We start from the raw sequence: 265707 nt of genomic DNA on the forward strand, positions 1-265707 counted from the left end.
AATACTAAATACCTTTAAAAAAGCAATTTTGTGCTTTTTGTGGTAGACATACATGCCCTTAGGGCATGTCTGTGCGCCACATGTGCACACATGCACGATTCAGGGGTGCAACAGGGTGTCAATGTGCCACCCTGCCACCCTTGAATATGCTCCCCCTATTACCGATTCGGTATATACCGAATCAGTAATAGTGAATGGCTTCCCATTCATTCCTATGGGCCTCCAGGCCCATGGGAATGAATGGGTTGGTATTCCTTATTACCGATTCGGTAAATACCGAATCGGTAATAACGAATATTACCGAATCGGTAAAATGTATCGATTATTTACCAATTCTTAAATACCGAATCGGTAAAATTCGGTATTTAGGAATCGGTAAATAGACATTACCTACGTCTAGCCCAATGCCTTTTATTTATCTGGTTTGATAATTAACACATAAATAAAAGGTATTATCATTTACAATGGCAATAGTTCAAACTCTTGTAAATGCGGGACATATTTCATTTCAAAGAAGCAGCCGCCATTGTCCCAGGCTGCTTGGAAAGTGAAAGCGTGCATGGCACGCTGAATGTTGCAGGAAAGCATGTTGTGCCTGCAGTAGTAAAAACTCATGTAAGAAATTAGTACTTACATACTAAATAATACTTACTGTTAAAAACAGAATTAAAAGGGGAAGTAAAAGGGCCAGTTCTCATGGTCCAGGAAGGTTACAAATGAAGACAAGCGGTACTAAGGAGGGACAACAAGCCTTTTAACGAACCAGAAGCCAGCTTTTACAAAGGACAATGACACAAGCCAATCAAAAATATGGGGGGAGACTGGGCAGAACTTCAAGCCCATACTCAAATACACAGCATGCCTCGCAGAGCAGCTCATGCGCTGCCCAGGCTCGACCTAAAAAACGGTATCATTTAGTTGGAGGTGTTTAGCTTGGAAATGTATGTTTAATTTTGGCTTCCTGCATTTGCAGGCTCCGTAAGGGTTATCCAAAGTGTGGGCTATAGACCAGGACCTGTAGATGGCAAGAACTACCTAAGGCCCAGGCTTGTGTTGGCCTCTAAACTTTTGCTGCTTGACAGGATAATTCCACCCGCACGCTTGATGGAAACATAGGGGAGAGTGGTTCTCCTATCCCGTGGCTAATTCTGGTGGATCGATTTAAAGCAGCCACGGGGATAATACAGTGATTTGGAGTTGAACAAGTTGTTCTCAACCATTTAGTATTTTACTAATATTTTTCCCCCATAAATTGGCAATTACCATATGTGTTCCGAAATTGATGTCTGGAAATTATTTGGCTGGATGCTCAGATACATTTTATGTCCTGATGATGACCGTGTATTTATAACAAAGGTCGAAACGCCGTAGATGCAACTGTGGCCGCAATTAATGGAGGACGCATCGCCTTGAATGTTGTAGTTTCAGTATTGTTCTGAAACGCTCTCTTTTTTATGTAACGCCCTCTGTCTGCCACCTGTCTGGTTTTGTATTGTATTTTATAATCTATTGTTATATGTACCAGTCTATACTTCTGAGCTCTCCGATAGAAATCTACTTTTATTGAATACATTTTGTATGTTTTTCCAGATATTTCCTACATGGGCCTTTGTTGAATATTTTTCTAATTTTCTCTTTTTTATGTGTGAACTGATGTTTTTTGTCTTAAATAATTGTTTATTGCCAGTATTTGTTTGTGAAATGGTAATTCTTTAAATACTATTGAACCATTGCCTAGTAATAATTAACGAGACACAAAACCCACAGGGATATTTGGATCCAACTTATTTAGGGAGAGGATGCGAGACAACTATTGATTATATCCTAGCCACTGCTACATTGGTAACCAAACTCAGTGGATTTAGAGTATTAGTAAATCTCCTAAGCGATCATGCCGCTCTGGGTGTGAATCTATTCTTAGAACAGGGCCAATCTTCACCCCAGTGTATAATGGCAGCTCTTGCCCAAAATAATTTACATCTTTCTAAAACGAATGGTTATGCCCTGGGATGGGATAAGATAGACCCAGTAGAAGTAACAGCTAAGGTGGTACGCGAGTCCTATCTGCCTATACTAACTTGCTTAGATACAAATATAGGGGAAGAGGAGGTACTTCAAAATTTTGACTTAATTCTAGAAAATGTTAAAAAAAAGTCTGACTGTAAGTAAGAAGGGGAATAAGGAAATAAAAAAAGGATGGTTTAACCACAAGTGTACTGTGACCTATAAAAGACTAAAAGAAAGCACTCTCGAACAAACCTAGGAGTCAGGAAGAAATAAAGTTACGTAGAAGGTCCTATAGAGTAGCCTGTAAGGAAAGAAAAACAGAATTGAAACAAGACCTATGGAACCAGCTACATGAAAGTTCTCTGAATAAAAATAGCGAGAGTGTCTGGAAAGTGATAAGAGCTCCGTTTTTAGCAGATAACAAGAACCAGCCAACAATAGAAGTGGCTATAGAGGGACCTGCATGGGTAAAACATTTTTCGCAAATTTTTGGTAAACCCCCTGAATTAGAGCATCTTGGGGGGGTAAATAGTAATGGTAACTTACAACAACCTAATTCCCTTCCAATCCCACTAGAGCTTTCATTAATTTAAGTTTCTAATGCATTAATGGCTAGTAAAAGCGCTAAAGCCCCCGGTCCGGATGGGGTACCAGTGGATTTCTTCAAATATAAACCAGATTTGTGGACCCCAATAATAACAAGCATTTACAATGCAATAGGTCTCGCATTATTAAAGTTTGAGCTATTGGCATTGTAAATGACAATGCCTTTTCTTCATTTGCATCGTTGCGTAAACAAGCACTTTGCACTTATAGTCCATGCTTATGAGAATCAAGGCTGTAAGTCTCTTTTACTGCCAGCTTTGCTCATTGTAAGCAAGGAATATACGTTCAAAGTGCGTGTTTATGCACCGATTGCAGGTTTTAAAAACAATGAATAAAAGACATTGTCATTTACAATGCCAATTGCTCCAACTTTAATAATGCGAGACCTATTGCATTGTAAATGCTTGTTAAGGTGTATGTTGTCCGCCAAACTCAAAATAAGCCTCTTGGTCTGTACCTTATAGGTCGCTTCACCCCTCTCTCTCCCCGCTCCCAGGGTGGAGCATCAGCGAAGAGCTCTTGGATGACTTTATTGACACACCCGAGTGGACCAGAGACAGCAATGTCAGGAAGCAAGAGCATTGAGGTGCAGGTAGAACATAGATAGATAGAATGAGGGCGATAGATAGAGTGAGGGCGATAGATAGAGTGAGGGCGATAGATAGAGTGAGGGCGATAGATAGAGTGAGGGCGATAGATAGAGTGAGGGCGATAGATAGAGTGAGGGCGATAGATAGAGTGAGGGCGATAGATAGAGTGAGTGCGATAGAGTGAGGGCGGTAGGAGTGTGTGTGTGTGGGGGGGGTTGTGTGGGTGGGTTGTGTGTGTGGGTTGTGTGTTTGGGGGTTGTGTGTGGGGTTGTGTGTGTTTGGTTGTGAGTGTGGGGAGTTGTGTGTGTATGGTTGTGTGTGTGTGGCTTTGTGTGTGTGTGTGGGGGGTGTGTGTGTGGTTGTGTGTGGGGGTGTTGTGTGTGGGGGTGTTGTGTGTGGGGTTGTATGTGTATGGTTGTGTGTGGGGTGTGTGTGTGGGGTGTGTGTGTGGGGTGTGTGTGTGGGGTGTGTGTGTGGGGGGTTGTGTGTGTGTGTGGCAGTGTGTGTGGGTGTGTGTGGGTGTGTGTGGCGGTGGGTGTGTGTGGCGGTGGGTGTGTGTGGCGGTGTGTGTGTGGGGCGTTGGGTGTGTGGCGGTGGGTGTGTGGCGGTGGGTGTGTGTGGCGGTGGGTGTGTGTGGCGGTGTGTGTGTGGGGCGTTGGGTGTGTGGAGCGTTGGGTGTGTGTGGGGGTTGTGTGTGTAGGGTTGTGTGTGGGGTGTGTGTGGGGGGGTTGTGTGTGTGTGTGGCAGTGTGTGTGGGTGTGTGTGGGTGTGTGTGTGTGGCGGTGGGTGTGTGTGGCGGTGTGTGTGTGGGGCGGTGTGTGTGTGTGGGGGTTGTGTGTGTAGGGTTGTGTGTGGGGCGTTGTGTGTGGGGTGTTGTGTGTGGGGTGTTGTGTGTGGGGTGTTGTGTGTGTGGGTGTGTGTGGCGGGGGTTGTGTGTTTGGGGTGTGTGGGGGGTGTGTGTGGTTGTGTGTGTGGACTTTGTGTGGGGTTGTGTGTGGGGAGTGTTGTGTGTGTGTGTGGTGTGTGGGGGGGTGAGTGTGGGGGGGGTGAGTGCAGGGGGTGTGTGTGGGGGGGTTGTGTGTGTGTGTGTGGGGGGTTGTGTGTGTGTGGGGGGGTGTGTGGGGGGTTGTGTGTGTGTGGGGGGGGTGAGTGTGGGGGGTTGTGTGGGTGTGGGGGGGGTTAGTGTGGGGGTGTGTGTGGGGGGGGGGTCTGGAGGGGTTAGGCCGTTTCAGTTAGGACTGCCAGGAAGCTCTATCGAGATTAACTTCACGCAGTGGAATAAATGGTGCACAAGACGGCATTTATCCGCTGAGCCATTCGTGCAAGGCCGTGCATAGCAGGGCACATCTCCAAGAAAAGGACGTGTCCCGAAAAGACCTCGGGCAAATGTTATTTATGAGAAAAATCAACACACGGACTGGGAATCCCTTTCCAAACCAATACCGCCTGACCGGATCGTTTACACATTAATTTCATAACTGGCAGAAATATGCCAGAACGCGCTGACATCTCAGCCTAAAGAAACTCGCTGCTTGTCCCCGAGTTAGAGATATTCGCAGCATTTGCATTAATCAGGACAGGGCTATAGCTCGCCTGGATTCTATAAGCCTACATTAACATGCTGCTTTAATCACAAATCTCGGAAGCAGGGCTCTGTAATCGCCACCCTCGCTCCCCCCCCCCCCAATCGCGTTTCTGCCTGACAGTTTACAACACACATAAGGAAGCCACAAATCCACGTTAAGCCTCCCACTTTCCTCTGCTTTGCTTTAGCTGTTTCCTCTTCATTCATTACACCCCATTGTGATGCGCATTATTACCGTATTAACAATCTACAGCCCCTGTGACAGCACGCTTCCTCCCTCTGTGCAGCGGACTCTCAAGCAGGCAGTGGCGCAGCAAGCGAGGAGTACCCCCACACCAACCCTCCGTCCTCGGGTTTGATAGTAAAATCCCAGCCACTAAAGGGAGTAAAGCGGACACGCGGTTGCTTGGTTCCGGTGCAACTGCACCCGCTGCACTATTAAAAGCTACGCCCTTTGCAAACAGTTGTAACGTAACCCCGGTCCTTTAAAGGAGCTCATTTCGCTGCTCCACATACGAGAGCCCATGTCATGCCCGTATTAGTAATTACCGGTGTTACTGGATAGGAGTGAATTAAAAAAGTTTTACTTACAGGCACGCCTCGGGTTCCTCTCGCCAGACCCAGGAGTGGACATGGCTGCAAGGAGTGAAGGACTGGCCCGAACCATCACCCTATGACATCATTATGCATTTAACCAGATGATGTCAAGCCATCAAGGGGACAGAGCTGTGCGTGTGTTTAGAAATTGTTGTTTTCAAGTGCATTGGTTCGAGTACAACTGAAGTGGAGGGACTACAGCTCCCAGAATTCCTTAGATTTCATACTAAATCCCGGGAACGGAGTACTGTGCCCTTCGTGACATTGAGCGAGCTGGTAAACTTAGTTTTAAGCTAGTAATACACTGCAAATCGATATGCTCCTCCTACTTTTATTTCTGCGTTTACATGTGGATTTAATAGCCGGTAGATGCAAGGTGCAGGCTTTTTGGTAAACTCGTGGAAAAGGCTCGACTACCGTAGAAGGTGAACACACCGTCTTGCTTAAGTAACCGAAACTGGCAGGTTGGCTGCCCTAACACGATGAAAAGGAATGCGCAAATGCTTTCTCACTATACAGTACCTTATTTACCCGTAAAATAAATTTGCCGACGAATTGATCTCGAACACTGAAATTGTTTCACAAATCGAAAATACTCGCCGAATGCAGCACAGCAGCAATGATTAGCTGCTACCGAAATAATGAAAGGACTACTGACGCAAAAGTACACCGAAGCAAAAGTACATTTCAAACGGTATGTTTTGTATTAAATTGTTTAACTTCTATTTAGCAAGTTTGTGTAAATACAACACGTCCTCAATTATTAAAAGAAGTACAATAAAAACTCACCGCCGCAGCCCGGCTTGTACAGGAAGCCAGGCAACCTGTGTTGGGACGGGGGCGGGGCCGCAAAAAGACAGGAAGCAGACGGGAGCCTACCCCGCGCTCCTGTGCCCGTCAGCCGGAAGATTGCCGGAAGATTTGCGTGTCAGCTAGCGGGGCTCCTGTGATCGTGGAGAGCCCCGCCTGCTGCTGAGGATGACCCGCTGCCTGCCGCTGCCTGCCGAAGGAGAGAGGGAAGGAGAGAGGGACACACGAAAAGAACTCGGTGAGTGGGGTGTGAGGGGGGGGAGGGGACATGTGCGCGCGCGCGCGTGTGTGTCTGTGTGTGTGCCTGTGTGTGCGTGTGTGCCTGTGCGTGCGCGTGTGTCTGTGTGTGTGTATGTATGCATGCATGCGTGCGTGTGTAAAAAAATCCGATGACTGGTGGGGGGGTTGCAAAGTGAAAGTAAGCAGCACGCGTGTGGTGGCTGGCTGTGTGCGCAGGAGGCGACGTGCGCGTTCGCGCACACCAATCCAGCCTGGACTGCGCTCGTGCACCTTCTCGTCCGTCCTTCCCTCGAGACAGCTGACTATACGTCTCCAACCCTGGAAGCATCCTTTGGATGCTAATTCCAGGGCGAGACCTAAAAAGGGTATTCGATTCTGCTATGATGTATGGTTTACCCAAATCCTGGACCCAATCCATTATGGTTCCCATCTTTAAGAAGGGTGAAAGACAAGACGTCAACTGCTACCGTCCAATCTCACTCCTGGATTCGTTGGGGAAAGTACTGGGCAGAGTGGTTCTTCAGCGTTTACAGGAGTGTGTTGAGGATAAGGAGCTTCTTTCTGACATTCAATTCGGTTTTAGGGAAGGCTTTGGAACAACGGAGCAAGCCCTTAATCTGTCATTAATGATAGGGAAATACGTCTCAGCAAAGCGGGGCAGGCTGTATATGGTCTATGTCGACCTGTCGGCGGCATTTGACTGTGTTTCTAATTCAAAACTATGGTCTATCCTCACTGAGATGGGGATGGACCAGGCTCTCGTAACCTTTTTAAGAGAGCTGTATTCAAATGCCTCTGCTAGAGTCCGTTTTGGAGTGAAGGGCGAATTAACTGATTTATTCCCGGTGGAGCGGGGAGTCAGGCAGGGCTGTGTCCTGGCCCCCTTTCTTTTCTCCCTCTATACAAATGGTCTTGAGGTTGAGATGTTGAGGGGGGCCAGGACCTTCCTCGAGTAAAACATCGGCTGATTCCTGCCTTATTATACGCGGACGACGCCGTGATCCTCGCACGCACTCCGCGTGAATTACAGAAGGCACTAGACAGGTACGCAAGGTTTATGGGCAGTCTGGATCTGCGCATAAACGTAAAAAGACCTATGTTATGGTGGCGGGTAGAAAGAAGAAAGGGGGAAAAGGTATATTCCTTGACAAGGAAAGAATTGAAACAACTGTCCAATACCCATACCTTGGAATTATGATGGATGAAAGGTTAAACTGGAAACCAGCCATAGAAGCACGAAAACATCAGTTCTTGAGATCAACTGCTGCTCTCAAAAATTTCTCGCAAAAATTAGGAAAGAGACCGCCAGTAGAACTGCTCCATATTTATAAAGCTAAATGCCAATCCACCACACTTTATGGGGCAGGTCTTTGGGGACATAAAAACACTAAATCCCTACAGGTGGCACAGAATTCCTTCCTAAGATTCTTGCTGGCAACCCCCAAATGTGCATCCATCTATGCCTGCCATATGGAGCTAGGTGTCCCATACATAACGGATTTGGCCAAGATACAGCCGCTCTTGCTCTGGCGACGTATTTGGACTGCGATGAGAAACACCCTATCTAAACAGATAGTAACAGACTGTATGTCACTGGACCATGTGGGAAAGATTGAATGGCTCATGTATATAAAGAATTTTATGACAGACCTAGGACTGAGTAAATATTATCTCACACCTGAACGAATTGGTGAAATAACCAAAAAAGAACTAAAAAGAAGGGCTCTGGGTCATGTGGAAGAGATGCGACTTTGCACAGTGGCAAGAAAACCGTCAGTCCAACATTCCCTGGCAGTCATGACCACCCTAGAAATTGAGCCGTATTTGACATATGTCCAGATACAATTTGAACGCTTCCTACTGACAAGGTTCAGAATGAACATTTTTCATAGACTGGTGGCCTTCCCGATAAAAAACAGTTGGGAAGAGTGTCTAACAGCATGCCCATGTGACAATATATCAAAACAATCCACCATCCATACTGTTCTGCAAATTCTACTGTGAACATCGTAAAATTTGGCTAATCCCTCTACTGAAAAAAATGGGTGTGAGAAGATGTCGTCCCGCCATGTTGCGTCTACAATCTATAGAAACTGAACTAGTGTGTAAATATATAGTGACTTTTTTAAAATGTATTTTTAAACATAGGGTAAATCTTTGATTAAAATTCACTTGTATATGTTAGAATATGTGAGTTAACACAAACGATTAGGGGGAAAAAATACCCTTTCTTTTATGCTGTAAAACTAATAACGTGTTGAATGTGTACATTATGATATACTTGTTGAAATTCTTTTATGGTTTTTATTGAAAAATCGAATAAAGAAGATTTACTTACTTACTTTACTTACTATTGAACCATTGTTTGGATTAAATATTGATTGCCCCTGGTTCAGGTGTATAGGGCTGCCCCTGTGGTGGTTAATGATCAGGCTTGTTTTGGGGCACAATGGACGACGGGCCCATATTGCACACATAACAGACGAATGCTGAAGCCTGCAGTTGTCAACACATTATCTTGCCAGGGACAATAATGGCCTATACATGAATTGGCATGACCAGTTGGTGCTCTTGAGAAAACATCTTACCAATCACATCCTCTCAAGGATGCACAAGCGCCCTGAGGAAGCAAGGGCTGTACGCCAACCCACAAGAAACTGCCTTATCAGACAAATTATTTTCAAACTGCACACTCAAGGTCAGCTTCTTCCTAATTGGTCAGGGAGGTTCTTGACGGTTGTAACCTCTGTAGTTCCTTTGTCCCCGGTTTGGGCGTCTTTCTAAAAAAGACTCCCGATCCAAATTGGGACCACCCCTATTCTCCTGCGGTCTGTCTGGCTCCTCTTTACTGCCTGCCCCCGAAGTTTCGGAGAATGTGATCCTTCTATTGCCCCCACCTCTAGAGTAAATGGGTCTTTGGTGGTAGGGTCTTTCCCCCTGGGGTTCATTTCTATTAGTGTAGTAGTCTTTTTGGGTATATGGATAGATTCCCTCTTCTGAGTACTTTTCTACATCCTTTTTAAACTTTTTAAGTTTCTTGTTAGTAAGGTATTCCCTATATCCTTCAACATCATGATTAATCTCTTCAAGTTTCTTTTTAGCGTCCTCGAGTGCTGGTGACTGTTGTAATAAAGTTTCTAGTTTGTCTATTTCTTGTTTCTCTATGTCTATGATCTCTTGTGCCGTTTCTATGATTAATATCAGCCAATCGCGGCTGCAACGGTTGGCTATCAGAGTCCATGTCTCAATGAATTTTGGATGTTCGACAAAGAGACCTGGTTTGTTCCGTACTTGTAGACCAATAGGTATGACTCCTGATTTCAGGTAATCAATGAGAAACTCAGCGTGAAGTTCCGTTCTTATTAACTTCTTTTTTAGGTTTAGAATCTTCACAAGCTGTTCGTGGCTGCTGTTGTTTAGACTTTTTGCACCATCTGCCCTAGGATTAAGGTTCATCAATCTGTTGTATTGATCATCTGAAAACCCGAAGGTTTTGAGTTTATCCATAATAATCAGTGGTTGTGGTATATCAACCCACTGTTGCTCTAAAGATTAGAGTTTATGAGACACAATGCCTCTCCAACCAACTGGTTGTGCAAGTAATGTAAAGAAAGAGAGAGGAATCCCTTAAAACAGTCAAGGGAAGTGAGGTTGTCTAACCAGAAAAAAGGAATTGTTCCCTTGAGGTTGATACAACATAAAGCTAAAACATAGCCTCAAAATTCACAAAACAATCAAAAACTAATGCAATCACAAAAAAATATATAGGTTACAACATATTTATTATGCATCCAAAGATTAAAAACAATTAATTACATGCCTGAACATATCATGGTTCCCTAATCAAATGATTAAAAAAAACAGACAGCTGATAACATAATCAATTATGACCTGCACAATTGAAGAGACAGACAAAAATTGTAAAACATAAAAATTGTAAAATACAGTTAGTACATTTAGAGCTGCCAGATATTAGCACCTATGTTTTACCACTATTGATCTTGTATATAAACATAGGTGATGGAGACTTAAATTGTACAATAGTAAAAAGCGTCGACGCGTTTCGGTGGTTCAGTACAAATGGGGTCCACCTTTATCAAGACTTTTCTTTGTAGTCTGTCGTAATGAAGGGTCTGAACAATTTCCCTACAATAAATATACATACAATTACACATTTATACATGATATTGTTTATACATTGTTAAAATGTTAATCTTATAACGTCTTTGGATAACATCATGAGGGGTGTTCATCTAAGGATACACTCAGTCACTATACTATACAGAATTCTAGATTCATCTATATTTGTATCTATGTAGTCCACATGTCATATGCTAGGTTTGGTAACATCACACTAGGTAAAACTACACCTCTACACATACGATATATTGCGGTCTCTGTACATTTATCTGCAATACAGTTCTCTGCTTATTTAACAGTTTCTATATACTTCTATCCATCGTGGAAGGCACACCTTAAATCATTGTTACCTACTCATTCTAATTTCCCAGCTACAGAGAATCTCTATTGGCTTTCTTACCCTTGGGGTTTTGTCTCGGGGGTCTACGGCTCTCTGCTGTACGTGTACTAACGCACTTGTAATTATGGTGTCGAAAAATCGGGGATCCCGGGAAAAGATCCTGTAAATTTATAAAAGAGAGTACTTTAGGATAATATTCTGCCTAATCTTTGTGTCTGCCCTGCTTCTTTCAAGCGGTAGTGCTATAGGGGCTTGTACCTGTTTCTGATCTGCACCTTCAAAGGGCATGGGTTTCTTGATAATCACGTTCACCAGTGGTCTATCTTGTGGACTTGTGTATCAGCGCTGGTCAAGATCTTCTCCTAATGAATGTGAGAGAGATCGACTTAAGGATTGCGTTAATTATAACACGGCTTGGGGTGCCATTACGCTTCATGTGTAGCCCCAACACCTATTGTAACATACCTGCTCTTGCAGGGGCTCGCCGAAAATCTCACAAAATTTGATTGAGGTGGAGCAGTGAAGCTACCCTTCCTTCTTGTTGATAATGGGCCTGTCAGAGTATAGAGAAGAGAGCCATACGCTCATAAGAAATTTATTCTGACCCGCTTTGCTGATTGTACTATAAGGCCTATAATAACGTACCTGCTTTTGCCGGCGCTCGCCGAAAGTCTAACAGAATGTGGTTGAGAGGAAGCCGGAAAGTTACTCTTCCTTCTTGTAGGTTAAAAGCCTGGAGGAGTTTAAAGAAGAGAGCCATATACTCATAAGAGATTTATTCTGTCCCCCTTTGCTGGTTATACTTAGACTAGAAAGCCACCTGGGTTAAAACAGATGCATACCTGAAATTGAAAAGGCTTCAAATAGTCTTCTCCTTGAGCACTATGGCTGGGTGAACTGTGGCTGTCAATTCAATCGGGACGTGATAGCCTGATATATAAAAAGAGGTATGACATTGTCAAAAGTTTTACTAAAATCAGCAGTAAGGGCTAACTACTCTGTCTTCTTTTATGAACGCCCTGGCAAAGATCTTACCTCCGAGAGAAAGACGCTCCCGCTGCTAATGGGGGTTCCGTATCAAGTACAAAGGACACGGTTTCCCGCCGGTTTTTAAATATGCATTGACGACTGGTGGTTGGACTAAAATGCGTAATATTCGGTCAATCAGAAGGTAGGAGCCCGGAGCCGGAGTATTTGCATCCTGCGCCTACTAAGTCTCGAATACGATTGGCCTGGACTGGAGCTGCCATGAACCTCCCCCTTCCTAAAGTGCGGTTGCCTCTTTGGTCCTCCGCTGTCATGTCAGCGTATTGCCGCCTCTTATTATCGGCTTGTAATGCCGGTTTGAGCCCCTGGTGGAGAGGAATATCCAAAGTGAATGGAGGGTTTTAATTGGTTAAAGAGTTGGCCCTAAGTTTGGAAAACGAGCTGTTTGTTAGCTTCCCTATGCCAAGCATTGCGTTTGTAAGGCTATTGAATAGATTGAAAAACGTATTACGCGCTGTTACTACATGGGATGACAGCTAATAGCTATTATACGATTCTCTCTATTACAAAGGGATGGATTCTACCGGGTTCAAGATACACAAAATCCTGTTTCTTATTCCTAATTGTTAGGTAACTGCTTTCGAATGGGACACAGCGATTATGTCTGCATGCTGGTATTACTTCATGTGTGGGCAATGCCCAGTATACGGACTAGAAATGGTTACAAACACTTGGTCCAATCTTCCCGAGTGTTCGGACCTTTTACTATAGTGTTTAAGTAACAGAAATACCATTGTTCCCTGACTTTTCTTATTTTTTCAATGTCCCCTCCTCTTCTATTTATCCTGATTCTCTCTAATATAAACCACCTGATGTCTTCACAGGAATGGTTCATTGCTTTGAAATGTTCTGTTAAGGGTGCATTGCGTTTGTCAGTGCGTATGGCAGATTTGTGCTCTAGGACACGTGTTCTCAATTCTCTACTTGTTTCCCCAACACAACCCAAATAACATGGGCACAATAGTAAGTACACCACGTTCTGACTGCGGCAGTTGTTAAATGTTGAGGGTGTGAGTTTCTTGCCATTATACTCAAAACTGTTGCCAACCCACAAGAAACTGCCTTATCAGACAAATTATTTTCAAACTGCACACTCAAGGTCAGCCTGTTACTTTCTGAAGCACTGCAAAATAATGACGGTGTTTCTTCCTAATTGGTCAATAGTGAGTGGTTTTATTTGGTTAGGAATACAAATTGGTGCATTATGAATATAAGTTGATGAAGAATAGAGAGTCTTGTGAGTCCGAAATAAAGCAATACAATAGGTTGTCTCCAAAAGGATGCGGGGATGTCTTCGGTGTTGGGTAATAAAGCAGGTCTTCGCTGTAGCTAAGAAACCTATTACGGGTCTCTTATGTCTCCCGGGTCCTGGAGCAGCTCAAAAACAAGAAAAATAAATAGTGGTCAGACATAAGTCATTTCCTGAAGGTCACCGTCACCAGAACCACATGAGGGGGTGAATATTGTGGGCTGTGCTCGGAGGACAAGGCGTGGAAGCTTTAGGCGGGGTGCACGGGAATATCGGGAAGAGGGTAAACATGAGGGTTTTAAAATCTACAGTCCCCTTGGTTTCTCCTTCCTCCCTGCCGCCCAATATACACTCCCACCCCCTCCCTGAGCCCCTGTTCCCGTCACGTACCAGTGTGAGCCACAACTCTCCGGAGTTGTGGCGGCTCACACGTCTCCGGGACTCACCAGTCTTCGGACCACGAATCCGGGCCATCGTCCTCTGGTTCCTCCTGTCCGTTGTCCTCGCTATCCTTATTCTTCCTCAGGCCGTCCTCAGTTTCGGGTTTTTTGGGTCCGCGCTGTCCCTTGGAGAAACGCCGACTTAATAATCTTCTTCCGGGTCTTTCCTGACGGGCGTGCCTTCCGCGACGCTCTTGCGCTTTTTCTGCCTCCTTTGACCTTCCGAGAGAGACCCTAATTGGTCTGGTTGGGTTCCTGTCCCGCCTTCCTGCTGGTTGACAACATCCGGGTCATTATCATCGCGCTGTGGGAGGAGGGAAGAAGGGTCCATTAGCAGCGCTGATTGAAAAAGGCCTTCCTCTTTTGTAAGGTAGGGGCTCTGCAAACCGGGTTGTGGGAACTCTGCTTTCTGGGTAGGTTCAGGCCTGAGGTCACCCTCACATTCCCCCTCCCTAACTTTCTTGTGTACAAGAAAACGTTCATAGGGACATCTGGACATGAAATCTGCATTGACATGATCTTTTCCCTTTCTGTGGTGTACAGTGTCTCTATACGGCTGAAGGGCTAAGAACCAGCTAAGAATTCTCTGATTGTGACCTTTGTTCTGAGAAAGCCATTCAAGGGGAGCATGGTCAGTATAGAGTTGGAATTCTCTCCCATCTAAATAGTATTTAAGGGCTTCCACAGCCCATTTGATGGCTAAGGCCTCTTTTTCTAGAACAGCATAGCGGGTTTCTCTCGGAAACAGCTTCCGGCTGATATAGAGAATGGGGTGTTCTTGTCCTGCCTCATCTCTTTGGGAATAATACGGCGCCTATGCCATTATCAGATGCGTCTGTCTGTAATATGAAAGGTTTTTCATAATCAGGATTGATAAGCAAAGGCTTAGAAGTGATAACCTGTTTCAACTGTTGAAATGCATGAGGGCTAAAGGGGAGGGATTCCTCAAACACCTTTCTGCTTGGCTATTTTTTTTCAATAGGTTTGTTAAGGGCGAAGCTATTTCTGAGAACTCAGGGATGAATCTCCGGTAATAACTGAGTAGCCCTAAGAAGGCCCTGAGGTCTCTCTTGGTTTTTGGAAAAGGTAACTGGGCTATTGTGGCAACCTTCTCTTCTTGGGGTCTCATGTAACCTCCCCCCAACGTATATCCTAGGTATTTTACAGATCTTGCTGCCAAATGACTTTTGGCCGGGTTAATGGTTAGCCCTGCTTTTCTTAAGCACTGAATGACTTGGGCTAGATGGTGAAGATGTTCTTCTCATGAATTACTATAGATGATAATATCATCTAAATAAGCAGTGGCATACTGTTGATGAGGCCGCAAGATTTCATTCATAAGTCGTTGGAAAGTTGCAGGTGCTCCATGTAACCCAAAGGGTAACACCTTGAAATGATACAATCCTTGGGGTGTGCAAATAGCGGTCTTCTCTTGATCTTTATGTCTCAATGTCACCTGCCAATATCCTTTGCATAAATCAAGGGTACTAACAAACTGCGCTTTCCCGAGCCTTTCAACCAACTCATCAACCCTAGGAAGGGGATAGGCATCAAACTGCGATATTTTATTTACCTCTCTAAAGTGTATACAGAACCGGATGGACCCATCCGGTTTAGGCACTAATACGATTGGGGAACACCATTCACTTTTGGAGGGTTCAATGATACCCATTTGTAGCATTTTAAGTACTTCCTGGTTGATAGCCTCTCTTCTGGCTTCAGGTATACGGTAGGGTTTTAACTGTACCGTTTTCCCTGGTATAGTGTGTATCTCGTGTTCGACTAAATTTGTTCTACCCGGTGTTAGGGAGAATACTTCCTGGAGGGGTGCTAAAGTTTCTCTTAAGTCTTGTCTTAGTGATTCTGGCAGTTCGGTATCTATACTTTGTTCTGCCAGGGTAGGGGTTGATCTTGCCACTAGTACCGGGTTAGTTCCTTCCCATTTTTTTAACAAGTTGATGTGAGAGATTTGCGTGGTACCATTCTTTGGATCCATCTCTAGTTTATAGGTAACAGGAGTTATTTTGTCTATAACTTTGAAGGGCCCTTGCCATTGGCCAAGCAATTTATGTGCTGAAGAGGGACGAAGTAGTAGGACCTGTTCGCCAATTCCTAATGATCTTTCTTTGGTGGTCTTGTCATACTGTTTCTTTTGGGCGGTTTGTGCCTGTTCTCGATTGGTACGTACAATCTCTCTTACTTGATTTAAATGAGATTTCAGACCAACCACATAATCCAACAGGGCTTTAGAAGTATCGGTTTCCTCTTCCCATTCCTCTCTAGCCATGTCTATAAGGGTACGTGGGGGTCTCCCGTATAATAACTCAAAAGGGGAGAACCCTAGACTTTTTTGTTGACTACATCTGGTAGCAAAAAGTGCTAAGGGAAGCATGTCCTCCCACTTACGGGCTTCGAGGTTTAATAACTTCCTTAAGGTGGTTTTTAAGGTAGAATTATAGCGTTCTACCAGCCCATCTGTTTGTGGGTGATAAGCTGCTGTGCATATCTGTTTGATGTGTAGCTGTTGATAGACCTGTCTCATAAGTCTAGAGGTAAATGGAGTACCCTGATTGGTTAAGATCTCTTTTGGGAAACCTACTCTAGCAAAAATATTTATCATGGCTTTGGCGACCTGGGTGGTGTTGGGTTGTCTTAGGGCAACGGCCTCGGGAAATCTCGTGGCATAATCCACCAATACTAAGACATAACGGCATCCGCTTTTAGAGGGCAAAAGAGGTCCTATAATATCCATTCCTACCCTTGAAAAAGGGACATCTATCACTGGTAAGGGTTGGAGGGGTACTTTAGGAGGGATAGAGAGGCTGGTCTTTTGACATACTGTACATTCCCTACAGTATCTTCTAACCTCATGATGAATACCTGGCCAATAAAATCTCTCTAGAATAGCCTTCTCAGTTTTCTCCTCGCCAAAATGCCCACCCAATAAGTGGCTATGGGCCAGATATAGGACTTTTTCTCAGAAGGGTACAGGAACTAGCAGTTGGGAGGGAAGTGTTTTTCCTCCTTTGCGATATAAGAGCCCTTTTGAAATAAAGAATTGGGGACCTACATGAAGGGGGTATTCTTGTTCCTGAGTTTGTGTCCAGGCTTCTTGTAATGTATTGTCCTCCCTTTGAGCGGAGCGAAAACTCCTGTTGTGCTCCCATAAAGGAGATTCGGAATTGGTTAGAAGGACCGGTTTCCCTCGCTTCTTTTCTCTTCTCCTTTGTTGCTTACTTTTTCTATCCTTTCCTGGTTCCCACTCAGGATTGGAATCTGAAAAGAATGGCGCTTCTTCTCTCCATTCTTTTTCAGCATCCCCTAATAGAGAGTTCACATGGGGATAGTCATTTCCAAGGATCACAGGTTCAGGGAGGTGGGGAAGTAGACCAACACACATGTTTACTGGGTTCTGGGCTGGCCAATGTTGTATTTCAACATCAGTCATGGGGTACATTTTACAGTCACCGTGGATACACTGGATGTTTACTACACCCGTGGTGGAGGGTAGTCCTCCCGGAACCACTTGTGGTCTCATCAGAGTCTGGTTACTTCCGGTGTCTACAAGAGCGTCTCTGGGTTCACCATTAACAGCGATTTGTCGGTGGAAGGACAATTGTTCCACATTCAGACCACAATACAGGACCCTGCTATAGCCGACCTCCATGGGTTCTTCTTTTTGTGGGCATACCCGGGCTATATGTCCAAAAGTCCCGCAATGATAGCACTGAGGGCCTAAAGGAGCAGGGGGTCGGGTCATGACTGGCAAAGGGCTCGGGATCATGGCTACTGTTTCGAGTTTCTTAGGGGGTAAGGATGGTCGAGGGGGTCTTATCGAAGTATGAGTAGAGTGTTTCCAGGAACCCTCATCTTTTCCTTTCTGTAACTCTTGGCCCCTGAAATATGCAGCTGCAATCTCTACTGCTTTGTCTAAGGACAAGTCAGTGTGCTGTCGGACCCATCTCTGAATCAGGGGATGTAGGGAGGTAAGAAACTGTCCCAGGTATATTTTTTCTATAATATCTTCTTTAGAGGCAGTCAAAGGTTTTAACCAGCGGTCAGCAGCGTCTTTAATACGATAACAAAGGGCCCGGGGATTCTCTTGGGGACCTTCTTTGATCTAATGAAGCCGCATTCTAAAGGTCTCTTCATCTATACCCATTCTTTCTAGGACACACCGTTTAATCTTGGGGTAGGGAGTGAGTCCAAGGGGATATGCGGCTTGATAGGCAGCCTGTAACTCTCCACTCAGAAGGGGCCCTAGATACTGTCCCCAGCGATCTTCTGGCCATTAAGCTGCCCTGGCCATTCTTTCAAAGTTTGCTAGGAAGAAATCGGGGTCTTGTCCTTGTACATATTTTTGTACCACAACGGATGGGGGAGCGGTATACCCTTGAGGCTGTCCTAGGGTCTCAGCCAACTTTCCGATGGTGGCTTCTTGGGACTGTCCTTGGCTCGTAAGGGTCTTGTGTAGGGCTTCCCTCTCAGTTTCTGCAGATTCTAAGAACCGAGCCATAATTTTCTCAAGGCGATCTTGTCCCTCTACCATTTTCTTAACTACGGCCTCCATTTCCTCCGATCCCACTTCTGACACCAAATGTCGGAGGGATGGTCGGAAGCAGAAGTGAGGAGGCCGTATGGGGTCAATAGTGAGTGGTTTTATTTGGTTAGGAATACAAATTGGTGCGTTATGATTATGAATATAAATTGGTGAAGAATAGAGAGTCTTGTGAGTACGAAATAAAGCAATACAATAGGTTGTCTCCAAAAGGATGCGGGGATGTCTTCGGTGTTGGGTAATAAAGCAGGTCTTCGTTGTAGCTAAGAAACCTATTACGAGTCTCTTATGTCTCCCGGGTCCCGGAGCAGCTCAAAAACAAGAAAAAGAAATAGTGGTCAGACATAAGCCGTTTCCTGAAGGCCACCGTCACCAGAACCACGTGAGGGGGTGAATATAGCTATTATAAAGAGATAGTCTTTGGACTGGTTATTAAGGGAAGTGGATCAAGGTTGTGGGCTGTGCTCGGAGGACAAGGCGTGGAGACTTTAGGCGGGGTGCACAGGAATATCGGGAAGAGGGTAAACATGAGGGTTTTAAAAACTACAGTCCCCTCGGTTTCTCCTTCCTCCCTGCCGCCCAATACACACTCCCACCCCCTCCCTAAGCCCCTGTTCCCGTCACGTACCAGTGTGAGCCACAACTCTCTGGAGTTGTGGCGGCTCGCACGTCTCCGGGACCCACCAGTCTTCGGACCACGAATCCGGGCCGTCGTCCTCTGGTTCCTCCTGTCCGTTGTCCTCCCTATCCTTATTCTTCCTCCAGCCGTCCTCAGTTTCGTTTTTTTTTGTATCCGCGCTGTCCCTTGGAGAAACGCCGACTCGATAATCTTCTTCCGGGTCTTTCCTGACGGGCACGCCTTCCGCGACGCACTCACACTTTTTCTGCCTCCTTTGACCTTCTGAGAGAGTCCCTAATTGGTCCGGTTGGGTTCCTGTCCTGCCTTCCTGCTGGTTGACAACATCCGGTATATTATCATCGCGCTGTGGGAGGAGGGAAGAAGGGTCCATTAGCGGCGCTGATTGAAAAAGGTCTTCCTCTTTTGTAAGGTAGGGGCTCCGGAAACCGGGTTGTGGGAACTCTGCACTCTGGGTAGGTTCAGGCCCGAGGTCACCCTCACAGTGCCAAAGATGAAGAGTCTGATTTAGAGTTCAGCGACTGGATAATCCATCAGAAATATGCCAGATATCCCATCCGCTTTAAGAAGAATATCGAGTAGCATCTATGCTGCTGTTGTCCAAAGAGTGCACAAAGTATGAAGCATGCAAAGACTATCCCATACACAGTGAATATTGATAGGCCCCAGCAACTGAACTACAATGGAAGGTCCTTTAAGAAATGTAACATAGGGCACGTTCATTCAAATGCATGTACACTAATAAGAAAGTTATTCTGTCTTCTCTCTGCAGAGCCTGTGGGGAGACAATATGGGAGGGAGAACAAGCAAGAGTGAAATGAACAGCATCTACGTTATCTAAAATGGTGACTTGTAAAAATGTGGCACAACTAAAACATGTTAATAAAGACATTTCTGTAAGTCATATTAAACTCGTTCCATCTTCAGTATTATTAATTCACATTTACATATCTAATCCATTATATAAATCAATATTAATTATCACTCAATATTATGGACTTAAAAAATACAAGCAACAACAACCAAACAATATAAAAAAAAGTGGGGAAATCAAACGTTAATAAACTTGATCGCAAGCTACAAATAGAAATCAAACTGCAGTACACTGTATTGCAAGTTACAAAAAGAAAAAAAAACTATACTTACATCTGAGGCTACCGCAATGTTAAACCAGCTGTCACATTGTAAATAATGAAAAAAAGTGCTTACCCAGTAATTTAAAAAGACCGTCTAACGCAGAAAGCAAACGATTTAGTCCGGATGGGCCTTTCGAGAAGGAGACAGGGCTGTAACCAAAAAGCCTCCTTTTCAATGGGAAGCCAACTTTTAGCATAAACGCTGACGCAACCCAATCAGAATGATGGGCGGGGCTTAAACTCAACTTCCCAAAAATCCCGATTGTAAGACGCCTCGCAGAGCGACAGCGCATGCGCGCTGCTGCGCTAGGCGTGACCTAAAAAGTAAACTGTGGCAAAACTCGTATTGGCTGCTGGATCATTGCTTCTTATAACATCATTAAGATTACCACTTGTGACACTATAACTGCAATCTTGTTTTCACAGAAGACACCCAGAACTAAGTGGTTTAGGTTACTTGATGCTCTTGTTAGTTGAAACTCTGTTTACTGACCAGGGAATCCTCTTGGTCGTACTCGTCAGTCCTCTTTAACTTCTTCTTCGTCTCAATTGGTCTCTGTTCACTTTGATGATAATTCTCAACTAAGTCAGATTTCTAATAACTACATGTACCTCCACTGCAACCTTTATGTTGCAGTAGAATAACATCTACAAGTTCTTACCCAATTCCACTTCTCACACCCATGCTCCACGAATGTATGACGTTACAATGCATACATTTACAACGCATGTCTTTACAACACAGTTTTTACATTGCAACATCCTTTACAACGCACTCCATTACATCGCATGACACTACATCACATTTTTAGAAACTACCTTTACAACGTATTCCATTACATCACATTATAGCTTTACAACGCATACCATTACAACGCATACCATTACATTGCATTTAAGGTAAGTATTGGATAGTGTAGGGGTAAAAATTACTATTCTCACTCCAGGGGGTGCAACAGTAGGGTACGTTTTGGATAGTGTAGGGGTAACAATTACTATACTAACTCCAGGGGGTGCAACAGTAGGGTAAGTGTTGGATAGGGGAACAACCTTTACAACGCAACTTTTACAGCGCACTACCATTACAACTAAACTTTTACAATGCAAGATGCATTACATCGCATGTCATTACAACGCAGTCATTACAACGCATACCTTTACAACGCATACCAACACAACGCATGTCATTACAATGCAGTCATTACAACGCCTACCATTACAACTCATACCATCACAACGCATAGTACCCTTACACTATCCAAAACGTACCCTACTGTTGCACCCCCTGGAGTTAGAATAGTCATTTTTACCCCTACACTATCCAACACTTACCCTAATGTTGTACCCCCTGGAGTTAGAATAGTAATTTTTACCCCTACACTATCCAACACTTACCCTACTGTTGCACCCCCTGGAGTTAGAATAGTAATTGTTACCCCTATACTATCCAATACTTACCATACATGCAATGTAATGGTATGCGTTGTAATGGTATGCGTTGTAAAGGTAGTATGCGTTGTAATGGAATGCGTTGTGCTGGTAGTTTTTAGAAAATTCGTTGTAATGGCATGCGTTGTAATGGAATGCGTTGTAAAGGATTTTGCATTGTAAAAAATGCGTTGTAAAGGCATGCGTTGTAAAAGTATGTGTTGTAACGTCATACATCCGTTGGATAGTGTAGGGGTAAAAATTACTATTCTAACTCCAGGGGGTGCAACAGTAAGGTAAGTTTTGGATAGTGTGCGGTGTAGTGTCATGCGTTGTAATGCCTTCGTTCTAGTGACAAGCGTTGTAAAGGATTTTGCGATGTAATGACTGTGCTGTAAGTGTAGTGCGATGTAATGGTTGTGTTGTAAAGGATGTTTCCCTGCTCCACTCACCAACCATCCCAGACGATACTGGACGTCCTTTCATGCTCTGGATGGTGATACCAGCTTGCGACCCCATGATATCCATGACGAAGCATATAACCAAGCACACAGATGCTTCAGAAATACAACAGAGCATGTTTTTGTCCTCCTACAATGGAGGCTTATATGCCTGTATCATACTGGAAGTGCACTATGGCACACTCTAGATAAGGTTTGCTGCATTGTAATGGAATGTATCATCCTTCACAACATTGTCATCAAGATTTGCATACCCATGCCTGAGGACATCAAGGAGGGAAAAATAGCACATGTGAAGATGGGACTCCTCAACAACAACAAAGCAGTACAACATCATTTAGAAAAAATATATTTGTTGGCATTTCTAATGTTATCATCAGCAGGTAACAAATTACATAAATAACCATCTGAGCTGTTCAACACATGCATTTCTTTCTTTGTCCCGTTACATTTCACATCTTTTATGCATGACATGCATTCAATGCTTTACATTTTTGGGGTTCAGCTATTATCATTTAACACCACCTATCGCTACATTTTGTCCTCCCTGGAGTTGTTGTACCTAATTGTAAACCGCTTCATATTTACTCATTGCTCGTGCCGGTCTACACCCATGTCCAGGAGTTCCCATTACTGTCACAACTAAGAACACTATAACCAAGAACTTGTGCTTATACTATTTCTGAAATTGGGTTCAGAGGTAATACCCTGTCCAATAGAGGGGGGCGGGGGGCTGGATGTACGTTCAGGACTTATATTAAACACTCAACATGTGTCATTGGTCTCAGTAATATCTGATCCGGATCACATTCCTGGTGGGGGAACATCCTTTACAACGCAGTAATGACACCGCAGTGCCATTACAACGTGGGTTTCACAACGCAATTCGACTTGCGCTGGAGGGCGCTTTAGGACAAGGAATAGTATAATTTACTATCCAACACCTTCCCTACTGCATATAGACTGGAGTTGGAACAGTAAATTATACTACTCCTAAGTCCAGCGCCCTCCAACGCAAGTCGTTGTAGCGACTTGCATTGTAAAACCTGCGTTGTGATGGTCTGCGGTGTTTTATACCGCGTTGTACCGTCATACATCCTTCCTGGTGTGATTCCCATTGAGTGCCCCCCTCGGCTTGAGTTTCCGAATTTCTCGTGATTGCCTCCTTTCTCTCTAGAGTCTAGACACATGAAGGTGCTATTTCCATTGGCTGCCTGCTCCCCCCATCATCCAGATCTCCCTTGTCCAGGTCCAGACCCTCCCAGGCTCTCATTAATTCTCTCCATTAGTCCACTATAGGCTTCCTCGGCATCAAAGCAGTACAACATCATCATGCACTTTGTGATATTGAACACATGCATCATGCTGGCACATACTGATGGCTGTCCTGTCCCTCAGGCCAATGTAGAAGGTGGACAAGGTGAAGTAGGCAGACCTGCTGACACACTGGAGCATGCTGTTTCAATGAAAACTTTACTTATCATTACCAAAAGGTCATAATGTATGTCCACTCGTGCTCTTTTTCTGGGTGACATGGCTGTGAGTATTGGAAATGTCACTCAATGTTTTTAAATTTTTGTTGAATGAGTATGTTGGACATGGCTCACTATGCACACATTCACCACAGTCGATGTCATCATTTTGTAATAGGCACTCACTTTCATGACGAATTGATTCTGTTTGTTATCTCCATCTACAGATGTGTTCTTGTTTTGGGTGAGATCTTTAGCATGATGTGGCTCATCAGAAGGCAGTGCTGTCTTACCACATCACCAGCCAGAATACCTAGCTCAAGATCCATAAACTTCTACTTCTTAACACTGCTGCTGGGGTCAATGATGGAAGATACTGGCAGGTTTATACTTCCGATATCAGAGGATAGCAGTGTTTTTTGTTATTCGTGTTTTAAGTACTGTGTCCACACACAATGACTATCTGAGCACTCCCATGTAGAAATGAGGTGATGGCGTGCTTTCGGGGTATCCTAAGGTCCTTCTTTGTGTTAGGTCTGGATTTCTACTCTCTTGGTAATATTAGTCTCACTCAGGGTATCAAATGAATGGAAACAGCACTTCCTGGTGTTTTGCACGTGCGCTATTTATTGGATGCAGTGAATTTATGGCTGCCAGTGAATAGCATATGTTCAGTATTTAATATCCAATGTTGGCTGGTCATTTTTTATTACATATGGAAAATACCGAGTCTGGAGGGCATGCAAATAATTCACAATCAGTGCTATTTAGTACATACATTATTTGCTGAACCTTGCTGAATCAGAATTTACTGAATGGCATTTTTTCACCATCAAGCACGTAATTGCCTTTTGCTAGTGGGAAGGCAGGCTTCCCAGTGGTCTCTCTTCTAGCTACATAATTTTCACCTGCCATTAGAGTATCCAAGATTCCTGGTAAGTTAGGAGTGCATTAATTCCTCAACATTTCTTCTTCCCAGTCCTTACTATATGAAGAATGAAAAAAAGGAAAGGCCACAGCCCAATACCAACAAGCACACAAAACCCTGATGCAATACAAAATGGCCACAGAAAATAGAGCACAACATCACCAGAGGAATAGTACAAGGAAGAAATGAAGGCACTCCGATCCATCATATCAGGAACCTCTGAGCGCCCAGAAGCAACACAGAGCAGAAGGCCAAAAAAAAAGGATTCCTTAAATAGGCCAAAAGGATCCTCCCTTCCACCTAGGTGAAGGCCCAACCAGCTCAGACAACAATCCGAGAAGGATAAGAGGAGACCAACCAAATCACAAAAAAGGAAAGAAGAGCCAGAGAAACTCCAGCACGGGACGGAGGCACACAAAATAGTGACACAGTGCCAGCCAAAAACCCACAAAACCTGAGCCAGCAAACAACAGACCCAAGAGGCTGATTAGCCTCACCAAGGAGAAGCCCTTTCATCGCCGGCACTGACCGAGAGCCAGACAAAGCATAAACAGCTCAGAAAGAACCACTAGGAAGGGGCCAAAGTATGTCCTAGTATGAGTGTTGAATATATGCGGACTGCCTGTTTTTGTTTTTTGCATGAATGAGCGTGGGGAATGTATTATTATGTTGATATCATCTTATGTCTTATATTTTGTGTGTTGTATATATGAAATTTCATAAAAAATTATATTTTTGGATTCATTCCACATAATTATTGTCCTTTGACTGTTTTGCCTCCTGGGAGGGAGACTGTATTTTGAATGACCTTTTAGGCATTTTTCTTATTCATCATTTGGTGGAGACTATTCTGTGTTTATTTGTGCCTTACTCCCCTGTGTCTCCACCTCTATCAAATATCAGGGGCCCCCTTGTTGTATTGGAACACCAAAAAAGCTGCCAAAGAGCTGGTAAGCTTAACTGTAGTCAAAGGAGCCAACAACTTCAAGCAAAGTCAGAAGGGAACACTCAGAGCAATGAAGGGGTACACCAACCCGAGCAGCACCAGCCTAAAGCTTAGCAAGGAACTTGGAAAAACAGGATAAACAAATCCACACTTCACAGATTCCAACAAGCAAGAAGGGGGTAGTCTCTGTCTCTCTCCTGCCCCCAATGAGACAAGTCACACATCCCACTAATCCCGCACTCAGCAGGAAGCACATGATGAAGCCTGTTAGGAAAATTATTTCTAATTCATCAAAACTCCCAGTGTTTCACTTTCTGACCTCTGGTATGTGGACCTCTACTGTGTCGTGAGTCCCTCTAAAGGTTTCTCAGACACTTTAAGCTGCCTGTGGACAGCTAGGGTGTGTGTCTCAGAGTAGATTCCATTGGAGAATGCGTGTGCATTGTAAGTGTTAATATGGAATTATGGAAAGTATTTTGTGTATCTTTAATGGTTTACTGTGTGGAGAAAGGACTTAATTTTTAACCCCTATGTCGGTGGTTCCCAAACTGTGCACCGTGGCCTCCTGGGGAGCCATCAAGCCTAGCCAGGGGAGCCGCGCTCCAAGCACTTTAATGCATTTAAAGTTGAAGGGGTTGTTGTCTTCAGTTAAGCTAATTAGACATAAATATATAAAGTTGATGATTTGTAAGTGACATGCCTAAAGCTGTAAACTTAGTGGTTAATTGATGTTATCTCTCTCTCTCTAGAGAGAGAGAGAGAGAGAGAGAGAGAGAGAGAGAGAGACAGACAGAGAGAGAGAGATGACCTCCATATTTTACTGAATCCCCACATTCCAACACTCCCAAAGTAGGCAGAAGATGCCTGATTTATTCTGTTAGACTTGTTAATAGTTTAATTTTTTTCCAAATGCATTTTACACCAATGCAAGTTATCAGGAAAGTACAGTTGCCTGTCTATTAAACACACTAAGTATTATTAAATATTGACATTTTTACTTGAATCATAGGTACTTCCAGTACACATTTCTTTCAGCACACACACTTCCAGACTGGCCGGCTCTCTCCTTGAACACAGGGAAGTAAAATGCCATATATGGCATAATGCCAACATTTGAAGCAAGAAAGAGGGACGTTTAAAAAAAAAAAAAGAATCAGAGGAATTTATTTTACTTGCATTGATTTGGAGGCAATTTTATGGAGGAGATGGCAAAAATAAAGCTGTATGTGGTTTAAAAAATTGTGAGTCAACATGCTGAGTCAGGTGTGTTAGCACGTATGACATGGGTAGAAATGGAAGTGCATGCAAATATTCTTCAAGCGCAGAAAGACTTTGGCAATTGGGCCTACATGCATAGGGGTGCTATCTAGCAAAGTGGGATAAAAAAAGTTTAAGAGGGTACTCTAAAAAAGGCATGGGCAAAGAAGTGTAACTAGGAATATTTTATTAGAGGCGCCACCTTAGTAATACAAAACACCCTGCGTATATGATTATAATACATTCATCAGCTTCATCCCAATAATTTTCAGGGAGAAAAATGCAAGTCCCAAAAAAGTAACATTGAGGATCCACCGGCAATGGCTAATGGGTCAAGGGAGCCACGGGTCAAAAAAATTTGGGAACCACTGCCCTATGTGTATGTGGTACACAAGATGGAAAACGTAGAAAACCTACAAGACAGGAATAAGGACTATAGCTGCATTCCTTAGGTCATTTGAAAGTGAAGAGGAGGAAAGGTGCCTCATTGGAGTGTAAGGACAGTCCATCCCTCTTCCTCCTTTATGTTAGCTCCAACAAATTTGGAGGTAGCTACACTAGGAAGTCTCTACCTCCATTATGCCTTTGTTTTGGGGGGTTTCAGCGGAGAATTCACCCACCCCCCCTCCCATCCTTCCTGCTACCACTAGGGAACAAAGATTGTTGCATAACCAGTTAGGGGGGAGACCGAATGTCAGGAGCAGCTTGAAACCGAACTGAGAGGTGGACTGGTTGATTACACATTATCTGAAAAACTCAGATAAAGACTGGGTAGAAACCATGGCCAGGATACCTATCTTCTCGTGGCCCAGTGACAAGGCTCAGCCAAGAGGGTAAGTGGGAATTACTTGAACAACAGAGCCAAGATATCTGATTGCTTACTTCCTTCCAGGAGGGGACAACCTGGGCAAGACCCATGCTAGAAGGAGTGTAAATGACTTGTAAAAAAGAGAGTAACTGCTTGTGGAGAACCTGGATTGCTAGACTACACCCCCTAGGGGATGAACCTACCTTGTAAAGTTGTCCACAGCGATTTAGGGTTATCAATCAATGATACGCAGAAATACACTACTGATCATAGATAATACCACAAATGACAATGACACCGTTAAATTGAAATAGTGTGGTCGATATGTTAGAAATTCATATATCGTATGTGGTGATACACATATCAATAATAAAAGACAGGACTGCTACACATTGTACAAAAATAAAATAAATAGAAAAAATTATTTTGTGCCTTACAAATGTGCCTGATAAATTACACAGATACTAACATAATAGACAATAAAAATATTGGACACAAATAACATACAAACAGAAACTTGTTTGGGCGTCCAAATATACTAGATGGCCCTAAAAAGACATGATTTTAATTCTAACATGGAAATGTCTATTTGGGCATGGAAAGCTTGCTCAGTTTACGTCGACGTTTCGACCCCCACAAAAACAAGTGTGGTTGGACAACATCACCATGGGGTCTTCATCAGGATTATAAACGCGATAGTGTACAGCCTGTATGGTAAAGAAATGCATACTGTGCGTCAGTGTGATGGGGATCCTAAAGCCATTTAACAAGGTGAAAACTCAGACATCAGTCTCGCATGTTATAGAAAGTTTCTCAGGGAGAAATGGGATAATGGGATCGCACACTCTCCACTCAAATCACTCGAGATCTTTATTATGAAAACAATGAAAGAGCCAGCTAAGACATAAACAATATGGCCCAAAAGGGAATGACGAATATGGTGGCTGTAAAAGTTCCTATCTCAATGAAAGAAAACATAACACCCAAGTTTGGAAACAAGAAGGAGCCAATTAAGTGCTTACTTTGTGGCAAAATTGCAGTGTTTCAAAAATAAAAACTTAGTAGGAATCCAAGTTCCAAGAGCAACAGGTGCTTCCCAGGTTCCTATTGTGGAAATGGAATGATGCAGGATTTATTTGGTGAATACGCAAATTAAAGTGTGTTTGCAAACACGGCTCCCAGTCTGATAGTGGCATAAAGATCAGGCAAAAGGTTGCTTTCCGAGTTAAAATGAGCTTACCTCCGATGTGCTGACAAATCAGTACTGCTTGGCAGCACGTCCCTGCAGCAATGGAGGGAGACGCGCTCAAAGCGGGAAATTAATCAATATATAATTTCCAGAATATATCTTTCCAGAAAGTGATGTTACCAGAAAAGGAATTCTCAACATTATATATATATGTCTGTCCTCCTAGATGTCCATTAATATATTTGCTATATCTGGGGCAGACCCATTGCAGGCAAAAATAGAGATTTCAATAAACATTACTAGTTATGTTTCCCTATATTAATTGATATGTACCACTGGGCCTGTTCGCAAAGGTAAATTCAGTTCTAAATATACATTTCTGAGAGATTTTACCTCACATATGCCTGCCCGGAATTCACAAAGTTTTCCTGTCAGGTGTAAACTAGATGCAAGCACTAGTAGATTGTGGGCAATCACAATCTCCTACTGTTCCCTTTCCCAGCCTAGATGGCCTAAATCCCTTTCCAAGGTGGGAAGGGGAATGAATCACTGCCAAATTTGATGGGGGAGTAGCAAGAGGAGTTTCCCCACAGGCAAAATATTATCTCCATGGAGAAAAAAAAATTGTGCAGTTATCCATTCCCCATGTGAATTCTCTGCCAGGGAGAACTCCGTACAGTGGGAATGATTTCAAGCTTGGAAATTGTGGGAGTTCCCAAGGACTTTGCACGTAAACCTGTGCTAGATGCAGCTTTACATACGGATTCCAAATGGAAAAAAATGTACTAAAGGTACACTTGGCCCTAGGTTTAAAAATCCGAATACAGTATTACTACTTTTTTTATGAATTTGCCCCCAAAAATTGAATATGAACTATGCTATTGGCTTAAGTAATTCCTTATTGTTGATACATTCTGACATATTTTAACTTGTAACACACTAACTATTGAGAAACACAGAGGGGAAGATTGTGTTCTAACATGTCATTTTTCATGTAATCACAATAATGAAACATGGCAAAGTTGTTTAAAAATGATTGTTTTTTTACTTGTTTCATTTTTATTTCATCATAAGAGTGTGTCTTGCACTACTGTAGATAAACGTTTTACAAAACAAATAGGGTATTGTCCTGACTCCCATTGGCTTCTCCAGAAAGTAAACAGTGCTCATCAGATCACTGTTTACATTCTGCTCTTGGGGCTGTTTTTATCATCTCTGAGGCATGGGGTCGCAAAGAATGCTAGGGCCTCAAAAGCCCAGACGGGGGTCTTAATCGTGACCCCTAAATGGCGTCCATGTCTATACACAGTATTTAGATGTGTGCATATTATAGTACTTTTTCTTATTAAAAGAAAAATCACTGACTGGACAATGAGTTATTAGATTTTATTATCTGCGCTACTGACGTTTGTGGTTCCAACCCACATCAGCTCCTACTGAGTGAACCCTGGTTTGCTTTGCTCTTTCTAGTTTGAGAATCAAGTACTAAAAGGTTGTGTTTGATTTTCAATTTAGGGTCATAATAGCAAGGGGCACTATGGGCCCTAATGGTGAACAGCTCCAGGTATCCCCTAGATTCACTTAAGACCTCTGAAAAAGACTTCCCATATCCCAGATCCAAACTGCACACTCGCTCAAAAAGTGGTCGTCTTGCACAGGTGCCCTCTCGCCTAAACAACAACACAGCAGACAAGAAGCCTAGAAGAAAGGTAGCTCCAGAAGATGGCAGGGTCGACACCAACCCTACCCTCTTGATGGGACCCCAGGAGAATAGGCAGAAGGGTGGCACTACCAGTGCCTACAAGGAGGCTCACGCAAAACAACCAGGACTTGCCACCCAACTAAAGGGGAGTGAAACAAAAGAACCCACAAGGCGTGTACACTCACCCCAGAAAAACAGCACACAAGAATGGTCAAACCTTGACAGCAAGAACCTGCCAAGGTTGGAAACTAAATCGAGGCCTGTCCACCCAAACACAATTGAGGACAACTATAGGCCACATTTTGAACGCCCATCTAAAACAAAAGTACTAGAGACAGATTATGGTGCAGCCATGCCCCCCAAAGGGATGGAGATGCAGACAGTTTAATAGTGTATGCTGTAGTTATGCTTCCCCTTTTATGGCCCCATGTGTTGCGAAGAAACCCAAAAGTAAAGGCGGTGAAAAAAGTAGTAAAATGGATTTTGGCTGTTTAGATAGGTCATTTGTGGCATGGGGGAAGGTGAACACAGTTCATATATTAAGGACTGGAACAAGAAAACGTTAAGGCAGTAATGTGCCAACTTATGTTCTGAACTACTGTGCTTCTCACAGAAAGCAAAACTAGACTGTGGAATCATCCACGGTCAAGGGAGTGCACAGCTAATGGACAAGAATGTCTCAAGACAAGCTAATCTAATTCTAATTGCAACAAGTAATGACCAATGCTCAAAGGCAAAAAAGTTTTATCCAGTTATCAGGTTTCAAAACCATATATTATGACAAAATAAACACTTATTTCCAAAACATAATATTCATGCTTGATTGTTAAATGCATTTCAAAATCAAGCAATATATTCAATTAAAAAACGTGACATAGTACATGAACATGTAAATGCTAAATTTAATTGTTAGCTTAAATCATCCCAATGCATTTCGGGTTCACAATCGGAACCCTTCTTCAGGGGAAATCAATTGAATGGGTAACGATGTCTTCACAACTTTCGATGTAATCCACAGTGATCTAAAACACAACAAGACGCAGTAAGTCTACTGCATCCAAGATTTTAGGATTTGCACTCAAAATCGTGACTAGGTGCTCACAAAAAGAAAGGTGGGAGATTTTGTGCCAGAAGGAATTGAAATATCAAAGAGAAGTCACCTCAGGGTGTAATGTTATCAGTATTAGGTGATTCAGATACCACGCCCAAGTGTCGAAAAATAATAAAGGTTTGCCTAATGGAAAGAAATGGTTACCGTGGGATTCAATGTTGATCCGTGCACAACGATGCAATCGTCCTAATTATTCGCAAAGTGTCTATAAAAAGTAAGTGTAATCACTATTACAACGTGAGACTATAAGATAGGGATAGACGGTCAAATGTGCACATTGAAGCTCACCTTAAGCAGGGAGTGTACTCGTCCGTCGATACTTGGGGCGAGTGTACTCTTCCATCAATACTTGGGGCAAGCGTTTGTAGATACCTGAAAGAGTACAGGTATGAGTGATACGAAAACTAAAGAGCGGTTATCGCTAGTGAAAAAAATCTGACGAAAAGCGAAAAAAGTTAAGCCTACCCGAAGGTAAAGATCGTGAGGATTTTCTTCTGCCGTTGCTGCTGTAAGACGCCCAACTGTCGGCGTGTTCAACAAATCCCATAGTGCTTAGCGGTTTTAAAGGAATAGTACCGGTGTTCTGATGTCGCGAGAAAGTAAACTGTGCATAGAAGAATATGAATAGGACCCGTACTTGTAGGATAAGGCCAAATGTCCACGTCTCGCAAGCGAAATCAGTGCATGTTTAATAGAGAAGTGAAACATGAAGTGTCACTATATTTAGAACGAGAACCTATGTGCTGTATGCAAAACGGCGATTGAGAAAGAGAAAACTTTATTGAACATGTTGTGCTCAGATGGAACAGAGGAAGTGTGAAGTGGGGTCCATAACACTGAGGAAACACAAAGTTAAGAGAGAGATTAATTGGAATTAAAATTAAATCTGTCGAAAAAGGTTAAACAAGAGGTGCTTTTGAGGCGAGTGCAAATCCTTTACAACAGAAATGAACTGAGACATTCTTGTCCATTAGCTGTGCACTCCCTTGACCGTGGATGATTCCACAGTCTAGTTTTGCATTCTAACCCGTTGGGACTACAGGGTCTTGTCCCATAGACAGGGAGAAGCACGCAACTTTTAAAAAAAATATTACAACATCACTCTAAATTTGGTATAACTTTTTATAAGAATTTGCAATATAGGTGTGCAACTACACGATCTTTTTGCACTTCTCACAGAAAGGCCTAATCAAAGCCTTACCCACTTATCTGCATTCTAAGCTTTGCCTGCATCAGCCATCTCGAGCCCTTAGATCTTCAAATAAATGTTTTCTCAAAATTCCTCGCATTGGTACTGTCAAATTTAGCGTTAGATCATTTTGATACCTGGCACCACTTTTCTGGAATAAACTTCCTGTGTCCATTTGGTTATGTGAGGATCATGCTAAGTTCAACAAGCTATTAAAACATGGATTTTAATGCTTCTCCTTAATTCTCTGAGGATCTCTCTTGCCAACCTGTTGTGCCCAGTGCCGAGATGCTCCTCTAGGAGTGAATTGTGCACGATAACAAGTCTAACAATAATAATAATGAGTACCAATGGATACCACCTGTGGAAATATTGCAGCTGTGCTTTTTCCATAATCGTTTAGTTTTCACACTCGCCACGGTGCTTGTGACGAGCTCGGCTCGTCACGCTTCACGGTGGCGCTGTGCTGATGACACGCTGAGCTCGTCATGACCACACCCGCTTTTCAGAACGCTCAGCACAGCGGGGGAATTAGCCCCGTGTGTGAGCGCCGCATTTGTCATGACAAGCTCAGCTCGTCATCAGCACACAGCCACCATGCCTCATGCCGAGCTGAGCTCGTCATGAGCACGCAAGGAGTTAACCTTAGCTCTGTGCCTAGTCCAGTAGGAGCGATTTTAGTTAGTCTCCCCGGCGTACCAAGAACCACTGAATTGTAACACTGCCTCCAAGAATGTTCAGAGGGGAAAAGGGAATATGGTATAATGTATGAAACTCATTGAGTTTAATATAGGGGTTCCTTGTGGGTCCTAAATCGACCTACTTTATGAATATTAATGAGGTAGTTCGCAGTTTGCGACCCATTAGAAATCCCAGACCACCACAAGGAAGGTGGTCTGCTGAGGTCAGAAGACCATCATGTCTGTAATTGCTTTTTAATAAAGCAATCTTTAAAAAAAAAATGCAGCCCTATTTCCTTAAGGGAATACAGGCTGAGCTAAAAACAGAAAAAAATTAAATCTTGAAGTTTCATTTTTTAAGAGTAGGCAGTGTCTGTGGGACAACTGTCTGTTACTAAAAAATATTTGTATTTTTACGGACCCCCCCGGTGACTCGAGATACGCCATGGACCGAGGTCAGGCATCGGGAGGGATGATAGATAGAGCTCTATAGGCCAAGCCGGGGAAGTTCGCGTTAACAGTCCCGACCGCGCATGCGGTGCAGGTGTGGCATGTGGCTAATAGATATCTGGGGTGGAAAGGTAGGCTAACATTGGCCACTCCACTGTTGAACTCAGAGAACCTGGGTAGCCTGTGGAAAACTAAGGGAATCAACAAATAGGACACTATTGGGATCACTCATATAAAGGATGTTTGGGGGAAAGACACGGTGCATACATTCGAGTCTCTTCAAAAAATATATAGTCTGCATAATAACGAGCATTTCCGATATTTACAGGTGAGACACACTCTTGCTGCGCATGTGCCTAAAGACACGGTACTCCCTGAGTCGTCGCCTCTTGAAGATCGGGTGCTAGACGGGCATATTCCTGAGAAAACTATCTCTTTGATATATAGGAAGCTGGTTAACAACATGGAGTGCCCGCTGGGGCGAATCAGAGCCCAGTGGAGTATGGATGGGTTGGAACCGGATGATGAAGACTGGGTGGAGGCAGTTTCCTCTCCAAAGGTAGTGGCGATTCAGATGAGGCTCCGGCTAGTACAACTGAAGATACTGCACAGGGCATATATTACAGGGCCTCGACTGGTACGAATGGGACGAGTAGGGAGTGGAGAGTGTAGGAGAGAGTGTGGAGAATCCGGCACCCTAATCCATATTCTATGGCACTGTGTGGCGGTACAGACTTTCTTGACAAAGATTCACGATGTACTAAGGGATGTTTTGGGGGCGGAGTTATTACCGGAAGCCCGAAGGTGTCTGTTGAATGGCTGGGAGCCTACGGATCTGAATATGTACCAGAAGCCGTGGATCACTCTGGCATACATGGTGGCCAAGCGTAATATCGCTCAGCTCTGAGGTGCCAGTCAACTGCCCGAGTCACTAAGTGGGCGGAAGACCTTGACTGGTGCATGTTCAGGGAGAAGTCAGTGTTTGTAGCCAGAGGATGCCCGAAGAAATGGGAGAAGCTATGGGGAGCATGGAATACTCACCGGGGAGAGATCTGTGGACCAACGCTGCCAAGTTTGGGAATGGAAGCGCAGGAATCCCCACGATCCTAGTTTTGTATATTATTGCTTGTGATTCTGTACCTGGCCACAATGACCTATGTGTTGAAGATTGTATGAGATCACCTGGTGTTTTTATTATTTGTACCTTTTTTGTATTGTTCTTGATTTATTCAATAAAAAGAGCTAAAACATATATATATATATATATATATATATATATATATATATATATATATATATTGAAGCTCCACGGTCCCCTCACCGGTTGGAAAGAAGACCTTAAGCACTCCGGTTATAGCACTGGATGTTTAATCACAACACACACAGCAAGATGACAAACGCGTTTCGGACAGCAGTCCTTCTTCAGTGTCATCGACACATAGTTTCTCATGACATTTTATGGTTGTATCACCGTAGAAACTAAAAACGGACGACATTACAAAGGAATTCACCATATGATATCGAAACAGTGAAAACCATGACGGCCATGTTGTGCTAGGAACCCAAAGGAAAACGTTAATACTAAATCATACTTTCACGTTTACATGAACCTTTAAGTAAATGCATTTGGTATAAAAAGACCAAATAAATCACCATAATGTCAGTAATTAGAGAAACAGAGAAACATAGTGCCGTGTATCGGCATGCAACTATACATCAAAAGAGGAATGAGCCCTCGTGTGTCCAATGATAAACTCACTATACTTAAAACACCGAGGACAGAAAGGAGAAAAAGAAATCCAGCCGTGTATCGGCATGTCTCCGGTAACATCAGTTAATACAATGTCATCCGGGGAGAATACCGTGCATAGTGCAATCCAAAGTAGTACAGTGCATATACAAAAAAGTGAGAAATCATCATCATTGAATTTCACGTAAGGTGGTTGTTACTCCAACATCAAATTATATCTTTACACATTTCTTGTTACTGTAAGGTATGTCAATAAATTACTAAATTCATGTGGGTCAGCATACTATTCTATAACCAGAAAATGTCTATATCACTTAAACATATGCAGTACACAGGTGATGGAACCAATTAAAAACTGGTGAAGAGCATAAGGAAACATATTTTCTAGGCAGATTTGTTACTGAACTGGCCAGTTCTGATTGCGATATTGGAATTATCATAGTGTTTTCTGTGATTCACTTCAGTGTAAGTTACCAATATAGACATCATCTGAATCCCCAACTTAATGTTAGAGATGAACTGTTCATCGTCTACCCAGGTGCACTGTTAATTCTTCCCCTATATTGAGTCCAGAGGGGTTCTTGGTTTGGAGATCTATAATGTATCTGGATTCTAACCTTCTTAGACTTAATAGTCTATCTCCTCCTCTGGGATGTAGGGGCACATGATCGATGCCAAAATATCGAAGCAATTCCCTATTGCTATCGTGCATCTTGGCAAAGTGTCGGGCAACAGGGTAGGCAGTGTCTTTGTTGGAAATTGCCCTTTGGTGCTCCAGTATACGTAATTTGACATTGTTGATTGTACTACCGATATACTGTAACCCGCAGGGACAAACCAGACAATACACAACATAGGGAGTTGTGCAGGTAATGAATTTATTGATTGGTCGTGGTTTGCTAAGGCCAGGTACTGTGTATGATAGAGTTCTTCTGCTGTGCTCGCAGGCTCTACACTTCCCACAAGGGAAAAACCCCTCCATGTCTTTTAGAGTGTTTGCCCTTCTCGGTGGAGGAGGCAACAGATGACTCTGTACTAGGGTGTCCCTAATCGACTTTGATTTCCTGAAGGTTATCAGTGGTTTATCTGGGACATCATTCCCTATGACAGGATCCGTGCGGAGGATATGCCAATTCCTTGTTAGGATCTGCCGGAGCTGACTCACTTCATCGGAGTAGGTAGTAATGAGACGGAATTTGGTTTTAAGATCCGGTTCATCAGTAATTAGAGGTTTTTGAGCTAGCAAGTGTTTTCTGGGAATTTTTTGTACTCTCCTCAGTGTGTTATCAAGGAGAGCTTGCTCATAGCCTCTCGCTAGAAATCTGGCAATACATTCGTTGGCGGCTATGGTGAACTCTGAATCCAAGGAACAGTTCCGTCTCAATCTCAGTAGTTCCCCATAGGGGATACTACGGATCAGACTAGGGGGGTGACTACTTTCAGCATGCAAGATGCTGTTGCCTGCTGTCGGCTTCCTGTACAGGCTAGTTTCAAGTTTCCCTTCGTGGACATAGACCCGTAAGTCTAGATAGTGTACCTCCTGGGTGCTTATTTCTGAAGTGAATCTCAGATTCAGATCGTTTTTGTTGAGATCCTTAATGAATTCCTCTGCCTGTGTGGAGGAGCCCCTCCACACCAGGAAGAGGTTGTCGATATAATGACGCCATGCGATGATGTGTTTAGCCCATCGCTGGTTCTCACCAGCTAGGGCAACCTGCTCCTCCCACCAGCCCACGAGGAGATTCGCGTAGCTGGGGGCGAAGCAGGTTCCCATCGCTGTGCCACTGATTTGCTTAAATAGGTCGCTCTGGAAAAGAAAAATGTTGTTTCGTAAACAGAAATTCAAACATTCGATAATGAATTGACCATGCAACACAAATTTGGCTGGTCTCTTATCTAAAAAGTATTTGTTAGCCTCTACACCCTGGTCGTGTTGGATGCTGGTGTAGATGTATATATATATATTTGTATTTACATTCTCAAAGGGGAAGGAACCCTTCGCCTCTGCCAATGGATTAACAACTGGTGGTAAGGTATTACTGTTTTGTGACTGGAATTCGGTTGCAAAACAGTAATACATACCATAACGATTCCGTATTTGGAAGGCTCGCCCTAAACACACCCCTTCCAAATACTGAATCCCAAATGAAAAATGTGATTCAGTAATAAGTTACTGAATCGCATTTTGTACATTGGAAAAAGCATTTTTCAGGGTGTAAGCGGCCCAATTCTTGGAAATGGGCCGTTTGCGACCAAAAAAAGTTTTGTACATATTCCTAAAACTCATGGAAAAAATACAACAAGGTCCCTTGAACTAGCATGCACTGCATGGACTGAAAAGGGGGGCAGGTTTTTTACATCACCCACTACTGTCCAATTGAGCCCCGTCTATCATATTACAAAACTCAAAATGACTAAGGCACGTTCATAGTACTCATCCTCCTACCAACCACAGGTGCTTGAATCTTCGTAAGGCACATCAATAACTTGGACGTGGACCTATATACACTTGAATGCTAAGCCCTGATAAACACCCTGGCAGTGCCAGCGCTTGGTGCTGCAAGCTATCGGAAAGCGATGTATGTCTAAAGTCTCAAATGTTATATTGTTATTAAAGTTTTGTTTTTTAAGGAGAATCAGACATACATTGTACGAAATGAGTCATTTTAAATTGAAGAGCAAAATGTGTATTTTACAGAAAATGTTAATAAACATATATTTAAAAAAAAGGTTGTCAATTTCCAATATGCAGTTACCCTATCTTTATATATCACTGCCTACATAATAATTGCCCTTTGTCCTATGCGAGGCTCTTTGCTGACGTGTAAAGGAAATATAACACTAAGGGGCTGTTTTTATGTATTCTTTCCAACATTATAACAAGGGAGAGGTCCAAGTGCCATCCATATTTAACTTGTTTCCCTTGGATGTCTTGAGGCTTTAGTCCACCCTGTTAATAAACGGAGTTTTTTGGGCCCTGTAATTTTCTACATGTTACCTCTACAGGTTATATAATCTCAGTTGGACTGGTTTTGAACCTTGATTATTTCCAAATGTAGTTCAACGGATTACTTATTTCAAAGGTGAGTTTTCAAGCATGTATTGATTTACTAACCTGATTCATTGCAGTTTTAAACTTCTTTCTTTATCCACTAAGTAAACATATACTCACATTCCGAACGCGCACTCCAGTCGGTCCTAGACTCCAAGGACGTAAAGGTCAGGATGCATAGTAAGTCCCAGAACAGGTAAATTCAGATTCAGCCTTGCCCAATCCCAAATGCCTAGTAAGGTCCCCAGGAATGGGTATGGTTTTTATACCAGAGCCAAACAAGATGGTCGCCAAAAGTTTGGGAGTCTCACAAGAGCATTAAAAATCCTATATGACTTCCAACAGTGGTTAGCGAAAATGCGCCTCGTCACAGCTATGGGTGCGGAAGCAGCATGAGCAGGTAACATCCCATGGTAAACGAAAATAGTCAGCAGACTCCGGGGTTCTTCTAGGGTCAGCTCCCTAATTTGAACCACCCATTCTCTCCATATTCCAGCAGTGATTGACCAGTTATTGTGGCCATACGTTGGTGTTGCATATTTGTTCACTTTGAAAATGTACCTTTCACACTTCTTGGGGGATCTCTGGTAGAACTTGAGTGGAATTGAGATTTCAGGTATTTTGGTTTGGCCTTACATTTGGTTTATGACTCTCAGGAGATAAACTAAAATGCTAACACCTACTCACTTTACCTCTGGATTCAAGCTAGCCTGGCTGATGAGGGGCGTTACCCCAAAACCAGTCCCAGGATACTTGTTTCGGTCCAGTAAAGACCTGGCTTGGCAGTTGAGCTGGACTGTTCCCATGAAGAACGGAGTTAAGACTGATTTACATGTGTATGGCTGGATCCCAACTGGGGCGGCATAGTGAACAAAAGAACAATGGATTAAACCCAGATCTGTGACTGAGGGTGAGTGTCTGAAAAGTTTCAGCACTTCATCCATCATCTGATTGTGTTTGCTATGTTCGCCCTAAGTGGCCAGGGTATGCCCAGACGTGGGTCCCTTGTTCACTTTGCCACTGGATTTATGCTGGCCTGGCTGATGAAGGGTGAAACCCCACAACTTGTCCAATGATGCTTGTTTTCCGGTCCAGGGAGGACCTGGAAGTTCTGGCTGGACTGTTCCCATGAGGAACAGGGTCAAGACTGATTTGAGTGTGGCTTGTTCCAAACTGGGGTGGCTTAGTGAGCAGAAGAACAATGATGGATTCAATTCCGCTTCAGTTAATAGTAAGCAACAGATTTGCAAGAAACAAGGCAAGGCTTCAGAATCATTTAATCTTCTCAGAGGAATTGTGCCTAGAACCTCCAACCAACAGATTTGGAGTTTTTGTGTAAATGGACTTTCAGGTTCAGGTTTAATACTTTATTCGACAGCATTGTCATAAAAGCATGTTTCCCTAAGCTAAACAGAATAAATACTACACTAAAATTTTAAGAACAGGTTAAAATACATATTAAATACCATCAATTTATACAGTGCTGGCGAATATTTCAATTTATAAAACTCATACATTATAATCCGAGTCACAGTGCAGGGCCTTGACGAATTGAGTTAGCATTGTAATTACATATCCATAATTATTTGCAGTTTAAAGTGCGCGTGCGTATTATCCAGGCCCACCCCAAGTATTTGGCTACAGCGACAGCAAGGATGGGGGCACAATTTGATCTTAGTATCCTTAGTGCCTCTAGATATTTCCTTGTCCCCAAATTCCTACAAACCGGTTTTAGCCATCTACTTCTTGGGGCAGCATATAGTGGGCAGGCAAAAAGAAAATGTAGGATGTCCTCTACATGTACTTTACAATAGGAACAAATATTTACATTGCCGGGGGACCATTTTCTTTTTTTTAAAAACTTTTTATTATTATAACACAAGAAGAGAAATGTACATAGACATATCGGGTGGCAATAGACGAACTAAATAGAGCCGTGGACGGGCAAAATAAGTGACGAAACAACGCACAACCTAAGCCACCAAGATTCAAATACAGCGTCAATCAAAAGCAAGCAATTAGATAGGGATGACAGCAATCCACTCCCACCGACACCCGCCCACCAGAAGTACAGGATACATGGAGCAAACATGGGCACCCGAATACGCTATGGATAAGAATCAGGAGAATACGCCACAGGTCTTGTGAAGAAAGGAAAGGGGAAATAGAATGGTCATAGAAAATAACAAAGAAAAAAAAAAAAAAAAAAAACCCCACCCTACACCCCTGCCGATGGCTACGACCTAGCCCCACTAGCAGCGTGTCTGTCGCCCCCTAAACTACACCCCAAGGAAGGGAAAAAGATGGAGGAGGAGAATGCAACAAATCAGTACCAGCTCCCCGATTCCCTGCCCCCCGGCAAGAGCAAACACCCCATGGCGAAACGTTAAGCAAGTGATAGCGAAGCAAGATACATTTCGTAGGGGAATAGCAAACAGGAAAAGGAACACCCCGCCCGATTCCCAGCACCCCAGAAGCGTCGAACCCGTCCCGCATACAGTAGCTCTTGCTCCCACAGATATTACCCAACAAAGACAAAGGAGACATTGCATCAATGTCCAATCGAGTTCAGCTCAAAGCATCACGTTACATCTGAAAGACACCTGCAAGCATGGATGAGTTGTCGCGATTTGCCACACGGATCAAACTCGGGAATAAAAAACAATTAATATATAGTAATGCAAGGCATGTAATGCCACAGGACGCTAGCCGTGATACCATTATAAGCGTGTCCCCCTTGTCACCAGTCAGACAAACACCAAAAAAAAAAAAAAAAGAGTCCTCGGTCCTGCCCACACGATCAATTAAAGATGAGAAGATACCAACATCCGACTCCAAACAATGTCTCGCTAGTCCCCATAGTCTCAGCACTGTGAGCTGTAGCAATACAGAAAGCATCCTCAACCTTGCCCCCTGCGATCAAGATGGTCGACAGAATCCGGCAGTCCAGCCGCTATCAGGGACGGCAGAGGCGCCCGGTATGAACAATCCAAATTGGGAAGACGTCCACCAGAGTCCGCCCAGACCACCTCCGCACGTCCGACAACAAGGCAAACAGGGTCAAGGTAGTGAAGAAGACCTCCGGAAGCAGCAGTTCCGAGCGATAGCACCAGCTCCAAAAAGGAAGAAAGAGCCACACCATCAGAACACAAAGGAGTTGGCAAACATGGCGCCCGGGGACAACCTCCCAACCATAGCACGGAACCACGAACACCAGCCCCCCTCCGGGCCATCGCGGTCAGAACATCGGCCGCCCCTGAACCACGATCCTCCACCGCTGCCGCAGGCACCTGGGTAAGCAAATCATCACAGTCCGGCGCAGGGTGTGGCGAAGTGCCCAGCACCGCAGGACCACCACGGCCAACTGGAGTAATGGCAGCAATCCGACTCTCGAGATCCCGGGCATTGCCCTGCAAGGCAGCACGTACAGTTTCTAGAGCACTCAGGATATCGCGGAGCCCCAGGGGTTCCCCAGGAAGTGAGGACGCAGCAGTTCTCGGTATCCAGGGCTCATGGACGTGTACCAGCTCCGGAATCCGGTCGCCATCTTCACCCGTCAGCAGCTGACCACCCCACCGGTAATCTGCAGGGTACAGCCACGGTAGTGCAGGGCGTCCATAGTTGGTAATCAAAGGAGCCGATAGGAAAGCAAAGAGGGTAACTGGAGCACTGTCTCGGATCTTGTGTCGCCCAGTCTCATCATCCAGGGTAACACCCTCCTGGGAGTCCACTGTTGCAACAGCTAGGGACAAATCAGGCATACACTCCTTGTTGCGTGCATCAGCGCCCAAATGTGCCATAGAAGGAGAAGGTACCAGCTGCGTGGGATGCACATCCGTCCACACACCTTCCAGGGCGGTGCGCATATCAATGATGACCAGCCAAACCTCTCTCACCGTAAGTGCCATATCTCCCTTAGTCAGTGTATCGGGACCTCGGGTCTCAATGAACAAAGCAGCAGGTCGGCTCCAACAATCAACGCACTGTTCGCAGAGGAAGCGCGGAGAGTCACACTTAAGCCCTCACTTAGTTACAGCGTCACGCACCTCTCACCGCATTTCAGCCAAAATCTGGCCCTGGCAATCAATTCCGCCTCACAGCGATACCTTCCGAAAGTAGCAGGATATTAGCCAAAAGTCTGTAAGGAGCAGCTGAGAGGTCCGGCGCCACAACGCAATCGATGTCTGCGAAAGAAGTGGTTTCAGTTCCACACTCGGGGGACCGGACCATCATGGCCGACCGTGGCCGTTGTTTATCGCTTGTGAGGCGGCTGCGATGCCACCCGAAGTCCCGGCTAAAACAGGATGGAGGCCGGAGACTTCAAGATGATGGTTCTCGGCCATCCCGGGCGGCGCGTGGACCGGAGTCAGACGGTTGGGCTCCCCCGCTGTTCCTCTGCACGGGGCCGTGGCTGGGGCGCAGGATAGCAGGCAGGATAACAGGCAGGATGTTTGGGAGACGAGGGCAAGCGGCGGAGCTAAGGGTCTATGCGGCCATCTTGGCCGCCGTCCTGGCTCCTCTGCTCCCGGGGGACCATTTAACAGTGAGGGCATTAAGGGGTAGAGAGCCAATTCTAAACTGAAAATACAGCTTCCTATCTAGGGGCTTAGAAATCAAATCCCAATACTGTTCGCATTTAGGGATAATTTTAAAATCCAAGAACTGTGATGTCAACATGTATGATTGGTTGGAAGTCAAAACAGTATTATATATCATGTCCCAATACATTTTTTTCAATAATGCCTTAGATGGAAAGGCTTGCGGGTCTACTGCAGTCCACAGGTGACCTAGGTGCAATTTTTGGAGCAAGTTCCTAATTTCTTTAAGCCAAGATATATTATGAAACTGGTCAGAGCTTACAACGTCCATAAGAGCAGCTGCGTAATGTCCCAATTCAGGAGTAGTCTTTATGCGCCTCCAGTATAGGAGGGGACGCAATCTGGCCATATCCTCAATCTTTTTCCTCCCAAGATCATATTGGAGCGGGATCGAAGGAGTGCTCTGCGGGAGACCAGCCATTCGACGAAGGAATTTATTTTCTGCAATGACCAGTGTACTCAGATTGGTAAAGCCCCATAGCTCTGATCCGTAGAGGCAGGCACCCAACACTTTCATACTGTAAATCTCCATTATTGGCTGGATAGGTTTTGTAAATGAAGATTTGTGTTTTTGTGCTATAGCCCCGGCCAATTGGTTGAACTTTAGCACCACAGAGTCCATATGGGATTTCCAATTCATGTTGGCCTGTAGGGAAATACCTAGATAGGTAAAGGCGTTCACTTCCTCCAATAAAGACCCATTAAAATGCATTTTCCCCTTAAATTGCTTTGCAGGGTTCAGATTCATAAACTTAGTCTTTGTTGTGTTTAGTTCCAAGCCCCGTATCCGACAGAAATCACCAAAAGCGTTTATTGTCTTTTATAAACCACTAGGGGTCCGCGAGACCAGTAGAGTGTCATCAGCAAACATTAATACTGGAACCCGCACCCCATCTAGTATCGGGGCATCTGTCGGAGATTGCTTTAAAAAGTCTACTATGCCGTTGATATAAAGAGAGAATAAGGTGGGGGCCAGGACGCAGCCCTGCCTTACCCCTCGCTCCACAGGGAAAGATTCAGTGACATCTCCCTGTGCACCCCACCTAATCCTGGCATAGTTATTTTCGTGCATCCTCACGAGCAGGGTGAGCAATTCAGGGCTTATTCCGAGATCCTGCAAGACAATCCAAAGTTTTTGTCGGGGTACTAAGTCAAACGCTGACTTTAGGTCAACGAAAACAGCATATAATGGGCCATTTGTCAGGGTTACATTTTTCCAGAGCATGGTTAAAAAGTGGAATACCTGATCAACAGAGCTAGTTAATGGACGGAAGCCAGCTTGGTACGGGGAAAGGATATCCTTATCATCTATCCAGGCTTGTATTTTGTTTTGTAACATCCTGCCCATCAGTTTTTGTGCAGAGTCGATAAGGCTAATGGGCCTGTAGTTGCTTGGTAAAGCCTTATCCCCTTTTTTGAAAACTGGTATTATCTCAGCACCTTTCCATGTTGCTGGAATCATTGCTCCTTGTGCGATGGCATTACCAAGCCATACAAAATATTTACACCAGTTGGCCCTGTCAGATAAAAACACATCCGCCGGTATTCCATCAATTCCAGGCGCCCTTCCTCTAGTTACCCTGTCTATTGCCTCGTTTACGTCTTTCAATGAGAATATTCCATAAGTATAGAATACCCTTTCTGGTGGCATTTCGGTTGAAGGGGGTGAATTATCTGCGTATTGTGGTTTAAAAAAGTCCACCTATGCTTCCTTTGCTACATGATTTTTCGGGCAGTCTGCTATTCCCCCACTGCCCCACTTTAGGATGGCCCAAAACTCTTTCTGTTGTTTGGCTGCACATGCTTTCTTCAAATCTAACCATATGTTCTCGTCCCACAGTCTTTTTGCCCTAGTTTGTGCTTTCCTATAATCATCCCTGGCCTTTAATACTCCTATTTTAGACCTCAATGCTACACTGAGTTTCTGTTGCGCTTTTCTGCAGGACTGGTCATACCATCCTCTTGTTATCAGTGGGCCAGGACCCCTCCTCTGCTTGTTTTTTTAAAAAAAAAGCCTCTGTAGGTTAGCAAAGAACGTTGACTGTGACTCTTCAATCAGTTGATTAAAATGTAATTCATTACTATGAATCTGTAGTCTAGTGACCTCTTTGATAACTATCTCCTCTAAATCCTGCATATCCCCGGGCTTATCTACCAAAGTTGCCCATTTAATATGACGGAGATTATTAGTTGGGACAACATCTAGTGTCATAACACCCCTTTCCTGATTAGTTGAATTTTTACCTTGATCCAGATTAAAGAACAGGCACAACGGGTTATGATCACTCTCCAATCTCGATGTCACTTGCATATCTACCACTTTGTGCCAGTCTCTAACATCTATAAGGATGTAGTCTATTCTACTACTTGTCCTCAAATTATCAAAGGTGTGCTTGCCCTGTGGGTCTGACGGGGTGCGGCCATTTACTGCCCTCAATCCCCTGGCCAGGCATAAACTCTTAACCTGTATTGCCACTTCTGTCCATTTTTTTACCATCGGAAGATCCAATTGGGGAACTCCCCATTTGGTATCTTCCTCAATGGCCAGTTCGTTATCCTCGAGTCCTAGAGGTTCAAATGTTGTGTTCAGGTCTCCCCCCACTAGGATAGTGTACTGTGGAGGAAGAATCTCTAAGTCATTATCTAATGCACCTATCACATCCGAGGCTTTGCCCCCTTGAGCTCCCCTGGCATAGATATTATATAAGGCCAAGTTATGGCCATCAGCCCAGGTGAACACAAGTGGGAGTAGGTCACAATTACAAATGGATCTCTGCTTGATGGTACATTGTAAGGATTGTCGTACCCAAATAGTTAGACCCCCTGAGGGCCGCCCTTTAATATTCTTTTTCGCAGGAACAGAGAAATTTAAAAAACCCTGCCGGAAAACTGGTGCCACTGCCCAAGTTTCCTGCAACATAATAACATCATAGCAGTCAATAAACTCACACCATTCGGGGGTTTCTAATTTATGGTGAATTCCCGCTACATTCCAGGAAATAAGTTTAAGGCTACCTTTCATCTGTATAGTCCGCTCTTGTGATAATACACCCTGGTTAGGGGGGGACAATGGGAATAAAGGGCTATTTTCCTCATTGCATACAGTAGTAGGGATATTTAGTGGGGTGTACTCTACTATACTGGGGAGATATTCCCTGGGGTTGGGTATCTTACCCTCCCTACAATTTATTTCTAGATGCTTTAAAATGGACTTTCATGTACCCTTCCTATTTAATGATTGATGTACTTCAAGTACTTGAAAACATATCTGGGATATATAATGTAAACATTGATTGAAGTGTCTGGCCACTGGTGATTTACTTTATTTCTAATCAAATACTGAAATAATGTTCTTTCCCTACAGCAAATACAATCATCACACTTTGGAATTATTTGCATCAAATACCATTTTGTCTCTTGTACCTTCTACACAGCTATGGCCCGTGCAGGTAAGAGCGGTGGGCCGGGTGAGGGGGGATTTCGACATACGGTGATGAGGGAAAATTAAATAAATAATTAATTTCGCCTCGTCATCGTCCGTCGAAATCCCTTCCAACTTGGCCCACGGCGCTTACCCGCACTGGCTGTGGCTGCTTCTACAGTTTTCTAGTTTTATCTTCTTGCCATTTGAAGGATGTTGTACTATGTTTCTGTGTAATACATACGATCAGGCATCTTGGGTGGCGCTGTCCACCTAAGTAGAATACATGTGGACCAACATGAAGGCCTCAATGTAGGAGTCAATCTTACCCCCCCTTCTTGAAGTAAGAACAAATCACTGCCACACTGTGGAATATTACATGGAAAGTAGCACCAATCAGCAAATTCTGATCCTGGCGGTAATTACACAGAGATAATAAAGTATGGATGTAGTACATAGGTGTATTATACTTATATTGTACAGTTCATCTTACGTTGTGAGGACACCAGAAATGTATGTAGTACTTTGTGGGAATTCCCCCTGTTCCTAAAAGAAAGATTCCACAAGTTATTTTCCCATTTCTCTAGAATACAATATCTGAGAGGGACCATCGTTTAAAAAAAAAAAAAAAAAAAAAAATGTTTTTAATGCATTTATCATAAACAACTGCCATCATATCCACAGTTCGGATAATGTGTGGTATGAAATAATCAAGATCGACATAGTAGCATTCAACTTAAACATAACAAAATTAACAATGCAGGAGGAATGCACAGTAAGGAAAGGTCGAAGAGGATGTAGCGTTCATCATGGTCAGCTGGCAATTACATAATTTACCGCAATTGTACTAGTACATTTGAAATATTAGCAAGTCAGAACATAAAGTGGCAGTGTGAATGGTTGGCACGGGCAAAGTTTTTTTTTTTTTTTTTTGCAGAGTTTTATATAGCGCGAACTAGACCCAAACCGAATCAGGTATCAGAGCGCTTTACATAGCACCAGTTACGTTACATGAGGACGGACACACAAGTTAAATGAACATGGTTCTGGTCAGGGGGGAGGAGCACTTCTGACAACATTACAGCATAGGTTAGGGTGGCATTGTGTCTTCCCACAACATTCCTTATGACTCTAGCCCACTCCTGGCCTCTGGGCCCCGCGCCTAATCCGAAGTGTCCATATGTCAGTCCGTCACCTAAGGGTGAGGCAACAAATAAGAGCGAAGGGGTTGCCAAATATTTTTAGGTCTGGAGGAGGGGGGCAGCAGCGTCAAATACACATTATTGGTGGTATTACACTATATGAGGTTCCTCATCCAGGCCTTAATTGTTGGTGCTGCAGGGCCGCCATACAGGGCCGCCCCACTGTATGACGTTCTGCCACTTGGCCAGTAATAGAGCAATGCCAGTAAAGCGTTGAATCCCAGGACCCAATGATAGGACATATCCCACCAGTGCAAGTAATAGGGAGGGGGTCAGCTCAAACGCAATCATTAGTGCTATGTGTCGGAAGATTGCCTCCCAATACTCCAAGACCAGGGGACAATTCCACGCTAGGGTCTATAAAGTTGGTGTGGTCAGCTGCACATCTAGGGCAGTTATGGGATCTGGTAGAATCCATTCTGGCAAGAAGTTTTAGGGTGACATATGCTCTAGTTGGAAATCGAGGGGAGTAAAGGTGGTTGGCCTGCAAATATTAGTAGAGCCTTTTCCATGCCCAGTACATGGTATGTAGTGTTATCTCATTAGGTGTTCTAGAGGGAGAATCCTGGAGAGGGGGCGGGGCAAGCCTGCAACCATTTAGGTTTCAAGTATTGTAGCCATGCGTCCGGATGATACCAAAAATTTGTGTAAGGTACTTGAGCTATTAAATACTATAAATAAAAATTGGGTACCTCAAAGCCCCCATGCGCAAAAGGCATTGTGAGTGTCTGCCAGCCTTTTCCGGCCTGTCCGCTAGCCCGACCGGTCTAACTAGCATGCTCCGAAGTGTCTCAAAGAACTTGGTCGTGATGGGAATGCGAACATTCAAAAAAAGGTACAAAAAACGGGGCAGTACAACCATGTTAATAATGGCTATCCTGCCGGCAAGCGATAGTGGGAGCCTTATCCACCGGCCTATCTGTGTGGAAAGTAGGTCGATCGCAGGCCGTAGTTTAGACGATGATTTGGATGCTGTGAGATGCAATATTACACCCAGATACCGAAGGGGATCGTCACACCACTGCAGAGGAAAGTTCAATGTGAAGGGGAGTGCGGCATCTGTCAGTAGGAATATTTCAGACTTGGACAAATTTATTACCAGGCCAGAAAAAACTCCAAATTGCACCACTTCTTAAAGGAGTGGGGGAAGATTAGTTTCAGATTCGCGAACAAGCAACAGAATGTCATCCGTATCGAGGGAGGCCAGGAGAAGACCCCGATGGAGGTGTCTCTCCTGGAGATGTCGCACAAGTGTGTCCATGGCAATTTAAAATAGTAGAGGTGAAAGTAGGCAGCCCTAGCCTAGTACCTCTCGACAAAGTGAACTGATCTGTAATTTCACCGTTCACCCGGAGCCGGGCCATGGGGCTGGCATATAGGAGGTGGATGAGATTGCAAAAGCCATGAGGGAAGCCTAGTTTATTGAGCTATGTGTATAAGTAAGGCCATTCTAGAGAATCAAATGCCTTTTCAGCATCCAATAATATTGCAGTGGCGGGGAGAGCCAGTTCAATTTGATTGAGTACTGCGAATACCATGCATAGGTTAACAGACTTGGATCTATTTGGAACGAAACCAGCCTGGAGGGGAGAGAAAATTTGATCTTTTAAGAGCAAGATGCGTGTCGCAAGCACCTTGGCCAGAATTGTATAATCTTGGTTAAGAAGAGACAGGGGCCTGTAAGAGGCTCATCTATTGGGTGGCTTGCCAGGGTTGAGAAGTAAGGAGATGATGGCTTCTCGCATCATGGGGGGGGGAGTGCTCTCGAGTCAAGTGCCTCCGCATACACCTCCAAGAGGTGGGGAACCAACAAAGTGTTATATGTCTTATAGAATACACCTGTGAGCCCATCGTGCCAGGGGCACCGCCCCATTAAGGTCGTCATTGGCCTGTGATATTTCGTCAGCACTTATAGGTGAGGCGCTGGCCTTTATCAATCCAGACCATTGCCACCTCTGTCAAATATTCGGAGAGGGTTGCATCTGCCGGCGGGGAGCGTGTGGTGTATAAGCGAGAGTAGTTGGAGAGGAAGGCAGATGAGACACCCAAGCTCCAAATACTGTGTGTGCCATCATCTAATTGCAACTGAGTGATGTAAGAGGATTGGTATCGGGACTAAGTAGCCTGGCCAAGGTCAGTCCTGGTCGCTCTCCCTCCCCATACACCCAGGCCCGCGTGTATGTCCCAAGGTAGGCAGCCTCAAGGGTTGCAAGTTCCTGGAACACCTCAAGGAGCTTTAGCCATTGATGCAAAGAAGAGGGGGGTCATCAAATAGGGCGCATGGATCGAGATCATTCAGCACTCTTTCGGTCGTGTCAAGATCACGTCAAATGGTGCGCAATACTCCTGCCTGCTTAGTTATACAAATGCCTCAGATATAAACTTTAAAAGCTTCCCATAAAGTGGCGTATCGAGGCACTGAGCTTGTATTAAGTTGGAAGTATTCAATGATAGCATCATTAATTTCACTTTTAAATACGGCTTCAAGGAGGGCGTCAGTTGGGAAGCACCATGGCCAGTACGGCTGTGCGATGTAGGGGATTGTCAGCAGCAGCACCGGTGAGTGATCTGATAAGATTCAGGGTAAATAATCAGCCAAGAGTTTATGGAGCAGAAGGTCGGGGTCAGGTACCAATAGTTTATACGGGACCACATACCATATGGCGCTGAATAGAAACAGAAACAGCTCTCAGCAGTGTGGTGATGTCGCCAGGCGTCCAATAGTAAGTGGGTCTTTAACAGGTCCGCGAGTTCTTGTGTGGAATGTAGTTTAGTGACATGTCCCAAGCCTGTAGTATCAAGGGTAGGTTGCAATGTGAGGTTGAAGTCCCCCCCAGAATAATGGAATCAATGGGGAAATTGGCAATGCGCGTGGAGATGCCAAAGAAAAAGCTTTGCAAGTCTACATTAGGGGCATATATATTAATCAATAGTATCTGTGTAGTGCAAGAGTTCCCGCCACTACCAAATAGCACCCCTCTGGGTCCTTAACCATTGTGTGTGCCTGGGACGGTATTGCTTTGTGAACTAATATGCAGACCCATGGGAGTAGGTGCTGTAACTGGCAAAAAACGATTGACGCATCAGGTAGAGGCAAAGTTGTTGTCTGCAATGGTAGTTTAGTGGGGGTCCTGTAAAAAAGCTATATGCACCTTGTGCCTGGCAAGGTAAGCCAGCACCTGTCTCCCTTTTCGGGGGTTAGACAGGCCCCTCACGTTCCAGGACATTCACTTCAACTCTAGTGCCTCCGAGTTCCCACCCGGCCGTACAGTGGCAGTCCTAGTTAGATGTACGGGGAACTGTCAATCTGTAAAGTTGGATAATGCCAGACGAAATATGTTACATCCTGCATACAACAAACAGTAGTTACACAATATGTCAGAACTACCAACCCTCCTCCCCCCACCCACATCGGATAACCACCCAACCTGTAACCGGTGAATCCCATTGTTCCCAACCAAACAGTAGGGGGTCTCTTAGGGGGGAGGCAACGCTCAGAGAAAGGACCATAGTTTTATTGGAAATAATAGCTAACTAGATTAATTCCTTGGACTCTGACAGCAGCTTCCCATCCTCCCTAACAAAAAAAGGCATTGAAAGCATGTATACCCTACCCCCAGCCAATAACACCTGCTGTCACATAATCAACACTTGCTTGAAAAGAAGAGAAGACCCTTGTGAGCATTCATCCGGTCAGGTCACCAGCATCTTAACTACTGAGAGGCACCTCTTGTTAAATAGAATGGTGCTCTCTCAATGCACCGCCTTTAGTTCCACCCCTCTTTTTGAATGGGTCTGACAATGATTGTCCTCTTTTCTCCCATCACCTTCTCCCATTCTTTGGGAGTGCAAGAATAGAGGCTATAGCCCCTACTCCCATTAGGAAACCCTCCTTCTCCTCTACTATGATGTGTTGATTACGATTAGAGTTTTACAACTGTTCCATGTAGAATCGTAGACTTGTTACTAAGATGTAGCATTGTCTCAAATGAAACTGGTGAGCTATCCAGAACTATTATACCCTGAACATAAAGAGTACGGCCTACAGATGTGCCCCAAAACCAGTGCTTAATTTGTGACGGTGGTTTCCAGTGCTTGCATCGGCACCTATTTGTCAACAACGGCACTTGTGATGGTCTGCCGCATGGTGGCGCTGTCGGTCTAATTTAGAGATGGGCACAACCACAGTTGGTAATAAATGCAATATACATTTAAATTAGTAATCCTTGCCATCTAAGCCATTTTATAGCTTTGGGGGGCTGGAATAGTCTAAGCTGTCACATTTGTAGGAATGTGATGGTTAGTAGTTGTGCAGGTACTATGATTGCAGAGCTGGCAGGGGCAATGGGTGGTACAAGCTGTAGCGATCTCATGACGAGGGCCCTGGCACCTATTTGTTTACAAATTAAGCACTGCCCAAAACCAGTATATTAATGCCTCAAGTAAAGGAACCCCATGCTGGTAAACAATCCCCTCAGGCCACCTCTACCAGCCCAAACAGTATAGGAAGAATGGTGGACTGTGGTAGCCAACCACTGCACTTCACTTAATTTGGGCAATATATCCCCAAAATGCAGTAACTTATCGGTTCTAGAGTTAGATGTCATACGCTTGTCGGTCCCACAATTAAATTGATGCACTGGCTGTCGTTTTGTAACCGAGTGACTGACAAAGCATCTTGTATTGTTCACTAAACCTTTTAAAGAATGGATTCCTTTTTTTGTCATAAGAAATACAGACTATGCCTGCCAGTGCAGACTCACCAATTCTTATCCATTCTTCTTATCTGCCAACTCTCCCTGGTGTGTTCAAGATGACAACAGATATAAGATTATTTCAGTCCAGGCTATAGTGAACAAGCTCCCTTTGTCATTACTACCTCACATTTTAAGACAAGTAATTGAAGGCATTGTAATTTCGCCACAACTTAGTGAGGTACACTTTTTGTGTTAGTGTTTATTACACAATGAAGCCTTCCCAGGGAATACAGTGCTCATGAAAACTCAATTTAATAAAACATATGATCTCCTTACATCATGCTAGGGGACATTGTGCCTCTTCGGGTTTTCTGAGTTTGTGTTTTATGTTTTTGAACGGCTTCTATTGTGTATATATACTCTATTTGTTCCTATAAGCCACAGGGACTTCTAGTACAGAGTAGTCAACGAGCCGTGTTCATGTCTATGGAAGGTCAAGTTTCTTCTCATTCTACAAAGGTAAGATGTCATCACTTCTCAGTGCAGCCTGCTCCATCCTTGCCCATTCCTCTGTCCTGTCTGCTTTGATCTGGTCTTGTATAGCCCTTTCCCTGGCTCTTCCCTCCTTTCCGCCCCCCACCCCTGTCTACTGTGCTTGGTCTGTTCTCCAGTCTCCCTTCCTCCAGGTGAGTTGTATGACTGTGCTGGAGTGTCCTGCCTTCTGTTTTGTCTGCTCCTGCCCCGCTTTGTCCTTCTACTCCTTTTCCATTCTTCTTGGGCTGTCCTCCATGGTACCTCCTTTGGCCTAGTTTCACCCAAGCTCCTCATTTCTTTTTATCTTCCAGCCCCGCTTTCTTCAGTTCCTCTTCTGTTGGACGTCCATTGCTCAGGTCCAGCCTAGTGCTTATTTAAAGTGGTCTTGCCTCCTGTACTGTCTTCCGACCCTCTTCCACCAGTCTTGCACGGTGCTTGCTCTCTTGCCACCCTCCTTCTACATATTCTCAGACTTTGTGCTTCTCTTGCTCACTGCTTCTTCTGGACCTTGGCATCAGTCCTGCACCGCGCTTCATTCATCCTTCAACCCCCTTGTTACTGCCCTCCATAAGACTACTTCCACTCCCTATGTACCTTCAGTTGTGCCTTCTTCTAATGCTAATAGATAGATCACTGAGCCGCTCTTTCTCCCGCTTTGTCCTCTTTCTAGTCCTGCACCATGCTTCCTCTTATACCATCTTCTGTACTGTCTGTTCCTTCCTCTGGCCTCTTCCTCAAACTTCCTTACTCCAAACGTACAAAGTGCTTGCTCTGATTTTGCACCCTCTCAACAGTGTCTTGCTTCCCATGCTACTTCTTCAGGTCTTCCAGCTCCTGCAATACATTCCCGCTGGTCCCCCTCGCCCAATGTCTACTTGGTGCTTCCATCTGTGCCCATCATGCCTAATGGTTCCTCTTCCTACCTGGCTACCAGTTCCTTCATCATGCCCCCCTGTTCTGGCTCTGTCCAGTCTCCCTTTATCCGGTCATGCTCAGCCAACATCGGGTCCAACTTATCCTCCAGCTCTGTCTTACAGTGATTTTGATTGTCTAAGTACAGCATCTGACCATCGAGATATGGCTATTGTCCCGGTCTCCGAAGCTCCGCAAAACCACTCAGACTGGCTCTACAAACCACGCATGGAGAACTCCCATCTTGTGTTGCCTTCTAAAATAACATACACCTCCTTTGGTATTTACTAAAGAACGCAGCAGGGTTTTTCCATGCTAAAAATAGAGAAACAAAAATGTCTTTGTATGTCGTTCTGTGTAGCACCTCTCAGTCCTGTTCGCTGATACTCCCAAAACCCAATGTAGGCAGATGTTGAGTTATCTGTTTGTTTTTGGGGGGGAGGAGGGGTGTTGATCTCCATTGATCAGTTTCTTTTTTAGGGTGTGGGTTTTCTGTTTCTGTTTTGACTAAAGTTCAGAGCAAGGATCAAAGTCACAGAATTAACAAGCACTGGAAAAGCCAATTAGTCTGGCATTGGCTGCTAGCTTTTAGACTTTGTAAATGCTTATTCTTTTCATGTTTTTTGTAAAGCTTATTGCTGGGGGAGATGCTGGGCCCACACCAATATAAAATAAAATATTGACTAAAAGCAAGTATATGTTTGTGTCTCAAAAAGCACATATTGCCACATAGACTGTGGCATTGAAGGGAACTACTTTGTGTGTGTATTTATTTATTTGAAATGTTTTATACTGCGCAAACATGACCCTTGCGGGTATCAGAGCGCTTTACAAATGACAGACAGCAGAGGTTTAAAACCCATAGTGTCATAAATTAGAATAGTACAGGATAAGGGAACACCCCAGAAGAGTGTGTTGACCCCTCAATGTTAAGACAGATAGATCAGAAAAGACAATAGCATGACAAGTGAGTAATAATAATAATGACATAATCTAGAACAGTACAGGCTAAGGCAACACTCAAGATGAGGGTGGTGACACCTTAATGATAATACAGATAAATAAGAAAAGGAAATACCATAACTAGCGAGCAATTATCATACTTTCATAATGTAGAACAGGACAGATTAAGCTACTGGCTACACCCCAGATAAGGGCGGTGTGACCACAATGCTGAAACAGATAGCATAATCAGATAGCAGTAATCTTGAATGTAGTTGACGAGTCATAATATACTTGGAGAGAGGAGGTCTTAGGGCAGAAATTTGTTCATAAATAGTAGTTTAACTTCGTTTTTGAAAGATGTAGTTGAAGGATTTAGTCTTATTTCAGAGGGGAGCGTAGCCGCTAGCGTGCGTGATCAGTGAGGGCAAAAAAGTGACTCAGGGACTAGAACTAAATATAAAATCCTGCCTTAGGCAAACAAGGTGTAATCTGATGAGGTGTGAAATTAATATAGTTTTAGAGTTTGTTCTGCTTTTTGTTATGATTCAGTGCTGAAGGTTTAAACAGCTTATTCAAAAATTTCAACAAACTGGGCTACATTTCTTTAGATATATTGGCTGCCCAAGCTTTCTTTTTTAAACAAAATTTAGTGATCCCTTTGTTTGAGAAGTGCGGTATTAGCATTTGCTTGCACACCTTTAATATGCGTCTCAAATCATATGTTATGACGATGCAAATTGCCCATAATTGATGGGTGGCAAGAAATTTAGGGGCAGATTTAGAGTTTGTTTGAGAGGGTACTCAGTCACTGTAGTGACAAAGCACCTTCTCCGCCAAACTCAGGGTTCTCCCGCCCAATCTAGAGTCAGGCGAACCTTAAGTCTGTTGACAACAGAGCCTACTCCACTTTGTTGCAGACATATTCCTCCGAGGATCCGACACAGTACGGGCTGACAAAGGTTGATATATAAAACAGTCTGCCTCTTTAGAGTGGTCGGTGTTCTGTGTTTTTTCACTGTCCATCACCGGCAGGTAAAACCAGACAACGAGGGACAGTAAAAAAAAAATAACATTTAGCCTTCCATGATGGGAGAAAACTGCTATGGTGATGGGGGCATTAGTTTCACATTTTTCACAAAAAAAACTCATGCTTTGAGTTTTTGAAAAATGTTAAACTTCGTAAACATTTTAAGGACGTCCATCATGTTTGAGGGAAGCATCCATCAAACTTTTACAGCACTGACAGGAACTACCCAGATGACGGTTCCTGCTAATGCTAAGAGATGTCCGTGGGGCTGGTGGACAGCTCTAAATTTGGAGGACAGCATGTCTATCAGGGCGGCATAACTCTAAATAGGCCCATAGTCTTGTCAATGTGGCTAACACAAGGCGAGGATGGAACAAAATGGGATGGGAAATTGTGTCGAGCAAGAGTGTTGAATCTTTATTAGTGGAGAGTGCCACTGGCGGACAATGCAATGTGCGGAAACATGGCATGGGGGCACCGAAGGTAGGGCACAAGTGTCACCAAACGCAGGAGCGGATATGCGTCACTGTGGAAGAAGTGGGGATTAAGGGAGGACCAAGAGTAAGTGACAGAGCATGGGGGTGGGTGTGGGTGAGTAATAACAAGAAGAAATACTATAGGGACAAGTAAGAGTGGTCCATGAGCGGTCATAAAACTTTTAGTGGTTCAATGAATAGCTTGATGTAGTTTATCAGCCTGAATACAAAAGGCTTTAATTATGATGTAAGCCCAAATAAGTGTTATCCTGAAGTAATGATTTTAGACCATCAATAATATTCCTACAAGATACACATTTTTCAGCAGGGCTATGAAAGTAAATTGAAGTGTGCTTGTTCGCTGACAAGTTGTCTCCTCTGCTTCACCGACTCACAAAGGGTTTGCATCTGTTTAGTAGACAACATTCAAGACTAGTCAAAAGAGACTTCAAGCATTAAATCACATTAAGACATAGCACAGGAGAAGGACTTATCACCCCAGCTCGAACAAGCATGAAAAGACTCAGTTGTCGTTTGCAAGATTACAACGAGGAAATCCCGTTTTTGTAATCCTCCTTATAGACATAAGAACTCACCAAAACAATCCCCACGCTGTCTGCACCATAAGGAAGTAATCATCCTGAAGATGAGCCCGGGCTTTCAAAACTGGCCTTTGCCAAGTCCACTTGGGAAAACAGAAAGCTATTCCCCTAAATAGTGTGTTTAGAAATCATGTCTGAAGAGCCATGAGTATTATCATGTAGTTTGATTTGAATGGAGATAGATATATATATATATATATATATATATATATTCTTTCCCATGCGATCTTGTTGCTTGCCGCAGCACTCCTAAACGAAGGATGCGTCCTCTCTTCGGACCCAAAAAGAAAGGTCCGTGCAATTATTCCAATAATCCTTCATAGAAAAGGATAACGACGCTCTGTGTGGTAGTTTAACGTCATCATCCTTTGCAGTGAAGGATTATTGGTCAAAACGTATTTGAGTGCATGAATTTACTTATGTGAAAGGATGGCGTCCCAAGGGAGGATAGGGCCATGGGTCATACCAGTTGGATCCAAGAGGCATGTATACCTTCTATTTGGAGAGTGCTGAATATTCCCTTTCACAGGACAAGGAATTAGAGACCAAAACAATTCCCCAGGGTTCTCTTTCCAACAACTTCTTTTCTCTATTTGTACTTATCGTTTAGTTTCTTTTCTTTTCATCTATCGTATCAGTTTGTTGTGAACTATTCACATTTCCTTTCTTTTAACACTTCCACTGTTATACATCTTACAACTGTTTCTCTGCCATCACGACTTGGATGTCTTCTCAATTGTTACATCTTATCACAACGTGACAGAAAAGTGCTTTCTCTGCTACTTCATATTTCTTATCTGCTGTATTTCCTCCCTCTATTTCCCCCACTTTGTTATGTTATAAGCATTAATAGAGCGCAAGCACACTGAACGGATTCTTGTAGCTAGAGCAACAGAAATATAGACCACTGCACGCAGCTTCACTCACGCGCTTGTTTCAAAAGCCATGTTTTAAAAAGATGTCTGGATCTGGTGTCACAGGGAGCTGTCCTAATTTCTAGTGGCAGGGAGTTCCAGATTTGGGGGGGTGAGTATAGAAATTTGGAGCCACTGAGTATCTTCTTTTTAAACTAATGAATGGTAAGAAGATTCAGGTGTGTGGATCTCAGATTGCCGGTGGCTGAATATTTTTGGATGCAGGCAGAGGTGAAGACTGGGCTGTTGCCATACAGGGATTTAAAAATTATGCTGCCAGACTTGAATATAGTGCACCGTTGTACCAGCAGCCAGCGTAATTTCCCCATAATGGGGGTGATATGGCTTTTTTGGGGGTTTTGGTAGATCAGCTTGGTTGCCTGGTTTTGTGCCCGTTGTAACCTGCGGTTGAGGCCCTTGGGAAGACCCAGGTGAAGGGAGTTTGCATAGCCTATCCTTGATATGACTAATGCAATAATGATCTGGATGAGGGCTTCAAAGGGAAAACATTTACCTATTTTTCTTATTTTGCGCAGCTGCAAGAAGCCAGACAAAATCATGGCCCCTACTTGGGGTTTCATGGACAGATTTTTGTCAACGAGAACCCTAAGTCTCTTCACTGAACTCTTGGGCTGGGGAGGGGTGCCCAATGCTGCTGGCCAGAAAGTGGGATTCAACAAGTTTAGTCTGTTGCTAATTATGATGATTTCCATCTTGTCAGATATTTTCTCATTGGTAGCAGGGCAACCCAGTTTCCTCGTTCACATTGAACTTTCCGAATCAAATCGCTTGTATCTGCAATCACTCTTTTGCTTTCAGTTAATTTCCATATCACATTTTACAATTAATTCCCAGACGTTGGTGTCTTTTCCATATAAAGTTATTTTTATTAAGTATCCAATTCTCAAACAAATCTTAAACAGACACAGTCAATGCATTTCATCCCATATAGGGACTTCATCAGAGCAATTTTATTTATCCTCCTTCAATTCATCCCTTCCATTCATTCTTTCGATTACATTTCTGGTCTCTTGGATGATCAGTGTATCAATATCCCACGTAGTGTGCATTGTTATCACATGTAAAGTGTCCTCAGTCAAATCTGAATATTGGGTGGTGTAGTACCCCCCTCTTATCATCATCTTAGTATGTGTGTCAGCTCTAAATCTGCGGGCAACCTTTTTACAACTTGTCAGATTTTAGTTTGAGCTGATTACTATTCATCCAATCAAGGATGAATAGCATTGTATTTTGAAAGGCAGTTCGGGATTCCAGCGAGTTATCGATGGCAAAGAGCAATTGCATATCGTCTGCATAGTTGTATATCTTAACCTTCATCTTTTTCAAGGAGTATATGAGGGAAGTATGCACATATTGAAGAGGTGGGGGGACAGAGAGGACCCTTGGGGCACTCCGCAGGCAAGTTGGACCTTGGGGGACCTGAAGCGAGATAAGCGGACCAACTGACGGCAGTCCTTCAACACGGTCAACCAAAAGAACATGGTTGATCGTGTCGAAAAGCTGCTGACAGATCCAGAACTTCCTCCTTCTTCTCTATCAAGACTTTCACCTTCCTCTCTCTTCTACTAGGAACCTTGGATTTGTTTTGGACTCTTCTTTTCTATACTGGGCACATCCCTTCAGGTTTTTGTATTTGATGTTTTCTGATGTATAACATCAGGAAAATCCAGTCACTGTTTACTTTTAAGGCTTCCAAAACTCTAATAGTGGAAAATCTAATAATACAGAAAACCAATAAACTGAGAAAAACTAAAGTAAGAATTAGAGTTCCTGTCTGTTCTTTTGCTCCTCTAAAGTCTGTATGCAATTACCTTCATTCAGGTTAGCTTAAATCCTCCCCTTTTCTCACACACCTCACCATTTCGGATTTCTTTTCATTAGCTGTTTTGTTTGTGTTTTTTTTAGCGCTTTTCCTTTCTTGTGCTTTGTGTTTATATGTGCTGTAGGAAGCTGGCTATGTACACACTATACCAAAGTAAGGTAAAGTGAGCACAGAGTCCAGTGGATTCCCAAAGGTATAGCAGAGGGTAAATTGGATAATCACTAACAGCTCTCTTTGTCGTAGTGTGGGCAAGCAGTTAGGCTTATCAGGAGGGTATGTTTAGGTCTCGCTGCGAAAAGCGTGCGAAAGCGCGCTCTCGCAGAGAGAACTATTGCTGTCATCTCAGCCGACAACGAGTTGGAATGTGGAGACAAGACCTGGCCGCGCGCGCAGCGTTGTCCCGTAGGATAACGTTGGGCGCGTGCGCTTTTGCATGGCAGACAAAGCCGGATCACGAGGCGCGACTCGTGGAATGCAGGGGGAGTCTGCAGAGGGGCGCGCGGCGCTGTTCACGAGGCGTGCGCCGGTGATAAAGAGGCTGGCTGCTAACTGCAGACTTTACTGTGTCATTCCATCGTAGCCCCTTCTCTCTCTCCCTCATTCATTTTCTCTTTGTGTGCATCTCTCTCATACACATGAAGTCCGTCTTTCTGTATCCCCAATATAAATTGTACATCCACGTTAAAGCATTCCAGTTTAGAAAAACAAACACTTCAACACAATTGCTATGTGTAGCTCAGCATCCAACTATTAGTTCTTTCTTCGTTTGTTAATCTGCTCAGCACAAATGTATGGGTCTGTAATCTGTTTTCACGTCGTGCAAACGCCACTACAGGGCATTCTTCGACAAGGGCGTGGGCTCGAAAGCTCACTCACAGAGTGCGAGGGAGTGGAGCAGAATTCTAATTGCGTGTGCGTGGTGAGCTGGCCACTGCCCAGGGAGTGGGCCGGAGCGCACCAGAGTAGGACACGGCACGTGCCTGGAAGAGATGCAGTAATTAGCCTCGGAAATCAGGTTCAGCGAAGCATAGATGATGCCCTTCCTGGAAATCGGACTGAAACGTCCAGCCAAAGCTGGGCCTTTTAGCTGCGCCACCAAGCAACAAACGGCAGAGTAGGAGAGGGGGCACCACACCCGGGAAGTCTCATGAGCCCGGTGCACCCATGCTAGGGCTGTACGTTGCTGTCCAACCAGTAGAAATGAGGGTTATTTCCCATGTTGACACCATAACAACTTTGTTACCGTGAGGTAACATGCACCCAACATCATGCAGCATACACCTGAACACCCTCGTAGCCGCACTTGCACCCTTTCTCGAAGACACATGCACCTGCTCTCGTAAGAAGGGCTTTAAGCGGGATGAAAAAACGGTATGGGTGTGGGGGGTCAAAGGGGCGTAGCCGATGTAATTAGGGCGTGGCTTAAAACATGCATAACAATCTGTGCTTAGCATAGTGTGCCACCTGCTTCTGTCATTGCATCCAGATATATAATACAACATTTAACATTACACCTGAATGGGGTACTGTTTTTTTAATGTTTTATATCGCGCAGACTCGTCCCTTTACATGAGCACCAGTTACGTTATACAAGGACACCTTCATTTTTGGTAGGCACGAGCAGATTTGCAGAGAATCCATGGAAGTTGAGCGGACGCCGAGAATCAAACACGTTTTTTTAAGACCTGGTTCCTCAGTCGGAAGCTCTCTTTTGTTATGGCACCCCCCCCCCCCCCCCCCCACTGTGCCCTATATGATAGTTAAAGCCCGCGCAGTGAGTCCTGCAAACCCCCTCAGCACCTGTACCACTGCACCTGCTGCACTGAAGGGAGCTCCGACTCTGCCGTCCTGCACCGGTTCTCCTTGAAACACGCCTATCTGCCGTGTGGCTGAGCACCGGGATCCTGAAACTACTGCTGTGAAAGGTAACTCCCCCTTTAGATATCTGGCATAATGAATTCCAAATGTTTGAGGTCTAAGAAAAAGGGGCGCAGGTGTGCTGTGTGGAATTGTAGGCTTTAGTACTGGAGCTGCTAGAGAGCTGCTAGACAGGTGCCCATGTCATGGTTCATTGCAGGGGGTGGTTGTGCTCTTTGCACATTCAAATCTTGGCCTCTCCTTTTGGTGATAGCTTGTCGCTTGTGCTCTTCCTTTCTTTGGCCTTTTCCTACTAGAATTACCCTTGGACGTGAGGGCAGCAGAGATCTACCCACCTGTCCATTTAATTGCCTGCACCTCTGTGGAAGGGTCATTTTAAATGAAAAAACAGTGGTCAATCTCATGCACATTCACTGGTTGGCCTCTTTGTTTATCTGCTTCATTCTCTGCTCCCCAGGCCCCCATCTCTCGTCTTATAGACTGGCCTGGAGGGGTTTCTGCTGAAACACTAGGGCTTTGATTACCAGCTGAATCCTTTGGCTCCCAAGACTCCACGGGTCCCTCCACTCCTGAGTTTTGCTCTCACAGACCGTGTGTCCTGGTGCTTCTGTCCAGTCAGGACAATAGAAGTGAGCCACAATTACAACATTTTAAGATCCTTTTTTATGTATTTGTATTCACCCATTTACACCCCTTGAGGTTAACATAGCCTTAGCTTTACTGTACAGTTGCTATAGAAGCTTATAGAATGGTATAGTGTGCACTTTTTTCTTTAAATTATCACTCCACTTACAAAACATTACTAAAAAACATTGCCATTTACAATGTCAATAGCTCCAACTCCAATAAATGCGAGACCTATTGCATTGCAAATGTTTGTAAGCATTTATTGTATTCACTCAATCAAGGCTGATGGCACACACTGAGAGACAGAATCCATACCAATTGGGTAAGTATAAAAAAGGTATATTTGTATTTTATTTCTAGAACCAAGCAGGACTTTGCACAGGTAAGTGTAATATACTTTCAAATGCAAACCTTCACAAGGAAATACAGTTGTGATTGAAATTTAAATTGTTACAGGTTTGTATCTGTTTTTACAACAGTTTAGAATACATAGAAGTTACTTTAGCGTACTTTGAATAATTTTTTTGTTACTTTTACTACTTGGGGGGATATGCCTTGATATCACACCGTGGGTCTTACAAAACACAGGTAAGCATTGCAGTTTTTAGCTCAAAGGAAATTACTTGGGTTTTCATACAAAAAGTAAGTTCAACAGAACATTTTTTGGAACAAAAATCATAACATTGGTTTCTATGGGAAAAAAGAAGGTTATCGTTGCAGGTAAGTAAATAACCTGCATGAGTAGCATTTTAGGATTAGAACCAAGATTCCAGAAGGCACTAGAGTTGCACTGCCAGTATCATTAGGGTGACCGGGTGCAGAGTGCAGTGGACCAGTGCTAGCCCATGGGGCTAGGGGGCACTTTGGTTGGGAGCTGCTCACGGGCAGGCTACTCGGTTTTGGGAGCCAAGCTCCTAGGGTTAAGAACAGGGCAAAGGGGGTCCCAGGTTGACACCATACCCACACCACAAACGGCGCAGGAGCGGACGGGTGCAGGGTGTTTAGGACGTGTCGGCAGCGCAATTCAATCCTATGGATGTTGCAGGTTTTGGCTGCAGGATCAGTCCAGAAAGTCTTCTGGGGTGAACCAGCAGTAGGGTAGTTAAGTTAGAGAGCTCGGGAACGTAGGTGCACCCCAGGTCCTCTTCTCCAGGGCACAGGGCAGCAGGATGCATGGGTGCCTTTTGAAGTTGGATTTCACCTTACCAAGCCACTTGCTGGGGGGGGGGGTTCTCCGTGCAGATGTTGCAGGTGACGTCGAGGAGTCCTGGAGAGGTCAACCCATGGTGGACTCGGACTCTGGAGCGCTTGGGGACCTCGTAGGACCGGTAGGCCACTTGGACTCGGGCAGTAGTCTACGGGTGCAGTGGCGGTTCCAGGCGATAGATTTCTTCATCCTCAGCTGGTTCAGAGTCTTTCTTTGGAACAGATCTGCTGTTCACAGGAGATCCGGTTTTTGTTGAAGGCAGTCGGCCCTCCCACAGGTTCTGCAGGTCGCTGGCTGCAGGACAAGTCGACTTTTGGCACAGGATCTCTGGGAACTGCAGACGGGCCAGCAGGGCTGGGGCCAAGTCAGTTCTTCTATACAGTCTCTTCTGCTGTGCACCTTCTTCCGTCCTTCTTCGTAGGTTGCAGGACTCTAGGGAGGCAAGGTTCAGGGTCCCCCTAAATACTAAATTTAGGAGCGTTACAGGGGTGTGCAGGTCAGGACCAATAGGTCCCTTCCTTGGTGTGAGCACACCCCCTATTATGTCACACTCCAGTCGGAGGGGGAATGAGCCTCTCTCTAATTGGCTGTGTCTCCTCATTTTTAAGATGGCGGAGATTGAGATGTGTTCTTCACCTAGTCTTCCCCACCTGAGGGGTGAGGTTGGTAAAGGTGGGCACACGTCTCTTCTTCACTTGGTTTTCCTGTGATTCTTCCTCCCAAAGTGGGGGGGGGGTCAGAATTGGTGGGAGCTAGTTGTTGGGGGCAGCAAAAGGCAAGGCCAGCTAACAAAGGCAGCAGCCCTTTGAAGCTTCCCCTTCGTGGACTCAGTCCATCCTGGGGGAGGAGACATGACACCTCTGCCCAGGATGGGCTTAGTTTCTGGACCCAGTGAGCGGAGGCATTCTATCCAGGGGTCCAGAAACCTGCTTGGTGGTGGCAAGTAGCCATTCAGGAACCACACCAGGGCTGGTTATTATTCAGGGGGCATCTCTAAGATGCCCTCTGGGTGTATTTTATATTAAATCCCACACTGGCATCAGTGTGGGTTTAATGTGCTAAGAAGTTTGCTACCAAACTTCCCAGGTTTCAGTAAAGCCATTAAGGAGCTGTGTAGTCTCCAATGATCAACTTCCATATATTCTTTTATGGCTTTAAGGCACTTACAATGTCTAAGAATGGACTTAGACACTGTAGGGGTAAAGTGCTCATGAAACTGTACCCTCACCTGTTGTCTAGTGCACCCTGCAAAAGGGGTGACTTACCTAGGCCACAGGCAGTGGGTTGCAGGCATGGCACACAAGGATGTGTGCCATTTCAACTCTTCACCTTTCTCTGCACCAAAACACACTGCCTGCAATTGCAGTGTATGGGTGTCAAGGTGGAGGGTTTCGAAGGGTGGCACAATAGGGGCTGCAGCCCTTAGAGGCCTTCCTTTGTCATAGTGCCCTGGGTACCCGTGGTACATTGTACAAGAGCCTTACCTGGAGCCAGAGATGTGCCAATTGGGGATACAGAGGCCCAGTTTGGGGGGAAAAACACAGGCCCTGGGAACATGATTGGCAAGGACCCAGGACACATCAAGTCAAAGTGAATCAAGTGTCAGGAAAAATGTGGGAGGGTTACTGCAACAGAAACCCACTTTCTTACATGTGCACAGTTCAATAAAATATGTTTTAAAAATGTATGCAGGGTCAATCACCTCTTTTCTTGTATCCTCTTGTGCTGTTCCAAGCAGAGCTGGACAGGCCTTGTATTCCACTGGGCATTTTCCTGGTGGGCCTGAGCCCCAAGATGTTGCTTTTTTAGGGTGAGGAGGGCTCCTGGTGCCTCTGTCGCTTTCCACAGTTCCCTAAGGTTAATTCCAGTATGCATGGGGAGGCTTCAAGAGAGTGAATGTAGAGAAAGCAATCACAGAGGAAATAGTGAGAGCAGAAGAAAGAATGAATAGATGGAAAGAAAGAGATTGCACGAGGAGATGTAGAGAGCAGGGCTGGTTTGAGCATTTTTGCCAGGGATGCTTTCGGTTCCCCAGTCTGGCCCTGGTTCCAAGTCCATCTCACTCTCTTTTGATTGCCTCTCAAATCTACCTTGTCCAGCCTCCCTCAACATGCGACTCACCTTGCTTTAAATCTTTCTTGGTACTTGCTAGTTGCTTCCCATTGTGGTACCCTCACCCACGAAAAATATTTCAAACTGTTCATTTTTCTAAACTATAAACTTTTCACAGCTTTTCCTGAATCTTTCCACCTGCTTTATGACGATCAGTGACTCTAGCATGATTTTTTTCTTACATTATTTTTTACTCATATTATATTTGTCTGTAAAATTACTTTGCTACTATGAGTAAATGGGTTTATTATTTACCATCTTAATTACCACACCCTGTTTAGGTCTCAACAAAGTTCTAAGAGAAACTGCTCAGCCCCCAGGAGATGTGGTCAAGCAAAGGCAGTTCGCCAGAGTAATATGCGATACATTCAAGCAGTAGTAAACAACACTAAAGTTAAGTACACAAAAACTTCCCAAATCAATTCAGAAAGACAATCTAATTGGCAGAAATGCACAAAAATAATTTAAATTGGATATGGAAGAACAGAGACATTGATTTAGAAAGTTTTAAGGCAAAGTGATCTAAGAGACAATCGAGCTGCAAATGCCACTTTGTCTATGTGCATTACCCCCAAAACGACCTTGAGAGGCCACACTTTTCTTTAAAATCTTTTTATTGTTATTGAAACAAAGAAGTGAAGCACACAACCTCAGTGTGTAGTATGCCCAATACAAGATCTTCACTTGCACCATTCATCATCCTTTTCTTTTCATTGCCTCGGTAGGGGAGCTGATCACCTCCTCCCATTCTTCCTCCAGAAATGGACAAGTCATTTTCCAAAGTTATCTTTATTTTTAACTACTGAATCTGGCAAATTGTTTATTATTGTTTTGTATGTAAGGGATGTCACTTTTCGAGGAAGATCTTCTGCTAGAACCCTATCCTCCAATAGAGAGGAGTCTGCTATATGAGCACCTTTAGGTATATGGGCTGTTCATGCTTGGCAAAGCTGAACATACCTATATGAGTCACAGTTTGCTATTGGTACACTTTTCTCAGATATTCCCAAAGGACGGTCCCAACTTTTCCCCCAGATGTCTCACAGTTTGTTCATTCCGATCATTTCCCATTTTGGGAATCCTTTCAGGGTCCCCACCGCCTTCAGTATGTCACTGTCCCACAGGGCTGTTTCGTTGGTATCTCTTCTTATTTAAGGTATCTGGTGGTTGTTTCCCACTTCTTCAGTGAGGATGCAATGTGATCTCAGAATGTCTTCCTTTTTCCCCACATGTAGAGGGCCGCTAAGTAGACTCTTAGATCCATTGCCTATCTGTCTACCTTAGGCAGGATTCATCTAGCAGCCAAATGGCCTATTCATTTATTGGCACCATCTGTGAGGCCCGATAGAATTTCTGAATATCTGGCAGAGTAATGCCCTCATCAAATACCCCCTGTTTAACTTTGTAAGTGCTGTTTGCGCTGTATGCCCATCACAAAGGAGCAGTCTCAACGCTCCCTCGATCTTTCTAATGATACTGTCTGAAACCCAATACAGTGTGTTTTGAAGGGCATGGGTAAATTTCTGTTTAAACGGTCAGTTTGAACATTGCCACTCGCCCAAGATGGGACAGAGGCAGAGGACGCCAATGTTTCATGTTATATTTATGTAATATTTCTTTGCATAAACTGTTTTTGACTCAATGTTATATAGATGTCCAAGTATTTAAAGCCCTCCCGCACTATAGTGAACTATCCCTGGAGTGCCCCATTAGTAGGCCATCCCGACAGTGGGTACAGCACTGACTTTCCCTGGTTAATAGTTTATCCTGAGTATTTGTCAAAACGTCAATATCATTGCCTCTTGACTCGTCACGTATAGCAGGACATCATCCGCATAAAGTGAGATATGTTCATCCAATGCTGTGTTAAAACAGAGGCCTCTGAAGAACTTATTTTGCACCAAACAGGTCAATGTCTCCAAGGTCAGGTCAATTGGGGAGAGAAGACATTCCTGTCTTGTCCCTATCACAAGAGGGAATGATCTTGAAAGAGTCCCATTGAGTTTTACTCTGGCTAGGAGAGCGTTGTATAATAAGTGAATCCAAACCCCATCCATTGCAAAACTTCAAACGTGTGATCAATCTAGGATGTCAAATGCCTTAGTGGCACCATGCACCAGAAACGAAAACATGAAAAAGTGCAAACTGTCTGGTCACATATATAAATCACCTAACCATGTGTGTTTACAAGGCACACTTCAGGGGTGACCTAAATAATATATGGAAACAGTTTTTTCTAAGTGTTACTGCAATGCTTTTAAACTTCAGCTCAATCAGAGCACATTCGTGCTCTCTGGAGCCATATATTTTTGTGTAATATGTGGGTAGGATAAATAGGCACTGCAACCCACATTTGTCAGCTACCTTCCACACTTCTGGTACATTCTGTATACCAAGGACAGAGGCAGAGCACTTGCATGGTGCACTGAACAGCAGTGTCACAGTGAAGGAAGACATAATACCAGCAAATACAGGTTTCAGAAAAAAGGTGAAAAATCTGGGGTGATCATGGAGAAAAGGTGACTTTGTTCCTATTATGTATAGCCTTCTAGAGTAAAACACCCAATAAAGTGAATGAGTTAGAATGTAGGTAATTTGATAACCGGTTGATTGTGTTGCGAGAGAACGGATCGTGAATGCTGACTGAATGATTTTTCTGGAGAAAAAGTGCAGTGGGAAGGCCAAAAATGGTCTGTACATTTGAGGAAACATCGACAGCGTGCATACTTCTAGTGCTCAATGGTCTCCGACTCAGGAACATGATGACACGGAAGATGTTGCCACCATGATCCACTGAGATAGTTCTCAACTTTCAACTGTACGATGGGGGTGCAGAGACACAGCAACTGCAGACAATAGTAGAAAACACCATTCTGGTTAGTGGGCAACATTTTTCTGAGCAACAAAGGACACTTTATATATTATTCAAGAGGAGGTCCTTTCTTTTGTTTTAAGGTCCAAATAAATAATCACCATCTTCTCAGCAGTGTAGCAGGAACCTAGAAAAAAGGGAGTTGGGTGTTTTCTTTCAGGAGAATTGTCGTTTTCAGTACATTAAGTTTCAGTAACATTTATAGGCAAAAAGACTGCGATCTGTAGCCCTGGTGATACATTTTAAGGTCTTTCCCTGATGCAAATAAGAGAAAATAGCATCAGACCCTAGCATTGTGCAAGCCACCCAAAGCACTTATCCATGTCAGAAGGAAGTTTGTGCTCCTATGCCTGGAAATTACACGTTTGTGAGGAGCAACACTTGGGACCCAGAAGGTCAGTTCAGAGCCAAACGCAGGACAGATTCAGAGGGATGTAGATGAGAGGCATCAGTGCCCTAATAAAAATGTAAATCTCTTGGCTGTCTAAAAACACAAGTTTAAACATGATCTTTCTCCCTGTGAAAGTCTGTCAAGCTTTTATCAAAATTCTCAAAAAGTCAATGCAGCAAATGCCTTGATTCTGAACCATACAAACCTTAATTGTCATAAAGATGTTATTACATTTACATCAGGCCTTGTGAGCCTCAGGGAAAACGTGAGGGCACTGTCCTCAACTCAGAGAGAATTTGAATCTAGAATCAACCAGGAAAAGATCTTTACTGTTGGGTATCCATTATATACATACCTACCAGAGAGAAAAGGTTACCACTTATTAAGTGGTTAAGGGGAGACGCAGAAATAATTCCCTACTGAAGCTTATGTGCCATCAGGACTTGGGCAGCCATATCTTCAAATTGTACTGATAAAGTAAAATGCATAAAATGTCTTCTGATAATGATATTCAACTGTGACAGTCTGAGCAACATTCCTTATCCATATTTTGTGGTTTTGCAAAGTTGAATCTGCTGCGTAGTATGGAGGATCAGGAAAAACATGCAATACACTCGCCTAGCACTACATAAATTACACATTCACTGGTGACAGTAAGACTTGAAATCTCCCAACACTGGAAATCTCTTCACACTCAGTCTTCAAACATCTAGCATATAGAAAACGCTGCATCTGTTGGTTCCCCATCAGTCGTATGGGAAGCTTACAAGACGGTCATTAGGGGGCAGGCGATAGTCTCCATTACGGGACACAAACGAGAAAAACAGAAAGAACTAATGGATTTAGAGCTAGACTTGCACTCATTATTATTATTATTATTATTATGCGTTCTTATATAGCGCTCGATTACCCGTAGGCATCTCGGCGCTTGCCTTGGGAACCCGTCCTGGCTTTTTTCCCTGTGAGATACCCATACTGGGCATCCCCAAGGTGAAAGCCAGGCATCCCGCCGCAGGGGGGCCGTAATGGAGATTAAGCAGGCTAATGCCCAGGGCTGCAGAGTGTGAACCCGTGATTCGAGTAGGCACCGAAACGAGAATTATCGAGTCCGTGGATAATTGGGCTCAAGACCCTGCCGCGTCGGGAATTGAACCCTGGTCCCGGGTCTGACCTCTGCTTCAGGGTCTGCCTCCTCTAACCAGTGAGCCACACTTCTCCACTGAGCTGAAACAGACCACTCGACGGACCCCACTCCTGACACGGAGCACGCTCTGCACCTTAAACAGCAACAGTATAGGGATCATCTGCGAAAGGAAATGGTGGCTAACCTTACAGCGACCAGGCATAAGATATATGACGTAGGGGACAAAGCAGGGAAACTTCTGGCTTGGCTGGATAGGCGTGAGAGGGACACTAAGGGAATAGCGCAAATACGGACAGCAGAGGGACAGCTCACGACAGACCCTCGGGCCATAGTATGCATATTAGCAGGGCATTTCCGAGAGGTTTATACATCGGAATCGGGTGTGTCAGAGGCCGAGGCTGCGGCATCCATAACCAGTATAGAAATGCCCAAACTCATGCACGAGGCTTACCTGGAGCTGGATCTTACAGAGGACGAGTTGCAAGTCGCAATCCGTTCGCTGCAGTCGGGCAAGGCGCTGGGACCCAACGGGATCCCAATAGAATTGTATAAACAGATGGCGGACACTATTAGTCCACACTTACTGAGAATGTACACCGACAGCTTAGATAGAGGTGAACTACCGCTCGACCAGAGACTGGCCACAATAGTGGCTATCCCGAAACCCGGTAAGCCCCCGTCCGAGTGTACCTCTTACCGCCCAATATCCTTGCTTAATGCGGAGGCTAAAATTCTTGCTAAAATACTGGCAAACAGACTGATGGCACACCTCCCACATTTAATACACCTGGACCAATCAGGCTTCATGCCCAATAGAAATACCGCGCTAAACCTAAGACGTGTGCATGGAGCGCTGGCTAAGGCACCAGCCCTGTCGGAGCCGGCGGTTGTCATATCCCTAGATGCGAGGATGGCTTTTGATATGGTGGAGTGGAGTTATCTTTTTGCGGTCCTTCCACATTTGGGATTTGGCCTTAAGTTTTGTGCGTGGATCCGCCTCCTATATACCAGAGCACTGGTGTATGTAACGGCTAATGGACACATATCGGATGCTATACCACTGGCGAGAGGGATGCGCCGGGGATGCCCCCTGTTGCCGCTCCTTTTCGCGTTAGCGTTAGAACCCCTTGCGACGTGGATTAAAGGAGATCCGTTATTAAGAGGTATTCAGTGGGCGGAGGGGTGGGAAGACCGTCTTTCTCTCTATGCTGATGACATTCTGGTGTACCTCACAGACCCTGAAAACTCCATACCGGTGCTCCTTGAGACATGTGATAGTGTACCCTGATATCTTTCCGAAACTATCAATTGGTCTAAGTCGGTCCTATACGTGCTAAAAGGTCCCGCACCACGGCTCCCTGTGAATTGCCCACTTGTAGTCTTGCAGGACTCATTTAAATACTTAGGCATTCACAACACGGCAGACCCAGCAGATTTCTTTTCCAGAAACCTGGCGCCCCCCCTGGAGTTATTGAAGAGGGATGTGGTGCATTGGGAGTCCCTTCCTCTGACACTGCTGGGGAAGGCCGCATTGTACAAGATGATGGTCTTGCCTCGGTTTCTATACGCCCTTGAAAACACTCCGTTTCCAGTACCACTACCATATTTTAAACAAATAGCTGCGCAGGTGTCCACACTACTCTGAGGCAACAGACCGGCGTGAATAGCCCAAGCAAAATTGCACCGAGGATGGTATGATGGAGGAATAGCGCTCCCTAACATCCAGTTGTACTATTGGGCGGCACATCTCAAAGTCATCAACCAATGGATACATGCTTCACAGGCAGACCACGCATACAGGGTAGATAGGGCTCAACTGGGCACAGGAAATATGCTTGCGGTCTTATACAACAAAGGACAAGCCGTGAAGCTGGTGGGCCCCACAAAGCACACAGCCATGCTAAGGCACGCAGCACAAACACGGCGGGGATGGAAGGGGGTCATTACCAGACTTACCCCACTCTGGGACACTAAGCAACTAGGGCACCTGAGAAATAGCAAGGGGTTTGATCAATGGGACAATATAGGTGTTTCCACGGTGGGAGACTTGTGGGACAGAGGGAATGTGTTACCATTTGACCAGCTCAGGCAACAATACGACCTAGCTCCAACTGAGGCTTTTCGATATACACAAATACGACACGCACTACTGGCGGTACTGCCGCATGATACTGAGGTCCCTGAAGCTTCCCCACTGGAAGATAGATTGCTTACAGACCACATGCCAAAGCGCGCCACGTCCTTCACTTATCGCAAACTAATCAATAACCTGCCGGACCCTACAATCTCACTAAGAGATAGATGGGCGATAGACGTGGGAGACATGGATGAAACAGAATGGCAGGAGGCCCTGGTCTCGCCCAAGGAAGTAGGTATACCCTCAAGGCTCAGACTGGTGCAGCTAAAGATCCTACACCGCACATATCATACTAGAACCACTCTATACAAAATAGGCAGGGCGCAACATCCATATTGCCTCAGAGGGTGTGGGGAGGAGGTATCCTTTTTCCACACGATATGGGACTGCTCAGTAATAGCAGATTACTGGCGAACGGTACTACGAACAATATCACAGACAATGGGGGTGTCACTTTTGCCGGAGCCGCGCAGATGCCTATTAAACATGTGGGAACCCAATGATCTTACACGTCCTGGGCAAACATGGGTCACGCTGGGATTCATAGTAGCGAAACATAACATAGCGCAAAAATGGGGAGCTGTGGAACTGCCATCGTTGGCGACCTGGTGTAGAGATATGGACCTTACTATGTTGACTGAAAGGACAGTTTACATAAATCGGAAATGCCCCCGGAAATGGTCCAAAATATGGCCAGCACGGAATACATACCGGGACATATGTGAGCCGATACCTGATTCTGAGGAAGGCAGTTCAGATGAGGAACTTGGGGATGGGTAAGGGAACTGTGTTGAACAGACTGCCTATTGTTTCAATTGATGTCAGCCAGATTAATGTAGGTTCGAACAGGGATATGTTTCAATGGTTCTGTAAGCTAACTATAACATGTGATTATATGCATTCTGATATTCTTGCCGATGTTTTGAATGAAAACAATAAAAACAGATAAAAAAAAAAATCTAGCATATAGGCATCTGTTACATGCTTGTGATGCAGAAAATGATTCCCCCGCTAACAAAGGACCACCTCAAAAGCTTGAATGTACTAACTAATCTGACAGGTTTCTGGAAATTGAAAACAGATATGCATGCATACAGACTTAATTATTTAGTGACTTCCTCACTAAATTTGTAATTAATATATAATTTGTGAAACTGGCCGCATATGATCTTGTAGAAATTAAGGTTTTGGGACGTAATCACTTTATTGTCAAGATGTTATATTATACATAAACTGTTGTAGATGATATCCTAGTCTTTTGTGTGTGTTGTTGCTAGTTTTTCTGCAGGAGCCTGCGTCTGCCTAGCAATCACTCACGACAAGCACATGGAGCCAGTGCACACCATATTGTAGCTCTCCAGGTGGCAGTGGGAGGTGAGAAACACAACACTTAATATGTCACAAGATTGATGCTAAATTATACTGCCGCACCTTGATATTATTTAGTTAGGTATTTAAGGATTTGTGAAGCTCAAATCAGGCCCCATAGGGTATCAAGAGTGGTTGGAGGTGAGCAAAACATCAAGTCCATGCCAACACAAGAACTGGCAAAGCCAATAATATCGCCTTTCAATCGTGTTACACAACATTTTTGTTAATACTGTTCAGCATTGACAACAACACAAAATTCATGTTTGTTGACAGGTAATCATAGCCACTGAGAGGAACGGGGGGTGAGCTGGGGGGGCCATGGTGACTTTTGGTTTTAAGGCGAAAAATGCCAGATGGGGGTGAGTTGAAAAACCAAAAAACAAACAGGGGGAACGTGGGTGGAGGGATTTGAGGGGGGAAGCAGCACACGAGAGAATCGAAAATATAGTTCTCTGAATGTAAGCAGTGGAAGGCTACACGTCATCCACTCAAAATGATAGCAAAGAAGATATTCTCCAGCAAATTGAAAGACACAAATACCACAGCAGTATTTGCGTTGTTCACAAAAAGTTAAGGCAACAAACAGCTAAAAGCTGTCTCTATGCAAGACCTAAACATGAAATTACAATGAATGCAGGGACGACCTACCCCACAGATGAGGGCAAGAGTAAAACTTACACTGAGGGTAGCTGTAAAATAATTGCCCACAGCATGGATGGAAAGATTAGAAAAATGCAGACACATCACACTATGTACTATGCATCCATAGGAAGACAGGAATAGATGTCCTAAAAACGGAATGCATGCAAAGATGTATAAATGGAAAAGAAGATTAAACCGTATGAGAGGGAGGGAGATAAAGGTCAAGAGAAGTACAGCGTTGGCATGATGATGGACAAAAGACGGGAAAGAACAGCAGAGGTCTTCTTTGAAAGATGAATGCAGGTTAGTGAGGCACACCTCTAGCAAGCCAGATGTCCAAATACTTGGGAAGCATTGAGGGAAGAATATAGTCAGAGTTCGCCCTGTCCTAAACCCTGGAGTCTTTCAACACGGGAAGACAATTCACTTTATACAGGACTTTACCACCTTGGTATTCGTTACCGGCATGCACAATAAAATGCGCTTTAACATGAACAGATGGACTCTTATTAATAATGTTTTTTTATTACAAAACAGTCCACAGTAAATTTCAGACTATGACTGAATCCATTAGTCAGTGCGATATATACTGTCTTCATTACAACCTAATATTTATTCTTTACATCTTAGTTTCCACATATACCCAAGGTTCCAAACTGTGGATCGGCTTTGAGATGACTACTGTGTTTAAGCTCTATATGCACTTCACGTTTGGTTGACATCATGTCCATCTGTATGAGGATATATCTCTGCCTGGTCCTGCAACAATCACTTTTCAAACAGGAGATGTACCGACTTGACAAAGGCCACGATTATTCTTCCATTTCCAGGAATGTCTTTGCCCATCGGTTGAAACAAACAGGTGGGTTGGTCTATCACACTCCACATTTTTCACAAATGCGTCAGTATCCTTTTCTTCCTCGAAATCTGGCTCTGTTATCCAACTGTAAAATCAAGCACAGTTGATTTACCTTTTCTGTCGTATAATAGTGGAAACATCTTAATAGTAGCAATAGGTATACAAATTTGCTTAAAATACAAATGTACATTTGTCACAATTTAACGCCTCTTCATGTATTGTGCTTTTTTATCGTGGCTCATAACAGTCTTACATTTACTGGTTTTTATAGAAGAAGAAAAAAATGTATATTTCAGGAAATTCACCAAAATAATGTAACCTATCCGAGTTCCTTTAGATCAGTTGGAGCCGATTAGAGCTAAATGAGGGGTTTATGGTTTGTAAAGCATGAATGGTCACACAAAAAGAGTGCTTGTGTAACAGCATGTTTGTAGGGACAGGTCTGATTAGCTCTGCTGACGATGAAACAGACAATCGATTGTAAACCATCAAACCGATGGTTGTTGCAAAAGAAACAGGTCTTCAGATCTTAAGGAATCTGCTTCTTTTTATTGTATATCAATCCAACCTTCTAGCAGTAAAAATGTACAAACGAATGACTACCCACAAAAGAGAGCCAATGTGGGCTAATAAATGTCCTATTTATTACAAACAGATTTTGGAGAAATGCATTCCCTGAATTCTGGTTCAGTAATAGTTGTCTGTTTGAATAGTAAGTTTGATTGTTTTGCCATTGTGTATTTTCTATACAACTGTGTGTTTATCTAATTCTTTTTAAAAGTATGATTAGCGTAGATCTTGCCTAACCCCTCCTGTTCCCCAGCCAAGAGTATCCATAGGTATCGGGTAAGAAGTCACCCAGCCACTCTTCGGGGTCTCTGTCCCAACATAGGTGGGTAGGGTGGGGAGTAGTACCCACATTTTTTAGCAAAAATAGAATTTAATCAGACTTGGGTTTTTTCTTGAATAGTAGCAGGCTAGCAAGGTTTCTGACATCGGGGGGAAAGTGAGTTCCATACTTGATGGCACAGAACCGATATAGAGTCCTGCTCAAAAGAGATCTGTGAGTAGTAGATTGTAAATTTCACTGCAAAAGATTTAATTAGCTGATTATATAAATACTTCTGAAAATGCTTTGATTAATTATTTTTATTTTATAAAGTGTTCAAAAGGATGGATAAGTGTGCAGAGCTACTCTACCTTAAGTTAATGCTTCAATATTACTTTCAGTTATTTAGAATAACATTAGAGGAACATTGGTCAAGTAAATCTGATTAAAGGTTTTCCTTCTGCTTCAACAGAAAGAGCAGGATTTATCACAAGTATGCTGTCTGACATAGGGTTGCCTCCTTTGTGAAAGCCGGACCTGGACACGACAAATGACTCTGGAGTTTTCCCACCAAAATAGGATTCATCCATATCTGAGCAAAAATGGGTCCCCTATGGAACAAGTGTTAACATAAACCTCACCAGCAGGCCCGCACTGGCTGTATTGGAAACCAGGCATTTCCCCGGTGGGCCGCCAGGGCGGGGCCCATTTTTGTTACCGGCAACAGACAATATCGCCCCCCTGTAACAAAATCGGCCTAACTGGCCCTAGCAAACAGCTTGGCCACAACCTTGCCCCCCCCAAGGGGGGCCGGCCGAGCAGTTTGCCATGGCTGGTTTCGGTTCCCAGTCCGACCCTGCTTACCTGGGACCGTATTACGTATTGGCATTGTCTGCGCCCGGCACCTTTCAAAAGATACGCCGGGCTCAAACAATGCCAATACGGCCCGTTATGGTGAATGCGCTGCCACGGGGGCAACTGCGAACTCGCACTGCCTTGGGGGCAGTGCGTTCAGATGAAAAACACAGAACAGCCTGCAAGGGGATGTCTGGGGGTCCATGGGACCCCATTTACCCCCTGCAGAGGGCCACTGTCAGGAGGCGCACAGACAGTGCGCCACCTTTTAAATGTCTGTAATATGGCGCAGGCGCAGAGTCAAAGGTATGTCCTCATTTGCATAGGGCACGCCCCTATGCAAATGAGGGAACACCCTCTGAAGGTGGCGCTGGCGCAATAAGTGCGGCAGTGTGATCGGTATTATAGAAGGGGTCCCACAAGCGTCTGCGCCCCCTTCCATAATACCAAAATGCCCCGGGGGCACACAAAGAGGGCGCAAACGCCTGTTGCACCCCCCGGGGCACCTTATGTAATACGTTCCCAGATCAGCCAAGAACTGTTGGATCAGACCCAAATGGTAACCCTGTGTCAGGGTTTATGCTCTTGCTCCACAATGGGTGCCAGGGATTGGCTGTCCACTGCGACAACTCCTGAGATCTGCCCCCTATTTTCAGCTCTCTTTGGACTGTTAGGTTTTGCACTTGTTTGTGGTCATATTGTCATACTTATGTTTCCATTTTATTTCATACAGTACACATTGGTGCTGTTAGAGTTGCATTTGCAAAAGAGAAGTAAGAGAGCTTCAATATATATATATATAGCTCTTCCACCCATCTGTCTAATTTTAATGGAATACAACGACAAGGATGAAGAACCAGGGTTAATATTTGCAAGTGGTCATAGAGGTACAGCCCTTAACAAGGCGGGCTGTACTGTGCTTGTCATTACAGCGTTGGTTCTACGACAGGAGCCCTTACCACACAGGTATGTTTTTAATCAATTTAGAATGCGAGTCACTACAATGCATGGGGAAATTACTAAGCAGATAAGTATATGTAGGTTATAGGTTAAAGTGGATTACATGTGAGAAGGGCAGTAAGATTTTAACTCACATTTAAAAAAACAAAGAAATTCACTGAAAAAGCACCATAGTTTAAAAGCAAAAAACAGGGACACTTGCCACTTACATGTAACTGACACACGTCTAACTTGCACTCCCATAGATTTCAGATGTCATCAGCATAGCTGCCAAGGTTTCAGATTGCTATGTGTGACATTTTCATAGTTTCAGTGTAATTATGAGTGACATTTCAAGGACTATGGGTGACACTTTCTCGCAAGTAAAATCAAGCAATGAAGACGAAGGAAACATAAAAATATTACAAAAGTACTTCTTACTGAGCAACAAAAAACTCTAACAAGATCTTAAAACTGCTGCAAAGCACCAGAAATGGAAGGACACTAATGGGAGACAGAATGCGTGGACTGCAGTACTCGGTAACGGAGGGCAGGCAGGCACTGCAGCTGCTCAGAAGATTATCTTAGCCACACCATGCAGATTGTGCGATATTGATATAGAGTACACCGGGTTGACTGGTGATGGCAGTTGGTTGGAGCAATTGCCACTAGAGGAAGCAACAGGATGTTGTTTAGCAGTGAGAGAGAACCCTGTGATAACTCGGTGTGCCTTTCTCTGCCTGGATAATCTGGATCTCACCAGCCAGTTACCTCATTTTCTGTAGTTTTAGTAGTTGTTTTAGTAAGGGGTGGGTGCTCTGCTTTGTGGCTGGCATGGGCATAGCTGCCAGGTTTTCAGGTTGCTCCTGTGTGAAATTTAAAAGGCTTTCAGGGTATTTATGGGTAACGTTTCGCTGCCTCATATGTAACACTTTGTAACGAATTAAAAACTCCTGATATCTTTTTTCATGCAAGTTTCATTTTTTCATAACTTATTCTTGTATTCAGCCTTTCTTATAACCCGTAGACTGCAGTGCAAAGTGAGAACGCTTTTGACAATAGCTTTCACCAATATTCCTTTTCCTTTACAGACCCAAAATGTGTAAACATTCTTGATGGCTGCAGAAGTAGTTACCAATTTAAACCAGTGCCACTCATTAAGACTAAGAATATAACTAAGTTCCGATAATATGATTAGATGTAAATATTTGGTCAAAGGGTGAAAAATATACCTCAAAACAAATGCACAGTGCTGCTCTTAATGGGACATGATTATTTTTTTTACGGACCTTTTCATTATTGCGGATCCAGGATGGCAGATGTTCCCAGCTGCAGCATTGCCGGCCACCGGGCATGATACAGGCTGTCTCAGACAGACAGGTGTGTTCCAGGAAGCTGGGAACCACACCACGGCGGTAAGGCAGTCGGCAGTGGTCCAGCCAGCCACCGGTCACGCATGCCTCCCTGGCACCACTTCCGTAATCCTTGCTTCCTTCCAGGAGGTGAGGTCACATTGCCCCCGCCCCCACGGTGCCACAGCCTGTTATCACACGACCACTGGGGCAGGTCCAGCCCGGTTGTCTCTGTATAATTGAGCACAGCACTACCATGTCCGGGTGACGTCAGGGCTGGCCTGGCTGTAGTCAGTGAGTGACTCAGCCGCGCCGGGCAGGAATTTCAATGCAGCAGGCTAAAAAGGTACATTGTAGCAGCAGTGCACAAGAATGTGCTGGTGGCAGCGCTCCAGCCCGCAAGTCTGCAGGGAGCAGATGAGCCGGCGCAGGCCACAGGTGCGCGCGCTAGCAGCCTGGCCTTGCCAGTTACTTTCAGTGCTGGTTACAACAGAAAGTCAGTAGCATTAAAATGCGTGACAATGCATTTCAGTGTGGTGATGCGGCACATCACACTGAAATCCGGTAGTGTCACACCTAATGCATGATACTTGGCAGGACTGCATCAGAGATATAATATGTAAGGTCCTAAGCACAGCATCACAGCAGTGATGGACACTAGGATTTCCATAATACACTCCCCATGCACAGACCGAGGCTCAGAACCCAAGTTTAGAGTGGCTGAAGACTTAGCCATCTTGAAATGCCCTGACATATGGCATTTTGGGGCGGTTTGCAGTAAGTCAAACGGGAACTACTGAAAAAGTGGGTAGGTGGGCCCTGGGCACCCTCTTTAGAACACTTACTGGACCTGCAGAAGATTAGAAGAGGCCTGGACCTGCTGTCTGTAACCTGAGATGAGCTGGACCTGCTCCCTCTTGTACCCCGGAAAAAGACGTGGCCTTCAATGTCAGTTTGTTGACCTCCTGTGTGGCTACAGGGAGACAACAAGCTGCAAGAGCCTTTTCCTGGAAGTACTCAGATGACCAGTGGCATCTGGACCTGGACCGTGCTTTTAACCTCTGCCTGACACCGTGAGTCTCCAAGCACCTCCCCCAGAGGTCCTGAGGGCCTTAGAAGTGTACTGCTTGGTTGTTTGGGACTTAAAGTACTAAGTCAAAAGATAACATCTTTAACCAGAATGAACTTAGTTGGTGTATCCAACCTGTGCTCCAATTTAAATAAAACATATATTTGGTTCCCCTAATTGTATTTGTGTTATTTTGTTTATTAAAGTTTACTCTATAATTCTAATTTTGTTTGGAATTTGCACTGCTTGGTGCTTTGACTGTATTACCGTTTTGGTGCTGCATAAACACTTTACACATTGCCCTAAGTTTAACCTGTCTGCTTTATGCCATAGCTACAAGGGGGTTGAGTTCAGGTTAACTTAGTGACTTTGAGGGTTCACTGTGACAAGGGTTGTGGCTGTCCTTTGAATTGGCAAATTGCCTACCCTACATAATAATCAGATTTCATACAGGATATATGTAAATAGTTTTTAAAAATGATGCAGTATCAAAAGTCCAACAGCGTGTGCGTGTGTGTGTGTATACAGTAAACATAAATTTACCTATGAAGATACATTCTGATGGTCCATCAGATGTAGTGATTCGTCTTGTAATGGATGCGTGGTAATGATCTGCGGTGTAATGTCCTACATGGTAGTGACATGCAACCTGTTATACATGACTAAGAGAAAGTCCAGTACCTGCTAGTCGTATCAGGTTTACTCAGCAGTATCGGAGTAAAAAGGATGCTGACCCCTCACAACAAAACGTGGCGTGCTTCACTTTTTTGTGTTTCCCTGAAACACCCATAAAACAAGATGGCAAGTTACAACCCTTTATACCTTGATTGTCTGCACATTTAATGCGTTGTGTAACCCTTACTGTGTCTATGGCACTTCATCAGGAGTATCGGATTCCCACTAACCCACTCTCACCTCTGATTACTTAGGATCAATGGTGTCACAGTAAATGTAGGAATGCAAGTCCAACTGCTTTTAGTAAAACCCCACTGTCCTTATCTTTCCTAAATAGGGGGAAGAGGTATTACACTCACAGGATAGAGCACTTATGACCCTTCCTCCTCTTCAAGAAAGCACCATGTAGACCACACTGGAGGTGCAGAGAAACTACATTGCTAACATGTCAGAGTCCTCCCACTGTTACCTCATCAGGCTGCAATTCTTGACTGTAGTTGTATCAATACTAGTTATGTATTCCTAGAAGTATTTGTAATGGATTTCCATATAGCAATGCTTGTATAGTAGAAAGTGATGTTAACCTTTATTTCCAACAGGATCAAATGTTTGAGGACTTTAGGAGGTTAGAATTAGAGGGAATACACTGGAATGGATCTGCTCCCTTCTTTTGGATCATAACCAGATAGTTTGTAAGGCACCCTTCAGGTCACTGGCTGTTGTAGCATTTTGAGGAGTTCTACATGGCTCTTCACTTGGCCTGACTTTCTTTAATGTCTGCTCTTGTGGAACATATTAGGTTGCACCACCTTTTATGTAAATGTTGCACCAATGACACACAGACGATTCTTAGACTGGATGGGAGCTGCAGTGTGGCCAATAAAAACTTTAAGTTGGGCTTGGTGTCTCTGACTGACTGGATTCTTAAACAATGCCTTAAACTAAACTGGGATAAAACTAAGGTGATGATACTAGACCATTGGTGCTCAAAGTATGACCCGCGTATGCATACGGCCCTCCTGACGTTTACATGCAGCCCCTGGTCAACTGCAGCACTGGGCTGCTGTTTACAGGACTCTGCACTAATAATAAAATATGTTAAATAAACAGGCAAATATTTATTTAAAGGTTAACTGATGTTGAAGAGAGGATGTAACTAGGGAGTCCTGCACTGCTTAACTTGAGAAACACCATCATTTTTAAAGACATCTTGCAGTAAAAGTATAAAAAATTCACAAATTCTCTTCAAAATTCAAAAATGTATTTAATAACATGAACCACCATATATCATCAGTTTATATCACTGCATTGAGTAGCATTAATTTAAAAGTGATCGTTTAAAAAAATGAATGAATTTAGAAACCTTAAACCCCCCTTACGACAACAATTCCAATAGTGAACTAAAGAGGCAAGTCAGTTGTTATGTGCACACTTTGGGTGGCCTGGGTTCCTTTTATACATTAACAACATTATAGTTTATTAAATCAAACAAAGGAAAAAGTTTTGTACAGCGCACATCCTGAAGTCATGTATTTTTAGATCCTCTTATATGTGATAATGCAGAAAAAGGAGGGGAAATTAAATTAAACATTTGCTTAGGATCACACATTTTGGTAAAATGGGAAAGCCTGGATTAATCACACATTTTCTGATTTCACATTGTTCAATTCAGGCACCAATTCTTTATGCTTCGCTAACCCTACACATTACCAGCAATCCCCCTCGTGTCCCCCCTCCCCCACTGCCACCCTTCTGGCATCAATGCGGCCCTCGGCAGAACACAGACCAAACTGTTTGCCCCCTGGCAAAATGTATGGGAGTACACATGTTCTAGAGAGTCCTCCATTGATATTGTCTACACCACATGTCACTTTCCCCATCCTAGTAAGACAATCAGAAACCTGGGGGTGGTGTAGATGATGAACTATCCTTCAATGCGCAATCAATCAGAGAACTTGTAAAGCGCGCTACTTACCCGTGAGGGTCTCAAGGCGCTGATGGGGAGGGATGGGGGGGGGGGGGGAGCTGCTACTGCTCGAAGAGCCAGGTCTTGAGGAGCCTTCTGAAGGTGAGCAGGTCTTGGGTCTGCCGCAGATGAGTGGGGAGGGTGTTCCAGTACTTGGCTGCGAGGAAGGAGAAGGATCTGTCGCCGGAGGTTGTTCGTTGGATGCGCGGGACGGCGGCAAGGGCGAGGCTGGCGGAGCGGAGCTGGTGGGGGTGTAAAAGTTAAGTCTGTTGTTCAGGTAGGCTGGTCCGGTGTTGTGTAGTGCTTTGTGTGCGTGGGTGAGGAGCTTGAAGGTGATCCTCTTGTTGACGGGGAGCCAATGCAGGTCTCTTAGGTGGGGGGTGATGTGGCTGCGGCGGGGGACGTTGAGGATCAAACGGGCGGAGGCGTTTTGGATGCGTTGTAGTTGTCGCAGGTGTTTGGCCGTGATTCCTGCCTAGAGTGCGTTGCCGTAGTCCAACCTGCTGCTGACAAGGGTTTGGGTCACTGTTCTTCTTGTTTCGGTCGGGATCCACTTCTAGATCCTGCGAAGCATGCGGAGGGTGTTGTAGCAGGAGGAGGAGATGGCGTTGACCTGCTTAGACATGGAGAGGGAGAAGTCGAGGATGAATCCTAGGTTGCGGGCGTGGTCCGTGGGTGTTGGGGCTGTTCCCAGTGTGGTCGGCCACCAGGAGTCGTCCCACGCAGAGAGGGTGGGGCCTAGGATGAGGACCTCCGTCTTGTCCAAGTTCAGTTTCAGGTGGCTAGGGTGGCTGTTGCCTGTTTGTTTAGCTCAAGTCTTAAGAACAATCTAACATTTCCTTCCAGCATACACCCACCACCTCATTCTTCAAGTGGTTGAGGGTGCTTGTATTAGGCCAATGCACTATACCTCGAATTGCCCATCTGCACCCTCCTGGCTTCAGCTGTCCATCTTCTCATCAAACTGCCTCATCACATCACCATCACTGGCCATCTGCAAGCCTTGCACTGGCTTCTGGTGCCCAAGTGCACCTTTTTCGAAGGCCTTTGCATGTGCTTCAAGGCTCTCCATGACAACGGAACTCTATTTATTAAACGACTGGTCGCCAGGTACTTGCCACCAATACGAGTGTCCCTCTGGTACCTTCCACCTAAATGTTCGCAAGATCAGGAACTTCCTGGAATACTCTTCCCCTGGAATCTAGTCGTCTCTCATTACTTAGAGTTTATGAAGAAACTCAAGACTTGGCTACTCCAGCTCTAGGCAGTGTCACTCGATGGATGTATCTTTGATTAGCTTTAACACCAGGACACCTTAGGTATTTGCATGCTTCATAAGAACTATAAATAAATAAGTTTAAGATCACCACATTACCATTGAAGTTAATGTTAAATTCATATTACAGGACAAAACAAAACGTATCATTACTTACGATCGATCTCTTGCATTCGAAAAAGGTCACCTGCAACGCTCTACAATGTCCTTCCTTAAGGCATTCTTTGGGGGTTTTCCCTTCCTGTCACAGAAAAAAGGTACAGAGTAAGTATCCAAGGTTTTTACCACACACCTCATACTAAAGGAATCGACACATGAATTGAGTTCTCTTGTGCAACTCAGTAGCTAACAACTCGCATATTCTGGTCTCACAAATCTGGTAGCAATTTGCGACCAGTGTTTTTGCAATCCGTAAAGAATTTACCAAACAGACCTATGTGCTAATAGGCAAATTTGCTTAATTCCTTTTGGGAGTGGGTCGCAAGCTGAACTACCTCATGAATATTAATGAGGTAAACTGAAAATTGCAAACTAATCCGATTGGTGGTCATCACAGGGACGGAGGGCTACTACGGTAATCAGACCACCATGTTTTTTTGTTAATGGAGTCCATTTTCCTTAAAGGAAACAGTGCTGAGTTTAAGAAAAATGTTGCAGTTTTGTTTAAAGTTTATTTGAGGATTGGCAGTAGACCCCTGAACAGCGGCCTACTCCCCTACATATTTCTTTTTCACATACACCAAGGGGAAGGGGGGCAGATGGCACCCTTCCCTTCACCAATCCAAGCTGAGCAGAGCGCCGCCTGATGTGTAAATCGGGCTCAACACTCTAAAAGAGAACTGAGATACAAATATTCTCTAACACAAAAAGGAAATCGTACAGGACAAGGTGCCAGACATTCAGGTGAATTGATGACGGCATTAATAACAAGGATTGGCATAGACAAAAGTTCTGGCCTTAGCAAGCCTGCAATTGTCTATTTATTTGGCAAAGATATGCAATAGGCATTACAGTGTAAAAGTAATAAAAGAAAAAATTTATACATACTGCCTTCTAAAGGGGTCATGCTTGTTCACAAAACAATTATAGCAAAAACATAAGCATTGCATTAATAAATAAAAAGAAAACACATTTAAAGTAAATATTTGCCTACCAGTGCAGGCATTGAAGTGGACTATTTTTTTAGGCAGATGTGCATACTGCAAGTGCATAATAAACTGAAGTAGATTATCTTTTAAGCAGATGTGCACATGTGCAAGAGCAAAATGTCGTCACTCACAATGAAGCGAGCCAGTAGCTGAAGTGGGCAGGCCCATTAAGCTATGCTGCTGGCTGTGATGGGCAGAAGCGAAATGTAGATCGCACATGAACAGACCGATGGATGAAGAGTGTGGACCAAAAAAAGCACCTTTATGTATATATCTGTATATGTATGTAAATTGAATAATTTGTCTCGGAAATTGTGATTTTTATTGGGGAAAAGATGAGGCTTGAATAAGACCTGAAGCGGTCTCTAAGCCAGACCTAAAACTAACAAATGCTCAAAGTATGGGCTTGAAGCATTAATCAGTTCAATTGACATTTGAAAATTCAGGCTGACCCCATAAATCTTAATTTAAGTAAGGCTTTAACTGGATCACTGACAGAATATGGGAAACAGAAATATTGTGTGGACATAACATTGTGTCGAAAATATCGAGGACCAAAATATCGCAAATACAAATATATATTCATAGATTTACTAGTCTTAACTCCACATGTACGTACCTTGAAGAATCACAGTACATATATATGGAGTTATGAATAGTAAAACTTTGCTTACATATAGAAACCTACCATCGCGATATTTGTGTCCCCGAAATTCTGGACACAATATTTTGGTCCACGATATTTCTATTTCCGATATTCTATCTAAATATTGCTTTAACTTGATTCTATTACACATACTTGCCAATCATCTGAACGTTTGTCGCCGTCTCAAGTTCCTGGGCCCAATATTTGCAATCTGATAATGACAACCATGGCCGAACGCAAATGGAGACTGGATTACTCCCATAATTCCAGGACCTGCTACGTTCACCTTCTGGGGATCTATAAGCATAAAATCACTGAGGCCAAGAAAGCATATTTCTCGGCGAAAATCTTAGCGGCCGAGAATCAACCAAAGGAGATCTTTGCCATTACCCATGATTTGGCGTTCTCCGACCGGACCACACTCAAACCCCCTCCCTCCCAGAGACTTTGCGATTCATTGAATCTTTATTTTGTCGAAAAAATCACGACAATCAAATCTAACATCCCCCCTCCTTCACCTTCTTTTGTTGACCCCCTCCTTCACCCTGTCCCAGCTTCTTTTAATTCTTTCCCCCTTCTTTCCGAAGAACTCTTCTTGTCCCTCCTTCCTAAAATTAAGTCCGGCTCTCCGTCTGATATATGCCCGGCTCATATCTTACGGCAGATTTATAATGTCTGCCCTTTGCCCCCTCTGGGTTTCCTTAACGATTCACTGGCCCGAGGGGTTGTTATTCCATCCTTAAAAGCCGCTTCCATCGTCCCCATCCTGAAGAAGCCGGGAGCCGACCCCTCTGTGATGGCTAATTATCGCCCCATCTCCCTTCTCCCTTTTTTGGCGAAGGTGCTGGAGCGGCACGTCACATCTGCCCTCAGCTCTTTTGCCGAGGAGAATGGGAGGTTGGCCCCATGTCAGGCTGGGTTTCGGCCAAAGCACTCGACAGAGTCAGTGGTGGTGTCAGTATTAGACACCCTCAGAGAGGGTATGGATGCCGGTAGACCTCAGGCGCTGGTCCTCCTCGACTTGTCCGCCGCTTTTGACACGGTGGATCATTCCATCTTGCTTTCCCGTGTCAAGGCGGCGGGCATAGGAGGATCAGCCCTCATCTGGCTCTCGTCCTTTTTGAGGGACCGGACCCAGGCGGTCCATCTTGGGGAGTTTTCAGCTACCCCCTGTCAGGTCCAGTGCGGTGTTCCCCAGGGCTCTTCTCTCTCTCCTTTACTCTTTAATCTGTATATCGCTCCCCTTATCTTTGCTCTACAGCAACTGGAGGTCTCGGTATATAACTATGCCGATGACCTCCAGCTCATCTTTAATCTTTCTTCTACTCCTGACTCTATTTCTAATTTCCAATCTATTCTATCTTTCATCAGGGACTGGATGAACTTCAACCACCTGAAACTCAATCCCGAGAAAACGGAACTTGTGGTGACAGGTGGTTGCTCCAGTCCCTGGAATTCTCTTTTCTGGCCCCCCTCCTTTGGCTCTCCTCCTACCCCTGTTTCCTCTGTTAAGACTCTCGGTATCAAGCTAAACAATCAACTTACTATGCACTCCCAGATTGGTTCGGTGGTTTCCTCTTGCTTTCTTACTCTCCGTACTATCCGTTCTATCTCCCGTTTCTTTTCTTTTTCGGCACTCAAGCTAATTATGTCCGCACTGGTCCTGTCCCGCCTAGACTACGGGAACATTTTGTACAATGGCATCCCTCAGTACAGCCTCCGTAAACTGCAATTAGTGCAGAACCAGGCTGCCCGCCTTGCTTTCGGTCTTCCGAAATTCCACCACACTTCCCCCCTCCTGAAAACTCTTCACTGGCTCCCTGTGCGGGAACGCGCCTTGTTTAAACTAGGCTGCATGGCGTTTCAGGCCAGGACTGGCCTGGCCCCCCTATTCATATCTTCAGCCATTAAGGCTTACGTCCCTGGCAGAGACCTCCGCTCGTCGGCACAACTCCTTTTAGCTGTACCCCGTTACCGGAAAAAAAAACAGGGTGGCTCAAAATTTTCCACTCTTGCCCCCATGTTCTGGAATTCTCTTCCCTTTCATCTTAGGTCCCTCACCGAGTACTCCGGCTTTCGTAAAGCTCTGAAGACCTTTTTATTCTCTCAGGCTCTTCTTTAGTAAATTACCTTTTTTCCAGTTGCCGCCTTAGTTACCGTTCTAGCTCAGTTGGTTGCCTTCTACTTTAGCGCCAAGAAACCGCCCAGGTGTACGTTGCGCTTGATAAATATTTTAAACTTAAACTTCTTGCTCATAATTATGTGTTTTGCTGCTAGCTTTCCTTGTACTCTCACATCTTTTTGCCCCATTACTCTTCTCTCAGTATGTTATTCTGCGTCACAGCCCTCTCTCGCTGTCCACCTCTATCTAAATGGCTTACTCAATCTGGGCCCATTTCTTATGGAATTCTCTATACACCTAATCTGAGTCTGCAATGAAAAACTTAAGGTTTGTGGAGAAAATCCAGAAACACTGATTGCGTACTAATAAGACAGTGGTTGCAAGGGTAAGCTCAAAGCTGACCTTTTCTTCTCACACAACATTGATATGTAGAGGGGAACATTTATTAATGAGCACAATGTGTAATACACTTCCAGTATTTCCTATGACCTATATCTTCTGTCTCCACGCTTTAGTAAAGTTCTGTCTATTTCCAAGTCTAACAATGGAACAATTCAGTCCCCAGACGACTGTATGTCTCTCTTTGGTCTTCACATCCGCTCACTCCTCTAGGAGTCAAAATAATGACCATCCCCGCCTCACACTACCTGGCTGCCTATGCACACCGGCAACCTAATCCAACTTCCCAATTCCTTCTCCTAACTTGTCCTTAATCACACAAACTTGCAATAATCCTTTCTAGTAGTAATAAGGCCTGGGCAAAATTTTGATTACTCTGGTGTAATTGGCGCAATTTTGGAAATTCTATGTGACAAAGGTTACACAAAATTACAAAGAATATGCCATTGGGCCACATACCGTAGTTTCAGGGAGAAAGTTTAACACAAGAAATAACATTTGGGTAATTTTCTTCACACAAGCAGCAATTCAGGTAGATTTTTCACTTGAGTGAACTGCTCAGATAATTTTTTAGTGCAAAACTAACAGTGTTTTGAATGTAAGCAACAAGAAATCAACTTGAAACTTCATTTTCAAGTTGAATTTTAACCCAACTAACCGTTCAGGTAGAAAGATGCATTTATGTAAGTTTCTCTACAGCAAATTACATACGTTTTGCACACCACAAGAAGTAATCAATCACAACCAATATTACTCAACCCTTAATGTCTCTGGACTCCATATGGGTTACTCATTCCACTCCTACTGCTCCTACCATCCCTTAACCTCACCTCCTCCTCTTACCCTCCCAGTTCTTCAGCACATGATGATGACCTCTCTCCATTCGTATTCACTCCTACTTACCTGAATTCCCTCCAGTTCTATGGGTCTTTCCTCTATGCCACTCAACACCAAGTTGACCTCTCCCTCTTTACTTCACCCTAAAACCTCCCCTCCAACTACCTTCTCTAAATCAGCTTCCCCTGTCTTGTAGGCTCAGAAATGAGAACTGATGGTGCTATTTGGCCAGAGGTAAGATCTGATTCCAACCTCAGTAGGGATGCTAGTTCTACAAATCCTAGCCTGCTCAGCTCATACCCAATGACTGAATCTTGAACAATGGCCATGACTTGCTCAACAAGTCCCAGAAAAATCTACCATCTCACAAATATAATATGTCAACCGTATCCAACTTACAATTAACACTGTCCTCACCCAGACAGCCATTACATCCTCACACACCCCATGGAACCTACCTTGCCAACAATCCCTATCAATACTAAAGAACCTCAACCAAACAGAACCCTCCCTTAACTATCAGATGATGGTTTAAATTCCCTACTCCAACCTCTATTTCTCCCCTCAACATCATCTACTGGGGACCAGAATCAGCCTGCAGCTCCTCCCGTCTATGAAAAAGAACATAGACCTTTCATGAAAACTCGAGCTGACAGAAAAGTAATACGCAGTAACCATGTACAGATCCAACTAGAACCAGTGACATCTCCTTGCGTCACAGTAAAGCAATGAACATCAAACTGTATGCTGCACAACTGTTGCTCAGCAGTTATGCACAGACTTGAAACTGGTGACATGATCGACAAATACAGTATTGACAAATTAGTGCTTACAGAGACCTGGTTTAATTACAATTCTCACAATATTATGGATCTCCTCTTTCCATCCAACTTCTCCATTATGAGCAGTGACCGCAAAGGCAAACCTAGAGAAGATATTGCAGTAATCTCCCAAAATTCGATTCAATGCATAAAAATTACTTTCTACTATTTACTCTTGTAGGAAAGTAGGATCTGCTTTCATGGTTACTCCCACCTTTTGCCTGGATGTCAGTGTATCTTAGACCTAGTGTGCTGGGATCTGATCATCAGGACCCCAGCAACTGTGCTTTCTCCCCATAATTGGCTTGGTAAGTACTTTGGTACCTCCACAATTGGCAACTGGTGTACCCTTATAAGTCCCTAGTATATGTACTGAGGTACCCAGGGCACAGGTACACCAGTGATACCCCATGGGCTGCAGCATGTATTGTGCCACCCATGGGAGTCCACTTAAACTGTGGCTGCAGGCCTGCCATTGCAGCCTGTGTGAGTTGGTACTTACACTAAAGATATAAGTTTTCTTATATCTGAGGTCACTGCACTTAAAACCTATAAATCACCCCTATGGCAGGCCCTTCAGTACAGAGGGCAGGGTGCTATTACAAGTGTGAGGGTGCCTACAAACCCAAGAGCAGATTCTCCAGGCTTTGTAAGAGCGGTCATCCATTTTAGTAGACATCAGTCATTACAAGATGTCATGTTTGGTATGAAACATGTGGGATTCATACCCCTAAACCAATCCAGTGTTGGAAGTATGATTCCATGTACAGGGGGGCTCCTTAGGGGACCCCCTGTACTCCTGGGAACAGCCTTTCAGGGTCTGCTAGTAAACTAGTGCTGCTGCTGACCACAGACATGATTCTGTGCTCCTGCTGCTGAGCTGAGCTAGGAAAGGTAGAACAATAGGTTTCTTGTCACAGGGAGGTGTAACCACCTCCCAGACAGGACTTTGTGTATTGGGCTGGGGTTAGGACGCTTTGCAGCGCCACAAGACTGCTTTGAAGGGCTCATTTGGTGCCCTCCTTGCATATTCTGGTCTGAGCCAGTTCAGGAACCCTTGGTTACGCTCTGGCGCGAAACTGTTTTGAAAGACAATGGTCCTTAGACAGTATAGATAATGTGAAGTAATAAATATAGAGCAAGAGTCGTTTCTATATTGTCTGTGCAGCCGGACAGTGTTTAATAACAAGTATATTCGTATAGTCATTAATCCATGTAGTATCAAGCGGGACACGGCCTGTGTCCAACTACCACACAAGGACAATCGTGACATACATAGGGAGTGTCGGTTTAGGCAAGAGGAAAGTCTGCATACAGATCACATTTGGCAGACTGATAATGCATAAATACACTATTGTGACTTTATATATATAATATAGTCTAGCACATGGTGCAGGGTGTCAACGGCGTTTCGATCCTTATTATAATGGTAGGATCATCTTCAGGACATTGTAATTCATGCCTTAAGTACGGTTCTCAACCGGGTGGCGAGAGGCGTGGTTCATAATGAATTTGAATTGATAAACGAACCGGCAGCCGCGGTGAGATGCCGGAGACAGGGAAGGACACCTAGGTAGGTGAGATGGCGTGATCCTCAATGGGGTCCAATGGTGAGCGCGAGGCAGTGCTCGGGTGCCCTCCTTGCATACTCTGGTCTGAGCCAGTTCAGGAATCCTTGGTTACGCTCTGGCGCGAAACTGGACAAAGGACAGGGGAGTATCCTCCCCTCTGTCAAGCCCCTCCTCTGGGCGGGAACCCAGAGTTGTTCCAACCCTTTCTCTAGGGTACTTAATGGCTCCCCTGTGGTTGGGTCCTTAGACTCGTCATGGAACAAGACTCACTTATGAAACAAAGACACTCTACGACCGTCTAGACACTTGGACTTCGACTGGAACCGAGACAGCATCAAGGAAGACTCCTGCTTTTCTGGTCTCGCTGTTCTTCAAGTCTTCTGGGTCGTCTGTGTCTGTGCTTCATCCAGGTTCTCCAGAAGGCCTGTGGGCATCGAGGACATCCAAAGTAATCTCCCACTGAGTGAAAAAGACACTCCCCTGCATTTACAGGCACCGCAACGAAGCTGACCGATCTGCTGCTCCTGGCGTCGCATGGACAACCCGAGGCTCAGGAACACAGGTGGTGGTTCTGCAGCTCCCTAGAGGTTTGACCTGTTGTTGCAGCAATTTTGAGGACAGTATACCTTGTCAGAGCCGCTTGGAACAAACCCCAGTGGTGCGTTGACTTGCTGTTGACAAGGCTTGTTGCCTCTGCACTCCAGAGATCTTCAGGCTACAAGAAGCTCCAGCCTCCAGCACCTCACCTTCCCAAGATCAGTGTCCTCACTGCATCCTTTGAATAGTGGGCCTCCATCTTTGGTGAGCTGTCAGAAGTCCTCTTGCGACTCCTGTACTTTTGGCCTGTGGGTCCTCCTGAGGGTCTTCTCTTGCTTCGGTGGGCTCCCTGTGCTTGCTCGGGGCTTACTCTGACTCTCCTGCACTTGGTGAGTCCCTTGGAACTTGCTGTTCCAAATGACAGCATCTCTTCGCTTTCCATTGCAGTTGCGGCTACCAAGGCTAGTTGGTGGTCCCGCTGCACATCTACACACCGACATCCAACGTGGGACAGCCCATGCACGGCTCCTGGTCTTCCTCAGCGTCGCCTGGTCCTCACAGCTGCAGCGACAAGGTCACCGGCATCTCTTCTGAACCTCCCGACATTGGTTGGCATTGTGCTCCGTGCCTCCTGGTCACCTGGGAGTGGCATAGACTCTGTCCCCTCTGCTTGCAGGTTCCTCACTTCCAGAATCCATCCTTGGATTCCACCAGACTCCTTCACAGTCTTTTTCAGAAGCATCTTCGTCGAAGTCTCCCATTGTCGTCTATGGCAGGTTCCAACGTCACTTCACCCCCTATGCACCTGGCTTCCCTGATGCAGGTAACTCGGTTTCAGAGGCATCCACGGGTGGAGTGGCTCTCCAACCTTCTGACTTCCAAAGAGTTTCTTCAGGGTCCTCTGGGAAAGGTGCTTCTTCTTTAAAACTGCAACTGTGACTTCTCCATTGACTTCCATTTGGCACGCAGCTGTGTTTCCACTCTGCATAAAGCCTCTGTGGGATTCCTGGGTACTTACCTTGGGTGGTTCTTTGTGTCCCCAGCTCTCTGAGTCTTCTGGTCCAAATCCTATTCTCCTTTGCAGTTTGCATTCCACTTTCTTAACATATGGCTTGGGCTCCCCCAGGAGACCACTGTATATTTGTGCTACTTACCCGATTATTTCAAAGTATTCTTGTGTATTGAGTTCATGTCACCGGGTAGGAGATATATCAATGTGTTAGTGATTGTGTTGTGTAATAAATAGACTTATTATTATGTAAACACTGTGTGGTTCTTTTTCATTTAACTTACGCTATTGATTAAAGTTGGTAAAACAAGCTGCTTTACACTCCTTTAAGATAAGGCTGCTCTCTACAGCTACCACTTTGAGAGCTTTCTTTGGTTATCAAAGACTACTAAAATCCCCATACGGGTGGTCTGGATTAGGGCTGGGTGTATCACTTACATAAGTATGTATCATACACAAAGCCAGCCTCCTACAACCCCCTAGCAATTTCTGATTATGGAGATAGAAATAGAGTACTAGGCTCCCATAGGACTAAATGTCAACCATTATTCCCCCTACTCGGGGCACAACCAGAGCTTTACTGAGGAGTGCATGGAACATATCACTTAACCAACTTGTTCTTTTAAGAAAAAATATATTTTTAGGTGATTTCAAGCTTTATTATGGCCACCAAACAATACTGCAGTCTGTCCTCATTCCTCTATGGTAACAATCTTTCCAAAAACTGTGTTAGGCCAATCCACATTAATGAATCTACTTTAATCTTTAAATTTCCATGGAAAATGTGGTTGTTGCAAACAATTCTATCCATACCTGTTGACTGGTCTTACTCCTACCAGATTCCGTTCTCACTAGTCTCCCATACAGCATTACCTCATGCCATGTCGAAAAGGATCTCGCCTCATTCACAGATATCAAGGATCTTGATAATATTAACCTGGCTGGCTGAGCTTTCTTCTATTAGCCCAAACAATGAAATGAAGGTCACAATAAGACCAGGAAGGGGTCCGGGGAGAGGCCAGGACTTCCGGGAAAGAGACTTCCCCGCTGTCAAAGTTGTGGAAAGGGGCCGGCGCTGGCAGGGTGTGCGCGGCGTCCTTGAGGTGGTTGCCAGGACGCGGAGACCGGAGTAGCGTCCTGCTCTGTTGTAAGGAGGAGGAGCGGGGCGGGCCGAGAGGAGGTACCTTGAGGGAAGAACCGAGGAAGAGACGTGCTGGAGTTTCCGGCATGTCACTTTGCTTCTGAGAAGGCGCGGAGCGAACTGTGCCGAATTAGGAAGGGGAGTTGCTGCGTGGGAGCACCCTGTGTCAGGTGAAGAGGCCGGGGGCTTGCTTCCAGTGACTGGTGACTGAGAAACTTAACCTCTTCCCTTGGCCGGTGATCATTCAGCGCACTGACGTAAGGAGGAGGGAGCAAGGAGTTGCCGAGAAGGGAGGGGGAAAAGACGCATGACTCCATTGGCTGATGCTGGCCAAATGTGAGGTGTTTTATCTTCCTTACAATGGAATTGAGGTTATGCAAAAGAACAGAGTATGGCCAAATAACCTCTAGGTGACAAGCCTTCCTTCCACAAGTAATGTGTATTCATACTGAGTTTAGAACAAGAGTTCCATTGTACTCCTAGAGTAAAAGTATGCTCTGACTGTGCTAACTGAAAACCCTTTTGCATGGACACTTTGCACTACTGAATTAATGTAATCTACTGTATTTTAGGCACTTCTTTGATTGTCAGTTGATATAACCAAATGCTTGACTCAAACTAAGAGGTGTCCTACTGTTTCGCCCATTTGGTCTCCTGTATTCGCTCCTAAGGTTTCATGGATTGTACTCTTTTAAACTGCTGTTGGTGCTGTGAATAAGTAAGATTCACTAGTGTGATTGGAGCTAATGCACTAACTGAAAAATAGAAGACATGAATGTTAATGGTGAAACATATGTAAAGATGAGATGTTACTGCTGATGCAACTAAGAAAAATTTGAAGGAAAGATAAAGCTTTTCTAACTTTTTATAAATACGGTGTAGTGTCCTTTTTGAGTGGAAGTACATTGGGATGCTGTATTGAGTGTGACGCAAGCGCAACAATTTGCCTCAGGGAAGGGTCTTACCACTTGAGCCAGGCTACCCTAGGTGGACCGGTCACCCCCGGGTCCAACACCCTGGTTCTCCAAAAATCTCTTTGAAGCAAAAAAAAAAAAAACGTCTAAGAGGGCTACAAAATAAATGGAAACAACTGCTCTACACCTCCAATTTGTATGCCTACAGTACAGCCAGAAGACTATTCGATGAGAATATTTTCACTGCTAAAACAACACATATCAAATCTCTCATCAGTTCTTCCACAGATCATCTGAAACAAGTCTTTGAGGTGGTCAGAACTGCAAATAAACATACTCCCTCCATTTCATTTGATTAATTCTAAAATGAAAAAGTGAATTCCACTGTGGTCTCACTACTGCACTTCCCTGACTCTAAAAGAGATTCGATCCTCATCAAATATAAGAGGAAATTAATGAATGTTGACACATTAGCTACAAACACGCTCATGGATACCATCTCTTAAGTTAACCCCTTTACCCATTTCTTAAACCCTATCATAGGGGTCACCGCTAGATATTTTCTACTATCAGCTGTTACCTTATTGGACTGACTTGTTGAACCTCTCTCACACACAAGTTGTACTCACAGACTGCCTCAGAATAGGCCAAGTTACTCCCCTGTTGAAGAAGCTCTCAGTCAACTTGGAGGATTTAAACAACTTTTGTCCTGAATCTGGTCTTCACTTTCTGGCCAAAGTCAATTAAAGTTTTGGGGCAACAAAACTAACACACTAGTGAGAACAACTTCTTGTAAGGAAACAGACCTACTATAAGTTGTGGATGATGCACTTCACATCCTGGATTTGAGCAACTATTGTCTTCTCGTCTTCCTCAACCTGTTGCATTTGACACAGTGAACCTTACCATACTCATCAAGATCATTCAAGAATGGTTCTCCAATGCAGTCAGTTGAACCCAAGAGGTCCCACAAGGTTCTATGTTGGGTCATATCTTTCCACCCTCTATATTCCACCTCACAAGTCTCCTGCTCAAGAACTCTCGAATCCGATCTCATGAATGTGCTGAAGATAATCAGATTTAAGATCTTCAACCCCACAGATTTGTCACTACTTGTTCAAACTCTGCAGAAAGTTAAAAGCTGGAACACGTTATATCATCCGAAACTCAGTCCTCTAAAGGCAGAAGCTTGCCCTTGATGCTCCCAGTCCAAACATGGATTGACTCACATGGAGTTTTAGATTGCAAATAGTCCATTGTTGACAGTTAAATTCCTTGGCTTCATTCTAGACATCAGGGATAACCTGCAAACATAGATCAATGTGATGGCCAAGAGAGATCCCTATCAATAGAGGCTACTACATGGGATCCATCAATTAATTGAAAGTGCAAGGAGTTAAGTCTCTCCGTGCTGGTGGGAGCACTGTTACCAATACCTCAAGGTATTAATCCAATTAATATGTAGAATGATTCAAGCTTATGACCAGAAGTTCATTCAATCAACGCTGCCGCAAGACTCATTACTGGCTCAAGAAAACATTCGCATATTTCCCCAGACTTAAAGTCCCTAAAATGGCTGCCTTTTGAAGCCAGAATACAACTAAAGATTGCAGTTATGACACACGCGGCAGTGCACCACAATGCACCCAACTACCTCGCTCAAAAGTTGTCTATATCAGGAGGTTCGAGATCCAATAGAAGCTCAAAAAATCTACTCCTGAAACCCCGTAGATTCCGGAAAGAGAAAACTTACAAGCGCTCCTTCTCAGGAATGGCACCCAGGATCTGGAATGCGCTCCCTCCTGAAACCAGGCGTATCTCCTCCACTGCACTCTTCAAGAAAGAGGTGAAAACCATCCTTCTGGCCAAGATCTCCTGAACGTTATAGGTGTTGGATCAGAGACTCTGCATTGCTTTGTGTCAATGCTCACCTTGTCCTTTGGCACTATACCTCTACTTGAGGGAGACACTACTACGCTACTTTCTTACTACCAACCAATATATGATACACGTTGGGTCACTGATTCACCCTCCCGGTGCCCCCACTCAGTGCTCTCTCTATACTAAAACACTGTTATAAGCCTTCCACACACCCAAAGTGTACCTGAACACCTCTGTAGTGGGATCAATGACTTGTGCCGTCTTATATTACTTGTTTACCTGACTGTATTTTGATATGTTTTATGTATGTTATTATTATCCTTTCATGTTAGTGACTACTACATTGCTCCCATTACCTCTGTTCATTCCTACTGCCCCTACCCCTTTCATTGTGAAGCGCTCTGATATCTGTAAGGATCTTGTTCGCGCTATATAAAACTTTGAATAAATAAATCATGAATAATCTTTATTCTTGTTGTGTATTCATCGTCTTGTGCAATCCAGTGAGGTTCATTTTCACCAATAGTTAATATTCAACATTCAGCGGAAACCCAATGCATTTCGAGTCGTAAATCGACCCTTCATCAAGGGTCATGTCTCTTAAGAGAAAAAGCTCCGGTGGGTAACCTCTAACGTTCTGGTAGCTACAAACTATAGAGGTTACCCACCGGAGCGTTTTCTCTTAAGAGACATGACCCCTGAAGAAGGGTCGAAGTACGACCCGAAATGCATTGTGTTTCCGCTGAATGTTGAATGAACTTCTGGTCATAAGATGGAATCCTTCTACATATTAATTGGATTAATACCTTGAGGTGTTGGTAACAGTGCTCCCACCAGCATGGAGAGACTTATCTCCTTGCACTTTCAATTAATTTTGCTTTTGAACGCCTGTGGACACGGCGCTGGTGGTTTGAAGCACCTTGTGGATTACTACACTAAAACAATTTGACACATGAGTGCACGTTGGCAACAATTGCTACTATATCCATCAATTAATCCCAGAACAAGACATTAAGACGCTAGTTCAATCCTAGGTATTTTCCATCTTAGACTATGGTAAATTCTTTCTGATTGGTGTTAATGGAGTGCACCTAGCTCCCCATTAACATTGTTCCATGCAGATGCTCTATTTCCTTGCGGAACTAAAAAAAACGAGAAAAAAACATATTACTCCTGTGCTACTGGTGTTGCAGTGGCTAGTCACTGACGGTAGAGCAATTTAAAAGACTATATGCATTGCCCACGAGCTATGTCACACCTCCTCTCCCCAATACTAGGCTTCAATACTGAAAAGTACAAGTGATCTCAGATCCCTCCACAGGTCTGATACGCTTCTTCATGAACCACCAACTTCTAAGAGAGAAAGACCTATGGCACAGTCCTTCCCAAGGAGTGCAACAAGAGTTTGGGATTCCTAGCACAGACTTCACGCACCACCACCTATCTGGCTACTTTTAATCAAGATCTGGAGTTTCTCCTCTTTCAAATATAATTCTATTCTACCTGATTTTGACCATGCCTCTCACTCTCTCCCCACCTTTACCTGGCTCTACTGCTCCCATAAGACCTTTCCTGTACCCAGTCTACTTTTGGGCATATTATATATAATCTTAATCCATCTTATTGTAAAAGGGATTCCACTTTGACAGTCAATTGATTGCTCTGTTGTTCAAACAGCCTGCTATTGTTTCTTTTATAACATTCCAATTTTGTTTGCAACCTTTTGACTTGGTCTGTGCAAACAGCTAACTCCTGAGAGTAATGTTTGCACCATATAAAGCTGCACAAATAAATGAGTGACACTGATTAATTGTAAACCTATATGTGACAACTGTAAATGTAAATTGATACTTGTATAGCGCACTACTCACCCGCAAGGGTCTCAAGGCGCTTGTACGAATACCGCTGTGGAACCCATCCTGGCTTTCCCTGTGAGGTGTCCACTCCTGGGCACCCCCAAGGTGGAGGCCAGGCATCCTTAGTGTTGTGGGGGCCGTTGTGGAGATTAAGCAAGCTATTGCCCAGAGTTGCAGACTGGGACTCCATGATTGGAATAGGCACCGAGGCGAGAATGATCAGGTCCGTGGAATTTTGAGCCCAAGACCCGCCGAGGCGGGGAATTCAACCCTGGTCCCTGGCTAGACCTCTGCATCAGGGTCTGCCGCTCTAACCATTGAGCCACACTTCTCCACTGTTGAAATAAACTAGATGGGGAGGCCACTGAAGGTACGAGTCTGGCTTGAGCAAGCAGTCTTGTCATTGATCAGGCTGAGGTCCTCTAGGGCCTCGATCTCAAAACAAGTATGCTTTATGATAGCCTCTGCCTGCCTCTAGTGTGGCCACGTATGCATATGCACCCTCTCCATCTATGCTTCAAAGCTCTACAGCTTCCTTTTCAATCAATCAGTGGTACATCTCATTGTGTGCAAGGGAAACACCCACCTGGGCAGAGCAGGGAATGTATTGCTTCTCCACCTCCTGAATGTCAGATAGGATTGATGGAAAAGCTTCTGTGCTTGGCAAGTGAAAAAAAATACATCAAAAGAGCTTCGTGCCCCTACAACTTGAACCGCCCTCCAGTCTGCTCCTACAAATTAAAAGCTGGGACTGGGATCTCTGCATGTAGATATAGTGCGAGTCTTTGGAGTGCCCTTTTATGGGTCGAATCTGAGGTACTTATTCAGCTGGACACCATCTATTGTGTTTCCTTTTAGAAATAGTGCGTGTTGTTGGATTCTCAGTCTGATTATGTTTAGACAAACTGAACTGTCTTGCCATCAAGCCAGGTTGTGGGACAGCTTCCCTGGAACGAAGCACGTTTGTAGTTTTAACTAGTTTATTGCCCTGAAGAACAGTGAAAAAGAGCAGGTGTTTATTACTTGCAAGGCTTCGAGGAGGGCAATTTTCTTTTTAAGCAGTGGTGGCATATTTGTAAAGCTATTTAACATAACATAACATTTTTGTGACTGTCTAAAAAAATTCAGGATTTACAATGCCAACTAATTTAATAGCTCAGCTTGTACTTTTGCTCTTATCTCACCTCTTGTTTTCCTCTTCCCAATTCTCCAACTTGCTGACCTCTATAAGTAATAGGTAGTTACCTAGAAATTCACTTTTTCTTCATGACCTACTCGGAAGCCCAGGCACATAAAGCAAAGCAGTTTTGGAGAAAGTGGGAAGTGAGGTGATGTGCTTTGACTAGAGATACAAGGGAGGGGTCAGAAGTAAAGAAAACACTCCATGTCTATCAATGCAAGACAGTGCCTACAGTCATGTATAGGGCTTGGTGGCACAGAAGGGGGACAATAACTGGTATTGAATAATATAGTCTATTTGTGGTGGGTAGGGAGCCTCTCACACTAGCACTAAGGGCATGAAAGACATGGTTGGGCGAGTGTTGACAACTAGGGAGCCTAGAGAATGTATACTTATGTAGTAGACCCTCACTAAATTTCAGGAAGGCAGTCTTGGATTTAAGGATAACCAATATACGAATCGACCAGGGTAACTGGCCAACACCATCAAAAAGAACCTGTGCAGGCTTCTTCTTAAAAAACTGTGAGAGCACCCAGAAGCACTCACCAAGGCAGACAGGCCTCAACTAGAAGGGCAACCGCTAGAACAAAGAGTGGCCCTCGATATGGCAGTGGCCACAGGCCTTGCCATGTCCTACTACAAAGTAAAGTCATCCATGCACCTCAGAGAGTACTTGCTCTACACCCCTTGCAAGACGGTTGTAAACTAGATTTGGTGCACGCCAGATCTCAGCAGAAACCCTAACTTTGCAACAAGTGTTTGTGTGTGATAAGAAGAGTGCCTATGTGGTCGAGGGAGAGAAAACATGTGATTGAAATGGTGGTCCCTGTCATACATTTCTGTCTTTTTTGTGGAAAAATAAAGCAGTCCTGGGTAAGGCAATTTCCTAAAGCAAGCGATGGCAGGAGAGTTGGAAAAGCCATGTCTCTGCTGATAAATACATCTGACTGGGCGTTGTTTGCATTTTTACAGTGTTTGAAGGGGCCGTGGCAACATAGTAGACGCTCCCTTGGGGCAACTTGCTACGGTCAGCATCACCAAGATGTCCTTAATGTAGATTACAGCTTTCTGCTCATTGTGCATGTAGGAGAGTAGGGTCTGCTATCCTATGGTCACCCCAAAATTTTTGCTTTTTGCTTCACTGGTTTTCGACTACTGAGGCTGTGGGCCTGCTGATCAGACCCCCAGCCTGCTGTTCTCTCACTAAATTAATGACACATGTGCTATAGGCACATACCAATTGGAAATGGACTCCTTGTCAGCCCCTGTAGAATGCACTATAGGTGCACAGGGCATAGGGGCCACTAAGGCCTACCAGGGGCTGCAGCATATCTTTTGCCACCCCTGGCTGGTTCTTAAATTGACACAACTGGCTGATCACTCAGCTGGGGTAAGGTGGTGTACACACCCCTTGCTTGGATATAGTATACCTATGTCTAAACCTATATCTGGACACATGTAAACCTATGAGCCACTCCTATAGTCAGGCCTCACCAATCCTGGAGGCTGGGTGCATGGTTTTATGTGAGATGGAGCTCTAGCATGAGCTGAGCCTGTCTGCAGCCGTCGGGAACAAATCCCTAAGCTGTTTCAGGATAATGCCATACCATATACTATTAAGTGCCTTATAATCCTCGCGGTTATTTAGCAACTTTGGTTTGGCTTTATCAAAACATGTCGTGTAAGGTGTCATACGCTTTGGAATACCATCCCCTCGCCAGTTCTGGCGACGGGGATGGCATTCCACCCCTCTAGAGGGGTAAGACATGTTACTTCACTTTAATGCGGTTGATTTCTCCAAAGGCCTTAAGATCCACAAAATGGATGCCTCTGCCACAGACAAATGTCTGGACCCCTGCAGTCGACCGAAACTCGACCAAATGGGTCCTGGACAAAGGGTTTCCTGTCACAGGAGGGTGTCACCGCCCTCCAGACAGGAGATAGTGTATTGTAGCAGGGAGGTTTGAAAGAAACCAGACACTGCTTGGGGCGCACAAGGCTGCCCCTTGCATAATCCGGCCAAACCGGTTCTGGGGCACTCCAGCCCTCGTGCCAGGGCGGCCTGGATCAAAGGAAGGGGGTGTATCCACCCACTTCCTGGGTCCCACCCATAGGAGGGGACCTAGCAGGTAATCACGCCCACCAGATTCGAATAAGAGTGGGAGCAGTGCCAAGGCACATCAGATTTCCTGGAAGAAACATTTGAAACGATATTCTGGACCCTTCGCCCTCCATTTCAACGTGGAAGCCCGAAGAATCTCCCTTGTGGTCAAGGAGTGACCACCCTGCAGCAGCAGGCACCATCCAGCCCTCGACGTCTACTTAGTTGCAGTTCCCGCCGGAACTCGAGCGACTGAGATCGACGAGATCAAGCCTGCCCAGCTTCTAACAGCCCGATCCACAGTCCCTGCAAAGCTGAGACCCGTGGAGGCGACCGGAAGCGTGGGGCACGCCATCTTGAATTGACCACGAGACGCTGACCGTGCAGCCCACGAGTGACCCTCGAAGCTGTGCACCGGGGTTTGAGAAGCCCCCACCCTGAGCTACTCCTGAGCCGAAGTTCAGCCCTCCACACTCGACGAGTGCTGCGTGGGGCCCTTTGGCACGATTTGGCTCAACGCGTTGGCCCGGTCACTTGCCAGCTGGCTTGTGGTCCCTGTGCCGACGAACTACCTAAGAAGACTCGTGAATCTGGTTGCTCCAGATCCACACCAGCTCCCCTGAAAAGGAGCCCCGACTCTGACCTTCCTGGTCCGAGTGAGAAGCAATCTTCCGATCCCGCGTGGATTGCTCTTGCCAAGGCTTGTTTGCTCCAAACTTGAAGCCGACTGCACCGACGGTGAGAGCCTGCGTGGGACAGATCGTGACCTGCTCCTGGACGTCGCAGATGCCCCAGAGCCCACGTGACAGCGGAGAGAAGCTCCTCGACGACCACCTGATTGCGCCCGACATTGCCTGGTTCCGTCCTGGTTCCACCCTGGTCACTGCTGAGTGACCCAGACTCTGTCCCCTCTGCTTTCAGGTACTCTACAACTTGAGTCCACCCTTGGACTCCACCGGACACTTCATCTTTAACCCGCCTGCAGCCCTTTCAGCTCCAAGCACCAAGAGCCTGCGTGTCAAAACCCGACGCCACTTCGACCCTGTGCACCCACTTCCTGTGGGTGAGGTAACTTTGCTCCGCCGGTGTTCCCACACTGGTGCACACCTCTAGGGTCTGTGTGTTAAGTTTTGTTCCTCTAGGTTCAGCGGAAGTGTCCTTAAACTTTAACTCTTTGACTTTTACGCACCATTGGTTAACATTGGTGCATGCGTGCGCTTTCCGCACATCTCCCGAATCCCGAGGGCCATTCCCGACTTCAGCATTGCTTGTCCTGACTGCTCCCAGCGATTCCCTAGGCCCTAGGCCTAACCACTGTTCGAGTGGCCTCTCTTATACCACTTGTTTAGTATATGGTTTGAGTGGCCACCCGCCCTCATCCATAATTGTGCAACTTGTATGTTTAAACAGTGCTTTTGATTTAACGCTTGTGCCCCTTTATTCATAAAGAATACTGGGGATTGTTTTTAGTAATAAACACATATATTTTTATAATATATACTTGTGTGGTGTCCTTTCATTTGGTATTACAGGATTGTATGTGGTAAAACAGCTCGCTTAACACGACCTCTTAAGTTAAGCCTTTAGCCTGCTTAGTCCATGCTACCCCTAGGATAGCTTGTCTAATAAGGTTGACTTACAACCAGACACCATAAGGGATTGTTTGGTCAGGTAGTAGGTGGTTCCAGAATTGGAAACATCCCCTACCAGGCCAACTTCTCACATTGGTGAGCAGCGGTGCGGATTTGAGCTTGCTGTTGTTTTACCATTGCAATCTTTATATCAAATTGAAAGATCACATCAAGTACCTCTAGGTACATATAAAATCAAAAGCTTAGCATATTAAGTTCTACTGAACTTAGTAGTTGTAGGTTGAAGGGAGTAGCACACCCCTGACTACAACTCACTAGCAAGGTCCAGTAGGAAAACACTTAGTGTAGGTAAGTGCACCACTTACACCTCACTAGTAACCATGTCTGACACAGGAAAAGCCTCAGGGTCTACTCCTGTGACAGTTGACCTTACCCAGGCAACTTTTGGATATGACAAATTAACCAGCAGAGACTTGATTGCCTTGTGCAAAGCAAGAGGGTTAAAAAGGGGCAGAAGCCCCACCTGCCTAATCCTGGTAGAAATCCTAGAACAGGATGACTTAGAGAAGGCTAAAGCAGCTTCCCTAGACACAGGAAATGGAGGGAACCCCCCCTGTAGTTGATCCCCCTGAAGAGGAGGATGATGATGACTTGGATGAGGACTCAGATGTTGAGGACTTAGAAGTACAGGATCAGGGTAGCCAGGTTCCAGTTGGTAGGCTTAGCCAGGCCAACTTGGACCTACTGGGGAATGGAGAGGGCCAGCACCTCCCCAGAACCCAACATGTTATTCTCCCAGGCAACAGAAGAGTGAGATCTCCCTCAGGGGACTCTCATCTTTCTAGTGCCTCCAGAGAATCACAGAGAGGCATGAATGCTTCTCAAAAGCTAGAACATAGGGCCAGAATGAGGGCTGTCAAACTCCAGATAGAGAGGGAGGAGGTAGCCTTGGCTCAAGCTAGACTTGCCTTGGCAAGAGAGCAGAAATTAAGTGGCTTAGATGTCACTGGTGGCAGCAATTTTCCAAGAGAAAAAGACAGGGCCTATGATAATAGAAACCTGACCAAAATTGTGCCCCCCTTTAAAGAAGGGGATGACATCCACAAATGGATGACTGCTCTTGAGAGAGCCTGCATGGTACAGCAGGTTCCTGAGAATCAGTGGGCTGCAATTTTGTGGTACTCCTTTTCTGAGAAAGGGAGGGACAGGCTCCTCACAGTTAGACCTGAGGATGCCAAAAACTACTCTGTTTTGAAGAGTGCTCTCATTGAAGTTAATGGCCTAACCACTGAGCAATACAGGTTGTTGTTCAGAGACACCCAGAAAGCACAGACTCAAGACTGGACTGATTTTGTGGAGTGTGCCACTAAGGCTTTGGAGGGTTGGTTGCAGGGAAGTAAAGTTTCAGACTATACAGGATTGTACAATCTTATGATGAGAGAACAGATCCTTAATAACTGTACAAACCAGCTGTTGCATCAATACCTTATTGACTCTGATCTGACCTCTCCCCAAGAATTGGGAAAGAAGGCAGACAAATGGGTCAGAACAAGGATTAAGCAGAAACCCCAGAACCAAGGTGGTGACCAGAAGAAAACAGACCAGAAGGGTGGTAATCAGAATCAGAAAGATAAAGAAAAAGACCAGAAGTCTTCAGGCCCCCAAACTAATAGTAAGGAGGGTGGTTCCCAAAATGGTAACAAGAAGAAGAAGAACAAAGGTCCAAAGACACCTTGGTGTAATACCTGCAAATCAGTTTCCCACTGGGGCAGTGAGTGCACCAAGGCAAATCCAGTTCCCACCACTACAGCTCCTAAAGCAACTGCAACCCCAAGTACAGTAAGCAGTGGTGGAACACAGTCCAAGGGTGTAGCTGGGTTGACCCTGGGTATTGAAGTAGGATCTGGCCTAGTCAGAGTCCCTACACAGGCAGTTCTCCTGTATGATGTGGACATTGAATTGCCCACTGCAGTAAGCCCCACTAACCTGGGCAAATACAGGCAGACTCCCTTAATTAATGAGAAACTGGCTCAAGCATACAGGGACACATGTGCCAGTGTCACCATGGTGACACCTGACTTTGTGGACCCTGGGCAGATTGTACTAGGAGAGAGCTACCTAGTAACCAACGCCAGCAACTCCACTACCTCCCATAGTGTGGCAGTTGTGAACTTCTCCTGGGGAGGGGTTGATGGCCTAAAGAAAGTTGTGGTGAGTGCAGACCTACCAGTAGACTGTCTGTTAGGCAATGACCTTGAAAGCTCAGCATGGTCAGAAGTGGAGTACAGGACTCATGCAGAAATGCTAGGGATTTCAGAGCATGTCCTTGCCATGACAAGGGCTCAGGCTAAGAAGTGCCTTCCTGAACCAGTGGTGGATCTTGAGACAATAGACCAGCCACAACCCAAGAGAAGGAGCAAGAGAGGAAAGGCCCAGCCTTCCACCTTGCCCCAGGTTGAGGATCAAGTTTCAGAGGAAACTGATTCTGCAGTCCAAGAGGAGACTGTCTCAGAGGAACTTGAACCTGACCAGGTTGAGTTTCTGGGGACAGGGGGACCCTCAAGGGCAGACCTGAGGCAGGCTCAATTAGATTGCCCTTCCCTTGAACCCCTCAGACAGCAGGCTGCTGCTGAGGCTGCTGGGGATGCTAAAGGTACCCATACTGTGTATTGGGATGAGGGACTCCTTTACTCAGAGGCTAGAGACCCCAAGCCTGGCATGACCAGGAGGTTGGTCATACCTCTGCAGTTTAGGGGGTTCCTTCTTACCTTGGCCCATGATATTCCCCTTGCAGGACACTTAGGCCAGAACAAGACGTGGGACAGGCTTGTTCCACACTTTCACTGGCCTCACATGTCAGAGGATGTCAAGGAGTTTTGTCGCTCCTGTGTCACTTGCCAAGCCAGTGGTAAGTCAGGTGGCACAACAAAGGCCCCCCTAATACCACTACCTGTGGTGGGGGTCCCCTTTGAGAGAGTTGGAATTGATATTGTGGGTCCAATGGACCCCCAAACAGCATCTGGGAACAGATTCATACTGGTGGTAGTGGATCATGCCACCAGGTACCCAGAGGCTATTCCCCTAAGGACCACCACAGCACCTGTGGTGGCAAAGGCCCTCATTGCAGTTTTCTCAAGAGTGGGCTTTCCTAAGGAGGTACTATCAGATAGAGGGACGAATTTTATGTCCAGCTATCTGAAAGCAATGTGGAAGGAATGTGGAGTAAACTATAAGTTTACCACCCCATATCATCCACAATGCAATGGGCTTGTGGAGAGATTTAACAAGACCCTTAAAGGCATGATAAAAGGATTACCAGAGAAGCTCAGGCGGAAATGGGACATTCTTTTACCCTGCCTGCTCTTTGCTTACAGAGAGGTCCCACAGAAGGGGGTTGGCTACAGCCCTTTTGAACTTTTGTTTGGCCACCCTGTGAGAGGTCCATTGTGTTTGGTGAAGGAAGGATGGGAGTTACCTCTCAAAAAGCCCAAACTAGACATAGTGGACTATGTACTTGGTCTCCGCTCCAGGATGGCTGAGTACATGGAAAGAGCATCCAAAAACCTGGAGGCCAGCCAAGAATTACAGAAAGCTTGGCATGACCAAAAGGCTGTGCTGGTAGAGTTCCAACCAGGACAGAAGGTATGGGTACTGGAGCCAGTGGCTCCAGCAGCACTCCAAGACAAATGGAGTGGACCCTATCCTATTATTGAGAAAAAGGGGGAAGTCACCTACTTGGTAGACTTTGGAACACCCAGGAGCCCTCACAGGGTAATCCATGTGAATCGCTTGAAAGCATTTGTGGACAGGGAGGACATGAGCTTGCTCATGGCCACAGATGGGGAACAGGAGGAAGAGAGTGACCCTCTCCCAGACCTGCTTTCTCAGAACCCTGATGATGGTTCAGTTGATGGAGTAGCCTTGGCAGGCAGCCTCACTGACCAACAACAGAGGGACTGCAGACAAGTTTTGCAGGCTCACAGGCAAATGTTTTCACTCACACCCAGCCAAACTGACTGGTGTACCCATGTTGTGGACACTGGTGACAGTCTGCCTGTCAAGAATAAGATCTACAGGCAACCTGATCATGTCAGGGATTGCATCAAGGCTGAGGTGCAAAAGATGTTGGAGCTTGGAGTGATTGAGCCATCAGAGAGCCCATGGGCCAGCCCAGTAGTCCTGGTGCCAAAACCTCATACCCAAGATGGTAAGAGAGAAATGAGGTTTTGCGTGGATTACAGGGGTCTCAATGCTGTCACTAGGACAGATGCTCACCCCATTCCAAGAGCAGATGAGCTCATTGACAGATTGGCTTCTGCCAAGTTTCTGAGCACATTTGATCTGACAGCTGGCTACTGGCAAATCAGACTAGCTGAGGAGTCAAAAGCCAAAACAGCATTCTCTACCCCTAGTGGACATTATCAGTTTGTGGTAATGCCCTTTGGTTTGAAGAATGCACCTGCCACTTTCCAAAGGTTGGTGAACCAAGTCCTTACTGGGTTGGATGACTTTTGTGCAGCTTATCTAGATGATATTGCTGTCTTTAGCTCCACCTGGGAGGATCACCTGATCCACCTGAAGAAAGTTTTGGAGGCCCTGCAAAAGGCAGGCCTAACTATCAAGGCCACAAAGTGCCAGATAGGGCAGAGTAAGGTTGTATACCTGGGCCACCTAGTAGGTGGAGGCCAGGTTCAGCCACTGGAAAGCAAAATCCAGGCCATACAGGACTGGGCTCCTCCAGTTACCCAGACACAAGTCAGAGCCTTCTTGGGCCTGACTGGGTATTACAGAAAGTTTGTGAAAAACTATGGGTCTATAGTGACACCATTAAATGACTTGACATCCAAGAAGATGCCAAAAAAGGTTCAGTGGACAGTTAGCTGTCAGAAGGCATTTGAAGACCTGAAGAAGGCCATGTGCTCTGCACCTATCCTAAAGAGTCCTGACTACTCCAAACAGTTCATTGTTCAGACAGATGCTTCTGAGTTGGGGGTGGGAGCTGTGCTCTCACAACTTAATCAAGATGGTCAAGACCAGCCTATTGCTTTCATTAGCAGGAGGCTGACTCCCTGAGAGAAACGTTGGTCAGCCATTGAGAGGGAGGCCTTTGCTGTGGTTTGGGCATTAAAGAAGTTGAGGTCCTACTTGTTTGGAACTCACTTCCTGGTGCAGACAGACCATAAGCCCCTCTTATGGCTTAATCAGATGAAGGGTGAAAATCCCAAACTGCTCAGGTGGTCCATTTCCCTACAGGGGATGGACTTTACAGTGGAGCACCGCCCAGGGACTGACTATGGTAATGCAGATGGTCTCTCCAGGTACTTCCACTTAGAACATGAAGACTTATCTGGTCAAGGTTAGTTTAATGTCCCTGCGTTTGGGGGGGGGGTTGTGTAGGAGAGTAGGGTCTGCTATCCTATGGTCACCCCAAAATTTTTGCTTTTTGCTTCACTGGTTTTCGACTACTGAGGCTGTGGGCCTGCTGATCAGACCCCCAGCCTGCTGTTCTCTCACTAAATTAATGACACATGTGCTATAGGCACATACCAATTGGAAATGGACTCCTTGTCAGCCCCTGTAGAATGCACTATAGGTGCACAGGGCATAGGGGCCACTAAGGCCTACCAGGGGCTGCAGCATATCTTTTGCCACCCCTGGCTGGTTCTTAAATTGACACAACTGGCTGATCACTCAGCTGGGGTAAGGTGGTGTACACACCCCTTGCTTGGATATAGTATACCTATGTCTAAACCTATATCTGGACACATGTAAACCTATGAGCCACTCCTATAGTCAGGCCTCACCAATCCTGGAGGCTGGGTGCATGGTTTTATGTGAGATGTAGCTCTAGCATGAGCTGAGCCTGTCTGCAGCCGTCGGGAACAAATCCCTAAGCTGTTTCAGGATAATGCCATACCATATACTATTAAGTGCCTTATAATCCTCGCGGTTATTTAGCAACTTTGGTTTGGCTTTATCAAAACATGTCGTGTAAGGTGTCATACGCTTTGGAATACCATCCCCTCGCCAGTTCTGGCGACGGGGATGGCATTCCACCCCTCTAGAGGGGTAAGACATGTTACTTCACTTTAATGCGGTTGATTTCTCCAAAGGCCTTAAGATCCACAAAATGGATGCCTCTGCCACAGACAAATGTCTGGACCCCTGCAGTCGACCGAAACTCGACCAAATGGGTCCTGGACAAAGGGTTTCCTGTCACAGGAGGGTGTCACCGCCCTCCAGACAGGAGATAGTGTATTGTAGCAGGGAGGTTTGAAAGAAACCAGACACTGCTTGGGGCGCACAAGGCTGCCCCTTGCATAATCCGGCCAAACCGGTTCTGGGGCACTCCAGCCCTCGTGCCAGGGCGGCCTGGATCAAAGGAAGGGGGTGTATCCACCCACTTCCTGGGTCCCACCCATAGGAGGGGACCTAGCAGGTAATCACGCCCACCAGATTCGAATAAGAGTGGGAGCAGTGCCAAGGCACATCAGATTTCCTGGAAGAAACATTTGAAACGATATTCTGGACCCTTCGCCCTCCATTTCAACGTGGAAGCCCGAAGAATCTCCCTTGTGGTCAAGGAGTGACCACCCTGCAGCAGCAGGCACCATCCAGCCCTCGACGTCTACTTAGTTGCAGTTCCCGCCGGAACTCGAGCGACTGAGATCGACGAGATCAAGCCTGCCCAGCTTCTAACAGCCCGATCCACAGTCCCTGCAAAGCTGAGACCCGTGGAGGCGACCGGAAGCGTGGGGCACGCCATCTTGAATTGACCACGAGACGCTGACCGTGCAGCCCACGAGTGACCCTCGAAGCTGTGCACCGGGGTTTGAGAAGCCCCCACCCTGAGCTACTCCTGAGCCGAAGTTCAGCCCTCCACACTCGACGAGTGCTGCGTGGGGCCCTTTGGCACGATTTGGCTCAACGCGTTGGCCCGGTCACTTGCCAGCTGGCTTGTGGTCCCTGTGCCGACGAACTACCTAAGAAGACTCGTGAATCTGGTTGCTCCAGATCCACACCAGCTCCCCTGAAAAGGAGCCCCGACTCTGACCTTCCTGGTCCGAGTGAGAAGCAATCTTCCGATCCCGCGTGGATTGCTCTTGCCAAGGCTTGTTTGCTCCAAACTTGAAGCCGACTGCACCGACGGTGAGAGCCTGCGTGGGACAGATCGTGACCTGCTCCTGGACGTCGCAGATGCCCCAGAGCCCACGTGACAGCGGAGAGAAGCTCCTCGACGACCACCTGATTGCGCCCGACATTGCCTGGTTCCGTCCTGGTTCCACCCTGGTCACTGCTGAGTGACCCAGACTCTGTCCCCTCTGCTTTCAGGTACTCTACAACTTGAGTCCACCCTTGGACTCCACCGGACACTTCATCTTTAACCCGCCTGCAGCCCTTTCAGCTCCAAGCACCAAGAGCCTGCGTGTCAAAACCCGACGCCACTTCGACCCTGTGCACCCACTTCCTGTGGGTGAGGTAACTTTGCTCCGCCGGTGTTCCCACACTGGTGCACACCTCTAGGGTCTGTGTGTTAAGTTTTGTTCCTCTAGGTTCAGCGGAAGTGTCCTTAAACTTTAACTCTTTGACTTTTACGCACCATTGGTTAACATTGGTGCATGCGTGCGCTTTCCGCACATCTCCCGAATCCCGAGGGCCATTCCCGACTTCAGCATTGCTTGTCCTGACTGCTCCCAGCGATTCCCTAGGCCCTAGGCCTAACCACTGTTCGAGTGGCCTCTCTTATACCACTTGTTTAGTATATGGTTTGAGTGGCCACCCGCCCTCATCCATAATTGTGCAACTTGTATGTTTAAACAGTGCTTTTGATTTAACGCTAGTGCCCCTTTATTCATAAAGAATACTGGGGATTGTTTTTAGTAATAAACACATATATTTTTATAATATATACTTGTGTGGTGTCCTTTCATTTGGTATTACAGGATTGTATGTGGTAAAACAGCTCGCTTAACACGACCTCTTAAGTTAAGCCTTTAGGCTGCTTAGTCCATGCTACCCCTAGGATAGCTTGTCTAATAAGGTTGACTTACAACCAGACACCATAAGGGATTGTTTGGTCAGGTAGTAGGTGGTTCCAGAATTGGAAACATCCCCTACCAGGCCAACTTCTCACAGTGCACAGCCAATTTCACCAACCATAATGGCCTGCTCCTCTCCGTCCTAATCTACACTTTTATCCTGAGATGTGTTCGAAAAAATTTGTGTTTCATTCACAATGTTTAATGCATTTTTTTTGTTGGTTTACTTTGTGTACGGAGATCTAAGTTTTTTAAATAAAACATGACTGTCTTAACGCAATGAGAAATATAGTTCCATTTTTAGAATGGTGACTGGACTATCCGGGAAATCACTCTTTCACATTTGGAGGATTAAGATGTGCCCCACTAAGAGATGTCAGCAGGTCAGTTTTTCACCACCCACATGGTAAGTACACTCCTGTGCGAGGAGTCTTCGCTTAGCATAACAGGGACGCTTGCCATCATTGATATAGGGTGCACGCGCTTAGGTGGTACTGCCAAGAATGGTGATTGATGGGCTTCCATAAGCTGTGTAGACACTCCAACCCCAATTCAAAGAGCATTCCAACTGTCTGATGGCAACTCACCACCAGAAAGTCGACTCTCCTCCACCCTGGGGCAGAATTTGGCAGATGGGACTTATGCCTTTTGGCAGACGTCCTGTTAAGGCCTACCTCTAAATCAAGTCCTTGTACATTTTTTGACACATCTGTTACCACCATTCTCACCAGATAGTCAGATTTTGTAAAGGTCAGGCTGAGATAGCTGGACAGTAGCCTTCAGAAAGGAATGATTACATCAGCCCCTCCCCGCCCAATCCACAAGCCTTCCATCAATAAAACATTTCTATTTTATTTTATGACATGTCTTAAAAAAATAAAAAATAATGTTCTATCCACTTTCAGGTGTTCATTGTGGGAACCATCAAAAACTGCTTGCTTAAATGCACCTCTAGGGCAGGCTTTAAACTTGCAGTTGGAGTCTAGTGGTTATGTCGTTGCCTTTGGAACCATATGACAACAGTTCAGTCTCCTCACCTGAGAACTCTTACTTCTTGGGCAAAAGTCGTGAATTAATACAAACAAATTAACCATCAGTATTAAATGATACATGAAATAGTAAATTTACCAAAACCACTGCAGTTCACACAGACAATTTCCAAGAAGAGCTAGAACATTGGTTAAACTAGGATTCTAAAATCAGTGACTAGAATTGCACTACATTCTTTTATATACTAAGGGCCAACATTATCAAATTAAGTTACACACACCCTTGAAATCTTTCCTGTGACGAATCTGAAACTTGTCATTTAATTATAAGTATTAAGGAAGCCCAAGGCATACTGACATATAGGCTGAAAAATTTGCTGGCTGAACCTTGTAAAATCCTGTACGAATGAGAAGGGCAACAGAATATATATATTTTTTTTCTAAAGAAACAATAATGCTGCACTGTGTTGTGGAACTCGTGAATTTTCCTATTTGAAACACATTCTTCAATTGTACTTCAGGGGTGTTTATATTGTGTTTGTCATAAATATTTGGTGGGAAAAGAACACTACCATTATAAATCACACCAAAAGAGACACTCATCCAATTCGACATATTGGAGAGTAACTAAACCCTATCTAGGCTCGATCACCTCTTTATGTTCAGCTTTGTGATTTTTAAAAGCAATTTTAATGCACAGTTCTCTGAAGGTCCCACCACAACCTTCCGATACGGTTAAGCTATGCACGTTGAATTGTCCTACAAAATCCTGATTATTTGCTTTGCAGACATCCTTTTAATAGGGTGTTGTGGAACAATATCTGGTCGAACCCACTTTTGGCTAAGCTCTCACTGTTTGACACATTGTCTCACATGTCCCTTCAGAATATGCTCATGTAGAGGGAAGTTCATGGTGGACTCAATCACTGTGATGCATTTGATTCCTGTGTCTGTACAGTAAGCCCAAATCATCAACCATGCTCGACGGTTGCTTAGAGGTTCATGATTCGATACTAAGAGCGTGTTTTTTTGCTAAAGATGATGTTCTGTATTACAGCTAAACAACTCTACTTTTTCTCGCTCGTCTAGGGAACATCATTGAAGAAGTTTTCTGGTTCATTCATGTGCTATTTTACAAGCCTACGCTGTGCAGCAATATTCTTTTGGGAAATTAGTTTTCTCCTGACCATTTTTCAACCAAAGCCGTTTATTCCTAATAAAAGAATCATAACGCCAATGTTTACCTTTTTGACAAAGGCCTGTAGATCCATGGATGTAGCTTTGGAGTTCTTTGTGACCTCGAGTTGCACCATGTAGTTTGATCTCGAGATGAATTAGTAGGGAACCCTGCTTTTTCGTAGATGAGCACCTAACTTTCTCTATTTGCAAGTAATTTATGGAACAATGTTTTTTGTATTGTTTGCACATTACTTTGTAACCCCTCCTAGACTGATGAGCTGGACTGATTATTTCTCTGAGGCCATCACAGACATTGTTGAAATAGGCATGATATGTTACCCCAAACCAAACTCACTAATTTTCAAATTTTAGAAACTGATTGTAGTGCTTCAGGCCTCAAGAAATCTACCTGCTCATTCGCTATGTTAAGTCAATTTTTATCAGGCCAACTGGCCAAGATATTCTCGGGGCTACTCGGCCAGCCTGGCGAGAAAGCTAGCTAAAAAATACAGGTGTTAAATTTATTCAGAATGTGAATGGACAATAAAGATGCCTTTAAAGTTTTTTTGGTCGAGCCTGGGCAGCTCATGTAGGCTGATTTATAACTCCTGTTACCTGCTTAATGTTCCTACCCTCACACAAGACCCATCTGCTTTGGGTCATAGGTCAAACAAAAAGGTATGCAGTTCCGAATGGAAAGGATGGATCTAGAGGAGATGTGAGACCAAGTAAGAGAAAGGACAGGAAAGGGGGGGGTCTACAATAAGGTGCAAGGGCCCTCACACACCCAGAGTGGTTTCATGCTCCATCATAGGGCAGCTCCTCGTTGGGCCGGAGCTGCAATGCCCAACAGGCCCCGCAGGGGGGGCTCCTTGACGGAGGTCTTCTAGATTGCATGCCGGAGGCCTTATGTGAAGGGGTGGAGGGGCAGACGTGTGGCGAGTAGAGTGGGTGAAGTGTGTGTGATAAAAATAGCTACGAGAGTCCTTGAAAATAGCTGGACACTGATGCTAATGAAAACAGACTACAGTACAGGAGTCATGGCTGAGTAGAAGAATTAAACCTGCTGCAGCTAAATGTGTGTGATGGGGTGAAAGCGATTAAAAGGTCGACATGTTTCACGCCTCTATTCTCCTAATGGAGGAGTGAGGTTTCATCAGGACCAGGGAAAGAAACCTAATCTACTCTGTAAACAAGAGATATTCAGGATGGTATCCTAAGGTGTATCGTCCCTGTATCTTGGACTCAAGCGTAATCCGGGAGGGGGGACAAGGGAGTACGTCCTTCTAGCGAACCTATATAAGTAGTGACGTGGGCATCTGTCTGGACGTCCAAACCAACAACTAGACTGGCGGGAGGGAGTTACCACCAAGTAGGTGCACCAATATGTGGGACCTACCCACGTCCGAACACTAGGGGAGGTGTCTGTCCACTATTTATTCAGAAGGTGAATGGGCAATAAAGATGCCTTTGAGGGTTTTTAGGTCGAGTCTGAGCAGCTCAAGCAGGTTGATTTATAACTTCTGTTTCCTGCTTAATGCTCCTACCCTCACACAAGACCTGTCTGCTTTGGGTCATAACCATCACTTGGTACTGTACCAGCCCCTAAACCAGTCCTCACCGCGGAACAGACATGGGATAAGTGAAGCAATCTGACACATAAAGCTGGCTATTTAGAGGACTGTACTCTAATCCAGCACTGCAGGTCCCAATTAGCTACATTCTATGCGTTCTGCTTTACATCTCACAATGGCATTCCGATATGAGATGCTAGAAGCTAAGTCCATCCAAGCAGATCTTTCCAAGCACTTCTCTTACCAAAACATGCCTGCTTTGTACTATAAACAAAATATCAGACTAGACAACCAGTACAGCAACCATATAAATAGATTATGAACATATGAAATACCACAAAAAGACCTGCACAGTTGCTCACAGCTGCGCGCATACCGAAAAATAGTGCAGTGTATGATTGCCTCAACCTAATATAAACGTATTTTGACTTGTATTTTTGGTTTTGTAAATTGTACCTTTTGTCCCGAATGTTTGTCCTCAATTTTGACCCTTTGTCCTGCATTTTTACACTCACTGACCTGAATTTGTACCCATGCCATTTGTTTACCCTAGATGTCACCCTCTTCAATCCAATTCATTCTGCCCCAAAAAAAGCAGCCTTCTTCCATCGATTTCTATAAGGCCGCCCGTCCTCTCTGCAAACGGGCATCCATCACCCTCCCCCAAAAATGTTTTATCTTCATTCACTTTAATGGCCTTCCCTTCTATTCGAAAGCCAATAAATTCACAGAAATACGGTTCGTTACATGAGTCCATTTATCTACCCAATTTAAATGCACACACAACGCATGCATACCTGTCACTCTTTTGAAACTCAAAAAGGGTATTAGGCCATTAACTAACATTGCAACGGTGTATACAATAAAAGTAATCCATATATGACACACTAACTTGCTTGCTTCGGTTAGGGATGAGCGTGGGACTAACTTCACACAACCCCTTCACCCATGAGTCACATTCTCCTTCATGTGAATCCGCAGAGTCCATTTACCTTCAATACACAATCTGTTTCCAAAAGGCATGTCTTGAGGTCTTCTCGGACACCGGAACAGGGCTGAGAATATTCTTCCTTTTCTTCGTAGTACTTGGGCATGGTGTCTCCTGCTCCCACGGCTCAAGGGCTTCCAAAACGTACAACCCCAGTGTATGGCCTGTGTCGAGGCCATTGAAAAGTCAGGCAAACGTCAAATTCGTAAAGTGTCTTAGAAGGTTATGGGTCCTGAACCGCAGCCATATCCAGGTCAGGCAAACGATGTGGTCAAGGAAGTTCGAGGCAGTTCATGCTGTATGCAGTCTGGGTCGCACTAACCGACTCCCATAGCCGTACGCTGCTTTGGAAAGGTACAATTATTTTTCATTTCTAGGTTCTTTTATTTAATGACTTGTTTAATAATCGGTCTGCCAGTAGCCTACCCAAAAACGACTCGTAGTTTCTGGCATTTAGCCGCCTAAATCGCAGCCAAACCTTCAAAGTAAAACGACACGAAATGGGTTATTGCTTTCCAAATCGAACCATCAGGTCATGATTTTTTTTTCTGAAGTCAAAGAATGTTGACGTCACAAAGAAGGAGTGGGCTTGGCCGTGAAAACTCAACTACTATTGCCATAAACATAAAGAACGGACTAAACCTTACGCTCCACCCAAGGCGGCTATTTCAAAACGGTAAGTGCTTTTTCGACTTCAAAAGTTTTTCCTAACAAAGTGCAGGAGTTTACACACGTGTTAGCGTGTAGCCAGTTTGAAATGTACGCCTAGGGTATTACTCTAACCAGGCCAAATACTGTTCGCATTAATAAATGTAAGGGGCGGAGGCCGCTCCGGCCCCCCTAGGGCTGCCAAGGGGCTGATGCTGGGAGGAGCGGGCACGCGCCAGCACCTCTAGAGCGGGAGCGCGCGCTGGCAGCCGTTGGTGCCCTGGCTGTCTCTGTTGCCGGTTCCGCTGCATCCTGAGCCGTGGTTATGGATGCAACCTCCTGCCTCAAGTCGTTGCTGCTGGCCGCCGGCCACTACAGGGCCCTCAAGTCGGAGCAAAACGCGCTGCAGCTCCAGCGGCAGCTTGAGGTCATCGCCGGTCTGAAGCTGACCCGGCACTTCGCTTCCGGCCAGGTCTTACCCAGCGAATGCCTCACCTGCCTGGTGGAGATGATCGAGGACCCGCACTGCGGGCCGCCCGTGGCCCTGCGCACCCTGGGGCTCCTCTCGACCCTGGCGGCAGACGGAGAGGCCCGCGAAGCGCTGCGATCCGCGCACGGCCTGGGCGGCGCGTTGGCAGCCACCGTGCACCGCTACAGCGGAGGAGGGAACCCGGCGGGAGAGCCTCTCCTGCTGCCCTGCGTCCAACTGCTGCAGCGCCTGACCTACGGAGAAGGAGGCCCGCGCGGGGCCGGCGCCCACACCGACGAGCTGCTGGGCTTCCTGGCGGCGCGCGTGCAGGCCCCCGAGGATGAGCTGACCATGCCCTGCCTGGGGCTGCTGGCCAACCTGTGCCGCGGCAGCCCGGCGCTGCAGGCGCGCGTCAAGTCGCTGCCCAAGGTGCGGGGCCTGTACCGGGCCCTCATCGCCTTCCTGGCGCACAGCAGCCTCACCGTGGTGGTGTTCGCCCTCTCGGTGCTGGCCAGCCTGACTCTGGACGAGACGGTGGGCGAGAAGCTCTTCCACGCGCGCAACATCCACCAGACCTTCCAGCTCATCTTCAACATCCTGGTGAACGGCGGCGGCACCCTGACCCGCCAGTACTCCGTGGACCTGCTGGTCGACCTGCTGCGGAGCCCGCGCATCGCAGACTACCTGACCCGCTACGAGCACTTCCACTCCTGCCTGGGCCAGGTGCTGGGCCTGTTGCACGGCAAGGAGCCCGAGTCAGCGGCTAAAGTGTTGGAACTGCTGCTGGCTTTCTGTGAAGTGCCCCCTCTGCGCCGCCAGCTGCGGCAGGCTCTGCTGGACCAGCCCGGGGTGACCGGGGCACGGCTGGGATCCAAAAGCAAGGCCCTGGAGCCGGCTGTGGCTCTGCTGCACTGGGCCGGACAGTCCCTGGATGCTGACTGCCCACTGCTGGCGCTGGAGCTACTGCGGACTGTGCTGGAAGACACGGTGGAGGCAGGGAGCGGTGCCACGGCGGAGCGCTTCGTGCAACTCCTGCTGCCCATCATGGTAGAGCATCTGCAGCCACGGGAGGAGGAGGAGGGCCCGCAAAGGAGGGGGCAGTGCGAGCGGGCACTGCGGGCCATCGAGGTGCTGCTACTCCTGTGCGCCGAGGAGACACTGAGGGCACAAGTGGGCAAGAAGCTCGCCGCCAAGCGGTGCGCCACGCTGGTGGAACACCTGTTCGGCTGTGGAGGTCTGGATGCAAAGGTGGCCGACACGGAGTTGTGCAAAGTGGCCGCCGCTGTCATCCTCAAGACCCTGGACCTGATGAGCCGTCTGAAACAGGTGGGGACCGGGATGGAGGCCAGCTTCTATAAGATCCTGCAGGACCCACGCCTGGTGTCGCCCCTCTCCTTTGCCCTGACATCGGACCTCCGCGAGCAGGTGCAAGTCGGACTTCGCATCCTCTTCGAGGCAGCGCCGCTGCCCGACTTCCCTGCCCTAGTCCTGGGCGAGAGCATCGCGGCCAACAACGCCTACAGGAAGCAAGAAGCCGAGCACACACCAAAGAGAATCTGCGTTCAAAGCAACCCCATCGCCCAGCCTGCTAATGACGACACCCAGGCGCCCAGTGTGCAATCGCTCATTCACAAGCTGCAGGAAGGCATGGAGCTCAAGGAGCAGGGTGACGGCCTACGGATCTCCGACCTCATGGACGTGTATGAACAGAAGCTGGCCGCCCTAGCCTCTAAGGAGAACAGACTCCAAGATCTCTTGGAAGCCAAGGCACTGGCCCTGGCACAGGCAGACAAGCTGATCGCCCAATACCGCTGCCAGAGAGCTCAGGCCGAGGCTGAGGCCAGGAAGCTTGCTGCGATGCTGAAGGATGCAGAGAAGAAAAATGAAGAGCTCGGTGTGTTTCTGAAAGCCCAGCAAGTGGAGTCTGAACGAGCAAAAAGTGACATCAACCAACTGTTTCACCATAACAAGAAGCTAGAGGCAGTTGTAGAGCAACATGAAGTTTTGAAAGTGTCGTTTGCAGAGCAAATCGTCAAGCAGGAGCAGACCGAGAAGCAATTAAAAGATCTACAGGCTTCTCATACTACACTCACTAAACAATATGACACGATGAAAAAGCTCAATGACTCACTCAAACTGCAGAATGAAAAAACCGCTGCGCAGTTAGCAGAGTTAGAGGAGCAGAGGAAAGACCTAACCAAGCAGCTCCAGGACCGGGACAGTAAGATCGCAAGCCTGCAGCAGAAGTTGAAGGTTTTGGAGGACAAACTGAAATCTAGGCAGAAAGAAAAAGAAGATATGGAAGAGACTATTGATATTCTTAGGAAAGAGCTTAGCAAGACCGAACAAGCAAGAAAAGAATTAAGCATTAAAGCCTCGTCTTTGGAAGTGCAAAAGACACAACTAGAGGCCCGTCTGGAGGAGAAGGAAGCCATGGTTAAGGCACAGCAAGATGAACTAAACAAACACTCTCACATGATTGCAATGATCCACAGCTTAAGTGGTGGCAAATTTAATACAGAAACAGTGAATCTTAGTCTTTAGGCTCGTGTCACGAGTTCAGAGACGGATAGGAAACTGATAAATGATTTTGTTTGCTATCTACGTTGTCTGTTTTGTCCAGTCCCAACATGGAAGCACGATCAAATGCCCGCACTTTGATTGCACACGTTTTTAATTTTATTGACGGATGTAATACATTTGGACGCTTTTAATCTACTTTTACATCCCGATTAGTACAAGTGACAAATGTTTTTTTCTTCAATACATATCCCAAGTATTATGTTCCAGGGGGTAAAGTAAATAAAATATCATACTTGCTACTGACTCTGTGTAACCTTACCCAATAACCAGAGATCATTGATTTCATGTTCTAATAATGAGAGATGCTCGCACAGTCCCTTCTCTGTGTCAATAGTATTTTTCGGTGGCTGTCTCTTGTAATGTGTGGTCCTCTCTCTGTTTCTATCATGGCTGGTAGGCCCGCCCGCCTCCGTGAAATACAGCTCCCAGGGTGCTTAGTGGCAGCGTACTGTGCGCAGCGCTCGTTTGTGACGTTGCTCTGTGGCTACGTGTTCGGCTTGTTGCGGGAACAGGTACCACGGAGTCTGCCTCTGGCTTCCGGGCTGGGCTGGCTGACCGACAGTGCTTGGGCGTCTGACGCCCAAGTGGAGATTCCGGTGAGTGGGTGTTGAGGGGGCAGGAGTTCTGTAGAGGGTCTGACATGGCCGGGCAGTATTTATGTTACTAACTCGAGTGGGACTAGGCAGGTTTCTATTCGGAGCCCAACATTATTTTCTAAGCTACTGTTTTACTTGAAGCCATTTATGAGGTTTTGTATTGCTGCTTCTAAAATTACCTAAGGTATAATGCAAGTTAAAGAGGATATACAATGTTACCGATTTGTCTGTCAATTTCCCAGTTATTTGTTCTCTACAAGTGGCACGTATTGCCATTTTCTAACTTCTTATCCCATACCCGAGAAAACTAGTGAGTTGTAGCCTTCAGATATATGTGCCTGGGCTTTGCTAGAGCGCATTCGAATCTATTTATATATCATGGTTCATTTTTGTTATTTCTATAACTCCGTCTTTATATGCGCATATACACCCAATAGTGTCGATCATGGGATACGCAGTTACCTAGCCTCTGTTTTGAGCCCTGAAATACTTGACCCTTTTTCATTGTACAAAGTCGATACCGATTATTGTTACGTTGGAAGGCAAGGGCATGAGAGCTCCGAATAAATAATGTCGTCCCCCTCCTGGTTCATGACCATTTAGATGAAGCAGGCCTTACCTCTCTGAGTGTTGCCAGTCTTGGATATGCCCAGCTAATTTGAAGGAAGCTACCTTCGTTATTGCAACAGCGGTCCCAATCTGATTTCACAAATTGCTTACATTGAGTTCTGGAACGATAACCTCAATATAATAAGCTTATTTGAACCATTCTGAATCCAGCTCCAGGCCCACTCTGTCTTCTAAGCTTAATGGTCCCCTTTGCAATATTACTGTAAGCTTACTGTATCAGCAGTGTTATTATCCTGTAAATTATTGAGGCAGCTTTACCAGTTCGCTTTTGGCTAGTCCACTGGTTTCCAGCGGAGATCAGTATAATGGGTCGTACACACTGGCAAAACGTGCCTGAATCGTAGGTTTGACAGACCTCTGCTCTTACTAACTCAAATTTGGCTTGCAGCTGTGTGAATGGTTTTGCCATATTCCGATCCCATATGTCATCCTAGGGTTTGCAGACCTTTCAGATGCCATATTCCGATCCCATATGTCATCCTAGGGTTCGCAGACCTTTCAGATCTATTGCTGTGAAGCCACCAAGACTGGTCACCCCCCTCAGGGCGATTCCTATATCTCAGCATGTCCTGCTCTCAGCACTACAGATACAGTATTGTCGGGTAGCCATTTCCACTGTGTTTTAATACAGCTGGGTATCCCGGATCCGCCAGCACGTGGCTGTCTACTATAATAGAGAGCCTCCGCTGTGGTGAGTGAGTCCAGTCATTTATCACGAAGATTTGACACTCACAACAGTATTTACAAATATCCAGTAGGGCTATCCCCCCACCCTAAACATAACACATTGTGTCTTTGATATCCTAATGGCCTCTCCATCCTATAACAATACTCGTATCGTCCTATTTAACCTCTTGAACATTTCTAAGATCCACAGTAATGCGGGGTTTTGGAGTAAGTATAGGAGCTTTAGCAGCATTACATTCGACCGAGCCAATTGGCTCAGCAGAGAGAGCAGCAGCCTTATCAGTGGCTCGTGGCTTCCCAAGAACCTATGCAGGGCCTCGTACAGGTTCAGATTGAACGGTTTGCATGCATCCTGTCTAATGTGGATACCTAAATAATCAAATCCTGTCATTTTATTTTGAATGGACATTTAAACTGGGCTGAGATTCGAGGCACAAAATGAACTTGATTCAGTCTGTGCTGTACCCAGAGTATTCCTACACTTCATAAGTGTTTACCATTATGTCTGTAGTAGATTGCAAGGACTCAAGACTGACTTTTGTCAAGGAGTTCAGTTGCTGCAAAACAAAAAAAACTGATCCAGATTTTGCGTAGACTCCTGTGTCCTAGTAAAAGTTTAAAAAATGCCCGTACATATAAACTCCAAATTATTTTCAATACCTCAAAACAACAAACCAGTCTTTACTCACTCGTATATTCATATACAGTTTGGTGAGCTCAGTGTTGAGGGCTGTATTAACCCCTAAAACCTTTCCCCCCACTGTTCAACTTCTCCCCTCTTACCTCTAATCAACTCATACCAATCTCATCTGCTCTTGCCATCTTTATACTTTTTTCCTCAAGCACACTTATGTTCGTTTTTTGTTTTGTTATCCACAATCTGCCCGTGTTATCCCCAGTACATTCCTCCTATAATCACATAACCCATTCCATTCACCCAATTCTCTTGATTTGTAAAATTTGCCATTTTTGTACAAAGTTAACTAATAATGAGGCTTAAACAGCCCATACGTACTAAACATGTCAACTTTGTGAATGTTTCAGTTAAAATTATTACAATAAATAGAGGCACAATAAAGCAAATACAATTCTACTGAGTTACAGTCGGGTTAAAACAATAACATTGCTGCTAATAAGATGGATGTAGCAAACGGGCACTGTCGTTTAGAGGTCATGACCAAACTTAATAGGCGTACCTGCAAATTGACTCCACAAAGCAATAGCCTTCTTTTGAGATAAGCACAATTAAAACCAACTTCGACAGTTGCTTATTTAGGCTGCTACATTTAGGAAACTTAATTTTATTGAATGTTTATTAATTTCTGGATGGAACTAATACTGTTATGTCACTGGTATTGAAACTGGGATAAGGCTACCCTACAGGTGGAGGCCTCTTTTTGTAGGAAGATCAGTTTGCGTAAAGTGTGACACGCTAATAAAAAATTCAGGGGAACAACAAAGTAAATGTGCAATAGATTCTCTTCTATGTTTGTAGAACCTGCAGTGTGTTAAGAGCGTGCCTAGTACTCATCAATAGGTAAATCCGTAAGTCTTGCACAGACTTTGTAATTTCTGTGGCATGCTTAGAGCCTTCTTTGGTTATGGCTGCTTTCGGTTTGTTCAGTACAATTTGCAGATTGGAACGAAAACTGTACCTGATTTTAGTTTTCTTAGGTCTACTTCCTTTGATAACACCAGAACTTGATTTTCCAGTATGGCTTTTAAGGCTGGGTATGGCAAAGATCTTTTGAGATTATCCTAATGAGTTTTAATTCTTTAATGTCAGTTGCTAGATACGTCGAACACAGATTATTTTCTAATTTAAAGATTTCTTAAATACCCATTTTGAGTGTGTATGGCTTTGCCTTTGTGGCTAGGAAATGGTATCTAACAATTACTAACTTGCAGTCCTTCCTGAAAACTCACAACTCTAGGTTGGATCTGGTCTTGAGCGTACTGGTGAAGATCAACTATCTGCCTGTAAGTTATGCATTGTAATTTATCCAGGATTTATGAAAACTTACATGGAAAGGCATGATGGCAATAAGAGATCATTGTTATTAGCTTAGTTTTGACGATTCTTATAAGTGCCTCTGCCAATGGGCTGTATAAGTGTGGATTTAATTTGCACAAGGCGAATGTTAAGGAGCTGGCTTTTTTCCTTATGTAGTTTACACACTTATTTGTACTGCTGTTAAACGTCAGCTTATTAGATACATTTTAATTGTTCAAGTCATCCAGTGTTCGTTGCATGCCTATATTTGTCTGGTCTATGATGACCAAATCATCTTCATTTTGAATAATCTGAATCTTATGAGTCAAGCATTGGAGGGAATGAATTAGATTTTGTCTGTGTGCTTCTGAGGTCACCCAATGTAGAGGCCCACAGTGCAGAGGATGCGGTGAGGACACTATACTTGGCAGGAAGAGGTGCGAGAGCTTCTTGTAGCCCGAAGATCTCTGGAGTGCATAGCCAGCAAGCCATGGCAATGGCAATGACAAGTTGATGCGGTGCACAGGGGTTTGGTCCCAGCAGTTCCGACGAGGGTTACTGTCCTCAGACTCGGTGAGAAGACAGTGCAGGCCTTGCGAGAGTTTCAGCAACACAGGTGGTGGTTCTGTGCCTTGGGAAGTCCTAGGATGACAGGAGCAGCAGCCCCGTCAGTTTCGTTGCGGTGCCTGTAGATGCAGGGGAGTTACTCCTTCACTTCAAGAGAGATCACTTTAGGTGTCCTTGATGCCCACAGGTCTGTTGAAGATCCTGGAAGAAGCACAGACACAGGCAATGAAGAAGATTTACAGAACAGCGAGACCAAGAGCAGCAGTCGTCTTCCTTGGTGCAGTCTCCCTTGGTGCAGTCTCGGTTCCAGGCTAAGTCAGTGTCCTAACAGTCGAAGAGTGATGTCGTTTCAGGCTTGAGTCTTGTCCCACGACGAATCCAGGGAACCACCCACAGGTAAACCCTTAGGTACCCTAGGGAAAGGGTTGGAACAACTCGTGGGGCTGGACAGAGGGGAGGATACTCCCATGTGCTTTGTCCAGTTTTGCCCCAGAGCGGGAGCCGGGGGCTCCCCGAACTGGCTCAAACTGAAGTATGCAAGGAGAGCACCAAAGGTGCCCTTCAAAGCAGTCTGGTGGCATTGGCAAGCGCCCCCTTACCAGCCCAATACACCAAGTCTGGTCTGGTAGGTTGTCACACCTCCCTGTGACAGGAACCCTGTTGTTCTACCTTCCCCTGCTCGAGCTTGGCTCAGCAGCAGGAGGGCAGACTCCTGTTGGTCGGCACACCCCAAGGTACATGGGATCATACATCCAACTCTGGAATTTGTGTTGGAGTATGATTTCAACACGTTAGATACCAAACCTGACCGTTTTTTGTCCAGCCACTATATAGTTAGACATCTCGTGATGACTGATGTCCACTATATGTAATACAATGGCTGAATGCAATAACAAAGCCTGTAGCATCGACTCCGGGGTTTGTTGGGGGGGTCCTGTTCATGCAGTTGCACCCTCTCACTTGGAACCAAGCACCCTGTCCTCAGGACTGAAGAGCCTGCCATGGGGTGACTTGTATGTTTAAAGTACAGTGACCTCAAATATAAGGAAACGTATCTGTTGTGAGTGGTGCAAGCACAAGCTGCATTTGCAGGCCTGTAGTCTTAGTTTATGTGGACTCCCATGGGTGGCACAATACATGCTGCAGCCATGGGAGATCCCTGGAGTAACAATGCCCTGGGTACCTTAGTACCATATTCTAGGAACTTACAGGGGTACACCAGTAGTCATTTGTGGATGTACTAAAGTACTTACTGTGGTCAATTTAGGGAGAAAGCACAGTGACTTTGGTCCTGATTAGGAGGATCCCAGTCAGACTAGGTCAAAACCTACTGATTCCAAACAAAAAGTGGGGGTAACCATGAAAGCAGATCCTATTTCCTACACCGATCTTCCAAATTGGAAGCTAGATTTATAAGAGGTTACAAGGCAGCTCTATGTTATCCTATGGGAGAGCCAGACTTTGCAGGAGCACAACACATTTAAGAGAGTTTCACTGCCTGCACATGTAAAACTTAAAAGTACATGTCCTGTCTTTTAACTACTCTAGGGGTGACTTAGGTGGAGAAAAAAAAAGTACGGCGTAGGCCTGGCTAATAGGTTTACTTGTGAGGTCAATATGACAGTTTAAAACTGTGCGTTCAGGCATTGCAGTGGCAGGCCTGAGACATGTTTAAAAGGCTACTTATGTAGGTAGCACAACCAGTGCTGCAGGTCCACTAGTAGCATTTGATTTATTGGCCATTTGCACATACAGTGCACTATGCTAGGGACTTGTATGTAAATCAGATATGCCAATCAGATATAAATCAATTGGTATCACATTTTAGATACACAGCACATGCACTTTAGCACTGTTCAACAGTGAAAAAGTGCAGAGTTCTACAACCAATAAAAACAAAGGTCAGTAAAACAGTCAAAAACAGGAGATCAGAAGGCAAAAAGCATGGCAAAGCCACACCAAGGATGCCAGGTCTAACAGTTGGGAATCATGTTTGCACATTCTGTGGTTGACCCTCTTCGTTGGTGTATTGCTTGCCTCGCTTATTCACCTATTCAGTTGGCCATTCTATGGATTCCCCTCTTCATCTCCCCCTTGAGGACTGGCAAATCTGAGCCCACTGAAGCCAGTTTGTGTAAACTCTTCTTTATCGGAGTTGGTGTATTGCTTGCCTCGCTTATTCACCTATTCAGTTGGCCATTCTATGGATTCCCCTCTTCATCTCCCCCTTGAGGACTGGCAAATCTGAGCCCACTGAAGCCAGTTTGTGTAAACTCTTCTTTATCGGAGTACTGTGGGCAATCAGTCGCTGTCCACCAGAGCACCATCTGGGCTCCCTTTTTACCAAAGTGCACTACGTGACAAACATGGTTTTTGCTTGACAAGCTTCTCTAATCCATTGCATAGGAAACGTCTCAATGATAACATGTTTATTTTATGAAAAAATAGAAGGGTTAAGTCTCAAAATAAGTGTTAGTCATGTTATCGGGAATTGCACTTGGATAAATTACCTAGAAACAATGATTTGCATTTTGTGAGTAAAAGCAGCATGCTTAAGAAACAAATGTGATTTGTGAACGGGCAGCAATTTACAATAGTTCCATTACTTTAGTGCTACATTCACCATGTCTCTTCTACATACATAATGTTCTCCACACAGGAATCCTTGCAGTTGATGGGTAACAATCATTGCCTAGTTCTCCTCCGTGCTTTAATCTGTTTGAATTGTACACAGGAATGTCAGTGCTGTTTGCCTGTGTAAATAATGTTTCTGAGATGTAGAAATTTAGGTAGCCTCATTTTGTTGATCTATTCAGCAACAAGTGTTTATTGCAGTCTGGATATTCTGCACAATGTATTTAACCTCTTTAATATGTTAAGACGTTGGATGAGCATCTCATAAAAAATGGCAAGTATCTGAATTAAATCAGCACAGTGCTTGTAAAGAATAGTGACTTTTCTTTCTACCATGTGACCCAAGCCTTGAGGGCGTCACATTTGTGAAGTGTGCACCGTGGCACCGAACCAGTTCTCGCCATAATGATTAAACTTGACAACATGTGGCTTTACTGTTCATGCCAGTAGATGTTATGTAGCTCTCTGTTAGCTGGCAACTTGAGTCTGAGACTTTGGATCATGATAAATCACGGATACTTTGACTGAATTTGGGGGTTTCCTGGATATTGGATTCCTCTTAACGCGAGGAGTGACAAAGTCAGTCCAGATACGAACCACATCTGCTTTTTGGGGGGAAAATATTTTTTTGTCATTCAGTAGACTGGATAATTGAGTTGCCACAAAAGGCCATCTGTAGGGTTCAAGTCCAAGTTTATCAGACACACCTGACTAATGGATTCTTGTCATCGCTTCTAGGAAGGCTCTGGCATCGTAAACAAGTGATTGATGTACTCACACAAGTTACTCTAAACTGTGCTGGAAAGCAGAGGGAGGCCTCACAGTTTATTGCCAATAGTTCCTTCTTTGATTTGTAGCACCTTTCCTGGATGGCACAGCTGAGGTCTTGGAACAATAGCTATGTCTTAACTCCAACCCCCCTCACCTCACGTGCTGCTCTGGCGAGACTTTTAGTAAGGGCTTCAGAAAATGCTACCACTGTGGCCTAGAGCTTGTGGTTACATGCGCGGGCGCGCGCTTACGAGCAGAGGCGCCATCTGGCTTTCCTCTCTCGTCATTGGTCATAAGCTTTCAAGATACGCGAGCTTTCTTTCACATTCCTGAAGTCGATAGCTTCCTTGTTGAAGAATGTTTCCAGCATCCACTTTTCAATATCAGAATATAAACCTTACTTTCAGGAAATTGAAGTACTTTCACCCGAAACCCACTCTCAACTAGGACTCACCTCTCACTTTGCAGCGCAGTAACTCTTTCATTTGGTATATTGTTTTGGCATTTCTCGCTCTACCGGAAGCAGCAGGCAGAGACATCATTTTTGTATGTTTATGAAGCACTTGTACTATTTCCGTTTAGTCAGACCCTCCAGCATTTCGCGATTCACGAAAAAAACGCGAAATCGGCATACTACCGCGATGGCCGCGATAATAACAATATTGGCCGCGATATTTACTCTACTGGGAGACAGCATAACAAACAATGCCCTTTAATTGGCTGTGCGCCCCCTCCCTTCGTGTGTGTCAGCCGGGGCCCGAGGCAGCTTCCGAGCACACACAGAGCCGCACGGAGCTCTTCACAGGTCTTTGAAAGACCCATTCACCTGTTAATGAGGCTTTGTTATTCACCCCTCTTTCTCTCTCTCGTGGGCTCTCGGGGCTGAGTCTTGCCGCCTCTGCTGGGCGGCGGGGGAGGGGCTCTGCTCGTCCCTTTCTCTGCCTGTGTTTTTATTGCGTGCATGTGAGGATGTTTTGCTCAGCTGTTTTGTAATGCTTGTTTTGAAATATGCGATTAGTGGCTTCAAATGAAATATCGAACATTCGGTGTTTAGGCCTGAATAGGGGAAGAAAGGAAAAGAAATCAATTTCTCAAAGGCAGTAAGGAGCAAAAGAAGCCGACACGCGTAATAAAAACAGAGAGAGGCAGGAAGTAAGATAGAAAAAAAGGAATGTCGCTCTGGGAGGAGGGGGACAAGGAGATGGAAAGGAGAGAGCGAGAGGAACAAGGGAAATGAGAACATAGAGGTGTGGCCAAGGATGGGATTGTATTACTACGGAAAAAGGTGCAAGGGAAGAGGCAGGAATGTGAGAGTAGAAGCAGGGGAAAGTGTGTGAAAGAACAGAGACAGAAGTAAAACGGGTTGCACCAAAAAAAAGACGAGAAGAAGGAATACCAAAGCAAATAGATAAGATGAGACAAGGAATGAAGACAAGTGTGTATACATCAAAAGAAGGGGAAGTGAAAGGAAGGAGGGAAAGGTTGGTAGAAAGAAAGAAGCAGTGTTAGTCTGCTTTCTTGTCTCCACTGCCAATGTTACCAACTTTTACGTGGTGCATTGATACCAACTGTAGACCCCCATAGCGCTTACAGAATGTCGGGAGTCTGTCTGATCACAGCTATTGTGGTTTAAGTTAAGTTTAATTGTCGATCAGGTTAAGATGGGATTGTTCTATGTTTAGTTTGGTGAAGGTGTAGGACGTACACGTACCATAGGACTTTGCCAATTGTATCACAAGGTTGTATATTTGTATTTTGTAGAACAGAAGTCATAGTGTTGTTGAAAGGCGACTTGTCAATTACTGGTTGTAGGTTACGGAGGATCGCTGGCAATGGGGTTAATGGCAGGGTCTGAAATATAAAAAGAATGCGCAGCAGCCCATAATTGTGAAGCACACGCTCGAGGGAAACAAAGTGTCTACATTGTAAATAAACCAAATATACATAGCTTCATGTTGTTAAATAACTAAAAAAACTAAGATATCTGTGTTTGTTGTAGGAAAAATGGCCACATAAAATGCCGCAAAATTGCCGCTAAATTTCCATATTTGTGCCGCTAAATTTCCATTTTTGTGCCGCTAAATTTGCTAATCCATGCCGCTATATCCTGGGGGGTCTGTTTAGTCCACCCTCACCCCACTGCTACAACAAGAAACTAGGCATCCTCCGAGCGCCTGAAGCAGCTGTACTTCTATGCAAGGCACTACATGAACACGAGGAAGTGGAACCTGGAGAGACTGCATACAGACGGGATAATGGAAGGGAAAGCCAGATATGTTCAACTAAGCCTCTGCGAGAAGAGACCTTCTCCTGTGGGGACAGGGCATGTGGGCTCATCTGGGGTTCCTCAGAGACCCAGGCCACTTTTAGGGTTTTAAAACAGCTAATTTAGCCACATAGCGTCTCACAACAAAACACTGCATGTTCTGCGATGGATTGGGATATATACCACCGCCACCACTTGGACAATAATATCCTTTTCACGTCTTCAAGTTTAACTCTACTTGCGACGTCACAACTTTTCCATTGGGATCACAGAGTTGTGGCGTCAGTTAACGACAAATGAAGAGAAGCAAATGTAGGCGATGAAGACTGCATCCTTCGAAGGCCTGCCTTCCCCTTTAATGCAAAACACCAAAATATATAAATTAAGTCAATGACAAATGCGCATTCCAATAGTTTTTTAGGCATTGTTCCCGGCTTCAAGGCACTGATTGTTTTATGCACGTTGTCATCTTGTTATTATGCAAATTACAGTAGCATCATCAGCTAGATTTAAAGGCTATTATAAGAACTGCCATAAATTCACCAAAACACTTCGAATAAATTAAGCCACGACATGCAACCTTTGAGTGCCAATGGCGTTTCATATTTTCTTCTATGCTTCACTCCAAGGCGCATGACATAATACATTAATCTTAATATAACGCTTCATACCACACTCCTTCCATTTTTAAATACTTTAAACAATAGATGTAACAATCACCTACTTTAATGATATTTTTTTACCAACCTCAGAAGGGTGAAAGTCAGAGCCAGCCTTGCCAAGAATCGAACTCATGACTTGGAGATCACTGCATGTTTAATCAGTAAATATTAAACTCGGCTATCCTGATGGCCTTTACACGGAGCATTAAGCCAGCAGCAGGAACAGTTTGGAAACAGTGTTGCAACAGCCCAGTATACTTCCTGTTACTTCTGCTAGCTTTAGACAACGGGTAGACCAAACATCGGATTTATTAATTTTTTTATGGCGCAAATGTTGCCCAGGGTCCTTAAAGCGTTCGCATGAGCATCAGATTATATTACTTTTCTCTTTTAAAGCGCAAGGAGATTAAGTAATTTGCCCAGAATCACAGGATGTTGAACTAAAGCCTGGAATGGAACCTGGTTGTCGAAGTCCAAAGTCAGCAGCTCTGGCCATTAGGCCAAATTCTACTTCAGAACTAGCTTTGTGATTTACGATGTGTGGGTGTATGCAGGTAGATTCCTTCCTGCGCTGTCTACCGAACTCCTGCAATGCGCTAACGAGACACCAGAATAACAGTACCCTTAAATTCACAGAAAAGGACTGAATGTTCAGCGAAGGAATCCCTGAAGACAGGGAAAGCTAAGTATCCCTTTCATCATTCAAGGCTCAGCTTTGTTTCTATTCGTGGAGCTGCTCTTTACATGTATACCTTCTGATGCAGGCGTGGCGACATCACAACTCAACTGCAGTAATTTAGCATTATAGTGCAGAGATTGTGTTTTCTCGTGGCATGGGTGCCACAACCAGAAAGCGGTAATGAAATTACATGCAGGTTCTAATACAGCTCCCGCACACTTCCAGGTACTATAATCCTTAAAATGCATCGTCAGTGAAGTGGCTTTAATCTGTGTATTCCGACCCAGCAAGCTAGTACTCAAAAGATAAGACTGAGTCAGCCATACAATGTAAAACTCTAAACAGAATAAACAAATCATAGCAGCATGAACACACATTCCCTGATCTAGCCTAGTGCCTCGTAAGTAGCCCTATTTGTTAAGTGGGCGCAGTGACCCCTCCCCCTGCACAGTACCAAAGCATCAACAGAACGCCGCAGACAGACCACCAGACAAACGGTGTGCATCCTGAATATTGAACCCACAATATTGGAGAAGCAGACTATTGAGGACAAATATAAACCAGCATTGGCATAACCAATAGGTTTCGCTATTGGGACCTTGTAAGTATTCAGTTATGCAGCACAATATCCTTGGTGCAACATCAACCGTTGCATGGCTAAACACTTATAAGTTCCCAAAGGCGAGACCTATTGGCTATGCCAATGCTTGTTCTTTGATGCGTCTTACTGTACTGCGGATGCCAGTTCAACCCAGACCCACCCCTAGGTAGTTGTTTCCTGTGTCTTCTAGCTGGCAGACATACAGCCCTGCTCACCTCTCATGCACTTAGTGTTACTCCACTTAATTACCTCTGCCACTAAACTGCATCAAGAACATAAAATCTTCTCGGTTGATAAGAGATTGAAACCTCTAGTATCTACACCAGTAGTTTCCTTGCTTGAACTGAATTTTCAAACTTATTTTCCTCGGTCTTGTGTGACCATGGTGATCACTGAACAATTGTGGAACTCTGTATAGCTCTCCAATGGGGGTTCATCTTATGCACTCTTTACCTCCATTTTACCCTCCACATTAGACATTTCCCTTCTGTTTGTTAAACCTCCTATTTTAATTTCTCTAATTTGATCTCCGTTGCCAAAACGTTGTATTATGGACTCTGTCTTAAAACCCTTCTGGTGTTTCAGATACAGGGACTCCCCACGAGATATGGTGGCCAGTCTGTTATGCCTCTCTAACTGCTTTACTGCTTTGGCCTTCCTCAGAACTTTCACAGTGTGAAAAAATCTTGTCGCTGGCCCTCCTTGATTCATTTTTCTCTGCTGAATTGACATAGCAGCCTCCTCTTAATTTCAGGTACTTCTTACTTCAGTAACTTAGCAACGGCTGCAGCATCTCACATAATGTAGCTGTGACTTCCTTACTTGAGCGTCTTTCTGCTCATTCATTCACCACACAGAGCGAGTGCATGAAAGTCATGGCCTTGTGACGTGGCTCCTGTCTGCCTGGGGGCGACTCAGACACTAACTTTAATGGATGCCCTACCGCACCACTCACTATCCCAATTGTCCACTCTGTGTGCCTCATTTGCCCAGCAGTGCCTGGCTGTTTTCACAAGGACATGTCCAGACATCATCATGAATTGTAGGCTTAGAGTGGGGTGGCACGACGTAACTTGTTTTGTGGGACTGTACACAGTGTCATCACAAAAAACACTATTGCAGGTACCGTACTCCTTCTGGCACCGCAGCTCTCTGCATTCTCATTTTCAGCTTCCAGCACACTACTAAACAACTTTTTTGGCCCATGAATGTGAGGGTACTTGACTTAATTTTGGTTCCAAATTCAGGTTTATTACAAAATTAAGTTGCCATATTTTTATCATGCCTTGGGAGCTGTTATTTGTTGTAATCTCTCGTATCCTTGGGTAAATGTGTGTTTGGCGGCAACCGTTGCTCCCCTGAAGAAGAAATCGCAATGGCATGGTCAATATGAGACAACCATGTTTGTCGTTAGAGATTCCAGGTAGGCTGATGCCGATTCCTTTGAACCAGAAAGTCAAGTGGAATCCGTCCTCATTAAACTAGGCACTGTACGTTCTCTTAGACTTTCTCTGTGGAAAAAGTCCTTCTTGAAGTGCTGCACGTCTCCTCTGAGAAGCACTATGTGGGAGGATGTCGAGGTGGAAGTACAGATGTAATGAAATCCGAGTCCAGGCAGGAGGTGGTTATTCTGCAATACCTTTGTTGCTGCTCCAAACATGCAGCCCTTTAAAGAACAGTTATACAACATAAACACACTCTTCCAATAAAGAATCCCATAGGGAGCATATAAGACCCAGTTATGCGTATTCCTTTTTTATGGGCTACTCCCAGATAAGTACCTTGATAATCTTATTTCCTCTATAATTATTTTTTCTTTTTCTACCCACCTTTGTGGATTTTTTTTTTTTTATATGATGCTTTTATTAGGTTTTGGATGAAATTACAATATAAATAAAAACAGCATAAGGGAAGTACTGTCCATAGACCCTCTCCCCCCACCTCTCCTCAATCCTGAGGGAAGGCAGTGTATTCATTTGTAGATTAGGGTCCCTACCCCACATGCAACCGGATTCCATCATCAAGGCCTGGAACAGTAGAACATTCACCCTCAAGTACTATCCCCCTGTAGTCCGTCCACCCCCACAAACCATGTCATGTTTCTGAGGGAATCCTGACGCAGCATAAACCAGCTGCTCTTTGACCATGCACCAGTCCATTCCCCTCTTCCACCCAGTGACTGATGGTGGGGATTCCCCCTTCCAGAGGATTGCATCATCCCTCGTGGCCAGTATGAAACCCATCCAAAGAAGGCTTGTCGTACAGAGTCAGTTCAGTGCCTTCAGTCATCTGCAAAAAGATATGCTTTGGGTCTCGTGGTGCTGGCTGTCCTAAAACTGTCCCAGCTAGCTCAAGATCCCCTTCCAAAACGGGTGATGGCAGGGTGCATAGGAAGGCCCCAATATGGCTGGCACCACAGACACCTGGGCAAAGTGACCATCCCCATCTGGCAGAGCAAGTGGCGTGTAAGCTAGGTCCTATGCAGGTAATTCAGCTGAATAAGATGCAGTGGCACAAAAATCGGTGTGCTTCTCAGTGAGGCCCAAGCCTCCACCTACTCCTCGTCAGATAAGGCTTTTTAGGTCCTGCTACCAGGCAGAGCGCAATTTTGCAAACAAGTCTGGTATATTCCGGGCCAAAAAGTAATAGACATGTGAGACCTTGTGGTCACCCAGGTCTTTCTGCAGCAGTTGGGTCTCTAGTGGATGCAAGTCTGTGGGTTTGTCCATGCTTGCAAGGGCATGTCGTTGCGGTAGATAGCGAAAAAAGGCTGAGGTGGTGGATTTATTCCTCTTGCAAGGTTTGATATGTTTAAAGTGTCACCCCCTCAAGCACGTCCACCAGAGTAGAGATCCTAATAATATCACAGCCACGAAAACCTGGGAGCTCTGCTAGCTAAGGAAGCATGGCACCCACCCATAGGGTCATCTGGCCTGTCAATCATTTGTCCCATGCCAGGGCTTTCATCCGGATCACCAACATTGTGGCCGGGGGATTATCCTGCCATCAAGGAGGTGTGAAATGGCTGGCTCATCGAGGGCTCACTTCTCTGTAGTGTGGACGGATTCCCCTCGAGTGTCTGACCACCATTCGTTTATAATTATAAGTTGAGGGGCCCTGTATTAACTTTCAACATCTGCAGCTGCAATACCAACATCACAGGTGGCCTTAAAGAAAATTTCTGTGTTTTTAAGGGCTAAAATGTGTTTTCATTTATCTTTTTTGGTATCGCGTTTCACTTTTTTTTTTCCTTTAAATTTTTTTAATGCAGATCTATAATTTCTACATGCATATTACTCACGTTTAATTATTCACATGCTTTAAATGGGTATTTTATTTTTCCTGGCTTTGTTTTGTGTTCAGATGTGAGCATCATTTAAACATTCTTGGTCTTTTTACGTGAAGTGCATCGCTCCTTGGGCAGTTGCAAGCATCAGGTCACATTCTTAGGTGAATTAAACGGCAGAGCTTGCTCTCGCTTCTTCTTACGCGACCGGTCACCATCTTCATTTGGGATACTCCCTGTTTGTTAACTTGGTGCCATTGTTGACGCAAGGACGATCTTGTTGCTTAGGAGAGATTTACGGATTCACAAGCCCTTTTGAAACGCTTTTTTCCAGCTCTTGTGTTGCTATTTCAATAGGGTGCATATTACTAGATTTGTTTGGGACATATTTTCGAAATTAATATATATATATTCAATTGCATTTGAGCTGGTCTTCATATTATATTTGTAGTTGTTATGACAAATAATAGAGGCTCCTTCCAGTAAAAGTAAATCTTGATGTAATTAGGAAACCTGTTGAGGAAGGCATTATATTCTTAGTTAAAGAAGCAGTCAAAGCTGTTTTATATAAGCGAAATGTTGTCCTCCAGAGGAGGATTTTTTTTAACTTATCAGATGATACCAACAGGATTAAGATCGGCAATAAGGTTTTGTGGACAACTATGCACATTGAAAAGAAATTTATTTATAATAAAAACAGTTGAGATTACTTCTATGAGAAGAAATGCTAATAAGGATGTCCTTAGTGACGCATTAGATAGGGGGCTGTAGCACGACAATAGAGTAAGGTGTCCCTAGTGGCATAAAGAGAGGACTGGAGTACTGTGATCTGGAGGATCAATTAAGGGTTTTATTTGAAGAGCGTGATGAAAAGTGATTTTGACAAATGTTTTCTATCCACATGAAGGAGTCCGGCTAGACGAGGACTTGCTGCGTCCTTCAAGTTTGATGGTAGTTAAGGATCCTCTTGAATGGGACATGTTTGATCTGACAGTCGTAGCTCTGAATTACGGCTAATAGATAATGTGGCAAATTTAATAAAAGAATGGCTAAGAAAACTGTTAGATAAAGAATTTGGGAGCGGAGTGCCCTAGACGAGCTAAAGGTGATACAGTTTGCTATACCCCAAATCTAAACCCAGAATTGATTATATTTTAATTTTGGTTCATCAATAAAGATGGGAAAAGACCCTAGGAATGGTATGGAATGATCATGTAAGCAGTGCCCAGACACATCACTGACTATTCTAGATCCTTTGACATGGATTATAGATATGGCTGAGGAAACCCATTTAAAGAACATGACCATGGACGTGGTTATATTAAAGGGTTGGAGCCAACATGCTGTCTGTATGCTTGTAATGGCAAGGCAGGCTTAATAGCAAAAGAAGGAAGACTATTCTTTCTGAAAATAAACCCCAAATTGGGTAATCTGGTTAATAAGAAAGCATCAGACGAGCCAATCAAATATAAGGTGTGTTTTCGGAAGTTCTTAAAAGAGGGGACTGGCTATCCGTCCGGGAATTTAGAGTTCCAGTATTACTTCCAGAAAAACAGAGGTAATTGAAAAAACTTTGAATGCCCCCCTACCCGAAGAGCAAGAGTAGAGCAGGACAATCGCACAGCAATAGACCCAGTGCCCAAAGTTCAAGAAGTCCAGGTGAGAATGGAGAGGCGACTTGAAGGCTACAGTATTTTCATTCAGAATTGGACAAACGCAACAAAAAATCTATGCGTCTTGGAAATTATAAGCGGGTTTATGATGGCTTTTTACAAATTGCCAACTGAAATCACACAACCAGCAGAGTTTGTTCTCTACAAGGAACACATGGATGTGGTAGATTGAGAGGTTTCCCCATACGTTACAAAATGGTGCAATTGCCTATATTACTGACCTACGATGAAAAGTATAATGTAGAGTTGTGCAGTAGCGAAGACTGAAGACATCAACTGGCTTGGCCCCATCCCTACCAGCCTGTCTGCAGCCCTCGAAGCCCCTGCTTTCCGCAGTCCAGCGACCGCCAGAACCCTGGGGGACTTCCTGCCTCCTAAAAAGACTCCTAATCTCCCCTGGGCAGCAGACCTGTCCAGAAGAAAACCAATTTTAAAGACAAAGTGCTCTGCCTGCAGAACCGCGAAACCAACTACCTCTGCACCAGACACCCACGCCGGAGTTCCAGTGGCCCACCAGTCCAGAAAAAGTTCCCCAGGCATTTAGAGCAAGAGCCCACCATGGTCTGACTCCCTGCCGGACACCACGTGGTTGCCTTCAGCCTCACCCCACCGCGACTTGCACCGGTAAACGGTTTTGAAACATCAACGGACACCCATGCACCAGGAGCCCCTGAGCCTTGGGGAGATCAACTGACTATGTCCCGACGCTCTGCCACATCCCGACTTACCTGTGCAGCTGTAGGTTTTCATCAGTCGGCCTCCTGGCTTGAGCCTGCAGCCTTTTTCCAAGTTCGAGATTCCAGATTGGTTTGCATTGGGCGCCCAACGCTATGTTGGCACTATGCACCCTGCCGCCCCTGTGCCGCTGGAGGTGTAAGTTTGGTTCTGCCTTGTGACTTCCCCCCCACTGTGCTTACAGTAACCCCCCTTAGACTGGTTAACAAACAGTTCTTCTTACCTATAAGTAGACTGACCCCTTTCTCCATTCGATAACATTGGCACCAGAACCCTAGTTTGAGCTCTGCACTCGGCGCCCCAGTGCCTGCTTGTGGTATAGTTTTGTCACTATCCTGAACCTTACCTGGGACTGATTCTTTGTCCAGAAACTCAATATCGTAAATAGTTTACGTATCTGCTTATTGCGGATTGTGTTATCCTCCCATAGGATAACATTGTATTGTTGAAAAATGCACTATGTCCACTTTTTACGTTGAAAGTCATTAATATTGCAAAACGTATTTGCATGGAACAAAGTACATTTAGTTCTATAAAATAAATATACTAATAGTAATATTTTTACAGATCATTGGTCTCGAATGTAGTCATTGAGTGTGTGTATTCATGTCTTTTCTGTGTGTTTACAACAAATGCTGTGCACTGCCCTCTGATACGCCTAACTGCTAGCCCATTCTACCACAAAAGAGAGCATTTGTTTTTATCTGTTTGAGCCTCTATATAGCCTCTGGGGATCCACTGGACTTTGTGCACACTATACCTCATTTTGGTATAGTGCATACAGATAGTTAAAACAACTTTTCTATTTGGAAATCCTTTTTCACTCTTATTCTTTCATCATACACTGATATCCATAGATGCCTAATATTCCTCAGACACCAATTATACACCTAAAATTGGAAGCTCTACTCCGTGTGTAAGCACTTATGTGCACATTTAATAAATCATATCAAAATTGAATACAATTGTACAATAAAACCATATATCATCAAAAACAGCAATATAATAAAATTATTAAAAACATGTCGGTTATCTCATAGACACCAGTTCATCAGCAAACGACCCACCCCGGACAGGAAAACTACAAGAGACACTTAAAGTTGTCTTGTATCTGTTAATTCGAGATTTATTATAGACCTCACCCTGCAGGGGAAGGAAGACTTCCCTGTCTTTTTTGTGGCCGCTGACTCTCCTCAAATGTAACAAAGATATTCTGCGTCAACGCGTTTCAGTGGAGCAGTGTTAATAAAGCTACCGTCTTCAGGACTAATAATTTTCTTTTCCTTATCCCAATAGCATGTAATTGTACAGACCGGTGCTACAGCACTCGGGAAGGTGTGGCTCCTGTGGAATTTGGGAGATGCACACTTCAATGATTTGATATGAAACTTAAAATTCTTTCTTTTCATTGACATTTTGTTCAATTTACACTCAATATCGTTTAAAACACCCCCTTTCACTTACGGAATGATTATGGGGTTATATCGACAATCTCATCAAAAGGTCTAACCAAAACTCCTCTCAGTTATCTTGAACAAACCGAAATACACCTTTTATACACGTGATGAAAAGAGAGCATAAAGTCACTCTTTCTACCTGTAACCCGGAGCGCAATGTAATTGGCTCCTTCTGTATATGGGCCTTGCTTACTCCGGGTTTCTGCTCGTCTGGTTTTCAGGAAAATAATCATAGTACATACAGAGCCAGCTTCCTATACTGATGAGACACTTCCTTCAATGTAATCTGCAGAAGACGTGGGCCTGCATACCTCTGTTCTCCCCATCGGAGATAGGAGTTTCACTCTCTGATTTTTCTCTTCTCACTCTCTCTGGTTCACTTGCATTATTGTGCCCTATTTGCTGGCTCTCCTAATTCAGTCCTAATGAGACTGCCCAATACGAGGGCCGTGCACATATCTACTCTCTTTTCCGTAGACTGGAGTTTCTCTCTTGAATTATGTTAGAGAGGGTCCAGGATCAAGACCCATCCTGTTCTGGAGAAAGTTCTAATGGGAAACCTGCAAGATGTTGTTCTCTCTTTGATCCTCCCTGTCCAACAATCACATTTTGATTACCTCCTGGCATTATCCAACTGAGCCTTGACCCTTTCAATTGAAGTAACATCACAGTGCTAAAAACGATCAAACTAGGTGGTAGTGGCCAAGGATGGCGGTCGAACTTTAACGGAGCTCCTACTGCCCAAATGTACTCTGTTGCAATACTGCCTGACAGCACCAGCCAGAACTCCCTCCTGTTGGGACGCACTGCAGGTTTCCAGTGACACCCCTCCTCCCCCCGTTTGATAGAGGAAAATCAGTTGCGATCTGCCTTAGAGACTAGGCACAATCAAGGTGGTGGACATGGACTCCCTGGTGGCGGTTGCTGAGGGTGTGGTGAGTGAGTTCAGATAGCTCTCTGGGCCCACCTGCGGGTGTTCGCTGGCCAACGGTGCGGAGGTGATGAGTGAGAAATCCCACTGCGAGGGACCGAGACTGGCAATGACCGGGAGAAGCCGTGTGGATCTCAGCTGCGGCCCGCCTTGCTCTGGTGAGTGTGGCATGGGTATGTTGAGAAAGCCCCCCTGTAGTCTACGACGCATGCCCTGTGCAGCCTTGGTAGCTATGTACCGGGGGTGGCATGTGCCCACTGCTGAGAACCCTGGCCCCCCAGTTGCTTAGCACGCTGTGGCCATTCCATCTACCATCGGAGGCAGCGGCTGTGGCAGACCAGACCCCTTCCGAGGGACACACATGCATTGTGGCCAGTGCGGGCTGATTTGCTGAGCCCTGCTGAACTTTCCCTGCGCTGCATCTAGTCAACAGATTAGTGGGGTGCCCTAAAAAGGGACTTGGGACCTGCCCGGCTTATACCTGAGACTAGCACAGCTGCAGAAGGGAGTTACTTGGTGGTTCCCCCATGACTTGAAGTAACCAATGGGTGAGCCGGTTAGTATCCGGGGCTATTTGAACGCGCTCAGTGTAATGTGCAGCCTTGAGTGGTAATGCCCACTCCCTGCCTGTACAGCACCTGCTTCCTCCTCAGACTTGTCCCCCTACTGAGAACTCTCTTTTGGTCTGCGAATGCAGTAATTCTAGGTGGATATCTGTTGGATTTTGAAGTCTGCTGTGTACCTGGAGGACCATGCGTGCGGTGACAACTTGGCGTGCAAAGCTACTGCTCACTGCAGGTTAATGGCTGGTGGTGGCCTGATGTGATCATAGTTTGCTGCTTGACTGCCCACTGATTGAATTGTTTTAATCGGTCTGGCATTGGAAGCCCCCCTCGTAGCCCCCTCCCCCCCATACTACTACTACCCCCTCTGACTGCTCATGCTGCCTTGGGGCAAGCAAGTCTGCATTACGGGTCTCTGCAGTCACTTGTTTATCCAGGCTCATCCTTCTGGGCCATGTGGAGGACAATCTAGGCCTCAGCAGACAATCCTCTGCATTCATAGGAGCAGGCTGCTCATGCTGCCCCGTGGCAAGCACGCCGGGTCCTCGAAATCCTTCTTTGTCATCTTGATAACGGCGCACCAAACCTCCATAATTGAAAGCAGCCCAAAGATGGACCAGTAAACTACTTCCACAGCGGACATTAGAGGTGCAGCGGGGGAGCCGCCAAATATACTGATTCTGCCCCCTGCAGACCGGACGGCCATCGAGCAATCTAGGACTCAAAGGATAAAGTAGAATCCAAAGTAGATGGTGTCTGTATCGACCTCTCACTTCTACGACGAGATCTTCACAAAGTAGCAGAGAAGGTTATGGAGACCGAGAAACAGTGACGACGTGGTGACTGTTAGGCGGTATGTTTCCCAATTAGTGTCCAAAGTGGCGGTTCTGGACAATTTGGCAGAGGACACCGCTCTCCACCTCATTGGCTTGCTGGAGGGAGTGGAGGGATCCAGGATGAACTATCTGAAGGAATGGTTCTGGTCCTGTGTTCCGGCCAACAAGTTATCCTGCTGCTTCATTGTGGAAAGGGCACACCAAACCCTGACCAAGAAGCCTCTTCCAGGGACCCCTCCCTGTCCTTTCGTGGTGCGCATTCTCAACCACTGGGACCGCGACACCATCCTCTGCGAGGCCCGGACCCCTATCTGACCTAAGACACTTCAACACAAAGATTTTGATTTTCCCAGACTATACCAGGGCAGTCCAGCAGCGCTTTTGCGCCTTTGAGGAGGTAAACCAAAAACTCCTGTCACTCAACATCTGCTACATGCTCCTTTTTTTAAAGTAATTTTTGCCTCCTCTGCTTACTACTTTGACACTTACGAACAGGCCTGAGAATGGTTGACGGAACAGCAACCACTACGCTCTCTGGGCTCTGTGGGATCTGAGACTAGGGTACGTCCTCCACCACGTCCGACCCGGGAGCCCCACGGGCTGAGCAATAGATCCCAGAAGAATGGGTCGCTGTGGGGCAGTGAAGAGCCTCAACAAGTCTGACAAGTGCATGCTGCAGATCAGGAAGCCGCCCTTTCTGATACCCCAGCGCTCTTCAAATCTATAGAGAGCTTGGCGGATTCTCTGCCCTGATTGCCGTGTGAACGAGCTACTCAAGATAATATGCATACTTTGATGCAGTGCATGAGACCCGACCGGCATTGGTAATGTATAATTAATAGCCGGACTGCCGAACTGTATTGGGGCAAAGGAATGTTTTCTCTTGCAGTGTTTTTTCTCAAGTCATTGTGTACGTGGGCTCCTCTTTCATTTATTGAATGTTGCTTTTAGGGAGTTGTCCATGTAAGGGTGATTGGACTTGTGGATTGCGTGCTTCCTTTTCCACCCAGCTTTATTGTATGATGTACTTAATAGAGGTGCCAAATGCTTCGAGGGAGGAAGTATGGGGAGGGGAGGTGAGGTGTCTGGGGGTACGTTGTTTTGTGCAGGGATCTTTTTACTTATTTTTCTTTCAGATAATCACCACATATGCTCTCCACAGCTATAGTTCTGATCTCAGGGTGGAGTCTTGAACCATTATACACATCTTCACCCCAGTTATGGGGCCTGTTGATTTATTCCACCCCTCCCTAACTCTTCTCCCACATGGTAAGAGTTGTCTCCTGGGACGTAATCGGCCTCTTGAATGGTATTTTAAAAAGTGTTTTTTTGTTATAACCAAAAGTTATCAGATTTAGCAGTACACAGCATCATCCACATACAATTACAAGCAAGTGAAATCACATTTCTGGATCTGAACATTGAACATGAACAGCCCCCATCGAAATGACACATTTTACAAAGGCAGTCCATGGTAAGTACACTAACCCCCTCATGTTTTCTCATGTTTCTGAGGACAGCCTTGAGCCTTGTAAATTAGTTGTTTTTGGCATGCACACCAGTCAACGCCCCTCTGCCACACCACAAGGGAGGGGGGCTCCGGATGCCTCCAGCAGTGAGCAATGTCCCACTTGGCCACCAAAGATACCACCCCATTAACTATCTCTCTGCACGGGATTCAACAACTCCCTCCAACGGACCCAAGAGTGCTTCCCGGGGGCCCAAGTCAATTTTGGTGTCCCAGGACCTCCGAGATGTCATGACTCGCTCCACTTCAGAAATGTGGCTGGAGCAGGCAGGACCATACCACATGGTAGAAGTCAGCAGCAGGAGCGGGGCAGCGTGTACACACTGCCCGTCCCATCTGTTGGCGTCATTCTGGGGATAGGTATGTTGCAAGAAGGCAATTAATCTAGAACATCCTCAAGCATGAGGAATTAGCTTGTTCCCTTGTGGCCAGTCATGCCTCCCTCCAGCCTTCATCCTCCAGATCGCCCACCCAGCCATTCCATTTACAACAGAGATGTAAAAAGAGATCTGGTGCGTTGATCATAAGGGTGCGATAGATCATAGAAATCGCACCCTTGCCCAGATGACCAGTCATGAGTTTTGCTTCCAGGAGGCTATAATTGGGGATCTGTGCATCCACCCGGTGGCGAGTAAGAATAGCATGGCGTAGTTGGAGATAACAGAAGAAATGTGTGTGGGATAGGTTGTATTGGTCCTGCAGCTCTTGGAATGATATCAGAAGCCCCCCTCGGTGAACATTGCCCAGGTAGGTGTATCTATGTGTTCCCAATGAGAAAAGCCCAAAAACCCTGCCATTTGAGGCGGCGGGTCCATCGAGTGAGGTGCAGAGCTGGTCTCCAGCAGAGTATTGTCACTCGAGTGCAGGGTGGCACCGTAGAGTAAAAGACACAGAAATGATGGACCTAATGCGGAACAATTCAAACATTCACCCTCAGTCAACAGATCTGGGTTAAATCCCCAGTTGAGACCCAGCCATATGGAAATAAGTCTTGACCCTGCTCCTCATGGGAACAGTCCAGCCTGCACTGCCAAGCCTGGTCCTCCGTGGACTAGGAACAAGCATCCTGGGATGGGTTTCGGGGAATCAACCATCATCAGCTATACCACTGGATTGAAGCTAGCCTGGTTGATGAGGAGTGATACCCTGAAACTGGTCACAGGATGCTTGTTTTCCGGTCCAGGAAGGACCTTGTCTGGCAGTTCGGGCTGGACTTGAGGAGCAAGGTCAAGATTGGTTTGCATATGGCTGGGTTGCACCGCCGCCCCAGGCCAATAGGCTTGATGAGTCTGGGAGTCCTTTGAGACCAGTCTATGTGTATCAGTGTTGCAGCCGCCATCTCGATCGCCTCTCTTTCCCCCATGTGACTGCTGCTTTACATCAACACCGCCGGCCCACCTAGAAGGGGCCAGGGGGGGCCAACCGTGCTGGAGCTGTGCGGGGGCCAGGCAGAGGGGCTTCGATGTGTGAGGTCAAGTAGGATGTTCGATGATACTAGTTAGGCGTCGGGCCTCCTGTAAGAGCCGACTGGCATCTTGGCCACGCCCACAAAAAGGTCAGCGGTTATACAGTATGTTAAAGAGGTATAGACTGGATGTAGTCCTTCAGGAGACACACCTCTTGGGAGCTTGATGTACTTTCCTGTGTCGATTTGAGTATGACCCTGTGTATCATGCGAGCTATACTAGAGGCTCGATGGTTTGCGATTCTTCTACATAAAACCTTTCCGCTGTCAGTATCCATTATACATGCAGATCCCCAGGAGCTGTATGGTTCCGATGAGGGACGACTGGAGGCTACCCTATTCAACTTTGTTTCCAGTTTTGCTTCTCCACACCTTTTGCAATCTGCATTGCACACATTCTGGTTCTTAATGGCGACACTGCCTCCAGGACAACCATGATTGGTGAGGATTTTAACGTGGTCCAGAACCCTGTTCGGGACACATCGGGTCCTCGCGACCAGGCAGGTTGGCTCGAGCCTTACTGCCTGGGCAGCTTCCATTGGCCTCTGATGCCTGGCGTTCCCGGAATCCGAGGCAACAGTCCTGCACTTACCTGTTGGCAGCCCAGAGACATCTATGATTATGGCCCCCAGTTTTCCATTTAAATGGATTTTTACATATAAATACAGACTGGAAACTATTTTCCTTTGTCTGTATTTATAAATAAAAACGGTAAAATACTGCTGAAACTAATTCAGAGACTTGCGCAGCCGTGCTCCAGCCCATGGTTGCCACACCCCTCTGCCTGATGTAGATCTTTGGATGCACAGGAAACTACTTCCTATGAGAGTCTTGCATTGACCTCTATCTCCCCCCAAACCCCTGCTGACATTTCCTAATTAGTTTCTTTCACCCAACTGTGGTCGGATCCATGTGTCGCTGCAAGGGACGGTGTACATTTATGTTTCATAGCGCGGAGTGTGGGAGGAGGAATGGTCTTTTGTAGTGTCAACCTTGCTTTAAGTGGAGGGTTGAGCGATCCTTCACTCCTGAATCACACTTCTCTGCGCCGCCTTAAAACTCTGGTTTGGGCTCTACATCTCGTGCGTGTATCATGGTTTCATTCCTGACTGGTGTTAAGGGAGAAACTACAGCTGTATGGGGTTACTGCAGATCCCCTCTATGTGCTGCATGCTATGTTCCTCTGTTTATTGAGGTTTAAACTTCTGATTTTTCAGAAGCATGATATTCATTCTGAACAACCAGGGTATCAGAGTGCGCTATTTCGAGATTTAAGTTCTTAGCTGCAGGGTGTGGAAGGGGAAGCAGGGTGTGTAGAGGAGGGATGTCCACAAAATAACAAATAGCTGGACAGAATGCGGTGCGAGATTGGCATGTCCTCCTGACGTGCGGTGGGTGGTGAACAATTACTGCTGGTTGCTTTTCCCTGACCAGGATGGGGGACATGCAACTTTTCTCACGATTTACAGACACTGGTGGTCTATTTTGTCTTTGTTGTTTTGAAACATTGAACGCTGTAGCTATTAAATAGAGTGCAAGTTCTCTGCCTTTCCGAGTGCTGTACTGCTGCGGTTGAGGCGCATTAGTCCCCTTAGTAGGGTCATTGACTTGGAGGGCTTCTCACTGGACATCCCTCTGTGTTTTACAGAAGATCGTTTTAATAACGTAGTATAGGCGCTTCTAGGAAGCACATATAACAGTGGATCACAACTTGTCCTGTGTCATCGGTCCTGCTTTGTATACCAACAATTACACACGTCATGAAAAGTGCTTCACAACGGGTGGCAGGTTGCAATGGGAAACAGCTGATATGGTCCTCACGAGCACTCTGACTCTAGGAGCTTGAACATGTGCTTGTGCTACAATGGCAAAGTTTTCAGATGAATTTAATGAGTTTACTTAATTTGGCATATATATAAATAGATAGCAACCGAGTACAAGTGTGCATTAACTATTTAAATAAATGTGAAAAAATACTAGCTGCAGCATCTTTTGCTTGCTACAAAAATAAATGTGGATAAATAAAGATAAAATGAGCAAAAAATAAATATGGATAAATACAGGCGGAAATGTTAAAAAAAATTAATACCATAAATCCGGGAGCCCTAATCATGATCCCTCTCTTTCTTGAATGGGGCATCCCCAATGGCGACCATCGCCCGATGTGGAGATTCAACGCGTGGTACTTAACGGACCAGGATTGTGTGAATTTTGTGGAGGAGGAGCTCCACGCCTTCTTGCAGAACATTAAAGGCTTGGTGTCCGCGGGAACTTTATGGGCGGCGAATAAACCTACCTTGCAGTGTAGTATCAAGGGCTATGTGCGGCAGGCACAGGTAGAGGAGTTGGAGGACCAGATCCTTACTTTAGAACAACGCACTGGTGGCACAAGGTCAGGAGAGGTAGAGCACTGGTGGGACCTGATGGGTTCCCCATCTAATTTTTTGGGTGTTACCACCTCTTCTGTTGTGCCTCTTTGAAGAGGCGGTGAAGGGCGGCTCAGACTATTGCTCCACTTACAGCCCTATTTCCCTTATCAACTCTGACATTAAGATTTTTCTGAAGGTTTTGGCAACTAGGCTGACTCGGACTCTTGCCTACCTCATACATCCGGACCATTGTGGCTTCATGTCTGATAGCACTCGTCACTGTATCCGAAGATTTCTGCTGTCCCTTTGTCATCCCAACTGGAGAACAGTCCGGCCCTCCCTTCTTATTGATTTTTAAAAGGCATTCAACACTGTTTCCTGGTCGTTTCTTGAGGCTGTGCTTTCAAGGACAGGCTTCGGGCCCACCTTTCGCAGACTAGTGAGACTGCTATACAGAGCCCCCTATGCACAGGTTCGGGTAAATGGAATTCTCTGTCCACCCTTACAAATTCACAAAGGGACACAGCAGGTCTGTCCCGCTGCTCTTCGCCCTTGCCATAGAACTACCTTTGTAACGCGACCCCCAGCCTCTCCTGCTATCAAGAGCAGGCCCCCTTCCTGTCTCCCCTCCTTTTTGGCGGGAAGACGGGCGGGAAAAATTAGCACAGCCCAGAAGGTGTGCCCACCTCTGCCAACCCCACCCCTCGGGGGGGAGGGAGGCTGGGTGAAGCCCACTCTTCAGTACCCGCCATCTTGCAGATGGCATGCACTCTCCAATCTGGATTAGGAATTGTGCCCAATCCCCCACGTGGGGTGAGGACATCAAGGGTGTAGTCACCCTAAGGTCAGTAGCCCATTGACCTAAAACGTCCTCTAAATACAATATTTAGGGGGCAGCCCTGAACCAAGAAGACTGATTCCCGCAATCTACGAAGAAGAAGGACTAAAGAAGACGCCCAGCAGAGGAGATTGCAGAGAACATCTGACTTCGCCCCAGGCCTCCCGCAGTTTCCAGAGATCCAAGTAACGATGTCTCTATATCAGTACAACAAATTGTTATGGGTGGGCTTGAGTAGAACACCTGTTTTGGGTTTGAGATCACAAATATTCATCCCAGCTTTGGACATGTTTCCAGCAACAAGAGCTGACTCTGATATATTGATGCTTTCTAAAAAAAAATCAGTTATAAAGCAAGCTAGGGCGATCCTTCCTGTCCCCCCTCCCCCGACAACCCCGTTCCTGTTGGTCTCAGTGGGTGCAGACATAACTTTTCTAGGTGTAACTTTAGGCCCTGCATGTCACTGAGCCATGCCAGATCAAGCAGGACCTGGTTCAGGCCTCTCTGGATCCTTAAGATATTAAGTGACATCAGCAGTGAAGTGGGGGGGGGGGGGGGGGGAAGAATCACACCTCTACCTGATAGCCAGGTGGATGGACCACGATTCAGAAGCTTCCCTCCCAGTCATCACTGTTGGCCATTGTATCCTTATATAGCAACCATACATATTTCCTTATTACTGAAGTGAGGCTCAATTCTTCCAACACAGCTGATATTCCCAGTTCACCTTATCGAAGGCTTTCCCTAAATCAATAGACGCTACAACTGAATGTTTATTTAGGATATGGAGTAAGTGCCCGATATTGACCGCCACATTTCTCTATAAAAGAGTTCCAAATGAGTCTGGGACAAACCCAGTAAGCAGGTATATAGTAGTCTGTATTAAGTAATGAAAGCAGGCAGTACAATGACATGTCCAGTTGTTGGCTTAGGCAATATCACTAATATGGCCTCTACCGTGGACTGATGTAGTGGACCCCTTTCACAAGCCGCTTTGTTCATGCCCAACAATTTAGCAGCAAGAAGGATGCAAAAAGTCTTACAAAACTCCACAGGGAGTCCATCGCTCCCTGGAGCTATACTTATATGAGAAGTCTGCAGTAGCTGGAGTTATTGCCTTCATTATTATAGGGATGTTCACCCTACCCTGAAATGTATCCTGATTTGTCCCAGTCTCTTTCTTTGCCCGACAACATTATATACTCCCTGCAATCAAACTTTTGCAACCTGCACTCCATATCTGATCTCAACTGGGAAAATTCCTCTCTTCTAAATGCTCCCTAATGCTTCTGTCTTCAGTCATCTCACCTCTGCCTCTAATTTAAGTATCTCCCAACAGTGTCACTTGTTCATCATGCATGTTCTCTTTACACCTACCCCAGATTAAAAAAAACCTTGAAGGCTTCCTACTCCAAAGCGTGTCTCCCACAAGGCCTTCATAGACACAAAAAATTTACAGCCCCTATGTGGGGACACAGGTCTTCGATCTGCGCCATTCTAGATGTGCAAATAAGGCAAGTTTAATAACTGAGTCTACATTGCCTGGTTTTGTGTCTGTTTCTGCGTGTCCTGATTCCGCTGAGTTGTCTGGGGTATCCTGCTCTGCTGATCTCCAGTGAGTGAGATCTGTCACCATCTTTGATTGGTCTGTCTGACATTGCTTTTTAGATGGTTTGTGTCTGTTTCACAGTCTTGTCCTGTTGTGCCCCCACGTATAGGCCTTTTTGATGCTTCAGTCACTAATATTGTATGCTTGGTCACCCACTTGTCTGCCCCTTCTCTAGTGCCTCCGGCGTCTGTGGAAAAAGTGTTAACTTTTGTCATCAAAGATTCATAGTTTTGCCATCATCAAGAAACGTGAATTTCGGCCCTAGTGGCCTGAGATATCTCTGGACCTCAATAAATGTGTTGCATTGTTGTTAGACCACAGCCTTGAAGCCTCGGTACTTATGTACCTTGGTGTTTTGTACATCACATTACGTTGGGCAAGCTAGAGAAGACTGCTACTGTTCCTGTAATTTAACGGGCGAGTCGCCACTTGATGACAGGTGCCACCGGTCTAGGAGGTATTGTGGGAATCTATATGCCCTCTATGTCGTAGAGAAGCTTCTTTGCACTATATTGGTGGTAATCCATTCTTCTAGATATAACTTCTTTGGGGGACCATCTATCTTCCCGGGAGACCCATGACATGCACATTATTCCTCTAAGACCCCCACTTGGTAGTCTTCAGCAATGTACTCAAAATATCTGACCCTTTCTTGTAGACCTGACACTTTTTTTAGAGCACCTGTAGTGAGGAGCGGACTGTTGCCAGTGTTGATTCAGTCTCTGCATCCCTGTCAGATTTCTTGCTCTGGTCATCTCTCAGCAGATTCTTGTCTATTGATATGGTATCTGTTTTCTGCTCCAGAGCCGCTCAGGATTTACCACTGGCCACCGGGACTACATCCATCATATTATCCATTGGCAATCTGTACCCACCTCCTAGACCACCCCACTAGCTTGTGTGTCTCAGAATCCATCTTGCCCTGTCTTCTTGCCTTAGTATAAAGTCAGTTGGAGCTTGTTCATGGTTGACGCGTGGGTGTCAGTATCTCAGTAAGTCCACTGTGAGGGTCCAAAGTTTGCTGGAGTTGTGGGTGTGTGGACACAGCCATGCCTCTTCTACGGTTTATTAGCACCTGATTGTGAGCCTGTGCACCAACTTATTTGTTTACTGTTTTTTTTTTTTAAACATCGGTACATAGCATAGTACAATCACATAAATGGGTTCAATAAACGGGAAGAGGACATTTGCATCATCACCTCCCGTAAATTAGGCCGAAGATACCTGAGTGCGCTGCCTCTGGAAGGCTCACAAAATGTTATGCCATACAGCTCTGGACAAAGACAGTACATTCCACAGTACCTTGTATTGGTAGGACGTATCCACTCCATTGTACTAAATCGTCGGTGGGGAGGACCCAGCTACTTCTGCAGGGAGGGCCATTATCATTTGTCCCCGTCTCAATTCGATTGTGGGGGAGACGCAGATATCTCCCCTGTATTTATTCCACTTTCCCCATTTATGATCCCACTTCCTGGGGCAACTGCGTCAATTGAATGCCGTTATTTCCGCTACCATTGCACAATCCATGTCTTGTGCCCAATCTTTTATAAGAGGGATGGCGGCCGCCCCCCATTTCTGTGCTATGTTGCTCTTTGCAATAGCCCAACCCGTTGCAGCCCACTCCTTCTCCGCCTGGGAGAGGTCAGTAGCCTCCCATATGTAATACAAAATACAAGGAAAGGTGGATTTGCTATGATGACCTGCACATCAATAAATGTTCCCTTAGTCAAATTAGTTTTAATCCCAATTTCAGGGTCAACACATTAAATGTTGAGTGCAACTTTGGTGTTTGATGCGCATTCACCTGGGGTATCCACAAAGACCTCCTGCCCAACCCGAATTGAGGCAGTAAGTCACAATGCAAAAAGTACTACACCAGTGCACATCAAATATAGTCACTTTTATCCCTTGTGCACTTCTTTGTCCATCAATGTTCTTTATCGGAATCGACTTCCAGTAGCCATATGATGTTGGTAATTCAAATTTTATTTCTTAACCGACAATGATCCACAGCCGACGCGCGTTTTGCCCCATTCGGGCTTCCTCAAGGCTTTTGACTGGCGTATTACACACAATTCTTTTTGTAAATGCCGCTTGTTTTATCAGATCCAATGTTTCCCAAAATAACGTTCAGCTACTATGCAGTTCCAATTGTATCACAAATATGATACGTCTGTATGTTGATCCTCCACCATATAATGATTTAGGGAGCCATGATAAGTTCCATCTATCCGTAAGATTTTCAGAAGTCCGTTCTGCGTGCCATCTCTGTACTCCAGCGGCAATCTCCCTTGTATGCTCCCTCACTCATGTTGAGAAGGCAGAGTTTGGGAGAGGGTCTCAAGGGTTTGTCACATGTCCTAGCCATTTGGCGTGTAACCTTCTCCCAATATTCATGTTCATTCATTTCATAGAACTTTATTTGAATTAAAAAAAATCATAAAAGCAAGTCACTTAAACACAATAGTATTCTAAAATCCTTAAAAACTATACATGATGGGCGTCAGATGATTATACAATTGATATAAAACAGAGAATCAGAGGTTATCCATTGTTTTACGAGCTCGAATAGCAGTTCTCAGGAAAGTGCTGGTGCGAAAAACTATTTCATTAGTGTCCAAGGAAAGCAGCATTTGATAAGATTCCCCCAAAGAAATAGGTCTGTGTTTTTTAAAAAACGGGGTTAAAAACCAATTTATATATTTTAAATAATATTTACAAAAGAAGAAAAAGTGCAAATCATTTTCTGTGCTTGCTCCGTCACAAGGGCATGGTGGGAGTCCCAGATTTGACCGATACCCCAGGGGAAAACTCATTAGGAATCTTACGGTTCCTGCCCTTAATCTAAATAAAAGGCTTTTTTCCCAAATTGGCATTGGCATGGTAAGGTATAAGGGTAATGGATACCTATACAGCTCAACAGACGACAGGCTGGGCGAGGCCCGTGCGGAACATATGGCGCTACTAGAACGATTGCGTAACGTTAACTATGCAGCCCACTCGGCGCGAACACACCAATTCAGCGACAAACCCGGGAAACTGCTGGTCTGGCTGGTCAGACAGGAGGGTCGCACTGAGCCGGTGTCCGCCATTCGGACAGCCGTGGGAGAGGTAGCATACACTCAAAGTGCAATACATAGGGCCTTTGTGCAGCATTACCAGGCCTTGTACGGATCCCAGCTGAGGGTTTCGTCGGTGACCATAGCGGCCTACCTAGAGGACATCCCATTGCCGTCCCTAACGGACACGCAGCGGGGAGACTTGGGGGCGCCTTTCACACAGGAAGAGATGCGCGAGGCTATCTTCGCCCTCTCCAATGGCAGATCACCGGGTCCAGATGGCCTACCTGCCGAATTTTTTAAAACCTGTTCAGAAGCACTGATCCCGGAACTGCTTAAAATGTATAATGCTGCGATAGAAGATTCGGCGCTTCCAGACACGCTAAATGAGGCCAACCTGGTTTCGCTTTTGAAGCCAGGCAGGGACGGAACGTACATGGGCTCTTACAGGCCTTTGGCTATGCTGAACACTGATTACAAGATCTTCACCTCTTTGTTGGCCCGACGACTAGCTATAGAGGTACCGGCCCTGGTGCATGCTGACCAAAATGGTGTCATGCCGGCGAGGAGTACCTCGCGCAATATCCGCCGTCTCTTCCGCATACAGGACGCCGCAGTGACAAACTGGCCGAGGTCGGGTTGTCTGGTTCTCAACCTCGAGAAGGCCTTCGATTCGGTGGAGTGGCCCTATCTGGGAGCGGTACTGGACAGATTTGGCCTGGGAGATGCATTCGAGGAGATGGTTGATCTAATCTATCAGCAACCCAGTGTCAGAGTACGAACGGGCAGGCTGCTCTCAGAGGCGGTGCGGGTGCGCAGAGGCACTCGACAGGGTTGCCCACTGTCGCCCCTACTCTTCTCGCTGGCTGTCGAACCCCTGGCTGCGCTGCTGTGAACACGGGGGACGGGTTGGGGGATCCCACTGGCTGATGGTACACATATCGTTTCGCTATACGCGGACGACCTGCTTCTATATGTACGAGACCTCACAGCGGTGCCGGACGAACTGTCGGATATCTTCCAGACGTTTGAAACCGTATCGGGACTTAAAGTCAATTGGGCAAAGTCCGGAGTGTATTCCTTCAGCCAAGACACGCAGGAGTGCGACGTGCACCTGGGAGGTGTCAGGCTAGCCTGGTATCCTACCACCTTTAAATACCTTGGAGTGCACATATATAGAGACGTGGAGAACATACTGGAGGGGAACCTGGGACGAGCCATGTCCTCTTTACGAGCCCAGATGGCTTTCTGGAAGACACTGCCACTAAATGTACCGAGCAGGATTTATTTAACTAAAATGATAGCGTTGCCTAGACTGCTCTATCACTTTGCCAACACCCCGGTCTACGTACCCACAAGGTTTTTCCGGGACCTTGAATCAATGATTCGTAACCTGATCGGGAACGCGGGACGCCCCAGAGTGGCCCTGACAAAACTATAGGGTTGGGCTGGCGGTTCCTAATATGGAGTTGTATTATTTGGCAGCACAGTTGCAATGGGTGACACACTGGCTGAGCAATGCGCATTTAGACGACACGACCACCTCAAGATACATATGGACACACACTCGGATATGCGCGCTGTTCCATCCCTTGACCAAGGGACCGCGCCCGCTGCCTCTACATGTAGCTGTGGCCTGCAAATGTTTCCTCCGCAGTATGAAATTGACCCGGGAAATCAAGCCATATGCGCCGGCGGTTCCTCTGTTGGGCACACCCAGAAGGGGTGGAGCAGTGACGGTGCGCACTCTAGAGAGTAGGACGGAGGTTGGAGTGGAAACGATGGGCGACCTTTACGCAGACGGGGCTTTGCTCCCATTTGCGGAGCTGGCGGAGGGCACGGGTCTGCCGGAGGGACAGTTCCTAACCCATGCGACTATCCTGAGGACATACACAGACTCCTGGGGAGATGTTCGGTAGGAGCCGCAGATGCACCATGTACTGCAGTATCTACATGTGATGGGCAGCAGTACTCACATCATTCACTGGCGGGCGCAGGCCCTTCTCCTACACACACAACGGTCCACACAGCCGATACGAGACAAATGGGCTACCCACCGAGGGAGGGAATGGACGGACGAGGAATGGACCATGATCCTAGCTAACCCTATGAACATCCCGCGCAGCGCCCGCTTCCGAACCATACAATTTTATATCATGCACCAGGCGTACTTGTCCCCAGACAGGATCAACAAATACTTCATGATTGACACCGCTGCCTGTCCCAGATGCGACCTGATAGGCGCTGACATTTTGCACATGCTCTGGCATTGCCCCTCTCTGGCCACATACTGGGGGGAAGTGACATCTCTCTTAACACACAGCGCTGGCCCGGGGCTACCACACACTTGGGAGGCCTGCATACTAGGTTTGTATAGGAGAAATAAGCCAAACAAGACTCACGCCAGGTTCTGGGATCTAGGCCTCATCACAGCCAAGCGGTTAATCACCAAACATTGGAAAAAGCGAGAGCCGCCAATCCCCAAATACTGGTGCGCCTCCTTCACCAATTGGGCTAGAGCGGAAAGTGTAGCTTTACATCGGGAGGAGGTTGCGGGCTTGAGGCAGGTTCCAATTGCGCAGCTCTGGGATGGTTTTGTGGGATCCCTCCAGAAAGAAGGCGCTACCAGGGGTTTCATGTAGGATTTGCCATGAGCGTGATGGCACAGATGGAATAGATAGGGAAACGCTGGGCACATGGATAGGGCTCTTCCCCCCCCCCCCCCCCCCCCCCCCCCCCATGGCGATCGCATGTTCGGAGCGCCGGCTGTGTGGCATATCTAGATTGTCAGAGGCTGCCGCCTCCCCGAATGCCCAGAGGACTGACCACCGCGCCCATAACATGTCCAATGCACTAACCGGTGGGCCGGACAGCTGGCTACCTGCAGACGCAAAGACAACACGAAGGCCCGTTACAGTGTCTCCCTGGCCACCATTCACGGAGACACTCTCTTACACACACACTCCCTCCCCCCCCCACTCCCGTATTAACGCCCCCGTTTAACTGTACTGGATTCTTGCCTTCCATATATAGCCCATGAGCCTGGAGACATACACGTACACCGAATCAACCATTAGGACTGATATGGGTCACGCCTCTTCAGCGAACTGACAGGCTCTACGAATACCCGTGCGAACCGCTACACTATGCAGAGATGAAACGAGAGGCTCCACTGTCCCTTAGCTGGCAGAGCGCCTCGTGGCAAAAGTTGACCACATACGAGTGTCAAATACACCCACACTATTGACATACACCGGAGGTCAGCCCGCAATCTTTAAGGGTTTCAAAAACACGGCTGCTGACATGTTCCTTGGAGACACAGCCGAAAACATGGGACACACCGATGAGAATTGTCCAGTTTACAGAGTTGAAATGTTTTCATATGTTTAATAAAATGAGACGTCAATTGAAGACACACTGTACATAAGAGCACCCTGTACCGCGGAGGTTACTGTTAAAGACCTACGGCTTTAGGTAGCCGGTGTGTGACTGCATATACGTTACTTGCGATTATTTGTCCAACACGGACACCCACGTGTTGCAGCCGGCCCTAAGGGTTGTAGGCTATGCTATATGTACTGCAATACGGAATATTAATAAACGTCTTAATAAAAAAAAAATTTAAAAAATGGATACCTATACAGCTCCTTAACCATATAGCTAGAGACTGTGGGTTTCTTAGACTCCTTGTTGATCCTGTCTGAGTTATAAAGTGCATAGAGTGCTTTTTTCAGATCATTCTTATGGGATAGATCAGCTCTAGTTGGTTCAAAAAAGAGAAAGCCTTTATCCACACTACATAAGCTTTTATAGACACCCAAAAGCCAAGGGATATCCATTCCTTTGTCACACTTAAGACAGTCACTTATAATTTCTTGCGTCAGGCTGGCTGATTTATTCCTCCAAACTGAGAGCCAAAACAATGCTGGTCTTGCCCTAATAAAGTCACAGATGAAATGCAAGTTTAATTCCCTATGGCAGATGAACTCAGAGGTAGAAATCGGTACACCCAACAGCTTCCTACAAAAGCGGTTCTCTTCCTGTTGGATGCACCGACCTCTCGCCAGGTCCCATATCTCTGCCCCATACGTGGCCACTGGATCACATTGCAGCTTATACATTTTTAAAATAACCTTGACAGCGTCCGCTTGCCTCGGGCGGGGGGGACTGAGAATTGAATTGATGGCCTTTGAGAACTTGCTTGTGGAGTGGGCCATATGCCCAGTCCACGAGCCGTTCGCAGCAAAGACCATCCCTAAATATGGGAACGTGCCAGTAGAAATTAATCTGTCATCCCCCACTAATATGGAATTGAGCTGGCTTTTCCCAGGCCCACATGACATTATTAATGATTTTTTTTAAATTCACACTTAGATCCAGACTGTCCATGTACTTTACAAAATTCTTAACCAAAAAACGCAGTGAGTTAGGGGTGCGGCCCATAAGGACCGCATTGTCCGTGTAAAGAAGTACCGGTAATAATTTCCCGTTAATTTTAGGGACGTTTGGGGTCATCTGTTTCAGGGAATTGCTCAGCCCATTAATATAAATAATGAAAAGCAGGGGTACTAAAACGCACCCCTGTCTAACTCCTCTTCCTACTGGCACCGGAAACCTCCCCACCCATGCCAATCCTGATTTTTTGCTTTTAAGTCTGCATGTAGAAATGCCAGGAAATGTACCAGGGATTCATCTAGACCATAATCCAACAATATAGACCAGAGTTTGGACCTATTGACCAGATCGAAAGTAGACGATAGGTCCATAAATGCTAAATACACAGGGGAGGATCGGGCGATGTTATATTTGCTGATGACTAGATTAAGGTTCAGGCACTGTTCTATCGTGCCAGCCTTACTTCAAAAACCCAGTTGGCATGGGTCCAGCATTCCACTTTCCTCTGTCCATTCAAGAGACCTGTTGTATATTACTCGGCCCAAAATCTTTAGTGTATTATCGAGTAATGAAATTGGTCTGTAATTACTTGGGTCCGATCTATCCCCCTTTTTGTAAATTGGGACGATGATGCTTGTTGCCCAGGTATCCGGCATGGGGGCTTCGGGTAAACTATTAAAAACATTCAAAAGAATTGGTGCCCAAAATTCCGGTTTCCATTTTATTATATCTATGGGTAACCCATCAGGGCCAGGAGCCTTGTTGCCAATATTCATGTATGCGGGGGCATTCCCACAGTATGTGTGTGAAGGTGCCGATTTGGTTGCAGTGGCGGAGACAGCGAATCGGGTCGTCGATCTAATCGGAACAATAATTTAGCATCAAAGTACACCCTGTGAAGAATTTTAAGCTGGATAAGGCAGAGGAGCATGGGGATCGCTACTTCTTTGGGAGAGGCAAGAGCATCTCTCCAGTCCTCATAGTCTATTGTGCACCAACTCTTAGTCCGTGTCCACATGTCAGATGGTCTCCAGCGTTCCCCACACCTCACTCACGCCAACCCCCTGTGTATCGGAGCAACAACTGTGTTCTCCCTTAGTGGGCTCCCTGCTCTGGCTCAGCCATTCTGTGGTTATTCCAAGTTGACGTTTCCTAGCCCCAGAGCACCTCATAAAGATATTTCTGTAAGTTCTAGAACACAGAGGTTGGAGCTTCCCTTACTCATAATGGCTTCCTCACCTGTAAAGCAGTAGTGAGCTGTGTCAAGCTGCAGTTTGCCGTAGGCCTGTGTTTGAAATCCAATCATAACAAATCGAAAGCCCCTGCTACCTGCCAGGATAAAACATGTGCCATAGTTGCATGTTATTCAAGAACACAGTATTGGCTCCAGGCTTTGTGATTGGGGAAGGTCAAAACTGTAGATGATCCATTGATCAAATTTTTGATCCGTATCCCTGACATCACAAAGTAGTAGATTGTCACTGGGGAAAAAATAGAAACTCAAAGTATGTCTTGAAGGAGTTCACTGTGAGCAATCTGGGGTGGTGTTACCCATCTACATTTCTTCACTATGTAGGGTATGTAATGCAGCAATTGTGAATGAGCAAAAATGTCTGAAATCCTCAAGTTATTTGCAATTAAAGTCATACTTGAATATGGTCTTTAATTTGCAGGTGTAATGCATGTCACTCTTGTTCTCCTATTCTCTACTCAGTCTAGCGTCTTCCCAAACTAGAATTCTACAAATTTGTAGGTGTGTATTGAAAGGTTGACTGTTCTTCATGACTTTAATTCATGGCATGCCCTTATGAAGAAAAATAAACCCTTCTAAATTAGGTTGCTCCCACTCTGTAATGGAAAATGCATTCCTATCATAGACTTGAAGTGATAGTACGCAGACAAATGTGATGTTTTTGATTTGAGGAGGTTGCTTGGATATATATATAAAGTATATTACTTTATTTCTGCTTCTCAAAGTTTACGGGGGTTGAGAAATCTTCCAGAAAGGCAGGTGTCCTCTCCCTCACATAATTTGAACTCTACGGTGTGGTGACACTTCTGAACTGATTGATGTTGGTAAGTTTTCTTGATAAAACCAAACAGTTGATCTTAAGAATTCATTAATAGAAAACTTTTAAATCCTATTTCATCAGTGCTAAATACCCGACGCAAATTCCTTAAGGAAACTAATCCTAATGTTGGCTAGTTTTAATATGAACAGAGAGCAAACCATACTCCCACACTCTGTAAATTGCATCAATAAGATTGTATTGGTAAAAGAGAAGATGGTTGTGGATTAGTCATATACCTAAAGTGCCTTTGCAGTGCTCATGAGAAACAAAGCAAATTATAACTGGTGAAATGTATGCTCGTTTATGTGTGAACTTTATAGCATTAGAAGAGCAGTCAGTGATCCTTTTCAAGAGAGAGAGTCCATGGTCAAACGTTTTGATATTTCTATACCTTTGTTTTTGTTGTTGTTTGCTGAAACATTAGATGACGAGAAGGTCACAGAGAATCTTCTCCACCCAATTATGATGTGATTCGAGTGTTGAATGACTGGGTCACTTTGGGCCTGATGAGGACCTCGGGTATTTGATGCAAATGGGTGATATTGAGAACTCGTTGTAAATCCCACTGAAAATCATTCCCAGCAATGAGCACGAGCCCAGTGAACAAACTGTGATGGTTAACTGTTTTATGTTACATTATATACCTGTCCTTTTTGTTTTCAGAAATATGTTACCAACCACCTCAGTCAATTCCCCATCCCATGGCAATGGGGCCCTCAATTCAAGAGATGCGGCGCGACACACAGCGGGGGCCAAACGATACAAATACCTGCGGCGACTCTTCCGTTTTCGCCAGATGGACTTTGAGTTTGCCATTTGGCAAATGCTCTATCTCTTTACTTCACCTCAGCGAGTTTACCGAAACTTTCATTACAGGAAACAAACCAAGGACCAGTGGGCAAGAGACGATCCAGCTTTCCTTGTGTTACTAAGCATCTGGTTATGTGGTAAGTTTCGAACATCTGGAAAAAGTAAAACTGTAGAATTGATTTTCAAAATACATTGTACAAAGCTTAAAGTTTCTTATTCATTTCAAAGAGTTAAAAAGTGGGAGTGGGTGAGATGAAGTTGTCAATAATGACTGGGATGCACACAAGTATAAAATCGAGGGCAAGCACCTGGATTAAAAAAAAAGGTAGAGGGAGGCACAAGCAGAACCATGCACCCCCATTTGTGCACGTTTTTTTTATTGAAGTGAGGCCACAAAGTAGTGGGATGCTGGAGGAAGATGGGCCTAGAAATGGAATCCCAGTCTTGAAAGGCTTGTTATTTGGGCCAAGGAGACTAATGTACATATTAAAAATTAATGAGAGCACAGATGTATTTATCACTTTGATGGGGATTGAAGCAGTTTTTTTGTATGTAAAGCTTGTTATTTGAGCCAAGGAAACTAATGTACGTATCAAAGTTTAATGAGAGCACAGATGTATTTATCAGTTTGCTGGGGGTGGAAGCAGTTTCTTTTTATTCTGATGTAAAGCTTGTTATTTGAGCCAAGGAGACTAATGTACGCATCAACATTTAATGAGAGCACAGATGTATATACCAACTTGCTGGGGTAGTTAAATTTTTTTTTACACATTTTCACTACAGTAAACAAGTATACGCACAACCAAAAACGATGTACAATAAAACATACAATGATCAAATCTAACACACATCCTGCCCCATTGCAGATGGGATTAAAACAGGCATCCAGCTATCCTTGTCTTAAATTGTGCATGTTGCTGCATAGAAACCTCTGGACTATGATCAGGAAGTGGCTTTTTGTTGTTTCTATTTGGACCAGATCTGCTGATATTTAGTGGGGCAGCATCTAGCTTTGTAAACCGTCTCCTCTGCCAAGACACATCTGTCCATGCCTCCCCGCCACTCGCCAAGGGAAGGAGGAGTGATGCTTCGCCATTTCCTTCTGAAGCATTGCTTAGCAATCAGCTCAGCCCAACAATCAAACTTACACTATGGCCACTTTCGCAACCATCCATAATCCGCAGCAAGGCAGCCTATCTGGTAAGAAGTTGTGACCCAATACTTTATCCAAGTATGTTTGCATTCTAGCTCAATATGTAGCAATGATTGGGCAACCCCAAATGACGTACGGGAATGTTCACTCTGTTAATGCATCTCCAACATACGGAGATTTACCCTTCCGCTGTAGTCTGAAGGGATGGAATTGTACATAATGCCAATATTTAGAAGACAGTCTGGATAAAATAGCCAAAGGTCTGGGGTCATTTTTGCTTTGAGCCAATCGTCATCAACTGTGACACCAAGGTCATCACCCCACTTTTATCTAAAACTCAGGAATGTGTCATGGGAGTTAATGATTAGGGGCCTATACAGTTGTGATATCCCCTATTTTGCTCATTTTTAGGTTTCGCCTGGAGCACGGAGCGTAAGCTCCGCCTCCAGGGGAAATCTCTTGATTTCAGTAAGGACTCTGGAATACGCCCTTCTGTTCCATTGGCTAGCTCCATAAATGGAGGCTAGCCATTGGAACAGAGATCTGTCTGTCAAGGCCGGACCAGATTCGGGGGCGTTCCCGAGATTTTTTCCATGGGCGTTCCCTCTGTGTAGTCATCGGGCGGTGGGCGGGGGTTCTTTTTTTTTGTCGTCCGTGTTTGCTTTTGTCATTCCAAGGCCGACCGCCGCCGGAAGAAGTCTTCCTCTGGTAAGTGCTTGCTGCGTCTCATGTCCTCTGTGCCGTTCTGCCCCCCCCTTGTCCGTGCGCCGTTTGAAGTGACTGTGGTGCCTACCGCTATCGTGGCCTGGAGAATCTGTGAGCCAGCGTGTGCCTAAAGACAAAGGTGGTTTCAACTGCGTGGTGTGGGGCGCGCCGGCTGCTCTCTCATCTGACCGAGAGCGCCGCGCTCATCTTTGCCGCCAGCCAGGGGAGTTGCCGAGGGCCGAGATCGTACTCTCCAGCCCTCGCTTCCTGTGACCGAAGAACTCCCTGCCTGGGAGCGCCCCTAAATCAAAGATCGTCTACTGTGTTCACCGCCGCGACCCGGGGCTTGCATTTGCCTGGGAAATCACCGCCGCAGCTCCAAAGCCATGAAGACTGCACCGAAGGGTCCGCCTGCTGATTGGCGGCTGACCCGGGAAAGCCGCGCACTGATTGGGCCTTGGCGGAGGGCTCGACGAGGAAGTCGCGTCCTGATTGGCCCAGGAAGCGCTGACGTCAGCGGAGGCTCGCCGCAGGGCCGCGCTGGGATTGGCCCAGCCCCCGAAGCAAGACTCCACTCCTAGGAAGCTGTCGCCGGAGCTCCAAGGCATCTGCTCCTGCCCCCGGTGAGTGTAGGAGCCGACTGGAAGATCGGCCTGCTCCCGGATGAGTGAGGGAGCCTGAAGGAAGCCCCGCAAAGCCAGGACGAGACCGGGGCGACCGGAGCCTGCACCGAGCGTGGCAGTTGCCACGCTGAAGTCTACATAGGCAGCAGCCAGGCCTTCTGAGAACCATTGGGAAGTTTGACTGCGAAGTTCCACCGGAAGAAGTCCAGGTGAGTGCCCGTTCCTGCGCCCCCCCCATTCCCGCTGTCCGTGTGCCGTTCCCGCCCCCGCCCCCCCCTTCCCGTGTCAGTGTATTCACTGGCCCAACTCATTACTGGCGCTTTTTGTGAGCCCAAGACTGTGTGCTTATTCCTTGAGCTGGTGTTTACGTATTTCCTGACCTACCCAGCTTGTAACAGGGTCTCGTTGTGTGCCCTTTTCCTCCGTTTTTTGTCTCTCTCTGTCCCCGAAACGGACACCCACGTTCCTGTTGTCAGTGTGTTCTCTGTCATAGTCTAAATCTTTTCCTTATCCTGCCAGTGACCTGGTGACACTATGCAGGGTCCGTTAGGGGAGGGGGGGAAGGGGAGGCCAGTCTGGTCTTGCATCCTCCTACCAACAGCCACTCGAGTGTTGAGCACTGTTTGGATGTCTGCTTCCTTCTGTCCCGTCCCTATTTCATTATTAGTGCATTGCGTGTTATAGAGTTGGTTCTTTTCCATTCTGTTGTGGTGTGTTCCCTGGCCCACAGTTGATGCATGTCTTGCTTGGAAAGGGATATCATGTCCCCTAGTTGAAGTATTGGTGTTCTCTGCTCCATTGTCTTGTTGCTCTAGTGTTTTTGCCTCAAATCAAAATCCTCCGCTTCTATTCTTTACGTCCTCGGCCAAGAAGTGCCTGCCTTTTCTTTTTGTAGCAGCAACGTGTTCACAGAGACTTTGAGCTGCTTGGTATCTCGAGAGAGAGGGAGAGCAGCCACCTCTCCCTTTTCACAGTGAAGGCCTTTCTCTTGTCAAATACTGCCATTGCGAGCACCATTTCTCTGTCATAGAATTGTATCACCACCTCTTCAGGTGTTTGCAAAATGCCAAAACCATATAATTTTCACAAGTGCAAACATGCTATTTATCTTTCAAGTAGTTCTGTAAAGTGGCACTACTCACACTACTGGACGTTCACACGTGCCCACAATCCTAGTGAGCCACCAGCTTGCAATGGTCCACCTCATAAAAGTGCCAGTTATCCCTGAACAACCCCTAGTGCTGTGATATCAGACCGTGCCACTCCACGCACCATGCAAATGTCAAATAATAATAATAGTAAAAAAAACTCCATCCGGAGAACTGGTATCCTGTCAGTCTCATTCACCTGTTCTCCGATTCAAAATGGCAAGTTTTTTTTTTTTAGGCTGGTAAGATGCACATACCCCATCCCTGCTCCCTTCTATGCGCTTGCCCACCTCCCTTGTGGACTTGGACTCTCCTAAGAACGATCTTGCTTCGTTCTTAGATTCTGACCGACACAAAGCTGCCTGGAACCACTGCCTGCGTGGAACCACTGCTGCTGTATTTTACATGTAAGTGGTGTCTCAGCCAGCATGGGTAATCAAACACTCTGCACTCTTTCTCTTATTAATCTAACTTTGACGGGTTCCAAAAATACACTGATCCATTCATCATCTTTGACAGGTGCCTGGTAAGGCCACATTTAATATAATGGCCCTGAGAGCTCAACATTTCAGGCTCATTTTACTGCAGTTAAAAGGCGGGTGCTCCTTAGCAGTGTAGCTCTTGTCTTGATTTTCGGGTGAAATTTCCTTAATCGGAAATTCAGGAATGTGTTCTTTGATTTAGGAGTGGAAGGGGTTTTCTATTTTCTTCCATTCGCAGTGTTGGCAGTGTTTAACATTACTCACCTGTGATGAGCCTGGAAGAGGTAGTGACCTCACAGACGAGTGCTTTCAGGCCTGTTGTGTTTCACACACTGACTTTTAGAAAGCGAATCAAACTTTTCTTTTGATTTTTAGGTTACTCCTAATGCTGTAGTCATTGTGTCTCTACATAGGTTTGATAATGACATCCTCTCAGCCGAGTAAAAAGATACAGGAAGATATTGAGAGCAATAAATTGAAATACAATATGTACATATAGAGCTACAATTAAAAGGCGGAATCTTGATTCTTATTCAAGGACACTTTTCACTAGGTAAGACCTGGCAAAGTGTGTCCATGTAATATAGCCCTGAGTGTCGAAGGCAAATGCTGAAATGTAAAAATAACAATTTCAGCAATAACTCTAAAACCCTCAGGGCAGTCTCCTAATGGAAGGGTAACACCATAACCGGAAATTATCACACTCCATGCTTTCGGGATTTTCAGGTAAAATATTGCTGCATCAGGAGTGCCTTAAAAACCTAAGTGTGAGAGCTGTGACAGCTGTGAGGGCTGTGTGGGCTGTGTGGGCTGTGAGAGCTGTGTGGGCTGTGAGAGCTGTGTGGGCTGTGAGAGCTGTGTGGGCTGTGAGAGCTGTGTGGGCTGTGAGGGCTGTGTGGGCTGTGAGGGCTGTGTGGGCTGTGTGAGCTGTGTGGGCTGTGAGAGCTGTGTGGGCTGTGAGAGCTGTGTGGGCTGTGAGAGCTGTGTGGGCTGTGTGGGCTGTGAGAGTTGTGTGGGCTGTGAGAGTTGTGTGGGCTGTGAGAGTTGTGTGGGCTGTGAGAGTTGTGTGGGCTGTGAGAGTTGTGTGGGCTGTGAGAGTTGTGGGGGCTGTGAGAGTTGTGGGGGCTGTGAGAGTTGTGGGGGCTGTGAGTTGTGGGGGCTGTGAGTTGTGTGGGCTGTGAGAGTTGTGTGGGCTGTGAGAGTTGTGTGGGCTGTGAGAGTTGTGTGGGCTGTGAGTTGTGTTGGCTGTGAGAGTTGTGTGGGCTGTGAGAGTTGTGTGGGCTGTGAGAGTTGTGTGGGCTGTGAGAGTTGTGTGGGCTGTGAGAGTTGTGTGGGCTGTGATAGCTGTGAGGGCTGTGATAGCTGTGAGGGCTGTGAGGGCTGTGTGGGCTGTGAGGGCTGTGTGGGCTGAGAGAGCTGTTGGCAATGTAAATAACAATGCCATTTATTTATAAGTAAGTAAAAAAAAAGAAATGTCATGAGCAATGCCAATAACTCTAACTTTTCCAAAGGCGAAACCATTGCATTGTAAATGCTTGTTAGTTTTTGCCTCCAGGGAATAGAACTCGGGCACTGTCCCTAATTCAGACTCATGACTGTCCAGGGCATGCCTGAGCTGCAGTTACCTGAAGAACTGGCTCCCATGAAGAGCGAAATCAGCAGTTAACGGTGCAGACCTCCCCAACGAAGTAGTTACTGAAAGTAAGATTTAAAGCTTAACCCGGTGGGTCCGAATTTCTAGAAAGGAAGGAAAGAAGAATGGCGCCATGGATACTAGAAGCTCATTTTTTTTATTGGTTGGAGAGTAAATAACAGTGCCATAATTTAAGATTTGTCTGATATTTTCACTTCAGCTGCACTGCTAAATGAGTATATAGTGCATTCATCTGCATTGCTCCCTGTCTGAAACTCCCACAGACAGCTTTTGGAACATCTGACATGTGCTGTTGTTGGGCACAGTCCTAACAAATGAACAGCATTCACATTTTTCTCCCTTTTCAATCAAAATACTTTGATGTTTATTACAAAAATGTTTTCCTGGCGATTGCGCTTTTGTCAGAATTCTCAAGTAAACCATCTTTGAATGTCCAGTCTTTTCTAACCCAATAGCCCCCGTCATTTCATACATATATTAAGTTTATTTTGCTGAGCAAGTATAAAGATCTACGTCACAAGGAAGTGTCAGGAAAACACTTTCCAATGCATAAGGTACTGAAACCTGCTATTTTGTTGTCTGCAGTAGCCAAAGGACCATCATTATGGACCTCCAGATGAATAAACATCTGCTTTCAAGAGCTGAGTGTAGCCCGTCCCTCCCTAGAACCATAACTACTGCCTTCGTAAGCCAATGCCTGAGTTTAGATACAACTTGCGGAACATTGGAGATTAAATAAAACCACCCTGATAAATGAAGCATGCCCTGTTGCGGTGTTTTAACAGAGGACGTGGGAGAGGAGTTGGAATCTAGAATAAGAGTGCAGAGGGTGCGAGCAATAAAACACCTACTCCCAGTAAGTGCTTAAGGATATACAAAGTAAGTTGTGCCCTAATATAAGCCATGGAAGGATCCAAGTCATCCAGTCAAAAGGATGGTAAAGAAGGTATGATTTGGGGGAAAGACAAACACAAGAAGAGGAAGAAAACTCTTTGAGTAAGAAGTAAGTAAATGAGACTGACAGCAAAGCCACCCAGTGGTAAGCAGTGGGCTGGCCCAAAACCAGTAGCTCTGAGGAGGACCTAAAAGGGGACAATGGAACAGTTACAAAAAGAACAGAACGGAGCTTCTCAGCCCCCTTTAATTACCTACATATAATTATTCTACATATAATTTTTTTTAATGGCTATAATTAGAGCCACTGAAATTATGTAGCAGTGAAGGACCAAATTATGCAGCCTTTTCCAATCACTTCTTTTCATTAAGGAAGGGCCCCCCACAACAATGTTGTATTTTACATGTGTACAATATGTGTAATTGTCTTGCTAAGGGCAATCAAATACTCAAGACCTCAGGCTTTATAAAAAATGTTTAGAAGTTTCTTTACTTCGAATACTCTTTTGATACGTGTGTTGGCCTTGGAGACGTGCCTCGGGTGTAACATAAATTAGCACAAATAATGACACTAAATATGTTATGATAAAGTAGGTTTCGCCTTCAACCATCCTGTTGAATTGCATTTAAATATGAAAGTTTTGTTTCGTGATGCATATTTAATCCAATCCCTTGTTCTTGACCGGGTGGCATTAATACTGTCTGGACAACAATGTAAACTTTTTTAGTAGCAATCCGTTTAAAATCTGAATATAGCAAGCAGCAACTGAAAGGCGACTAGTTAAGTCTTATAACGTGGCAGTGCGATGCATCACGAATGCCATGCTTCTTTTAGCGACGTTTGGGGAAGAAACCTTTTTTGTTGAAATCTGGAATTATGCAGCAGATAGCGGAATTTGTGGCAAATGCAGTAAATTAATAGTAATTGCTAACAAGATGCCGAGACACTATGCTCCCATAATTCTGACATTCCAGGTATCATTTAAGGAGGAAAAATACATGCTTGTAAATGAAGCAACACTGCCCTCTACCGACTAAACCTAAATCCGCATTGGAGTAAAACGAAGTTAATCCCATTTCATGCTAAAACCGATTAAAAAAAAAAAAAAATAGGTGAGCGAAATATTAATTCCAAAGTAATTAATGTAACAATTGAGAACCGTTTTTTGCATTGAAATATCAGTTCTTCAGTCAAGAAATAAATAAAACCCCTTCCATTTTTAGCTTTGAAAAAAAATCACTAAGGCCGAAAAACGTTTGAAGCCTACTTACTCAACAAAAAAAAGATTAAACAACCGAGCAGACCTAGGCCTGCTCTGGGGAATTCTTCTTTCATGTCACAACGGTTTCTGTGGAGGGTAGAGCATTTAAAGGACGGTTGCTGCAAACACTCATCTTAACCATCACCACGTTTGTTCGTGGCGATGACATACTTAACAACACCCTCTCGGTGGAAGCTTTTGATCATCATTCCGTCATCAAAGCGCCCTTCATTGTCAATGACAGTGCTGTTGTCTGCAAGGGCCACTTCCTCATTGTCGATCATCTTCTCACCGACATACTTCTGTTCTTTGATAGAATGAGTAAATACCACTTCATCCCTTTTGATCCGTTCGTTAGTTGTTGCAGGGAAAATTATTTCCTGCTTCCTCCTATGTTATTTTCTCCCCCCCCCCCCCCCATCTTATTCATTTTTTAACCTTGATTCCCTTTCCCAGCTATCCTAGTTGGATGTTAAGTAGAGAATTGATATCGGGGCACCTTAGTTACTCTGGTGACTAATGATCAAGACATAGGCACATGACGGTATTGTCAGTGACTGATAACACACACACACTAGTGGCCGCGGAGGTGCTCCATGCAAAGGGTCCCCTGGAACCAACTTCAGAGATAATGCGAGACGCGGCGTGAATGGCGCGAGGAGCCTACCTATGTACATGACCACACGCATTGCACTCACAAAGGAGTTAGTAATGCATCTGCTGCCCTGATATTCCGCCAGACATGCCCACGCACTACATAATGGGGTATAACTATGCCATAAATGTAGTGAGTCAGCTATGACGAAGGTATCACCCTCACTAAAATTGGCAAATCACTCAGTAGAGATGACAAACAATCACTCAATTTGCGAAAATGAGGAAATACTGTGAGATTTCTGTGATCCCTTCATTCCAGCACTGATAAACGGGGCATGGGATTATTACGCCGTATAGTATCAATGTTGTACATGCATACTGCAATGTCTCGCATGAGAACATTTTCTGCTATCCTCCTCGAATGGTTGCCATATGTGATATCTCAATGTTGTATTCTCAATAAAATATATTTAAACAAAAAAAAATGAGTACATACCACTTCATTAGTCTTGGTGATGACTGTCTCATCAATGAGAAGACTGTCTTTCGCTACCATAAAGCTTTCACTGGTGCACATAACTTCTTATACATATTGTGTTTTAGTTCTTTAAGGTAAGCATCAGTTGAATTCCCCCCCTTCACTTTACTAGCAGTCCACTAATCAAATGTAACCTGACATTAAAATATTATAGTGGAAATAATAATGGCAGTCTACGTCTTAGACTCTGGTTTGAATTGGCTCTCTCGAAGACCTGATCGTCTAACAATTTCATATTTCAAGCTGCTCGTGGATATGAAGCGTGTTCTTTATGAAGGTATAATATTTCAAAAGTTTTTCATTGACAAATGCTGGAAGCTTTTCCATTGCATCCTGTGCGAAAGCTTGGTCTACCACAATTTTAACAACGGAGGATCTAGTGACTTCCACATCATAACTATTCCGAAGTCTCGCCGACACAGTGCATGTGCTGTTCTGCGAGATATATTCGTTACAATTCAGTGGTCATACAAACCGCCCACTGCAAACCATTTGTTGTTTTCGTTGTCGCTCATTTGTAATCTTTCAATTGCTCAGCTCCCTTAGGCTTCCCTTCCTTTCTTGTGTTAGCTCTTCCCTGGATCATGTCCCAGTACATGTGTACTTCCTCGCATTTGTTCTTCCTCGCCTTTGGGCAAAGCACTATTATTTTATAAGCATTTTGTTACTGTTCCTGGACTTGTAATGTCCTTTCCTACTGTTAACACAGTCATACAGCTTCTTATTCATGTTCCTTTCACCCTCCTTTTCCGTCTCCATTTATGCTTTAGCTACATACACCCACCACTATACGCCACTCTGCTCTAAGCTACTCCACTCTACGCCACTCTACTCTACACCATTTCACTTTACACCACTATACTCCTAGCAATTCTTCTCAATGCCACTCCAGGCCATGCCCCTCTACATCACTCCATTATCTGCCTATGCTACTCTACTCTATGCCACTCCATGCCACGCCACTCTATACTACCGCACTCACGCCACTCTACTCCATGGCACCTCACCCCACTCTGCGGCACTCTGCGCCATTCTACTCTATGCTAATCCACTTTATACTGATCTAATCTAGGCATTCCACCCCAGTTTGTCTCTCTACTCCACTCCATCTAAGCCACTACACACACTCCACAAAATTCCACTCTACAGCACTCTACTCTTCACCACTCCAATCTGCTCTGTCATTGTTCGCTGCTCTATTCTGCGTCACTATACTCTACCCCACTCCATGCCACTCTGCTCCAAACCACGCCAGTCCACACCACTCCACTCCACCACCTTCTACATCACTCCAGTTATTGACACTCTATGCCACTCCACTATCTATTAGCCATGCTGAACAGCAGCCATGCTGCTGTACAACATGGCTAAAAAAAATTGGCAAAGCCAAAAGGTGTCATATATTCGAGACCTAATGGCTTTGTCAATGCTTGCTATCCTTGTAACTCCGAGCATAAACGTAATTAAATGTCTCAGTCAAGATAGCAGTGGATTTTCATCTTCGCCCTCTATCTGTGTACCCAAGCAAAACTATCAGAGGATCGAAGGGAATAGCCAATCCCGTTATACCTGTTATGAGGTTAGATGCATCTCTCCAGTAATTGTTAATTGTGGGACAGGACCGAGAAGATAGCTTATAAATCAACTCAATTTGAACTTCCATTGTAGTATGGAGAATTATTTTGACCCACCATAAGTGATTAATTGCATTTTAGCTATCGTATATGAGGGCCTAGTATGGAAAAGTTAGACTTGAATGGTCACTGCTTGCCGTTCATAATCTGTAAGCTTCAGTTTCTCTGTACTAACATAGTATGATGCTTTATGTGTGATCTGCCAGGTTGATTTGTACAGATGGAAAGCTGATAAATTTCACTGCAACTGTCCTAATTTTAATTCTTAATAGTGCCCACTATCGAATCCCAGAAGCTATGTAACCCATGACAATGCAAGACCATGTACAACAGGCCAGCTCTTGAATTGCCACATCCTGAACAAATATTAGTGTTATTGCTTTTCACCCTGGCCCTCAGTCTCATTCTAGCCACATATACCGCCCACTAGTACTTCTGATGTACAAGATTTAATTTCTTGTCATCCTCTGTAGTGTGATATTCACACAGATGTCCTCAAGTCATGCATTACTGTCCTATCCAATACGCTAGCACAGACTTGTCCTGCCTACCTTTAAATATTACAATGCACAAGAGATTTTTTGCACTCCATGCAATACAGCCCATGCTCCTTTTTTTCTTACATGTGTCTCCAAATGTATCTCAGGGCATGAAATGGATTTGGAAGCATCCTACTTCGGCCCCAGCCATAATTTATTCTACAGTGGTCTTCGGTCCTCAACCCCCATATCATGACATATACCTGCTCCTTTTATATTCTCCTCAATCCAGTTTGTCATTGATTACATTTCTGCCACCTGACCATGCACTCTGAAGAGGTATACTGCCGGTTTTACCTATAAAGCAACTTTGTAGTGAAAAAAGTCTTTATATTTTTCAGGTTGTTTAGGTAACATGAACTAAGAAGTCTCTGTGTGTGAATTTGTTTGCCAGTTGCTGCATTTTAATTCGCACGTCGGTGTTAGCAAATAAGATACAGTTCACCTGTGATTCTGAAATGTTTTGTACATTAACGTAGGTAACATTTTGTGAAGGGCACAGAGCCAAAAAGAGAGAGAACTAGAGAACAGAATTATCTCTGAAGCAAGACTGATGTTGTTATATTCCCAACAGTGTCTACACTCGGATTTGGATTTGTCCTGGACATGGGATTTTTCCAGATACTGAAGCTCCTCCTTTGGGTTATATTTATAGACTGCATAGGTGTTGGCCTACTTATTGCAACCCTCATGTGGTAAGTGATTTTCTTTAGTCAAACACCTAATTTATGTGCATGAGTTTATTTTCATGTATTTATAGCACTTAAAACCAAAGCTATTTACAGTAATTAATGAAATGCTACCATTTAGTTTCTTGAGTAGCAGTTCAAGGGATTGCATGTAGCATCACTGCTTTAGAAAGAAACACAAAATGTGTTGGAACGTGTTTTTTCCCCTAATGTTTCGCTGAGCTGTTGGATGATTGATGTGGAAACTCTGAGCCATAGCACACTACATTAGGATAGGACTATGCTATGAAGGGTCGATGAAATGTGGAATTGGCTGAAAAACGTATTATTATCCAAATTAGTCAACATTACTCTGATCATTCTAGTGCCATGGAGCCGACACTGAGTTATAATTTGTTTATTTAAACTATATTGATGTGTCCTGTAATCAAGTTAGTTGTATTATACTTAACTTACATCATTGTAATTGCATTTATGTAGCGCTTACTACCCCCGACAAGGCGCAAAGTGATTTTTCGGCGAGTAGCACGGTACTCCGAATTATGATCACACTTTGTCTGTATAATGAGCTAGCTTGTATTGTTGTCTAAATCATTGCACATGCATGCACCAAAAATGGTTAAAAAACCAAATGACAGGTCTGCCAGTCTTGGAGCATTTCCTTCAGAAATTGCTTTAATTCTGCTGTAGTCTTTTAATCATACACCCCTAGCAGTGAATTCACTTTGGCTAACAAAATTAGGTTTCTTTACATACACCTTTTAAGACTAACTTTTGGGTGCCAATGTTTCCATCCATTAGAGGCTGTTGATTGTGAACTCTCCATATTTAAAACCTTTTGTTTTATTAAGATTTTAGCTGGATGTGTGATATACAGTGTGGCAAATGTAAATAGCATGTACAGAAATGTTTTAGTTCTTTATTGTTTGAACATAGTTGTTTTAATGAATTCTTCTGTATAATATTTCCAACTAGGTTTATTACGAACAAGTATTTAGTTAAACGTCAAAGTAAAGATTATGATGTGGAATGGGGCTATTCATTTGATGTCCATCTAAATGCCTTCTATCCACTCTTGGTTATCCTGCACTTCATCCAGCTGTTTTTCATCAATCGTAAGTACCTTTCCACTATTGGCAATAAAAAGCAAGTGTAGCATTTCATATTGTATATTAACATGAACCCACTTCTTATTTCCTTTGCAGATGTTATATTGTCGCAATGGTTTGTTGGATACTTTGTTGGGAATACATTTTGGTTGCTCGCAATTGGCTATTATATCTATATCACATTTTTGGGATACAGTGGTAAGTCTCAAGAAACACATTTATATACTCTGTAAAATTGATCCACTTTGGCGCACATTTAAGAAAGATGCTGTCCTTGTTCCTGCAGTTAACAATGATTATATAGAAACTGTCTAATAATGCATATCTTTTCCACATGTTCTAGGGTCCCTCTTTGAGAGAAAATCTTTGGTTCTTCTCTGGTTTAATGTAGAAGTTGTATTTCAGATGCCTTGTGTAATCTCTGTTCAGTTTTAGTCGATTGCATTTTCTTGATAGATATCCCTGAAAAGTCTTGCCAATATTTTTTGAATATTTTAGTGGGTCTGATAGAGACGTTCAGCCGCAGATTCCTTACCTTTGAATTTCCCAGGTATTAGACTGGATCTGGAAGAATTTTTTTCAAGCAATAACCCTGCGCCCCACCAGGTGGCGTTGGCCGGCTCCACTTGGCGTCGTCCGTGCCAGAGGTGACGTCCGAGTCACCTATTTAGGTGCCACCTCGGTGCACTGTAGTAAGTTCTTTTTTTTTTTTTTTACACGCTAATCCATGAAGGGACTAACCTGTGTCACTGTCTGGATTTTTTTACTTTTTATTGACCCTCTTTTTTTTTTTGTTAGTTTATAGGAAGTCATGTCCTCTGGGAAGACTTCAGGGTTCAAAGAGTGTGGCGCCTGTCACCATGCCATGTTGGTGACTGACTCACATTTGGTTTACTTGTGGTGTCTGGAGCACGACCACGACTCAAAGTCATGTTCCGACTGATGGGCCATAGGTCCGAAGGCTTTGTGGGAGCGGTCCCTAAATTTGCTTGCTACCCAGCAGACGACGCACTGCCTGACTCCACAGATGTCTCAGTCCTGGTCAAGAGGAAGGTCCCTGAACCACTCCAGAAGTCCCAAGTCCTCTTTGTCCCACTCACGATCCTTGGAACACTCGGGTAAGAGGCACTAGAAGTTGTAGCATGCTTTGACTTCTCCCCGACCACCGGTCGAGGCGATGGGGGAGCCTTGGTGTTCAAGGCCTTGTCCTTTGAAACCTTTGTCTGTGTCAGCTCCGCGCCTCCCCGCTTTTCCGTGTGCCGGAGCAACCCCTGCTCAAATTAAAGAAATGTATGAGTCCACATGCCTCATTTTAGAGTGGCCTGAGCCCTCCGCCTCGCCTTTGTGCCCTGCAGGGTGAGAGGAGGCTCCATCAGGTTCCTTGCTGGCAGCTCCCCACCCCTCCATCCGGCCATGGATACGGATCGGCACGGATTGTACCATTGTGACCTTCCCCGTATCTGATTCTCCTGGCGACGCTTGTGCCCTTTGTCGAAGCCAGCCCTAGTCTGATCGCTGATGCCACGGAGCCGGTACTGCGTCAAACGATGCTGATTCCGGTGCCTACAGGACCCATTGGCTCTGTATCGTCCCCTGAGCCTTATTTGGACAGGTCAGGATTGGGAGAAGAAAGGGGCAGGGTCACTGGACCCTTTAGAATACCAGCGCTATGATCAGGATATGGACTGGCATGAGGAATTGGGTGAGGGCAGTTACTGGATACATCTTCAGATACTGGCATGCTTTCTCCTAACGTGGCTAGGGAGGAGGGTGCTTCATATGCAATGGTGGTGCGCAGGGTAGCTTAGGTCCATAACCTACATCTCCCCACAGTGGCGGTCAAGACTAACATCTTGATGGAGTTGCTACAGCCTGGAGCTTCCTCTTCAGAACCCTTGCTTCCGTTCAGTGAAGCCCTCACGAACGTCCTTCTGGGAACCTGGTTCAAACCCAGCACAGGGGCTCCCGTACACAGGACGATCGCCTGCTGTTGCCGCCCTGCACTGGGCGATCCAAACATCCTTATAACACACCCCACTCCAGAGAGCTTGGTGGTCCAAGCCTCCACTTCACATGGCGCGTTCCCTGACGCTCCCCCGGACAAGTAATCCAAGAGGCTGGGCAAATGGGGCAAGAAAGTGTTATCTTCTGCCAGCCTTCCAGTGCAGTCAGTGAACACTGAATGCTTATTGGGCCATTATTCCCACTCTCCTTGGGAAACTGTTTCGCATGCTCCTCGACAGGTCCTGGAGCAGGCCGCGGACCATCCTCTCCCAAGCAGTATCAGACGGGAGAGATGCAGCAAAGTTCTCCATCTGATGTGGTTTAGACACAACCAACTTGCTGGGCGGAGCGATTTCCACGCCTGGCTGAGAACATCTAGCTTTTCGGGGATGTCTATGCCTCGCTCATTGACATGCCCTTTGATGGCACCCGTCTCTTCGGAGACAAGGCAGACATAGTGCTGAAGCACTTTAAGGACTCATTGGCTATGGCCTAGTCCTCGGGCTTCTCAGCTGCCCTCCGTTCCTATTCTGCCTTTCACTCCTTTTGTAGCTTCGAAAGAGGCTTTCAAACACGCCAGCCCTATCCCAGCCACCAGGACAGCCCTGGTGCCCCACGGGCTGTCCTGCTCGCTGAGCTCCTGCCTGACTGCTGCACCGGGGCTCCAGGGCTCCGGGTCGGAATCTACACAACTCGGCGACACCAGTGTAAGCAAGCGCTCTGTTGCCAAGGTGAGCTCTGTGTCCCCCCCCTCCACTCTACAAGCTGTGCTCTGCGTCCCCCCCCCCCCCCCCACTCCACCCCCTGAGATATTTTGGAGCCGTGATCGGGGATGTAACTTTGCAGATGGGGGGGGGGGGGAGCGGTCTGAACGAGTGCAGGTGAGCGAGGGCAACCCTACCCCCGTGAGACTCTCGGTGAGATCGTGGATCATTGCTCACATCGTGTCTCTCAGTCAGATGCCCTTCCGCCACCCCCCCCAATAATTGGCGTACAAGTATAAGTTAGTCTGCTCCCAAATGCAGCGTCTGCACAGGCGAGTTGGGGAACCGCCTGTCCTGATTAACACTGTTGCAGCATGGTGAGCACGATGTTCATGAGGTTCCTGAAGTTTTATACACGCAAATAACTACTGTGAATGCTCTGAATGGTCTAACACAGCGGTACTGGCATGCAGAATTAATTCTGTGGTCAAAGCGGTCCCTGCACTCTCCACTAACTAAAATGGCGGGGGCCATAAAGAAGAGCCATAAATCGCCTCCACTGCCCACCAGATGACCATGAGGCTACATACCAATGAGCTCAGGGGTCACCAAAATAGAGATAAGACGCGCTCCTCTCCTCCTTGCAACACTGGAGCTGTACCTTCTCCTCCCCACCAACTAACACAGATGATGGACTAACCAGACCTACCCTAGAGTAGAAAGGGAAACCTAACTCTCTAAAAGACTTTAACAACAGACAAAGGACTACTACAAAGGACGCTGGTTCATCACTAATTCATTAGTAGTTTAGCCCTATTTGTATACTATATATGTTGTAAGCTGCACCTATCTCACCTTTTTTCCTATCATTCACTGTTCGCTACCTCATTTATTTGGTTCTTTGATGTAAGCTACTTCCATCTCACTCTACCACTATGTTGCACTGATTATTACTACCTCATTTACTTCGTTTAGTCATGTAAGCTGCACCCAACCACTTTCTACACCTAGATTACACCGCTGCTACCTCTTACTTTATGATGTGTAAATTTGATTACACCTAACCGGCTCTACCTCTCATATGTTGTACATGGTGTAAGCTGATTGCTACCTCGCATATAGTATACACTTTGTAAGCTGCACCTATGCACTATTTGTTCCTGGATTGCACCGACTCCTACCTCTTTTATATATATATATATATATATATATATATATATATATATATATATATATATATATATATATATATATATATATATATTTTTTTTTTTTGTGGCTAATTTTGGCCACTCACTCACTAGTGTCACTCCTTTGCCCTGTAACCAACGGCTGACAGTTTTTATTGTCGTCCTTCTCCTACACCCAACATTACAGCCATCCTAACATGGAGCTCATCGGTAAGCACACTTTTAGAATCAACTACCCTTCCACTCTCACCAAAAAAGCCGCTAAACGCTTTAAACATAACTTCTTGAGGTCGCACCCTGAAACACCCTTTGCCGACACCTACTTCTCACCGGGCAATGGAGCCCTGAACATTGATATCATCTTCCACACCTCACGCAGAGCCCAATGGAGAAAAGCGTTCCTAACCCTACTCACCGTCTCCACCACCAGGAAAACAACTCATGGCCTAACTCTCTCTATCATACCTTCCCAACTCTTCCCTGGCAGGACTACCATTACTATCTACAATAATGGGATTGTCCTAATTCAATCCACGGACCAGAACCTGGAACTACTAGACAACCTGTTCCCCAAGTTCAAAGAGCACCTTTCCAAGCTGCGGACCCCCACCCAGAACCCCACCAGCACTATCACCCCTGACGTCGCAGCCCCCACCCACAACACTTCTAACATAGCTCAGCGTCGGATCCACACACACCTCACCTCTACCCCCAGCACCCTAGTCACTCGCCCACCTGCTGTTAACGCCCCACACTCCCCAAGCGCAGTCATAAATCTCTCCTCCTCATATACTAGCCGCCCCTCAAACACTACCCCTTTGACCCCCACTCGTACCTCCCCCATCCCTCTCCCCCCTGACATAACAACTCCCACCCACAACACGCCACCATCTAAACACACCACCGTTCGGAGTTTATCCACCCCCCCTCCCATCCCCCTCACGGCAGATCCCTCTCCCTCCCCAGCTCCCTCCCCACTCTCACCCACGACACTCTCACCCTCCCAACCAGTCCTACAGAACATACCGCCTCCCCTACCTTAGCATCCCCCTCTCTCCCCCCTCCTATTCTCAGCCCCCACTTCCTTCCTGTCTCCCCCACTGTCTTCAGCCTTCACTCACTCTTCGACTCACCGGCACCGTCTCCCACTGACGTCACTACCTATGCCTCCCACCCTCCCCCTACTTCACCCACACCCCTCGCCCACAAACCCGCCCACACTTTGAATGCCATCCCACTCATTGCCACCGCAGAACCTTCCAACAACGCTAGCATATCCCCCCCCCTCGATACCCTGCCCGCTTTCCAGCTCACTACTCAACCATTCACCAATGGCTCTCACCACCAACCCCATCTCCAATCCACCTCATGACCTGACTTTATCCACCCTCCAACAAGTCAAAGAGGATCTCCTACAAGTCAAAAAAGATCTCCACGCAATCAAAGACCTTCTCTTCTCACAGCCCACTCTACCTCCCACCATCCCTCTACCCTACAAACGACGCACCCTCCCTACATACCCTCGCCTCCAACGACCCCCGCGCTGGCCGACTATCCCCGTTCGCAATAACTCCCACCGCCCCCATCGTATCCTCAACCCACTGTCGGACCGCGACCTATGCTCTCTCCTACGCTCTTATGGCCCAGGTCCGGTAAAACACATATCCAACACACACATCCCCATACCCACAATTCTTACAAATCCTCTGAGGCTCCCAACCATTAACAACAGAGGTTCCGTCCCTAACAACCTCAGAAAAGTCCCCCTCACACTAGAAGGCTCGACCACCCTTCTCACTCCCAAACTCAAATGCATCCTACTCAATTGCAGATAGGCCCAGAGACACTCCTCCGACATCGCTGATCTCGTCTCAGCAATGGATCTGGACCTAGCCATTCTGACTGAAACGTGGCTTACTGAAGCCTCTACCCCGATTATGGACATACTAGTCCCCCCCAACTATCACATCATTAGACTGGACAGGCCTGGCAAGACAGGCGGGGGAATTGCATGCATTTTTAGGAGCAACCTCTCCGTTACTAAAGCCACCTCCCCCTCCCCTACCTCCTCTGAACTCCTCTGCCTCGACATCACCAGCGAGGGCAAACAAGTTTGTGCTTTACATCTCATCTATCACCCGCCTGGTGACAACCTCATATTCACCCAACAACTCATGGACATGATCACATCCAATGCCGGTTGGCAGACCACCCAAGTCTATCTGGGTGACTTCAATCTCCACTGGAACGATCAGAAAGACACAGTGGTGAATAGTCTCAAAACTTTCCTTAATGCGCTTGACCTCACCCAAATATGCGATAGACCAACACACGACAAAGGCTCGATACTCGACCTCATCATCGCCAAAGAGAACTCTACCCAACTGGAGGCGATCCAACCCTGCGACTGGTCAGATCACCACATTATCACCTTCTTTGTCAACGAAACAGTTAAACCTAACCCGGCTCAACCAACCAAATCCAAAACATGGAAAAGGGACATGAAGAATCTCAACCCCTCTACCCTGCCTCCCCACATCGGCAATCTCCTCCTTCCCCCTTCAGGTGCCTCGGATGTTCAATCACTGACCGACCACTACCTTGACTCTATGAATACAATAGTCAATGAAGTCGCCCCATTGCAATTGAAGAGAGTCTCCACCAAAATTTCGAACCCCTGGTATGACGATAGACTCAATGACGACAGGCGTTCTATGCGAATGGCCGAGCGCACCTGGAGATCTGACCCTTCATCACTGCATCTCAAAAGGCTTAAGAACAAGAGAAATGCCTACTTCAGGAAAATAAAGCGCACAAAGTCGGACTTCTTTAGCCGCCAGTTGGACCAAGCAAAAAACAGGCCAAGAAAGCTGTTCGAACTAATAAAGACTCAAACAAAGACACAACCCTTACAATCAAACAGCACAACAAGCGACACCCCACACTGTGAAGCCTTCTCTGCTTTCTTTAAGCTAAAGACTGACAACATAAGAAATGACCTCATCATGGATGTAAGCCGATTCCCCATCCACACCAGAATGTCTAACACTCAACCTAAAAACAAGGCATCATGGCTGCACTTCGATACCTACTCGGAAGAAGCAATACAAAAACTGCTCTGCACCTTGAAGCCCTCTAATCACCTCATAGACCCCCTACCTGCTAATGCTGTAAAAGACTACATCCCCTTGCTCCTCCCTCTTTGGACCAAAATCATCAACAGCTCCCTTCAACAAGGTCTCATTCCAGACTCCCTCAAGGTGGTGCAAGTCACGCCTATACTCAAGAAAGCTACAGCTGATCCGTCTGACCTAAACAATTACCGTCCCATCACCAATATCCCCACCCTGGCCAAACTGCTGGAGAAATGTGTCCAACTCCAACTAACAAAACACATTGACCAATTTGACCTCCTCAACCCTCATCAATCAGGCTTCCGAGCGAAACATAGCACGGAAACAGCTATGACACACATAATTGATGACGCCCTCCAAATCCTTGATCGCAATGAGTCTTGCCTCCTCATCCTTCTTGACCTCTCTTCAGCATTTGACACGGTCAAACATGAGAACTTGCTGGAGCTGCTAAGCACTAGAATGGGTCTATCGGGAACTGTTCTCAAATGGTTTTCGTCCTTCCTTCATAACCGGTCTCAGAAGTTCAAGATCGACAATGTGCTATCTACACCTGTGCCTGCAGATCTAGGTGTTCCACAAGGGTCCTCCCTCTCCCCCACACTGTTCAACCTCGTCATGGAACCGCTCGCCACCTTGCTCCAAGCATCCAATGTTCAATTCCATATGTACGCCGACGACACACAACTTTACCTAAAGCTACAATCCCCGGAAGATATCAAACATCTGAATTCCACACTTATTAACACTCAATCTTGGCTGGCCGATAATCACCTCAAACTAAATGCTCTGAAAACTGAGTTCCTACTCATCTCACCCCCGGCGAAAATTTCCACCACCCAAACCTGGCTCAATAACCTAACAGCACTCAATGTCCAACCTACCATCGTGGATTCGGCGAAATCCCTTGGCATCACACTCGACGCCAAGCTCAACATGCAGCAGCACGTCAGCAAAGCCACAAAAGGAGCTAATTTCCAAATCAATACACTGAGGAAACTTAAACCCTTCCTCCCTGCCAAAGACTTCCAAACTGCTGTACAAGCTTTAGTCATCCCTCGAATAGACTACGGAATTGTGGCCCTCAGCGGACTCCCGCTATCCACAACAGCACCCCTAAGAGCCTCCTTGAACGCTGCCGCGAGACTCATTACTGGCTCAAGAAAACATTCGCATATATCCCCAGACTTAAAGTCTCTAAAATGGCTGCCTTTTGAAGCCAGAATACAGCTAAAAATTGCAGTTATGACACAATGCACCCAACTACCTCGCTCAAAAGTTGTCTATATCAGGAGGTTCGAGATCCAATAGAAGTACAAAAAATCTACTCCTGAAACCCCGTAGATTCCGGAAAGAGAAAACATACAAGCGCTCCTTCTCGGGAATGGCACCCAGGATCTGGAATGCGCTCCCTCCTGAAACCAGGCTTATCTCCTCCACTGCACTCTTCAAGAAAGAGGTGAAAACCATCCTTCTGGCCAAGATCTCCTGAACTTTATAGGTGCTGGATCAGAGACTCTGCATCGCTTTGTATCACTGTTCACTTGTCCTTTGGCACTATACTCCTACTTGATGGTGACACTACTACGCTACTCTCTTACTACCGACCAATATATGATACACTTTGGTTGATTGAATCACCCTCCCGATGCCTTCACCCAGTGTTCTCTCTATCCTAAGAAATTGGTATAAGCCATCCACACATCCAAGGTTTACCTGAACCCTTCTGTAGTGGGATCAATGACTTGTGCCGTCTTATATTACTTGTTTACCTGATTGTATATTGATATGTTTTCTGTACGTTATTATTATCCTACTATGTTAGTGACTATTATATTGCTCCCATTATCTCTGTTCATTCCTGCTGCCCCTACCCCTGTCTCTGTGAAGCGCTCTGATATCTGTAAGGATCTTGTTCGCGCTATATAAAACTTTGAATAAATAAATAAATAAATAAATAAATGTTCCACAACCCCTGAGCAAACGAGGGTGCAGCTCATTCCCATCATGTGGGTTGGATAGCCAGAGGTCCAGTCAAACCACCCTCCACCCCCTGGCAGCTTCAGCCTCTAAACTCTCCTAATCTTGCCCTTCCTGATCATGGACGTCTAGTTGGTGGCAGGATCAGCCATCACCTTCACCACTGGTGCAATATCACATTGGACTAGTGGGTCCGAAAGATCATGCGAAGGGGCTTCTCCCTCCCCTTCGAGACCACACCTCCCACCATGCCTCCTTCCTACGACTGGCTAACGGAGGATCGTTTAATTGTGCTCCAGGATGAAGTCATGGCTCTCTTTTGGCCAATGGAGCCATAGAGAGGGTCCGGCGCTAGAAGTAGGTCATGGTTGCTATTCCCCTCTAATTTCTGGTCCCGAAAAAGGACAGAGACCACGTCTTATCCTAGACCTTCGAGCCCTCAACTACTTCCTCAAAAAGGAGCAATTCAATATGCTCACATTATCTCAGGTCTGGTCTGTCCTAGACCTGAGAGACTGTATGGTAGTGTTGAAATTGCAGGGCACTTATTTTCATATCTCTGTCCTGCCTGCCCATCAACGCTATTTGTGGTTTACGTTAGGCCTGAGCACTTTCAGTTCAGAGTGCCCCCCTTTGGTCTTACAAGTGCCCCGCTGGTGATCACCAAAGTGATGGCAGTGGTTGCAGCTCTTCTATGCAGATCAGAGGCCCTCGTTTTCAAACACACCTACGTCCATACACTACATAGCTCTGTGCTTCTTGCGTGCAAAGCCGTAAAAAAAGTAACTGATGTCAATTCGCCAAGATGGCGCCTATCTAGGTGAAGCAGATGTCACTTTCCGACGACGCCACGCGGAGCCAACCCGACGCCACCTACCAGCATGCAGGGGTACTGCTCAAAGTCTAGGAAATTCAAAGGTAAGGCATCTGTGGCTAGATCGTGTCTCTACCAGATAAGGCGTCATTAAAGATAAATAACTTGTTCTTCTATTCCTCACTACAAACCCTTAAGTTAGTCTGGCTGTCTTGGTGTCATTTTTGCATTTTTTAATTCTTTCAAGTTCTGTCGTGCAGTTCAGAACTAAGACCTCTAATTCTAGTTAAACCTACATGACACCACTTCTCGTTGAGAAGGAGACTTGATCAATCTGAATGCAAATGTGGAGTGTGAGAACTTCAGTATAGTAGACCAGGTTAGGATAGTTTGATAAATAATACTCAATTTTGACTTTTGCAGATTACGTACAGGTAGGTCATGCAATCAAAATCTGTTCAAAAGCATCCGTCTATTTTGCAGTGTATTTTCCACAGAGCTTCAAACTTTACTTCTTTGCTTGCAATGTTCAGCTGTTCTTTTGGACACTAAATGCTTGTATGTGTACTATATTGGAATAGTTATGCTGTATAGTGAAAAAATAAGCATATGCTTACTTCTTAAATCATATCTCCTAACATCAGTTTCCATGGGCAAAATCATTACTTTTCTGAGGTTTTCTTTTGTAATGGACTTTGATCACCTCAACTTCTCTGCCGCTCGGGGTCGTTTGGGGAAAAAGCCATTTTCAAACTATTTGTTTCCATTGCCTGAGGCAGTTCCCATCAAGCTCTAGCCAGTGATAGTGGTAGACATGTAGGTACAGCTAGAGGCTGGCTTAGTCATTGAGATAAATTAGCAGCTTTCTGGGTAAGTGCACTTTCAAACCCTTGCCCATAGTTTCATGTTTGGGCAAGGATAGACTGTTGCTTGATTTAAATAAGACCTTATTAAGCACTGCGTTAACAATAAGATCACCAGTTCCTGCGGCTAAAAGGTTTCTCAGTATAACCTATTGAGCGGCTAAAAGTCATCTCTGTTATATCTAACAAGTGTGTGCCCAGAAGCCTCTACTGTTTATTTGCTCTGGAAGAAAGCATCTAGTCAAAGCAAAGTTCCTATTTTTTGTAGTATGATGCATTTGAGCAGGAGCGTCCTAGGACCTTTGCAGCTGAAAGCAACATAGTGTACAATCCATTGATAGATTTGTCCTAGTCATTTCTTTCTCTTTGTCCCTCAAAATCCTTGCACGGTAAAAATGCAAATCCTTCCAGTTAGTTGATATCCATATATTTATTTTGATTTAGATGTTCGAGCCCCACAACATAGCACCAATAGTGATACAAGCAGGTTAAAAAGAAAATGCAAATACATTGCAGTCAAGAAATGGGTATTGGTTGCAAGGATCAACTTGTCCATGTGGATAACTATCTCATGACGACTGAAACACTATGCCTAAATTAGAATACGTTTTTGAACAGATGTAGTCACAGTCAGAATCTCTGTTTTGCTTGTCACAGCCTTGAATGGCTCCCATCCTTCTGAGGTCCTAAACCATTGGTTGGCAAAGATGTCTGAGAGAAATGCAGCCATGTAGTGAGGCTGCACTGGCCTCCTAAGGTGATCGTGGGACATGGCGGTGCGCATGGGCGCTGACAAGGTTGTGTGTAGAGCATTGTCCCGCCTGAAAATACTCTGCACAGCAGCCACCTGAATTGGTAGAGGGGCAGGGGGTCATAAAAAAAGCAGTAGTTGGCACAAGTAAGATGATAACCATGGAAGACTGTTTCTATAGGTGTCTGCTTGTCAAAAAAAAAGAGCAGCTGTAACTGCAGCCATTGCGCTGGGGTCTAGTGGCTAAGTCCCTCCTCCCTGGCACCCCAGTTAAGAAGTGGTCTTTCAAAGTTACATTTTAAATAACGTCTCAGCACGGTACAACACACTGCACTGCTGTAGTGTCCTGCTACACTTATAATGTTCTCCTTAAATCATAATGCTGCTCCCTTAAACTGGACATTTGCTGTATGATATACCTAAAGTAAATTGCACATAGCAGGACATCATTTCCCTCATCACAGAGTCCTAAACACCAGCAGCAAGGACCACTGAGAAAAAACAACTCCAGCAACTAACATCTTACACCACCTAGAATTAGCATTATATATCTTAGTGGGCAAAGGAGGAGAAAAAATACGCAATTGAAAAGTTGAATGAAAATATTTTGAACGCATTCTGAACGTGAGAGAACCTAACCACTTGAGTACAAGAGAGATGGGGAGCGAACAGTTAACCGCTACAAGCCATCTTGGGTTCACAGTACTGATATATAAACATAAGTGGCTAAATGAACGATTGAAAAAAGAAACTCTGAACCCGTGTCAACATGAGATAAAAGATGTTCAATTTCAGAAAACTGTCGAAGAACACATTTTGAACATTATCTGTATTGAAAACTTCTATAACCACTTTTTTAAAATTCTTATTAGCAACTTCTGGTTCATTTTTATCTGAAAGCTGCATACCGGAGACTTTTTGGTTTGTGGTCTGAGTCATATAGGTAAATAAAATAAGCGACCCAGTTCTTCTCAAAATTCACAATCTGCTTGCATTTAAAAAACATGAAAGATGTAAACTACACATTTGAAATACATGAGAAATACCTGTTGCAAGTTTTGCCCATAATATGTGGCATAACATGGCGATTTTGGTCACGAAAATGAATATGTGCAGGAATTTACCGAGCATTTTTCGCCTGATGAATCTCAGCATGGTTGACCTGTAGGAATGTATCTTTGGGATGCATTTTGTTTTGCACTCGTGTACCTGGAGTAATAAAAACACCAAACTCAGGAATTACCACGTGAATACGAAGTGATCAGCCTCTCGTAAACCAGACTCTAGTATCTTCCGATAAGCGGTGTAGTCATGCATGGTCGTATTTTGTGTCTCCACCCATCTGTCTAAAGTGCATCATCAAAAGGAACCCTGAGGGACACATTTATTTTTGCACTTTTATATAGCGCAAACTATACCTGAAGGTATCAGAGCACTTTACATGAGCACCAGTTACATCACAGACTGACACAGTTTATTTTTTTTAGGGATGGCGAGATTAAGTTATGTTATGTTATAGGGTATTTGTTAAGCGCACAGCTACTCCGAGGAGTGTCCCAGCGCTATCTTGACCCCAGAACAGAGCAAAAGAAAGACCTAACAGCCATAACCAGCTAGTCTACTCTACTGTTGGAAAAGCCAGGTTTTTAAACTTTGCCTAAAGCTGAGGAGGTCGCGTTCTTGTCTAGGGGAAAGTGGGAGACTGTTCCATAATTTTGCTGCTACTACCTGAAAGGAGCGTCCTCCTTTGCGAGAACGACAAAACTTAGGCACAATTGTCAATTGCTGGGGACCGCAGAGTTCTGGATGGTTTGTAGGGCTGAATTTTATTCCTGATGTATGGGGCCTGATGTTATTTAGGGCCTTAAAAGTCAGCACCAGGGATTTAAAACGGACCCTTTTGTCACTGGTAACCAGTGCAGGGATCTAAGGCGGTTCAATAAGTAGTCCGGAGGGCCCAGATACAACACATTTCCATAGTCCAGCCTTGACATGATCAGTGCTTGGACCACGGTTTTCCTATGAAGTAGGGGAGGAAATTCCTCTTCATTTTTAAAAGCCCAAAACCGGTGCCAGCAACCGATTGGACCTGGGACTTTATCGTCATGTCAGAATCAAATTTCACTCCTAGATTTTTTGCGATTGAGACTGCTATTGGAGGAGGATACATTTTGTGGCCACCATTGGTGCCATTCGACACCTGGAGTGTGTCCCCAAAAAATAATTTCTGACTTGTCAGAGTTGCAGAGTCATTGATTTTGCCTGAACCAGTCAAACACCTTGGTTAGGCAAACATTGACTTCATTGCCGTTAAGCACCTCATCCTTCTCACAGGTAAACAGCAATTGCGTGTCATCTGCGTACGATATCATTTTTGCCCCATATTATTAAAGGAGCAAGGGGGGCATGTATATATTAAACAGGGTAGGACTTAAATTAGAAACCTGTGGAACCCCTACATTCAGTGGAGGGATGAAGGCTGAGAAAGGAGAAGCCCAGACTGTTTGCTGGCGTCTATCCAGAAAGGAAGAAAACCATCTGAGCACCGTGCTCTCCCTCAGTCTATGAAAGAGGCATTCATGTGGCACGGCGTCGAAAGCCGCAGAAAGATCTAATAATATCAGCAGCCTTTCCTCCTCTATCAAGGGTGGTTTTGATTGTCTCAGAAATTTCTAATAGAGCCGTTTCTGTACTGAAGTTTGCTCTAAATCCTGACTGGCTCAGGTGGAGCACCTGGCTGACCTCAATAAAAACTGTGATGATGGCATTCACATATTTCTACAAAGCCGTGGAGAAATAAGGTAGGAGCGATATGGGTCTATAATTGCTGGCTACCAAGGGATCAACTAATGGTTTTTTAAGAGCGGAATCATTTTTCCATGCTTCCAATTTTCTGGCATCCTTCCTTCGGACAGGGATAGATTCAGTATCCGGTTGACAGCTGGATTTATTACTTCAGCAGTCGATGCCAAAGTTTTTGCTGGACAGGGGTCAGAGGGGGATTCAGATTTCAGGGCCTTCATAATTTTAAGTGAAGTGGCCATGGGCATAGGAGAAAACTCCAAAAGGGTGTTCTCCATAGTGGGGCATACAGGGAGAGGCCTATCAATATTGCTCTCCCCGTCCAGGGGGAGGCTACTAAAAGAGTCCTGAATAGTTTTAATTTTCCTATAAACGTATTGTGCAATTCCATAGGTACCGTCAAGTAAGCTTTTTGAAGCATTAGGTGAGGAGAAGTCCTTGACAATCTTGGACAATTCTTTAGCGCAGTTTTCAGCTTGTTCAATTTTTTTTTTTTTGAAAACCTTTATTGTACAGAAAGAGCTCACAAATACGGGCCTACAACCCACCGGGCTGGCCACCACAGAGCCGAGTGTCAGGAGCAATGCACAGAGTATCACAGTATACAAGGGCAAAGAAGCAGGAGAAATAGCAAGCATCTCAGAGCAAGCACAGGAGATAAGAATTAGAAAGGTAGTTTTCGTATTTTTTAAAGGACGGGTTAGGGAGTACAGGAGTATGGCGGGCCGAGAGACAAACCAAAGGGGTGGGGCCGCGGCGGGCAGCAATACAATGATCGTAAAAAACACAGGAGAAACAAATACGAAATAGGCATACCAATAAGCACCGGTCAAAACAAGAGACATGAGGAAAGGCCACCGCACACATCGTCCAATGCCCGCCCACCGCAGCTACCACCTTTCCCACCAAACAGCACAGAAAAGGACCCAAATACAAGAACAATATGAAACGGACCCCCAATAAAGGAAAAGAACCCCGCATAAGGGGGGGGGGGAAAGGAAGGGGGAAGAAGGAAAGGAAGGGACTCTTAACCAAACACCCGCCCCCGGGCGACGAAACAGGAAAACAATAACCCGGTACAAAATAGACATTAAAAATACAGAACACACACCCAACAAATCAGAATCATCGCGATACCGGAAAAAATATCCCAGAAAGACACCAGGGGGACAGACGACGAGACAGAGCCCCGAAAGAAGGGATACACAAGGGCCATAGAACCAAAAAGGGAGAAGAAAGGAGGAAAAAGATCCCCCAAAAACAGCAACAGACCCCCCCACCCACCCCACAAGCCCACCCTACACCCCTGCAGAAGGCTACGGCCAACCCCCCAGCAGCGTGCCTGTCGCCCTAAATAGAACCCGAAATATAGGAGAAAGAAACAAGGTAGAATCAAAGGCAAAAAAGAAGGGCCAGGGAAAGGAAGGAACATCACACACGGGAGAGGGCAAAAAACAGTATTATCTGCAACCACCCCACCACCTGTGTAAAGGGGAGAGAGGCAGAGCCCACGGGAAGTTAAACGATATCAGGATAAGTTTCAGGAGTCCCACGAAGTTACGCAACATCACAACAGCACATGTCGGTCATAGATCAAAAAACAAGACTACCGCATATAATAAGTCATTTCAGCCCTGTCCGCTTTTGTCCAAGGTTGTAATCATCCAAACAAACAAAGTCCAAACGACGAGGGACACAGGGTTCAGGAGTAAATCCAGCGGCAGTCCTGAGGAGAAACGTGAAAGAAAGTACGGAGGATACAAAAAAGTTACGGTACAACCTTCGCACCGCAGGCACAGTTCTATGGACAAGTCCAACGAGGCAAGCCCAGCTGGGTCGGCACAGGCGCCCCGGCCGGGGAGCCGACGCGATGAGAAACAGAAAGGATCATCGAGGCCTGGACAGGATGCAAACGGACCGCAGACCAGCGGCCGAGGCAACAAAGCAGGACGACGAAGGGCGTCGGAGAGTCTCCAATCCAAGGATGCGGTCTCCGCCGGAGGCACAGAGACCAGGAGCACACCAGCCGTACCCTGCAACAAGGAAGCAAAATCCAACGATGGGGGCCCGCATAAATCGAAAAGTGGGTCCGCCTCCACAGGGGAAACAGGCGCAGCCACGGAAGTCCGCCAGGAGTATAGTGCATCCAGGACAACTTGAAGTGCAGGGAACCCTTCACAAGATCCAACATCCGGGCCGTGTGGCGGGCCCCCAGTGCTCGCCCAGGCCCGGCAGAGACTCCCAGGGTCGGCCGCCATCTTAGGAGCTCAGCAAGCCCTCGGTCGTCGGGGGCCCCGGCCGGAGCAACACCAAAGCAAAAGGAGGTCAGCCGAACTGCGGCGGGGCGCCCCAAGGCAGGTAGGAGACCCACCAGAAGAAGGATGTTCGGCGGTCCCCCCGTGCCGCCGGCCCCGTTCTCCGAGCCCGGGCGGAAAATCCAAAATGGCCGGGCCGGGGAACAAAGGGGGGACCAAGCCGGACAAATGTGGAGGCTCTCCCGCAGGAGGCAGCGTCCGCGCCCCGAGGCCCAGGTCAGTCGGGTCCGCCAACGGGCACAGCCGGCCTATTCGCACATCAGCCTCCGCAACCAGATCCACAGCGCCAGCAAGGGCCGACCATCGCGCTCCGTCACGTCCCGTCACTGCAAGGAGGTCCAGGCCAGTCCGCCCCGAAGGCTCCGAGCGGGACCACCGAACAGGATCGACAGCAGCCAGGATCACCGGAGCAACGGGTAAGTGTCCGCGAAGTGCCCGCAGTACCGAAACACCGCAAGGAGGGCTTCCCGGGGCAGGAGAAATACAGGATAATCGAAGAAAACAGGTGGTTGAACGGAGCCGAGCTAAAACGCGGCCATCTCGGTCGCGAGTCAGGCTCCTCCCCCCAGCTTGTTCAATTTTTATAGCCAAAAAACTTTTCTTTTCCTCTCAAACTTTAGCATAGTGGGCCTTCAAAGCCGCTTTATATGTAAGTTTATTTATGGGATCGAAATTTCTCCTCCTTAAACTTTCTAGATGTTTACATGCACGTTTTTTACTTTTCCTTAAGGACTCAGTAAACCACGGTGCTGAGGTTCTGCCTTGTTTGGCCACTCGTGATTTTAAAGGGGCTAGCTGCATGGTTCACTCCTGAAGCCAGCCTTCCAAAGAGAGTACATCATGTTCTAAGTTATTGTTAGCTGGTTTAGTATGATGGCAAAGTATAGCCGCTAAAGCCTCTGATGTTATTTGAAAGAAAGATCTAAAGCTTTTTGACCGATTTTTACTGTAAGACAGACTTGGCCGGAATATTTTCCAACCTAAAGATTAGCAAAAAGTGGTCTGACCAAATAATTGGCAAGGGAACGATTAGTTCTAGCCAAGTCATTGAAAAAATTTGATCTAGAGCATGACCCTTTTCATGCGTTGGAAGCGACAAATAAGGTGTCAAATTGAAAATACTCAATAATTCACAGAGTTTCATAGCGTATGGATGGGTCATTTGGTCGAAATGAAGGTTAAAATCCCCTGGAATCAAGCACTAACTGTACTTTGACACAATGGACGTGATAGCATGGCCCAGGGATTCCAAGAACCCTCCTGCTGGTCCTGGTGGACTGTAAATTACCCCGCCTGCGATAGACTGGTGAGCCGAGATCGTCCGATGGAAACAGAGTCCCTCTGTCCCTTCTAGCTCTGTCATAGGTATTAATTGGCAGGAGAGTGGGTTTTTATATATAATCGGCACGCCCCCACCCCTACCGCCAGATCTATCCTTCCTAAGTATCTTATAGGAGGGTGCTAGCGATGGTGGGGTTTGAGCCTTCGTTGAGACATGTTTCTGTTGTAAACATGACATCAGGCTGTGTCTCTGTGAGGAGGTCGAAAAGCTGGATCTAATATTGAGAAGGACGGCTTTCAGTATACCCCATCCCCCACAGCCCCAGAAAGAGGAAAATCAATAGCATGCTCTTTCTTACTTTCAATTACTACCTGTGATTTGCCCAGAATCGCAGGATGTTTTAGCCTCCTGCTAGACTTAAACTTGGTTCCCCAGCTTCAAAGTCGGCCGCTCTGGCAGTTAAGCCGCATCTGGATTTATTAGACTTTAGCATCAGTAAACCTCAAATATAATTTCAACATTTTTTAAAGTCTTTTATTTATTGTTGTTTTTGAGCTTTTTTATTACACTACTCTGAGCAGCCAAGCTACTTTATAGCATTAAGTGAAGTAAATATTCAGGTCTGCCCATGCTTATTCAGTAGAACTGCCTTTGTATGCTTGGAAGATGATGAGACCTTAGAGGCATGGTACCAATTCTGAAACAGGTTTTATGCATTCATTTGGGAGAATGAGAGTAGGGAGATAATTCACTGTTTCTTTCCTGCCCTGGAATTACCGTAACCAGAGTTCCTGATATTGCAGTGTGGAGGTAAATAATTAAAATTGCGAGTTTTGGGGGAATACTGTACAGAAACTAGCTTTTCTGCAACAATTTTTACAGTTTTTCTGACAGCCTTTGATAAGGAGTTTTCAGCTACAATTTCTTTGTGTATAACAAAACTTGGAATTTCGATGAGACTAGTAACTCCTGTGGTCTGGGCCATCAAAATGTATAGGTCATTATGAACGCCTTAGAGTGGATGGAGAAGGCCGAATTTACTCAGTCGTAGATGTGAGAGAAATAGGGGCCTCTTTACTCCACTGAGAAATCAGATAGGCTCAGCATCCGAGTATGGTGCTTTTTGTAAAGCACTGCAAACCTTCTGCTAATCTTTTGTGTCTTGTATATGTCCTTTGTGTGGGTGCTGGGTTGTTTCATGTTTAGCATCATGATGACTCTTTTTTACTCTGCGTTGCAATGAAGTCTTCGATGAGGTGGGATTGCATTGCATGGTGTAGAGTCTTAAACATGAAAGGAACTTGCATCCTTTCTTTTTTACATAGCCATTCCAGAAGCTCTGCAAAGCAATCTCAAATGCCTTGTTAACTAGTACTTTGTAAAAGTAGCCTATCAGGCCTTAAAGAGCTGTGTAAACTAAGCACAGAGCCTCTTTCATCCAGAGCTAGCATAGACCCTTAAAAGTAGGCATTATAGCGTCCTATCGTTTTAAGGCAAACATGAACTGTATGGTTCTGTTCTCAGTGCAGTTCAGAGAGATACTTATTCAACAAGCCTGTGCAGTATAAGGTAGAATAATCTAGCCGCACACCACTGCAGCAAATACTATAGAGCCGTTGCAGTGGAGCTGCAACTGTGGGATACTGCCACATATTTGTAGTTGGTAGTGGCCTTTATTTGAACAGTAGAGCAAAGGTGAGTGTTAAAGAGTAGAGAGCATCCCACTTAACTGGCACATGCACTGCCTTGGGAGGAGGGTTTTAGACTTCCATCAAATCAGGTCACAAAAATGGAAAGAATCAGTGGCGGCTGGTATTAACGGGCGTCCGGGGAGTTGCCAGGGCCGGACTGGGAACTGAAAGCAGCCCTGGCAAATTTTGCCAGACCAGCCCCCATGTTGGGCGTAGCGAACCAGCGAGTAGCGAGCGAGTGCAGCGAGCAAGCCCGACGGCCATTAGGAAAAACAACAGACCAAAATGGTGAATTTTACAGCACATTTTTCATTACATATTCAAATTGTATCAACTTTCAAAGCACAGTAAACAGTAGATGATGACCTTAAAGAACAACAGGTTACCCACCCAGTCATATGTATTCATAGGCATTCTTTCAGAGAGCACCAAAAATAGACACAAGTAGTGAATCAGAGAGAACAAAGGCTCCCCCAGCTTCAATGTTTAGAGCCTGTGCGTGGCTCCAATGACATGGGTATGATTGTTTTCTTAGAGCCTAGATGGCTCCAACGATGGGCATAAGTATTTCCTAGAGGGCCAAGAGGGGCCCATGTCTGCCCCCATGGTGTGGCTCAGTGGTGCCCACGTTCTTGCCATTCCGTAGAGTGTCCCTGGGAGGGACAGAAGCGGCACAGTGGTGCCAGGCCTTATGTGTAGATCCCCAGCTGCCCAGCAAGTAGTGGGCAACTGCACCGTTTAGGCCATTAGGTACTTTGGGGACATGTTCTTTTGGCTAAAGGAGTAAGTGAGACGCACTCCTTTACCCCTACTTTGGCATCCACAGCTGCGCAGCACTTAGTGCCAGCTGCAGCGTTTAGGCCCTGTTCTTGTTCTCAGCTGCCCAGCAGGTAGTGGGCTGCTGCAACGTTTAGGTCTGCGCAGATGGCGCACCTCTGACTGGCGCTGCCCTGGCAGCGTGCCCTGATATTCTGGGCACAGGGCATTTGAGCCCCTTTGGAGATGGCCAGTTAGCCAGGGGGACTGGTAGATGTATGGGGCGCAAGGCCCTAATGTGATTGATGTACTCTAAATGTAGTGCTAGGAAATGTAATGCATTTAGCATGTGTTGCGCACCCTGTGTTTTATACCTCTAAACTGTGGTTTATGATTATGAGGTTGTGTAGCATATTATGGTTAATGCTAGGGAGATTATGTTTCACTCTGTGATTTACGCCCCTAATGTGAGTGTTACTAAGGAGGTAGGGTCTAATGTGTTTAGACTAGTGAGAAATTCCATAAGGTGTTTATGCTAGTGAGGTTGGCGCAGGAGGTAATACGCACCTGAGGTGACTGTGCATAATGTAGTTTGTTACTGGTTGTGGTGGAGTACAGTGATTACCATTGGTTACTGGTTGTAGGTTTATGACCTATTTTTACTTGTACCAATTTCTGCTAAGTGTTGATCCCGACAGTGGCGTGGCCCTGTCCTGTGTAAATAATCCCTTGTGAATATTGCCCGTGCCAGTTGGCACAATGTATGTTGTGTGATTACTATCTGATGTGTTGAGAATACAAAGGCTATTTTTATATAACCTTGTGTGGAGTTCCTTTTGTAGTGTGCCTGGGGTGTTGTTGCTGTGTGCGTGCGCAAATGCTTTACACATTGCCTCCGGGATAAGCCTGACTGCTCGTGCCAAGCTACCAAGGGGGTGAGCAGGGGTTATCTTGGCGTGTAACTCCCTTGCCCCGACTAGAGTGGTGGTTTCTGCCTGGCTTTGGCGCAAGCCTTAGCCAACCAGAAATCCCTTTTCTAACAACTTGCATCCTAGAAGTACAATTTGGCATAACAGCCATCTGTGGAAGAATACGGAGGATGGCTTACTGAAGAATATTCTTGGCATATGGGGCACCCAGACTAAAATACTGGCACATTGAATGTAACCGTTGGCATGATAAAGGACAACCGTGGAATATCTAAGGTGGTGTAACCATGACGAAATGCTAATCCTGATACTAGAGTTTATCTTTGGCTTCAAGGTCACCCAGAGTATTTGGATAGCATCAGTGATGAAATTCTGGCACAATAGTGGTAATTGTTTACATGTGGGTTGTCCATTACAGGAAAAAAATGGGTTTCATTTCTGCGCTGCATTTGGTTTCATTGGCTCAGTACATCATGAAAACACTTGAATATTGAATTTCCTTACATTGCAATGGATTTTAGGCAAATTTATGTGGAATCAATGCTTTAAAATACATTATTCTAAGTCATTTTTTACAACATTTTCCCAGTGGGGAGAACACCTCCCGAACCTTCTAGAAGAAATTGGGCTTGATTTGTTTTGCACACCTGCTACAATTGTGTACAGATGACACCCCACCACATTCATAGAACAGTAACTGCTGCCTCCTAAACGGACATCCTCTTTCTTGCATGCTAGTGCTTAAAGTAAAACTAGGTTAAATATCTACAAATATAATGGTTATGCAAAATTGAGGAAATTTCTTTGCCTGTGCGCCTGCAACTCATTAGGGATGCGGGTGCAGAGGCAAACATTCCCTGAGAAGGTGCACTGTACCACTAAAAGGTGGCGCACTTTCAGTGTGATTCCTAATGGCAGCCTTCTAGAGGGGAAAATTGGAGTCCCATGAACCCCCCAGACATCCCCCTTGCTACCTGCATTCTGAAACACGGAGCAGCTTTGAACCAGCCCTTCCATATTTCACTCTTAGTCCTCTGCCCTGGGGCAGTACATTTTTTGTCATCCATGCACAATATCCCTGTTTGCGCCTGGCACTCCTTTTGAAAGGTACGCCGTTGAGTAACGGGGAAAAGTGCACGGTATGCATAATATGTCCTCTGGAATCTACTGTATAGGAGATCACACTGTGTTGCTATTAGGTTACATAGTGAATACATGCTATGCTATGCTATGCTCGGCAGTGAAATAACCCAAAACTTTGTAAAGAGAATAGTAAATCTCATGGCAGTCAGATTCCTGGCTTACCTGACTGGAAAGTGGCGTTCAAGCGGCTAATGACACTGTCTGTGCGTCCTCCTAGGCACATGGTTTAGGCCAGTGTAGTGTACCTGGCAGGCCGTGTCCTCTCTAGACTTCTCCCCAGGGTCCGACTCTGTCCATGCGGGCCGGCAGGTGCAATGTTTCACTGCCTCCCGCACACTCCTGGGCCTTCCAGAACTGACTGGGTCTCTGCCGCCTCAGGGATTCTTGAGTCCGGCTGCTGACCACAGCTAAGTTACAAGGCTCTGGTTTCCTTCAAATGAGCGAAGAGGCAGAGGGCGATGACTAGCACGATCCAAAGCGCCCTGCGACCGGGATGCATATCGATGATTGAAATTTAATTTCACTCTGGGTTTCGTCCTCCCGATCTTTTATATAGCCGAAGGCCTTTATCTTTTTGCCGCGCTTGGTTTCTCTCGTCCACATGGATGCAGAGCGCGGGGCCTGTGAGATCAATCAATCGGCCTGCTGGGCCCGGCCCCTGCTGAGAACACACTAGAGTTCTTACAAATACCCTCCTCTGAGGCCTGCCGCAGCACACTCCTTAGGACAAGATTAGATGCCTGAACACATTACACATCCACCCGAAATGATGTTTACTCAAATACTCACTCACGGTCGGGTCGTCACGCCGTCACTCTGACCACGGCCGGGTCGGGGGCCGCGCTGTGTTGGTGGCAGACAGACACAGGACAGGAGGAGGGCTGCCTACTTCCAGGGGCGCGGGCAGCGTGCCAGCGTCCCCGGGCCTAGCCTCCACCACCACAGTACAATAAATTAAATGATGGTGGACTGGCCGCTCGGCGCTCCGGTCCTCGTCTCCTGGCTGGCTCTGGCTTGCTCTCGTGATCAGGGCCTGCAACCTGCTGTAGTAGGGCACACTGACTGCGCAGTTTTAATTGCCCCTATTCAATGCGCATGCGTAAAAGACAGCACCCTAGGTGGCGCGCAGACGCGCCGGAGGAGGAGGCAGGGCATAACTGCGCGCTGCGCACAGTCAGGCTTCTCCCTCTCCTCCAACGTTACCCTTCCGCTTTTTTTTTTTAGGTTGCACCGCACGTCAGTGGAGTGCAAAGGTCGACAATCAGGCTTGTGTTGCTGCCTGCTGCTGCAGTGTATGACTGAGTGAGTACAGTACTGTCTGGGTGGGGGGCCGGTTTTGGATCAGGGTCAGGGGGCTGGTTTTGTGAGTGGGGGCCGATTTTCGGTCCGACCCGACCGGTACACCCTGTCAGTGTCAGACTGTCTGACTGACACGCTGTACCGGTCGGGTCGGACCGAAAATCGGCCCCCACTCACAAAACCGGCCCCCTGATCCAAAACCGGCCCCCCACCCCCTCCAGCCGACCGGGGGATTGCCTGGTGCCCAAAAGCACCAGTCCGGGCCAGGGAGTTGCCCTCCCAGTTTTGGAGCTGAGAAGGCAGAAAATTAACACCACATGGATTGGAGCCTCTTGCGAGCTTTAAATCATGGCATGCTCACTGCTGCACTTGACCACTTCTACCCTAAGAAAGTAAAAAAAAAAAAATATCGTTGTTTTTTAAAGTCGGACCCTCGGATGAGAGTCCCCTCCTACGAATGTGCTGAACTGAGCAAGGAATCTTCCTCCCCCTCGAGGCACAAGCGAGGAGATTGACCGCCTGATGGGAGTGGCTGAACCAAGCAGCAGTGAATAGGCTGCAGATGGGGCGCTTCTGACATGGCCCTGGGTGCGGTCAGCAGAGCCTCATTCACATTACGGGGAAGGGGTTGGGCTGGCTGACAGCAACACAGTGCAGTGGGTGGCAACGATTGCACTGTTAGGCTGCTTTTTCATTGGATAATGGAAGCTGCTTGGGGCGTGGGTTATTGCGTTCAGTAGTTAAGCTCTTCTTCCGGATTTATCTTGTGTTGGCTCGCAACGCAAAGGACGGACACCATCAAGCTGCTCCAGTCGATCTAAAGTGACCTACAGGGCTACAGGCACCAGTTGCACTTGGGACAAGAAAGTCTGTGCCTGCAGCCACGGAACGCACAGCACGAGGGAAAGGAATTTAAGGAAATTCTGGTAAGATTGATAAAGTGAAACGTTTTGTTTTAGGGGTCTCACTCTCTTCCTGTTTACTCTGAGTCGACAAGAGGGGCACTGCGAGGGAAAGCCTTTTCATGTTATGGTTGGAATGATTTCTCCACATCACCCCTTCTCTCTCATACCGCATATATTTCAGTCGCTCACAAACTTAAAAGGAGCCGCAAACCTGCCACCACAGCCCAGTGTGTGTGAGTCGCTCAGCAGGTGTGGAGGTCACAGTCTAGCTTCAGAAATGTTCACAGAGATAGTGGAAAGGAGAGACAATGTGGTGAAGAGAATTAAGAAGAAAACGCTCAGGTTTCACCTGAGGGAATGGTGAAAATCGTCAGTGTAGTGCTTTGATTTTCATTGTACAGCCAGAATGCCAGTTGTGAAAGTGGGGGGCGCTTATTTGGAATTACAAATATCCAGTAATAAATCACTGTGCAGATGTCTTACTTTAATAGTATAAAATTGTTCACTAAACATCCAGCAAGTTATTGTTGCAAATACAAACATCTTGATCCAAATACAAACTGCACCTACGGACTGTCTACTTTGTAAGTGCATACCGAATAAGGGGAATTTCTATGGAAAATGAAGTACTTGGCGAAAGTTCCTATATAAACGCCTCCTTTAGTTATTGTGTACACGTATGACAGTTTCCTAAACATGCGTAACATGGGGGTAAATTTGCATATTTTTTAATTTGCACAGAAAATAGTTTTTTTTCTTCAAATACCTGATGCCGTGTGCCAGCCAGATTGCAAGCTAAGTGTCATTGAAGAAACATGTCGTACCAAACCGCATCATTCAAAGCATACTTGGTTGTACCGCAACCTGTATCTGCATATTCACTGCCCAGCCTTTGTAATTTCTATTTTTTTTAGATTAGCATTCTGATACCTATTTGAATTAGCTTGAGTCCCCTGCCAACCTCTGCATCTCTCTTCATCTCAGGTTGAAAGTGTTATACTTCAAAAATGTAATTAGCGCTTTAATGCTGAGCTCTTCCAGCTCAAACTGGCGTTTTCATGGCGTCCCCTAGCCCATAAAAAAGTTGCTTTCCTCAGCGTACGTTATGGTACAGAGATGTGCACACACAATTACAGCAATGTTATTTCCTCCTGTCACAAATGGGAATTAAGCACTACATTATAGACACTGACCCCAGTCTTCCAACGCACTGAAGCACTCGGATGCCTATCAACCACTCATCCATAACTTTTACGCCCCCCTACTTTCAAATGTCACCAGCCGCCCCTAGAAAGAATACGAAGACTTTTTGAAGGATTATGATCTTAAGCAGCACTGTGACCAACCAACACACAACAAAGGTGAAACTTTAGACCTCATTATCTCGAAAGGGCAATCCATCACTCTGGATTCCATTACCCCTTGCGATTGGTCAGACCACCACTGCATTCTCTTCTATATCAACTTGGAAGTGAAGTTGTGGAAGGCTCATCCCATGAAATCTAAGATCTGGAAAAGGGATTTCAGATCAATAAACCCAGTTAAATTAGCTGCCCACTGTAAAACTACCCTCTCCTCCCAAGCCGACTTGACTGAAGTTCAGTTACTCACCGACACTTACAACTCGGCCATCTCTAACATCTTGGATGACACTGCACCACTTCAACTACAAAATACCTCTACAAAAAAATCCAAACCTTGGTACAACGACAATCTAAACACGGAGCGACGCAACCTTAGGGCTGCTGAACGAGCATGGAAGTCAAATCCCTCCCTGGAACACCTAAAATTCCTTAGAGATGTCAGGAGTATTTACAACAAGCAAATCAAGTGCGCTAAGGCAGATTATTTCAGACTACAACTTGAGCAAGCCGCTAATCGCCCCAAGAAACTCTTTGAATTGGTAAAACATCAATCAACTGGGGTTACAAATCACTCTGTCTCCAGTGTCTGCCCACCTTCTGGTGATGAATTTTCGGCTTTCTTCATTGAGAAATCAAGACTCATCTCCAGCAATCTTGCCTCCAAGAAGGCTCTATTGCCAATTTCTGGGTTGACACCACCTCCTGTTACAAAAAAGCCCTATCTTACTAGCCTGATCATCAAGAACAAGGCCTCATGGAGTACCTTTACCCCTTTCAGTGAAAAATAGATCAATAGGATTCTTCAGAACATCAACCCATCCAACCAATTCAATGACCCACTGCCCCTGATCATTTTCAAAGAGATAAAGAATGTGCTCATCCCCGCTTGGACAAGGATAGTAAACGCTTCTCTATCCCAAGGCACGATCCAAGACTGTTTAAAAGCAGCGCAGGTTTCACCTATACTAAAAAAGCCTACTGCTGAGAAATCTGACCTCAAAAATTTCCACCCCATTTCTAACATCCCCACTCTAGCTAAACTACTTGAAAAATGTGTACAAACCTTACTTTGCGCTCACATGGAGAACTTCCAACTTTTTAACCAACATCAATCAGGCTTTCGGAAGGGGCACAGCACTGAATCCGCACTCGCGCACGTTCTGGACGACATACTAAACATACTCGATCAAAATGACTCTTGCCTCTTGATCCTCCTTGAGCTTTCCTCCGCATTCGACACGATTAATCATGACAACCTCCTTTCCACTCTGAAGAACAGGATGAGATTCTCGGGTCTGGTGCTACAATGGTTCTCCTCCTTCCTCCACCACAGAACACAAAGAGTTAAGGCAAACAACTCCCTCTCCTAGCCCTCTACAGTACTCATGGGTGTACCCCAAGGGTCCGCTCTCTCTCCTATCCTTTTCAACCTCTTTTTGGAACCTCTTGCTAATTCTCCAAATGACATGAACATTCCCTTCCATGTGTACGCTGATGACACACAACTTTACCTGAAAATCTCATCCCTGGATAACATTATTTCTCTCAACTCTACATTAAGGTCTACCCAAAATTGGTTAACTGAGAACCACCTCCCTCTCAACACAGCCAAAACTGAATTTCTTCTCATCTCTCCTCCGAACCACCCCTTCAGCCTAGACCTTTGGTTGACTCACCTCACTGCCTTCAATTGCACCCCTCTCATCATAGACTCTGCCAAATCCCTCGGAATCACCTTGGACAAGCACTTGAATATTACAAATCATATCAGCAACGTATGTAAGGGAGCTTATCACTTGATGAGGACACAGAAATCTCAAGCCATTTCTTCCACAGAATGACTTCAAACATGCAGTCCAAGCATTGGTATTACCGAGGCTAGACTATGGCAGCGCTACACTTTGTGGCCTTCCCAAGTACACCTTGGCTCCACTGAGGTCAGCTCTGAATGGTGTGGCCAGACTAGTTACTGGTACCAAACGAAATGAGCACATTTCCCCAGTCCCAAAGTCTCTTAAATGGGTGCCCTACGAAGCCCGAATCCAGCTAAAGATTATCGTTCTTGCACACAAGGCCCAGCACGACAACACCCCCAGGTAACAAGTACAAAAGCTTGAATTATCATGTGGCGAGAGATCTTCAAGAAGCGCTAACAACTTCCTCCTGAAGCCACGTATCACGAATAAAATGAGTACTTGTCATCGCGCCTTCTCGGGTGCTGCGCCAAAGATCTGGAATTCTTTTCCACCGGATTTGCACAGAATATCATCATTAACTGCTTTCAAACTGGAAGTCAAAAGATTCCTATTGAACAAATTCTTACCTTAACTTGGCCGATTTGATTAACTCTACATCCTTCTTATCATCCTGTGTTTTTTGCTCTCTGCGCCTCTCGGATGTAAGGTTTGCCCCCGTAGCAGCTTGGTATTGACCTGTTAATTGCATTACTCGCTGTCTACCACCTGTCTGTGATTATTATAACAATAACTGTTTCGTATCCTTATCTGATATCGTTACTGGAGCTGTATTCTCCTTCTCTTCTCGTGATGTATCACTTGTATTTGATCTTTGGTTACTACAACTGTTTGGCATTCTTTTTGTTATCGATACTAGAGTATTACTCTTACCTTCTTCATATTGTTAAGCGCTCTGATATCCCTTGGGATCTGGTTCACGCTATATAAACCTTTATAAAATAAAATAAAAATAAATAAAAAGGGTCCAAAAGCAGGAGTTGTATTTTATGGGTTTAAGGTGCAAGCTGTTCTGCTTCTGGTCGTGTACATTTTTCAGGCTGTTTATTCCTTGGTTTTGGATCTGTGGTTTCTCTTTAATTTGAGGTAGATGTTGAATGGGGTCATGATATTTGAAGTTGGTGTGCTTCCAGGATATCTAGCAAGGGGGCAATGCATGCTGCCACACAGTTCATTTTCTATTGAAGCATTTGAATAAACCATTTGGGTGGAGTGGTGCTGTTCGTACTTGATCTTGTCTAAAGCTCTTTGCTACCCCGAGTTAATGCTAAGCAAAACCCACAAATATAAATAAATAACTGACAACTTAAGTGACTGTTATACCTGTGTGCAATTAACACCTCAACACCACTTTGTGAAGGTTAATTGGTGTACTTTTTATAAAAACTAAAAGTATTGATGCAGTGCTACATTAAGAAGATAGCCATAGACACGTCACCATAATTTTTTATTAACCTAGAATTAGCACCTGTAAACTTTTAACTAGATGAAATCTAGGTTTTCAACAAACTAGGTGCAGCCAGTTGAGAAAAAAACCCACAGTAAAAGGTTCACTGATTTAAATATGAGATGAAGGATTTGGAACATGTTCAGTAGATTTCAAAAATTGCAAAAACAATGACTACTTTGATTGCTAATTACTTGGCCTATGTGATCTCAGCAGACGGAACTCTGAATCAAGCGTAAGGGATGTTTTTCAGTGAAACCTCATGAGCATCCTGCTACCTAATGACAGCAGTGTATTACCATGGGGAGTGACATATGGCAGGGAAGTATCTAAAGAGAGGAACCCAGGACTTTTTTTTATACCTCATGCCCACATTAGGGAAGGTGTGGAGGATGAGATTAATTGCCTCCATGTATCTGACAAGGGTCCATAAAGACATCTTGGCTTTTTTGAAGACAAGCTGAAGAAGCTGGAGAAAGTTGAGAAACAACGACTAGAATAGAGGCTTGTTTGAAAACGATAGAAATCAGGGTAAAGGGGATTGAGAAGTGTGTGACTTCCATGGTGAACAGGATAAACACCCTATAACAGCAGTCTGGTAAGGTGGATTCAAGGATGCAGAGCCAAACTGAGTACCAGAAGAAGGTGACCGATGGTCTCACAGGCACTCGAAGGCAAGATGAACAATCAGGGAAGTGCTAAAAGGGTGGGAAATATGAGAGTACTAGGATTCTCTGTCACTTCATAAAATGTTGTCAAGGAGTTGATTTCACAGTTATTTACCTTACCTTTCGGACTATGTGCCCTCCATAATGGTAAAGAAAGCATATAGACTCCCTTCCAAATCTTTGGGATCTATCTGATGGGTCTCATCATTGTTGTTCAGAAAGATACAGGTTTTTGGGGCCCTATTTTGAACTGGGTCTCTAAAAGTAAGTGCAACCCTAATGTCTGTGTGAACCTGGGTAATTAATATATTCAAAGAGGCAGTTGTTCCCACCAAACTCATTCAAAGTTTGATTATGTATAGAACACAGCAGAATTAATGTAAATAGTATGACTTGAAAAGAGAGCATTATACAGGTTCCAATTACAGAAAATGGTTTATTTATAGGATAAACCAGATAACTAGGTGGATATCACACAGAAATAGGTGTGAAGTGAACCCTGTGCAAAAAATCAAAACAAAAATCAATGAATCAACAGTGCACAGAAATACACCGCTATGTTGGTATATAAACAACTGCACAATATTTACTCCATTGAAAGAGGTTCACAATTGTCTTCATTACGTTTCAATCTCAAAATGGCAATCCGTTTGTTTGTAATATATGTCGACTACGTTTCTACTCTTAACCGAAACACAGGAGCTCATCATGGTGTAGGGATACATTGGGGACCTATGGGTAATGCTTAACACAAAAGTATAAGAGGTAAAAGTGGAACCTGCGTAAATGAGGATTCCCAAATGGTCGCGGGTGGTCATGGACTTTGTGCCCATAGTTGACATAAACTCTTAAACAAGCTGTGAGGTACAGCATGCTGAGCACCATCCGATGTAACCACCTCAGTGTAAAAATAATACTTATACTCATGGGTATAAGGACCAGTTGGCAATGACAATAACACACTTGTAAGAGTAATGCAAAGAGTGCACGTCTTGTTAAATTAAATGGAACAAAGCATGAGAGACAGTTCCTTGCCTGTGGATATAATGACGAAATACTCAAGTCTAAATAATTCTTTGGTTAAATGATATTGGGCCACAAGGACCAAAAATATAGTCCGAAAGGATGACGCTGGCAGTGAGAAATAGTGGAGCGTGGCATTAATGCATCATCACTGTCAGGGAGGACTAAGGCGAGCTGGCCGGTATCCATGATGGCAGCTCATGTGAATTATGCTTGGAACGCAGTGCGTTTCAGACCAAAAAACTTGTACTGACTAGAATGAGGCCACGAACGCACATGTGTTTAAAGTGAAGCTGGGGAAGGAAGGATTAGAGAAAGAACTAAGAACTGGATGCGTTTCAATTTCATCATTATGAGCTATTTAGAAGGACTTTACTAGGAATTCTACAAAATACAAGTCTTTCACACAATAATTATTCAGAAGAGCAGCAGTTTCCCATATTATGGATTAAATGAATGATCCAGAAGAAATCTAAAGAACTGGGATTATATATCTCGTACAGAGCAAAATAATGAACCATATTATTATGGGTTTTGTACAAAATATTAGGCTCAAGAAAATTAACATTTGTGCAAAAACAATTCAGAATAGCCAGATTACTACCATTTTATGCCAGAGAAAGCAGTCAGCATTGGGTACAATGCATAACTTCTCTCCAGTCTGTTTCATAGTCACTATTGTTTCACAAGTGTCCCCTATAACATGATGCAGATGCAATCCACTGTAATAGCTATTAAGTCCATTAGTGATGTGCTAAAGTTAACAAGCTCACCATTCTTCCATAGTATTGAGTACTTCTATAATAGAGTTGCCTTTGTCTAGCCATTTACACTCAAGTCATTGTAAGGTATAGGACAGCTCTCCACCTCATGAAGAAGGCATTGCCATCTCAGTTACCTGTCATTTAATGTCATCCACAGTGTGGTTGTGTTCGATGAAGTGTGGCACCAGTGGTGTATTTGTTACTTGGCTACTGATATGGCTCTGATGTAGGTTAATACTTGTCTTTACTTGTTGCAACAGATGCCCCAGGTAGATCAGGTTACTAGGGCACCAAATGCAGTATACAACATTAGTGGAGTTACAATTAGTATGAGACCTCAGCTCTGTGTGTAAATTGCTGTGAATAAAGGATTTGGTTTTGAGGGTGAATTGTTATGCAATACACCCTCCACATTTGAAATGACCTTTGATTGGCACCAAACCGCAGTTCTGTGTTCTTATTGTATTTGTTACGTTTGTCATTTGCATGGACTACATGGTTTTTAATAACTTTACCTCTCCTGAATGCAAATATGGTTAATAAAAAGCTGGTATCAATCTGCTTTAAAAAATGCCAGTGCTTTTTAAATGTCTTAATAGTTGTATTTGTGAGGGTACAAAATGTAGTGATGCTCACCAGTTAGGGGCTGATTTATATGTTGGCTGTATGTATACTCCATCGCAACAGCAACTGAGGGATGTATGACGTTACAACGCATACTTTTACCACGCATACCTTTACAACGCGGTTTTTACCACGCATACCATTACAACGCATAGCGCTTAGAGGTGCTGGATAGTGGTAAGTATAATTTTCTATTCCAACTCCAGTCCCCATGGACACTAGGGAAGGTGTTGGATAGAAAATTAAACGTATTCCCTATCCTAGAGCGCCCCCCAGCGCAATGCGTTGTAATAGTATGCGTGGTAATACCTGCGTTGTAATGGTAGTGCGTTGTAAAAATTTCGTTGTAAACGTTGCATACCCAACTGAGTATACACACCGCCAACATAATGTTCCGCCCACCCAATTTGATTGCGGACGGATCTTAGGTTGAATACTGCTGTGACTACTCTGTTACTGCCATAGACAAACCTCCCAGACGGTTTAATGGAGTTCTGGCCATCGGAGAAATGGCTACATGTCCGCCTACCCAATCAGTGTGGGCGGACATTTAGCCATTTCTTTTTTTTTTTTTTTTTTTTTTACTTACTGTCAGTGACTGCCAGGCAATCCCTGGCTGTCAGGGACAGTAACACGCGAATAATACCCCGCCTTCCCCAACCCCCCGCTCCCCACCAAGGGAGAGGACTCCCCTGGGGAGGGGAGCATTATTTTTTTTAATTTTCGAAAAGAAAATACCGTTTTGGGATTTTCGCTTCGAAAATCCAAAAAAAAGAAAGCTTTGGTGTAAGGTTTAACCATGCTGACTCAGCCCTGCACCAGCCTGCAATATGCATTGACAGAAACTGCGATGGCGGCGGTTCTTGACAATGTATTATAAATTACTGTCCTTTATAAATTTGATGTGTGGTTTTTCCGCCACAGGGACAAGGTCATTTAATACGTCCCCATGGCAGAACAGCAGACTGTCCATAAAAAAATAAACGTCTAGGATATCCTCTCTAACAACTTGGTAGATGCCATGTTTTCATAATTGAAGGAAGCACAGACTTTCTTCATCAGTTCTCACTATCCACGATCCTACTCAGCTGCAGGAATCTTTGGCTGTAAACTGTCATGATGTACAATGCTTGCTAACTCTTGTTGTCATATTCTGTTGTGACTTGGATATTTGGAAAGTCTTTTTTTAGTGCATTATGTGGTGCTGTAGGTGGCCCCATATACTTCCTCGCCTTTCCTTTTTTCCTCATTCACCCTTTTCCTTTTCATGTTTCCCATACACCTTCCTTCACTCTCTTACCCACTTGCTATGCTTGTTCTGAGAGGTTGAAAGTTTCTTTGCATACAGGTTGGTGCGGGACTTGATTTTCCTGGGTTTATTGCCATTGTAGTCGAGGGAGTGCAGGCACCGAAATGGTAATCGCCCAGGAGAGTAATATTTTTCTTCTTTTGTGCTCACTGTACTGTAAAGCTATGCATGATATTGACTCTGTATGCATGCTTTTCAATAAAAATGGAAAGTAGGTTCATATAGGCAGTGTCTTACAATTACACATAGCCCAAAGTATTGCAAAATGAACAATATTTACTTATAACTCTTATGTATCCCAAAGGATGCATTGGAGCCTGAATTGTTAAACAGGTTTCTTATTGCACCAAAAAAAGAATATAGTGCTACCTAACTAAAAGTAATGAGAATCAGCATGCATCCATCTTAGAGCTGCCATTGCTGGTGCTTATATTGCATTGCCAAGAATGAAAATACTTCCTTCGGTTACTCTATCCTGCACTTTTGGCATGATTCAGAAAGCTGTATGAGTAGGTGTGGGTCACTTCTGTCTTAGATGTGAGTTGCACCCAAATATTCAGGGCTGATTCACAACACATTTCTGTGAGAAGTTCTCATGAGTAAGAAGCTACCTCATGGAAAATGTAAATAAAGCACGACTTATCCTCAAAATTCATGAGGTAGTCTTATCTAAGCCTCAAGCAAAATGCACCTACTGATTTATGTATTAGGTTAAGATATCGCTATTAATGGTTTTGCTTTATTTATTAATTATTCATTTGTTCGCCTTAAGATATCGCTGTTACTCATTTTTCTGCACCTTTACAGGATATTTGCAAATAATATTTTTCTAGTTTTTTTTTGTTGCAGGTACTAAACAGTTATGTACCAGACAACTTTATAAATATGAAACAATAGTTGCAAAGGGTTAGTCATTTGTAATAGCAGCATATTAAATACTGCCTTTATGGATGTATTTTCTAGTGGTGGATGTTGAATCTTGGCAACTTCTTCCTAGCCGCAAAGTAACCTAGACAAAATTGACTTTCTGGTGCGGAATGCAATGTGGTAATTAATGCTGATCATGTCTTTGTTTCTCCCACAGCATTACCTTTTCTGAAAAACACAGTTGTTCTGCTTTATCCATTTGCCCTTCTCATTCTGCTGTACGTGCTGTCATTGGCACTGGGATGGAACTTCACAGGCATGCTTACCACCTTCTACAAGTATCGAGTCAACTGAAAGGGGTTTTGTGGGTTTTATCTGTATTATATGGCACTGCAATTTTTTTTATCTGGACTGTTTTGGTTGTTTTTGAAGAACTGTTTAATATATTGTACAAATTGTAAATAGATAACTTTTCACTGTAGATAAAATCAATCATTGTTGGGCACAAGAGCTCTGGGATGTTTTTGTATCCTGTTTCTCTAACAATGATTCGTAAATCATATATGCAAAAGCTCATTGTGAACATTGTTTGTTACCATGAGTGTACCACAATGATATTAATGTATTTGTTTTCTTAAAAATTAAAACAAAATGTGAATCACGAAGATGATTGCCATGTTGCACTAAGCTCCACTTTATTGGCAGTAGCGATGGAGGTTGACTTTGGTTTCTTCCATCCCTTTCAAGTTAAGCTTTTTTCTCTGTTACTATTGCCTATGCTTGACAAATGCTTACATAAGCTTGACATGAGAACACTGCGGTCAATTACTCTGGTTGGAGATCAGCCCCAGGACATAGGAGGTACTCCGGTTATGGATAGTTAGCACACAGTTCTGGTAACATCCAATATGATTCCCCTCCCAGTCCAGATTTTTAAATGGTTCTCACAAAAAACAGGTTCTAGGATGCCCACTGAACTGCCACGTCAGCTGTTTTTCTTTTTAGGTTGGGATAAAGATAACAAAAATAATAGGTGCAAATTTGTTAACAGTGAGTAAACATATGGACATTGAGTACATTCCTAATAGAAGACCTAAACTAATATGTACATTTGTGTAATAAATATTTTCAAACTATCTACTCGTGCAGCATATCATTTAGTCTGTTCATTTACTGGATGTTTTAGGTCCTAACAATATTTTTGGGTTTTGTTTTTGTTGTTGTGGGATATTGGCTTAGAGCTCTTGGTTTATAGGATTGTCTGGATGGTTCTCGTTGCAAACAAACTATTCAGACCTCTGGGGATCATGTGGATTGTTGTTGCAGCTCTTAGACTCTTCCCCCAACTCTGTTGAAACTATACAATATGCCTTTACCTCTTGTAAGGATCCTAGTTAACCCTCTTCTGTCCACATATGATCTCTGGCATCTTAAGGTACCCATAATTACCCCTTCTCTCCCATTAACAACAAGTACCCATCGTAACAGCCTTCGAATGTATAACCATCCACAATCAAGTTCTTTCACCTCACTGTGTGTGCCATGCAAAGGTCTCCTGCAGCTACTGTCTAGGAAAAACCTTGGGCGCAAGTGGTTTACATTTTCATCTCATCTGCTCTTTCCTTGTATGAAAAGTGTCCATTAAATATTAGTTTACGTTATTCAGTGCTCTGTCATAGCTAAATTGTTGGTTTGAGGCATATGAGCTGCAGATTACACACTATGCATAGATGGCCACCTTGTGTTGGGCCCGGATGTTTGCAGTTTGTTTTGTTGTAGAAAAGTCTTTGGAAGTCACGGGATAGGTGACGCCTCCTTTGGATGATACTGCACATGGGCATCAGCTCCAACCCCAGATTGTTTTTTTCCGCCACCGGGCTCGGATGTGTTTCCAGCCCTCCGTGTTGGAACTGATTTCCTTCGGCGCGCAATCCTCACCAACTTACAGAAATTAAGTTTCAAACGCTTTTCCAGTCGACGCTACTCTTCAACACCGATTCCAGTCGTTGTCGACGGCCTTCGGGCCTAACTAGGCCTCGACTCCAGCTCATGGAAAGGACGTCATTTAAAAAGGGACCTCAATGTGGTTCGAAGTTTCCCCACACCGACCTTCATGAAGTGTGTAGCCTTTGCATCTCCCCGCAGCACGAGGCCAAAGACTGTTCCGCTTGTGCCTCTTTCCCCTCCAAAAAGACTATCCGGGACCGAAGAGAACAATGGCTCGAACTTCAGCTTCGATTCCGGATGACATCTTTGAAGAAGGCGTCAACGTTCCAGAACAACACGACGTCGACAGCAATTCCGAGGCAGAAGACTCCGAATTAGAGGACATCACTCCAGCACAGTGGGTCGTAAGTAAGACCGTCGACCCCGACCCTTCCTCGACACGAGAAGGCCCCGGTCACAACCTCGCCCTCGGGCTCGGGTGCACACCGACACACTGCTTTACTGCCCCACCTTCGGGCCCGGCTAAGAAGCTAATTAAGCCTTCAGGCCTCGGGCTCGAGTCGGCCTTCACACGGTGCCGGCACACACTTACCGGCACCGAAAAAGACAACTTCGCCGGCTACGCCAACATCCAAACCATCGGCGCCAAAACATACCACTACTCCTTCGGCACCGAAACCCAGGTCAGAACCAAGCAAACCTGCTTCGGATTCGGAAAAAACACCGGAACAGAAAAAAACATACCGGAGCCGAAAAAATCATCGGAACCGAAAAAAAGCTTCGGAGCCGAAAAAGACTCCTGCTTCTCCGGTTAAAGACATTGCCCAAAAAACAAAACAAACCGCTTCGGTGCCAAAATCTTCCTCTGCACCAAAAGATCGGCCTCCTGCAGAGGACTTACTTTATCCAGACCCCCCTCAGAAGACTAGCTAAAGATCCAATCACTGGACAGCTAATTTTGGCTTAAAAAAGTGACCACTGGATGCACCAGCTCCGCATTCAAAGAAGAAGGACATGGCTACCTCTCCCTTAAGACTGCCTTCCCCTTCTCTTTCACCTGTACCATCACCACATCCTCCCATACCACAACATTCCCCAGCATCCTCGATCATACCAGACGATGACAACAGGGATGATAGCTCTGATGATATGGGGGGTAACATACCTGATCCAGCTACTCCTACAGGATCACCTGACCCGTGGGGTGATTACAACACCCCAGATGTCCCAAATGTCCCTCAGGATGACATGTACCCCTCAAGGCCTTCCCCACCAGAAGACACTATGGGTTTCAATCAATTGATTCACAGGGCTGCGCAATATCATGGGGTAGACATGCATACAGACCCTGTAGATGAAAACGTCTTAATGGATACCTTTGATCGTTCACAAAGGTCCTCATCCATTTTACCAATGCTTAAAGGAGTGATTAAGCATGCTCCTGAAGTCTTCAAAGACCCAGTCAGAACTCGGGTCATTAACCCTCGCATAGAGAAAAAATATAAAGCTGCTCACTCAGACCCAGCATATATTAAAGGTCCAGTACCACTAGACTCACTTGTAGTTTCCAATGCACGCAAGAGAGCAAACTCACAAACATCAGGTGAAGCTCCACCACCAGATAAAGAGTCTAAGCTACTTGACGCATCAGGGAAAAGAACGGCGTCTCAAGCAGCAAACATGTGGCGTATCGCCAATACACAGGCATTATTAGCCAGGTATGACAGGGCACATTATGACGAATTTGAATCATTAATGAGGCATCTCCCTGATAAGTACAAGGATAGAGCAAATGAACTTATCCAAGAGGGCAAAAATATTACAAACACCTCTATTCGGTGTGCACTGGATGCAGCAGATACTTCCTCTAGGGCAGTTAACACCAGCGTCTTATTACGTAGACATGCCTGGCTACGCATATCGGGGTTCAAACCAGAAGTACAAAGTGTCATTCTTAATCAACCCTTTGATGAGCAACACCTATTCAGCCCTAACGTAGATGTATCACTTGAAAAAATGAAAAAGGATACAGATACCGCCAAATCTATGGGAGCCCTGCAGTTGCGGGCTCCCAGATGTTCATTTTGTCGCTCATCCTATCGAGGTGCCACCAGGGGATGCTCTTCGGACACAGTTTCTACCTCGTACAAAGCCCCTAAACAGTCCACTTACAGCAAGGGCTACCAAAGGGGTGGTTACAGGGGTAACAATAACAAAGGCAGAGGTAAAAATAACAACTCCCGCTCTGCCTCTACCCCTGCCCAATGACTCCCTTCCCCTCCCCTCGTCCCATTCCACTCCTGTCGGGGGAAGACTTCAACAATACCTGCCAGCTTGAGAAAACATCACATCAGACAGGTGGGTGCTCCAAATAATTCAGGCAGATTACTGTCTAGAACTAACATCTACTCCCCCAAACATACCACCCAAGCAACGTCCAATGTCACAAGAACATTTAACACTGCTCAGACAGGGGGTAATATCCCTCCTGCAGAAAAATGCAATAGAAATAGTTTCCTAATACCAAAGAAGGACGGATCGTTAAGACCCATCCTAGACCTCAGACCTCTAAACATTTACATACAGTCGGACCATTTTCACATGGTCACACTCCAACAAGTCCTTCCACTTCTGGTACTTAACGACTTCCTGGTCACTCTATATCTCAAGGACGCCTACTTCCATATTCCCATCCACACAGCACACAGAAAATATCTCAGATTTGTGCTAGACGGGCAGAACTACCAGTTCAAAGTGCTCCCATTCAGAGTCACAACAGCGCCAAGGGTGTTTACCAAATGCCTAGCAGTAGTAGCAGCACACTTTAGAAGACCACATATTCATGTCTTCCCATATCTAGACGACTGGCTCATAAAAGCCAGCTCATACAGCCAGTGTGTACAACACACTCGCGCTACTGTTCAACTGCTTCACGACTTGGGATTCACAGTAAATCACACCAAATCGCATCTGCAACCCTCGCACATACAACAGTATCTCAGTGTTACAATAAACACCCAACTAACACTAGCTTATCCCTCTCCAGCCAGGATAACAAGTGTACAAACTCTCCTGACAAAATTCAAACCGCAACACTCGCTACCAGCTCGAGTGTTCATGCAACTCATAGGAATTATGACATCTTGCTTATTTGTAGTACCTCACGTAAGACTGCAAAAGCGTCCACTTCAAGAGTGCCTAGCAAGCCAATGGAACCAGGCTCAAGGTCAACTAACAGACCTAGTGTTGGTAGACGGTCGGACACATCGTTCTCTGCAATGGTGGAACACCAAAAACCTTTCCAAAGGGCGACCGTTTCTAGAGCTAGTTCCTCAAATTGTTATGACAGCGGACGCATCGCTCTCCGGCTGGGGAGCTCACCTACTGCATCACACCATGCAAGGCAGGTGGACACTGCAACAGAAGTTACTCCACATCAATCATTTGGAGTGCCTAGCTGTGTTTCTAGCCCTAAAAGCATTTCAAATTCAAGTGTCAGGCAAAGGTGTCTTAGTCCGCACCGACAATATGACAGCTATGTACTACATAAACAAACAAGGGGGAACACACTCTCTGCAGCTCTCTCCGTTAGAATAGCAGATATGGAGATGGGCTATACCACTAAAGATCTTCCTCTTAGCCCAACACGTCCCAGGAGTACAAAACACTATGGCAAAACTGCTAAGTCGACAAACGCAGCAGATCCACGAGTGGGAACTTCATCCGCAAGTTCTTCATCCGTTCTTTCAAATGTGGGGACAACCTCGGATAGACCTCTTTGCCACCCACGAAAACGCAAAATGCCCAAGCTTTGCCGCCAGATACCCACACCCATTGTCCAAAGGCAATGCGATATGGATAAACTGGTCAAAACTATTTGCGTACGCTTTTCCTCCTCTCCCGCTACTTCCGTTAGTGGTACGCAAACTACAACAACATTCCCTGACGTTCATTCTAGTCGCTCCAACTTGGACCAGACAACCGTGGTACACCACGCTATTGCAGATGTCTGTAATACCACACCAAAAACTAAACCTATCTCCACCCCTATTCACACAGAACCATGGAGAGATCAGACACCCGGACCCAGCTCAGCTCAACCTAGAGATCTGGCTCCTGAGGTCATTGAGTTTGGTTACCTCAGCCTTCCTCCAGAATGTATGAACGTTATCAAAGAAGCTAGACGTCCCACTACTAGAGCATGTTATGCTGCTAAGTGGAAACAGTTTGTCATATACTGCCAAAACAACCAAATAATCCTTTAGACATGTCTATTCAATACATCATAGGATATCTATTACACCTTCAAAAGTGTAATTTAGCCTATACATCAGACTACACCTCGCTGCCATTGCAGCATACTTACAAAATAGACAACATCTATCTCTTTTTAGAGTACCAGCTATAAAAGCTTTCATGGAAGGACTCAAAATAATAATTCCTCCCAGAACGCCACCTGCACCAGTGTGGAACTTAAACATTGTTCTCACAAGATTAATGGGACCTCCCTTTGAACCATTACATAAATGTGAATTGCAATTCCTAACCTGGAAAGTTGCTTTCCTAGTAGCAATTACTTCTCTCAGAAGGGTTAGTGAACTACAAGCATTTACCATTCAAGAACCTTTTCTGCATATGCATCATAACAAAGTGGTTTTTCGTACTAATCCTAAATTCCTTCCTAAAGTCATTTCACCATTCCATCTAAATCAATCAGTTGAGCTGCCCGTATTTTTCTCGCAGCCTCAACCAGTCGCAGAAAGAGCTCTACAGACCTTAGACGTCAAAACAGCATTACTGTACTATATCGAAAGGACACAAACTTTTCGTAAAACAAAACAACTTTTGGTGTCTTTTTCACTGCCACATAAAGGCAACCCCACATCAAAATCAGGGATCGCTAGGTGGATTGTTAAATGCATACAAATATGTTACCAGAAAGCCAACCGTACGTTAACAATTCCTCCAAAAGCCCATTCTACAAGGAAAATAGGGGCTTCAGTGGCATTCTTAGGGAACATTCCCCTAGATGATATATGCAAAGCAGCTACATGGCTTACACCGCACGCATTCACAAAGCATTACTGTGTACATGTGCAAACTACACAACAAGCCACTGTGGGCCAGGCTGTACTAAAAACACTGTTTCAAACAACTGCAACTGATACTGGTGGTCGCCGCTAGGTGTGGGTACTGCTATACAATCTATGCAGTGTGTAATCTGCAGCTCATATGCCTCGAACGGAAAATGCTACTTACCAGTATGCATCTGTTCTTGGCATGTAGAGTTACACACGCTCACCCGCCTCCCCGGCTACCTTTATCTGTTCCAGTATTATCTTAATTAGATACAAATCATATGGTCATCACTAACTCTTGTACAGCTCCATCACTTCCATAATGGCCAAAAACAATCTGGGAATGGAGCCGATGCCCATGTGCAGTATCATCCAAAGGAGGAGTCACCTATCCCGAGACTTCCAAAGACTTCTACAACAAAACAAACTGCAAACATCTGGGCCCAACACTAGGTGGCCATCTATGCATAGTGTGTAACTCTGCAGCTCCACATGCCAAGAACAGATGCATACTGGTAAGTAGCATTTTCCTTATCATCTATATCTTCATGTGAGGCTTGCAAGGTTTGCATTATTTTGCATTGTTCCTACATGACTTTGCAACATCCAACAGAGCACATTAGATGGAACATATTGCATCTATTCAACAAAGCACGGATATGTAATATAGTCTGTTTTCACACAACTCTCATCTGATCTAAAGACTAAACTACATCACACCACAAGAATATCTATTAAAGGGGACAGCTTCCATACACGCACACAGCTCAAGTATGCCATACACCCTGCTATAAGGTAGTTCATATCACTGTCTTTCAGCAAAATACTGCACATTGCATATAGCCCACAAAACTAAACAGAGCACCTCTTGCAAGCTAAATACAGCACAGGTATGCCAAGTGGTTGGTTATCACTATGCAAAAAAATACTAGACAGAACTCCTAAAAAATGAGATTAGGGGGCAATATGTATCAACCAATTTTTTTGTCGCAAACGCCGCGAATCGCAAAAAAACAGCGTTTGGGACTAAAAAATAGAGAAAAGGTATGTATGAAAGAAATCGCATCGCAATATAAGGAATTGCAAAAATTGCGATTCCTTACATTGCGAGAACATGTTTTCTGCGAATTTAATTGCAATTTCTTATTTTGCGAGGTTTCATGTTTGCGAAATTGGCAAACCAGAAATCGCAAATTAAGAAATCGCAATGACATGTATGAAAAAATTGCAAATTGCGAATTCGTGAAAATCTCCATTTAAGAAATCGCAATTACCACCGAGTGCATGCAGGTGGTAACCAGGTTGCAAGTATAAAAAGTAACCCACGATGCAACAGAAACATCCAAAATGACAGGACTATACCTGATAGCCAGGAGGCTGCGTATCCGTGCCCTTGCACAGAGGAGACGGAGACAGGAGCGAATATTCAGACTGCGCATCACGCTGTTCCAGCAGACTGAAGAGGACATCTATGATAAGTACAGGCTGCACCCACACACCATCCTGGACCTCATAGATGAGCTGAAACCTTTTTTGGAGCACCCAACAGGCAGGACACAATCAATTCCTCCCATGTGCAGGTATTGTGCTCAATGCACCTTCTGGCCTCAGGGTCTTTTCAAGGCGTCATAGCAGAGGTTGGTGGGGTGTCCCAGAGTGCTTTTTCGCGCTTTTTTTCATGCCTTTTTGGATAAAATGTTGAACAGGCTACAACATCACATTTACTTCCCAACACCCAACAGGCATTGCATGAAACAAAATTTGATTTTTACCAAATTGCACGTTTTCCCCATGTGATTGGCTGCATTGATGGGACCCATATTGCCATCACACCACCAGCAGCTACAGAATGTCTTCAGGAATCGGAAAAGCTACCATTCCCTGAACATCCAGATTGTGTGCAATGCCAAATACATAATCAATGATATTGTGGCCAAATACCCAGGCAGCACGCTTGACTCCTTCATTTTCCGACATAGTGGGATACATGGACGTCTGAGTGCTGGACAGTTTGGAGAAGGATACCTGCTTGGTAAATATATCTCACACATCCATCCTTCCATACATTAGTAATTTGTCAGTGGAACATACACTTACTCTTACTTCCCTTCCATGCAGGTGACAGTGCCTACGCAGTGCTCGACTTCATCTTAATGCCATATTTAAATCCATCAAATGCAAGTAAGAGAAGATACAACAGGGCACACCGGTCAACGCGCAGCGTCATAGAACACACATTTGACATTTTGAATAGCAGTTTCAGGTGCATACATAAAAGTGGAGGGGCATTGCAGTACAGGCCTGAAACATGTAAGATTGTAACAAGCTGCGCAATGCTGCACAACATGGCAATGAGGAAAGGCACTGAAATTGAAGTGAGTGACTCAGACACATCAGATGATGATTACACACCTCCCCCTGACAGGGCAACAGCAGGAGTAGGAGCAGCGGCTGGACGGCAGAGACGGTCTGAGATCCCACACAATTACTTTTAGGTAAGAAAAAAATGTAGTCTCACAAAATATCTGTATCACAGGTGCTGTGTTTAATCACACTTCACACACCTTATTTGTTTAACAACCCATAACATGTTACAGCACAGTCCTGGCACTGTTCAGTAAAGTAATTGATAAATCATAGTTTTGTTGCATCAACATTTGAAAAAGTAGTGTACTGTAGTACTTTACTTCCTACGGTGGCGGCTAGGTGCAGGGCGGTGTTCTGATTGTGTGCTCTCCATTCCATGTGTACTAGCAGCACCATGTCTGCCACTTCTGCGTTGAGTGACTTGCGATGTAGGAGTAGGAGTGTTACTACTCTTGCTAGAAGTCTCCTCACTTTCTCCAGAAACCATTAGGGTGCAGGCACCAGAGTTGGCTGTTTGTAATAGTTCAACTGCATTTGTGACTTGATCCAGGCCTCTAGCAATATCTTGACTGCAGTGACTCATCTCCCTCTGCATGGTGATGCTGCGCCTTGTGAAGTTTGATGTTACTGTACAGAGGCGGTTAACAGCCTTTGTGTAGCTATGCATACGTCCATGTGCAAGATGAGCAGCCCTGTTTCTTGCTGTCTCTGTGCGCTCCAGTGTAGTACATAATTTGTCTATTGCCGCTGCCATCGCCATCATGCCCTCACCCATGTTTCGCTGATTACTGTTTAATTTTGTTAGCTGCCTATTTATTGACCGCAGAGCCTTATGTTGCAGGCGCTGCACCTCAAGCATGTCCTGCTCCAGACCTGTGAATACAGTGGGTGTCTCAACATGAACACTACTACTCCTGGACCTTTGTGCTCCGTATGTGCGTGTTCTTGCTTGCAGTTGCTGTTGGCCTAGGCTCTCACAAGGGTCCACTGTGTCTTGGCTACTGTCTCTTGCAACCCCATGAATGTCCATATCATCCTCCAAAGGAGGCAGAGGGGACACATGTTGACGCTTGCTGCGCACTATTGGTGTGGAGACACGTTCCTCACTACTTTCCCCTTCATTGCCAGATTCAACATGGATTTGGGATTCCTCTCCCTCAGCGATGTCCCCTGGTGCCCTTGATTGTGCTGTGGATGTAGAGTGGGACATATGAGTTTGTGTTTTGTTCCGTATCTTGGAACAAATAACGTTTTCTATTTTGAAGTTCTATCAAACCAGACACTCTCATTTTAACTACAATCAGAACCACAATGTAAGCCTGTGTTTCATTGCTATCAAATACAAAGTATCCTTCATGAGACTACAACTCCCATGATGCATCTGTATGTGTATGTTAAGGAGTGATCCTGGACTAAAAACTTCTTTGCTCAATATAGCTCTATCTACACTGAGTGCATGCAACACCTAGCTGATTTTATCTTTCTGCCATGCATCTTACCTTGAGCACTAGAAGTAGGGTCAGAGCTGTCAATATCAGCCACTCCACTAACACTCTCAGCTAGGAGAGTGGCCTCCACGAGTTCCTCATGTGGTGTTGGTTGCTCGGCAGTAGAAGTACCACCTCCAGTCTTCTGTGCCTCCTTCAACCTTGCAGCCACCCTTTCTTTGGATCTCTGGCGCATATCATACCATCTTTTTCTTAATTCCTCTATGGTACGTGTGGTGACTCCAACAGCATTCACCTTCTGTTGAATTTCAAGCCAGATCTTCCTCTTCCTGGACTCTGGAACTTTCAATGCTTTCTTTCCAAAAAGCAGTTCATGGCTGCAAACCATCTCCTCAATTAAAACTTCCTGCTCCTTTTCAGAAAGCTTATGCTTTCTTTTCCTCTTTTCAGCATCCATGCCCTCCTGTGGCCAGTTCAGTTCAGCCTCCAAACACTCTCCTAACTGCCACTGGGTGTGGCTCAGGCAAGCAGGTGCAGGTGAACACTCCCTCTTCCTGGTTGTGGTGTCATCAACCTGCACCTGCTTTGCAGATTCCCGCTTTTGCGATTTCTTAAATTGCAAATTTCGCAATTTAAGAAATCGCAAAATATTCTGCGAATTTTTAGCAATATTTAAGAAATCGCAAATATTTTGCGAATTATTTCATACATCCCGTTTTGCAAAACTGCAACTGCGAATCGAAAAATTTCGCAATTACAGAATCGCAAAACAGATTCTTGATACATGTGCCCCTAGATCAGCTATTGTGATACCAAAGCAGACTGCCCACTAAGAAGTGCTCCCCACACACAAACGCACACAATAAAACATCTTGCACAGTTTTCACAGACACACAGAACAAACTAGATTGAAGACAACACACACATCTAACAGAGCTCAGACATGTTACATACTCCACAACAATATGCATGAGGTACTTCTATCTGCAAGGCAATGGCCTTAGTTTCATAACTTAGAATATACATAAGTCAATTTTAAATCCCCCAGCTAGGCTTCTCAGGCCATTTCTTATACTCAATTCAATAAATAAGTCATAACCACCAAGTGGAAAGATGCCCAGCACACAGTACCTGCACCAGTGAGAAGGTAGCTGACCCAACATTCTCCCGGTTATTTGGTGTGTGCCAAAGGAGACATAAATATTTTAAACTCACAAATATTTTGTTTTAGTAACTTTCTACCCGCCTATTTAATCGTACCTAGACTCATCTCACAAACACATTATGAGAAACTAATAACTCTAATGCTGTATATATCTGTAGATCACAATAGGGATGAGCTCAATCAATGCCAAACCAAAAAAGACAAATATCTTTTACTGTACATCACACCCCATTCGACCTTTAATTTACTGCTTTGGGAAATGAAACACTTTATGGGGAAAGGAGTAACCCTCTATGTTCTTTAATATTATTTTCTTGACAGACCGCTTACATTTCATATTTTGAGAACTGAATAACAGTTTGTTGCCTGTAAATCACACAAGGGTAAACCAGGCAATTGGTTCCCTGGAAACTGCGACATTCCCTCTGCTGTTTGCAAGCCACATCTGCTTGGACTGGTGGACAGAAGACCCACCAAAAGTGCCTCAATTAGAACGGAGTATATCACAGCATTCCTCATAAGCCTCATCTGGATGGACACCACCCATATCTTCCCCAGGAACTAAGTTACACCTACTTTCTGATACTTTCCTCCTGTGTGGACATAGACCTGCTTGCATAGAAACAAATTGTAAATAATTTCTGTGTTAACCTCAGAGATAGCAGACCCCACAAATACTCACTTTGGAATTGATTAACCCTGTATTTCTGATGGATGCATCTGCCTGTGGATTCCTCACCTTTTGAATTACCCCTTACGCAACATTCCACTGAAACTTGTCTCCATAGCTCTCTCACGTCGAAGAGGACGTCACAATGGAACGGCTCCATTCTCGACCCCGCGCAACATAATCGGAACCATAAGAAGACCTAGTTGGCATGCTGACGTCCGACTCTGCACATCTTGAAGGCGTCGACGAAGCACAAGAAAAAGCAGCGTCATGGGTCTAGGTGTCACTTGTCCAAGGATAAGTATCCGAAGTCAGGGTCTCTGGTACTTCGGCATCGTAGAAAGGATGAAGAATCACCCTCTCCTTCTCCTCAGGTGACTCTAGTGCACTCTCTGGCTCCGAGAGGTTCTCCGACGCCCAGGGAAGCATCACCTTTGCCTCCGACCACTCCTCCTCTGGCTCCAGTGTTACCGGCGCCGCAGCCGGAGCCAATCTTGCAGCCTCCTGTAGCTGTTCCTGAGCAGGCGATAGGGGATCCATATCCGTATCCTCCCTTTCCGGCTCCAGGTACGGATCCTTCACAATTCTTAAATGCGATGTTCAGCATGTTTGCCAAGGCGGCTAACCCTACTGGTGCGCCTGTTGGCCCCATGGGACCGCTGTCTTTCAACATGGGCTTGCCACCTCATTATGCCCAGGCACCTTTTATGCCGATGACCCTGGGAAGTTGGCCTCTCTCGACTCCAAGGCACTCTATTGCCGTTGCAATCCCTGGAGGGAAGAATGGAGTTTTCTCTGGTGCCGTCAGCTATCCCTGTGAAGCGTCCCTTGACGCCGGCCCAACTTGACTAGTGCAACTCACTGTATATTGACTCAAATAAGAACACGCACCACAGACTCCAGGTTATGCAGAATGCATTGGTGAGACTGGTTCTGGGCATACCTAGGGGGCAGTCCGCTCCGAAGGGACTGGAGTCCCTACACCGGCTCACAATTAACAAACACATTGGATTTAAATCTCTGCATGGTTCACAAGGCCCTTCACCTTCCATACCCTGCAAGATTGAAAACTATGTTTGCCCGGTATCTCCCAGCTAGACCCCTTCGTTCTTCGCTTCAACTTCAGCTCACAGTACCAAGAACCAAAAGAAGAAAATGGAGCAACAGAGCATTTTCTACGGCCACTAGCAAACTCTGGAGCTCCCTTCCACTAAACATAAGGGCCATTCCTCATCTCCTACCCTTCAGGAAGGCTCTTACAACCTGTTTGTTCTCCCTGTAGTCATCTTTTTTTGGACTATGAGCTGGTTCTTTCGAACGGTGATCTATATAGCTCCTTGACGCCTTTTGGTAATTGTTGCGCTTTACAAATTTAAAATCAAATCAAACCTGTTCATAGGGGCAGTACTGGATACAACTCTGAGTCGTGCTTTCCCGCCTCCTCTAAGGATTCTAGACATCCAGGCTATGATTCCAATTTTTCAAGATGGAGCGGCTGTTCCAGTTCTGAAGGTCTTGCGCCAGCTCAGTCTGTTCGCTTCCTGCATACTGTTGGTCAACCTTGCATGCTGGCACATGAGGTCACCCCAGTGGTGCCTCCGCAGGCAGTGGTTTCAACACAACGGAGATCTCAGGGAAGTGGTCAGAACCTTCAGAGATACTGCAGCGGAGCTGTTATGGTGGACTGTTTCGAAAAGCCTTTTTCAAGGAAAGCTGTTTCAACCTCCTCCTCCGGTGACTACAGTAATAACGGATGCCTGCACTCTAGGGTGGGGAGCTCCTCTGGGGGTTCTGGAGGTCAAGGGCCTTCGGTCTCCTGAGGAAAGATTGCTTCATATCAATCTTCTAGAATTGCGGGTGATATGTTTGTCTCTCAAGGCCTTTCTTCCCTCACTTCGTGGTCAGTCAGTTCAGGTGCTATGTGGTACATACACAAACAGCGAGGAGTAGTGTCATACCATCTCCTCAGAGGCTCTGCGACTCTGGTCCTGGGCTCAGGACCATCAGATTTGTGTAATTGCAAATCATCTGGCCGGAGTTCTGAATGTGCATGCAAACAGTCTCAGCTGCCGTAGTCTGATGATCACGAGTGGCATCTCCATCCAGAGGTGGTCCATTACATTTTTGGAATGTAGGGGTTTCCTCGGTTTAACCTGTTTGCCACTCACGAGAACACGCACTGCCTGCCGTTCTGCAGTCTCCAGTATCCATTGTGGCAAGCGTTGGGGGACATTTTTCAGATAGACTGGGTCTCACAGCTTCTTTACGTATTTCCTCCCATACCCCTTGATTCCGCGAGTGTGGAAGATTCGCCAAGACCGGACCCAAGTCATATTGATCGCTCCGGACTGGCCAAGAAGGGTGTGGTACACAGACCTCCTTTACCTCTCACCGCACCCTCCGCTCCGTCTCCCTCTCAGGGCAAACCTACTCTTGCAGTCGCAGGGGCAGGTTCTTTACCCCCACCTCCAGAGCCTGCAACTTTATGCCTGGTGATTGAAAGGGGCAACCTGAGCTCTCTCTCCCTCCCGCCGAATGTGTTGGATGTTATTTTATCGGTCAAAAGACACTCCACCAAATCTGTTTACTCCGGTAGGTATGCCAGTTTGGTGAAGGCCCATAGGAATGAATGGGAAAGCATTCCCTAATAGCGAATTGCAATTATGCGATTCGCTATTAGGGAATGTGTAGGAATCGCTATTATTTTTGCGAAACCTATATGCGTAAGGAATTGCAACTCCTAAATAGCGATTCCTTAAAAATCGCTATTAAATAATCACAATTCCTTATCGTGATGCATGTGCCCCATAGACCCTTACTGCAGGAGCCTATATATATTAGGAATAGTATGCAGGCACAGTAAGGAAAAAAATCTTAGAACCCTGCATCCTCAGGCTAGCCACCAGAAAAAAACGGGCCGCATCTAAAGGTTCGGAGTGCCGAAGGCTGCCCCCAGGCTGTACTTTGAGGATCACTGTGTTAGAGTATGTGGCAGTCAACATATAGCTCTTACACAGCATGTAGTGTCTGTATTCTGCAATACAGGATTCATATTGGCAGATTATTATCAAAACGCCAAGTCTGAACATCTAAACTATGTACTGCAAATCTAGCTCACAGAGGTGATGTACTATTCCCAGTACTTATGACGGAACATTGTTGCTTGAGTAAAAAAAAAAAATCCCTGGGTAGGTTGCGAGTAAAGAATGTTGTGAAAAATCAGTATGGGAGGCATTATAATCATCATAGCCTACGGAGGGTGGGTGCAGGAGTCATTGCGAGCTTTCAGGTACTTTTGCGACGGACTGAAAATCAGTGAGAATAGTGTCCCAGGCGTTGGCTAATGGGTATTTGCACAGCCCTGAGGTGTCTTCCCTGTGTAAGGCAATGCTTTCTGCCTGGGCCCATGTGGTCATTGAGCATATCCATTCCTCGATCGTGGGTGATGTGGGAGTGTTCCGTTTGGGAGTAATGAGACGTTTTGCTAACAGATGACTCCAGTCAATAAATCAGTCAGTGACCCTATATTTCTTATCTCATCGGCATAAACCTAATAAACACACTTTTCAAGTGTGTAGTGCTAGGTGTTACGTGCATTGTGCCAAATAGGACGTGATCACATTCCAATAGGAGTGGAAGGCCAGACAAGCCCATAGCTTGTAATACTTCAGCATCAGCTAGAGAACATCAGGGACAGGTGGCGTCCATGCGTTGAAACTATCTATTAATCTTGTTCGGTGTGAGATAAACTCTATGAAGAATATAGTGTTGTATGAGGGGAAACTGCTGATGCATGGGGATTTCTAGGATTATGTCCCATTCCTTGTCTGTGCACTGGCTACCTAGGTGTGCTTCCCAGTGGTGCTGTAAAGGGAGAAATGATAGAGATGGTTGTGTTCGTAGAGCATCAACCAACCAGTAAGTTAAGTGTTCACCCGACCATAGGACATGGAGATATTGTATGGTGAGATGCATAGGGGGCTCTTGGTGCACGTCATCCCAATTGTTTCCCAGGGTTCATATCAATGAGTTGTGGAGAAGAAACTGACCTTGGGACAGTCCCCCATCATCTTATCAAGAGTCCAGTGGCATGAGAATTCCTTCTTGGTATAGGTCTCCGAGTGTATGTAGCCCGGTGGCATGGCAAGTGACGAGTTCAAGTGGCAGTGTAGTTAGTTCCCCAAATGGTGTGCCTAGTAGTGGAAGTGCTGGAGCATATGGATGAACATGTTTAGTGAGGAATAGGCAACGCCTGTAGTAGCCGTAAGCGACTGTTAGAAGGGGCGATCCCAGAGTGGCAGGATATGCTCTCCCGACCACTCCGTGACCCATCTCTCCCTGGAATACGGCCGAGTCCTAACGTGAGGTCCTCGCCGGGGAGGACTTCGTGTCTCAGATCGCACACACTGAGCTCACACCACACTTATGAACGGACACCACACCGTGGATTTCAGCAAGAAGGTTCTTTATCACACAGTAGAAGTTAGGCAAAATGAACACGTATTTACAAGCGATTGAGGGATCGTAAAGTCTCGGTTGTAAGGAGTAGGGAAGCAAGTCAGTTTCAGTATTGGGCTAGTACGAAGCGTACCCTGCGCACAGCTCTCAATCCTCGAGCTGGGGGATACGGAAGATGGAGGTCGTACTGGCTGCTCCACTCACTCTTCTCGAGCCAGGTCGTGTTGGTAGCGTCGATAGTCCAGCCGGACCAGCGTACTCCTCGAGCCACGACGAGGTCTGCAGGACTCGATCTGGAGTGAACAGAGTGTCTGTCAGTTCTTGAGGAGCTGCGACCACGTCAGCAGGCCTCAGGGTGTTCCATGAATGTGCTTAGAGTTCAAGGATGATCCGCAACGAGGTCAGCAGGGCTCCGAGGTTCCAGTTCCTTCTTCACGAGGATGAGCCGTGACAGCATCAGCAGGGCTCGATAAGTTCAAAGTTTCGGTCTTCTCAACCAAGGGTTGAGCCGCGATCCGATCAGCAGGGCTCTCTTGTCCAGGATACAACTGCCCGCTAGTTCGTGGACGGGCCTTGATATAGCGCAGTGGCCCTTTGATCCTTTAGAAGAGGCGTCCGGGAATTCCCAGGCGCCCAGCAGGGTCTGGAGCCAGCTCTCGGGGAGGCCAGAGGTGTGATCGAAACCGGCCCTCAGGGGAAGGCCAGAGGTGTGAGAGAAGCCAGTCTCCCAGGGGAGGCCAGAGGTGCAATCGAAACTCCTTGGTCTTATCTCACTCAGGAATCCCTCTACCCCCCCAGCCGGGCATGGCGCGTCTCAAGCCTAAGTTTCGCTGGGGCCGGGGTCAGGCAAGGCCTAGGGAGTCGGGGACCTCGGGAAGGGTAATGGCGGCCGGGGGCCCTGGGGGGTGATGCAGGTTCTGGGCGCCCGGTACCGGGAAGGGGGATGGCGGAATGCGGGGATGGCCGTCTGTTGGTGGGGTCGTGTAGGGAGCGGGGCGGACAGGGAACGGGATGACCAGGGGTTTCTGGGTGCAGGGCTAGGCTAACTGGGTGCTGAGGAACGGGGGGAGCCACGCCACGAGGCCAGGTCCAACAGCGACCTTCCGGAGTGAAGGCCGAGGCATCTGGGCCCGTGTGCAGGGGTGGAATAAATAAAGCAGTGCCGGCAGTTCCCACACCGGGGAAGTAATAGCACTGTCAGCAAGATGTAAGCCTCCCAGCCAACGTGCGACCCATTGGATCTGAACAGCCGAATAATAGGGCTCAAAATTGTGGAAAGCCAGTCCCCCATTGTCAGTGGGTAGATAAAGCTTCTGTAATGCCACCAGGCATCTAGATGTGTGCCAAATCAGGGAGGGGAGCAGTCCCTCAATAGAGGTGAAAAAGGGTGTCAAAATGTAGAGGGGAAGGTTAGCAAAATAGTAGAGGAACCATGGAAGCTCAATTATTTTAATAAGGGCTATGCGACCTGCCACTGACAGTGGAAGGGATTGCCAGAATCCCATCTGGGAACGCATTAGTGTCAGTGCCCTAGTGAGGTTACCATTGTAAAGATCAGTGTCGGAGTGATAGACTCGAATTCCTAAATAACGGAAGATATAATGTTTGCCAGGGCAGCCGAATACCGTTGAGTGAGGGTGTTGGGTCTACCCTTGCTGGATTGAATGGGAAGTGGCAGAATTCAGTCCATTTGATTCTCAATCCTGTCAGTTTAACATGTTGCAAAAATAGAGGCTACAGTATCCGCTATCATTGTGACGTCTCTAAGATACAGCGTGGAAAAAGGAGACTTGTTGACAACAGTGTACCACAAAGACAGCTACTTTTTGAATCCGGAACATTCATAGTCATACCTTCCATCACCATAAAAGTGAAATCAATGCAGGATTTTGCATATCAGAATAACGTCTGCACCAAGGGTTGTTCACAAAATGTGTAGTGGTTGTGGCTGCACACCACCGGCAACAAACCATTCACATTTAATCCTATCTAGAGGACTAGCTAGGAAAGGGAAGAGCGTTACAATACTGCCAAACCAGTTAAATTGTGCAATATTTTGACTGTTCTTATTCAGGGATCATAGCTTGAAGCCACCCCTCCTTTCCGTCTTGAGTAGAGATTTTCTTGGCAGGAGAGTTGGACACCAATACAGCAATGGAAATACCAACTCAAAAGATAATAGTGGCATTTCAAAAGCAAATTCACCTCTACCAGAAGTCTCACTCTGAAAAAACGATGATGAAAATATTTGAAAGGGTGGAATCTTGCATTCTTTTGCTACCATATGCACAACTGCGTATGCACCCGTTAGGGAAACCAATGGTCTCTTACAGTGGTGGACTGGGGGGATTTAGCAGTTGTCACAAGCAAGGTAGAGAGAGAATTAAGATGTTGAACACACAGCAACATGACCAAGGGCACTGTGATCGGAACAACAATGCATTAGAACCAAGATATGCATTTACACAAATTACAGGTCAGTGGATATTACTGGGGCAGTATGGTCACACACTTAAATGTCTTAGAACTAAAGACAGTGTGTCTGATTGAAACATCTTCCCACAGATTAATCGCCTAATTATTTATTTATTTATAGTATTTATAAAGCGCTCTGCATCCCTACGGGCATCCTGGTGCTAATGAATACCCCTTCCAGGCTTCAAGCTCTCTAGGGCCGCCGGGTGACGCCAGGCAGCTCCAGCCACAACTCTGGACTTGACATCATCGGAATAAATTTGGTACCATTGAACACGGTTGAGATATTTCTTCTTCTTCTGCACCTCATTGACGCACTCGGAGATGTCTTTCAGCGGGTAGGTCTAATGTCTTGTCAAAGGGGGTCAATGACTGTTTGATGTCAGTACATGACACAGCAGCATGCAGCTCGTTTGCCTTCCTACAACCGAAGGACGGGGAGCTATTCTTTTTGGCTATTGCTCAGAGAAAGGCTCCCCAAGTAAACCTCTTCTCCTAAATGGAAGTCAAACCTTGCAGGAAATGTTCTCTCAAGAGCTGTTCCCACAAAAAAAGTCTCAAAGGCATCGTGGCAAGGAGAAGCTGTCTCCTGCCTCAAGGAAGCCGGTCAGTTCCCTGGACGGTTTGGAGTATCGACTCTATTCTCCAATGCCTGACTCTTTCTCGAAGTAGAGTGATCCCTGGCACCATAAAAGACAAGACCGGAGTTTCCCAGCACATCGGTTGACCATGTGCAGGTCTAGGGCTTCAGGTTAGAGGTGCTAGATCTTTTCAGGATGGCTACGCAATTCTCTCGGGTACTCCGCAAGGTCTGCTCGTGTGGGCTTCGTGAATGGCTGCTCTGATGCAGAGTCTCCACTGGCTTTGACCCCATGGTCTCTTTCAAAGTCGAAACTGGATAGGGCACTGCCCCCTGTTTGCCTGGGTCCTTCAAAACTGATCTCAATGACAAAGGCAACATCAATCATTCAGCTGGTAGTGTCCAAGGAGTCAATAGAAGAAAGTATCATCTGTGTGGTAAACAAGACGCTTAAGACACTTTTTATAATGATGAACCAGATCGTGAGCATCTTCTAAGGGCCCAGAGGTTTGCCGCCTCCGATTCAGATGCCTTGGCTATGGTGAATAAGGACTATGGTCACATCGAAGATGATGACTCTGAGGCTGATCCTCCTTCTGCCATCTTACAATACTAATGCCAGCATCTACTTGAACTTCCAAAATACCAGTGGCCTACATATTTCACTAGAACGGGACCCTCTGGTTCTCCTTTGGAAGAAGTTTCATCTTTTCATTTGACTTTGCCTTCTGTGGAAGGGACGTCTAACATTCTGGCAGAAGGCTTGCTATTCTCCACAGTTTCTCTAGAGCCCGTGCTTCCAGTTATTGATGCTCTCCTAGTCCCTGTGACTGCATCGAAGGAACCCTTTTTTTTTTTCGCCAGACAGTCCGCAGGCAGATCACCGGACACCAGGGGCCTCATTTATGAGGCCGTGCGTCAGTTTTGCGCTTCCGATGCGTCACTTTTTGTGACGCATTGGCGCCGTAAAACATGCCTCCTGTTGCGCACTGTTTACAAAGTGACGTATCTAAGCAGATGCGTCACTTTGTAAACCCCTGCGCTACATTATACCTGCGTCGGGTATAATGTATGCAGGGGGGGCGTTCCCCCGTAAAAAGCCTCGTAGAAGTGACGCAGTGAAATCTATGAGATTTCACTGCGCCACTTGTAGGACGCCGTTGCGTCAAAATCTTGCGCCTGCCTCACAGCAGGCGTAAGACTGACGCAGGCCCTTTCACATGGGGCTTGCCCCATGTGAAAGGAAGCATTGCTGGAGTTTCGTCACTTTTGTGGCACACTCTAGCAATGCATCACTTTTGCGCTTACAGATATGTCAGAAATACTGACATATCTGTAACTCCTTGCGACATGATGCGTCATACATTAAATATGACGCATCAGGTATGTCGCAAGGAGGGCGCACTGAGAAGTGACGCATCGCTGCTTTTTACGCTTAGATGCGTCATTTCTCATAAATGAGGCCCCAGGGATCCAGGGGACCCGTACTTTATGAATCCCTGCTCCTGACAAGGGTTCTTGGTTGTTCAGAGCAGAACACAAATGCTTTTCTTACTGCTCTTCTGGATAGGTAATCCAAGAAGCTTGATGCTTGAGTTGTAACGTTTTTGCCCTAGGCATCTTGGCTCTCCACATGACTTTTACCTTTTAGACCAGTTTGTTCATGCCTTATGTAAACTTGCCACACCTAGAACTGTCAGCCTGCTAGGTCCAATGAAAAAGCCATTCTTTGGCCTGGCATATGACATCTAGATGCATTAAAACAGATGCTCAAGTTATGACTCTGCTGACGCTGTTGCCTGGTCTGTAGGTGCAGATGTTACTCTAAGTTGACGCACTTGGATGAGTTCCACTGGATTTTCAGAAGGCTGACTGACTTCTCATTGAAACACTTCAAGTGCAGCAGGGCTACTGACACGCCCAGAGCCTGACTTTCCCTACATGGCAATTTCATCAACGGTATCAGAAATTCTGTGGTTTATCTGCAGCTGTGGTGTTCTTACAATGACAGCCTGTCCAAACGCCACTGCAACTGTATAGCTCCTTTTGGGGTGGTGGTGGTGGATCGAGAAGATGCAACCAACAGCAACAGATCCAGTTCCGGTTGTGTTCTGTGGGCTCTACTACATACAAGCCCCTCTGACTCCTCCCCCTCATTACATCACTATCGGTGGACAGGGGGGTCTCCCTTTTTATGTCTGTGGAAGGTGATCACCTTGGACTCACTTGGTGATACAGCTGATCTGTCTGGATCACACCCTTCCATTCCTATGCTCCCTCCCTTAGTCAGTCCACTCTCCTTCCTCCAGAGCACATACGCCGGGTCATGATTCGCTACTGGAGGCTGAAGTCCTTGCCTTGCTCAAACAAGCATTTGCAATGCAATAGGTCTCGCATTAGGAAAGTTTGAGCGATTGGTATTGTAAATTAATTTTTTTTTATTGATGTGTTGGTTTTGAAAAAGGCAACATGAATAGCTTTGTCATTTACAATGCCAATAGTTTTAACTTTCGCAAATGTGACACCTATAGCATTTGTAATGCAATATGTGTTGTATTTATGTGACTTAGATGTATTGATAATACCAATAACGATGGCTTTTAATTTTTTAATAATTAATATTAAATAAAAGTTATTGTAATTTAGAATGGCAATAGCTTAAACTTTTGTAAATAACTTTTGTGAAGATTATGTTCAGTGTATTTTATTGTGACGAATATCCAAGAACAGAAGTGAAATATTAACATCTTTTTGTGACATTTGTAATAAGGCTTGAAACATTGAGAGAACATATTTGAGTTATTGTTGAATGGTTGCACAGATTGATGTTGTGGTGGCGCTGAGTGATGTTGTGGTGGCGACGAGTGATGCTGTGGCGTTCAGTGATGCTGTGGTAGTGCATAGGGATGTTGTGGTGCCCCTGAGTGATGCTGTGGTGCCCCTGAGTGATGCTGTGGTGATGCGATTGAGTGAGTGAGTGAGATAGATAGATAGATAGATAGATAGATAGATAGAGTGAGGGCGATAGATAGAGTGAGGGCGATAGACCGATAGATAGAGTGAGGGCGATAGACCGATAGAGTGAGGGCGATAGATGGATAGATAGATAGAGTGAGGGCGATAGATAGATAGAGTGAGGGCGATGGATAGATAGATAGAGTGAGGGCGATAGATGGATAGTTAGGGTGAGGGCGATGGATAGATAGAGTGAGGGCGATAGATAGATAGAGTGAGGGCGATAGATAGAGTGAGGGCGATAGATCGATAGATAGATAGATAGATAGATAGATAGATAGATATTCTATCTCCAATTCCCTTTTGCCTACTATCATTTATTTTAGTTATTTGTGAATGTGCAAGAGCAAGCCAGAAAACAAAAAAAAGAGAAAAACTTTTGAACAGTAGTAAATAATTGCAGTGTTCTGGAACATGAAATAGGGTCCAAGGTTTTACCGTCATGTGACTCTAGGCAGTCCCTGACTGCCACCAGCACCTTAAAACCCTTGAGTTCTGATATGTTCGCGCTTGACTAATACAGATTGATATAAATGTGAGCTTAGTCCATTTATTCAGAACGGGGAATGAAGGCAAACTCCTCCCTTCTACATGCTTTAACGTGCTACGAAGTTGGCCCATATAAAATAATATTACTTATTGTTTTTACGGAACACACTGCAAACTGGGTTGTCTTTTGACTCTGTTATTGTAACTGCACTCAATATTTTGTCACAGAAAAAAACATACAATTAAGCAATGCATCCTACTTATTTGTGCATTAAAGGGTGTATCAGGAGGAGGGGCGTGCCTGCTTAACATGCAGAAAGGTATGGTAAATAGTAGGATTCTGCAAAAATGTTCCTCCCTATGTTTTCAAAATACATTGACACGGCCCTGCTGGTATTACAGAGGGTGATACCATTTTATTTCTAAAAATAGGGGGGGTGGGATACATAAATGTAAATGAAGCCAATTGTGTCATTGCAGAAAAAAATGTACTTCAAATTCCACCTTTTTTCAACAAGGTGTAAGAATGAACTGTGCCCATCACGAAATACAATTGCCATGCCTCGATCTTTGAAAGGCCCGCTAAATTGAGACAAGCATGTACTTTACTAATAAAACATTGACTAAGACATAAAACTAGAGTATGGAGGAATAAGGGCAGCAGGGAGATGAGCGCAGACAGGATGGAGCGAACAGGAGGAGCAGTCATCGTGGAGGGTAGAGCTGGCTGGAAGCCAAGATGGTAGAGAGGGGTGCAAGGAGAACAGACAGGCAGGGTGAAGAGGTGTGAGAAAAGACAAATGGTGATCATTTTCGAGGCCGCTTTAAAGTTCTCAATGGCCACGCGGCTCACTGAGAACATCAAAGCGGCCGCGAAAGGGCTCCCAAAGGCTGCAGGTGGACAAATGGTGTGCCCGCCCGGCGTGCACAGCATGGCTGGGGTGCGTTGTGTTGTGGAATAGTAGAGGTGCAGAGACAAGGTGGGTTGGGAGTTGGGGAGGGAGCAGGCCCGGACTGGCCTTTGCAGGCACCGGGCAATCCCCCGGTCGGCCGCGAGGGTGGGGGCCGGTTTTGTTACAGGGTCGTTTTTTGCAGCATAGCTGCAAAAACGGCACTGTAACAAAATCGGCCGAAAACCGGCCCTAGCAAAGAGCGCGGTCGCACCCCCCAACCCCCCGGGGGAGGGGGGGGGCCGGCCGAGCACTTTGCCAGGGCCGGTTTCGGTTGCCAGTCCGGCCCTGGGAGGGAGGAGTGACTGGCAGTGTAGGACGCAGCGGACGTGTGGGACAGTGTGGGATTTTGCGCCTCACTCTGTGACCAGCTACATACAACAAATGAAAGATTCTGCCTTGGTATTTTTGTGGTCTGTCTTGACATATGCTCGTGCAAGGTGTGTGTTGTGCAGTTCCCAGGTGCCTTACTATCATTAGTGCACGAGGTGCAGCGGCCCAGGGCTGGGGGGGGGGCGGCTGTATCCCAAATTATGACTGTATTTTCCTACCCAAAAGGGGCTGTTCATTTCTCTTCCCTGCATTACAGGTCGCAACAGCCAATTGCCTTCATTTCAGCACGTGTCTTCATTTTAGTTTGTTCTTGTATGTTTGTGATCGGCTCTATGGCCCTGTGTGAACCAACCTGTGGGTTCATGTTTGAATGTGTTCTGTTTGATTGCATGCCTGCGTAAAACAACTTTGGTAGATGCTTCGCGGATACCGCCTAACTCGCCACATGAAGTCAGTCACCTCTAAGCGCTTTAATCGCAGTTGTGAATTTGGCAACCCAGAAAGTCAAAAGCATTTGCAACGCAATAGGTCTCGCATTTAGGCAAGTTTAAGCTATTGGCATTGTAAATGACAATGCCTTTTATTTAGGTTTAAAAAAACAAAACACAATCTGCATTGTCATTTACAACGCCAATCGCTCAAACTCGCGTAAATGCGAGATCTATTGCATTGCAAACGATTGTTGTGAGTCTTTCAAGAGGTGGTGTCCTACAAGTCGCGTGTGGCAGAACTGGGAACTACTGGAGGCTGGAAGATGCACACTAACATATCAGGGTTTTCCTGGGGCATCGAGGGGCTCATTAACAGAGCTAGGGGGTTCTGAGGCATGAGAGAGGCTTAGGACCAGAGCTGAATCTTGGTAACTCTGAACCATACAAGAGGCTAACGGACAGCGCAGGGAGTTTCCGTGATCTGTCGATGCACATCGCAACAGCGTGTTCTGGGAGGGTATCACGCAGAGTAAAGGCATTCTAGGACCTATGAGAGATTCACAGGCAGACTGGGACGTGCTGCTCTCAGAGATACTTGTATAAAGCATTATAACGTTGCAGAATGAGGCAAACAAGAATTCGAGAACAGACAGCACCAAGATAAGCTGGGAAGAACGTGCGTTTAGAAACAAATTCAAACTCGGGAGGAAGAGTGCTTAGGGAGGGGTAGATGTTGGAAGTAACAAAGCAAAGTCATCGTGAGTTTCTTCAGCAGTGATGGCGAAGAGAGCGTGCCGATGCAGTGAAGGGGTGAAATGAGACAGCGGGAGGTTATGTGATCAGCGTGCAGACTGGGATAAATCGCTTCTGCACAACAGCTGCACAGAAGACGCCCCATTTGAAAGGATTCTGCGCCACCCACTTGTGCAACGTGAGCCAGAGCAGATCTTTATGCTGGACATACTGGTAGGACACCAATGAGACTAGCGAGTGGCAGCTGTGTGCAAGCCCTTCTCGAACGTTGTTTAAAGGCACATTCCCGTCAACAATCAGCAGGGGGCAGGAGGAAGCATCCAAGAAGACGAGCGCGCTCCCTCCAATAAGAAGCATGGAGGAGGAGGAGGCTGAGTCAGCCTAGGTGAGGAGGGATCTAAAGCACACAGGACAGCTATTAAATAACTAGCACCAGCAAAACCGTGTGTTCAGAACGAGCACGACTGAAACAAGTTATGAAAATCCGGAAAGCATGCTCTGCAGGAGGTATGGCTGGGTAACTAAAGCGGTTTCCACTGGCCCAGATTAGTCCTGCAGTGGAGTATTGTGTATTATCACTGCCCTCTTGTGGCCAAAACGAGTGAATACAAGCGAACGCGCCTCAAAAGTTTAAAAGCAGATAGTCGCGCGTAACACAATGTAAACATTGTCGGCATTGCTGGGGGAGGGGGCAGGGGAGCTGGAGCGCTTTTCTTTCAAGTCTGATGGCGGGGGGGCGGGAGAGGCTTGAGAGCGGATTCCTCTGAAGTCAGATACGAGCCAGATGGTGTTTGGTACGAGTCTAATGGGTCGGGGGCGGGAGAGGCTTGAGAGCGGATTCCTCTGAAGTCGGATACGAGCCAGATGGTGTTTGGTGCGAGGCTGATGGGTTTCACGTGCATGCGCGTCTCACACGACTGGTTCACATGAACTGCACTTAATCAGCACTTGGTCAAGAGTTTGTTTCACCTACTATATACTCGCTATTAATCCCTGTGGGATATAATAGCGAGACCTAATAAAAGGCAGACAGAGTGACTGATAGATACTTGCAGATAGCCAGACAGGGGGACAGCTATGGAGTAAAATAGACAGACAGGCAGAAAAGAGACATGGAAAGGCTAACAGACCAATTCATACTTAACAGAGAGATAGTCAGGAAGACTGCCAGACACAAACAACTAGGGCGCTAAAACCACAATAGACAACTAAATAGAGAGATAAGAAAGGCAGGGGTGAATTTGTGAATGGTGCAGCAAGTGCAGTGACACTGGGGTAGGCAGACTGACATAAATAGCCAAGCAGAGAAGGGATGAACGTACAGACGCCAATAGATGTGCAACTTGCTCGGACACACGTGGTCAGTACATATGTTCTACGGGACCCAGTTCAACCCGCCCGAGGGGTCACGTGATGAGCTCAGTGTGCAGACTCGTCCCAGCAGAGTCCGTGCACCGCTCAAGCTTCCTGCCCGGTGTCAGTGGACATGTTTCCAAGTTTCCTGCAGGGGTCAGTGGACATGCTTCTTAATTTTGGTCAATATCCTCTGTTGTGAACATGCCCCCCTCCCCCCTTGGACTCACCTGTGCTCTAAGGGACACCCTGCCGCCTCTCCATGCTTTTCCTTTCTTTTTACACCCACACAGCAGCTCTTCCGCGGTCATCCCCACATACCACCCTTCTCTGCTCCCCCTTCTCCATTTGCCCCCTGTCCCAAAATGCGTTTAATTAACTCCCAGCTCTTATCCGCTCACTATCTGAGCTCGTAAAGACGTTCTTTAAACAAAAATGTTGTGGCTGACATCTGACAATTAATTAACCCCCTCCCAAGGAAGAGAAGCCCCTGATTTATGAGCAGATAAAAAATCTGTTTCATGTGACTGAGGCGAAATAAATTCCTCCAAAGTGGCACGAAAAGCTGCCAGTGAGAGGGGCGAGCGCCCATCCATCAGTGCTGCAGGGAAAGCGTCAGGGGCCGGGCAGACACTCATCTGCTCCGTTCAGAGGACGCCTCAATTAGCTGCTAATTAATGCTCATTGAGGTGCCTGGGATCGGATGGTCACCAAACACGGGCCTTAATAAACATTTTCAAACTCCCTTTGTGTCCCTCCCGTCTACCCGCCACTCTACACTCCATTTTGTAGTGCCTGTGGCCCTCGAGTTGTTTTTTGGGAAATTCACAAAGATAACCTCAAAATTCAATTTCACGACCATTAGACCATTTTGTTCTGAAATTTTTTGTACATATTTTCTTTAAATCGGCTAATTATATCTTGGAACAACTAAAACGAGCAGAGCCCGAGGCACTGTGAAATACAGTGAATTTACCAAAACTGCACAGTGATGTTGGTCACAGTAAAATCCAGGACTTGAACCCAAGACTCTGTTTAAGCACAGGATCACACACCTATAATATTAAAGCGCTTTATTACTTCTAGAGACAAATACATTACTGAAAACTCATTGGCACGATATATGTACATCCTTGATAAAAAAATAATCAGTGATCGAAAATCCATATTTAATGGCATTTTAATCTGTCCATTCTCGACAGCCAATGAGTGACTCTCCTCCACCAACACAAAATCAACCTTTTAGGATTCAGTTTATTTGGAAAATTCTACAATTTCTCAAAGTGATCGATGGTGTGAGTGCATAGAGTTACATAAAATCACTAAAATACATACAAAATAAACTTTAAAAATGCCCGAACATTCGCAAAAATAATTGTAACGCGGAACTCTTAGCGGGTCACATGGTCAATGATAAAAATAAAATACAAGTCAGGTATTGAAAAACTCACCGCCACAGCCCGACTTGGACAGGAAGCCAGGCAACCTGTGTTGGGAGCAGGGCGGGGCCGCAAAAAGACAGAAAGCAGACGGGAGCCTACCCCGTGCTCCTGTGCCCGTGAACCCAGCCGGAAGATTTGCGTGTGAGCTAGTAGGGCTCCCGTGCTCGTGGAGAGCCCCGCCTGTTGCCGAGAATGACCCGCTGGCTGCAGAGGGAGAGAGGGACACGTGGAAAGAGCCCGGTGAGTGGGGTGGGGGAGATGTGTGCGTGCATGTGTGTGTGCGTGCGTGTGTCTGTGCGTGCGTGTGTCTGTGCGCGTGTCTGTGCTCGTGTGTCTGTGTGTGGGTGTGTCTGTCTGTGTGTGTGTGTGTGTGTGTGTGTGTGCGTGTGTGTGCACGCGCGTGTGCGTGTGTGTCTGTGTGCGTGCGCGTGTGTGTCTGTGTGCGTATGCGTGCATGCGCGCGTCCTGATCCATGGCGGACTGGGAACAGCATGTTGGAATCGGAGCGCGTGTTCACTCGGGCGACCTGATCCGATTCCGGCATGCTGCGCGAGCCCATCTCTTGTCTCCCTCTTGGCTCCTTGTAAGCAGAGCCGCCAACAATAGGTCTCGCTGCGACAGGGCTTCGCCCTGTATCGCAGGTGCGAGACCTAAAAAAGGGTTTATAGAAGTTTTGCCTTTGTCAGAGAAGGAAACGGGGGTTTAAGCTCTTTCCATCTTGCTCCCCGACAAGGACAGAGGCATGAGGCTTGTTCTGGATCTGAATATTCTGAACCTGTTCGTCCAACAGGAAAAGTTCAAGAGGTTGTCCCTGCATCTAGTCCTGTTGGCCTTGAACTGAGCAGATTGGTTTGGGGCTTCCAGGATACCTATTTTCATTTTCAGATGCTCCCCATTCACCAGTCCTACTGGGATCCAGGGGAACCCCACACTTTCAGTATGTGGTCCTCCATTTCACATTGGTAACATCCCCACATATCTTTATGGCAAGGTGCTGGCAGTTGTGGTAGCATCGCTGCAGATGTTGGAAGCCCATGTATTCCCATCCCATAAGTGGACGACTGGCTGGCTGGTGAAGGGGGATTCCTCAACTCTGACTGGGGTGGGTGAGGCAAGATATGAGGCGCAATAGCCTCTAGTGATAGGACACAAATTGTGTCCATTTTGTGTGCTGTGAAGTATTACTTTTTAAGTGTGTTGTTTGGAGTCATTTTATTTTAACAATGTAAAGCACTGTATCGAATATTCACTTATTGTGTTACAGGATTATTGTTGAGTGCTGAGTTTGTGCACCCTCACACTACCTCCTGTGTAAGCCTATGGCAGCTCACCCTTGTTACTACTGAGAATAAAGTGTTGAAGGAGTTTTACTAGGCCAAGTTTGAACAGCCATGGTAGGAGGAGCCCCAGGATATCTTAGGTAAACCACCTCAGCCCCCACAGCTGGGGCCTAGTAGCCCCTGATTGCCCTTGGTCCACCGAATGGCCACCTCAAATAGAAGCGTTTTTTGTGTTGCTTGGATATGCATTCCTGCCTCGGACAACCCAGATTATCATATTTGTGGTGCCTTTGAACTCCTCTACTATGATGTACTACATCCATTCCTTCTTATTCATATTCCATGTAGGCTTTTCGGATTCAGACATCAACCTGTGAGCAGTCATTCTGCTACCATCACCATGCAATATTTTAAAATTATTTTCCAGCCAATTATCTACCTATCAAGTAAGACATTCACCCCCTCCCACACAGTCACTAAAACAATAAACAACAACTCCACATTTTGTACCATAATATATTATTATTTTTTGCAGTTTTATATGGGGCGAACTTGACCCGAAGGTATCGGAGTGCTTCACATGAGCACCAGTTGCGTTACAGACGGACACATTCATATTTTTAAGGCATTGGGAGATTTAGTGATTCGCCCAGAATCGCAAGATGCTTGAGCGTCCTCGCCGAGACTCGAACTTGGTTCCTCAGCTTCAAAGTCGGGGGCCCTAGCCGTTAAGCCACACCCTCGCCCTTTTAGATGAGCTGTTGATTGTGAGCTCCCCTAATATCTATGCAATAATTCTTCAACCTTGTGCACTCCCATCTATTTATGAATTCTTTTGTTTACTATCAGGTGAGTGAATGGAGTAAATAAAACAAATTCCAAATGGCATACTTGTAGGACATACGAATAGTAATGTGACATTGTGCCAGTCATAATATTTAAGGCCCCATGCAACAACAATTGGTAGGCCTTCAAGGCCATGAAATAGCACTGCTCAGCCTTTCTGAATCTAGTTGCCCACCCTCTACCAGTCCTCGAGGAGTAGCTCCACCCACTGTCCGTCTACACTTTCCAGGAATCAAAAGTTTCAAGTTTACCTTTAAATTGGACTACTCATGGTCTACATTGCCAAATGCCACAAACATGGATCAGCCCCGCCGGTTTACCATGAACAAGTGCTCTTATCCATGTAGTATAGGATGGTAAAACCGCTCCAGACATTACAGACCATTCAGATCATCTTCAGCTTGAAAAAACATGGGGGCATATTTTCAAGGAGTTATCGCCGAGTCAACGGCACTTTATTGCAGCCAAAGTGGCGATAAATGTATCGCCCTATTCACAAGCTGGTGGTAACAGCCCATAGCACCAGTTTACCTGCGACAGCAGCTGCAAAAAACATCGCCACAGACGACCCCAGCAACTATCGCTAATGAGATGCAGAGTAGGCGTTTCCGTGCCAAAAGCCGCGACAACACCACATCACAACATTCTCAACGACCAGCCAGATCTGCGAAAAGACCACGAAACAAGTGATAAGGCGCGTTAGCTGCAGGAAAGTAATACCTGCTCTAACCTGGTGTAAAGTAGGATGACAACCTGCATCAGAAAAGGGAGCCCAGCCCAGAGCCACACCTGAAGGGCAACAGATGCCATGGAGCCACTGATCATGCAGCTCGGTGCCCCTAGAGGACCACCTCACCCACTGCCATACCCCCCAGACACCCACCCCCCGGACACCCGGACCAACACTAAGATAGCGCAGACAAAGACAGCGACCCCAGAAAATGCACCAACCTCACAGACCCAACACCAGAGAATGCCGTTGCCCACTAAATGCTCGAAGGGACAACCATCCTCTGCATCCTGACCACCATTGTCCACAGGCTGACGGTGCCAACACAGCGGACAACCAACATCCCTCCGCAGACAAAGCTTCTGGCTGTGATGCACCTGTTGGCCTCTAGTACCCTCCAACCAACAACTGCCCGAGTCGGAGGAGTCACAAGCCAGGCCACTCCAAGTCCCTCACAAGGGTCATAATGGGCCAAGCTGATGGTGTCATCCATCTATATTTCCCACACACTGCGCAGGAACAGCCGGAGACCAAGCAAGGCGTCTACCCCACAGCTGGCTTCCCGCACGTGTCAGGGGGCAATTGACTGCACGCATGTCCTACTACTGGCCCCTGTCAACACTGCACACAATAAGCGCAACAGAAAGCGCATGTATCCAACCAATGTGCAGGCAATAGTGGACCAACGGGGAATCTCCGCCCACGTCGCCGCAAAGCACCCGGGCAGTGTGCCTTATTCATACATCTCCAACACTCCATCATCAACCTGCACTACCAGGATGGCACCCACGGAAATGCACTGCTCGTTGGCCAAAACCAAATGCACACACCTCAACTCCACAATCATGCAACTTGCAACACAGGAAATGCACACGTTACATGCTCACATACAACAAACATGCACACCCACCAGACACAACAGCACAACTCACTGTGGGAACGTGGCCTAGCCATGTACATTAGCCATAAACCGCATGGCACCTCAGCCACACAATAGCAGAATGTCGGAAGAGGTGGGGACCAGGCATGTGCGAAGGAGGCAAGTGACCAATGAATGAGAATGTACACAATGCCGAGTATGGCATGGATGTAATGGCCAGACTGCAGTATGCAGACCACACGTACATATCCATGTCGACACACACCATTGGTGTTTGGAGTGTAGTGGACAGTGGTGCAACCATGTCACTACAGCCAGTGGGAAAGATCGCGGGAATGTAGCTTGTTACGTCCCCCCCATAAGTGGAGTGGGCTGGCCCGGCGTACTCCAGGACAGTGTAGGGGTGTGAATAAAAGGCACGTAACTCTGGGCCTGGTCCTCTTCCGGAATTCCCAATGTCTCTGCCAGGGCGGCGCCTCCCACCCCGCCACAAGGCAGACGCCGTGTGCGGCAGGGCCTGCGATCCTGTGCGCCTGCTGCACCCCGGGACCCTGGTCTCCGAACCCGTCCTGCCCGCCCCTGCGCACCCAGGCCTCAATGCCCACCTGCCAAAACTGGCGTGTGTCGAAGAGGGCCCACCACGTGCAGGTGCAAGCTCCAAGCCGATGCCCACGAACCTGCTACAACCATCACGGCCTAAGCGAGCAAGTCGCTCAGTACTCCTTTGTTTATGTACTCTACCGGTTGATACAGCGTACTAGTAGGTCACCCATTTGGAACGGAGTCTTGATTACACCATGGCAGAGCACATTAATTATGGCTGAGTTAATGTCACTGTACTCCCACTGATGTGGTGCCACTAGGACTTAGTCGAGCATTACAACCGCAAGATTCTGTGGGCCCACGTGGACTACTTCCCTCGGCCTACGCTGAGCTCGAGTAGATCACACAAGTGGAAATGAGTATCGATTATTCAAAGGCAGAGTACATATCATTGCACGCAAGGAGAGGCGTAAGAGGATGATGTGTTGCATGTGCGAGGAAAAAAGGATCATCGTTACAGAGGTGATCGAACACTACCGACAACTGCCCTGGTGTCACTAACTGTGCATCGCAAGCCTACGACACGTGGCTGTGGGCCAATGCCTCCGCCCCACACTGCGGTTCAGTAGGTCATAGAGTCTTGATTTAGCATTGGTGGAGTTCATATCAGTGCACCGGCATCATCGCTGACTGCATCCCCTCAGCCCCGGTGCCACAAAGTCTGTTCCCCGACATTCATGGACACTCTCTGGTCGAACATTGGTGGTGTCTGAGTCTATGGACTAAGGGGTAGTTTTCATCCACATGTAGCCGATACCAAATTGGTGGCGGCAACAAGACTGTGGCACTCCACTCCTCCTTTTGCTGCTTCCGGATAGCATCAGACATCTGCATCATGCCCTGGAGGACACCTTCCACTGTCCCCCGCAACCCTCCGCCACATTCACCTTCGACATCGACGAGGACCCGCTCAGTCTGCATGGCCCTACCTCAGTGGATTGCATGTCACCGTCCCATGGCGGGGTGCCTGATGCCGGCCGCTGTGCATCCGGGGCCACTAACTCTGTGCTACTGAAGTCAGGGACCCTGTCCGAATGAATATTGTATGACCTTTGCGACAGTGGTCTTGGGCTCATCGACGACGTGTGTGTGGTCATGCGCTGTCCGCTGCCTCTGGCCTCAACTGCGGTCCACCAGGGCTCACACATCAAACGTGTCCTGACCGGTCCGGGCGTCGCATCACCGCAGGAGGCAGACACCACCATCGCCAGGGCCTACTCCAACCACCATCTGCCATAGTTGCAACAGTGAGACTGGCAGACTCATGGAGTTGCTCACACCTGTCGTGGATGGCAATATCTGCCTGATACCCTGCTCAGCACTCCAGGTGCCACTAGCTCAGTGCCCAGCAGCCCATGGACTGTTGCTGATTCAGTTTTGTGCTGTGGAGAGGTTGCGCAGCAATGTCACCTCAGGCAGTGTGGGAGACCGGGGACGTTGATGAGGAAGATGATGCAGGTCCAACACACCCCACTGCATCTGCATAAGGAATATCCCAAATGGACTCAATCCTAGTAATCGTCCTCACATGAGCGCACTTTGCTCCAACCTCAGTGCACTGCAACTCACGGACACTTCTGTTTGCATGTTGGGTGACCTCTGTACTAGCTCCAGCTCCCTCCATGTTGCTCAGCAGTTGACTCTGTTATGCAGGTATTTTCAGTTTCCGTTGCACTGGTGTCCACTGTTCAAGTTGTTGCTGTTGTTGTTGCCAGCCCCAAGCACTCTGTGCGGGCAGGCTTACCCTCACACCACACACATCCAGCACAGACGTCACTGTACATGTGGCCTTGCCAATAAAGGGGCCAGGCGCACGAGCCCATAGCCAGTTCAACATAATATCTGCAAGTGTCCCTGTGGTCTTGTATGCATGAGGGCCCAGGGCCCTACTACATTACATGGTGCTGTGTACAGCTTGTGCAGACATGTCACCGCAGGCAGCGAGTTGGTGCTTGGGCATGTAGCTTTGTCGTCACCCACTCAATTCGTAAGGGGAGTGGCCTGGTCCATCGTATTCAGAGCCAACGTGGGTGTGTGACTGATATTTGCGTGCCCCTGGGCGTGGTTCTGTACTGGGAATGTGCATCTGCATGTGTCTCTATGGCAGTGTGGGTCTCCTTTGTGGGGTGTAGGTGGTCCCTGAAAGATAATACACACCCATGTTTGTGATCGAGTTTGCCTTCCATGAGTTCGGACCCCACCCGCAACTGTTCGGCCAACTCCTTTTGGCGTTCTGACACCTGGCATTGGGGTGCCATGTGTGGGTCGGTGACGTGATATGAGCCAGCCTTTATTGCAGGTGCTTCCTGCTGTGTGGTCTGTTGCAGGGTCTGTGTTCTCTTCCCAGTCCTGGTCCTGGTGATGTGTTGCGGGGGATGTCCATTGCTGTTGTAGGGCGTCGGTGTCGAAGGTGTGGTGGTCCTCTCCAGCATCACTGATGAGTTGTGTGGTCTGCTCTGCTGGAGGTTTTGTGTGTGCCTCTGCAATGTGAAGGAGAGATGCATGTTGACATTGTGTTGACATGTATGCTGGCGCATTGTTCTTGGTTACATGCAGACTGTATGACAGTGTACATTGTGACTGAGGTGCTGGATTTTGATGCGGGACAGTGGACATTTGGACTACAGGACAGATGTGGTGTTGTATGCGTACATTTCCATCTTACAGTTTCCAGTTCGGTCAGATGTAGTTGGCCTATTTCAGCACATGTACAGGGCCAGATGTGTCCTCTGTTCTACGGTGTCGGGGTTGCACATTGTACCACATTGGCGTCAATGTGGATATGCGGTTATTTCTATGTGTGTGTGCTGCAGTGTGACACAGGGATCAGGAACATGATCCAGGGTCATTGTGGGTATGCAGTGTGCTACGCATCGTTGTGCATGTGTGCCATTGTGTCCATTTCCCCCCGTCCCCCCAGTCCCTGGTTGTTACTCACCCTGTTGGTGTTGTGTCAGGTCCTCTGGAGCAGTGTCCGGTCCCCCAAATCCTGCCACCGTCCCCACACTGATGACTGTGGCCTCCATGTCCTCCAGCTCCTCCTGTGGCGCAGGACTCCCACCTCCTGTCATCGTTGCTGCCTTCCTGTTGGCAGCGGGTTTGTGTCTGGTTTTGATTTTCACATCATGCCTGCGCCTCTGGGCCTCCTCGATTGGCCTCCTAGGCACTCCTACTGCATTCCCGGTGGTCTACTTGTGGGTCAGTTGATGGTGGTGTTCTGTCTCCTCCATGACGCTGATCTGGTTTTGCTGCGGACTGCACCCAGTCTTCCTCTCACTCTTCTCCTTGGCCGTCCCCGTCGCTCCTTACTGGTGGTTCGTGGGGGTTGTGGGGTACACGTTGGCCTCTGCGCTCGGTCAGGGTGCATACATGTTGCTACGCGCTTTGGATTCTTTCTGGTGTGTTGTTTCTGTAGTTTTTATGGTGCATTTTCCCACCAGACGTGTGGGATTTGCAGGCCTGTCGCTGGTTTTCGCTGCTTTTTTTAACCGCAATTGGCCTCATCGCAGGATTTTTTGTGTTCGTGTTTCACATTTTTGCAGCATAGCGTTGATTTTAACGCGGTCAGTTGCCGCGTTATCTGGGGACTATTGCATGGGGCCGCTGTGTTGAGAATGCTTTGTTATCACGGCGTAATTTTCCCACAATAGACTGCGATATTGGCAGTTGCGTTAAGTTACTTTTGCGATGGTTATCACATGTTCTTAAGAATATGCCCAGTGATGTTTTATCAGCCAGTGCACAGATATTTCTACCTAAGTTTAACACTGGAAAAATAGTGCAAACACATGGGTTACTGAAGGGAGGGATACCGGGGCACAAAGCATCTTGGAGCCCACAGGCATGACCAAGGCCGCACCGACGGGGTTCTAGGGCAGGATGTGCGACAAGAGTGTGGCTTTAGGCCTAGCCCCTTGCTCAGAGTCTGGTCAAACCATTCTGTAGGAACAGGGAGGTAGTAATATACCGACACTCTGTGCCCAGGGCACAGAGGGCATGGATGCAGGCTGCGTTCAGTGAGATCTGGTAGCAGAGTGAGTGGTAGCAGAGTGGCCATGCAGACTCCTGTCCCTATAGCCTGATGGGGCACAGCTTTTCGCTGTGCCAGGCTCTCGCCATAATAGTTTTAGTCCCTGTGCCAGAAGCCTACAGAGCAAGTTGACGGCCAGGCCCGGCAGGTTCTTGGTAGAGCACTGGGGACTTAATTTACAAGGCCATTGCGTCACTTTTTTTGTAAGTGTGGCCCTGGATGTGGGTTTAGGCCAAGCTCTTTGCCAAAAGCTAGTACAGCATTGTCAGCTGCTGTGCCCAGCATACTCTGGGAGCGCAGGATGTCACCATCGGACATGAAAGTTGGTCATGCTGTGTAACAGAGACCACAAGGCACAGCCCCACACTGTGCACCACAGATACTGGACCCGGTTATGGCTAAAGGTTATGACCTATGCCGAGTATCCACTACAGACGGTACCCAGAAGGAACAAGTACTGGGCACAGGGTGTGAACACCACCAAATATCCTGCTTAGACAGAGTCTGTCCCAGTCCATGACAATGTCACACTGCAATGCCTCTCTGTTTACTGGACCATTGCGTGGTCAAAGTGGATGTGCAGTAACAAAAGATGTCTGATCATCCATGTGCTAGAGACAAAGCAGGGGTGGGGGGAGGAGGGGAGGGTCAGGCACACATTATTTGTTTACAAACTCTTTCATGGCATGGCAACAAACAGAGAAATTGGATGGGCTTTCAGTGCCTTGTTCTGGGCCTGGTTGGGATGCTGTGTGGGATGACAACCCCCTCGGTTTATGCCACCTAGTACCTGGGCCAGGTATGGATCCAGAAAGTAGTGTCTCCGCTAATGGAGTTTTAGGTTCGTAGTCCATGGAAAAGCCAAGACACTTCTGCTCTGCAGAACTCCTACTTGCTAACATTCCACACATACACAGAACCAGATCAGGAGGACGAGTGTTCTCTTGTATCGTTCCTAAAGCTTGGAATGACCTTCTACTCATCAGAGCCTACTCCTATCTTCTAAAACTGAAGACCTGGCTTTTCAGTTAACCAATCTACCATAGGTAGGGCTATGCGCACACAGCTACTCTGTGCTAGGATACCCTTGCTGGTTGTTAGATTTGGGGGTCTCTAGTTGGCAGAGGTAGGTACCTTTGACCACGTAGGGACCCTTGCGTCTAGTCAGGGTAAGGAGGTACACTCCTAAAATAACCCCTGCTCACCCCCTTGGTAGCTTGGCATAAGCAGGCAGGCTTATCTCAGAGGCAGTGTATAAGGCATTTGTGAACACATACAGTAACCCAGTGACAACACTACAGATGGACACCACACAAGTTGTAGTATAAAAATAAGTATTTTTATATAGACTTAACACAAGACCACAAACGACAAACATCCACATTACTGTACTTCAAAAATGGTAGAAATAGCTTAGTTCTCTTTAGATGTAAAATGCGACACTTTGAGTTCAATGTACCTTTGGATCCGTAACGCTATACAACGAAAGTGGGAAGGTGATGCGTCGGTTCCTTAAACGCATGAACGGTGATGCATCGGGTCCCTACTGCTGCGTAGGGGATGTGTTGGTTCTTCTCCGCTTGGGGAGGTGATGCGTCGGTTTCTTACTGCGCTTCTGTGGCGATGCCATCAGCAGCGCCGTGATGTGATGAAGACCCGGTGCAATGAAACATAATGGTGTCTTCTTCTTGATGAGACAACGATCCGTGCAGGCCCGACGGCCGGGCAGCGACTCAACGATTCTTCTGAGCCGCCACAGGCCCTGCGACACGCTTCTCTGGTGATGCGACAGCATCTGCTGCGACGGCGACACTCTTCTCCGGTGATGCGAGGCGCTTTGGGGTTTGCGATGGCGACAGCGGCACGCTTCCCGGTGATGTGATGGCGTCTGCTGCAACGGCGACACTCTTCTCCGGTGATTCGACGAAAACGGCTGCGGTGGTGACACGCTTCTTCGTCTTGAGTCGAGCTTCCAGCTCCCAGCAACACACAGTCTCTCAGAAGGCCCAGCTCAACAGCAGGCACTTCAATTCCCAAAAAGGGAAGGCAGGGGAGCTGGTTTGTGGTCTGTTGTCCCTGAGACTTCAGCAGGAGGCAAGCTCTATCTCAAGCCCTTAGAGATCCTTTACAAGTTGATTTGAAAGTAGCACAAAGTCCTTTCTCCTTTCTTTGGCAGTCAGGCAACCACTGCAGGGCAATACCCCAAACAACACTCAGCTTAGGGATAGCTTATCTGGTTCCTCTCCTCAGCAAAGGTTCTTCTTGTTTCCCAAAAGTGATCTAAAGTTCTGGGGTCTGGGTCCCCATATTCATAGTAGCAAATCCTTTGTCCTCTGAAGGCAGAGTGTCTTGTACCCAGTCCAAACCAGTTCTGTGCAGTCCTGAAGCACTTTGTTGACAAGACTCCTTCTTTCCTTTGACATTGTGGGCCAGGGACATCAGACGCACCACAGGAGGTGGAGCCAGCATTGTGGAAGGCAGGCACAGCCCTATTCAGGTCCCAGGTGCAACTCCTCCCACCCATCTACATGCAGATAGCTCTATTCAGCCCTGTGCTGACTCACCCCGTCTCCTGGAATCCCCCAGCCCCCGTCACTCAAACTCCAGACAAGGAATACACAACCTAGCAGAGGCAGTCTTGGACAGTTAGGCAAGAAAATACCTACTTTCTACCAGTGGTATTTTCAAACACAGAATGTTAAAACCACCTTCACTAAAATATGTATTTTATCATTCTGAGTTCAGGCAGACTAAACTCAAATTTCTACTTAGTTCCATGAGTCAGTTAGGATTATAAAATGTTATAATCAAACTGCCCATTCTGGCCTAAGGGGGAACAGGTTGCCTTGAAATAGTGAAAAACGAAAATGGCTGTAAGTCACAATTAGGACAGGCCACACACATCAGGGCATGTCCTACCATTTACTTACAATGCACCGTGCCCTTGGGCCTACCATAGGGGTGACTAATATGCAGAATAGGGACGGTTTTGGCACTGGCAAGAGGGTGCACTTGCCCAGTCAACATGGAAGTACCAGACTGCATACAGGCTCTGCAATGGCAGACCGGAGACACACTTTACAGGCTGCTTCTGTGGGTGGCACAACAAGTCCTGCAAGCCCACCAACAGCATTTGATTTACAAGCCCTTGGGCACACTCAGTGCACTGTACTAGGGTCTGACAAGTAAATCAAACCAGCCAATCATGGAGTCACTAATCCATACATCAATTTACCATAGAGAGCATATGCACTTTAGCACTGATCAGCAGTGGTAAAATGCCCAGAGTCATAAAACCAACAAAAACACGTCAGACAAAATACAGGAGGAAGGCAAAAAGTTCAGGGATGACCCTGCAAAAAGGGACAAGTCCAACACTGGTGATAATGCACTTTCCAGATAGATATAACAAGATTGTAGAAAGTGTCAGCCTGTTACTTTTGCCCCCTTTTGTGACCAGAAATGTTGCGAAGGGAGTAGACATTGGATCCAAGCAGATTGTGGTCCCTTGGCTAGCTCAGGCTGGCAGACCTTTGGTCTTTTAACCCCTATGGTATTTCTATAGCGCAAACCTATCTAATGCTGATTCAATTTTTGATATCTCTGCCAATCAATTTCATTTTCTGTTCAGAATTTGATCTGCATGCAGTTACAATAACAGCACTGTCAAGGTACCACTTTCTTTAGTACATCAAAGAATATAGATTTACACCAATACACTTTAAGATTTAAATTTGGTCCAGCTCATGCAGCACTTGTGTTGTACCCAAGATAGCTCCAAGGTTCAACCTGACTCTCCACGATGTTGTGACCGCTTTCCTGGTGCATGTTCTCCGTCGTGGTTCTGCTGCAGGACTGAACAGTGGAAGGAATTACTCTTCCTAGCATAACCATTAGTTGACATTTTGCAATCAATTTTAATTTAACCATGGTCATATAATCACCAAAAAGAATACAACGCTTTTGCTGTTCCTCCACCCCCTCTACCAAGAGAATACCCAACCACACTCAATATACAGTCATCTGGTGTAACCCAGAGCTCACATAGTTAGCATCATAAACTAGTACAAGGTCATCCACCTTCTAGTAGTACTTAAAATGTAAGGCTCTTATGAGATTGTGGACAAGCTAAATCTGGTAACCTTTGAATAGAAAACTCACAAGAGGTCCCTGTAAGTGTAGATCCGATGTGACACACTCCATCGCTAAGGTTGACCATAGTCTTCCAACCCATTCTGTTTTTTTTCCCGCCTATTACCACTGTTTTGTGTAAGTGCAAATACTTTTTTAGCTGTTAGGGTCATGGTTATTTTAAGTTTCCAGTTATTCTTTAACAAAACAATCAATAGCAGGGTTGGGAGCACCCCTGTCTAGTTCCCCTGCTCAGTCTGAACACATCCGCTTTTGTACCATTGACTTTTACCGTAGCATTGGGGGCTGCATATTTAGCCTCTATTAATGTCTTCATGTTTGGCCCTAATCCTATTTTCCTTAGTATATGTCTAAGGAAAACCAATTACTCCAAGTCAAATGCTTTTCTGCATCCAGGGACAGAATGGCCATGTGTAACCTTTCCTTTTCAAACCTAATACAATCACAGCTAGGTCTTTGGGAATTGGGTATCCTAGCATTTCTTTAATATGACTTAGTATCTCCTTACGCTCAATAATTAGGCAAGCCCACCAACTATGCAATATTCCCATCAATATCACATCCTCACCACCAGACCTCCTCTATCACCTCACCCATCCTTTTATTTTGTCTGGGGTTATTTACCATTGGAGCACCAGTTTGTACTTAGTTTCTTTGTTTTGTACATTGCAAATTAAATTGGGGATAGCGCTCTATATTCTTTGCTCACTATTTGGAGGAATCTCCCCAAAATCCTACTACATTTCTTAATGAGGGGCTATACTGTCTGTTGTTCTGGGAGATATATTGTGGGATAAATGTGAGGAAATGGGGTATATAATCTGGTGTGGTTGAGACCTCACTTTGTAATACACTACCAATCCCTTTAGGAGCAGTCAGGTTTCGTTTGTTTAACTTTAGTTCCACCCTAGGTAGCTGTGGCTCTTAGCAGTCAGCCTTACACAAAGTAAGAAGTGTAAAGCAGTTAAACAGCGCCACAACTGAAGAAGAGAAAACACCACTCTCAAGAAAACTGACACAATTTATAAAAATAGGTTATATTTTTATGAATGTAAGGACACCAAGATGAAAAAAATCCACTAGAGGATTCCGGAGATATAGAATTTACAAGAATCAATAAATCAGGGTGTTTCATTTAACCGCAGACAAGCATTTGCAATGTCAATGAATTTGACACTTAAAAACCTTTTTCAAGAAAATATTTGGTAAGATGGAATGCTGTTCCTTAGGGTTACTTTGGCTGACCAATTCCGGCAGGGAGCAGGACAAGGTCCAAAGACACAGTTACCTTGCCAGAAAAAGCAGTCTTCAGTCCAGTTCCAGCGTCTATGGCTCCTTTCCTTTGACTTATATGAAGTGGTCCTGATGCAATGCAAGATGTACAGGATGCTAAAGATGCTCGGTTCGGGTGAGGTGATTCTCATCACAGGAGTCGCATCCTTTAAAGTCCTCGGGTCAGCAGAAACCCAGTCGCCCAATAGAGCGGAATCAGCGTTTTCCTTCTTTTGGCTATAATTATTCTTCTGGGTGACCAAGTTGCACTCTGACGACTTTCCAAGGTCTAACAAACTCAGGTGCAACTTTTGGGCATTGGGTCTTGTTCAGCTGGGCTGCACAGTGGCAAGGAGCGGTGATCTGGGCTACCAACTAAGCCCAGTAGGCTTCTTTAGCGTTTGTGGCCCTGTGCTGCAAACAGGAAGTCAGCTAACTGACTCTTGGAGTCTCTGCTTGAGGGACAGCTTCTCCATGAGTGGGGTACAGCGGGCACACTAACCCAAGGAGCAGTAGGTGCAGTCAAACTTTGGTGCAGCCTCTTCTTCACCGGTTCCATGGTCAGCCGGGCAATCCTTCTTCGGCCTTCTTCGCCAGTCAAGCGAAATTGGAGTTCTGGGTGCCAGGGTGCCCTTTTATGCCCAGAATGCGCCTTTGGGTGGTTGCAGTCATTAGCCAATAGGCTACTTGGTTCTCTCCCGCCTTATGACAACTTCCTATGAATTGTGGCATCTAGCTTTCGCAGCATGCTCTATTCTGCCCATTTGCAAGATGTTGAGATCCTTCTCCTGGTGTGAGGCGCTTGGTAGCCCAAATGTAGCAGTCTGGCTACATGGTTGCTACACACCCAGGATAAAAAACTCTTTGGCAACTGGTTTCCCTTCTCTGTTCCCCCTGCCAGCCTGTCTGACTAAACAAAAGAGCAGCCTCTCACCTGTGTGTTCACCATTTGCCCTACAAAGGGGGCTTCCCCTTTGAAAATTGCCTATTTGACTAACACCCCGTGTGGTTTCCTGCCTGCGATGGGTAACACCTCTTCCAATGGCAAGCTCCTATGGTTTCCTTTCCTGGGATTCATTCACATGTCTCTCCAGGAGATCAGAAGGCTGTCTGTGAGGACAGTCTTTGTGTACAACCGTGAACGGCATTGGAAACCTCTGTTAACCAAAGTGGCAAGTTCTAAAGTTGCACTTTGCTCACCAGTGACATTAAATCAGATTTAATGCACTGATTCTTTTGATACCTTACAGTCCCAACTTTAGTAGTCCCATTCAGACGTTAGCAGGGTTGAAGTGTCAGCCTGTAACTTATATATATGAAAACTTATATATATGAAAAAGGGAGGATTGGGGCATTGCCTTTACCTTAAAGGGCCAAGTCAAAATTAGCAGTAAAAAATGCTCTTCTACTCAGTAGTCTGGGAGACGTGTTTTACTTCCTCATACTCGTGGTGACACATCTAGTGCTGTAGTCCATGAGAGGCACTTTTAATTACAGGCCCTAAGTACCCCATGGCATATAGCAAGGATTTATGAGTAAATTACGCTATTCCAATTGGGTGTAATCTAATCAGCCATGTACCTTTTTAAGGGACAGAACACATGCACTGAGTCCTGATTATCCAGGCTGAAGGCATGTAAGAATCATTACACCAGTGCCTAGTAGACAAACCTAGTGAAAAATGTAGGGGTAAATATGCACAAAGCCTGTATCCTAACATTACATGTTTTGAATTTTCTTCTTTGTGGTAGAAATGATAGTAACTTTTCAAAGGGTGTACGATCACTGGTGCCTGCTTCATTCTTACCATGTGAAAGTGACCAGTGGCATAAATAGTAAATAGTGTGGCCTTTCAGTCTCTTTTACTTTGAATTGCTTGTTACATTCTTTGAATGATTTAGGTCCCTCATCATACGATAGTCATCTTAGGCACCTTCACCATACAGACCTATGTGAAATCAGAATTATTGAACAAAGGCATAAAGGGAGAAGGAAAGGATGTCAGATGCTGGTTTTTTTCCATCAACCGCTCCCAGATTTCCAAAGTAGTACCAACCACTTCTGACACATAGCCTACTGAGGGCCTTGACTCCTTTGCAAGCAGACAACATCCCATGGAGTTCGTTCTAAGAGGGTGGCTGTTGAGCTCTTTGGTGATATTGGGTTAATACAGGGAGGCCTACAACATCCGAAATATTGTTATGACAGATTTAGAAACGGAGTTTTTTTGCCAGCAAAACAGCAAAATAAAAGTTTTAACTGCCATCTGCAGGGACGCAATCTCTTTTGCTGGAAGTACTTGGTACACATATAAAAAGTGGGGTAGTATATTCTACTTTATGCCACCTACCCAGCTACATATGCCCAACAAGGAAATTGATAGGGGCTGGGGCTGCCAGCCCTGAGAGGCTTGTTAAGTTTCTCCAAGAGTCTAGGGTATTTTGCCCTGTAGAAACATTCCAATGAAGGCATGCCATGCACTCCTAATTTGTTATTTTGTATTTTGCCTGTCAAAATAGCGTGTCTGTGCTAAGAACTGATGATTATTTTGGTCCAATCATACACCCAATCCCTCACATTGACCTACATTTACTTTGAAGCCAAAGACTATACCATACTCCTTTGAGGTGTTCAGTATTACAGGAGTAGAAATGAATGCGTTTCAGAGTAAGAAATATATCACCGATAAAGATATGAATCTTTTGTCCCCCCCTTAAATTTATTTATTTATTTATTTTTACCATTTATTAAGCGCACTGTTACCGGGCAGGTGTCCTGGCGCTGAAATGATATGCTTTCTCCATACGATGTTAGTCCCTATAGATTAAAAAGCCATGTTTTAATGTTCTTCCTAAATGTCATTAGGTCAGTGCTTTGTTTTAGGGGGAGGGGCATTTTATTCCAGATACCAGCTGCTCCGGAGATAAAACTGCGACCTCCCCATCGAGCTTTCCTAATACGATCAGTCTTGACAAGCCATTTGTTGGATGATCTTAAATGTCGGCCTGGCTTGTACAGCTGGAAGTGTTGTTGAAGGAAAGACGGACCTAGTCCATTCACTGCCTTGAACACTATGCACAGTGCTTTGAACATCATACGTTTCCGTACTGGGAGCCAGTGCAATTTGCTCAGTTCCTCAGAGACGGAGGCAAACTTGGGTAGACCCGTAATTAAGCGGACAGCAGCATTTTGCAGCGTCTGTAGCTTGTTCAAGATCCCTTGCTGTGCTTGTAAATACAGACTATTGCAGTAATCGAGGCGTGACAGCACTAATGCTGTCACGACAGTTTTCCTACTGCTAATGGAGAGAAAGGGGAGAATTTTCCTTATTGTTTTTATTATCCAGTGGACCGAGGATGAGAGGGCATTGACTTGTGCTTTAAAAGTAAGTTGGTTGTCAATGAGTACCCCTACATTTTTTACTGTCGTGGCAGGTATGGGAGGTTCTCCCATTTCTTGAGGCCACCAGTTGGGGGTCCATAAGTTGGTCTCATTGCCAAAGAGAAGAACCTCTGTTTTCGAGGAGTTCAATTTAAGGCAATTCCTAGCCATCCATGAGCTTACTGCAATCTTACAGTCCTGAAATCTTGCTGCTGTTCCCTCCTCTAGACCCGGGAGCAGAGATACCACAATTTGTGTATCATCTGCATATGATGTCAGTTCAAAGCCAAATGACCGAATCACCGGGGCGAGGGAGGAAATGTATATATTAAAAAGGGTAGGGCTCAGGGAGGAGCCCTGAGGAACCCCTCCTGGGAGTGTAAAAGGAGTGGATTCAAAATCTCCCAGGGCTACCACCTGAACCCTGTCCGAGAGGAAAGATTTCAACAAGCTCAGCGCGACTCCCCGCACTACGCAGCCCTCAAGGCGGTCCACCAAAATACTATGGTGGACCGTATCGAAGGCCGCGGACAGATCGAGAAGCACCAAGACTGCCCGTCCGCCCACATCCATCACCTTCCTAATTTCTTCAGTGGACTTAATGAGGGCAGTCTCAGTGCTGTGGCCCTCCCTAAATCCATGTTGCGCCATTTCAAGCCCCTGGGAGGATCTGAGGAAATCACAGAGCTGAGCATTCATGGCCCTCTCAATAAGCTTGGCCGGCAATGGAAGTCTAGCTATGGGCCGGTAACTATTGGGATCTGAGATGTCCAAAGTTGATTTTTTAAGCAAAGGTGCGATGGAGACTTGCTTCCAACACAATGGATATTCTCCTCCTTTAAACATCGTGTTAAAGACTTCAGTCAGCATAACTGAGATGGGAGTGGCTGCAAGTTGAGCCACAGCAGCTGGACAAGGATCGTGGGGTGAGCCTGATTTAGTTTTTAGTAATAACTTTGTAATTTCTTCTACTTTTACTGGGCTGAACTCCACGAATTCCGAGGGCTGTGAGTTCTTTTGTATGGATTTATGGGTTCTTTCACTGAGAGTGAGCCTCACTTGATGTTCCAGGGCGGCGAATATTTGCTCTACCTTTCCCAAGAAGAATTTAGCAAGAGTCTCGCATAGCTCCAAACTAGGGGGAATAGTGACTGATTTCAAAGTACTTAAGTTAGTCACAGTCTTAAAGAGTTCTTTAGAGGAATTCTTCGCGATCTCAATTTTTGCGGAAAAATAAACGCTTTTTGCCTTTTTAATCATTCCTTTGTATGTCTTAAGTCTGGCATTAAGTATCATTTTGTCTGCCTTTGAGTATTTTGTGCGCCATTGGCGCTCTAGTTTTTTACACGACACCTTATAATCGCGTAGTTCCTCGGTAAACCAAGGAGCAGATGGTATTATACGCGTTGGGCGGCAGAGTTTGGGCTGGACTAGGGAGGTACAGGCCTGATCTAACCAATTTGTATAGCTTTCAGCTGCTTCATTTATATCTGTAGGTGGCGAAAAAGTGGAGGCTAACAGATAGTCCTCCAATGCTTTACCATCCAAATCCTTCCAGAGCCTACAGAGCTTGGCAGGCTTTCTGTTTTTTTTTGCTCTATTGGGCTCGAGCGGTTGGATTTTAAAAAGGACTACTGAGTGATCCGACCAGGCTAAAGGCTCTACATGGCTAAAATGGAGGTCTGGATTATTTGTGAAGATACCGTCCAGGGTATGTCCCTTGACGTGTGTGGCTCCACTTACCACCTGAATCAATCCAGCCGCGAGCATTGCATCAGCTAGGGATGCAGTATCAGGGTCTGAGTCTTCCTCTAGATGAAAATTAAAATCGCCTAGCATGGTGAAGGACTTCACACAGAGGGCTGCTTCCAGATAGGTGCCTACCTCATTTAAGAATTGGTTTTTGGAACCTGGTGGCCTATATAGGAGGCAGCCTTGGAAAGTGCAGTGGTTAGAGATAGAAAACTTAAACCCCAGTGCTTCAGTCGACTGTGAAGTCACTGTCTGGAATGTGCCTTGGAACGAGGCATGATAAATAATGGCGATCCCGCCCCCTCTTTGACCTGTTCTATCTTGAACACGACAACAGTAACCTGTAGGTGTAGCTTTGACCAGGTCCGGTCCTGAAGCCGCGTCCGTCCAGGTCTCTGTGATAAATACAATTTTTGCCCTTCTCTCTAAAATTAGGTCAGCACAGTCAATGCTGTGTTTAACCAGAGATCTGGCATTGAATAGGATGCAGTTAATAATATCATCTTCTCCATACTGTTTGACGTTGTGGGGAACAGTTAGGGCCTTAATTGGTGTCCACAAGATGTCCGGTATACAAGAACGGCAGACTCCACAGACCTTTGGCCTGACAGGCTTATCATTACCTGGAATTATGCGTCGGCAGTCAACTCGATTCGCTCCCTTAAGGCTCAAAAGTTGGTCGCGGCTGTACACCATCCTTGCGTGTAGATTTGGGTTAAATTGACCAGGGGTCCTGGCACTGGGCGCTGAGCTGGCGCTGACGGGCGCAGACGGGAGGTGGTAGTCTTTAAATCCAGGGTAGAGGGGGGGGCGTGAAGCGTCCAACTGCTGGACCGCTCCCGTATTCCTCTCCCAAGATGGCGTCACCCCTCGTAGCTTCCCGGCGTCAGCCCTGGATCGGCTGAGCCGGTCAAGAAGTGGCTGTCAAGTGCCTCGGGGCGACGTGAGTCTCGCGCCGAGGAAACAGCAATGCCAACAGTTAAAACGCACCGTTTAAAATATTTACAGAGTTTAAAAGAACAATGTGGCAATCAGTATTATTAGTGCCCGAGGGCGAAAGGGAAAGATGGAGAACCCCCGGCTTCCGCCTCAGGGGTGAAAATGATCAAATCTGGGTGCAGATAGGGGAGGCTCCTTAAATGCACTGGGAGGGCGGGAAGCGTCCAACTGCTGGACCGCTCCCGTATTCCTCTCCCAAGATGGCGTCACCCCTCGTAGCTTCCCGGCGTCAGCCCTGGATCGGCTGAGCCGGTCAAGAAGTGGCATATTTTCTATTCTTACCTCGTCTCTAGTTATTGTTGCTAGAGGTTCTCTTGCCTTGAACAACAGCAGGGACAGGTGCACCCCTGTCTAGTTCCCCTGCCCTATCTGAACACATCAGACTTTATACAATTGACTGTTACCATAGCAGTGGATGCTGAATATTTAGCCTCTAATAATGTCCTCATGTTTGGCCCTAATCCGATTTTCCTTAGAGTACGTCTAAGGAAAACCCACTGCATTATGTCAAATGCTTTTTCAGCATCCAGGGACAGAATTGCCATGCGTAGCCTTACTTGTTTCACTTTCTTTATCAAGTGAAGGGTGCTTCTAATGTTGTTAAACCTGTGCCTACGGTAGATAAAACCTGATTGGTCAGGTTTAAATAAGTCTGTCAGTGAAGGTTTTGGTTAACATCTTGGAATTTGTATTGAGAAGAGAGACTGGCCTAAAAAGACACAACTTTTCAGAGGACATCCCAGATTATGGATCAGTGTGATACCAGTGCCTGCATTTGATGGAGAATTTGTTATGAAAGTGAAAAAACAAGTTGAACAATTTGACGAGTCTGGGTTTCAAGTCTGCAGAAAGTACTTCTGAGATGTATTTGTTAGGCAATCCATGCTGAGCACTTTGTTGAGTTCTAACTCTTTGATTACTTTAGCTGCTTCCTTATTCGTGATTCAATTGCCCCATTACAGACTTCTTTAGTGTTAATTTAATCTCCTGTAAAATTCGTCCTTCCCGACAAGTATCAATTGACTCCTCCCGCCCTGTAAAGAGTTTGGTGAAAATCTTGAAATGCCATCTTTTTCTTCCTTTGGCATTTCACTCTTTGGATCTAGCATACTAGGGATTCTTGTTTTTGAGGAGTCCATCCAAAGGAGTTTCGCTGAAAGACTATCTAGTTTGTTGGTCTTCTCATAGAATTTTTGTTTACAACAAATAACTGCTCTCTTTTTCTGTAGCAAGACAGTTCAGCTACTCCACGAAGGAGAGTTTCTTCCATAGGCCTCAAAGGTTCCTGAAGTTTTATATTTAGACAGCAGTTTTAGGTTCTGGTTCCAAGTTAATTTTTGTTAGGGGGCAATTTAATTTTTGAACAGTCATAAAATTCCCCTTTATTACTGCCTTAAAGGTGTCCCACAATTTGGTCAGTGGGATTACATTATCCTTGCTTAATTTAAAACAAGCCTATAGCCTCGCTATAATCTCTTGGACATATGTTCTTTCAAGAGGGCGGCAGTGCACCTCAATGAACATTTACGACCCAGAGGCATCCCTAACCTCATGACCCATACCACCACTGTGTGGTCATTTAGCACCAGCAGATCTAGATCTACTCTTGCTGTGGATTGCAGAAGATATTGTGTCCCCCATACCTAAAAAATCCTTGAATAGGAGCGATGGACATGTGAAAAAATGGGTATTCTTTGTCCTGTGGGTAAAAATCATGCCATACATCAAAGAAGCCCTGTTCTCTAATTGCATCTTTTAATGTTCTAGACATGGCCCCATTGCAAATATCTGCTCTGTGGATGTAAAGTCGCCCAGCCTAATCGTTTCACTCTTTGGCAACTGCTTTCCTCACTGTAGTAGAAAGAGCCTAAAGATATCTTGGCTGGCATTCGGGGCATGAAGCTATCACACTGACAGGTCATTCCTCCATGTTGACTACTAGGATAATTTATCTGCCATGTTGTGTGTTGCGTATTGCTTTGTGGATTATGAATGTGAGATCTTCATATATAGCAATCATAACCCCCCTCTCTTGGAATTGGTAATTGTAAAGTATTGAATGGGGTATCTTATGCGTCTTGAAGTCAAAGTCCCTCTTTACGAGGTGAGTTTCCTGAATGCAAACCAAATCTGGAGATTCAGCTTGATTGGGGAGTTCAGCCCTCTTGCTTTACAGGTTAATTATTAAAGAGTTCTGTCCATATTCCATCAACTCTCCCTTCCTATTTTTCCTCCCTCCGAGAAAATTTCTGTCATGAAGGAGTAAGTAAGCCGTGGACAATATCCACACCCCTGATCACCTGTATTAAACTTACTTAACCCATCTCAATGTAAAGAGCTGTCAGACCGCTTTGGAGTGCCACCCCAAGAGTGCTCCCTCCTCTACCAACATATAGGTTCCCCTCCGTATTGCTTCTTTCCTAGAAATAATAACTTTTGTTCATGCTGGTTTCCCCATTAAGGTTTGAGATAATCTTCTTAGACCTTCTGCTTACTCTGTACCCGTGTTCTTTCATACTAGAGGACATATTTTGTTTATCGGCATTAAGGTTCAAAGCTGTCTGGCCATCCTCTGGGGTGTGAATAATAACTATCCTCAAATTGATCTGGAACCAGCACACATATGTTATTTTCTCAACTCTGTAGTGATTGGGATACAGGCTCTTCCTTTGTTCAAGGTGCTTTGAGATAGGTCATGGAAGAGCATGACTTCATTGTCTCTGAAGAAGACCATATCAGACTTCATATGCTTGAGAAACATTGACCCAAGCTTCACCAGTATCTTGGTCATGGCCTCTGTCCCTCTTAGGAAGGGGGTGTACATCCGGTATGCCTGAACAATGTTCTACTTTTCTTAAAGGATTAGACTAAGATCTGTGCAGTATTCATCGATAGTTTAGCCCTCAACTGATTCCTTTATGCAGCAAATTGTAAAATTGGCTCTTTTAGACCTATCCAGAATGTCATATTTGTTGCTCTGATCTTTTAATTTTTCCATATGGACTGAGTTTTGTACATATTGCTTTCAGGAGAAAGGATCTTTTCTTCATGTGATGCAACTCCATTTGCAGTTGAATGTACTTCTTTTGTTAAGTCTGAAATAACTGGCTATTGCCTTTTTGTCATCTGAGCGGCGAACGTTTCTATGAACGTTTTTTACCGATCTGCCAAGCATGCCTGAAGGTCCTCCTTGGTAAAGTGGGGTGAGCTGTCGGTCTTCCTAGGATTAAATAAACAAAGAGAGGAGTACCACCATTAAAAAATCAAGAGAGTTCCTAATGGGGTGGTTGACTGACAAAAGAAAAGAAATGTATCCTTTTGTTAAAAACCCCTCACTCACCAGCCTAGTGGTGACATGCTTCATCATTGGGGTCCACCCTGGCGGCCTAGCGTCACCAGGGTGTGCTACAACACCTGAAATACAGAGGAGCAGGTTGTGAGTGTAAGTGCAGAAAAAAATGTGTTAAAAATTGTCCTGGTTTAACTTTGTGGGAAGATAAATTTTATTTACAAGCAACTGGACAATATTAAAAAAGGTGAGGTGAGATACTCTGAGGGTAATTAAGGCCAAAAGTATCTCTATACGTGTACTGGTCTACATGTTTCAACCAAAGAAGGAATGTACCAGGTTTTCATCAGGACCGTAAGAACAGGGAACTGTACGGTATGTGCCCCCTAAAAGGCACACCCAATCCTAATTCCTTGTGACCAATGAATAGCAAAAATCGCTAAATGGTGAAAAACTCTAACCTCAATGGGTGAGTAAAAATCAAAAGACCTGTAGGAAGAAAGGAGAGAAACAGACATCAATCAGACGTGAACAATGTTACATGCCTGTTACGTTGTGCCGTGTCGTGTCTCTATGTCTTCATGCTTCATGCCACTCTCATTAGGAAAATAGTGTTGGTATCTTGGTGAAATTATAGCGGTGTTATAAGGCCCACTGGGGGCATGCTGTATTGCCAAATCACGCATACTTATCAAAAGGTGCGTGCTCAGTGGCAGCGTGCTCAGTGGCATCTGCTACATTTATTCAATCACGCGCACTCATGGTAAATTTATAGTGGCGTGGTATCACACTCTCGCATATCTACTATTGTGGTCGCGAGGGGTTTTATTTGTGCGTAGATTACCCGTAAAAATTCAGTGGACATACACGGACTTACTAACACATAACGTAGAAAACACACAAACAAATAGTGGCTGGAGATGGATGGCTTACTCCTATTTTAGTGTCTTTTGCATCGGAGGGCAGGGAGTGGTATCACCACTTCTGAAACGTATTCTGTAAATACATGGAGTCAATTGTTACAGGGAGGGTTACTGATAGAGATCAGCCGCGGGTCGCGGTAGATTTCGTGCTCCGTAATGGCGTCAGTATCTGAACCTGAAAGGCAAAGCTGCTCTACTTACAGTTATCTTGCGGTGTAAAAGGCCGGTTACCTACATCACTCCTCCGCTGCCCCGCTACAGTACCGGTGTGTCTCGTGTGAGTAAATGTAACGAGCCAGCTTCCGGGGAGGGCGGGGTTGCGTGCCTGTCACATGAGTGTTGCCGGGGCAAATCGTATCTGCAGCTTTCTACGGGTGCCGAGTTCGGCCAAAAAAGATGCCTGTCACGTAGGTGTTGCTGGGGCAACTAGTGTTTACAGTGTGACGCTGGTGATAGGGAGCCCAGGGCCGTATTGTGGGAAAGGGCTGATATGATGGTCATGAAATGACGCTGAATCATAGGCAGAGATGTTCGTTAGATTGCACGGAGTAGCGTGCCAGCTTTCAACCGCACATCGATATCAAGCCAAAGCAACACAGAAGGTGTTGTGGTCTATCAGCCGTGTGTAATGGCAAATTGGGATCGTATAGTAAGGTGATCTGCGCGCAGTTGTCAGCGCGTTTACGGTGTGCACATTGTTGTATCATGGGTGAATCATTGTTATCATAGTGCCTAGATTGATTGCCGGGTCTGCCCAAGGGGGAAGTGATGTGAGTGTCGTTTGTAGGCCAATAGAACAACCGGTATTCTTGCAATAATCAGAGACTAGGGGTATTCACTTTAAAACATTAGCCCAAGGGATATTGTCATTCAGGCCTATCTTATGTGTCAAAATGATCTTTCTGGACATTGAGATCACCAGGGAAGTAGAACACTTGGTAACAAAAACCCACTTCAAACCTACAGCTAAAAACAACCTTTTGAGATATGAGAGTTTCCATCCTCGTCCACTTAGGGAAAACCTCCCATATGGACAATACCTCCGACTCTGGAGGAATTGTAGCGAACTAGCAGACTACAAAAACCAAGCGGAGGACCTCACCAAAAAACTTTAACTACGGGGTACCCTCCAAAAGTGTGAAAAAATGCCAGAAAAGGGCAAGAAATCAGCCCAGGGATGCCCTACTGGAAGAAAAGACAAACGATACAGGGGCAACTCCACTCACATGCGTTACCACCTACAACGCTATACCCAACCAAGTGAGCAGAAGCATCAACAGACACTGGTCAATACTCAACTCTGGTAACTTCAAATGGGACAAACCCCTCTTTTCATACAGAAAAGGGCAGAGCCTAAAAGACAGTCTGGTTAATACCAGGCCTAAGACAGCAACCACCAATGCTAACCCCAGCATAACACAAATTTAGGGGCTCCCCCCGTGACAGGACACTCTAAGTGTGGTGACTGCAGCGTATGCCACCTTACTGAAAACACCAAAACCCTCAACCTGGAGGAAGGCAAAACCTGGGAACAGCGGTCACACACTAATTGTAACAGCACCAATGTGGTGTACATGATCAAGTGTATCTGTGGCAAACCCTATATAGGCATGACCACGCGCAAAGTGAAGCAACGTATCAGCGAACATCGGAGCACGATACGCTGCAAGAAAAACATCACAAGACTCACAGACCACTTTTTGGCGGCACAGCACACACGTAATGACATGAAATGGACAGTCATAGAACAGATACAACCAGGTTCAAATTCACAGAACCGCTTGTTTGAAAAAGAACAACGCTGGGTCTACAGACTTTCGACACATAAGATAGGCCTGAATGACAATATCCCTTGGGCTAATGTTTTAAAGTGAGTACCCCTAGTCTCTGATTATTACAAGAATACCGGTTGTTCTATTGGCCTACAAACGACACTTACATCACTTTCCCCTTGGGCAGACCCGGCAATCAATCTAGGCACTATGATAACAATGATTCACCCATGATACAACAATGTGCACACCGTAAAAGCGCTGACAACTGCGTGCAGATCACCTTACTATACAATCCCAATTTGCCATTACACACGGCTGATAGACCACAACACGTTCTGTGTTGCTTTGGCTTCATATCGATGTGCGGTTGGTAGCTGGCACGCTACTCCGTGCAATCTAACGAACATCTCTGCCTATGATTCAGCGTCATTTCATGACCATCATATCAGCCCTTTCCCACAATACGGCCCTGGGCTCCCTATCACCAGCGTCACACTGTAAACACTAGTTGCCCAAGCAACACCTACGTGACAGGCATCTTTTTGGCCGAACTCGGCACCCGTAGAAAGCTGCAGATACGATTTGCCCCGGCAACACTCACGTGACAGGCACGCAACCCCGCCCTCCCCGGAAGCCAGCTTGTTACATTTACTCACACGAGACACCGGTACTGTAGCGGGGCAGCGGAGGAGTGATGTAGGTAACCGGCCTTTTACACCACGAGATAACTGTAAGTAGAGCAGCTTTGCCTTTCAGGTTCAGATACCGACGCCATTACGGAGCACGAAATCTACTGCGAACCGGGGCTGATCTCTATCAGTAACCCTCCCTGTAACAATTGACTCCATGTATTTACAGAATACGTTTCAGAAGTGGTGATACCACTCCCTGCCCTCCGATGCAAAAGACACTAAAATAGGAGTAAGCCATCCATCTCCAACCACTATTTGTTTGTGTGTTTTCTACGTTATGTGTTAGTAAGTCCGTGTATGTCCACTGAATTTTTACGGGTAATCTATGCACAAATAAAACCCCTCGCGACCACAATAGTAGATATGCGAGAGTGTGATACAACGCCACTATAAATTTACTATGAGTGCGCGTGATTGAATAAATGTAGCAGATGCCACTGAGCACGCTGCCACTGAGCACGCACCTTTTGATAAGTATGCGTGATTTGGCAATACAGCATGCCCCCAGTGGGCCTTATAACACCGCTATAATTTCACCAAGATACCAACACTATTTTCCTAATGAGAGTGGCATGAAGCATGAAGACAGAGACACGACACGGCACAACGTACCAGGCATGTAACATTGTTCACGTCTGATTGATGTCTGTTTCTCTCCTTTCTTCCTACAGGTCTTTTGATTTTTACTCACCCATTGAGGTTAGAGTTTTTCACCATTTAGCGATTTTTGCTATTCATTGGTCACAAGGAATTAGGATTGGGTGTGCCTTTTAGGGGGCACATACCGTCCAGTTCCCTGTTCTTACGGTCCTGATGAAAACCTGGTACATTCCTTCTTTGGTTGAAACATGTAGACCAGTACACGTATAGAGATACTTTTGGCCTTAATTACCCTCAGAGTATCTCGCCTCACCTTTTTTAATATTGTCCAGTTGCTTGTAAATAAAATGTATCTTCCCACTAAGTTAAACCAGGACAATTTTTAACACATTTTTTTCTGCACTTACACTCACAACCTGCTCCACTGTATTTCAGGTGTTGTAGCACACCCTGGTGACGCTAGGCCGCCAGGGTGGACCCCAATGATGAAGCATGTCACCACTAGGCTGGTGAGTGAGGGTTTTTTAACAAAAGGATAAATTTCTTTTCTTTTGTCAGTCAACCACCCCATTAGGAACTCTCTTGATTTTTTAATGGTGGTACTCCTCTCTTTGTTTATTTAGTCTTTCCACAGGGGAACAGGAGTACTCTCCGTTCACTTAAAGTGAACACGATCCCTTACTCTCCCCTTTGTTAGTCTTAGGTCTTCCTAGGATCCCATTTAAAAAACGATGAAGGCTCTGGGTCGGTCAGTCGTACACTTGGATATGGCACTCCCTCCCTCCCAGTGATCATGGAATTCTCAATTTTGATCTTGGCATGTATTTTGATGCTGAATTCGGGAAGTGGTGTTGTACAAATTGAATTGTCAGTATGACTAGGGGGGGAGGGAAGAAGACAATCATGTTCAACCGATTATATGAGAAGCAAGACATGAGGCGAGCTTTAGGGACATTGGAAAGAGAGAGGACGGCAAATTGTTAGGGATACTTAAAAAACAATATTTTTCAAACAAATCATCATTTTTAAGGCCTTCAAAACACAGACGTGAAATCCGACAGACACTTTACATCACCAGACTGAAAGCCATTGTACCCAACTATTTACAACAGAATAGATTTGTAAGGGGGGGGGGGGGGGCTGTAACTCCCCAAACACCCCCACGGATCTATGCCGGATAGGAATATCTGGTTCTGGGAATAGAATTAAGCAGACCTAACAAGTGTCAAGGTATGTGGCAGTAAGGAGTTTGATGGAAGACAACAAAGGATGAGAGGAAGGAGGAGACCGATTGACGGAAGACAGAGCGGAAGGAGGATAGTCTGTACAGAAGCGAAGGAAGGATGGAACGGGACAGAAAGAAAGGACAAGAGAACAAACAGAACAACGCGGAAGAGGAGCAGGATCAAGAGAGACAGCACAAAGGAGAGGAGCAGAATATGTCAGGAGAAGTAGGTAAATGGAAGGAGCACAAGGTAAAGAAAGGAGACAAATTACCTAAATGGCTCCATAGTCATATCCTCATATCCACCTGTGACCCTACGACAATTCGGAGGGATGTAGTAAGTCCCCAACGACCACTGTCACAGAAATAGACTGTGAATTAAGGCGAGTTTTGGGGAGGTGTTACCAAATATACACTTCATTATACAGATGACTGGTGTTGGGATCTGTGGTCACTTACTATCTGGGCAGAGGTATTAGTAAGTGGTTGCCTGCCATGGTATCCAACACTGTTTCTGGTTTCATTTTGGAGTGAGAATATCACATAGCAGATTTTGATGGTGGGATACCCTTATATTCCCTCCTAAGTCGATACTGGTCTTTGTTGTTTCTTACAAGAAGGCCAAGGGGCTGTCAACACTTCCTTTTTTGCTATTATACCATCTGTTCACTTTATAAGACTACTAAGTTATGCTGACAGAGTTCTGCCCCTTCTTGACCCAGCAAAATACATGTGCACAAGCTTCTGGACTGATAGAGATTCACATGTTTGCTCTCTGTGATGCCATTTTGGATGCTGGACATTACTGTCCTTGTCTGACTAATCCCTTCAGACTCCCACACACATATAATTACTGGTGCGAAAGGACGACACCACACTTCTTTTATAGAAAACTAAAAATGTGAGGTGGTTGATAGATGAGAGTTGTTGGTGGCTACCTGGGGTGTATGGTGTGACTATGCAAAGTGGGGGTAGAGGACTCTGTGCATGGCATGGCAGAGGGCCAGATACCCCGAGGTATATACATAGCAGGCACTTGGGTCAGGGAACATTGGTTTAGGGCTTTTTGGCTGTGGACCACAAGGTGTGTTCAGCTGAAGGCTGTGGGCACTGGGGACATGCAGACTGGGTGGAGGGCATGGCTGATGGCCGCATACTATACCCAGTGCCTACTGTATGTACATGGCCAAAGGCATTGT

The 265707-nt window shown here is 45.5% G+C and overlaps 3 protein-coding genes across 6 annotated transcripts; 2 read left to right on the forward strand and 1 right to left on the reverse strand.

Moving 5' to 3' along the window:
• Positions 1-74714: 74714 nt before the first annotated feature.
• COA5 (cytochrome c oxidase assembly factor 5) lies at positions 74715-116505 on the reverse strand. Its single transcript, XM_078658200.1, has 3 exons — positions 116306-116505; positions 83935-84018; positions 74715-74901 (listed from the first exon to the last, which is right to left on the reverse strand). The coding sequence occupies exons 1-3, from the start codon at positions 116405-116407 to the stop codon at positions 74860-74862; spliced, it is 228 nt and encodes a 75-aa protein (XP_078514326.1). The 5' UTR covers positions 116408-116505; the 3' UTR covers positions 74715-74859.
• Positions 116506-116527: 22 nt separating this feature from the next.
• On the forward strand, positions 116528-208261 carry UNC50 (unc-50 inner nuclear membrane RNA binding protein). Of its 4 annotated transcripts, XM_078658197.1 has the most exons (7): positions 120557-120683; positions 124662-124870; positions 159570-159853; positions 171520-171640; positions 172610-172749; positions 172840-172941; positions 207343-208261. In XM_078658197.1, exons 3-7 carry the CDS (start codon positions 159574-159576, stop codon positions 207477-207479), a joined length of 780 nt encoding a protein of 259 aa, XP_078514323.1. In that variant the 5' UTR covers positions 120557-120683; positions 124662-124870; positions 159570-159573; the 3' UTR covers positions 207480-208261. The 4 variants fall into 4 exon arrangements, with proteins under 4 accessions (XP_078514325.1, XP_078514324.1, XP_078514322.1 ...); XM_078658199.1 differs by lacking the exons at positions 120557-120683; positions 124662-124870 and adding an exon at positions 116528-116655; XM_078658198.1 differs by lacking the exons at positions 120557-120683; positions 124662-124870 and adding an exon at positions 116562-116977.
• On the forward strand, positions 117126-120244 carry CIP2A (cellular inhibitor of PP2A). The gene has a single exon (XM_078658195.1). The coding sequence runs from the start codon at positions 117275-117277 to the stop codon at positions 119960-119962; it is 2688 nt and encodes an 895-aa protein (XP_078514321.1). The 5' UTR covers positions 117126-117274; the 3' UTR covers positions 119963-120244.
• Positions 208262-265707: the final 57446 nt, after the last annotated feature.

The sequence above is a fragment of the Lissotriton helveticus genome, chromosome 8 (genome assembly GCF_964261635.1).
Source record: "Lissotriton helveticus chromosome 8, aLisHel1.1, whole genome shotgun sequence".
In the NCBI taxonomy this organism is placed as follows: domain Eukaryota; kingdom Metazoa; phylum Chordata; class Amphibia; order Caudata; family Salamandridae; genus Lissotriton; species Lissotriton helveticus.

Bases quoted from the DNA above. Each gene is read 5' to 3' on its own strand.
- COA5 (XM_078658200.1), bottom strand. From the start codon at position 116,407: ATGCCCAAGTACTACGAAGAAAAGGAAGAATATTCTCAGCCCTGTTCC. The intron at 84,019-116,305 runs GTAAATGGACTC...TTTCTGTGACAG, and splicing joins AAACAGATTGTGTATTGAAG to GAAGGGAAAACCCCCAAAGA. The intron at 74,902-83,934 runs GTAAGTAATGAT...TTGATTTTACAG, and splicing joins TCGAATGCAAGAGATCGATC to TTGGATAACAGAGCCAGATT.
- CIP2A (XM_078658195.1), top strand. From the start codon at position 117,275: ATGGATGCAACCTCCTGCCTCAAGTCGTTGCTGCTGGCCGCCGGCCAC.
- UNC50 (XM_078658199.1), top strand. From the start codon at position 159,574: ATGTTACCAACCACCTCAGTCAATTCCCCATCCCATGGCAATGGGGCC. The intron at 159,854-171,519 runs GTAAGTTTCGAA...TATTCCCAACAG, and splicing joins ACTAAGCATCTGGTTATGTG to TGTCTACACTCGGATTTGGA. The intron at 172,942-207,342 runs GTAAGTCTCAAG...TTTCTCCCACAG, and splicing joins CACATTTTTGGGATACAGTG to CATTACCTTTTCTGAAAAAC.